The sequence below is a fragment of the Macrotis lagotis genome, chromosome 1, assembly GCF_037893015.1.
Source record: "Macrotis lagotis isolate mMagLag1 chromosome 1, bilby.v1.9.chrom.fasta, whole genome shotgun sequence".
In the NCBI taxonomy this organism is placed as follows: domain Eukaryota; kingdom Metazoa; phylum Chordata; class Mammalia; order Peramelemorphia; family Peramelidae; genus Macrotis; species Macrotis lagotis.
Genome location: NC_133658.1, coordinates 161,643,137 through 161,931,494, shown reverse-complemented (window position 1 = coordinate 161,931,494; position 288,358 = coordinate 161,643,137). Strand labels below are relative to the sequence as shown.

The 288,358-nt window shown below is 36.3% G+C and overlaps 4 protein-coding genes, 1 long non-coding RNA gene and 1 other non-coding gene across 10 annotated transcripts; 3 read left to right on the top strand and 3 right to left on the bottom strand.

Annotated features, from left to right (window-relative positions):
- The first annotated feature begins 31,028 nt into the window (after nucleotides 1-31,028).
- Nucleotides 31,029-65,376, top strand: CST7 (cystatin F). Of its 2 annotated transcripts, XM_074209314.1 has the most exons (5): nucleotides 31,029-31,157; nucleotides 49,980-50,099; nucleotides 50,722-50,879; nucleotides 53,882-53,998; nucleotides 54,406-65,376. In XM_074209314.1, the coding sequence occupies exons 1-5, from the start codon at nucleotides 31,088-31,090 to the stop codon at nucleotides 54,481-54,483; spliced, it is 543 nt and encodes a 180-aa protein (XP_074065415.1). In that variant the 5' UTR covers nucleotides 31,029-31,087; the 3' UTR covers nucleotides 54,484-65,376. The 2 variants fall into 2 exon arrangements, with proteins under 2 accessions (XP_074065415.1, XP_074065414.1); XM_074209313.1 differs by having other exon boundaries at nucleotides 53,882-65,376.
- Nucleotides 55,162-100,843, bottom strand: APMAP (adipocyte plasma membrane associated protein). Of its 2 annotated transcripts, none has more exons than XM_074209312.1 (9): nucleotides 100,692-100,843; nucleotides 89,927-90,043; nucleotides 85,037-85,152; nucleotides 79,826-79,918; nucleotides 77,342-77,458; nucleotides 74,085-74,259; nucleotides 69,625-69,759; nucleotides 68,135-68,327; nucleotides 55,162-64,450 (listed from the first exon to the last, which is right to left on the bottom strand). In XM_074209312.1, the coding sequence occupies exons 1-9, from the start codon at nucleotides 100,781-100,783 to the stop codon at nucleotides 64,241-64,243; spliced, it is 1,248 nt and encodes a 415-aa protein (XP_074065413.1). In that variant the 5' UTR covers nucleotides 100,784-100,843; the 3' UTR covers nucleotides 55,162-64,240. The 2 variants fall into 2 exon arrangements, with proteins under 2 accessions (XP_074065413.1, XP_074065412.1); XM_074209311.1 differs by lacking the exon at nucleotides 100,692-100,843 and adding an exon at nucleotides 100,305-100,603.
- Nucleotides 100,844-112,082: 11,239 nt separating this feature from the next.
- Nucleotides 112,083-196,665, bottom strand: ACSS1 (acyl-CoA synthetase short chain family member 1). 2 transcript variants are annotated; one of them, XM_074209310.1, is made up of 16 exons: nucleotides 178,897-179,184; nucleotides 178,680-178,776; nucleotides 170,532-170,698; nucleotides 162,458-162,667; nucleotides 150,575-150,774; nucleotides 146,908-147,083; nucleotides 143,716-143,868; nucleotides 137,171-137,318; nucleotides 135,597-135,734; nucleotides 132,411-132,503; nucleotides 131,697-131,809; nucleotides 130,565-130,691; nucleotides 125,774-125,901; nucleotides 125,358-125,421; nucleotides 116,419-116,537; nucleotides 112,083-114,401 (listed from the first exon to the last, which is right to left on the bottom strand). In XM_074209310.1, exons 4-16 carry the CDS (start codon nucleotides 162,487-162,489, stop codon nucleotides 114,225-114,227), a joined length of 1,668 nt encoding a protein of 555 aa, XP_074065411.1. In that variant the 5' UTR covers nucleotides 162,490-162,667; nucleotides 170,532-170,698; nucleotides 178,680-178,776; nucleotides 178,897-179,184; the 3' UTR covers nucleotides 112,083-114,224. The 2 variants fall into 2 exon arrangements, with proteins under 2 accessions (XP_074065411.1, XP_074065410.1); XM_074209309.1 differs by lacking the exons at nucleotides 162,458-162,667; nucleotides 170,532-170,698; nucleotides 178,897-179,184 and adding an exon at nucleotides 196,272-196,665.
- On the top strand, nucleotides 195,209-249,553 carry LOC141504358 (uncharacterized). Of its 2 annotated transcripts, none has more exons than XR_012473325.1 (3): nucleotides 195,209-195,868; nucleotides 243,439-243,533; nucleotides 243,998-245,673. It is a non-coding gene; the product is annotated as an uncharacterized LOC141504358 (long non-coding RNA). The 2 variants fall into 2 exon arrangements; XR_012473324.1 differs by lacking the exon at nucleotides 243,998-245,673 and adding an exon at nucleotides 246,292-249,553 and having other exon boundaries at nucleotides 195,215-195,868.
- Nucleotides 222,613-222,719, top strand: LOC141510338 (U6 spliceosomal RNA). Its single transcript, XR_012474836.1, has one exon. It is a non-coding gene; the product is annotated as a U6 spliceosomal RNA (small nuclear RNA).
- Nucleotides 249,554-266,814: 17,261 nt separating the features above from the next.
- Nucleotides 266,815-274,441, bottom strand: VSX1 (visual system homeobox 1). Its single transcript, XM_074225533.1, has 5 exons — nucleotides 273,994-274,441; nucleotides 270,272-270,350; nucleotides 269,598-269,721; nucleotides 268,624-268,804; nucleotides 266,815-267,097 (listed from the first exon to the last, which is right to left on the bottom strand). The coding sequence occupies exons 1-5, from the start codon at nucleotides 274,439-274,441 to the stop codon at nucleotides 266,883-266,885; spliced, it is 1,047 nt and encodes a 348-aa protein (XP_074081634.1). The 3' UTR covers nucleotides 266,815-266,882.
- Nucleotides 274,442-288,358: the final 13,917 nt, after the last annotated feature.

The window sequence follows — 288,358 nt, the reverse complement described above, 5'->3', positions numbered from 1 at the left end:
AAACAGGCTGTGGCAGCAGTGATGGTGCAGTGGATAGAGCATCAGATCTATAGATCGAAAAACCTGAGTTCACATACAGCCTCAGACACTTATGTGACTCTAGACAAGTCACTTACTCCTCTTTGCTTCAGTTTCTTCATTCGGAAAGGGAGACAGAGAAGGATACAGTAAACCATACCAGTACCTTTGCCAATAAAACCCCTAAGGGGGTCACAAAAGTTTGGATACAACTGAAAATGACTAAAAACAACAAAAAACAAATGAATAAAGAGTGCCATTGAAACAGGATCTTGAGAGAACAGAACATTTTAGCATGCAGGTGAAGGAGAGTTGGCGTTTGTAGCAATAAACAAGAGAAATAAGCACTATGATTGGACTTCCAGAAATGAAACACTTAGATACACTTGCTGAAGGAAGCTCAGAAATGAAATTGAAAGTCAAAAAGTTAGACTAATCAAATACATTGAACGGTAGCATGATCACTCCCATTGCTGAGATCACAGCGCCACCTTCTGGATAAAGAAATAACTTGTCCTAATCTAATTTCTCTATTGTCTGTTCCTTTTGGGGAGTGCCTTCTTTACAGATTCACATTTGCTCTGTGTGCAGCAGCGATTAGGAAGCATCTTTGTACAATATTTATGGTCACTACATTATATTTTCTTTTCATTTAAGGGCAAGTGGCAAGACCACATAAGAGATTGTTGCCCATCAACAAAGTAAAAATAATAATAATTGAAAAAACAAAGATCAATACCAATGACCAATATTTGCATAGTACTTTAAAGTCTTTAAAACAGTTTGTAAACATGCCAATGACCTTTATTCATTCAAGGAATCAGCTAAAAGGCTGAGAATGTGGGAGAAAAAAAGATGTAAAAAAAACAATTTCTGTCCTCAAAAATCCTGAAATCTAGTAGGTAAATAAGACAGCTAGAAATATCTGTAATGCAAACCTGTAAATGCAGAATTAGTGAAGAAACTCCTTTTCACAGTGAATATCTCCCTATTCCCACTTCAAGAGTTGATTATATAAATCAGAAGCAATTTATCTAAATGTTAAATTTTATGAATCAGAAAATAAAGTCTAGAGGAATTCAGAGATTTCTATGGCCAGATCATTTGAGAAAACTTCACTGAGGAAAGGGGCATTTACATTTTACCTTGAAAACTGTTGAAGATTTGAAGAGAAAAGAAGAAATAAGAAGCACCCCACCCATTTAGTGGGGTGAGTTAGCCCACAGCATTCATTGGGTACCCAGGTTGAGCTTAATACCATGCCAGAGATTAAGCAGAGGTGTGATCCCTTGCCTAACTTCTCAAAGAGCACAGTGGAAAGAAATAAAGAGCAACAGAAGACATAAAAGAATGATAGTACTAGCAATTCATTTTATATTCCTTTCTTTGACTCAGCAGCTTGACTTTAAATTCTAGATCCTGATACAAAAAAAAAAAGGTACTCCTTATTTCTTGTCTGCAACCACAATAAGCATATCATCTGAAGGGGTTCTTATTCCTTCTTTTATCTGCTAAGTCCATTCCCCAATACTCCTGCATTGCAAGAATTGGTGGAATGATATTTTTTACCTAAGGTTTTGTGATGGGGAACCTGTCACTGGAATGTCATTCTCTAAACAGGCACAGCATGGCACACCATCTGCCTGCTAATACAAAGAGGCTAGAGATCCTATTTCTGGAAATAGATGATATAAAATGAAAGGGTCTGTTCCCCTATTTGGAACCTGTTTAGACATTTTGTAATTGGTTCCGTTATCTTACATGATAAAAGAACTTGATGAAGGAATGGCTACCGAGTTGGACATAGGTTGCATTCAAAAGGCACTAGCCAATAAGAAATGACAAGCAGGATTATTTCAGAAAAAACTGGAAAGACTGATTCAAAGTAATATAAGCAGAACCATGAGAACTGCTTACACTGTAAAAACAGTATCATATGGTGATCAACTATGATTAACCAAGCTATTAGCAGCAATACAATGATCAAGAGAATTTCAAAGTACTCATAATGAAAAATGCTATCCACATCCAGGGAAAGAATTGATGGAGTCTGAATGCAAATTGAAGCATACTATTTTTCACTTTATTTTTTCATGCTATTTTGTTCTGTTATTTTCTTTCACAATATTTTTGCATAGTTGTACATATAAAACTATATCAGGTTGTTTCTCATATTAGTGAGGAGAGAGAAGGAGGGAGAAACTTTGGAATTCAAAATTTTAAAAAGCAAATGTTAAAAATTGTTGTACATATAATTGGAAAAAAACTAAAACTGTGATACATGAATGTACCACATTTATGTTTCTATACTGATAAGAAAGTTATTATACTTGTAAGAAATAATGAGTGCAATCAAAAGAGAAACATGGGAAGACCCATAAACTGATGTAAAATGAAATTAGCACAATCAAGAAAACAATACATATAATAATATCAAAGGTAGAAAGGAAAAGACAATAAAACAATCAAAATTGAATTTTGTGATAATATAATGATCAAATTTAGCCTCAAAAAAGTAATAAGCAAGTACACTTGCCTCCATTTTTGCCAAAATGAAGAGGATTATAAGTGTGACATATTACAGATAAAATTAGATTTAATTTCAGTCAGTTTTATAATTTTTATATGCCACATCTCTTTAAGGGAGAGGAGGAGAAACGTAGGTGATATAAAGACAAATTATACAATAAATTTTTAAAGGTTAAAAAAAGAACCTAAAAACCTTCATAGATAGTGAATCATTCCCTCTTACCCACAATAACCTCCCTACATTAATCCCTATCATTGAGAGGTCTCAGCAGCATATTGATGGCTAATATTTAAAGAATCATAGAATCTCTGAGTCAGAAAAAACCTAGACACCATCTAACTGGGTCAGCTCATTCCTGACCAAGAATTCCCTCTACAATGTATATATCCAAGTCAGGTAAGCTTCATTCACCTATGAAGGTGTACCTCCATAATCTCTTATTTTTATTAAGTTTAAATTTGCCTCTTTGAAGCTTTTACTTGCAGCTCCTAGTTGTAAACTCCAAACAAGTTCCAAACAAAACAATTCTATTCCCTCTTCTTTATTTTATTTTCTGGCAAAATGAATGAAGCAACATCTTATGTAGCTCAGTAAGTCAATCTTAGTGGTAAGGATTGTCTTTCTCTTCTGCCTTTGTACACCTCACATCTTGCCTAGTACATAATAATTACTGATGAAAACTGGTTAAATTGAATTAAACCAATGATAATTAAATAATCTTCTCAACCAGTGCCTAAAAATCACTGAAGAGGGTCTTCAAAGATAATCAGTAATCTGCATCTTTGAAAATTTGTTTTTGTGCACATTGGTCTTTTCTCCTCTCCTATTCATCATAATCTATGAATCTGAGAGATCAAACAATGAGAAAATTACAATAAAACTTCTGTTTTAAGTGTTCTTGCCCTAGGACTTTAAAAATCCCATTTACTGTGGTCACAATATTTCTCATATTAAGTGCATTTGCCAGTACTTTATGAAATGATTAACTGATTAATAAATGTTGAATAATAAATTGGGAAAACTTCCTTGATTAGCATAATGCAAGATGTGATTATTGATAAAGTCTAAAATAAAATGTACATCTTTTTAACATTTTTCCATAAAACAAATTGGAAAATAGCACAGTAAATAAAAAACAAGAAATAGCCAAAATCACTTCTCATTAACAAATAATGATGTAGTGATTTGAATATGGTCTTTGCTATTCACTACTCAAATGACCTGGGTCATTATTTAACCTGTCATCCTGAATTTCCATTTCCTTATCTCTAGTAACAGTAAAGAAGATAATCCCAAATTCATCTTTATTCCATCCAAATTTCAACTTCATTTACTGTTCATTCATTCAAAAAATATTTATTCATTGCATTAACAGCAAACAACAATAATTAACATTTGTGGAACACTTTAAGGTTGATAAAGTATATTATAAAAATTATCTCATGTTGTCCACACAAAAACCCTTTTTGGAGAAAATGAAAACAGAGACAGACAGATGTTAAATGACTTGCCTACAGTCATATAGCTAATAAGTATCTAAGGGTTTATTTGATCTCAACTTTCTCTGACTGCAGGTCTACCCTGAGTCACCTAGTTAATACTATCAAACTCAAAGAGGAAAAAAGGGCCACCAGTCTAGATATAAAGATACCTAATTTTCAAATTTTACTTACTTTATAAATGAAATGTTATTTATCTTTAATTGTATTTTTATTTATTTTGTTAAATATTTCCCAATTACATTTTAAACTGATTTAGATTGAACTCAGGAGTGTTGTTGCACATGCAGTCTGATGATAGTCATATTTATGACCTCTGGTCTAGCTGTTTGGATATAATATAAAACATAGTTGCTCTATACAAAGAAGTATCATTTTCTGTTTCATTTGTGTGGTCTCTACCATTAAGGATACATTTCAAACAGACCAATCCCAGGTTAGGGGATATTTCTTCATCAGCAATAATAGAGATCTAACAAGGAATCTTGTACCTGGAGCAAGTTCAGTTGTGGGAAAGTGACAGATAACATTCTACTCCGCTAGAGTAGAGCTCATTCTCCAGAGAGAATGGCATAATCAATGATTTCAGATAACCCAACTTCCAACACCAGGAGATCCACCAAGACATCATAGTAACAAAATTCACAGGAGTGTACCCTAGGGATATGAACGAAAAGAGGACTACAGGAAGAAAAAAAGGAAGGAAGGAAGGAAGGAAGGAAGGAAGGAAGGAAGGAAGGAAGGAAGGAAGGAAGGAAGGAAGGTAGGAAGGAAGGAAGGAAGGAAGGAAGGAAGGAAGGAAGGAAGGAAGGAAGGAAGGAAGGAAGGAAGGAAGGAAGGAAGGAAGGAAGGAAGGAAGGAGAGAAAAAAGACTATAAAAGATATTCAAGCAGAAAGGCATATTTTTAGGGCCAAATGTGACCAAGGCAATTCATGCTTCCAATTCTTTGGGGCACTAGTATCCTTTCTGTTCTGCTGGTGTCCTACTGCTGCCCCCCCTTTTATTCCCATAAACAATCTAGGTCTATTAATTTCTGGGCACAGTGTCCCCTGTTGGGTAAGTAGTAAAACTCCTGGGGAGAGGAGAGAAAAGGAAACTTCCAAGAAGTGAGGAGTAATTCACTCTTAAGAGCTGGGTTCTTCCTCCATGCTTTCTTAATTGACAGAAACTGCATTCCTCACAGCTCAATGTGCTTCCACTCATTCCCTAAAGAATGAAATTTTATTTTAAAAGGCCACAGAGAGCATGGAAAGCCTCTAATCAGTCAATAACCAGCTACCCTTTAATTCCACCAAATTGGACTGAAGAACTGCTCCAAGTCTCATAAAGATGTAACAAAGAATAAACATTCCTCTAAAATATTAATACTTTGTTGTCTCTGTTATCTGCCCCATACTTTCTGTAATTTCATTAGCTTGGATTGAGGAAAATCAACTGATTGAGGTAGCCTGGTCAATCCCTCATACTACGAAAATAAATATAGTGGGCAGCTAGATGGCACAGTAGCTAGCACCAGCCCTGGAGTCAGGAGGAACTGAGATCAGATCCACCCTCAGACACTTAATAATTGCCTAACTGTGTAACCTTGGGCAAGCCACAACCCCATTGCCTTAAAAAAATTAAATTTTTTAAAAAATAAATATAAACTATGTATATTGAAAATATATACATTTCAAATAAATTGTGAGGAGGGGTGGATTACCAAGGAGGGAATCAAAAACAACCTCATTTATAATGTGGTACTCCATTTCCCAGTTGTACATGCTGAACTCAACTCCATTTTAATCATGACCCCAGGAAACTTCTTCATAAGGACACTTATCATCCCATGATATTCATTAGCTTTGATGCTCATATCTCATCAACACTTTCAGTACTTCTATCCCTCTGATTAGAGGAATGGAAGTGGAGCAAATAATTCCTCCCAAAGTTTCCATTCAAAACGGGGTCCCACACTAGCCAATTCTTCATTTCCCACCTCCTTGGAATGGATTCCTCCATCTATCCTCTTGCCAGGTACCTTACTCTTCCTACCCACTCCACATTTCAGCTTCCTTTTGATATCACCTTCCCTATTTAGATTTCAAGTTCAATGAAGACAGGAATCTCCTTTTCTTATTTGTATCCACAGTACTTAGTGAAGTGCTCAGCACAAAATAGATATTAATAAATAATTATTAACTCATTGACTTGAGGTTAGCATTAAAGAAAGAGGTGACTGTGAGAAAGGTATACATTTCAGCAAAGGGCAAACAATCTGTGCAAATGCATGAAGTTGGAAAATGAGATGCCACGGAAGGAAAAATAAGAGGGAAAGGAAGTTGGTTATTTTGACTGAACCAAAGAGTACATAAAGGGCTGCAATGTATAATTAGCCAGGAGAGAGGTTGTGAAGTACTATCCATGTCAAATAGGAGTTTGTGTTTTATCCTAAAAAGAATAGGAAATCATTAGCTCTTATTGAATTGTAAAGTGCCATGACCAAGCGTATACTTTAGAAATTTCACTTTGACAAACTAGATGGTATTGGATTCGCAAGAGATATTTGAGGGAAGGAAATCAATTAGAAGACTATTTCAGAATCCAGGAGAGAGGTGATAAGATTGTGAAGTAAAGTGGAGACTTTGTGAACAGAAAGGGCAGATGTGAGAATTTCTTTTGAAGATAAATCAATAAGACTTAGCAACTGATTGGATGTGGGGGCTGAGAGAGAGCAAAAAAATCAAGAATGACTGAAATTATGAACCAAGGTGACTAGCAGGATGATGATACCCTCTGCAGAAATGGGAAGTTCAGAATAGGTAGGTTTATGGTTGGGTTAAGGTAAAATAGGAAATAAGAAGAGGCTCTGTTAAGAATACATTGAATTTGAGATCTGTAGTAGATAGGAATATCTACTATCAAATCCTACCTATGATACATACTGGCTATGTGACTCTGGGCAAATTGTTTAACTTCTAAGTGCTGTAGGCAACTCTCAAGTCTCTAAGTGGCAGAAAATGTACCCTAATCTGTATCTGGAAATGGTATATCCTCACCTATGAAATCATCAATTAAATCATAAGTCTAGTTCCTATAGTACCTATCTTATGGAATACCCAGTTGCAAACTCTCATAGATAATTAATAATGTGCCTACATGGAAATGATCCCTTAATCCTAGGGAGTTAATAAGATCAATAAGACAAACAGCATATGGAGAGAACTGAACCAAAGACAGAGCCACAGCTTGGAAAGAGGTCCTGGATGATAATCCAGACAGGCATGCAGGAACTTTATTAAGTGCCTACTATGTGTGGGCCTGTGGGGCTGTGATAAATATTAGAAATAAAAGGTAAAATGCAATGCTATATCTCAAATATCTTTAGCCCAATTTTAGAAACAATATGCATCAGTCATATACTGATATAAATATACATCAGTTATGAACAGGATATAAACAAGACAAACTGTAGATAATCAAAAGAGAAAAGGCACTGGTTTTTGGGGGTGGGAAAGATGTCAGAAAAGACTTCTTGTAGAAGGTGCAATTTTAAGTGAGTTTGAAGGAAGTCAGAAAAGTTAGGAGGTAGCGATTAGGAAAAGAGTTTCAAGAATGGGGAACATCCAGTGAAAAATTTAGAGTCAAAATTTGAAGCGTGTGCAAGGAAAAGTAAGAAGGTCAATGTCATTGGATCATGCAGTATGTAGGGAGGGAGATATAAAGAGTAAGATAACTAGAAAGGTAGAAAGAGATTGGGTTATAAAGAGCTTTAAAAACTAAACAGATGGTTTTATATATGATCCTGGAGGCAATAGGGAGTCACTGTAATTGACTGAATAGGAGATAATATGGTCAAACTTTTACTTTAGAAAAATCAATTTAAGAGCTAAGAACTGAATGAAAGACAGTCTCAAGAACTGAGAGCTGAGTGAAAGTGGCAAAGGGGACCAAGAAGAGCAGTATAGACAAGTAGAAAGAAGAAAAATAGAAAACAAAAATACACAGAGAAAAAAATTTCTAGAAGAGAGTGGTCAGATACTTCAGAATTCAAAAGAAAAAGAGAAAAGAGAGAAGTCCATTGGAGTCAGATATTAAGAAATCATTGGAAACTCTTTATGATACAATTTTACTTGTAATCAGTTACACTGGTGGACTGCAAGGAATTGAGCAATGAATGACAGGAGAGGAAGTGGTCTCTTTGCCTCCAGCTTTGAAGACTGTAATTTTAGTTAGAAACCACAAAATGGCTGAAGTTGGGATCCAAAGAGAATATAGTTTTGTTCCTCCAAGAAACAAAGTGAAAATAAGCAACTAATCAAATTTGAATTAGAGAATGGAAGGGTAGATCATTTTGAAAACTAGCAATGTGTGGAATAGAAAATATGGCTAGCAGAATTCAGAACCAGAGGAATGACTGAAACCAAAAATGTAGAATCATTCAAAACCTTCATTTCACAGATGAGGAAACTGAGGAACAAAATGGCAAAGCAATAACAGAACTAGAAGCATAAGCCAGATTCTTCCTTTATTTTCATGTTCAACTATTTTCCTGCTTGTCACTTGGAGAGAAATATCGGCGGGGAGGGGGGGGCCAGGGCACTATGCTATTTAACATTGTTTTCAGACTTGAACAAATGCATAAATATCATGCACTGAATTTGAAAATAACACAATGCTGAGGATACAAATTCAGGATTCCATGAGATTTGAGCAGGCTCTAAAATTGAACTGAATCTGAGAATTTGAAATTTAATTGGGAGAAATATAAACTCAATTTTTTATTTCAAAAATCAACTTCAGGGGCAGCTAGGTTGCACAGTGGATAGAGCACCGGCCCTGGAGTCAGGAGTACCTGGGTTCAAATCCGGTCTCAGACACTTAATAATTACCTAGCTGTGTGGCCTTTGGCAAGCCATTTAACCCCATTTGCCTTGCAAAAACCTAAAAAAAATCAACTTCATAAGTACACAACAGCTTAGCTAGAGAGAATTTCATCAGAAAAAGATTTGGAGGATGTGGACTATCAGCTCAAAATGAGTCAAAGGCATAGAGTGGCAAACAATAAAGCTAATACAATCTTGCATAAAGTAGAAAGGTTTGGGGGGTGGGGTGGCACAGAGTCTCACTGTCCTCTGCCCTGATCATTGAGAATATGGTGCCCCATTCTGATCACTAAGTTTTAGGAAGGATGCTAATAAAAGAAAATGTCCTAAAGAGGACACCAGGGATATGTCATATATCTATTGGTTATATGAACAGGGTATGTTTACCCTGGAAAAGAGGAAAAAAAGAAGTGGGGTGCCAGGACCACACTTAATAAGTGAATAAGGTTCTAGACTTGAAGTCAGAAAGATATGGGTTCAAATCCTGATTCATATACTTAGTAACTGTGTGGTACTGGGCAAGTCATTAGATTCTTTAACCCTCCATTTCCTTTTCTATAAAAAAAATGGGAAAATATTAGCAATTATTGTTTGTTGAGGAAAATATGTTAAGTGCATATAAAACTTTAAAAGTGCTATAGAAATGATGTTGCTATTGCTGTTCAGTCATGCCCAACACTTCATGACTCTTTGGGGGTTTTCTTGGCAAAAATACTAGAGTAAAAATTTACTATTTCCTACTCCATCTCATTTTACAAATGAGGAAACAAAAGTAAAAAGGGTTAAATGATTTTTCCAGGGTCACAGTTTAAAGTGTATGAGGCCAGATTTGAACTCAGAAATGACTAGCTGCCCTTCATAGAAATACTAGCTATTATTATTACTTTTGTTCTCAAGGGTGGAAGATTTCTCTTCTAGTTGTCAGAGAGGGAGAAGACATCAAGGCAGTTTATCAGTCAATAAACATTTATTAGTACAATGGTTTCTATGACTCCTATCTCTCTTTTTAATTTATTTCATTTTCAATTACAAAGCAACAATTTTCATAATAATGTCATAAAAGAGATGACTGAAGATCACAAATACACACACACACACACACACACACACACACACACACACACAAAGACACACATCACTCCTTCCATCTCTTAAGCTATACCTGATGTCCTATGTTCACAAGCTCTGTGCTAAGCAATAGGAAGACAAAAAAGACAAAAACAGTCCTTGACCTCAAATGTTCACTGAAACTAAATCTAGAGACAGTGAGAAGTGGAGAGTGAAAGAGTCTAGTCCCTAGACAAACTCTTGTGCAGCCAGAGGTCTGCTGCGGGCCTGGTAAGGGGAATGCCCTCCCTGAAGAGCAATCCCTAGTCTGATTCTGAATCATCGAGCTGGCATACAGGGACTGTGTCTCCTGACTAGAAAACTTCTACTCATTTTTCTCTTTGAAGTGGCAAAGACTGTGCCTAAGAAGTGAGAAATGTCTACTTTGGTAGAGAGCATTTCTTGAAAATGGAGCCAAATTCAAGTAATTGTCAACTCCATGAACTTTTATTTCTTTGTCCCTTAGGTGAATAGATTCATAATGTCTCCTAATGCATGTTTTTATATCTGACAAATTAGATAGAGAGCTAGAAAAGTCAAGAAGAGCTGGGTTCAAGCCCTACATAATAAAGTCTCTTAATTCCTCCATAGTGATGAAATCACTAGTCTGAAAGTGGAGGAAGGATTGATATGGGGGAGATTGGAATTGTGCACGGAGAGAGGGAAGGCAAAGAGGAAGGAAAGGAACATAATATTTCATTCAAAAAATCCAGAAAAATTCATCTCTACTATTATTTTTTTTTACTTTTTTGCTGTGACTCTCTTTGTTCTTCCCATATATCCTTATGCTTAGAAATGATGTTTGTCCTTCATCCTCAAAGAAGACAATGACATCAGGGAAGTGATGTCATGACAATCACACATTGGATTGGGGAGTGAGGGGTGGGGGGAGTGCTGTACTAAGTCACCATCTCACTTTCTCCTCCAGAGTCATCTGGGTCCAATGATCAGATATGAAACAGAACAACCGGAAATGCCCTGGATGTGAGACAATCAGGGCTAAGTGACTTGCCCAAGGTCACACAGCTAGTAAGTGTCAATTACCTGATGCTAGATTCGAACTTCCATTCTCCCATCTCCAAAGCCAGTGCCCTAACCACTGTGCCACCTACCTGTTCCTATGCTTAGAAATGGAGAATAAGAGGCAGTTCTTTGCTATATATTTGTTATACATTTTTAGCCAGGTAGATTTTTAAAAACATATGATCAGAAATGTTTGTATATGCCTTAAGTACAGTGCCTACTGAGTCTATTAGGAAATATTGCTTTGCCTGGCAGAAAGATAAGGAGGCAATCAAGGGAAAGAATGCCACATGGGGAGAGCACCTGCTGGGAGGAAATGCAGCAGGAACTGTGATAAAAAAAACTACATCTGCCTTCACCTGCTGGGAGCAGCAGGAAACTACATGAAGAGGGGATGGTCAGTGACTAGAAGTTTACAGAAAGCTTTGGGAAAGGTTTGATCACTAACATCTTTCTGCTTGTGCTCTGAGGGTGTTAAGTTGTTTTCTTCAATGCTTTAATAAAATCTCATGAACTACATATGTTGGCAAAAGAGTTAGCATCAACACACTGGTTGGTATGAGGTGATGATTTTCCCAGATTTTCTGCATGGTGTTTTGTCCACATATCCCCAGCACCTATCAAGTGCCTGGCACTTGGTTAGTACTTTATAAATGTTTAACAAATGGACTGAGTGTTCTTTTGAATTTAATTATTTAATTTTGAATTAAATTAAATCTGAATTGAGGCAGCTAAGGAGCACAGAGCCACGCCCTGGAGTCAGAAAGACATGACTCAAACATTTAGAAGGTATGTGACCCTGGGCAAGTCACTTAACTCTGCCTCAGTTTCCTCCTCTAAAATGAGCAGGAGAAAGAAATGGTAAAATACCTCAGTATCTTTGTCAAGAAAACCCCAAATAGAATCACAAAGACTGGAAAATCTGAATTGAAATATTTGGATATTTGAAAAGCAAACATGAATTAATTGACTAAGTTTTAGTTGAAGTCATCCCTTCTTCTACTAGCAAACCATTATCATCTAAAGTGTTGGGATTTGGCTATGAGACAAATCCAAAAAAACACCTAATATAGGCAGAAGTAGGGCTTTTCAGAAAACTACAACTGTCTACAATTTGTCTCCAACGAAGTCATCTTGACGAGACAGAGAGCATTTGAGTCTTAGTTAAAAGAATGACACTGAAATCTTTCAAAGGGATAAGCACTAGACAGAGAAAAATAAAGATATCTACTAGGAAATACATAGAGCTAGTATTCCATTTGGTATCTATATAGAAAGCTGAATCAGGGAGACTCAAATTCAAATCTGTCCTCAGATACTTACTAATAAAGCTAGCAAATTAGTCTACATCTACCTCAATTTCCTCATCTATAAAATGGTGATGATAATAATAGCTATTACCTTCCAGGGATCAAATGAGATAATATGTATAATGTGATTTGCAAATCTTATAGCACAATATAAAGGTTAAGTATTTTTAAGTCAATCAATTCAATTTAATGGTTACTTGAAGGAAATGTATAATTATTATAGGAATATGGAGAGTACAAAGGGCATTCATGCCAGAATTACAAAATGAAGAAGTAATATTAAAAAAGAGCATTTCAAATTACAAAGTTGAATAGAAAAATAGGATTACATGTGAAATTTTGAATCTCTATTACATATATCTTGCTTTTTAAAGGTATTTAATAAATTCAATTCATAACATTCAAAACTGTCATTTGTGTTTATTTCCTTCTAAATTTCCTTTCACTCTCTTCTCTGATTTTTTAAAAATACTTCAGTGATCCTGTTTTTCTTTTTTTTTATTTTTAGGGGGTTTTTTGCAAGGTAAATGGGGTTAAGTGGCTTGCCCAAAGCCACACAGCTAGGTAATTATTAAGTGTCTGAGAGCAGAGTTGAACCCAGGTACTCCTGACTCCAAGGCTAGTGCTTTATTCACTATGCCACCTAGCCGCCCGTTTTTCTTTTTTGAAACATTAGTTGTTATATACTATTTTCCCTCTCACCTTCAAATCCCCTCCTCTAAAGAAAGTGTGTGTGTGTGTGTGTTAGAGAGAGAGAGAGAAGAAGAAGAAGAAGAAGAAGAAGAAGAAGAAGAAGAAGAAGAAGAAAACAAAATCAATCCTCACCTTGCCTAGTACAAAAATATCTATCTCAAGAGGCAAAGTCAAGATGTCAGAGAGACAGGAAGAAATACTGAGTTCCCCCTATCTTCTGACAAATATGTTTATATGTATGTAGAAGAAATTCAAAATAAAGTCACAATGAGTCATTTCTCTAGCCTAGGTGGGCTTAGGAAAACATTCTGGGAACTCTAAGGAAAGAGTTTGACTAGGAATGAACTATATGTGAAACATTGTAGACTAGGGAAAAGCAGACCCATAAGAGGGGACTACCAACCCATGCTGGGGCACTAAGATGGGAACAGGTACCAAGTGGCAGTTTTATCACCTACTGCCCAGGAACAAATGAAGGAAGATCTAAAATAAGGGGACCAGCACCTGGGAGGCATTCCAGAATAAGAAGCAGTCCTAGGATGTGGGCAGTATACCAAAAGAGAAACAAGCTCAGAAGCAACCAACAGAATGGCACAGATCCCAGAAACAAATTAGGATTTTCAGCTTTTAGCCAATGAAGCCTACAGAGAAATAGCCAAAACATCAGAACTTCCCAGTCAGGAGCTGAGTTCAGGAGCAATCTGCTATTGTTCAGAGCAAAATGCAAGTCAGGAATTTACGAAGTTCAGACTGGGGAAGGAGAAAAAGAGGGAAACAACAATCAGACATTGTCTTGGATCAGATTCCTGTGAGGGTATGGAAAGCTTGGAAGTCCTCAGTCTATCCCTGAGATCCTAGAGTGAGACAACTCTCAATTTCTCCAGAAAGCAGCAAAAGGACCAACCCAGACCTTTCCTCCAAAAGTGCCTGAAGACTAGCCCTAATATATAAAGTCTGAAGTCAGGAAGTAGGGTGGAAGAATGAACAAACAAAGAAATAAAAATACTGCTACCACAAAAAAACCATTATGATGACAGGGACACTCAAGATACAAACAAACACAGAAGAGAATGACTCCAGAACATCTACAGATACAATTTGGCACAAGTTAAACTAGAATTCCTGGAAATGATGAAATAAGAACTTTTTTAAAAAAGGAAATTAAAATATTTTCATAAATAATGTAAGAATGCTAGTGGAAAAATTAGAAAAGAAATGAGAGCTATGAAAGAAATGTAAAGAGAATTAGGAGCTTGGAAGAAGAGCTTAAAAATAATCTTGCACAAGCAACAAATTCTGTACAAATTAGAAAAATTCAAATAGAAGTAAAAAATGATTCCATAAGACAAAAAAAAAAGGACTGAAAGACTGGAAAGATAGAAGAAAATGTGAAATATCTCATAGCAAAAATAACTGAACTAGAAAAGAGGTATAGGAGAAAAAATGAATGGAGAGAGAGAGAGAGAGAGAGAGAGAGAGAGAGAGAGAGAGAGAGAGAGAGAGAGAGAGAGAGAGAGAGAGAGATCACATATTGTATTTCAAGAAATCTTAAAGAAAATTGCCCAGATTCCTTAGATTTACAAAGCAATGAATGGGGGAGGGGGAGCATAAGAGGGAGGGAAAGCAATCATTCACCTCCTAAAAGAATTCAAAATGAAAACTCTCAGAAATATTATAGCAAAAAAATTAAGAGCTCCCAGATCAAAGAAAAATACTGCAAGTAGTCACAAAGAAAGAATCCAAGTGCTGAAGTCTCACAGTTAGAATCACACTTAATGTAGCTGCCATCACTGGAAAGAAACAGAGAGGTAGAAATATGATATTTTAGAAGGCAAAATATATAGGTATATAAACCAAAAATAATTTTACAGCAAAACTGAGCATAATCCTTCAGGGAAGAAATTGACCTTTAATAAAATAAAGCATTTCCAAGCATCCCTGATGAAAAGACAAAAGTTGCATAAAAACTTTGAAGGTCAAGTTCATGAGTTAAGAGAAGCATAAAAAAGGTAAACATGAATGAACAATCATAAAGAACATAAAGGATATACTTTTTATGAGGAGATAGAAATGTTTTCTCTGAATCTCATCAGGGATCATAGAAAGAGTATAATAGATAAAAGCTGACATTGATTCTGTTATGTCTTGACAACTTTAAGAAAAGAAAAGAAGGGAGAGAAATATACTGTGGACGGATGAAGGGAAAGGAAGTCCAGGGGAAATTATCTCATATATTCAGGCTCTGATTCACAAGTAGAAATCTATAGAAACAAGATGGGCTGGTATGGGGGGGGGGGGGGCGGGGAAACTAACACTTCAATTTCACTCTAATGTGAGTTGGTCAAAGGAAGGAAGAACATACATACATGCATATACAAACACAAGCAGTTGGATACAGAAACATTTCATTGATTTCATTCAACAAAGAAATCAGAGGAGAAAAGAAGATAGAATTAGAGAGAGGATAATTTAGGGAAAAGATTAGTCCTAAACAAAGCAAACTAAGGGTGTTCAAAAATATTTATAGCTTTTTTGAGGTGTCCATAAATTTAAAAATGACTGAATGAGTTATTTATATAGGTGTGTGTGTGTGTGATGTAATGTTATTGTTTTGCTTTTAAAAAGCACGAAGAGGATGGTTTCAGAGAAACATAGGATGACTTGTAAGATAATGAAGTAAAGAGACCCAAGAGAAAAATTTAGACATTGCCAAAAACAAATCAATTTGAAAGAATTTGGAACTTTGATCAATGAAATGACTAGCCACAATCCTAAAGGACTAAGGATGAAATGTACTACCCAACCCCTGATAGAGAGAGAAAGAACTCAGAATGCAGAATAAGATAAACATTTAGGTACATAATTATTTTGTTTGACTATTCATGTTTATTATAGGGTTTTGTTGGTGAAATTGTTCCCAACTGAGTATCTGGGGTTGCTGGAGAAGGAGACGTCAAATATTTTCTGATTAAAAAAATAAATTATAATTGAATATGTATGTATAAATACATATACACATTACATACATGCATATATATGTATTATGGAGAGAAATTTTACACACACACACACACACGAAATTGATATATATAATTCTGTTCCCCAAATCCTTTCCCTCTCTGTCAGATGAATAGCATGCTGCATTATGTGGTGAATCATCAGTACAAAGACAGAATATAGGAGAATAGAATAGAGGAAAACACAGAATTGATGATTGTTAATGGGAAGGACTCAGTCATAAAAAAGGAAGAGAACAGCAGAACAGAATAGAAGTCAATACCCAACAAGATAGTGCTTATAAGAAACAAAGTGAACATAAAGTTTTATGTTAAGCTAAAATAAGAGACTAGAAGAAAATTCATTATGCCTCAGCAGAACTCATAGAAAGCAAGTGTAGTAATTAAGATTTTAGACAAGGTAACAACAAAAAATAGACTTAATTTTAAAAATTAACAGAGAAATTTTTGTTACTTTTCAGTCATTTCAATTGTTTTCAACTCTTTGTGACTCTATTTGGGGTTTTTTTAGCAACCTTACTGGAATGGTTTGCAATTTTCTTGTCCAACTCATTTTTATAGATGGGGACACTGAGGCAAAACATGGTTAAGTGGCATGTCCAGGGTTACACAATTTTTCTATCTATTGTGCTACACAAAATGGTATAGGAAAAAAAATTTTAAGTTATCATCTTATGAGGTTTGAGAGGAAGAATTGATACAAAAAAATTAGATGAGGAAGGAGAACTGGTGAAAACCTATTCTCATCAGGAATGAATTAAAGAGGGGAAATATACATATATATACATACATACATACATGTATAAAAGCCTTTTAAATTCAAAAAGAAATAAGAGAAGAGGTAGGTAGGGTATTAAGTTTGAAGGTGAGGTGATAGAATAAAAGGGTGTATAGATCTATGGGGAGGCTGGTATGTGTAATGGAGAGATTCTTGGAAGAGCAGCAGGTTAAGGAATAGGAGAGCAAGGTAGTGAGTAAAAGAGTAGAGCAGTGAAGAGGATTTTTGCTTTCAGGAAATGTTATGAAAATGAGAAATACAACAAAGCAAATATTTAGATATTAATGAAAATGTATTTATATATGTATGCATATTCATGTGGAGATGTGTTGTATATATGTATTTGTATGTACATGTATATATAAATGCCTATACATGTTCATTTGTGTATATATATATATATCTGTTTATTGATTAAAAATAACACTAGAAACCAAGAATAAATGAACTTTCCTCAGCATAGTAAATAATCTATATTTAAAATCCAAAGTCAGGATTATATTTAATGAGGATAATAAAGTCAAAGACAAATCATGTTCATTGTCTGGAATTTTAAAAGTTCAAGAGTCATAATTTCTGGGTAATTTAATAATTTCATTAGTAATGTGAAAATGTTAATAAAAGGCCAATGGCACTCTTGAATGCCAAAGACCTTTGTGGTGGCAAGCTCACACCTTGGAAGAGGTCCTAAGGGTGTTCATGAGGGTGACAATCAACTCTGATTGTTTAACAATTAATGAGAAATAGACTTTACAAAGAGAAATGAGCTTATTTCAAAGAAGAAATGAGAGTGATAGGTCCCTCTTGGCCAGGGAGATTATCCCTATACCCAGACCACCCCTAGACTTGGGAAATCTACACAAAGGATCTATACCTCTCACCTAAGCCTCAGATGGTTGGGTGGAGTTGCTACTGCTGTACCCTAATAAAGAGAATGTTAATCCTATCTTCCATAAACCTAGTCCTTGAAAATTGGACAAGGAAACAGGACAGGGGTAAAAGCTGGGGTCTCCCAAATTTTAATAATTGATTATTAATTTGAAAGAGAAATAACCATTTCTCTCATTCCTCTATTTGATTCTATTGAATAACACAGTATCAAAGAATCTCTAACTGAGATAAACACTTCATAAAGAGTTTCTCTGAGGTTTTTGAGGGAAAACAATGTAACGGGAAAAGGGAAAGATTAGTGGGGTACTCTGACAAATCAAAGGGGGTAATTGCCTTTGATAATATTTTGACAGAATAAAAGAGGAAAATCTCCTTGATGAATGAAATGTACAGAAAAAAGGTGCAAAGGGGAAAAAGAAACTAATAAAATTGTGCATTCCATAATCTCATCCTACACATATAGCTTTTTGTTACTCTAGAAACAGCTGATGGCGTTTTATGGTCTCAGAACAGTTCTTTTCTGTTTCAGATCTTTTGTAGAGATCTTATCTGCTAAAAATCTCCTATAAAACATAATTTGCCAATAGGCAGGTCAAATAATGACTGTCTCTTTTATTAGAAAATCAAATTTGGAATCTTTTAAACCAAACTTTACATGTTTAGGATAACTCATTGTCATGCTGATATATCTAAAAAACTCTGGTATAAACAGAAAAATTAGAACCCAATTTTATACTTGGCATTATTTATTCCATTAGGAGGATGAAATTATGCTAGGAAACTAATAACAGAATACGTTTGTAAAAAGGTGATGTTCAAATGAGTAACCCTATCAAAAGTGGATGTCTCTTTAAAGTATTTGCAAGACAGACTACAAGTCATTCTTCTCTTGAGATAACTAACCGTACTAATATTGTTTTCATTAACACAGAACTGAGACAGCTATGATACTAACCTCACTAAATAGAAAACCACATCCTGGTTTCATAAGTCTTTGCATCATTTATTGTGAGAAATTAAAGGAACTTACCTTACCCAGAGATATATAACTAGCAACAGGTGTCAAGGCCAAATGCCCAATAACTTAATTCTTTGGAATATAGAAAGGACAAAAATTATAGATCAAATATCTCAAATCTTATATCTGGATCTTATTATAGTAACTCAGATTTAGTTTAGCTTTAACATAAAAAATAAAGATCCAATATTGTGTTCATGTTGATTAAATGACAAGACTATAAAAATTTGCTTTAAAAGGAGTAGGGACAGAACTCCACAGCAAAGGAATAATGCTAATAATCAAGGGAATGCTGTTAGAACCTGGCCTAAGTTATATAGATAGTCAATTGCACTGAGCCTGGTTTAAATTCAGTCAAGTGTGATATTTTCCATTTAAGAGGAAATAAGAAGAAGAAGAAGAAGAAGAAATAATAATGAGGAAATTGAATCAGGAGAATTCTACTTCAGCCCATACCAAGAGTTGTTCTCCCAACCTTTTCCCTGATAACTCAACTTGCAGTTTCTGGATATAAACCCTATAGAGTTTATGGCATCAAGGATCATTAGTTTAACAGCACTTCTTGATGACCTGGAATGAGACTCAGAATCATATCAGTCATAGTCCCATAAAGGGTTTTGAATAACAAGTTTCAATAATCAAAGCTTTGGGATTCAGTTCCCAAATTGTAAACAGAGTACAATTTGTTTAAAAAGTAAACATGTTCAGTTTATCAACCAATTCAAATGGACATAAACATAGATTACTATTCTCAGAATCCCTTTAAACATTGTGAACACCTTTAAGGTGACTTTTAAATTTACATTCATATCAGGACATATTCTACACAAAGTTTCTAATCTCAGATTAATAACCATAAATAATTACAGATAACATAGGATAGCTTATAAGTTACTACACTCCACCAACAAACTTAAGTTGATATGAAATGTCTTTAAGTATCATAAACAAATCCTAACAGGACTATGACAAAATAAATTCCCAGTCACCAGAAATGTTTAAATAGCATGCTTCTCTTCTCATAAGGCATCTAAGCCTATATACATATATATATATATATATAATATATATATATGTGTGTGTATGTGTGTGTGTCTGTATGTGTATTATATACATACACAAATATACCTAATTAACCCTTTTCACAATAACAAATTTAACTAGATCTTTTAAATTAACTGAATACCTTTTTCTTCATTTTATCTTCTCCTAATATATAAATTCATCCTTGTGTAAACCATATTACTAGAAATTAAAAATACAATTACATTCTGAAATTCCACATAAATAGTGAATTTGCAATAGTTCACTTAAATCCCTAGAAAAACAGCTCTGGCTATTTGCTGTAAACCTTCAGATTAACTTATAAATCTCAGTCTATATCATAAACAGGCTTGAAAGTCATGCCCTAACTTTTTTTTTGCAAAAATATTTGTATCCATTTACTTGGTAAGAATTCCACAAAATAGCAGCATCTTCCAAGGGTTGATAATTTATAACTAGATGGTTCCAAGAATCCATGTAAGTTTACAAAGGAAATTTTGTAAGGTCTTTTCTTTGTTCAATTAACAATTTTAAATATATACATATATATGTATATATATGCAATTACTTGATAGGTTTTAACACTATATCAATAACTCCATAAGTGATAGGCAAATACTTTTAATGAAAAGTTCCTCCTGAAGGTAGACAAAACTGGAAGTTTATAAACTCTTAAATGATAGTGACCTACCAACTTTCTAACCCTCTGTTTTTACACTTTCTTTTAACAGTACAATTCTTAGTCTAACAACATCTATATTATGAAAGAAGTTGCTTTTCTAACAATGTAAGAAAATTTCAAAACAAACAATACCATAAATATTATTATGTATTTAAAACTTGAAACAAAATGCATTTCCAATCCAGTGACCTCTTCTCAGGTGAATGGGTTTCCAAATTACCTTACGCAAAAAAATCATTCATCTCATCATCACGGGCAATGTAAACTGATCATATCTAAAAACTCATATAAAGTTAGAAAGTATGAAGCAATTATATCTAATTAAAGAGATAATAAAAACTGTTAACATTCATAGTGTTTCCCTATGCCTGTTACATCAGTGGGTTAAGGAAGACTAGAATGTCTCGTGTGACAGCTGCAGAGCCCTTTTCAGAGCTGCTTTCCACCTTTGGTGTCCATCTGAGTCACCTAACTCTCATATGTGATTCCTAGAAGTTGTAGTATGAACAGTAGACAAACCCTGATAAATCAGAGGCTAAACTCCATCAATGAGTCTACTACAATCATGTGGGGATTTCCCTGGTGGAATGGGCAGTTGGGAACAATTTGTTCCTATGACCATGAAGGCAATTGAAGGACACATTATGGAGTTAGAGTTTAGATAAATATTAAAGATGCCAAGATCATCCACTACATCTTGAGCTAACACCATTTGTCTTGACTCTGACTCACCACACGGTCTATGATGACTGTGGAAGAGAGTAAGACCCAAGACTTCATACAACTCTGCCTCACTTAAATCCAATTTACACATGAATCTAAAGGCATGAATAATGCCATTTTACCATTTTTACCTGTTTCAAAGTCCCATGGCAACAGGCAAGTGACAAAACAGCAAGTGAAGATTCACTTGGAGCTGTAGTCATAACCCTGAACATAGTCTGTCCAGTCCCATGGGGTCATCTTATCACTGCAAGCAGCAATGCAATTCAGCAACCCCTTGAGTATTTTTTAAGGATGGCACTGCTCACCTCCTGGTATGAGGAAAGGAATAGAAAAGGTGCCCTAAAATTGTCTGCTTACCTAACTCTGGCATGAGTACTCTGGTAGGCAGGGATCCCATTCTGCAGTCAAAACACACCCAAAAAAAGCACAAAAACCTCTGCAAAGATGATTCCACTCATTATCATTCCATAGAACATGCACAAACTTATAGACAACTCAAAATTCAGTAGACCTGAAAGATGAACAGTTCTTGGGTTTTTTTTTTAATTTCCAAGGACTAATATTTAATTCTAAGGCCTAAAACTGTGCACTTCAAAATAAGAGAAGATTTTTATCCATAAATTCATATATTTCTTTCTTTAAAAAAATAACATGTTAACAATGCTCATCTCTGTTTCATGTTTTCCTCTACTTCTTTAAAGAGCTGGGTCAATTCTCAATCCCCTAGGGCAGCTAGGTGATGTAGTGGATAAAGCACCGGCCCTGGAGTCAGGAGTACCTGGGTTCAAATCCGTTCTCAGACACTTAATAATTACCTAGCTGTGTGGCCTTAGGCAAGCCACTTAAGCCTGTTTGCCTTGCAAAAAATAAAAAAAAAATTCTCAATTCCCCTATCTTTGAGACTTTCTAGAAAAAGAGCTACCTTAAGTGTTCGCCTTCCTCTTTCCATCCTTCTGAGAATTTCAAATTACATATACTAGGAAATGCATGGTTTTATAAATACTAGTTTTAAAAACAGTTTGAAATCATATCTGTTTCATTAGATTAATCTAAAATGTGCTTGGTTAAAATCTTTATGAGACTAGCTGAAAGACTACATTTGGTCCAAACCTAAAAGAATCCTAAGATTTTTGATGTGATACTGGTGGGGTATGATCAGTTTTCTCAGGCAGAAATCTTCAAGAGCTTTCACAGAAAGAATTAATCAAATAATTCTCAATTTAAACAACACAAGGAAACATTTAAGACCTTATATAATAGTCAAAGTTCACCATGACCATTTTTTAACCATATCCAAATATTTGTGTAGTTTTAGATTTGATATGGGATAGATATGATTAAGCAGATGATTATCTAAACATACTCCTGGACTAAAGCTGGTTAAAGATTGGTTTCTAAAAATCTTTTCCTTTTCAATTTTCATTTTTTTGAATGAAGTCAAATTACTGAACTTTAACCTAAAATATGTGACTAGATACTGAAATTTTAAAATAAAAGGCTTGGTTATTAATCTGCTCCTGACTCTTTTTAACATATTTGCACCAGTCTTTTAACAATTAAATCCATATCTAAAGGAATTAAAGAAGAGCAAATTTTTCTAATAATATTTTAAAAGAATTTTTATAAAACTATAAATTTTATTTTTATAATTTTATAAATATTTTAAAATAATTATAAAAATTAATATTAAACACTTTTCTTTCCCACATGCCAATTACATAACTGACATACACAAATCACATAACTGGGGCAACTCAGCTTTCTAAGAAAGTTTCTGACCTATAAAGTATAATAATAATAATAATAATAACATCACCATCAACAATAACAATAATAAAAATAAAATTTAAAATGAGGCCAGAGCAGATTTTATCTATTTCCTATTATGGGATTCACTATTTCCAGTGTTGACCTCTAATAACAAATATGAATTTCCTGATTGTATCAGTGATCACTGGGTGGTGCCAACATCCTAGAAGGGGATGGTTCACATGTTTTGTGAAGGTCTTAGCATAATTGATAAGGAATAAATTGAAAATGCACAAATAAATTGGATGGAATCATTTCCTCCTGGCCTTTCGCTGAAAAGACACCTCCTTAATGAACTCGAGGCAACTTTTTCAGATCCCATCTTCTGATAGTGGAATTGCATAAGAACCATTCTCCAAAACTCCATTTTGGGGTTCAATTTTCTATCCAGGACCCACACATGCCTTAGAGATTAGAAAAATATTAATAAACATGTATGTTAACCTAATTTTGTTTTGTTCTCTCTTGAGACATAACTCGAAGGGTAATATCATGTTTAAATTAATCATAATGAATTTTTTAAATCAAATTCATAGAAGTTGTCTCCTGCTAATTCACTACCAAAGATGTTCAAAGTAATTAGTAGATGTGAGATTTTAATGATCATACTTAAGAACATATTGCTCATCAGATTTCTTCTAATCCCCTATATCAGACTATTTGAAACTGCCATAAATCAAGGATATGAAACAAGGCAGTGTCCTACATTTTATTCCCAAGCCTTTACATCTTATAAAGACTTGACTGCCTACTAACAACAGAAATAATACATTGCCTAAAAATGTTTTCCAAATTAAAAATCATTCTCATCTTCCTTTCTTTCCTGCTGTTCCTAACCTTTCAGAAACTGGAGAGAGCTAACATTTAATAATTCCTATGTCAAGAGAGTTCTATTGCTCTCAAAATTTTCACCAAGCAGCTTTTATAATGGTAATATACATTTTAAATATAAATTACTGAGGGACAGTTAGGTGACACAGTGGATAGAGCACTGGCCCTGGAGTCAGGAGGACCTGAGTTCAAATCCAGCCTCAGGCACTTAATAATTACCTAGATGTGTGACCTTAAGCAAGTCACTTAACCCCACTGCCTTACAAAAACTAAATACATATATATGTGTATATATATACATATATATATATTACTGAAATCTTAAAGTGATTGCATTTAAAACTAAGATAGAAAAGCTCTGATCAAAGTGTCTAAAAAGTAAAAAAAACTTTATTGTTGCAGTTTTAAACACATAGCCCTTATGTCAGCTAAACTGGGGGGCTAGGAGAGGGGAGGTAAAGACAATTCCCCTACATATAATTTAAACATAATCTACAACTTTAGCCGTGAGAATTCAATTAAACCTGAATTCATCTAACTTTAAGAGTGATCAAAAAAATCTCTTTTGTCAACTGGGTAAAAAATCAGAGGTAACTGTCCCTCAATCAGCCTTTGCTGTCCACAGAACTTTATCAATTTATAAAGGCTGCTAAAATTCCATCCAAAGGAAAAAAACTTGACTTTATTCTCTAAGTCCATCTCCAAAGCTGTAAACTCAAAACCAAAAAGCAGAAAGAGAACTTTTTTAAATTACCCACCCCTTTTAAACATCATAACCCATCCTGCTTTTTTAGTTATTCCCCACCTTGCACCTTAGGGCAGCTAAGCAGCTGCAGTGACTAGAGTACTGGACCTGAAGTCAAGAGGTCCAAAGTTCAAATTCAGCCTCAGACATTTGACATTTATTAGTAGCGTGACCTTGGGCAAGTCACTTTACCCTGATTGCCTCACATCCAAGGTCATCTCCAGTCATCCTGAATCATATCTGACCCCTGATCCAGATGGGCTCTGGAGGAGAAAGTGAGTCTGGTGACTTAGCACAGCCTCCCCACCCCACCTCAAATCCATTTCTCATGCATATCATGATATCACCTCCCTGATGTGATGGTCTTCTTTGAGAATGAAGGACAAACATCAGCCATAAGCCAAAAATCTGATTTCTAAGAATACTACAATATGGCAATCATTGAAACAACTTTAAATAAAAAATAGGACCATGTATAAGAGGAAATAAACCAATTATCCTAATGTTTGATAAAACTGGCATAAGGATTCTGTATTTGACAAAAATTGCTGGGAAAACCAGATAGCAATTTAGCAAAATTAAGATTAGTCAATGATTTATACAGCATAGGATTAGACCAATGACTTACAGCCTAAACTTAGATATAAAATGTCACATCATAAACAAATTAGAGAATCAAGTAAGAACCTTTCAAATCTATGGATAGAGCAAGAGTTCATGATCAAACAGGAGATAGTATCATGGAAGATAAAACTGACAATTCTCATTACTTAAAATATAAAATTCTGCATTAACAAATTCTCTGCAGTTAAGATTGATTAGAAGGTAAATAATTTCCTGTGAAGAACACATCTTTGAAACAAATTTCTCTGACTCATACTTTAAAATTAAAAGTCATCTCTCAACTGATGAATGGTCACCTTTTCAAGAGAAGAAATCCAATTATAGCCAATTTTTTAAATGTTCCAAATAACTAATTATTAAAATAAAATCAGACTCCTCTGAGGTTTTACTTCACACTTCACAGATTGAAAAAAGCAGACAAAAAATGAAAATGGAAAATATTACATACAGTTGTGGGAGGAAAAAGGCAGAATGGTGCACTATTGAATTATTCCAGTCCTTCAGGAAAGCAAATTAGAACTTTTGCCTCAGAAGGTACTCTCCTTGCATCCTCCACATAGCAAAATCACTACTAGGGTCATATTCTAAAGAGATCAGAGGAAAGGGACATAAATATACAGAAATATTTGTAGCAATTCTTTGTTGTGGTTGCAAAAAACTAGAAACTAAAAGAGAACTCAGCAATTGGTGAATGGTTAAACAAATTATGGACTATGCATGTAAAAAAGTGCTATATTGCACTTCTAGAAATGAAGGGAACAGTTTCAGTCTTCTCTGGGAAGACTCACCCAAACTGATGCAGAGCAAAGGAAGTAGAACCAAAAGAAAAATGTATATATTATAACACCAATATCACAATAAATAAATAATTTTGAAATACTTGAGAAATCTAATCTATACAATTACCAATAATGATTCCAAAAGAATGGTGAAGAAAAATGCTACCTACCTCATGACAAAGAGGTGATGGACTAATTTACAGGATAAGAAACATATATTTTCAATGTTATCAATATGTAAATTTAATTTATTTGATTAAGTTTATTTGTTACAAGGGCTTTGTTTTTCTTTTTTAAGTGAGAAAAATGCATGATAATCAAAGAATAAATAAAATTTTTAATCAACAATGCAAAATTGAAATAAAAAAGTGTGCTGATACTATCCTAGGTAATGTTGAAAATCGTTTATCCAGGACTAAGAGAGACAATCTCATTGCACCTTGCCCTGGTCAGACCACAATCTGGAATATTATATTCAATCCTGGGCATCCCATTCTAGGAAGGACATCAATATACCAGGAAAAGATCACCAGAATCACATCTCATAGGGTTGTTGTGAGGATCAAATGAGATAAAATAAATGAACTTTATGTAAACTTTAAAGACCTGTATAAACATAATCTAATAATATTTTTGGATGGAGAATTGTGAATGGCTTAGTTATTCCCAGCAAAACAATAATCCAAGACAATTCCAAAGGATTAATCACCAACAGAAAAAGAACTGATATTATTTGAATACAGACTAAATCATGCTATTTTTCACTTTCTATTTTTCCTTTTATTCAAGGATTATTGTAAAAAATGATTAATATGAAATGTTTTATGAAATTGTTCATGCATTACCTGTATCTGATCACTTATCCTAGGGAGGGAGAAGAAAAGGAGAAAGAGGGGAGAAAAAGAGGGAGGGATAGAATTTGGAACTCAAATCTTTAAACAAAAATGTTTCTTTTTTAAATAACAGGTCAAAAGACTATTATCTTTACTAGGGTGGCTTGAAAAAATGTTGGAACTAAGTTGTATATAATGGAGTGATTCTAAAAAACAAAAATTGGATTGTAAAAAGTAAAAAGGAGCAATTACAACATAAAATAGGGTGTGAAAGGAAGAACTGAAACAGAGAAAGCAGGGGGTGGAAGACTGGTAATCTTGGAACCTAACTTTCATTGTATCTAGGTTACAAAGTGAACAACATATACATCTAAAAAAGTATACACAATCTTCTAAACATATAAAGAAATAAGAGGACAAGGGGAAAAGATAAGGAAGGAACTTTTAGGAGGATGTGTAGATTAAGATCTAGGAAGTAGGGAAGAGAATTAGGGAGAGATGCTTAGAAGAGTGAATAGAATAAGGAATAAGAAGGTTAGAGGAAAGAATAAGGTAAAAAGAGGCTAAAAAGGAAAATGATGAGTAAAAAATAAAATGAGAAAAATTCGCAATTAATAATTATAACTTTTAATATGATGGTATGAACTCACCCATAAAACAGAACTGGATATCAGAAAGGACTGAAAATTAGAAACTGGGCAACTAGGTGGCATAGTGGATAGAGTGCCAGCTCTGGAGTCAGGAGGACTTGAGTTCAAATGTAGCTTCAGACACTTTTTTATTAGTTATTTATTTATTTATTCATCCATATGCACATGTATATTTTTAAGTTACGAAATTTCCTTCCACTCCTCTCCCCTCAGCAGCAAACAGTGAGGTTAACATTTGTACATGCATGATTTTTTTTTATTTTTGCAAGACAGTGGGGTTAAGTGGCTTGCCCAAGGTCACACAGCTAAGTAATCATTAAGTGTCTGAGACTGGATTTAAACTCAGGTCCTCCTGATTCCAGGGATAGTGCTCTATCCACTGTGCCATCTAGCTGCTCCATATATGTGTATGTGTGTATATATATATATATATATATATATATATATATATATATATATATATATATATAGATATATATATTGATAAACATATTTACAGATTAGTCATTTTTTATATGAAGAATTAGGACTAAAGGAAAGTGACACATAAGAGATAATGTTTATAAAATGTTCATCAGCTTCTGAAGGATTGGGTTTTTTGTTTTTATTTTGTTTTTCTTCTTTTGGATGGGGATAACATTGTCCATAGCCAGTCTAATATGGTTGTTCTAGCTCTCTGAACTGCTGAGAGGAGTTGATCATTTCACAATGATGTTAATGTGTACATCGTTCTCTTGGTTCTATTCCCTTCACTCAGTATCAGATCCTGTAACTCATTCCATGCTTCTCTAGAGTCCGACCATGTATGGTTTCTTATAGAACTATAAGATTCCATACTATTCATGTACCATAACTTGTTTAGTCATTCGCCAGTTGATGAACATCCCCTCAATTTCTAATTCTTTGCCACTATAAAAAGAGCTGCTATGAATATTTTGGAACATGTGGGACTTTCTCCATTTTTTTATGATTTCTTCTGGATATAGTTCTAGAATTGGAATTGCTGGAACAAAGGGAATGAACATTTTTGTTGCTCTTTGAGCATAGTTCCATATTGCTCTCCAGAATTGTTGGATCCATTCACAACTCTACCAGCAATGTATCAATGTCCCAGTCTTACCATAACCTCTCCAATATTGATCATTTTCCCCTTTTCTCATCTTGGCCAATCTGACAGGTGTAAGGCTGCCTTAGACTCTTAATGATTACCTAGCTGGATGACCTTAGGCAAGTCACTTAACCCCATTACTTTATAAAAAATTTTAAAATGAAAATAAAAATTAGAATCCAACAATATAATGCTTATAAGAAGCAAGCTAAAAATGAGACACACACAGTTAAATTGGAGGGTTGAAGTAGAATTGTAAAAATGGAAAGGTAGCAATCTTGATCTCAAAGTTAAGCTAAAATAGATATAATTAAGACAGATAAATAAGTAATTATATTTTGTTAAAAAGTTACTATATCCAATGAAACAATATCTATATTGAATCTATATGTACCAAATAACATAGCATATAAATCTTTAAAAGTTAAATGAATTTTAGGAGGAGATAGATAGTAGTTCTATAATAGTGAGGGACTTGAATCTTTCCCTCTCAAAACTAAAAAAATCTAACCAAGAAATAAATAAGAGGAAAAAAAACAAAGAAGTGAATAGAATTTTGATAAGCCAGATATGATAGATATATAGAAAGAATGGAATGGAAACAGAAAGGAACATATCTTTTTCTTAGGAGTTCATTGTACATTTACAAAGACTGATCACATATTAGAACATAGAAATTTTAATAGTTAAAATTAGAAAGCAAAAATATTATAAGTATTCTTTTCAGATCACAATGCAATAAAAAATTCCATTTAATAAGAGACCTTGGAAGCATAAATTAAAAATTAATTGGAGATTTATCAACCTAATCCAAAAGAATGAGTGGGTTAAAGAACAAATCATAGAAACAACCAATATTTCATTGGAGATAATGACAATAATTAGCATATAAAAACCTTTGTGAGACACAGCAAAAGCAGTAATCAGAAAATTTATATCTCTAAATGCTTACATCAATAAAATAAAGAGTAACTCAATGAATTGAGTATGTAATTTTTAAAAACTAGAAATGGAATAAACTAAAAAATGCCAATTAAACACTAAATTGAAATCCTAAAATATTAAAGATGAGATTAATAAATTTGAACATTTAAAATATTGAATTAAATAAAGCAAAGAGTTGGTTTTGTGAAAAAATTGGATAATGACTGAACAAGTTGTAGTATAGGATTATGATGAAATACTACTGTTTTTATAAGAAATGATGAGCTTGATTATCTTAGAAAAACATGTGGACTTGTACAAAATATTGAAGGGTAAAATGAGCAGAACCATGAGAATGTTTTAAACAGTAAAACAATATTGTTTTAAAAACATCTTAAGTGACTGTCTCCTCAACTATTATAACTATACAAATCAAGGAACTGTGAAGGAAGTCACTCTGAAATGGACATTTTTAGAGTAGGGAGTACGGATGAAAGAAAAACAGGGAAAAGGAAAAGGAAAATTATATGATAGTTTTACTAAATATTTGAAAGAATTTGTAGACAATGGATTTCTAATCTCATCCACTATTTTCTATTCTAACCTTATAGAAATGTTTATATTATTTCTTTTCTTTTTTTTAGATTTTTGCAAGGCAAATGGGGTTAAGTGGCCTGCCCAAGGCCACACAGCTAGGCAATTACTAAGTGTCTGAGACTGGACTTGAACCCAGGTACTCCTGAGTCCAGGGCCGGTGCTTTATCCACTGCACCACCTAGCTGCCCCTATTTTATTTCTTAAGTTCAAAATGAAATAAATATTTTTAAAATAAAATTTATTCTTTAAAAGTACAATTTTTGACTTAAATGAAAATATATACTTCCCTATGATGATTTCACAGTGGAATTTGTTTCTTTTCCATCTCAAAAAATTTTTTGAAAGTACTAGATTTAGAATCTAAAGGTATTGGTTCAAGTGCTACTTTCTAGTTAGCACTTCAACTTAGGCAAATCAATTTCCTTCACCTTCACAATGAGAATAATATCTGCTCAATCTACCTCATAAAGTTGTCAAAAGATTCAAATGAGTTGATTCAGAGTAAAGAGCTCTGGCAGCTTTGAAGTCCATAAAAAGAGTATCTAATGTTCATTAGCTTTAATTCTTCCTTTAAGAAAAACAGGCAGTTTGATTTTTGGGGTGTTAACTCATATTGTAGAAGGGGAACATATTTCTGTTTAGAGAGAGTAACTGGTGAAAATCATTCAGCAAGTATATCTCCCCTGGTTCCCCAAAGGAATCAGTAATAGACAACTGATGAGGTTGAAGACTAATTGCCACAACTGTGAAAAACTTCAGAGTTGGTATGCTCCCAGCAGCCAATGAGAGCTCAGGAGCAGCTAGAAATATTTTCTCGATCTACATAACTCCTCCCCTCAACACACACACACACACACACACACACACACACACACACACACACACACACACACACACACACACACACTCTCTCTCTCTCTCTCTCTCTCTCAAGTAGTCAGGAGGGACTAACATGTTCTAATTGTCAGCTTTCTGAAGTAGAGTCATGAGGACTGCCTGGAGGTGGCTCATCTTTTGTCATTTAATGCTGACTGACACAGCTAGCATTACCAGAGGTAAGATGAAAAGATACTATTCTGAGAATCTCTTCCCTCATATCTCCTCTGACCCCTCCTAGCCTTTCTTTGTGCAATGGCTACTTCTTACCTGGTCTACCAGGGATGCAGATCACTGTATATTTTTTCTTCTGTGTTCTAATTTAAAGGTTTACCAGGTGATGACTTTTACTGACAGATTTTTAAGTTGGTTTTAATTGCATCCTCCCCCTTCTCTATCCTAAAGTTTCTTAACCTGTGACCCTTGAACTTTTAGATAGATATTTCAATATAATAGCTTTCCTTTGTGACTTGATGTATTTTATTTTATTTATTCTGAAAAGGAATTCTTAAACTTCACCAGTCCAGAAATGAAGTATTTAATACAAAAAAAAAAATGGCTAAGATCCCTCATCCAACAAGTTGAGGGCTTTGTTACCTCATGTTTATAGAGACTGTGGTATGGAGAAAGGAGCACTAGATGGGGAATTAGATGTTAGAGTCCCAGATATTCCATTAATTCACTGAATAACCTTTGGGGTACAGGTACACTTCACTATGACTCAATTTCTTCATTTATGAAATGGTAATAATATGTGTGTAGTTAAAGCTTAAATATGGCTTTTGAGAGATAGTGGGTTACCTTTTATTGGGGATCTTCAGGGACACACTGGATGATCATTGTCAGGATATGAAAGGGGAGATTCTTATTCACCAAGTTACTTATGACTTGGACTAGGATCCAAGGATCATCTAATTAAAGCTAGAAAGAATTTTAGAGAGCTTTTCATCATTTCACAGAAGTTAAATTGTTTGCATAGGTAATAAATATCATATACAGGATCCAAATTCAGGTCTCTGACTCCAAGTTCAGTGTTGACCTCTGAAGTTCTAGAATTCTAAAACTATCTTCTCCAAAAAATCATTGTAAAAAAAGAAATTTGTAAACTGTGAACCTCTCTAGAACAGTGAGCTAGGTTATATTTATATAAAATCTTTCTTTGTTAAATTAAGTTTGAAGATAGCTATGATTTGTTGGTACATAGTGAAAAGTCAGAACCCTGAGTAACTAGGGACCAAAGAGTTCTTAACTTGGGGTGTATTTAAAAAAAGTTTTAGACCATCAATAAACATTTATTAAGAGCTTACAAGCACTGTGCTAAGCTCTGGGGATATTAAAAAGAAGAAAAAGACAGTCCCTGCCCTCAATCTACTGGGGAAGACAAGAAGCAAAGATACAGGATATCTAGGAAATAATTAAGATAGGGAAAACACTACAATTAAAAGTGGTTTGGAAAGGTTTCCTATAAAAGATGAGCTTTTAGTTTAAAAAAAAAAGTCTGGAAAACCAAAAGACAAAACTGATAACTTTATGTCAATATATTTGGTTTCTATTGTAATCATATATGCATATAAGTGTGTGTGTGTGTGAGTGTGTGTATAGATAGATAGATAGATAGATAGATAGATAGATGATAGATAGATAGATATATTGACTTTACCAGACTATAAGTAGATTCAAGAGACAAAGACAAAAAAAAAAAAAAGATTAAGAATCTCTGTCCTAAAGGAAGTCCAAATAAACTAGAACTGCTCAGTTGATTAGAATTTCTCACCTGGATTCCAACCACTAGCCAATTCAACCAAGTAATCCACCTTTTCCCTCTTTCCCACTCCACACTACCTAACCTCATTTATTCTGCCAAAGAAAATACTGAAGGCAAGCTTTCTAAATTGCATGTGCGTAGTGAAACAAATGCAGATTTGGGCTGCATGTGCCTTTATGGCCAGTGCAACATCTGTGGTTTCCTTTTGAGGTGAAGAGGCTTCAAAAAATTTTGCTCCTCTTTACACATTTGAAATTAGACAATATTTCTGGAAACTTTGTAAGATGGAAGTTTGAAAATCCATGTTCATTCAAATTTTTCTTTGGCATCATATAGACCAGTACAGCAAGGAACTTACCTGATAAAATTAACTTAGAGGCCAAGAGATTATACTTCATGCTTCCTTAGAGATGTTCTCTTTGAACTGTTGATTGTTCTTCTTACCCTCATACTCCCTATAAAAATTGTTGTTCAGACACTTTGAGCTATTTTTACATTTGATTGTTTCACCACAACCACCACTACCATGCTTTCAATACTTTAGCCAGGAGGAAGGCTTTATCCATCTAGGAAACTATAGTGGATGTAGATATCCAGAAGGTTGGACACATAAGTACATAGAAATCCAAGTCCTCTTAGAGCTCTGATTAAATCTGATCGTTTTTACAGTTGAAAAAACAAATTGAGAGAGACAAAATCGTTTGCCCAAGGTCACACAGGGCATTAGTTGCAAATATAAGATCAGAATCTTTCACCCCATATACTTCATGCAGGGTATTGTTGTCTGAACAAATTCACCACTTTTCTACCTCTCACTGCTACTGACTCATTTATAGGTTGATTCTCTCTTACAAAATCAAGACAACTAGAATTGGAAGTCTCAGACTGTATATATTACAAAATTTCCTTCTAATCATCTCTCAAATATCTTTCCTCTTTGAGTTAATTTCCCTTTTTTCAGTACCAAACTATATACATATGGACTTGAACACAAATCATTATAAATGATCATAACCTTTAAGAGCAATTTAAAATAGCATGGGGAGGCAATATGGTGGCATGGACCTATTGTCCCTTAGAAAAGCTGAAGGTAGGGACTTTTGAGCTACAGAAAAGCTAAAAATGCTTTTCCCACATCACCAAGTCCAGTATCAATATAGTGCCCTCTGGAATCTACAGACCACCAGGCTGTTTAGAAAAGGACAACTCAATACAGGTCAGAAAATCAGAATAGATTAAAGCTTCTGTTTAGTCAACCAGAATTGTTGTTACATTATTCACCTGATAGGGAGACTTAACCTCCAAATAATACTAACAACAACAGCCTAAGAATGCAAAAAAAAAGCATTTAAAGAAGTAAGTTCACATTTGTAGTCTCAATGACTAAAGGTTAGGGTTCAACAGCTTTTTCCCCTCTTCCTCCCTCCTATCAGAGGAGTAATGGGAAATGAAATAGTCAGATGTTTCCCTTAATGCTGATTCCTCATACCAAAAATGACTTCTCTGTAAACATGTTAAACATAAATGTGTATGTACAATATTCAGCCTGCCTCTGAGGGAAGGTGGGGGGTGAGAAATGAGGGTGGAAGGAAAATATGTAACTTAAGAATATGCATATGCATATGGATGAATCCTGAAAGACTATCATAGCACAGATCTGGAAAAATAAAATATCAATTAAAAAATAGATGTATAAATGTGTCCTGAGGGTTTTATCTGTTAGCTTTTCCCTAGCTGTAGTGGGGCAATACCCCATGGAAATGCCAATGGTTTCATCAACCTCTGATCCACCAGTCTATTTCTCTTTCTTTTCTCCTTCTCCTTCTCCTCCTCCTTTTTCTTCTCTCTCTCTCTCTCTCTCTCTCTCTCTCTCTCTCTCTCTCTCTCTCACACACACACACACACATCTCTGTCTTTTTTGGGGGGGAAGCATAAGAGGAGTTAGAACTGTCTTGAAGTTTAAGAGTGAGCTAATGAATATCATTTATTGAAATTATATAACTAATTCTACCATCTGAAAGATTATAGAAAAAAGTAATAACTTAAAGGTGTCTACTTCGATAGTGTAGGTAGCACAGTGGATAAAGCACCGGCCCACTTAACCCCATTGCCTAGCAAAAACCTAAAAAAAAATCTATGATTTTAGGACTTTGTCTTGTATATATCAAATAGGGACAAAGACAGAGAAAGATTGCGACAGAGAAAGGAAAAAAGCAGAGGGAGAGAGGGAGAGAGAGAGAGAGAGAGAGAGAGAGAGAGAGAGAGAGAGAGAGAGAGAGAGAGAGAGAGCAATAGAGAGATATAGATATCCATCCCTTTCTCTCTACATATTATACATAGTTTGTTGTCACCCCCATTAATTAGTCTCTTAGCTTCTTGAGAATGACCATTTTTTGCCTCTCATTCAATCCCCAGTAGTTAGCACTGTCCAGGTTACAAAGTATATGTTTAAAAAATGTTTGTTGATTAACTGAATAACCTGACTTCTACAGCAGAGAGAACCTAGGTTTAAAGCTTCTTGCCTGAGTACCCGAACTTCAATCATGAGAGACTAGTGTCAACTAGAGACATGGCCTCTTAGTTCCAAGTTCTTCATTCTTTTCACTCACTCAGTTATCTTTCATTTAGCATAAATTACTGAGCTTCTACACCCCCCATCCCATTAAGAACTATATTAACTGCTATTCATTATCTGAACTGAAAGCAGAGGCACAGTTTGAAAGGCTTTCTCTACTTAAACTGGAGTTATTGCAACAACATTGTTTGTGACTCAGTGTCAATTATCATTAAAACCACATTGGGGGCTGGTTATTGTAAGGAGAAGGAAAGGAGTATTCAGTCCCTGCCACAAATGAATCATATACCCTTGAGATAACAGGGGAGATTGAGGGGCCATCAACCTCCCCACCACTACCTCCTATCAAAATGGTTGATTCATGACAGTTATCTAGAGTCAGATAATATGGTCACAAGAATTCTATATTATGCTCACAGAGAAGTCCAGGCTAGATATACTCACTTTGTCTCTAAGTGAATTTCTTTCTGCTAATTATGTTTATTTACTAACTTAACAAGATTTGTGGTGTCAAATTTTATATGAATTTTCAAGGTAGATAGCGTCCTCTACATAGAGATTATTTAGTCCAATCATATCACTGATGAAAATCATTCACCCAAGACTATACAACCTAGGTTGTATAGTGGAAAGCATGCTGGGTCTAAAGTCAGGGAGATTCATCTTACTGAGTTCAAATCCATCTTCAAGCTGCTGAACTTGAGCAAGTCACTTAATCCTATTTGCCTCAGGTCCTTATCTATAAAATGAGCTGAACAAGGAAATTACAAACTATTCTAATATCTTTGCCAAGGAAACCCCAAATGAGATCACAAAGAGTCATATATGATTGAAAAAATGACTGAACTAAACTATTATTATAGCAGCTATTACTTATGATAAAACTAATATCACAATTCTATCCCCAAACTCTGCATAATTTTTTAAATCAGAAAATTGGAAGTCGTTCAGTTTTCAACTGCTATAAAAGACAAGAACTACATTAGTCAAAATCACCTAAGTATCCCTCAGTACATTAAAACCATGTCTTTGTGACTTAAACTTTGAATGCACAGATTGCTATTTTTTCCCTGAGTCTTTGACTAGGAATTTGCACAAATTAAAGCTTTCTTCATCTTCTAATATCATTATCAGTGTTTTCTCAACTGTTAGAGAATTTATAATTTTTCCTGAGGCAAATTGTTAATAAATTTAAACAATGACCTTTTTGCTGCCACCATGACCTCCAAGGAAACTTTGAAAACTAACCCACAGGGGCAGCTGGGTGGCACAGTGGATAGAGCCCTGGCCCTGAAGTCAGGAGTACCTGAGTTCAAATCTGACCTCAAACACTTAATAATTACCTAGTTGTGTGGTCTTGGGCAAGTCACTTAACCCCATTTGCCTTGAAAAAACCTAAAAATAAAACAAAACTGACCCACAATGTTGCATTTGTGTGTATATGATCACCCAAATTGTACATAGACATCTTGGGCAATAACTCTGCCATTGGGCTCAAAACCTTTTTGGGGAAGGTGAAGGAAGTATATATCGTTTGGTTTCTTTTTTCCCTGATCTTCTTACTGAGGAGATATCTGGTCTCTAATTCTCAAGGTTTAAAATCAGTTTCTAATTTGAATAGACTGATGTTGTCCCTATAGAGTTTTTAACTCTCACTTTCTTCTTTAAAGGTTTTCCCCATCATTTAATATAAGAACTAATCAATGCTTATCTGGGTTCTTTAAACCATCTGGAATTCACTTAGAAGACTGTAAATCTCAAACATTTTCCTCTGATAACTTCTCTTCTACCATTCTATGATCCTGTGGTCTTCACAGGGTTTTTCCACATTCTCCCTCTCTCTGACTTACCCCTCTAAAACAACAACAACAACAAATACACACACACACACACACACACACACACACACATACACACACATTTATGTGCTGCACACACACATATAAATAGACATATACATATATAAACACATGAATTTGTCTTTCAAATACCACTCATCAAATATTTATTGTTATCCAATCTAATTTCTGGAACCCTACAAACTACCCACTCATGTTCTTTCTTTTCAATAGCTCTTCTCCCTCCCCCAGCTACCCCACCTTTTTTATCACACACATATCACACGTGCATATATGCACATATGCACACATACTTATACCACATTGGGGAGGAAGTCATAAAAACCAATGGTCATAAAAACAGATACTATATTCTCTCTCTCTCAGAAAATTGGTGCAGGGCTCAAGATGTTTGTTGTGCCAAAGAATGATAAAGGTAACACTTGATAGTGCTAAAGGCTGAGAATGTGTTAAGACTTTAGGAAACTAAAGAAGTTGATGCAAAAAAAAGTGAAGATTTTGTTATTTAACTAAGTCAAGAGTACCTAATAAAAAGCAATTGGAAAACTTCTATTTTTAATTGAAATTATAGTAATAATGCAATGAGACAAAACAAACTAAGCTTTATCTGGTACAGCTTTCTGATTGACAATACCCTCATCAGTCTGTCCACTATGCAACTAACATGGATCATGGTTGGATCTGCGACATTTAACAGTTGCCATGGAAAAAAATAAATAATCTGTCTACAACTAATTTGGTAGTCAGCTTCTCTCAGCTTAAGGATAAGAGATATAGGCCCAGCCCTAGGCCCATACCTAAAAGCCTTTTCAATTTAGTAGAGATCATCAGAACTTGTATATAACTTTCAAAGTTTTCAGCAATCTAGGGTCACCTCCAAACCATGATCAGATATTGGATCATGAGATTAGTTCCATGAACTGACTACTGTACCACAGTGATAATTCCTAATAACAACTCTAATCATTAATTGATCTGTGGCTGAATGTAAGACAAACTGCCATCCTGTTATAACAGGCCTGTCACAAATGTTTTGGGCATTTATGGCAATATAGAGGCTAGAAATCATCTCCTGAAATCCTCCCATTTTATGGATAAAAATGCTTAGATCAAAAAAAAAATCATCAGTAGCATAGACCCATTTGACATGGGTCTATCACTGGTGAAGAGAGAGAATCTGTTGTTTAAAAAAAATGCAGTGCTTACTATCCAACCACTTTCCTGTCTCTTTCAAGTAGATGTGATTATTTGTATATAAAGAGTCAACTAACAGGCATTTATTAAGGCCTACTGTGTACTTGGCACTAGATGGCAAGATGCAAATATAAGCCACAAGACAATCGTTACTCTGAAAGAACTGACTTTCCATAAGGGCAACAACATGTATGTATGTAGAATAAGTACAAGGTAGTTGAAGGAGAATCCTGTTTAAAGAACTAGGAAAGGCTTAATGTTGAAGACAGTGGTTGAAAGGTATTTTGAAGGAAAAGAGAAATTATCTTTGTGGTAGAGGTGAGGAGGGAGTGCTCTCCAGACATTGGAGTATACTCCAGCTAATGCAAAAGCAGAGAGATGAGTGACAACATTGTGTATAAAGAATAGAAAGGACAATTTGATTGTATCAATGAATGATGAAAGAGTTATAATACATAATGAGACCAAGCAAAGGGGTTTGCATTTTATTCTAGAGGCAATAGGGAGTCAATAAAATTAATTGAGCCTGAAAGTAACATGGTCATGTCTGTATTTAAGGGAAATCACCTCAGTAGATGAATGAAAGATGAATTGGATCAATTTTGGAAGCCAATGCACTAGCCTAGGCAAAATGTTATGAAGGCCTGAACTATGGTGGTATGTACCTGAGTGAGTAAACAAGAATTCAGTTTAAAAGATTTTTAAAGGTAGAAACAGCAAGATTTGGTCACTGAAGTGATGTTGAAATGACCAGATGTGATGAAGTGAGGGAAATGATAAGTGCAAAAGGACACTTTGTAAATGTGGATAAGTAAAAAAAAAAGAAAAAGAAAATGATGCCCTTAACAGTAATGAAGCAGCATTGAAAGAAAACTGTTTTTTTTTGGGGGGGGGAAGATAATGAGTTCTGTTTTAGACATATTGAGTTTGAAATGTTCAATAGAAGTATGACTGAGGGTAAAGACTATTGCCAGATACCTACATCTCTAAGTCATCTGTTTAAAGAAGATAAGATAACCCATTGAAATTGGTGAGATTGTCAAATCCAAATCATATACTTAATAAAAATAGGTTTTGACTACTTGAATTAAATCCAGTCTTCTTTCCACTATATAACACTACTTCATCTTGGGTAATCTGCCAACACCTCAAATACCTAAAACCAAACCTAATATCCTTTTTTCCCTAAATCTGCCTGCTAATTTTCTTAAGTCCATTAATGGTACTTCCATATTTCTAGGACACCCTCCTCTCCTGCCAGGCATGTTGAATATATTGTAGGATATTCCTAATAAAGTATAGATGGGACTTAATGATAACATCTGAGGTCCCTTCCAGTTTACTGAATTGAGAAGGAACTCTCTGATAAAATACAAAATTATATACTTTCTTCTTTACTTTTACACATATTGTGAGAATCATAAATTATAAGAAAGAACAAAGATGCATAAGTCTGCAAGGAAGTTACCAGTTCTCAAATATCTCTGATGGTGGGAGAAGTGGTTAGGAAAGTGGCACAAGTGAAGAGGGATTCTGTTAGTTGAACAGCCTCTCCTTGCGTCACCATTTCCTTTCATGTGAATGATTTCACAAGCAACTGATCTGGCTTCTAAGTGGGGGCTTTCCACCCACCCCACAGGCAATATTGAAAAGTGTTCTCTAAAGAAGACCCTCTACTTCTCCCACCCTCAGAGCTGAGCATCTTCTTTTGTGAACTTAACATATATCTTGGCAGACTGAAACCACACATTCTTACTGAAAAACCTGGTTTTTCAACAGGGTGGGTGTTTGGGGGTAAAAACATTTTTTCCTTTTCTTTTTCTATAGATGTTGATGAGGCTATTAAAAAGTTCTTTTCTTTTGTTGAAAGATCTTTATGCACTTAATGCCAAAAATTCTGAAATCTACTTAGAGGGTTCAGAGAGCCTGTTTAGGATCTCAGGATTATAAAAACTCTCCCTTTTCCACATGGTTGGCTAGAAACCTAGAGGAAGGATGGTTAAGTCTTAAATACACATCATATCAGTACCCCCTCAAAAGTCTAAAAATATTTACCTTAGAGAAGACTGAGAGTGGATAGGAGAGCCCACACACATATCACAACAGCCTTCAAGTTCTTGAAGCTCTTCACATGAAATCTTTGAACATTATAGATTAAGAGCATCAAATCAACAAGAATTTATCACATACCTATTATTTTATCAGACCCTGTGCTAAATTCTGAAAATATAAAGACCAAAAACAAACAAACAAGAAAAACAGTCCCTGCTCTCAAGGACCTTACAGTCTAATGGAGGAGACAACAGGAAAATAATAGATTTAAACAAGATATATACAGGATAAATTGGAAATAATCTCAGAGGGAAGACAAAAACAATTTGGAACTAGAAAAGATTTCCTATAAAAGGTATAAATGAAAGGAAAAAAGAAAGGTAGAAAGAAAATCTGACTCTACCTATGGCTAACTGGCTTTATGAGCATCTTATCAAAAATACTGAGGCTCATTACCATTGTTTTGGCTAGACACTGAAAAATAGATAACTAATGATATTTTTCCTTCATAATTGAAGAAAAGCATGTTGACATATAAGACAACATGCCTTACATATTTTGTTTATTTTACTGAGGGGAGCTTATGCAAAGACATCCTTCTCCCTTGCCTTTTCTAGAATGATTTCACCTCTTGGTCTGGTTGAGAGGAGACAGGACTTCTAATGACGTCTGGATGCTGTGGGAGTCCTTGACCTTGTGGTTATGATTTCCCTCCCATATCAATGAGGCTCCACAGTGCTCCAATAGCTCCAGTACATGATTTCCTGGCTACATATTGTCAATAACTCAATATATCCAACCTGTCTCTCAATGGACTAGTCATCAGTATAGTGGTTTTATGGGCTATAAAGTGTGATAAAATTGGCAACAAGCTCACAACAAGATGTCAATGGCAGGACAAAATCCACTTGCTACTCAGAGGTTTCTCCACCCTGCTCTGCTGGTACATTCCCCAGAACTCAAGATCACCAGATCCCTGCTCCATGATTCTTTCAAAGGTTCAGGCTAACTTTCCCATAACTCATAGGCAACCTGGAGGTGACCATTAGCCCATATGGGATCATAAAATCAGATTCTGAGATAGAAGGGACCCTAAACATGATCATATCCAACTCCCTCATTTTACAAAGAAGGAAATTGAAAAGGTTCAATGACTTGCCCAAGAACATATAGATAAAAAGCAGTATACTTAGGATCTCCAGCCATGTCCTTTGAACAAAGAGTACTATTTCCTCTAGTTTACATTACCTCCCTAGAATTGTCTTCCTGGCAAAACAAAGAGTTTTAACATGACTTTTCTCACTCTCCTGAATTAGTCTCTAGACTCTAAAGCAATGAACAAGTAAACAGCACTCAGAGCCTTTTGTCCAATACTTCATATATTAAAGGGTCTTCAGTTTCTAAAATGCAAAACAGTCTCTGAATGAATTTCTCTCTATAATGATAAAAAACATTGGAGAAATTGAATCACAAAATTTACGAGTAGGAAAGGCCTTTAGCAGCTCCTTAGTTCATCCCACATACAAAAAGAATGCTAGGTAATATGCTCAACAAGTGGGTCAGATAACCTGAAACTGAACATTATGTATCTTTTTACAATAATGGGCTTCAGTTTCTTCATTTACAAAATGAGAGTATTAAGTTGGATTCTGCCTCTTTCCAGTTTTAAATCCTATATCCCTTTCCCTGTTTTCTGACCACTCAGCTCACCTCCTGTAGAAGTTCTCTATCCTTTCTAAAAGGCTTCTTTATATCTCTCCTATTTATCCCCACCCACCTAAAATAAAAAAAGCCTACATTTTCTGAGTTCATTGTCCTTTCTGATGAAATATTTGAGTGTCATTATTCCCTTCTTTCATGCCTCTTTATTCCTTTGGTTGTTGTTGCTAATAACAATCTATATTAACTAGCATTGTGTAGCAAGGTGCTTTACATATATTATCCTATTTGATCTTTATCACAATCCTGTAAGGCAGCTGCTATTAGAATTATCCCTTCCATATCTCAACTTCCCCCCTTCATGGTTTCAATATATCACATGTCGGCATAAAATATTAAATGGGAATTTTGGGGAAAATTTGCTGAAGCCATAGACAATACATTGTGGTTTCTTGTCCTTCGTTATCAAAGACCAAAATGACATCACTATGCAAGAATCAAGTTACAGTGTGTCTGACTGCCTGGCAGGGCTGGTACAAATAGTCCACGTGAACACCTGGCTGTTTACTTTAAGTAAAGTTTACTCTAAGTATCTCACATTTCCTTTGAGAAGTTTCAGTTCTGCTTTGTTCATGCAGTGCCGGACCCACCATGCTGAGCAGTCCTGTGCCAGTGTCTCCCATGCTGCATAATCAACTCTAATCAATTGTTCAGGATGCCCCAGTATCATTTCTTCTGATCCCCCTGTGAGCACTTTTGGTTACATTCTAACAACGTGGTCAGCCCCTCATAGTTGCCCTCTCTGTGTAGCATTTGAACATTTGGCAGTTTAGCTCAAAAAAGAACCTTAGCTTCTTCTCCTGCCATATGATCTTCAAAATCTTCCAACAACAATTTAAATGGAATTGATTTAATTTACTTGTACAGTGCTAGTAGAGTGCCCAGTTTTCATGGGCATACAGCAATGAGGTCAGCACAAAGGCTCTGTACACCTTCAGGTAGGAGTCAGTCTAAAACCTCTTCTATCCCACACTTTTCTTTTGGAGCCTCCCAAATATTGATATTATATCAATCACTCTCATTATCAACGTGCACCTCCATGGAAAAATACTGCCAAGATAAGAGAACTTATCCACAATACTCAAAACTTCTCCATTTGCTGGAACCAAGGGTTCCACATATGAACTATGTGGTGCTGGCTAATGGAGTACCTATGTTATATTAGTGTTAATTGTTAAGCCAAAATTAGCATAAGCAGCAGAGAATCAACGCATACTTTGTTGCATCTCAGCTTCAGAGGCAAATAGAAGATCACACACCACAATCCTTCCACTTTGGTCTAGACTTGTAGCCTTTACAGGTTGAAGAATTTACCATCAGTTCACCCTTAGTGAAGGCATTTGATAACATGGCTGAAAATATCACGCTAAAAAGCATGAGAGCAAGGACACAGCCTTTTGTCAGTCTATATGTGAGCAAGAAATCTCAAGAGCATTGTCCACTATCCAGCACATGGGCAAATATGATGTCATACAATACTGATAAACTCCGGCAACCAAATTTTGACATAATTTTCCATAAGCCTTCATGATGACGGTATCAAAGGCCTCAGTCTGATCTCCAAATGTTGTATACAGACCTCTATTCTGTTCCTGGAATTTTTCCTGGAGTTGTAAGGCAGAAAACACTATATCAACTGTTCCTTGACCCTTTCTGAAGCCACAGTGGCTCTCAGAGAGGTGATCATCTTCCAGGGGAAAAATCAGCCTATTGAGGAGTATTCTAACAAGAACCTTACCAGCAATGACAAAAAGTGAAACAACCCCTTTGATTGTCACAGGACAATCTATTCCCTTTATATTTATAGATATGGACAATGTAGGCATTCTTGAATTCTTGGGGATAATCTCTTCATGCTATATAAACTAGAAAATTTCAGTCAGCTTTGGTGAGCAGTGGACCCCCTACCTTGTAAATCTTAGCTGGAAGAGAATCAGCACCTATGTTTTGCCATCTGAAAGGAGTCTAGCAGCATTCAAAAACATCCCCTTCATTTGGAACTTCAGCTAGGGATGAACTGACTTCAATTTGAGGTAAATGGTCATGTCCCTATCATTAATCCATGTGGTTCTATCAGCACTGAGTAGTTGAGATGCCACATAGGTCTTTGACCCAATGTTTTGAAAGAATGAAGCAAGAGCAGAGGGTAAACCAGGGTCAGACTACCCCATCATGAGAAAACCCTTCAGCATCTCATGCTAGAGCAGCAAGAAACATGCTACCACCCAGGTGTGGAACTCCTAAAGGATGTCAAACAGTTGGGGGGCAAGAAGCAAATTGGTGTGTCCACCTCAGTTCAGCAACCCTGGGGACATAATGATGGGGGCACCAGGTTCTGAGGGAAAGGGGATGGGCAGATACCTTCCCCTGGTTCCTGAGGCAGGAGTGGGGTTGGGGGTGGGGGAGGAGGAGGAGGAGAAAGCCTTTTGTCCTGCAGCACCCACAATTAGAGAAATGGGAAGAGGCAGGAGAGGAGACTGAGGGGCAAGAAAAGCAGCTGCAGACTTCAGATATCCAGAATTAGGCAAGGGGTGACAAGGCATCCAACTCCAAGAAAATTCACTTTCCCTTGTTCCCAGGGAGTTACCATGCCCCTGAAGGAGCAGATAGACGGAGAAAAGCCTCAAAAGAAATCACAGAAGAAATTCCAGAAGTATGGCAAGAATGTTGGGAATTCCAGTACTGTCTCATCAGTTTGCAAGAACTTGCTGGGTCTTGCAAATCACCCTTTGCATCTGCAGCCATCCTCTTTTCCTTGTATCCCTGACAGAAGTCACTGACACAGTGTTCTGTAAGAGAAAACATTATCACTGCTTCCTTGGAAAAATAATAACTCAGAAACTCCTTAGGACAAGAGAGAAAGAGAAAACAAAACAAAGCAGCATTGTCTTTTCTTGTGGAGGTTGATGAAAGGTGTTAATGAACAGTTTCTTCCCTGTTTTCTGGTGCTTTTCATCTTTGGACAGTCCATCTATCTATGGAACCCTAGTCAAAGGGAAGTAGGTATATTGAAGTAAAGGGCTTATCGGATGAGTTAAGGTTTTTTTCCTCAGACAAGATTCTCAGTTACAAAAAAAAATAGTTTGCTAAATCCTGTGTCTGTGGTTTAGAAGCCTGAAAGACATACTAAAGTAAGAATTCAGGCAGATAAACTTAATGGGAAGGAGACTCCCAGTGAATTTAGATGGGGAGGAATTCTGGCAAAGAATTGGATATTTGGAAATCTTTTTTTAAGAGTGAATCTTGAGTTGATATACAACTTTTACAGAACACCTAGAATCCTAGTGTGAAACCAACATTGAAGATATTGCTAAATGGTCGTCTTAGCCAAAATGATGAATGGAAATTAATACAGCTTATTATTTTCACACCAATAAGATAATTATAGAATTCCTGGCAATCTTGCTTCAAACTCATCTGAAACTGGCTTTAAAAATATAGAGGACAGTCAATAACTTAGAGTGTCTACTTTATGCAGAAGAATAAAGTCAGAAGAATGAAAACTTAGGAGGAGAGTACAAGATTATATGTGATGTCATTCACTGCTATAAAGTGGTGCTATTTTGTTAACAACTGCCATCTTCAGACTGACAAAGGCTGCAGAGGTGAGAGATTATTCCATCCCTGTCCTGATAGAGATACTCTGTGGATTGATAGTGAACATCAGAATGGAACCCACATCAGCTGGTACCTGTGTGACTGTTTCTGAGAATCTGAAGAGTAGGAAGACTACAGAGGGCTAGCAGGGGAAACCAAGCTGCAAACTCCTTCAGTATAGATAACCACTGGTACTAGGAAGTGAATGTGACTCAACTCCCTCACTGGATACTGGGGATCCATATCCCATATTTGAAGGGCAAGACTGAGAAGAACCAACTCTTGTCCTGCACTCTTCTTGCTTAGCTTTGTCAAGAAGGAAGAGGATGACTATTTCCATAGCTATCCCTGATCCCTGAAGCACTGAATTGGAAGGCCCTTTTCCCAGGGTTGGTATTTATCTGGAATATAACCCTGGAACTGTTATTTTTTTTATGTGCTCCAGTGCTTCCTCATTATGTGTTGTATCCTTTGTTGTCCACCCAGCCTATCACACCCATCTTTTCTCCTGATTCCCACTTTCAGGAACAAAGCCTGGTGTCATGACTCTCTGTCCAGTCAACTCTCATCTTTGTGCTTGCTGCCACTCAGCTCCTTGAGCATTTCTCCAAGGAAGAATTCTCAACCCAGCACCAATCTCCCTGCCTATGCCCCTCCAATTGCTAGCCTGATTGTACAACAGCATGAGTATCACCTAGTCATGATGAACAACAGGTGACCTGTTCACCCACTGGATACTTGTCTTCCACTTTTCAAGCTTATTTGAAATTTTTGCGTTCCCTCCCACTGCAATTTCAGTAAACCCTACTTTGTACCCTATTTAATTTGAAGTACATCTGTGCATATACATATTTGTTGTGTTTTCTTTTCTTTCAATCCTGTTCAATTCTCTGTGACCCTACTGGGTCTTTTCTTGGCAAAGAGGATGGAGAAATTTGTCATTGCTGTCTCCCCCTCATGTCTTGGATGCGGAAACTGAGACAAACAGAGGTAAATGACTTGTCTAGAGTCACAGTGTCTGAGGCTGAATTTGAAGTAAGGTTTCTTGATTCCAGGCCTGGTATTTGACCCATTTGCTCCAACTAGTTGCCATTATATGCACATCAGAAATAGAATGAATTCATTTCAGAGGAATCATATAATTGGCTAACAAATAATTCCAATGCCCTATGTTAAACTTCGACTCCCTTCATAACCAAGACTGGAAATCTCAGTTGTGTTTGTGGGTTGTATGTAGGTATAGGGATGCTCAAGGAAGACTACTACCTGTTGTGTGAGAGCTGTTGAACCCTTTTCTGCTTTCCACCTTTGTTGTCTACCTAAGCCACTCAACTCTCACCTGTGGCTCCAAGAAGCTGTAGCATGCACGGCAACCACACCCTGTTAAACTGTTTCAACAGATGGCTAAACTAGTTTGAGGTTAACTGAGGGAGCCTCAAACTCATTAGTGAGTTAGGGGGGGTGTCTATCCCAAAAGTGAAGTCTTCCACAGGTGGAATGGGCAGCTATGAAGGCAGCTGAAGCAAATGCTTTGGAGTGCTTAGGGTTTGGCTAGACAACATAAAGAGCAGCTAATGACACAGAAAAAAATTAGAAACACAGAAATCTGTAGACTAAATGTACAGTATTGTTAATCAGCATAAACACAGATTGAGGGTGATGATGTCATCTAAAAACAAATATAAATTTTGTCTGTTTTTCTCTCTCTAATAAGAGATATGAGACCCCTACTGTATCAATATTGGCAGAGAATGATACCCATGCTTTGTGGAAATCTTTAGCATAAATGATAAGGCACATAGGCCCTGAATTGGGAGGGGCCACTCTTCCTAATCTAATAAAATTCCTGATCAAAAACTCCCAGTCCTCTTAACCCAAGACAGAAACCACATCCACTTTATTGATGGACAAGTACTGAAGCAACTTTAGCAGCTCCCACTATCTGATAGTACAGTTATAAATATGCTTCCCCAAAAATCCAATTAGGGAGGTTCAGTTTTTTAACCAGGTCTCTTGCAAGTATGGCACAAATTTAAAGAATCTAATAAATATGTATGTTAACCTGACTCCATTTGTTCTTTCTTAAGAACAAACTCTGGAGGCTAATACATGTTAGTCTAATTCCATTTGTTCCTTTTTTGAGACAAACTCTGGAGGTTAACACATGTTATTTTAATTCTTTATTAAGGTCAATCTCATGAAGATCAGCAAGGGTCATACAGCTACTAAGTCCTGAAGCAGGTCTTACTGATGCCTTCACTCTATTCCAATGGATCACCAGCTACCAAATAGCCTTTGATTATATCAGTGATCCAAAAGAAGTCACCCTTGAAATAAATGGATACCAATAAGAGGCAAAACTGTTTATTGAAGGAAAAATCAATGGCTGGGTTGGAGACTCCAGCACTGGGTAGTTTGGGAAGCATGCTTTTTATAGGGTATGTGCTATAGGAAAGCAGATTGTTGTGTTTTCCTAGAAACTGAATTATTTGGGGTCACCATGTAGTTCATGAATTCTTTGAGGTCTCCAAGAGGTTGAGAGTCATTTGAGGTTAAGATTCATTTTCTCAGTTAAGTTTCGCTTCTTTAGAAGTAATACTCAACCAGGTTCAACTGGATAAGAATGAAGACCAGGCCTGAATCCTTCACTTAGCTGGTGATGATCCTCTCTAACTTGTCTAGATTAGTCCTTGGATAGTAGATGTATCCTCCATTTCAAGACCATAATGAAAGTCTTCTCAATTTGTTAGACACTGCCAAAACTTACATTCTAGAGGCATAGCTTTCAAGAACTCGGGGTCATCTACATGTTACAATGAAATATCAGATAAGATCAGGATGTAAAGGAGCACTTAGAGATTTTCTTAAGAGTCCAATCCAATGTCTTTATTTTCCTCAAATAAAAAAACTGAGACCCAAAGAATTTAAGTAACTTATTCATAATCACACACAACTAGTGTCAGAGCTGATCATAAAACCCAGTTTTGATCCCTGGTCCAGTGCTTTTTTCCATAACAAGCACTGTCTCTCCAGAGTGAGAGTATGACATTGCCTATTCCTTTCTTACCCAGAGAATCAACAGGAAACTCAAGTTTTTATTGTAAACTACTTCATAACTCATATTTCCAACCTTCTAATATATGGCTTCCCTTCAATTACTCTGTTTCAACCAAATTGGTTTCCTCATTGTTCCTCCCAAGTGATCCTGCACCTTTCATCTCCTTACCTTTACCCTCACTTTCATTCATTCCTCAAATGCACTTCATACCTCTAACACTCCAAACCCCTTAAAACTCTGTTCAACCAACCAACATACATACATATAGGGGCAGCTAGGTGGCACAGTGGATAGAGCACTGGTCCTGGAGTTAGGAGGACCTGAGTTCAAATGTGACTCAAACATATTATTCATTTAGCTATGTGATCTCGGACAAGTCACTAAACCTATTGCCTTGCAAAAAAAATAAAATAGGATTCTCACCCTTCTTGCTTCCCCTTCCTTATTCTGAATCTCATTACTTCCTCCTCCTAGCCCCAAAAGTAAGTGAAACTTTGCCTTGAAGGGGGAAAAAGAACCAGGGGAGTTGATTCATTTAACAAATATTTATTGAGCACCTCAGTTGGGCTTACTCTGTGCCTATCAGCACATTCATGACTCTCTATTCTAAGCAGCTTTTATTATTGTTCTCTTTCATGTTTCTCCCCCATGAAAAATGAGGGGGGAAATGAAGAAATCTATAAGCATATTGGATAGACCCACTACTTTCCCTTTGCAAAGAGGTAAGGGTTAGGGCATTGGGATGGAATGGGGTGGAAATAGAAAAGGTAGAGAGAGGAAGTTAGCTTTCCTTTAAAACTGATCTAACACCCTACCCTGGTATGGTGAATAGGATGAGGAAACCAAGGAACCATCTAGAGTTTTCTTCTTCATCCCAAAGGGCCAGCTCCTTCAAAATTGATGATGCTTAGCATTTATGGGATTGTACTCTGGGGAGATGGAGCAAAATAAAAGGCCTTCCTTTAACCCCTCTAAAATGCAAATCAATATTAAAGTGTTCTGAGCAGCTGGATGTTGCAGTAGATAAATCACCAGCCCTGGAGTCAGAAGGACCTGAGTTCAAATCCGAACTCAGACACTTAATACTCACTTAACTGTGTGACCTTGGCCAAGTCACTTAACCCCATTGCCTTGCAAAAATAATAAAGGTATAATTTTAATGTGTTCCTTCTTGTATTCTAGGTGATGAATGCCTTTCTTGCTTATCCCAATACCTGACTGTTCCAAAATATGCAAAATGGATTAGAAAGGAGAAATGCTGGGAGCCCAGAAGTCAATTATGTGGTTATTGCAATAGTTCAGGTAAAACTATTAACTATTTGAACTAGGAAAGTGGTTGTGGGAATGGAAAGAAACTATTGACTCTCCCTGGCATTAAACTCAAGGAGTCAGTAGCTAAGGGCCTCCCAGATCCCAAAGAATAGCTAATGTGTTTAGTCTCTACTTAAGAGGTTTCCAACAAGCTTCTATAGAGCAGATCCTAAAACCAGCAGGTATTTTGTAAGAAAAACCAATGGGAAAATTACAATAGGTGATTGGGGAAAAGAAGAGCGATAGGTGCCTGTATGTGTGTCTGTGTAAATTTCTAATGCTTTGAGGAGACAATAACTAAAACAAACAAGATTGTGTGAGGTTCTTCAGGTGCTCAAGAAATGATTAACAGGTTTAGTTGCCTTTTCCCCACTAAGGTTCCATGTTGCCACCTGAGGTAAAAATTTAATTCATCTCAACTAGCAGTGATTAGAGGTCTTCCTTAGGACTGACTCACCTTCTATTGAATAATTGGGGATGAGCAGGGGGGAACGGACAGGAGAGTTAGGGGATAAAAGAGAAAAACACTTCATGACATCAGCTATAAACAGAGGGTCCCTTCCATTACAAATAATGTGGTTGGTTGGCTACATTTGTTTTTTTTTTCTTTTAGACCTTGATGCTGGGAGGAAACCTGGATTTCCCAAATTCATAAAACCCAATGACCCTGGGGTTCAAAAAGCTGCCAGGTTTGCTGTTGAAAAATTTAACAACTGCACAAATGACATCTTCTTATTCAAAGAACTTCACATTGATAAAGTTATGGTACAGGTGAGTGCTTTGACCTTAACTCTGTCCTGGATTCTTCTCCCTAATCCCTTAGGGAAAACTTAAAAAGAGATTTCAGGATCTTTTTGTTTTTGTTTTGTTTACCTAGAAACTGCAGTTGTTCAGAATTTTGTCAACAACTTGACTGCTTCCTCCAAAAAAGCCTCTAAGGAGCCAAAATATATAGGCTTTTATTTTCTAAAACTTAGTTTTTAAGAGAATCCCAATAATCCTTGTGGCAATTAGGTGGTACAGTGAATAAAGCACTGGATTTGGAGTCCCAAAAACCTGAGTTCAAATCGGACCTTTACCAGCTGTGAGACTCTGAACAAGCCATTTAACCAACTGTTTGCCTCAACTTCCTCATCTGTAAAATTAGCTAAAGAAGAAATGGCAAATTAACTCCAGTATCTTTGCCAAGAAAACTCCAAATGGGGTCACCTAACAAAGTCAACTGAACATTAGTATTGACCCACACTAACAGCCTATTTATCTGTAGAGGAGAAAAAAACACTAGAATTAAAGTTAGATGGACCTGAGTTCAAGTCCAAGATCTACTAATTACTATCTGTTTGACTGGGCAAATCAATTAGCCTTCCTGAGTCTCAATTTCCTCTCCTATAAAATGAGACAGTCAAATTAGATGACCCTTAAAGTCCTTGCCAGCTCTAAGGCTAAGATCCTATCTAACACACTTGCTTGAAGGGAATATTACATCTCAGGAAAAAGATGATTTTAGAATTTTTTAGAAATTTTAGAAATGTTTAGAATTTAATGAAATTTGGCATAGAAGTGAAATGCTAGGCAAGCTGAGGGAAGGAAACATAATCTAGGCTAAACATACTAAGCAAGGAATGATTATTTTATCTAATAAACTGCATGCTTGTAAGGGTTATTAAAGGCATAATTCCCTGGCAGAAAAAGAGCAACTCAGTGATTGTTGAGTTGGAATGAGGATTTACAGAGATGACTGTTGAAAGCAAAAATTCAATATGTCCAAAACAGACTTCTTTATACTTAACTCCCCCAAAGCCAAAACTTTTTTAAACTTTCCTAATTTTGTCAAGGATACCACAACCAAGGTTTCCAACTGTAGCATCACCCACATATCTAAACATTTGCTAGGTCTCATCAGTTTTACCTTTAAAATCTTTGGATCTATCCCCTTCTCTTTCCTCACCTGGGCATACTATTTCAGGAAAAATAGTTGATTAATGGTGGCCCTGCCTCATCCTCACATGGTTGTCCATGATTTTCCAAAAGTAAAGGCCTATGTCACCCCTTTATTCATTAATAGCTCATATTATCCCAAACCCATAGAATTAAATATAAACTTTTTTCTGGCAATTAAAGCTCTTTATAACCCATCCCCAATCTGCTTTTTTTGTGTATTACATAGTACTCCCTTCTGCTCATGCCAGAATCCAAAGTGGTCTTTTTATTGCTATACACACACACACACACACACACACACACAACTCCCATGTCCTAATTCTGTTTCCCACATTCATACAATGCATTCCCTCTTTACCTCCACTTCTTCGAATATCTTTTTCCTTCAAGATTCGGATCAAGTACCTCTTTGTGCATGAATTCACTCCTAATTTCTCCACTTGCTAGTACCTTCCCACTTTTTACCTGTGCTATGTATGTTATTCTTCACTCATTTCAATCACATCCAACTCTTCATAACCCCATTGGTGGTTTTCTTGGCAAATATACTGGAGTGGTTCATCATTTCATTCCCCAGCTTATTTTACAAATGAGAAAACTAAGGCAAACAGAAGTTAAGTAATTTGTCTTGGGTCACAAAGCTAATAAATGTCTTGAGACTGGATTTAAATTCAGTTCTTTACCTAACATTAGCATCAGAACTGTATCCACTGCACACACCACCCCACTGCCTTATCTACTTATGTGTTTATCTACATATATGCTTTTATGTTTATTAGCAAGACAGTGCTTATTGTCTCTCCATTCAAGTGTAAGATCCTTAAGGGCAAGTTTGTTTTGTCTTTGTTCCTCTTGCATAAATACCTGCTATAGGTACTTTAAAATATTCATATTTGCCCTTCATTTTTGAAGAAGACCACACTATGAGGGAGGTGATGTCACAACAAGCACATGAATTGGATTGGGGGGGGGGGTTATTATGTCACCAATCTCACTTTTTCCTCTGGAGCTATCTGGGTCCAGTGGCCAGTTATGAATCAGTACAACTGGAGATGGCCCTGGATGCAAGGTAAACAGGGTTAAGTGACTTACCCAAGATCACACAGTTAGTAAGTGGCAAGTGCCTGAGGTTGGATGCAAATTCCCATCCTCCTGACTCCAAGGCTAGTGTTCTATCCACTGTACCACCTAGCTGCAAGGTACTTAATAAAGGTTTGCTTGATAGACTTATTAGGGTAGGATATTTAATGCAAGGATGGCCAAAAACTGGAAAACTGGAAAACTATGACAATTTTTCATCTATCATAAAATGGGATTGAATCTGTGATTTCATCAGTATAAGGAACTCCAGCTGAAAAAATTCTGCAAAACTTGTTCTGAAAGTGACTGCACTTCAGAGAATTACCTACAGCATTGAAATATTAAGTGACTTGTCCTTTGTTACAGAACCAGAATGTGTCAGAGGCAGGATTTGAACTGAGATTCTGATTCCAAAATCTTGGCAGTTTTCCACTAAGTCACATGCTTCTCAAGTGGATTTACCAGATGGTCTGAGTAATTGCATGTTTGTAATTGATTGTGCATTGATATGTGGCTAAGACATCAGGGTATAACACAAAGGTCAGAGCCTGGGGGGGAAAAGTTACCTTCCTCAAGGTGTTCTAATTGTCATTTAGCAGCTCAAGTCCAAGGTCTCAATAACTCCCTAGACAGTACAAACCATAGTCAGGGCATCTGACTTCTCATAAGTGAGGCCAAGTAAAACCTATAGGACAATCCTAAATCTGTTTTCTCACAAATAATTCAAAAGCCTATTCTCTTATTCAATTTAGCTTGTGAAAGGACTAAAATATATGATTGATATGCATATAAGCCGGACAATTTGCAAGAAGAATGAACATTACAACTTGGACAACTGTGACTTTCAAACAAATAAAACTTTACAGCAGGTAAATAGCTCACTTCCTAAATTTTCTTCACTGAAGTCCCTTGCGTGCAGCATATTCCTTGATCATTTTTCAGGTAATTTCATAAAATTACCATGTCATTGTCTTTGATTTGACATGGTTTCAATTTTATGCATCCAATCATAAACCACTCAAAATGTGAGAAATTAAAATTAAAAGGAAACTATCCATTGTTTTTGGTGAATTGCAAACACTGCTTCTTGTTTTCTTTCAATTAAATAAATGTCTTCTCTTCCATTATAAAAAATTATGCTGGGAAAAGAACTACTGAAAATCACTTCAAATAATTTGTGTGGGGCCATGCTCTCTATATATTCATGGGGTATTTATTAAAATGTACTGTTAGATTTAAAAATATCATAAGCCTCACACATTTTCTATGTTTACAGACTTTCAGCTGCTATACTGAAGTTTGGGTCATTTCTTGGCTCCAAAAGATTGAGGTGCTTGTTCTTCATTGTCAGTGATTTCTTACTTCTCTTCAACCAAAGACTGAATTGACATTTTGGTTTTCAGCTCAACCTTCACTTTTTTCCTATCACTGACAGACAGCCTGTGTTCTTTGAATGTATTTGTGCATGAGAGTCCACAATAACTTGCAAGAACTTATGCTGAAGTGAGCAGAACCAGAACATTGTACACAATAACAGCAACATTGTAAGAAGATCAACTATGATAATTACTTCTTCTCAGCAATACAATAATCCAAGTCAATTTTAAAAGGTTCATAACAGAAAATACTAACCATATCAGAGAGAGGATTATGAGTCTGAATGCAGATTGAAACATCCTATTTTCACTTTAAATTTTTTTCTCATGGTTTTTCCATTTTGTTCTAATTATTCTTTCACAATGATTAATGTGGAAATATGTTTAACACGATTTCACATGTATAACCTATATCAGATTGCTTGCTGTCTTAGGAAGAGGGGGAAGGAGAAAAATTTGGAACTCAAAATCTTATAAATAAATATTGATGACTATTGTTATATATACTTGGAAAAAAATAAACATTACGTTTTTAAAAAAGAGGAGCCCAAGGGGTGGCTAGGTGGTGCAGTGGGGAGAGCACTGGCCTTGGAGTCAGGAATACCTGAGTTCAAATCTGACCTCTGACACTTAATTACCTAGCTGTGTGGCCTTGGGCAAGCCACTTTTGCCTTGCAGAAACCTAAACAAAACCTAAAAACAAACAAAAAAAAAAGAGGAGCCCACTAAAATGGATAGGGCACCAAAGCTTATTTCACAGTAGCTAAAATAGAAAAACAAATTGAACTACTATCATGTACTTCAGGGCAATGCCTCAGTATGTAACAGTGAAAAATTCTAAAAGGAAGTTTGAGTGAGGAATCATCCCAAGAATGACATATTTCTGCTTTAACAAGAGTGCTACAACTGATTCATTCAAAAAAAGAAAAGTCAAAGGACTTGACATCAGATTGAAGTGTTCAGAGATAACAATATTATCTGCTGTTTGATAATTTCATGAAAATAAGAACTGACTTTAAAAATTACTTGTCTTATGTACAACAAATTGCAGGACAGCATTAATAACATGGCTCATTCCCTCAAGGATTCAAAGAGGGGAGATAAAATTTATATTAACTTTTGAGTCAGGGCAACAAATTTGTTGAAAGTTCTCAAAGAAAAAGAAAATTGTGAACCAAAAGGTGGAGCTTCAAAGGAATAAGTCTTGAGAGCACACAGAACTTCACAAAGTACTGCATCACTTTTTTGACTCTGACATTAAAACTGAGATTGGATATGATTGGGCTCTACTAAGGCTCTTTTTCAGACCAACTACCAGGACAAGTTTTAGTTACAAAGCCAAGTCATCTTGTTTTTTATATAAGTTCCCATGACAGCTTAGCAGCAATGACAGCCATTCAGCTGATTTCTCCAAATTGAATGAGATAACATTGCATAGAAGATAAAAAATAGGGCTAGGAGCCAGAAAGACCTCAGTTCACATCAACCATAAAAGAAGATTGCCTCTAATGTCTCCTTTCAACTCTAAATTTATGATATAATTTAGATATGGAGTAAGAATCAACACTGATTCTGACTATATATAATTGGCAAATTTCCTTTCCTTTCTCCTATGGAGAAACACAGCTATTATATTTTAAGTTGGATAGGATATGACCATATGCCCTTAATCAAATGCTTTTTAAAATTGTTTCTAAGCCCCATCCCTTTAGAAGTAATTATTTATTTATAGCATATAAACTATCCTCTACAGCCACAAGTTTCTTTATATGTTGTGGAAATCAATACATACACTTAAAAACTGAAACCATGTAGATCATCTAATTCAATATCTTCATTTCAGAGATGAGTAAAATTAGACCAAGAAGGTCTATTACTACATGCATAGTATGAGACATGTATACATACATATTCAAACATACATATCCCTTAATATTTTTACAGTATGCCTACTTAAATAATCATACATAAACACATTATTTATCTATACATACATGCATAAATGCTATGTACATGAGGGTGTTTTTAACCAGTCTTTTATAGTCTCCTGTCAGTAATCTGCCTTCATAACTTTTTTTTTTTTAGTTTTTGCAAGGCAATGGGGTTAAGTGGCTTGCCCAAGGCCACACAGCTAGGTAATTATTAAGTGTCTGAGGCCGGATTTGAACTCAGGTACTCCTGACTCCAAGGCCAGTCCTCTATGCACTGCACCACCCTAGCCGCCCCCCTTCATAATGATAATTACATGTTCAAATGAAAAAGTTAACTCTCATTCCATGTTTTTAATTCAAGATATTTAGAGATTTATCTAACAATATTCTCCAAGGATAAAGATTACCGAAATTCTCTAAATGAAGAAATAAAGCAGGGAAAAACCTAATAATTATTATGACACCAATGAGTGGTTCAAAAGCAGAATGATATATTTAGAAGAGGGACCTCACCGGTCATTTAGTTCAGCCAAAGGTCCCTAGTAGCTGAGCCAGGATTCAGATTTAGGTCCTCAGTATAATAAATTCAGTACTTTTTCCACTGTGTGTGGTGAATCTTAATACAAAACTATTTCCATTTTGTGTGCTCTCCTGAATCTTAATACAAAATTCTTAGAATTTTCTATAAGTTTTTTTCCTAAGAGAACAAGATTCTAAAAACCAAAATGTCACTTTCATTACAATAAATCACATAGTTTTTATCTTTAATGCATTTTAGGTAATCCCAACTTAATACAGTACAGATATTGATAGAAGCTGACTTCCCCCTCCTTAATTCACTCCTTCCCAAGAAAACTATTTGCCAGTAATATCTTGAGATGTGTCAATGTTTTTAAGTATACAAGAGAACCATAGGTTATTGTTTAAGCCATAAGTATATGCTTTTTATAGTACTAATGAAGATTTTTAAATTCTATTCCCTTCCCTATGTGCCTATAATAGAAAAAAAAGGGAAAAGTAAATTCAACTTAGATATTAATTTTTTATAAACATTCAGGTAGGTAGCATGTTATTTAAGCAATTTCTTAGACCACTGTTTACTAAGCATATAATGACTATTTAATCCAATAAACTGCATACTTGTAAGAGGTGATTTAGAGGAACAGAGAAAGCAAATGTTTAAGTAACTTGCCCAGAATAACTCAGCTAATAAAATCTGAAGTAGCATTATCCCTGAATAGATTTGCAAGAATAACAATGTAGGAAGCAAAACACCTGTAACAGATGGTGTATCTTATTGTAATAGTAGCAAATAAAGCAAACCAATCATTAACAAAAAATCATATACTTCCCAAACTTTATAATCATTTTATTTTCACTCATTTCCCAGCTCCTCTTGTCCAGTTATTTAAAAAAATAAGAGCCTACTTAATCAACTGAAGCTCCTAGATCTAAGTACCTAGAGTACTGTCTTTCATTCAAGACCTCAAGATGGCTAACATTAAAGTGTCATACAGCCCTACAATTCTTTTCTCTGCTCCCAATGTTCCCATTAAACCAACATTTTACTAAAGTCAAGTTATACTTATCTACCCAATATCCATATTATATATATATGTATATAAAACACATTAAAATTATAAATGTCTTTGGTATTAATATGTCATGAGTTGCTCTCAAAAGGGCATAATTGTTTTTCCTTGTATTCTGTTAAACTCCTACTAGCCCCTATTACAATATTGAGGTTACCATAGAGGATAAATGTTAATCTTCTAGCTATATGGCAAAATACATCTAGTACTTGGAAAATATAAGTATCATAATAAAAGAAGACAAAAGACCTAAGTAATTATCTCAATGCCTTTTGACTTTATTGGATGACATGATATCAGGAGATGGTACAATACTGAACTATCAGGAGCTACTGTAACATTTCAAATAACTTCTAGAGAACACAATTGGGTGGTATAACCATCACAACATGGAGCTGAAACACTCCAATCAAAATTGATTGATCATTTAGGATATAGATACTTAAAGATTGGCTTCCTCTACCCTGAGGAAACAGCTAAGATTAGTTTGTCTTAACTGTCAAAAATTGCTTAGAAAGTAGAAAGCCAAGAACCAATATTCACTTGGTTTGACACATTTAAAACAGCTGTTAAAAAAAATAAGAAGAAATGGGCAGCTAGGTGACGCAGTGGATAGAGCATTGGCCCTGGAGTCAGGAGTACCTGAGTTCAAATCCAGCCTCAGACACTTAATTTTGCCTAGCTGTGTGACCTTGGGCAAGTCACTTACTCCCATTGCCTTAAATTAAAAAAAAATGAGAACAAAATGTTCAACCATAACCTTGCCACTCCATAACTTAACCTTATGATGAAAGATAAAACACAATCTATAGCAGACACTGAGAAGAAAACCACCAGAAAATGACCATTTTTTTTCCTACTCTCAGAAACCAACCTGATTCTGACCCAGTCCAGGAAGAGAGGAACTAGAATAGAGAGGCCACTATGCCATTCTCCATTTCAAGATCCTTAAAATTGTCTGGAGTCAATCCAAGGTCTCAAACCAAAGTTAAGCTTAATATTAGCTAAATTAGTTCTTACTATTGATGTCTAATAAGGTAATGGCCTTAAGAATTAAAATGTAATAAAGACATTCAAGCATTCCTCAAAGAATCATAGAATGTTAGAGATTTTGAAAGACTTTAGAGACATATATATAAAACCAAATTCCCTCATTTTCACATATGAGGGTATGGGAGCAAAAGAATCAAAGTAACTTGCAAAAAGTTATACAACTAGTTAGTGGCAGTGATGATACTAGAACCCAAACCCCTTGACCTCTAATTGGTTGCTCTTTTGCCAATACTACATTCATCAAGTGGCACTCATCAAGAATGCCTTAAAAAATACCAAGTCCAAATGTCCATCCTTCAGTATATCCCTGCAAGATGATACTGCCAACTTTGGACCAGAGAAATTAATTAAGTTAATTTAATTAAAAAAGGAGATACTTCAAGTCTTTTTCTAATCATTCCACACATGGTGATATAAGAAAAATAAAAGGATCAGTTTCAATTAGCTCATTATGCCAGTTTTTCCACAAGGAGTTCATCCTAAAGTAAAATACTAATGTATGCCCATTTCCTAAGTAATTCTTTCTAAAACTAAAAGTATAGCTAGGAAATTAATATGGGGAATCAGAAAGGGGTCCAAAGGAGAACAACCCAAAAGCAATGAAAAGGTTTACAAAAGAGACATTATGGGGAAATGCTAAAGCAATAAAGGTTTATTTCTCCTAGAAATGAGAAAATATTTAAGAACAGAGAAGGAAGAAAATTAATTATAATGTTCAAATATGTGTGTGTGTGTGTGTGTGTGTGTGTATGTGTGTATAGTGATAGAATAATAAAATATCACTGATGGCAAATAGTTGTTTTTGCAAAATGGAGATACCAAAAAAGGATTATGCTTAAACAGCAATGGGAGGAATTTAAGTTTTGCATTAGGTCCACTCAAGTACGACAGTTGTGAAATGCAAGCATGTGTTACCAAGATAGGAAGCCCTTTGTGAAGATATTCAGGTATAACAATTTACAATTATACAGCACATTTTTAAAGCTGGCCAAGCCTTTACACACACACTCTCATTCCTCACAACACCCCTGTGAGATAGGTTCCAAAGGTATTATCCTCATTTACAGATGAGGAAATTGAAGCCCAGAATGACTAAGTGACTTTGTCATATACTCCATAATGTCAAAATTGAGAATCGAACTCAAGTCTAGTGCTTTGCCCACTATATCATACTCTTTCATTTTTTTTGTCCTTCATTCTTTTTTGTTTTTGTTTTGTGTAAGGCAATGGGGTTAAGTGACTTGCCCAAGGTCACACAAATAGGCAATTAAGTATCTGAGGGTGGATTTGAACTCAGGTCCTCATGACTCCAGGGCCAGTGCTCTATCCACAACACCACCTAGGTTCCCTTTGTTTTTTTGTTTTGCTTTAGTGTCATTCATTCTTAAAGAGAACCATGACATCAGGAAGGTGATGTCATGACTTACAAGTAAATTGAATTTAAGTAAGAGAGGACTGTGCAAAGTCACTAGCCTTATTCTCTCCTGTGAAGCCATCTAGGTCTAGTAGCAAGAGACAGAGCAGGATGACTAGAGATGACCAGAGATGACCCAGGATGCAGTAGGAGGCCTTGGTCTTTTTCCCTTCCCAGTCTTAGTTTGTCTGAGGCAACATCCATTCAATGACTAAAGGTAGGTAAGAAATGAGGATAAGAATAGCCTGTTTTACCCGATCAAAAATAAATAAATAAATGTGGGAAGGGAAGACCCTCAGGTAAACTGTTTCTGAGGAAGGTGCTTCACAGGGGCAAAAAAGCTAAAAGCCCTCATATTTCCCTAGCTCTGTAAAAAGGAAAAAAAAATCAGGGAAGGGTGGGCTGTTGTCAGGAAGAGGGGAAGCAATTTTCCCTGGTATAAAACAGTACGATGACTTAAAAAATGGCTTAATAACAGACTGCAATGCAGGTCAGCATATACAAACTTCAAATGTATATAATAAAAATGCTTATGACTACCCTAATTTATAAACTTGGACGTGACTCTTGGGAAAATCCTACCAGAGGTCATAAAACTAGATAACTTTTTTAGGTTATCTAGGTCCTTATAAAACTATAATACTGCTTACATACATTTTGATGTTGCTCAATTTGGTGGTTAATAGGAGTAAAGGGCTTGAAATCAGCTTAATTAAAGTTTTCACATAGCTTTAACTCTGGAAGCAGGGTCAATTTCTGATTTTGTCACAGCGGAGTTCATTCAACTATGTCTCCCCTTCCTTGGTTTCACAAGATGAATAAAGTATCTTTCCTTAAATAGGTATCTCAAAACTGAAGTCTCTGGAACCACAGAAAGTTCTCTGACCACTACCTCCATTTTTATCTTCATAAAGAGACTGCATTACATCAATAATTGAATTAATTAAAGAATAATTAACAGTAAAATTTCAGTAAAAACAAATTTTTGGTATAATATATAACATACAAAAATTATGATATTTATACAAACAGCTAGGTGGTATAATGGCCCTGATAGAGCACTGGTCTTGAAGTCAGGAGGATGGGAATTTGAATCCAGCCTAAAACACTTTATACTTATTATCTATGTGACACTAGCCAAGTCATTTAACCCTAATTGCCTCACATCCAAGACTATCTCTAAGAGTCCTCATTCATATCTGGCCATTAGATCCAGATGACTCTGGAAGTGAAAGTGAAACTGGTGACTTAGCACAGTAACCCCTCACACAAATCCAATTCATGTACTTGTCATAACATCACTTCCCCCATGTCATGGTTCTTTAAGAATGAAGGACAAATTTTATTGTTCACTAAACAGTTTTTGGCCTTTTCCATTAATTTCAAATTATTAAATAAAGCACAGGAAACAGCATTTTCAGCAAGAACAAGAAACTATAAATCAATATCAAATGTAAACCTGGTACTCTTTTCAAAAAGTGGTGAATGTCAGCATCCTTAGACTTATTAATATTTGTGATAATTAAGGTCTAAAAAGCAAATCTCTTCATCATCTAAATAGGATGCTGGACCTTGACAAAGTTGAAAGTAATTTGCTATACTAAAAGGTCAGCCCTAAAGCATAAAATGGTAATCTGCTATCAAATGACTGTTCTATATATTTTAAAAGAGACATGATTTCATGATGTGCAAGTCCTGTTAGTTGTTTTTATTCAGTACCTATCATATATGAAGTGCTAAATATTTGAAATAAATATTCCTCTATGCACTGAACACTAAAAAAGGTCAAAAGTCAATGTTAATTATGTGCTACACTATATAGCTTCATAGAGTGAAGATAGGATTTTACCTTCCCCAATTTTCCATCAGCTTTTCCTACATAAAGACAGTACATGAGTAATTCAACATAATGGATTAATATTCTGACTCTACATCATAGTCACCTAGGAGTATTAAATATGAGGGCTGTCCAGTTTTTTAAAAAAGCCAGGTAGTGATGTAATTAGAACTTATTTAATGTTGCTTAGTCATTTTCAGTTACGTCTGATTCTCCCTAACCCCATTTGGGCTTTTCTTAGCAAAGATACTGGAGTAGTTGGCCATTTCTTTCTCAAGCAGGGTTAAATGACTTACCCAATAAGTTTCTAAGGCCAGATTTCAACTCAGGAAGTTAAGTCTTCCTGACTAGAGTTCTGGCACTCTTATCCACTACATCAGCTAGCTGCCCAATAAGTTCATATTGTTTGTTTTGTAATTGTTTTTCACTAGTATCCATTCAGTTAGTACAGATAGTCTAAGTTTAAAACACAGCTCATTAAATTATCACATTTGAACACCACATTTTATTTAAAATAATAGTTTTCCCCAAATCACTTTAGCATGTTTATAAATTGAAGGGATTAGGAGAAATAAAAGGATAGGAAAGCAACATAACTAGCTAATAGATCACAAAGGATTAAGTCTATGGAGAGGAAAGGCAAATGAATTCAAGCAAATTCTTCTAAACTGGGTTGCCTCTCAAGGTATACCCACAATTTCCCATGAAAAACAACCATTTTTCCCAATTTAGCATGTTGATATTATTCTCTTCAAGTATCACTGTAACTATTAATTCCATACTAAATTCAACATTCCCCCAAAATAAAAGTATATTAATTGAAAACTAGCCTCCTTATAATAATGTGCAGCATTTAATTTTCAGACATTGTTCTAATTAATGTATTATATAATAAAATAATATTCTGGGTGACACAGTCAAAAAATTTATATAGCAGAAAAGTAGATTTAATATAATCATTATTACATAGTTCTTATTGCTTTAGTTTGCCATTAATGTAATAGACAACTACTTGTCAAGGTGTTAAGCAATGCAAACATGACACTGGAACATAGTAATTTTAACCATGTCTGCAGTTCTAGATACAAACAACATAAAGGCAAACAATTCATATTCTTCTAAAGAAATCACTGTTGGATTGAATCTATTAGGTGACATCATTCCACTCTAATAGGTAGTTTTTTAAAAAAGATAAATTGGTACTGACTTGGTGTTATTGAAATAAGCCAACTTTCACCAGAGAACCTTCTTGCAGCACCTAACCTTTAAATAGTTGAAAGGATCTGAGGTATCCTAAAAGCTTTTAGTTGTGCCCCTCAAGAGGCAAAGTTTTGACTACCTAAAGGCCTAACCAGACATACCACTTCACTTGAGCAGGGGGTGTCATTTGGATTGTTGAAATCAGTGTTCTAGCATAAATCTTTAGAATCTAAGTCTGACTTAACTTCCATAGCTTCTTTCTGTTTATTTTAAAGTATCCCCTCTCCCAATGTAGTTATTAATCCTATTTCACAGGTAGCAAAGCTAAGGATGGAAGAACAGAATAGTAGAAATAAGTCCCTTAAACTGTTTAAGTAATAAATTGAATTCAAACTTCCCTAGAGAACTGCTATATAAGCAGATATTCTTGGATGAGAGAATTCTGTTACCTGAACTCCCAAATTTGATATCATTTTATATACTTGCCTTTAAAAGAATTAAACCAAGATGAAAAGCCCTACCATGAAAAGCTAACAGATGAGCAGAGTGCTGTGGTATTTCCCTATTACACTGCAAAGGGATGACACTGAATATTGGTAGATGCATTACCATGACTAAAGGTAAAGGAACACCCCACATACTTAGTCCACTAAAATATTTCAGCAGGACAATTCCTAGAACAGTAGCATTAGATTCCTCTGTAGTTGGTTAAAGGAGATCAAGATTAAGTTTGCAAAGAAAAGGAGATCTGAAGGAGCCCAAGTAAAGGTATCCATCATGTTCATGCACTTCACTAATGTAGGTAGCAACCAGTCCATTGGGATCATGTAAACTTCTTTGGTAGGCTCCATTATCTCCAAGTTCCAAGACAAGGCTGTATCGAGGCACAAACTTTAACACTGTTTCTGGACTTAGTAGCTGGAAAGGAAGCATATTGGAAGAAAACTTTAGTTTCTGATTGAGTCTATGGCTTGTCTGATTTCACATAACTGGTTCATAATAGCTCAACCACAATTATGTTGGTACGTAAGGTATCTCCAGACCAGCTAAAACAGAAAGTTCAAAATTATAAACTGGAAAAATAAATTAAAAAAATTAAAAAAATTAAAAAATAAAAAAAATAATTAATTTCTACCAACTGAGCCAAAAACAGTGATCTATGGCAATGATCTATGGCAGTACATATGAATTAAAAACAGCCATCCATTAATAATAATATGCAAAAATTTATTAATAAAAAGTATAAACAAGTACAAAATAGAATCTTTTTATCAATTTCTGCTTTAAAGACAAAGAAGTCAAGCTAACAGGAGAGATTTTACATCAGGCTAGCAATAAGTTGACAGATCTTTGGTCATGGTGAATCTCCAAGTACATGACAAAATTCAAAGTAAAGTAATTTGTGCCAGTGAAGAGTACTCAAACCTGATGAAATTACAGAGTTTTGCCATTTTGACAAAATTTCCAGAACCAGTGTTGAGATAACTGAAAATCATAACATTATATTGCATGTGGAATTTACCCACTCTAGTAAGTAAAACAATATAAATTGTTTTAATGGTAACTGCTTTCAGTGTACTGGTTCCCTGCAACTTTAAGGTTCCCTTTGGCCCACAATTCCTGTTCCTTAAGCAACCAAAATCTTAAGAATTCTGACAAGCTCAGCATTCTAAAAGGTGACAGGACTGAATGTTGGGAAAATAGGGAATGAAGTTTGCAAGCAAAGTTTATTGATTATCTGTACTGGCTGTTGCTGCTGGAGTATATATAAGACACAGAACTTAGAATAATAGATGAGTTCTCAATAAATAATTGTTGACAAATTGCCTCTCAGGAGCTTAAGTAATCAGAAATGTCTTTTTTTAATAAAGTTAAAATAAAATAGTAAACATTTTTCCAATGTATATCCATTTTCCAATTAGTTTTCTCTAACAAATTATAATCCCATAAAAATATCATTATTCAGCACAATGCTATGAGCAAAATTAAATATGCATTGCATTTTAAATGTGTACATTACCATATATATGGGTATATAATAGGATGCTGGTTATTTTCCATTATGCTTTATTTTGCCAAGTAAACATATATTTTAAATTCATTTTAAGAGTGGGCAATGATATACTATTCAGGCCAACACAAGGAAATATAATGAAAAGGAGCTATCTTTTATAGAATCAAAGATGTACACACTGAATGTAATAGTTCACATTACTTCATAATAACATGTAATTACAATGAAACCTTATCATGGACAAAGGGTTCATGGAAAGGAGAACATTCAATTCTAAAATAGTACTTAACATCTGAATCAGTGCATTTGAGGTTTCCAAAGTGCTTTTATCTTAACTGTGACCATAACCTTGGAAGGTAGGAAAGATAGGTATCACCCTTTATTTTATAGAAAAGGAAACAGAAACACAAAGATTACATGACCAGCTCACTATCATAGAAGAAGGCAGTGGCAAAGCTGAGACTAAAATCTATATCTGCAGGATTTCTAATTTGTGTGGGAATTTTTTCCGATTATAGTTTTCATCCTGAGTTTCTCTAGTTGAAGGAAACATCAACCTTAAATGAAAATATTGGGTCCATAAACAAAGCAGCAGATTTCGTGGAATTAACCATATGGTAAATAACGATTTTTAGAAAATATTATAAATGCAATTCAAATTTAGCTAAGCTAATAAAATCTGGCACACTGCAAAACTTTTAGCCTGACAACTGAATTCAAAAAATAAATAAATAGGAGTTATCACAGAATGGGTCACATACAGATATTTTGTTCATATTTTATACTCTTAGAGGGCCAATGGGTGGCACAACGGAGAAAGTGCCAGACCTGGAGTCAGGAAGACTTATCTTGATGAGTTCAAAACTGACCTCAGTCACTTACTAGCTATGTGACCCTCAGCAAGTCACTTAATCCTCTTTGCCCCAGTTCCTCATTTTTAAAATGAGCCAGAGGAGGCAATAGCAGACCACTCCAATATCTTTGCCAAGAAAACCCCAAATGGGATCATGAAGAGTTGGACACAATTAAAATGACTGAATAACATATTCTTGAAATTCATCAACTCATGAGACTAAGTACTGCTTGGCATAATAGATCATAGAACTTGAGCTATAACAAATCTCATCCATTTTAATCCTATAATATCAAAAAAAGAGGAAACTGAGACCACAAGAAATAAAGTTATTTGTGGTAACAAATAGTACAGCTGGGACTCAAACTCAAGCTCTCTAATCTCCAAATTCATCTTCTTTCCATTCTATCATATGTTAAAATAATGAAGGAAATATCAAACTTAAATGAAAATATTGGGTCTATAAACAAAGCAGCAAATTTCTTGGAATTATGGTAAATAATGATTTTTTAGAAAATCTTTATTGTAAAAGTAATTCAAATTTATCATAGTTAATACAATTGGCAGACTCCAAAAATTTTAGCCTGATAACCGAATTAAAAAAAAAACAACTAAGCTAAGACTTAAAGGATCTATGGTACTCCCAGTTCTACTACTAATTTGTTCAGTTCTGGGCAAATTACTTTACCTACTTATGCTTCAGTTTTCCCATATTTAAAATGTAAATGTCAATATCTACCCTCTCTATAGTAATCCAAGTTGTAAGAATCAAAACCAAGGGAAAACAAGGAATCAAATACAATAATGAACAGGTTAATGCAGTGCAAAGTAATAGATATATAGTATGAGGTACTATTATTTATACCACATGAGAAATCTAATAGGGTAATATGCTTATAATCTGATAGGGAAAGAGGAGGTAAACAGAACATTAAGCACAGAAACTCCAGGGCTCTTTTGACATTCTAATAAGGTAGCAAAGAGTGTGTATAGTTCTACAGGTCATGATATTGCTATCTGTCAAGGGAGACTAGGTATTTCAACATAGTGATAGTCAATATTAGATGAGGTTAATGCCTCTACTCTCTGCAACTCAAAGCAGTAAGAGGATGGAAGAATAGGGGAACAAAACAATTCAATTCAATCAACATTTATTAAGTAACTACTAATTGTGAGGCATTTCAGATCAAGTTTCAAGGTCCAGTTTTAAGTTTTGAAGACTAAAGTTCTAAGTATCCACCTCTTAGATTGTAAGGGTTACTAAACCACATGAAAAATGGCGTTAGTAAACCTATCATAAGAATGGCTACCTCATGTTAGAAGATTTCTACTATTATGCCAACCATTTTTTCCAATTTAGCATAAAATAAAATACGTGTTTAGAGCATGAGCACATGAATACACACTATAATTATTCAATGCTTTTCCCATACATGTCATATTTTGTTATCAGTTTGAAAATAATTTAAATGAGAAAGCTGAGGAAGACTCTCTTGTTTTTAAAGTGTAGTTTTATCCTTTCTGAAGCCAAATTGCTGTATTCTTTCATCCATTTTTAAAAATTTATTCCAATCTTACATGTAATTTCATTTCTTTCACATGTTCACATAAGTTATTCTATTAATTAACAAAGAATTAAAAAGTATAAAAAATAGAACTTTTAAAGCTAAACGGACCTTTAAAATCACAATTAGATATTGTTTCATTTGTTCACAGAACTAGAGATTTTAGTTACCTTAAAAATTAATCTTTTAATGCATGGTTTTTCTGATAAGAAATCCAACATAGAAAACCCAGGATTGTGTCGAACAGTTGACATGGCGACCCAGTATCCTCCAGAGCTACTTGGTCGAATGTTATCTGGAAAACCAGGCATGTTTTCCACAAACATGTCTGCCCCACCTTTCATAAGCCCAGACACATAGAATCTGTAAGGAAAAAAAAATAATGATAGAAATCAAGAGGCTTTATCCCATCCTGACTCTCAGGGATAGGAATCTAAAGAATACAGAAAACTATAGAATCATCTAAATTTCCATGGGGGAGGGGAGAGGTGCAAGGCAATGAGGTTATGTGACTTGCCCAAGGTCACACAACTAGATAATTATTGTCTGAGGCCACATTTGAACTCAGAACCTACTGACGCCAGGACTAGTGTTCTATTCACTGTGCCACCTAACTTCCCCTAAATTTCCTTTGTAATCCCATGTAGACATAAGCAATATTGGTACAGTAAATAATGCTGGATTTGGATTCAGAGAAATAGATTCAAATCCTGAGTCCATTGCTTTCTACCTGTTTGTCCCTGGACAAGTCACTTAACTTCTTGGACATCAGTTCACACCTGTAAAATAAGATCCCATCGAGCTCTCCTTCTATGTTTCTTTGATTTCAAAGAAATACCTTTCCAACTATATATATAATAACATATTAGAGAAAATGAAGTTATCATTAACCATAATCTCTAGTCAAAAATAAAAGAATAGAAAGGAAGGGAATCAGTAAAAGAAGTCAATTGGTAGATGAGAAAGAGGATCTGTAATGCATTTAAAAAAAACCTCATTTTTAACAGCTTAAAAATGAGTAGAATCTTAAAGCAACAAATTTTCAACATAAGTGAGAAATTTTTGTTGTTATCTGGTCATTTCAGTCATGTTTGATTTTTGTGATCCCATTTGGGAATTTTTTGACCAAGACACTAGTGGTTTGCCATTGTCTTCTCCAGCTCATTTTACAGATGAGGAAACTGACATATAGGGTTAAGTGACTTGCCCACACATAGAAGTCAGAAGTTTTCCTGACTTCATGTCCAGCACTCTATCACTAGAATTACCTACCTACCTCAAAATTTGTTATTGCTCAGTCATGTCGACTCTTCTTGAACCCCATGGACCATAATGTTCATAGTATTTTCTTGGCAAAATCCAGTGGATTAAGGCAAACAGAGATTAAGAGACTTGCTGCGAGTCACACAACTAGTATCTGAAGCCAAACCCCAACATGGGTCTTCCTGACTCCAAGCCCAGCAGTCTATTGACTGAGTTATCTAGCTACCACATATATAAGAAATAGGAAATGGAAAATAAAAGTAGCCCTGGCTACTATAGTAAGAAAGCTGATCTCATGTTTTTATTTAGTACTAAATTATTATCAGTATTTGATAGAAACTTACTGATAGAAAAAATTATAATAAGTAATCATTATTAGCCCAGAAGTATCACATACCTTCTTATTCTTGCCATAGTGGTTTCTGCTACCAAAACAAAATCTTCAGCAGGAGACAACTGGACTCCATTGGGAAACCTTAATCCCTCCATTAAAACCTTTACTTCTTTGGTGTCAGTATCATATTCTAGCAATCTGAAAAATAGCAATAAAAGAATTATCAATAAATAAACATTTCCTTCAATAATATAAGAACAGGAATAAGGTATTTGATGCTAGTTTTAGTATCCTGCACCCCCTAATGGGCACATTAAGTTATTGATCTGAAACTGAAATTCATTCACATCTCAAGGTGAATTAGTTCATTTCCAGATAAGCATCAAGGATACAAATTTGGAACCAAGAGCCTGCCACTATCCCACAGCAGTAACAACCCCCCCCCAAAAAAAAGATTGCATTGGTTCTCTAACTCTTAAGCGCTTTTTTTTACAAGCCAAGAGAGAACCAAGGTTTCCAGATCAAATCAGACATCATTACAAAAGTAACATCACAAAATAGTTCAAAGTGTTCAATTTCTTCAGAAAATCGCAAACACGTCATCTTCTCCTCTCATCTTAATATAATATTGACAGTATTTTCCCAGTTCTCAATAGAGGTCTTTTTATACTACTCATTATACATCTTGTCACTGTATCTATCCTTAAAAGAGAAATTGAAGATAAAAACATAAAGAAACAGAGAAAGAGAGACAAATAGAAAGAGATGCAGAGACAGAGAAAGACTGTTGTATTGAAATTTCTGTTGTATCACTGGAATAAACCCAAGTCCTCTGAATTAATGTTAGACTCTCAGAAGTTCTTGAGTACAAAGAGGAACTGGAAATCAAGGTAAATTTTTTGGGTCTCACTCCAGAAGATTCCTGGACCTGGTCTGAATAGAAATTAGCCTCAATGCCATACTAAAAATCCTTCAATTCTAGAATTTCATTGATGCCCAATTATAAGACCAATGAAAAAGTCCATGTCAGGGAATGGCTAAGGCTTCTGCAATTTGTAGCTTCTATTCAACTGTTAACTGCCACTATTCTCTGATGAGATATGCACTTCTGCTCCAAACTTGGGTTTCGTACACCAAAAAGGATGTTCATTTTCTCAATTATTATATCAAAAACTTGCTTAGAATATTCACAGGATTTAAAAAATATCTTTTTGCATTATACATGTCCTTTTTCATGTGAAATAAAAAAAAAATTCCCAGTATATAAGGGGAAATACATAGAGGAATGCCTCTAATAGCAGCATTACAGCACCACGGGAATCTCAATATGTTTTTGAAACACCAAAATAACAGAGATGGTATATTCATTTATGGCTATCTTCAATTTGACTCCAAGAAATGTTTGGCCATTCATTTCTTGCGTCAGATGTGATTTTTATTGGGAATTCTCCCCCCCTCCCATCTTTCTCACCAATTACTCTAAAATGAGATTCTAATTCCTGGAACATACATGTAGAAACTGCTTTTCTTATTCCTTGTTTTAGTCTCAATTAAAAATTTTACTTTATATGTATATATTTAAGGTTCCACCTGTGTTTGACTTTGTAGAACAAGATGTGGTTTTAGAGGTTCTTCTTAAAAAATATGTCTCATTCAAATGTTTACTTTAGTTTATATATAAGATTCTTTGACATACAATTTTTGACATATAATTTTTGACATGCAATTGTACAACAATCCTCCATATATCAAATAAGGATTAAAGCAGGGAGAAACAGTCACCAAAATGTTCAACATTTGAATAGAAAATGACCAATTTAAGAATATAAATGTTAAGGAAATTACTTTTATATGATGATATTATCCAAATGCTGCTGTTTGCAGATGGTACTGTATTGATTACATTAAATACTGAATACTAACAAAACCTTTTCAACAAAATAATCCCCTAAAACTCAAAAGAGAATTGTCTAATAGACCAGGTGGGAAAACAAATAAATGACAAATAAATGTACATTACCCAGGCAACAACATATAGTTGAAAAGGCAACACTGAGGTGGTGGTTCATCACAGCAAATATCTGGCAGTATACATGGACAATAAGCTAAGCCCAGAATTGAACAAAAATATGAGAAGTATGTGGAATGCATTTATGAAACTGGGTAGTATCTGTAATGATTCCAAATTGCCCTCCAGCCCCCAAACCCACGTTTTTAACATTTGCCTTGGTTTATAACTGACTCACAGAATACCTTACCTTTAAAAAAATCAGACTAGTAGGTTACCAAAAAGGCAATGGGAAGAGTATGACGGGTTTAAAAAGGCTGCAACACATGGACAACAATGCTTTGGAAGAAATGGAGGGGTTAGAAAGTGGCAAGGATGAGGGATAAGAAATGAACAGCTCAAATGCAACATGAGTACCAATGAAAGATCTAAAGACCCAAAAGAAGATCTGCAACATGATGACTAAGTTATCAATTAACTGGTAATAATTTCATAGGACAGAATGTGAATGTTATCTCTATTGTTGAAAAAGCAACCACTTTGAAAAAATCATGCATCCAACTGAAGAATTATTTTCATATGATTATGTTTCCACTCTATTTTTCTCCAATGTAAGGAACTTGGCTATATACACAAACAAGTATTGACAACATCATGGGACAACAAAACTAGGTAACAAAAAGAAATGCATAAAAGAATCTACAACTTAAGCATATAAATAGGTCTGTAGAATTCTTGTATAATCTAACTTCCCAAGAGAATTCAAATCTCATGGTATTAATTAAATCTAAAAATTGCTGAAAATGGGACTGTCCCAACTGATCCCCAATTCACAGTGTCATCATAGGAGTAGCTTTGCACTAGGATTAAAAATTAAACAATTAAAGGCAATAATCTTGTATGTCTGGCTTTGTGTCCCCTCCCCTTCAAACAACTGTTTTCTGGAACAGCAGTCATATAGCTATGAAATTTTAAGCAAAAACCTACTGAAGTAGGGGCAGCTAGGTGGTGCAGTGGATGGAGCACTGGCCCTGGAGTCAGGAGTACCTGAGTTCAAATCGTGCCTCAGAGACTTAATAATTACCTAGCTGTGTGGCTTTGGGCAATCCACTTAACCCCATTTCCCTTGCAAAAAACAAACCCACTGAAGTAAAACCGAACACCATGACAGTCTATTTTCTTCATATCAATAATTTCATACTTTCCTTAGGTCTACCTTCTATGGAGATAGTCTAAAACTAATATGATAACTAATATGCTTGGAGTGGTCTTGAATGAGTATATACATATTAGTGTTACAAAAAAGGTCACATACTTGCTTTCTATCTTATCACAACACAAGTCTTCTCCAAGGCTCATTAAGCACTCCAGGTAGTAGACAATTAATACTTCTAATCAAACAAATTAAATAATTGTAAGTAAAACCATAAAACACAATGAACACAGAGCTCTACTCTCTAAAAAGGAACTTAATATAGTGTTTCACCAATAGCAATATGAAAATTTTTATTTTAAATTTACTCCTTCAAAGGAAATATAAGGCTTTCTTGTTTCATTGCCTTTTTCCCCACAATTATTACCTATTAAGAATAGTAACAATTCTTCAAAAATGATCCAAAGAAATTATGACTGGAACCAACCATTCTGAAAAATAATCTGGAAATATGACTGTAATATAAAATAATTAAAATGTTCATACCCTTTAACTCAGAGATCTCACTAAAAGGTAAACAATAGATTCATCTTTCCCAGGGAAGTCAAATATAAAAAGAAAGTCTCATTTGCATGATAAAATTTCCATAGAAACACTTCATGTGCTAGAAAAGATGTAAAAATCAAGTAGATGCCTATCAACTAAACGATGACAAAATAAATTGTGGCATATGAATGTATTGAAATATCATGCTACAGGGGAAGTTAGGTGCAGTGGATACAGCACCAGCCCTGGAGTCAGAGGATCTGAGTTCAAATCTGACCTCAGACACATAATAATTACCTAGCTGTGTGACCTTGGGCAAGTCACTTAACCCCACTGCCTTGCCAAAACAAAAAAACAGAAATAACTTGCTGTTGTAAGAAAGGATATATGGGAAGACACATAAAGTGAAATAAGCAGAATCAGGAAAAAAACTTATGCTATGATTTCAATAATGTAGATGGATTGCTTTTTAAAAATGAAAATGAATGCTGTATCATTATAATAAACAAGCTTGGCTCTAGAGAAGAGAAGGGGGAAACCACAGGTGTAATTCACAATGTTTTCATACTGTCATTAGACTTAAATGAGGATTTGGCTAGTTTGACTGGATACTCCTTTTTTCTTTCTTTTTCATTCTTTGTTACATGGGAAAGTTTCCCTGGTAAGGGAAATATTTATCTAGAAATGAAAGTGATGCAAAAATAAAGATGTCATCAATGGTTTTAATGTTCCAGAGGTTCTTTTAAAAGTAGAATATTATATGTGAGTTACCTCTTTGATTTTTATGATTGAGTAGAAATAGAGATAAACACTTACCGTCCATCATCTGTACCTTCCATAACTAAGAGCAGATAATCTCGCCTTTGCCATTTACTGCTCGAATCCGTAAAATAAATTTTCCTCCCATCCTGAGTAATTGTCAGATCATTAACAAATGACATTTTCTTTCCCTCAATGGGTATTTGGGAAGACACGAGATGTTTCACTCCACCTGAATTAAAAAAAAAACAAAAACCTGGCTTCATTTTAAATTTGATTTTTCCAAGAACCTAAATGTCAAAAAAGTTGATTTTTAAAACTCAAATCTAATTATCTTCAAAAAGAAAAACTAGAGTGAAATATTTTATGTCATGTAAGTTACAGGATTCAATATTTTGAATACTTTGAAAAGTTGTTTTTTAAGTGCATCAAAATATAATAATATTCATTAGTCCATAAATTCACTAAAAGCATATATCCTACTTCCTCTAAGGCAAAAGTTCCTACCCTTTCATCTTTGGTCACCCAAGAAATGTGAAAATAGATTTCACAGAGTCTGTATATCTTTATTTCGAAATAATTTATTTCCTTTTTAATCCTATTTTATATATTTTAAAATGTTATTAGGAGGGTTCATAGACTTCATTAAATTGCCAAAGGAGTCCGAGATAAACATTAAAAGGTGGGGCACATTTTGCCACTGCCATGAAAAAATATATAATCAATAACAATAGAAGTTTTAAAAAATCAAATTAGTTTGAATTTGAAAAAGAAAATATTAAAAAAAACCTTCATTTGTCTGCTTCTAAAATTCAAAGCAATTTATCAATTTTGACAAATGCAATCAATTTTTTTAGCTTACTAGCTATATATATTAGAGAAGTACAAGAGGAAAGCTAGACACTGGCATACACAAAATATGGAGAGAGATGTAGACATACTTGCATAGACCCACAACAGACAAACATATATACCTGAGATAAAAATGGGACTTAACATAGAAAGAACATTGAAACCAAGATGAACTAGGTTCAAGTACTAATTCTGAAGTATACTGGGGTTTTTTATTGATATTTTATTTTTTGAAATACATGTTATGAAAGCTTTTCAACTTCAATCCACATATACATGTGGATTTTTAGATTACAAAAGTTCCTTCCACCCTCCTCCTCTCAGCAGCAAACAGCCAGGTTAATATTGTACATGCACATTTGTGTTAAATATACAGATTAGTCATTTTTGATATGAGGAATTAGAATAAAGGGAAAGAAATACGTAAAAGATATGTTTTCAAAAGTAAATGTAGTGTTTTTCAGATTCTGAAGGGTTTTTGTTTTGTTTTGTTTTTCTTCCTCTGGTTGAGGATAGCATTGTCCATAGCCAATCTAATAGGGTGAAATATACTAGTTTGATGCCATAGATAGGTCACCTAATTTCTCAGTGCTTTAGGCAACACCCTGCCTAATTACAGAGAAAATGCCAACCTATACTAGCAGAAGGATTCATCCCACCTGAAATGAAATAACATCCTTTTAATAATAATTGAAATAAAAGTCCTTATTTCAATATCATAGCTACTTTGTTAGATAAGCTCCCCAAAATCATCTATATATGCAATCACTGAGAAAAAAAGAAACTGAAAAAGAAATTAATTTCATCAGTATAGTAAGAGTACTAACAAAGAAAATTGGAACTTGAAAGAATCTTAGAGATCACCTAAACCAAATCCTATTTTAAAGATAAACAAATATATGTCCAGAAATTTTAAGTAGTGTACCCAATGTAATCTTGGGATAGTTAATATAGAACAGGCCCTAGGCTGTGACCACTGGTCTCCCAACTCTAAACTGCAATATGCTTCCCACTACACCAAGCTGTCTCTTATTAATTAAAGGGAGAAATGAACTGTTTGTGACCATATCTCCTAAATGTGGTAAAATGGCAATATTTCCTAAACTAACTTAGAGATTTAATATAACATATAATATACTACAATATACAATATAGTAATATGTTAGTCTATAAGCAAAGTAAAATGTTGAAAAGTAGACAAGAATATTGATAATGATGAAAAAGAAAACTAGCAAAGGAGAAATGACAAAGCTACATATTAAAATGTAACATAAAAAATTATTAAAAACTATCTGGAAAAATAATATAGAGAACCAATTAATTTAATCCAATAAATATAAAAGATTACTGCTAGATAAATTTCTCACTTTAATAATAGGGAATTAAATCACTATTCATTAAAAAGTTTTCTGAAATAATTTCTGGATAGTTGAACAATAGATAATTGATAGTTGAATTAATAGTTGAATAATAGATAGTTGAACAAAAATGGGTTTGGACCTACTCCATATACCACAGTATAGTCTAACTGGATCAGTAATCTAAATACTTTCAAATCTTTCTTTAAAAAATGAAAAAAAAAATAGAAATATTTGTTTCAATATAGGGGAGAAGGTCTTTTAACCAATGAGAAAAAATTAATGGGGATAAAAATTAATGGGCATAGTTAAAAGGATTTTGCACAGTTGAAAAATAAAACCTCGAAAAGGAAAAATAAGTTTGGAAAAACTAAAAGTGTATAAAAAATTAACATATATAGACTAATCACTATTAGTAATTCCACTAACAATTGTCAAATAGAATGAGGAGACAATTTTTGGGAAAAGAAACATAAACTTGCAATAGCTATATGAAAAGATGCTCAAAATACCCAAAATAATCAGAGGAATAAAAAAAATTAAGACAACCTAACTATACAAATCTATAGCTTCCAAAATAGCAATTATTTTAAAATCCAGTGTGTTTGGTCTGTGGAGAAACAATGTAAAACTATATGCTACTGCAAATATTTTAGAAAGTAACATGCAATATGCACTTAGAACCTCAAAAGTTATACCTTTCAACTCAGTGAATTCATTTCTATGGCACTATCCTAAAAACAACATAAAAACACCTAGATGTATAAAAGCATTCACAATTACTCAATTTAGAATAATTTTCTATTCATTTAGTTCTGCCTTAATAAAGGTTAAGAGTGTGAAGAAATATTTTGTCTTTTTTTGTGTTTATTTTGTTGATGATTTGATAATTTTATAAAAATTTATAAGTTTAAATTTTAAAAGTAAAAAATGTTGATATAAATTGTTACAGGTTAATGATTTATATACATTCAAGTGAATGAGGAAATATTACAGAACTATTTGTTGTGATCTAATTCTAATGCAAGTCAAAGAATATAAAGTTAGTTCAGAGTAAAGTTTGAGGTTATCAAAATAATGATAATATAAGGGATCATAGTATACCTGTACTGGGATCCACTTCAAATATTCCCTGGTAAGCATCTGCCACAAAAAGTGTACCATTAGGCCCAATTCGTATGCCAAGAGGTCTCCCACAAACAGGCTCATCTTCTCTGGTTTCTATAAAGATAAATGAAAAGGAACACTAATTCTCAATCCAAGAACTCTACCCATTACTGATTAATTATCTTTCATAGTATCTTCACAACTACTCTTTTCCTACACTTAATATCAATAAAAGACTAATTATGAGATATAGCTAAAGGTTCACCAGTTGTAGCCTTGACAGTTCAGTCATGATCTCTGTACAACACATCAACTTTTTGAAAGGGTGAAAATGTGCTTAGCAATAACACCATCAAATTTCATGAACTTTGCCTTGGGATTTTCAGACTTTTCTCAGTTAATAAAATAAGTTAAGTGACAGTCTCCAAAAGGTACCATTTTCTTAGTAGGTCACACCATCACCCTAAACTAAAAAATTTATTTCTACTAATCAAAAAACACAAAACTAATCTTTCAAATATAGTGTTTATGTCAGTCTATAGATCTATTTTCTCTCTTTGTAAAACTATTTCACCTACCTATGACGACCAGTATTTAAGTATTCAAATTCCATTTCCAAAAGTTAAATCATCTTGGGACACTTCCCATTTCAAAAAGGTTTTCAACTTTATATAGATTAATATAACAGCTACAGTGCCACCCCCCAAAAAAATGATAAAGATTTAGGTGACAACATTGAAATCTACCAACAAATTGACTATGAGATTCACAAGAGTGAATAATAGTCCATGAAAATGAACAATGCAGTAGAGGACAAATATTTCCATTTCTTTGTTGTTGGTGGTGTTGTTTGTCCTTCATTCTGGAAAAGACCGTGATTGGGGATCTGATGTTAGTATATACAAATAACTTTGATTTAAGTGAAGGAGGGCTGTGCAAAGTCTCCAATCTCATTTTCTCCTCCAGGGCCACTGGAGATATATTGAGAGACCTTAGTCTTTTTAAACTAAAGTCTTTAGCAGTCTCAGGTTGTCTCAGGCAGTGCCTATTCAGTGATTAAGGCAGGTAAGAAAGAAATGAAGCAAATAATGACCTCTTTGGCAGAGACAAAAAAGGTATCAAAGTTCTCTTAGTTGCCAAATCCAAAGACCTTTTTTCTCTCATTCTCCTTGACTTCTCTTCAACTTTGATCATGTTAATCAGTCTCTCCTTCTTGAAGATCTGATTTTTTAGGTTTTGGGGTTTCTCCTACCTATATTACTTCTTCTTTACCTCCTTTGCAGAATACAACATAGCTAAGTCCTTCTCTAGATCATGCCCTCTAACCCTAGGTGTCCTAACCTTCAAGGTTTTGTCCTGGATTCTCTTTTCTTCTCCCTCTATAGTACTAGTGATCTCATCAAGTCCTATGGATTTAAATTACCATTTCTATGCCAATGATTCTCAAATCTACCAATCCTGCTCCTGATGCAGGAAACCATAGGAATAGGGAGTTGCAATCAGTTGGAGACAAATTTTGTAAATCTTTCTTTGCTTTGTTAAGGGTATCTTCCTGCTTCCTGTATCTTCTAATTTAGGACACGGCCTAAAGGCATGACCTTCAACCTGATCTGGATTGCATCCTCTTTTGGTCTGGGCAGCCTAGGTAAGCAGGCTCTGGAAACACTTCTAAGACCACCCTTAAGAGAAGCCTCCCCAAAAGGTGAAATCTCCAATGCAGGACTTGGGTCATTCCCAGGTCACCACCCCATCATGGACCCAGAGGGAGAATTTAAAGAGATTTGGGGAGGGGATTACTCTCTTTTACCTTTCCAGAATTCTGCTGCTTTGGCAGCAGCTCTGTCCAGATCAATTAGCAATCTACGTGACCTTTTCCTTAATCTCTACTTAACTTTCCTATTACTTTCTTTTGTGCTATGATTTCTTTAATAAATCTTTATTTTCTTTTACCCCTGCATTCCTGGGTCTCAAAGTGGGATTCTTCACAGGCAGATATTTGAACCCAGAGGCAACACTCCAACCTCTCTGCTGACTTCTATTCTCATATCCCCAATGGTCTTTCAGATATCTCAAATTGGATATCCACTAGACATCTTAAACTCTGTATAACCAAAATAGACCTGGGACCTATGGTTGGTCAATCAATGAGAATCAGAGTGATTCGGGGGCCCGTAGACCTCAAGATTTCTTGCCAAGGTTCCAAAGATCATTTTTTTTATACTATGTACTGTACGTTGGGAAAACCAAAGTATAGAGAAGTTGGGTAGCATGACTAAAATTATTTCAATAGTCATTAGGTTGTATGAGTTGTACCAGGCAAGCTATTAGGGGAACCCAGTGGTCTCTCAAATTCCTGACCACTACTCTTTCCATTGGAAGATCATGCTTCCATGAGAGTTTATTTGATCACTAACTTCTAGTAGTTATATAGAATAACTCAGTGTCTCCCCAGAAAATTTCAAGAAAACTTCATTGACTTACTGCAAGGGCCTTTACCAAGTCTGGCAATTGTTATTACTTCACCATTCTCAAGTTTTACAATCTGACCATCAGCAGTACCAGTAAACAAAGCATCTGGAGAAAGATAGAGAAGAGATATTATTTGAGTATCTTATCTACAGGGCTATCAACATTATATTTATACAGATATATATGTGAGCTTCCAACATCATGTTCAAAAATTTTACAGATGACTTTTAACTCTTCACTTTGCCATAAGAAAAAGACAATCATGGGGGGGGGAAAAAGATATTTTTGAGGACAAAATCCACCATACTTTAAATATATGGATAAGCACATTAAATAATTGATTCTTTAGTCTGAATATAACTCAGGATGCTATGATCAATATGGTAAGTATTTAGAGTAATGAATGAAAAAAGTTATATAGCCACTACTTTAAACATAAATGGAAAATTAAGGAATACTTCAAAGAACCTGTGATCACTTGGGAATTCTCTCCAATGAAGCAGAATACAATATAGCTATGTCTTCTTAGATTGTAATTCTTGTCTTCATCCTCCCACCTCAAATCTATGCTACATAACTTCAACTGGACCCTTACTGCTGTTAACCCTTTTCAAACCTATGATTCTATCACCCTCCCATCCTCTCTCAGCCAAAAACCTGCCTCATATTTTATAGAAAAAATTGAGGCCATTCAGCATGATCTCCCTCTTCTCCCCTCTTCCTCATCTGCTAATGCTCAGATGACTTCTGCAACTATCTTCATAATCCCCATCTCATAGGATGAAATGACCTTACTCTTTATCAGTTAACCTCTCCACCCATTCACCTATTCCAACCTGTCTCCTCCAAAAAATTGCCTTTCTGTTGTCCCGTTCATATTTTTAACCTCTCTTGTTCTATTGGTTCATTTCCAAGTGCCTACAATTATGCTCACTCTCCTCTAACCTAAAAAAACCATCACTTGACCTTTTTAATCACTATCAGCTACCATCCTGTATCTCTTCTGTCCTTTGCAATTAAAATCCTTGAAAAGGTTGACTTCAATAGGTGCCTCCACTTTCTGTCCTCTGTCTTCTTGTAAGGAGTTAAGCCTTACAATCCAGTTTCCAATCTTATTCTACTGAAACTACTCTCTCAAAGTTAATACTGTTTTAGTTGTCAAGTCCAATGGCCTTTTTCCCCCTAATTCTCCTTGACTTCTATGCAACTTTGACATTGTTAATCATTCTCTCCTTAATAATCTCTGCTTCCTAGGGTTTTGGGACACCATTCTACATCACAATTCCTTCTCTGACTCCTTTGCTGAATACTCCTCCAGATCATGCCCTCTAACCACAGGTGTCCTTCAGGGTTCTGTCCTGGGTCCTCTTTTCTTCTTCCTCTAGAATACTTCACTAAATGATCTTATCAGCTCCAAAGGATCTAATGACCATCTCTGTGTTACTGATTCTCAAATCTACCTACCATGCTCCAATCTCTCTACTGACTTCCCATCTCACATCTCCAACTGTCTTTCAGGCATCTCAAACTAGACATCTTAAATTCAGCATACCCAAAACAGAATTATCTTTCCCACTAAACCTTTACCCCTTTCTATCTTCCCTATTGCCCTCAGCCTGGAAACCTAGTAGTCATCTTGGATTCTCAATATCTCTCACCCCCATATCCAAGCTGTTGCCAAGGCCTGTCCATTTCATCTTTGCAATATCACTTAATATGACCCTTTCTCTCCTCTGATACTGCTACCACTCTAGGGCAGGGCCACAGTAACTCTTGCCTTGATTATTGCAATAGCCTTCTCAAGTCTCTCCTTACTGCAATTAATTCTCCATTCAGTCACTAAGGTGATTTTCCTAAAATGCAAGACTAATCACGTCACAGAAAAAAATCCCTCTTCCTCCCCCCCCCCCCATAAACTCTAATGGCATCACAGTATCTTTAGAAACAAAATGCTCTGTTTGGCACTCTAAGCCCTTTACAACCTATCTTTTATCTTTCCAATCTTCTTACACCTTACGCCTTCTATCCAATGACCCTAGGATCCTGGTTGTTCCAGAAAACAAGGTGTTCCATCTCTTAGCACCAGATATTTTCTCTGACTGTCTCCCATATCTACAATGCTCCCCCTCTTCTGCTCCAATTACTGATATCTCTGGCTTCCTTTAACTCACAACTAAAATTCTATTTCCTCCACGAAGTCCTCCCCAATCCCTTCTAATTCTAATGCCTTCTTTCTGTTATTTACCTTCTATTTATCCCTTATTTAGTTTGTACATATTTATTTCCTAGTTATCCCCTCCATTAGAGTATAAGTTCCTAGAGGGCAAGGATTGTTGTTTGTCTCTTTTTGTATCTCCACTACTTAGAACAGTGCTTAGCATATAGTAGATAATTAATAAATGTTCACCAATTGAAAAGATAAATCATTCATTAAAGATCTGTTACCTATTTAAAATTACACATATCTAATTTCCTTATCCCTAGAAGACACTTCTCCTTAAACTCCTTATCTCTGCTTTCAAGAACTAGGCCAGGCATCATTAAACTTTTCCTGATTCTCATAGAAGGCACTGACCTCTCCTCACACAAATTTTCTGAAAAGTATTTTGTTTAGATAATCCACATTTATCTGTGAAAATATATCTTGGGTTACACGTGTGTGTGTGTGTGTGTGTGTGTGTATTTCTACACATAACTCATACATACATACATTCATACATATAAGTATACACACACATCTATATGGATGTGTGAAATGGTATCTCAAATTCAACATTTGCTAAAGATAATTCATTATCTTTAAAAAAAAAAAAAGGTTCTTCTCTTTCCAGTTTTCCTAAAGGGTACAACCATCTTCCCAATCACCCAGGTTCATAAAGGCCACCTTTGACTCCTTACATGTACTCACCCTATATATATTTTCAAATCTTGTCATTTTAACCTTGACAACAAGTCTCATATGTCTCCTCCTCTATACACATAACCATTACTTAAACAGGCCCCATCACCTCTTACCTGAACTATTATATCAGCCTCTAACTGGATTCTCTGCTTTGAGTCTCTCCTCACTTAAAATAATCCTCTACCGAGGATGAAGAATGTCAAATTATTCTTCCTTAAATACTGGTCTGACCATGCCATCTACCCTACTTAATGAAGTCCACTGGCTCCCTATTATCTCCAAGATCAAAAATAAAATGCTGTTTAGGACTATAATGTTTGCCTTTTTTATATATACCCTGTGAATAGCCTATAATACAATAAGCATTTTGAAAATGCTTGTAGATTGACTGACCAAAGATATCACAAGGCATAGTTTATTAATTATAATATTTCTATTAATGGTACCACCTCCATTCAACCAAATGAATAAGAGAGTGAAACCTTATGTGCCTTTCATGCATGGAATATTCTAGGATCAGTCATAAAATATAGTTCTTCTTCCTACCATTGTTCTATTTGTTCCCTACTCTGCCCCAGACATGGATTAGGAAAGTCATCAAATGAATCATGAAAACATCTACATTTCTAATAGCAGAAAACACAGCTAATTTGACTGCCTCTTTCTAACAGTATTTAGTAATAATTAGGAAAATAAAATAGTAATAATAAGGGGATATAGATTTTGGAATTGAAATAAAAGATGAGAAGTGAGGGTAATGAAGCAGTGCTAATAATAACAGTAACAATAACTTTTAGGGGCAGCTAGGTGGCGCAGTGGATAAAGCACCGGCCCTGGAGTCAGGAGTACCTGGGTTCAAATCTGGTCTCAAGACACTTAATTACCTAGCTGTGTGGCCTTGGGCAAGCCACTTAAGCCCATTGCCTGGCAAAAAAAAAAAAACAAAAAAAAACCTTAAAAAAACTTTAAAAAACTTTAAAAAACCCAATAACTTTTAAAAGCTTTTCAATTACCATCTGAGCTTTTGTTTTTTATTTACTTTTTTTACCAAAGAACAAAAAAATAAAATAAATTTTCTAAAATTCTAAACATAGTAAATTTTAAAAGAAAATTTAAAGTTCCATTTAATAAAATACTTTACAAGAATACCATACTAACAAATAGTTTTAGGTTTCCATAAAGAAAAATGTCAAACATCTTAAAACTATTTTTCTCCAGTAAAAATGTCGTACAACTCTTGAGAGAAAAATGGCCAAAAATTTGGAGACAGAAACTATCCAAAGTAGACACACAGGAAAGGAAAGGCACAAAAACAGTCTAATAATTGAAGTCTCTGAGATTTGGGGAGAGATAAACATTATATATTTTAAACAATGCAAAGTGATTTCCCAAAATGAACTGCCCCTTGCTCTTCACATTGCTACAGGATAAAGAATCCTTTTCATTGGTCCCTTATTTATTCCTATTCGTAATTCCCACTTTATATACCCAACAAATAAAAAATATCTTGCTCACAGATACCTCAGACAGAATTTAAGCTACACTATGATTACCAATCCCTAGTTTATCACTACTGAGGTAAAACCAGTCTTGTTCAACTAAATTATTGTGTAACTTGTGTAAGTCCAACACAAATTTTTTAAATAAATCTTTTCAGAAGTCCTACCAGAGTTAATAAACTAATGCCTCTTCATTGCAACAAAATGAATTAAGAGGAAGACAAACTGGAGTTAGACAACACTTATTCTTCCAGCCTTACAAATAACCTCAACTTTCATTGCTTGATCACCAAAATTATTTTTCATCTTCTTGTATTTCAGTAAGCATATATTGAGGCATATATGTATATATTAAAAATATATCTTGAAATCCAGAGCCAGTCACCTTCAAATTAATTATCATTAGGGGCGGCTAGGTGGCATAGTGGATAAAGCACTGGCCCTGGAGTCAGGAGTACCTGGGTTCAAATCTGTCTCAGACACTTAATAATTACCTAGCTGTGTGGCCTTGGGCAAGCCAATTAACCCCATTTGCCTTGCAAAAAAAAAAAATCTAAAAAAAATTATCATTAAAAATTGGCTTTTCATTTGAACAAACTAGGCTGAAAACTAAAAATCAAATAGCCCAACTGATCATATAAATATTTTAAAGCTAATAAGCAATATAGATTTCTACATGAGAAGTTGGGAAGCCAACATTTGGGCCTGACACAGAATAGACTCCCTCCAAGAAAAAAAGATGAGTAAAAATATTTTTCAGCAGAAAAAGAAAGTCAGAACAGTTTAAAGGTCATGAATGGGATTAATGTTTCACATGCTTACCACCAATATTTGCTATGGACTCTGGACCAATAAGCTGGTTTTCAAAAATCTTTTCTGCCTGTTGCAACTTTACATTTGGTTGAAGAACTCCAAGTAGGAAGGGAGGCTCTTTGAAACTATAAAGGAATGAGAGATAATTTATTCAAGTAAATAATAAATACAGTAACAAATTATTTATTGAGAGTATACCATGGACATAGGACTATATTATCTGATGTATGAAATACAAAAATTGCCACATTAGTATTACTCTGTTAATGAAGTGGATGTGTTTCTAAGACACATTTATATGTTATAAATTTGGCAGAACTAGCCAAAAGCATTAGTAGTTCTTTCAAGAAGTATAAAAACTAACTAAAAAGTAAAAATATCATTTAAAACAAAAATATAAAGCATTATCATTTAGAACAAAACTATTTTATGGATGGTTCATTAATCATCTGTTAACTAAACATGTCTCTCCAAATCTTCAATCCCTGAAAAAAAGGAGCAAAGTCTTCCACCCTGCCTTCTCTCCAAATCAATCTAGCCACCTCATTATTCTCTCCTTCAGCCTAATCTATCCTTGAGAACACTACTGAGTCTTCTAGAACTCCTACTTCACTATCCCCTTCTCCATCCTCTTATCACTTCTTATTATTTTCCTACATTCTCAACTAGTCTTCCGCTAATGAAACCTCAACTTTGCAAAGGTGGCCATTATATGTTGAAAGGAATGGAAATAAAGAAAGAAAAACATACTTCTTGCTCTCTACTATCAATTCTAGTCCTTTGTTCTATCACCTCTTTTTAATACTCTCCTTTGAAGCCAAGCCAATTATTTATACTATCCTGTGCCTATCCTATTTGATATCATCTGCTAACTTTATAGTCAGCAGTCTTTTACCTTCTTCAGTGGCTTAAATATCTTGTTCTTTCTTTCCACTTTATGTCCTACCAACATCCTAAGTGACCTTCATGTCCTTTTTTGATTGCCTTCATATTATGAAATATGATCATATAATTCTTCAATACTTTCCAAATTCTCTGACCTCATCTGAACTTGATTTTAGCCAGACTTAGGTTGTAGCTTAATTTTGACGATCCCTTCAAACTTCTGTCTTCAAGACTTTGAACTCTGAAATGCCCCTCTCTAACCACACACAACTTCCTCTATTCTTCTATTTCTCCCTTGACCTCCTTCCTACTGAATGTGCTCTTTATCCTTATCATGAACTTGGTCCCTCTATTTATTTACCCAGTCCTTCAATACATGTTCTAACTTCACTTATTTTCCCATTCATTTGACTCTATAGTAAGCTTTATTAACATTCCATTAACTTTATTGTGCTGTAAGAGATGATGAACAGTTTCAGAAAAACATAAGAAAACTTGTATGAAGTGAAGCAGAATGATGTGAATAAAACCAGGAGAACAATTTATTGGATAACAACGATAATGCTGAAAAAAAAAAACCCAACTATGAAAGCTTTAAGAACATTGATTAGCACAATGAACACCCATGAGTCCAAAAGAAAATCATGTTGAAATATGCTGGTCATCTACCTCATGATAGAGAGCCAATGGATTCAAAGTATAAAATGAGACATTTTTTTTGAACATGGCTAATCTGAGAATCTGTTCATTTTGATAATATATATTTATAAGAGGGACTTGAAGTTTTTTGTTTGGTTGGGCATTGGGTTTATGAAGTTTTTTTTTTCAGTGGAGGTGAGAGAAAGGGAAGAAGGAAAGAGATATAATGTGTAAAAAATCCAAAAGACACTACTGGGCAATTAATCATTTTGTTAATAATGCCTAGTGAATAATTAAGAAAAGAATGACCATTTGGCTTTTTCTCACAAACCAAAGACTCCTCATAAGGAGCCCTTTTGATCCTTTGACTCCCTTGAAAGAGTGGGTATTTCCAACATGCAGGAATCAACTATAATTAATTAAAAGAATGAGAGAATGAATATTATAAAGAAAGGTAGGCCTATTCCAATGAGATTATGTGACTGATCAAATCACTCATGGACAAAGAGAAACTCATCTTGAATCAAATTACTCCCAGTCTATATCATCTACATAAAAGGATCTGTCCTCCACCCTATCAGTAAACAAAGAACTGACCATAGGGTGAAAATTCCACCTAGCTTGAATAAGTCTTCTAGGTGGGTGAGGTAAAAAAAAAAAGCAGGTACCCAGAGGATTGGGCAATTTCATCTAAAAGCAATGGACTGGATCATATAATCACAAGGATTGACTGAATCACTTACGGGGTCTTGTTTCTGAATAAAAATTTAGTTTTTTTTAAAAAAGACAATTTGGATCCCTCCCATATTAATTGGTTATTAATATGAGACAATCATTTCTCTCAGAGTTCTTCATTTCCAAAGACTTTTTTAATTGTATATACCTCTCTACCTTTAAATCCCTTATCCTTTATTCTTCTACCATTCACACCTTGTTAATCACCACTATCAAATAATTTCTACATCTACTTTTTTCATTTCATATACAGATCTACTGATGGTTAAATTCACAAAACGCTGATGACCGAGTCCATTATCAATTTATGCCACCTAACCTTAAATGAGTCCTCCACATGGTTGTATGAAAATGCCTAAGGGCTCATCTCTTCTTACGTAAACTCCAAATTCCCCCTTACTATACATATCATCTTCCAAACAACTGGAGAAATATTAATTTCCCATGAGTGGGTCAACCTATTATAAAAATGACAATACTACCTAAATTAATTTACCTATTCAGCACCATACCACCAATCAAACCACCAAAGAATTATTTTAAAAATCTAGAAAAATAAAATAAAATTCATCCAGAAGAAAAAAGTCTATCAAGAACACAAGAACAAAACTATACAGGCAATTAATGAAAAAAAAAATGTTAAGGAAGGAGACCTGGTTTATAATGCTATCAGTATGAACTATTTGTGGTTCAAAATATTTTTTCCATCTATTGTACTCTTTCATCAGCTAAACTTTATCTGCTAAAATTTTACCTATTCTCAAGTTCTAACTAAATCCTAATCCTTTTAAGCTTTCTCTGATCTTCCACAGATAAAAAGAAACTCTTCCTCCAATTACTGACATTCCTTTGTTTATAACTCTCCCAGGTACTTATTCTATCACATTTATTTGTATAAAAGTCTTCTCTATCCTACCAGATTGTAAGATCGAGGATGGATGGGTACAAATCTTTCATAAGATTTCTAACTAAAGGGACCTTAGATTCCCTTGGAACTAAGATCCTGTTTGGATCATGTCCAACTCCTTTACTTTACTGATGAAATTTGAGGTTCAGAGACATTTAGTGATATGATCAATTAAGTTCTACAATGTCTTGCTCATATCAGGCATTTATTAATATACTGAAATGAATTTAATTATTCTGTGACATACCCATTTAAATAAAACTTAATAGCAGGACTGCAGCACACAAACAATGATGATTCAAAATTGATATAATAAGAACTATCAAAGGGCAGCTAGGTGCTTCAGTTGATAGAGCACCAACCCTGGAATCAGGCGGTACTGAGTTCAAATCTGACCTCAAACACTTTACACTTACTAAGTGTACACCTTTAGAAAGTCACTTAACCCTGATTATCTGGAAATCCAGGCTCATTTCCCATTCTGATTCATATCTGGCCAGTGAAACCAGATGAATTCAGAGGAGAAAGTGAGACTGATGACTTAGCAGTCCCCTTCCACCATTCAAATTCAATTCACTTGCTTGTCATTTTATCACTTCCCAGATATCATGGCCTTCTTCAAGAATGAAGGACAAACATCATCATCATCATCATACAAGATCATCATAATCAACAAGAACTATCAGATAGACTATAGTTGCTATAAGTGAAAGTAAAAATTTTAATTGACTAGATACCAATTGCAATCTCATCCTGTTCTTGATCTTTTCCTAAATATATCTTAATAAGTTCTTGTCATCCCAATTTTTCTGTTGATTCTCTAACCCTAATTACATCAACAGCATAGGAGAAATATAAACAACAAAAACTGTACAAAATTCCAAATATTTTTCTTAGGTTAAATTAAAAATTATTTTAAAATCTGCACTAAAAGTCTCATTTCTTTATTTCTAATATTTCATATCTCTTTAACATGTGAAGTAGAGGTTATATACTATAAGTGTTTTGCTGAATCTCAGAAAATTGTTACATATTTGCTTCATTTCTATTGTACAAGAATATGCTTAGAGACATCCCTTCAAAAATCAGCTATCTACAGAAAAGTTAGCCTTATCAAATATCATAAGCAACATCAGCCATTATTTTATTTGAAATATTTTTGCCATCTACATGCCTACAGTTTAAGAGTTTATATTTTAATTTTTCTAAAAGAGGCAAAAGAATCTTAAGAAATGAAAAAGGATCTTCAAATTTATCTAATTCAACTTAAGACAAAGTCCTCTATAACAGAACAAGAAAAAGAATTTACTATCTAAAAAGACCCACTTTATTCTTGGGATACTCTAAACTGGCAGAAAGTTTTTCCTTATACTGTACACTGAAATCTGCCTTACTATACCTTTTGTACTCACTGGTCTTAGTTCTGCACTCTGGAACAAAATAAACAGAATCAACCTGCTCCTTCCAGATAATAGCTCTTAAAATATTTTATGACTGCTACCATACTCCACCTCCAACCCTCAATACTCTCAAATCTCTTCTTCATTCCCAATTCCTTCAATAATTTCTAACATAATATAAAATCACCTAAATACCAAAAAATATGTTCTGTCTCATAATAATTTACCTTTAATCAGAGACTTGCTTCATCATCCCCTTTCAACCTAAAGGAAAAATGGCTACATAAAATTATCTTTAGAAAATCATTGTGGGGAATTATGATTACAACTTACCTGAGACGTTGAGGATCAATGGGACAATTCAGCAGAGTTATTGCTCCAAGTAAGGGAATGATAATGGACACTGCTAGCATCACAAAGGTCATTTGGAAAACTCTACTGCTATAAGTGCTAAAAAAAAAAAATACATAAACACAATCAGCAGAATATAAGAACAGCATTACAGATCCCTTTTAACACTGCTATTTCACAGATTGAGGGATCAAGAGCAGAAGAATCACTTACCTAATTTCTTCATAAGAGGAAATTTGCTTTTGCTACTTGTGTTAAAGTTTAAACTTTTGTCCCTTCCCTCGCAGAATGCTTTGTGTTTTACCAGCAAACATGCTGGATTTTTATTTCTTCCAAGTACCTGAAGTACTAAATTGCCTGGTATATGCCAGTTATTGAACTTAGTTCTACTGCTTCAGAAGAAAGATTGTGGGGAAAGGGTCAAATAAAAAAAGCGGAGGGGAGAAAAAGGAATAAGCATCCATTAAAGGCCTACCACATGTGTCAGGCATTACAGCTAAGCATTTGGGGGGGGGGGGGGCAGGAGGAGGGGAAGTGCTGTTATGATCCTTATATTACAACTGTGAAATATGAGACAGTCAGTTAACAAGAAGAAACTATTGTGGATTTGAATCCATGTCTTCCGAACTCCAGGCTTAGCATTCTATCCACCCTGCCATCTAGTCAACATTGAAGACTTGAGTTCTAAATACTGCAGGTCAAAGGACCTGCTCAATCACTATTTCCTTGCCTAACTGCTCCAATCATACTATTTTCATAGTCTTACTACTCTATGCCTCACAATAGTGAGAATAAAAACAAATCAAAAGAAATTAGGTGATTTTGCTCAAGACTATATGGGAAAACAAATTGGATTCCTGATTCCTGATTCCATTTGCATATCACAGAAAATTTATAAAGGAAATCCTAACATACCTAATTTAAGGATGAAATTTGTTGTCAGAGTAGTAGACCATAAGTGTGGAACACCTCCACATAATGTCAGAACTTTTTCAATGAGTTGGTTTTGTTAGACTTTTACCCATCCTTTTTCACTATATCTTATAGGAAACAGCTCTCCAGGAAAGGGAAATGGGATGGATACATCAGAGAAATACAGGTAAAAACCAAAACTATAAAAATAAAAAAAAAATTTCAAATCTTGTTCACAAGCAAAACATTCAGTATGCTAAACCCTGAGAGGCTATTTATGTATAAAGAAGCACTGGTAGTTTATGTTAGCTGTATTCATATTAACACAAGAATATATATTATGTACTATAATAACTTCCTAAATTGTCTCTCTCCCCCCTTTTCAATCCCTCTTCCACAAAGTTACTAAAATGATTTTCCTTAGGGTAATTTTAACTTACCCTTGAGTATATCATTCACCCTGCTCAATAATATTCAATGATGATCTATTGCGTCTAAGATTAAATATAAGTTCCTATATTTAGATTTCAAGATCTCCATGACCTGGTCCCAAACTTATTATATATTATTCTCCTTCACAAAGTCTGTCTTCTCCTTAGACTGGTCTTCTTGCTGTTCTTTACAGGTGTTGACTACATCTTTCATTTCTACTCCTTTGTCCCAACTGTCCCCCATGCCTAGAAAGAAATCCCACCTTACTTCACCTCTACCTCTTAGAATCTTTTGTTTTCTTGAAGTCTTTTCAAGAAACCTCTTAACCTGGAGTGAATTTTTTGAAAAATATTTAGATACCTGCATTTCAATATAATTGGTTTCTTTTGTAAATCTCTGTATTTCATTTGATACCTTTGAAAATATTATTGAGGGGTGGCTACGCGGCGCAGTGGAAAGAGCACTGGCCCTGGAGTCAGGAGTACCTGAGTTCAAATGCAGTCTCAGATACTTAATAATTACCTAGCTGTGCGGCCTTGGGCAAGTCACTTAACCCCATTGCCTTGCAAAAAAAAAAAAACTAATAAAAAATATTATTCTGAGAAAGTATTCATAGACTTCACCAGACTGCCAAAGGAATCCACGACTCAAAAATGGTTAAAAATCCTTCTTTGCAAATGCCCACTGCTAGTGTAGTGTCCTTCTCTCACTCTATCACCATCATCAAAAAGAAAAACCCTTGCCATGAGTAAGTTTACATATTTTTGTATATGCATGTTATATATTATTTTATACATGCACATATACATGTATTTTATATGTGTATGTATTGTCTCCCCCATACAAGGGCCTTAAGGATAGAAACTTTCATTTTGTCTCCATTCTCAGTCAAAACAAAATTTAATGACTATTCAGTTGGAGGACAGGAAAGAAAATGAGTTAAATCAAGAAATATATTTAAATAAAATCAACCTAAATCCCTTTTACTAAATGGGAATATCAAACATAATAAAATTAAGTTTAAGCAATTCTAAAGTTCAAGGGTAGAAGCATTAATTTGCTTATTTTGAAGACTGAACACAAGGATGTTTTCAAGAATATAATCATCATTTAAAGGTCCCACTGGAATTTTTCAGATGTTAAAACTAAAGCTGATGCAACAGCACCATGTGTTGAAAGAGGTCCCCAAGCAGTAATTGTAAAAGATCTAATACCTCATAAGGAAATCTTTCACCACCCTGTCTAATCATTAACAACTTCACAAGTTAATCAATTAATAATTTATTGGGAAGAAAAGGGAGATAGATTTGCTATTTCTATGTGAAGTGGAAGTCCTTATACATTCTTTATTGCATTACAGAAGTCATCACATGTAGCACATATGGAAGTTTATTTTCCTAAGATGCATTCCCAGATCACTAATAAAGTTAATTCTATTGACCATATTATCCTAGGAAAAATTTAGTTTTAACCAGAACTGTGCTGAAACCAGTTGACACTAGTACAAGAGCCAAATGTTAAAATTTGTAAAGCATTTATATCTCAAAAATTGGCAAATACTACAAATCAGGGATTGATCAATTGCTTTACTGATTATCTAGATTTAAGAAAATTATAAAGAAAATGTTATTAATGCAGAATGTACTTAAGAGTGTGTCAGGGATACCAACACAATTTGGGTCGAACCCTCAAAGAATACATTAAAGTATTTCACTCAATCATTTGGTTGCCATCTTACACAACACATTGATTAAAATCAATTAACAAAAAATTGTCAATTCGTTTAAGTTAGCCAATACCAACAATGATTATCTTAACCAGTCAAAGCACTTTTATAACAGTCAGCCATTATCCTATCACACACACACAGACTTTTGACCATAATATATATCCACAAAATCATGAACTCTATAGTTAAGAGTCTTAGAGATCATTTAGTTCAAGCTCCTTTACAGTGTGGGAATTTCACAGTAATAACCCTAATAATAATTCATACTATTCTTGAATCCTTCTAAATAACAAGGAGCTCTCTAGAGCATCAAAAATAAAAAATCTTGTCCTATCTTGTACATCTTCAGTTGTTAGAAATTTCTTCCTGTTCCTGAGCCTCCTGCCTCCTTGTAGCTTCTACTCATTTCTGCTTTGAAAAAGAACACATAGCAAACCCAACTTTTTCTCTATATTGCCCTCAAATATGTTCAGATAATTATCACAGTTCCTTCTTCCTTCCTGCCAAATTTTCTTTCCCAAGCAAAATTACTCAACTTCCTTCAAACTTTCCTAATACCACAATACCACATAGGTTCCTAGATCTTTAACTATATTGATTAATTTTGCCAGGAAATGTTTCAATTTTTCAATGCCCTTCCAAAAATGTGACATCCAGAATTGAATAACAGAGCTATTCCCTGACATATAGAAGAGAATTATTTTCTCCCTAAGTAGAAATTATACAGATATTAACAAAGCTTAAAATTGTATTAATTCTTTTGGCTCATACTGGGTTTATAGTTGTTCTCCATCTTGTACCATGCAGTGGATTTGTTGAAAATAAATTAAAGATTATATAATTTATAACAACAAAATAGCTGAACTATTTCATGTTTTTCCTTCCTAACCTGTGCAGACATGTCTAGATCAAGAAAACTGTTGTCCTTGCCTGTACCTCATGAGATTAGAGAAAACATGTTGTCTTCGATCTCTGGAGATAATTTTTGCCTCAAGCAGTCCTTCTATTCCTTACAAAAAAATTATAAACTGAATAGTTTCATATATCCTCTAAGAGTAAGCAAACAAACATGATGATGCAATTGGATCTGCCAATTAGTAATGGCTGGGCCTTGACCTACAAGATGTTATGTGGACTTATACTGAGAGTACTACAAGTCAAATTAAAATGTGTTTCCGGGTCCTCTGACAGAGGCAGCATGGTCTTCTGGAAATGGTCCTGGACTTAGAATCAAGAAGACCTGGTTTGTGGGAGCCCCACTTCCAATCAGGAGCAAATGAGTCTCAATATACACTTCTATAAACTGGAAATAATAACTATAGTACCCATCTCAGCAAGCTGTTATAAAGATCCAATAAGAATAATGTATATAAAGCACTAAGCAAACCTTAAAGCACTATATAAATGTCAACTCTTAACATTATTATCCCACAAGATTGAATTAAACAGAAATACTTTGTGTCATGATCTTAAGGACTAAGAAATATGTTTTTATTTGATAGAAAAGACCTGTTCAAACAGAAACTGGGGTGGGGAGAGATGGAATTGAATAAATCAGCTTTCCTGGATCAGGATAATTAACTATAACAAAGATCAATGTAATTACTGGACCTAAAATTACCTTAAAAATATCAAATGGCAAAAAACCTAGAAAGAAATAATGATTATTTAAATTTGCCATCATAGTTCTCATATTACATAAAACTTAAGAGCAGTCCAGAAAACATTATTTTCATTTTGCAGTCGATAAATCTTAAGGGAACAAATTAAATTATTCAATTTTATTCAACAAGTAGCCATGTTTGAAAGAAAACCCAGATCTCGTGACTCATCTCATGCTCTTGACTATTCCACAGAGCTCATTTGTAAAGATAATAATAATAATAACAACAACAACAAAACCTATTTGAGATAGGTGGTGGGTTAGGAAGAGAAGAGTGCTATTGAATTTTAAACTTAATAATCAATAACTTGATTCATCCCTCACTTTTTCTCCTAAATAGTAATAAAAGGTTGCTGTATACTATTACATACTTGCATTCTCTTCCTAGAAGCAACTATGTTTCCAAAGAGAATGGGTTTCAAAGTATACACAGTATTATCAATAAAGCTTGTAAAGTACTTGGGAATAAAAGATGCAGGGTAATAACAAACTTTCATTATATGTTAGCAAACTTTTTTCCTGATTTTCCACATTGAATGAAGGCATTAAAAACCAGATTATTCTCTTTCCCAGCTCACAGAAAATTAAAACTATAAAGCAAATAAAGTGTCAAGAATTGCAGATTTATATATGGGCTTATCTAACATTGTTCAACTTCTATGACGAATAAAGATAAGTTTTACTAAACTGTTTCCTTGAATTTTCATTAAAATTATTTTTTTCTTTTCACTCCACCACTTACAATATACAAACCTTACTATATATAAACTATGGGCAAATCACTTAGCATCTTAAACTTGGGATATACCTCATCTGTAAAATGAATATGTTATTTGACTTGCCTAAAAGCAGGCAATTATACTTAATAATCGGAGGTCTCATGCAGTTCTAAGATCTATGATTCTCCTGCTCTGTTCTTCTGAACATATATACTTTTCTGGATTCATGTAATTGATTGATTCTACTTAGCACATCTTTCATCCCAACAAAAGCCTGTTATGAAGTGTCAGTCTGTTTCTATTGCTATTCATTGATTTATTTCATTTTAAGATTTATAGTACTTGACATCTGAGGTAGCTAAAGAAAATCATCAGAAAAAGGGAAGATCCCCCCAAAATTAACTATCTGAATAAAAATCTCAGACAAATCATTAGTAATGTGAAAGAAGAACCTAAAGAGTTATAATGTTAAATATGAGTTAAAAGAAGCTTTCCAAAAAGAAAAGACAATAAATGTGACCCCTAATTGATTTTTTCCTATGAACTCATGACCCCCAATAATGTTTCTTCATCCAGGAGTTGCATTAGGGAAAATCAAGCCATATATAAAAATTGTAGGGGCAGCTAGGTGGCACAGTGAATAGAGCACCTGCCCTAGACTCAGGAATGCCTAAGATCAAATCTGGCCTCAGACCCTTAATAATTACCTAGCTGTGTGACCTTGGGCAAGTCATTTAACTCCATTGCCTTGCAAAAAAATATTATATCAAAAGAATAAGGAGGAAAATATAATTAGAGTGGCAACATTGACTGACAAAAGAATTGGAAAATAACAAAGCTACCTAGTCATTTCAAAGTATATTAAGATGAAAAAATATAAAGGGTAAATCCCAAAAGAGAAATGTAAGAATAATTTAATTAGGTCTGCAATAAAAATGTAGCTTTCCACCCTCCCATTTCCATCTGTTCCAGTGACAGGAGCAGAGATATGAATTAGATTTAGCAGGGGTGCAGAGAAACTATCTCTCTACACAATAAAAGATACCTGATTAAAAATCTCAAAATGTATTTTCTTTCATCTTTCTATTTTAAATGTGTATGGGTGAATCTTTTTTTATATATTTGTTGCTATAGATTACTGAATTCATTGATTGGAATTTTCTATGAAAAAATCACTGGTTTATAAGAGAACTGACCTAAGCATTAGAAGACCTGGATCCTAATCTTAATTCTGTCACTCATTAACTACATGACTTCAGGTAGATCAGGCAACCTCAAGGTCAATTACAAAATAGGTACTGTATTTGCACTGACTATCTATAGATAATCCATTAGAGTTGATAAGGATTCAAAGACAATAAGAAATCGTGAAAAGCTATAATAAAATGTATTAGGGGAACTGATGGATAGATGCCAGGCCTGGAGTTAAAAAGACCTGAATTCAAATGTGGCCTCAGATATTTCCTAGCTAAGTGACATTGAGCAAATCACTTAATCCTGTTTACCTCAGTTTCCTCATTTCTACTCCAGTATCTTTGCCAATAAACCTCAGAGTCTGAACAATACCAATTTATTATTATTGGGGTTTCTATAACTATACTGAGAAACTAGCAATAAATGCTAATAAAGTAAATGATATGCAGTGCAGATTAATGATAAAATACCATTTGTACATACTTAATATTGTGTTATCACAAGCTTGTGAAAATAAATTTTATCACTGGATTTTGTATCACTGGGTTTTAATTCTAGTTTTTCCTTGGGGAATGGCTCAGTCAATGTCACTTCATATCTCCCGACCTCAGTTTTCCTTATTTCTCAAATGTGAGAATTGGACTAGATTATATTTCCTTTCCAGTTCTAAATTACATGATTATAATATCACAAAATAAAAGATTCTTATATCTCATACTTTAAAGTTTACAAAGCACTTTCTTCAAAAACTTCTTAAGTTATATTTTACAAGTTATTATTATGCTCATTCTACAAATGAGGGAACTGAGTGAGGTTCAGAGAAATTACATGATTTATCCAATAACATTACCAGTAACTGTATGATTTGGGATTCAACACAGGACTGACTTCTTACTCTTACACCACTACATCACATTCACTATTCTCCTCACAAGTGGCATTACAAAATACTCTCCCCAAAACTTGATTTTTCTGGAATCACAGTCAATAAGAATATCACTTATTAACATCTCCCTTCTGCTGAAAAAAATACTTCTTACTGAAATATATTGCAATTCTTCTTGTTTAGTTATAAATGTAAGCCTCCTCAAGCAGTCCCTCCAGGATTTCAGTGTGCTATAATATATCTATATACCTGGATATATACCTATATACCCACAGGGTGTTGTGGAGATTTCACTTAATTAAATTGTGATAGAATTTTAGATAAAAGCTTCAAATTGAAGAACAGTAGGATCAAATGCCTACCTAAGTTCTCTTAAAGGTAGGATCAGAAGAATCTGTTAAAGGGCAGAACATGTCTTCATTCTTTTTGACCTTTTTCCTATAGCATTCTGATGTCATTCTCAACCTTTTGTTCTTTCTGCAGCATTTTAATACTGACTGCTTGCTACTCTGTATACACTTTCTCTTGGTTTCCATAACATTTCACTCTTTCTCTTACATCTCTGACCACTCCTTTGTCCTTTATTAGATTTTTACCTTTCTCCTTCCCTTTCACTCCCAAGTGTCTCTTAAAGGTTTGGTTTTAGGCCTTCTGTTCACTCTTTCTATATCATCTCTCTTGGCAGTTTCATCTCTTCTACCATAGCATTAATTATCATTTCTATGCAGATGACTTAAACCATATCTCTACCCCTAAATCCTCCCTAGAACATTAAGCCTACATTCCAACTGCTGGTGATTATACTGCCTGTGCCTAAAATGTCTATCAAAAACTGAATTTATCTTGCCCAACCCTCAAAAAAAAAAAACTTCCCCTTCCCTTTCTATTTCTCTTGATGATTCCCTGTCATTCAGGCTTCTAAAGGGATTCATATTTGCTAACCTTCCCTTCGGGAAATGCCAAGTCTTATCAACTCTACCTTCAATTCAATTCAATTCAGCAAGCACTATTAAAAGTCAACACCAAGTGCAAAGCTAGACCCTAAAAATACAAAACTAAAAATAAAATAGTTCCTGCCCTCAAGAAGCTCATTTTCTACTGGGTGATACAATAGATAAGCAAATATAAAACACACACACACACACACACACACACACACACACAAAGTATCTTCAGAATGGAGAAGGGAAGAGCAGAAAAAACTCTGCTGGAACAGTGGCACTTAAACTGATCCTTGAAGGAGGTTAGGAATTCAAAAAGGCAGAACTGAAGAATGTGCTCTTTCCAGGTATAAGAGGGAGCGTCTGCAACATCTGTTAAATCCATTTCCTATTTTTTCATTATCACTGCAACATCTCAATTTTAAACCTTCAACTCTTTTTACCTAAGATGTTATACAACCCTTCTAATAGGTCTTCCAGACTCCAAGATCGCCTCTCTTTTAATCTACTTTTCAAACAACTTCTGGAATTATTTTTATTAATACAGTGCTATGATCACAGCATCTTTCTCTTCAAAAACCCATTGAGTACTTTCCCAAAGCCTAGTAAACAGTATAAACTACCATTTGGGGCATTTTGGGGTATCTACAATCTAACTGCAATCTATATTTCCAACCTTATTTATTAGCACAACTTCTCTTTACTTGCCTTATTTCAGGAAAAATAAACTAGTCCAGGACAGCTAGGTGGTGCAGTGGATAGAACACCAGTTCTGGAGTCAAGAGGACCTGAATTCAAATTTGAACTCAAGATACTTAATAATTTACCTAGCTGTTTGAGCTTGGGCAAGTCACTTAACCCCATTGCCTTGGAAAAAAAAAACAAAAATAAAAATAAACTATTTCTCATGCCTTCATTCTTGTACTGCCCTCTTTCACTTCCATGCCTTTACATGTTTCCCAACTCCAAATCTGTAATGGACCTCTATCTACATATCATTATCCCTATCTGTTGAAATCAACAGATTCAATTCTGGTTGTGCCATTTTGTGATTCACACCATCTTACACCCAAATCCCCTCTTTCAGAGCTAGTTAGCCCAGTCCTGGAATCAGGAAGACCTGAGTTCAAATTTAACCTCAGACACTTGATACTTATTAGCTGTGTGACCCTGGGCAAATCACTTAATCCTATTGCCTTGCAAGAAAAAAAAAAAAGGTAATCCTTCAAAATCCAGAAAGTGACTCAACAAGCAAGGCAGTGTTATCATTAAATATAATTTGTTCTTTAAAAACTCAAAAATACATAACAGAGATTCAAGGTCTTGTATGGAATCCTCTTTTTCTGTCCTTTGGATATGGAATTGTTCATGTGTTTGTTTGCTATATTCACAATAAAAAAAAAGACAAACTGTTTTAAAGTAATCTCTTCCTCTTTGAACTTCTAGAATTTTGCCAGGGCTCTCCTTTGATCTCTCTCATTTTGTATTTATTGCTGTATATATACTCCCACAAGTAATTGGGTTCAAAAAACCTATGTGACTAAAAAACAAAATAAAAATAGAACCTAGGTAAATTTTTTAAGCTGGATTCTCACCACCACCACCCCAGAAGTGACCTGTTTCTCCTCTAATTTCTTGTAGTAATTTCCCCATTTCATATTTCTGAGTTTGTGATCCTCACCTATCACTAACCCCCATTAAGCTAAAGTGATTTTACACAAACCCGAGGTCCTTTTTACATTTGTTAGTTAAAACTTCTCCGACAGGGGCGGCTAGAGCACCGGCCCTGGAGTCAGGAGGACTAGCCAGCTGTGTGTCCTTGGGCAATCCACTTAACCCCATTGCCTTGCAAAAGAAAACTAAAAAAATAATAATAATAATTACCCAGCTGTGTGACCTTGGGCAAGTGACTTAATAACCCTATTGCCTTGCAAAAGAAAATCCAAAAAAACCAGAACTCCGACAGCATGGAAAAGTAGGAGTTTCAAAGCACAAGACCGGGCTGAGGGCAGGTGAGCCTGGGCAGGGGCCAGGAGAGTGCGAGCTGCCAAGGGGCCAAGCGCAAGTGGGCGAGGAGCCTCAGGAGCAGGGGAGAGGAGGGCGGGGCGGCCGAGGCGGAGTCCGCCCCCAGGGCGCTGGCACGCGGGCACGGGGTCCCCCCCACACATGCGAGCCCCGGGAGCCCCGAGCCCACCCGCCCAGCGCCCGGGCGGCAAGGCGAGGGGCGGGCGGGGGAGCCGGGACGGCGGGCCGAGGCGGCTCGACCTCTACCTGCCCTGCTTGGCCTCCTGCGCCTGGCTGTCCTCGGTGATGACCTGAGCCCGCGGGGGCCGGCGCTGCCGCAGCCCGTCCGCCTCGTTCATGGCGCTGAGCCCGCTGTCTCCGGAGGCCCAGACGGAGGGCAGCCGCCGCGGCTCCCGCCTCGAGGAAGATAAGCCGGGCTCCCGCTCGCCGGCCCGCCCTCGCAGGGACGGCCGGCTCCGCCCCGGCCCCGCCTCCTCTCCCGGCGGCCCTGGGCTCCGCCCCGACATGCCAATGGGCGCCACCATCGGGTCGGCCCCCGGCGCGGAAAGATGACGTCCGACCGCCGGGGGCCTTCGCGTGCCCGCTGGCGCCGGGAGATGACGTCAACGGAAGGCGCCCCGACTCCCGCCTTGTCTCCCTTTCCTCGTCTCCCTTTACGGGGCGACAAATAGAGGCGGAAGACACCTCGGCGAGGACTTCCGGGAAGTGTTTAATCAGTTAACTGACTGTGCAGGGGGCCAGCCGGCCCCCCCGGGGTGCAAAATGCTTTTTCACCGGCTTGTACAATTAAATTAATCCCACTTTACAGATGAGGAAGCTGAGGCAAACGAGGTAAAGTGACTTGCCCGGTACCAAACAGCTGATATGTGTCTCGGGCCAGATTTGAACTCATTCCAGGCCCAATGCTTTATCCACATTGTCACCTAGATGCCTTAGTCGCATCATTACACAATTCCTAAGGATTTGCCTGAATAACATAGATTGTTTAGTGCCTCACAATTATTTGAACCCAGGTCTTCTGACTGCAAGCCCAGCCCTTATCTCGTACGGCCTCTATTATTAATTATTACTATATGAATAGATGTAGCCACATAACAAGACAGGACTCCTGAGAAAAGACTGATGTTGGAAAAGATTTAAGGCAAAAGGAGGAAGAGAGGGCAGAGGACAAGAGAGATAGATACTATCATGGTAACAATGAACGTGGGCTTGGACAGACTTGGAGCTAGTGGAAAATAAAAGGACCTGGCAGGCTTGTTTCCATGGGGTCCCAAAGAGTCAGACTTGACTGATCAACAGTGCATCAATAGGAAAATACAAATCTTAATCTAAATTAATAAATCCTAACCAAACTAGGTCCTAAAAGTGAAATAATTAAATCTTATGGCTTTCCTTGTATAATTACCTTTAAAACTACTAGGTGGTGCTAATACTCTATATAAAGTGTCAAATGACAATGGAACTGAAGACCATCTGCTTCAGCAAGGCTAGTCCCCACATGATTCAGATACATAACTTTTAATGAATATACCTTTTGTGAGATATTAGTTAGACTTGCCAGTACATTCCTAAAGAAATTTGACAGACTCAGCACATATGATACCTATGATCCAAGACAGACAGTCAATAAAAAAAAAAGTTGCATAGAATGCTAGCTTTTAAATATTCCTTTGATGGATTAAATCCCTTAAATTCTTTTTTTTTTAGGTTTTTGCAAGGCAAACGGGGTTAAGTGGCTTGCCCAAGGCCACACAGCTAGGTAATTATTAAGTGTCTGAGACCGGATTTGAACCCAGGTACTCCTGACTTCAAGGCCAGTGCTTTATCCACTGTGCCACCTAGCCACTTCAAATCCCTTAAATTCTAACACAATTCTCCTTAAATCTTTGGGGAAAATATCATGAATAAATTGAAAAGTTTATTAAGTGTGTATTACTATGTGTCAAGCTATAATAGTAACTCGTTTTTATTTAGTGGTTCATCTTTTATGAAGCACTTTTCTGGAGCAACCTAATGAGGTCATAATCTAAGTTTCATCACCCCCATCTCAGAGATCCTATCCAATTCAACAAACATTCATTAAGCTCTTATTTTGCATCAAGCACTGTGTCAGGCCCAAAGAACTTACTTCTGATTGGAAGGAAAGTATATATACAAATTAAATAGAAAATGCATGCAAATTAAATTTGGGGCTAAATAGCATAACCACTGAAAGGCATCAAGAGGGTCTTTTGTACAAAATGGCAAAACCTGAGGGAGACCTGAAGGTAGCTAGAGACACCAAGAGGCAGAGGTGAAGGACAGCATCCAGACATGGAGAATGGAGGAAGGCTGGGGTGGGATATGATAATATAATAATTAATATAATAAATATAATATAATAATAGATATAATGTTCTACAGAGGAGACAGCAAACAGACCATTTAATTGGAAAATATATGAGAGATTATATTCAATAGAAACTAAATTACATTGTTCTTCACTGAACATCTCAGTAAATTCCAATAACTCCTTGTCAATACTCAAAGATCTTTCTAGTCTTACACTTTATGCCCTTTCTCCCAGCACTGTGATTCAGAGACACTAGCCTCCATGCTCTTCTTCACATAAGACATTCCAACTCCAGATTCTGGGCATTATCACTGACTCTCCCCAATACCTGTAATCCTCTCATCTTCACTACTTGTCCTCCTTCTGCCTTCCTTAAAATCCCAAATAAAAATCTCCCATTCTGCAAGAATGGAGGGGGGTCGGGGAATGGGCAGGGAAGACAGGTTATGAAAAGCTTTGATTGCCAAAGTAGTTTAATGTTCAATCACAGAGGTGTTTAATTGAGAAGTTATTGGGTGACATGGTCAGAAAATGCTTTAGGAAGATCACTTTGAAAATTTAATGGAGGATCTACAGGAGAAGGAAGAGATTTGTGACAGGAGAAGGAAGAGATTTGTGACAGGAAGACCAACCACAAGTCTTTTGAAATAACCTGTACAGGTGTGAGATGATGACATCTGCACCAGGATGGTGGCAGTATCAGGAGAGAAGGGGGCATATATGAGTATTGTTAACTAATCACCAGACCTTGAAATCAACAGATTGAAAAGAGGAGGGTAGGAAGGTATAAAAAAAGAAGTGATTATCAAGGATACTACCTAGATTTTGAGACTGAGGGACTGGAAGGAGAGTGGAGCTGTCTGTAGTTATAAGAAAATTTAGAAGAGGGAAGGGAAAGTTCAGTTTTGGACATGTTGAGCTGAAGATGTCTATTAGTCAGTTGGAGATTGGAGACAACAGGTCAGCAGAGAGGATAGTGCTGGATAAATAAATTTCACAATCATCTCCCTGGATAAGATAATTTAATCCAGGGGAGTTAATGATCTCATCATTTCATCAGGTGAAATATATAAAGAGAGAACAAAAGAGGACCCAGGAAAGAACCCTATGGGAGTAGATACGATTTGGATAAAGATCCAGCAAGGTCACTTAAGATTGAGTGGCTAGACAGGTAGGAGAAGAACCTGTAGAGAATAGGATCCCAAAAACCTCAAAAGAGAGTATCTAGGTGAAGAGTATGTTCAATAGAGCCAAAGACTTCAGAGAGGAACTGTTTCTGTTGAGAGTTAAAAAAAAAATTAAGAGGAAAAACTGGAGGCACCTATTGTAGGCAACCTTCTCAAGAAGTTTAACCACAAAAGGAAAGAGGGATATAGAACAGTAATTAGCAGGATCATTGTCTTATTGGTAGGTAATGCAGAAGCAGTCAAAAACAGCAGAGCTGTGAGAAGCAGGTATCTGCTGAACATGAGATGAAATGTAATCACTTGTGCATACCAGGGGTTTGCCTTAGTGAGGAGAAGGATGAAGAAGGAGCAATTGGAAAGAGGCATCTAAATGATAACAGATGATCTAGAGGGAAGAGGAATGAGCTCAGGCAAATGACCTCAGTTCTTTTTTTTGGGGGGGGGGGTTCAGAAAAATGTGAGATTAGGTTCTCAGCTGAAAGGTTGGAAGAGGCAAGTCAGGGGGCTTGAGGAGAGATACAAATGTTTGGAAGAGTCTTTTTTTGGTGAGTGAGATAATAAACTCATTTGGAGGGTGACAAGATTGCCAGAAGACAGTAAGGGCCTAGTTGATGTAACAGGAATTTATAGAGGCCCCAGTCTTTTACAACACACTTTTCTCACACAACTACTCCCCCCACCCACACCAGGAGACTAGAGTGAGTGTTGCTATTCCCTCTTTACAAATAAACAGACTCAGAAGTTGAAATGTCTGTGGTCACATAGTTAAAACTTTAGCTGGAACTACTCAGATAACTGAACAAGTTACAGTACAACACAAGCCACACCACGCAACCTTTTTACAATTAATCATACTTTCTGAGAAATTTTTGTTCCAAACTAGATTAAACAATTTGAAGTGCAATTAACTATTTCAGGTGGTTACTCAATCTGAGTGTGCCAAGGGGTAAAATACAGCTATTGAGCACTGTTAGGAAGTTGAATCATAAGTGGATAGAGATCTGACCAGGGAGGCAGGAAGACTGGCAGTGATCCCTGAGAAGTCATTTAATTACTTAATCTTAGGACCCAAGGCAACTCTCTAAAAATTGCAGAATAGCCTTGTAGAGGGAATTTCATTACCACTGAGTTCCCTATAGTAATAAAGTCACAGTCTAAGCCCAAAACAAAAAGACCAAAAAGTAAACAACTCCATTAGTATCACTGAACTTTTCCTATGTCTGGAGCTTTTTAAGTGGCTTTGTTACTCTAGAAAGAAAAAATCATAGATTTGCTAGTTTAAGCTTTAAGAATGGGAAGCTCTGTGTCAGTGCATGGAGTGCCAAGTCTAGAGACCAGAAGGCTATTCTTTGTGAGTTCAAATTTGGTTTCAGGTATTTACAAGTTGTATGATTCTGAACAGGTCTCAACTCTATTCACCTCAATTCTTCAATCTGTAAAATGCCCTGGAGAGGAAATGGCAAACTATTCCAGTATTTTTGACAAGAAAATCCCAAATGGGATCAAGAAGAGTAAGATTTGACTAAAAACTACTAAACAATAACAAAAAATTTAAGAATAACAAATCCACAAATACCAGAGGTCTGCTTTATTTTTATTACACAAAGTATAACAATATTCTAATCCCCCCCTTTTTTTGGTAGAGTTTAATTTCATTCCACTTTTAAACAGATGAAAACCATTCTGAAGAGGCCACCCTTAAGGCAAGAGAGTCCCTTCATTTATTTTTGTCATCTTTCCTCCACCTCCCCACCCCACCTCCAAGCTCTCAAGCAAATAGTTCTGGGAAAACAATCATACCAAAGAGAACAGAACAGTCTAACTTACTCAGGAGGACCTCTGCTAATACCCAGATGGTCCAGTAGAACCACAATTCATACTTAACATTGATCTTGTGTTTGGGGAAAAAAAAAAAGAGTTCAAATAGGAAATGAATGTCAAAATATGCAAATAATTTCTGGTCAGAGTTCTGAGGAGTAAATAGATTTTATTCCTAAGGGTGGTTGATATGAATCAAATGCTTTTTATGCTAAGTACTTAAGCTACTTGTACAAATAGGAAATAGAAAAGGGCAATCTTCAAATAAGTTTCAAATTGAATTGTTATGGTGAAAGTTGAAATAGTCAGAAGAACTATACAGAAAATGAGATCTCAATAAATAATGAATCATGGAATGAAATTCTATGTTTTTATTACTGTGAATCTGAAATTTTTAAACCTTCATACTACCACTCTTTAAATACTTTATTTCTTAAATGCAAATACAGCATGCTATTGAATCCCCAGTGTTGAATTAAGCAACAATCATAATTCTCCAAGGAAGGGGGAGGGTAGTAACTATTAATCACATCAGAAACAATTGTATTAAATTTAGAGAAATAGAAGGTACTTGTCCCCAGAATTAATGACTGCTTTTGAAATCTGAGGGTATTATATATACATATATATATATATATATATACATATATATATATATAATTACAGGCTTCAATTTAAAATTCAAGATTAAAAAAGTTCATATGTTAAGGATGTCTCCCATGTATCCATGCTATATCTCTCCCCCATAATAAACAAAGACGTCCTCAAAAATAATCAATGGATTTTTTTACTCAATACATGCAAAGTTGCAGGTGTACAGTTCTAAAGGTATTAACCCACAGGATTTGTGCTAAGGAATTAAGAACTAATAATGAAAAAGCTTAATCAGAGAGAGAGAGACAATATTTTAGTTAACTCTGAAGCAAAGGAGGAATCATCCTGGTATCCAAACGGAATTAGCGTCTCTTGAAATTCACTGACTAAATAAGGATATGTCCTAAAAACATAATAAACATAGATTCCTGAGTTCTTTTTGCTAAGTATTTATTTCCATTGTACACAGAAGAGTATTAGAAAATAGCCAGCTAGAATAATTTACAAGTAAATATAGAATCATAGGCAAATAGAATTTTAGAATCAAAAAGGGAGCCTAAAGGTCACCTACTATAACCTTTCCCATTCAAGAATTTCCATATATTTACCATATATGAGCCATTAGATACTCTATTTGAATACTTCTAGGGCCATAGAGTTCACCACCAAATGAGGTAACCCATTCTATTTTTGGTATAGTTATTATGCCTTCTTACAATGAAACAAAAACTTTTTTCACATATTGGTTCTAGTTCAACTGTGGAGCTATAATGGAATAAATAAGATATGAAAGTCCTTAGAGAACAGATTTTATCAAATGGCATAGGTTATAACTATCTCTACCTTCATGACTTCATATTTTTATATGAATTTTAAAGAATGGAGTCCTGCATGCAACACAATGTTCCAGATATATTCTGACCAACCTGGAAGGCAATAGCAGACATATTCCCATGAGTCAATATTAATCTATAATTGTTTGAATTTAACAAAAACTACTGAGTCTTTTTCATATGAGCTACTTAAATCAGATCTTTCTCCATCCTACATTTATCTATCATCTTATTAAATTTAGTACATGGTTCCAATATGTAAGTTTCTTTTTGCTCTTGACTCAAAAGTTCCAAATCAACAAAAACTTAATTTTTGAGGGGATATATCTATTGTGCCAAAATAAAATTGTATCAAAAATATGTAAAAATTTTAAAAAAACAAATATTTAAGTACCTACTAATAATAGATACTTAAATACAGTGTACAGCAGGGTATTGGAGATGCAAAGATTTAAAAAAATAGTCCTTTCCCTAAAAGAGTTTACATTCTAGCAGGGAATATATATATATATACACATATATATGTATATATAAATATATATATATATGTATATAAATCATAAATCCATAGTACATACAAAGTAACTTCAAGAGGGAGAGAGCATTGGAGAGATCAGGAAAGGTCTTATATAAGAAAAGCCACCTACGCTTTGGAAGAAATTTAGGGATTCTATAAAACAAAAGTGAGAAGGAAATTTAATCCACATATCAGAGAACAAACAACACCTGTACTAAGGAAGGCAAGAGATAGGATATCATTTACAAAGATCAACTAGCAAGCAAATTTGAATGAAGAATGTATAAAAGATGATAATCTGAAATAAAATCAGAAAGGTAGATGTGAGTTTTATTATGGAGGGCTCTAAATGCCAGGTTAAGGGATCTAGATCTGTATTTAATTCTAGGTTTATATCATCTATAAATTTGATAAGCATATCACTATGTTTTCATCAAAAATAAAATGTTGAAATAGAGAATTGCTCACAAGACCAAAAGCTTTTCATCTTGAATTTCAAGATTTTTTTTGGTCCTCAGAATACTTTTTATAAATATGTTATTGCTACAGTGAAAAAATAAGAAATTTGTGCATCTGTCTACAACATTTTCTATTAATAGTTTCAAGTCCAACTGGTACTTCTAGAACTAGGAAATTATAGTTACTTGACTTATGCCTAGTGCCTCTCCAGTCCTATGATGGAGTTTTCCCTATGCTAATCAAGATTTAATTTCTACTATGAAGAATTGTACCCCAATCATGCAGCAGAGAGTCAACCTCCTTTGCTAGAATCCTGGAGCTGTCTTTATCATTCAATGTATTCCATTATTTGAAAGACCCTAAATCTCCTCTCACCAGGATTCAAGGATCATTGACACAAATACTGTGCTCCACCCTGAAAAAAATTCTTGCCCCTCCACTTTTTTTTTCTATTTCAGACCAAGAAATAAAAATAGTTTAAGGTTTAAAAAAATTGATACGCAAATAAGCAAAATTTACAAGACAAAACCTAAAATGTACAATGTGACCATTTTGTAATATTTCACTTTCTGGGTTTGCTAAAACTAATCCATATATTTTTCTTTTTTTTTTTCTATTTCCCACTGTTTTTAAAACCTCACCAGTCGCCCCCCACACTCATATTACCTGATCCTATCCTGTCTTTTTTTTGTCTCCTGGTAAGTTATGGTTGAAACCTTTACTGGCTCAGACTTGGTAGCAGAATTTAATGTTTATTAAGCTTGTGCCAGGCTTTGGGCCTTGAAATACACAGATTTTAAAAAAAATCCCTGTCAACCTGAAACCATTTATTATCTAATATAAAAATTGCACACAAATAAGTGTGATGCAAAATGCAGTGTAATGGGGCAAAGGAAAGTTCTCTAAGAAAATATGAGAGATTGATAACTTTCAACTGGGGCAATCATAGGAAAATAGGATATTAACTCAAGAACTGGACCTCAGAGCTTATCTGACACAACCTCATTATTTTGAATGAGGAAACTGAAGCCCAAGGAAGATGTGACTTGCCCAAAAAGCACACAGGTGTAAACATTTGAGTCAGATGATAAACCACTGGTGAAAGCTTCAAGGAAGTGACATCTGAGCTGGGTCATGATGATGCAGGGAATTATAGGCTTAAGGAATATTGTAATTGGAAACAAATTTTATAATCATTTGCCCTGTTAAAATACTGTCTATAAACTTCCTCTTGACTTTCATTTTGACTATGGCTATGCTTTCACTGATGAGACAAGCTTACACAGGCTGGACAATTATCTTGAGCCAGGGGAAATAATATGTTGGACTTTGAAGGTTATGTGCTTTAGAACAGGAATGACTGGTGCAACCTTGAATCACCCATGCCCAAGGATGTTATCTTAGCCTCTCCAGGAGGACCACCCTCTGTGGTGTGCTTATTGGAGAATACCTGTAGCCAGGGATTAAACCACTCCCCAATCATCAGCCTTGTTCCAACCCACTATGGAAAGGCATTTAAGTACAGAGATCCAGAAGAGAATTCTCTTTTCTTCCTTCTATCAAGATGGACACTCTGTCTTTCTTTCTCTAAGCTGTGCTCCTAGCCTAGGCCTCTGGAGAACTGTGGCCTTCTATTCTATGTGGCTGGACTCACTTGGGTCTAAACCAGCTCTTTCTCCTTTCTCTCTTTCCCCTAGGCACCTCTCCTAGTCCTTTGTGTTCACTCTGTCCTCAAGCCACTGTCTCTGGAGGAAAAAAAAAGGTTTTAATCTGTAAACTTTAAAGGCTTATGAAATGGGTTTTCATCTGTAAACTTTGAAGGCTTATGAAATAAACCCTGAGCTATTTCAACTCCAGGACTGGATGTGAATTCTTCACTTTTAACAACTCAATCTTAACTGGTGACACAAAAATCTCCAACAATAATGAAGGCAGGAGCTCAGCAAAGAAGTAGTTTATCACAGAAAGAGTTGGGGGAACACAGTGGTCTTGTTTGTCTGAAACATAGAATATGAAAAATGGAACAGTGCAGGACAAAATAGGAATTGTAGGTCGGAAGTAGATTATGGATAGTTGTAAATGCCTGCTTAAGAAGGTAAGACTTGCCAAGGCATGAGATTTTGATGGATTTTCTTCAGCCTTCCTGGTCCTCTGAGAGTGTAAGAGAGTATAGTACAAGATTAGCTCATATTCTTTGAAAGCATTTCCTGACATTTTATCAAAATAGAGAGAGAACTCAATACAAAATACACCTTCTTCCAGAGGCCTTTCTATCCACCCCACAAAAGAGGAAGGTATTTGTACTCAGAACTGAAAAAGAGAGATGGTGTGGTAGAAAATGTGTTGGATTTAGAATTCAATTTTGTTCCAGCTTCGTTCCAGCCTTGGGCTCTGCCACCTAATAGTCTGTCATGGGCAAATCTTTTAACTATTTGGAGCCTGTTTTTCTCAAGTGTATGCTTCTAATGATACTTTTATTACCTGGATAGTTATGAAGAAGTTTCTGATAGATGTGAATAGCACCTCCAATTCCCTCTTTTTATTCAGGCTGCTTCTTCCCCATCCCCACCTAACCCAAAACAATCCATAAGAATCTAAGTCCTATTCTTCAATTCAAAGTATAGCACTAACATTCCATTTTTTTCCAGTTTGTAAAGACATTGAAAGCATAGTGACCTTTCCTTTGACCTTGGATATTCAGCCAACTTCCTCTCTAAATCCCTTCCAGTTCTAAATCTTCTGGCTATATATATATTGTTTTTGGAAGACTACCTATCACCTTCAAGGGAACCAGGAATTATTCACAGATGTTGAGAACTATGAGAACACTGGCAATATCAAATGTCCTGCTAAGTCTTTATATTTTACATGGCAAAAAGAAAGGATCTTAAACAGTGTCTATATATTCAATCCCTATGTGCATATAAATACTTTTATAAAAAATGTAATTTAGATTGAGTCTAACAAACTTTCTAAAAAGATTCTAATCTTATTACTCCTTGTGAAACTTATTTGCAAACTCTCTTTTCTATAGAATTTCCCTGGATCAATTAGCTTTCATTTCTAAGAGTGTCTAGCTAATTAATTTCCTTAATGGTCAACTAGTCTGTTTTCTTCCTTTCCCCAATTATTTCATTGTTTATTGTAAAACAGCCTGTAGAAAGAAAAGAAATAGGAAGATATAGCAATGTTTATACATATGAGTATTGTCTAGTTGTTCTTTTTTGAATAAAAGAACCTTGCTAGTACCTAAGAACCAAAGCTATTTGCAACTCTTGAGGAGAAAAATCATTCTGTATAACTAAGCTTTCCAGATTGTAGTTTATCACTCAAATACTAAAACTTTTTGAACCATTTTTAATGAAATGTTTATGAAGTACACTAATCCCTTTCCTACTTTCTTAAACAGAACATATTAAGGCTATCTTTTCATATCTTTTCACATCAACTACTTGTATTGTACTTTGATAGCTTCAGGCATTCATGAAATATTCAGCTCAATATTCAGCTAGTAGTTGGCCTTCATGCTTCAGAGAGAATCAAAATGATGGCACTATGTTGGGGTCAAGGTACATTGTGTCTGACTGTGGCTGATTAGACTGATAGGAGCTTGGAAGGCTCTACCATGTTCTTGTGAACAATTGGCATGGAGAGATGTCTCTAAATTCACGTATTCACATTTCTTTTGAGCTACCACAGTTCTTCTTTGCTGATAGAGAACAGCAACCTATTTGATGCTGAGCGAACCTGTGGCAGTATCTCCCTGTCTCAATCAATCTAAAGTTCTTCAGAGAGACCTTGTGTCACCTGTTCTGTACTGCTTACTAGTCTGAAATTATTATACTTTTTAAATTATTTTTTCAGTTTTTTTAATAATTTCTCTCTTGCTGACAGCTATTGCTTTTCTTTCTTTTTCTTTTCTTTTCTTTTCTTTTCTTTTCTTTTCTTTTCTTTTCTTTTTTGCAAGGCAATGGGGTTAAGTGGCTTGCCCAAGGCCACACAGCTAGGTAATTATTAAGTGTCTGAGGTCAAATTTGAACTCAGATACTCCTGACTCCAAGGCCAGTGCTCTATCCACTGCACCACCTAGCTGCCCCTAGCTATTGCTTTTCTCTACTGTCAGCATACCTGTATCAATCTCCTCAAACTTTTATTGTTTTTTCTTTATCAGATTGGAAAATAGATCATAGGATCAAAAATTTAGAACTTGAAATGACCTTGATGGTCATCCAATCCAACTTTTTTTAAGCAGGCAAGAAAGCTCAGACTCAAATTGTTTAGATGACTTGCCCAAATTCATAGATTCAATAAATGGAAGGATTTTAACCCATTATCTCCAAATCCAGCATGTTTTCCACTGTCACACAAACAAGTTAGATTTGTAAACAAAAGAGTAAAAAATACTCTGAGTGAGGACTTCTTGTATGATTAAAGGTACTTAATTACACAAATATTGTGAAATTTATTTGGCTGACTCACAAGCCAATTTTTGGCTTTAATGAGCATGAAGTTTCCAGAATAATTGAGCTACTGTACATCTCTCTCCTATATGAAACAATATTGAAAAGTTTCCCTTTATTTTTTCTTAATGAATTATGCTTATACTTTAGTTTGTCCCTAGTATCAGGCTGAGCAGAACAGAATGATAATCTTTTATAAGTATCATTAATCACTGAAAACTGGGAATAAAATAGTTTTAATTCATTTGCAGATAAATTCTTCTAAGGTCATAGACCCTACAGATCTCCTTTTGAAGTCTTACATAAATCTCAGCTATTTACAGTATGCATGGGAAACCAAGCAAGTTAATAAATAGAGTCTTGGCTAATATATATCAGCCACATTGATCCCACATGTTCACTATTATGTCAACAATTATTTAGTTTACTAATTCCAATACCAATTATATGATTAACATTAAGGCACTTTTATAAAATTGACTTCTGTTGGGGATTTTTTGGTTTTTATTTTTAATTTCAGATCAGAACTTTGAGCTGTATTTTCCCTACTCCCCCCCCACCCCCATGATGTAGAGACAAAAACATCTTTCAAGAATGCCACAGGTTCTTCTGAGAACTATAGTGATTATTGCAATAGGTCATTTGAATTTTCATTGGTTACTTTTGGCAGTGCCACAGTTTTGAACATTAATGACCTGTAGCTTAAAAGCTTCTGGAGGGGAAAAAATCCATCCAGAACAATGCTTTTTTTTTTAAAAAGGAGTAACCAGAACTTAAGGGTGAACAAATTTATAACCAAACTTTTAGGAAATTAATTTTGTTCAGTGTATATAATGACATATAGTCCTGATAGGCAAAATGAAATCATCCTATTTATTTGAAAGGCATCATACATAATTAATATGATTGCATTGATTAATCTGTTTTAACACCTCTAAAATTCTTTAATGATTATGAGTAAAGGTGTACACATGCCATTCACTCTGCAAGAGTTGAAATGAATTTTTTTATAATTGCAGCTATCTACTCTATAATGATGTTTACAAAGAATGTATACAAATAAATTTATACATTAAACTTTTCTGTTTGTATGCTGTTCTCAGATAAGAAAGTATAAAAATAAAGACTCTACAACTATTATAACTAGGACCACATGGGAAAAAATATTATTGCTTCTAATTTTAAAATCTTCTGAGAAGGCACATTTTTACATTTCCCCTTTTGTATCTCATAGGGCCACTTATATTTGAGAATGATAAATAAGTTCCTTTCACCATCAATCCACTCCCCAAGCTCAAATTAGGTTCCATTTACATAAATATAAGTATATCTCAACTTTGATTTTGTCTCTTATTAATTGTATTCCTAGTTCCTCTTCCAGGGGAACAAAAGGAGGGGAAAACACAACAGGCTTTATATAAGATCACTAGATCTTGTGATGATTGTAGAGAACTCTTTCCTGATCTGGAAATAAACCAATTTCTGTAATATGTCCTGTGAGAAGACAATAGGAATTGTATTTGGTTTTGACCAAACATATTTTTGGACCTTCCAGGCTGATGCACATATCTCTTCTCTATTAAGAGGCAGATTGCTTGGCTTTGTGTTTCTGGTAGGCATTTAAAATTTCAGAAATCACTGAAGGGTCTTCCAGAGTGGTAATATCTCCCATATCTTTAGTATTGTCAGTGATTATTTTTCTTAAGAGTCGCCTCATGATTTTTCCGGATCGGGTTTTTGGAAGACGCTTTACCACCTAATAAGGAAAAAAAAAGGAGGAAGGGAAGAAAAACATTATTAGAATTTGGAAATGATTCCCTAACCATTAGGAGCTAAGGATTACTATAAACTAGGATGTAATTGAGTGACAAAACATAAAAGTGTTTGCTTTGCACTACCCTACCATCTCAGTGAAAAAAACAATTTTTACAATAAGTTGACTTTTGTAATTCTTCCCATAAAGAGATTCCTGAGGTGGTAGCTCCCTATGATATATCTGATACAATGACATTTTGTAATCATAGTTCTAGGTTTTTGTGTCAGCCCACAATCTAATACTGATCTTGGCAAATGAAAAATGAGCCCAGTATTGAAAACAATTCAGAGATTAGAACTACCAAATCTTTGGAGGCAATTTAAGGACAATATACTTCCATGAAACATTTTCTTATCTGGACAGAATAAATTTCATTCAGATGATTTTTCTCCACATCCAAATTCACAATTGACTATCATTTATAAATATTTCTCTTTTTTCCTTTAATTTCTGTTTCTTAGATGAGAATAGTTATTTGTTTAATATACTTGGACTCTTAACTTCCTTCCCAACATTCATTTTATTTTCTGTGTAAAGAATTCTCTTGAGACAATTTAAATATTAATGCTTCCACTTACATTTTTTACACAATAATATGTTGTTAATGGAGGGTAAGGGTACCCAAGGCCAATAGATATTCTTTAATAAAAGATGAGACCTTGCCAAATGATCTATAAGTAATTCAATAGTGTCTTAAAAAGGTTCTTCTTTCTAGGCATACTCTTTCTGTACCTCCCTAATTAAATATTTTCAGCCCCAGCAAATTAAATCAGGATGCCTTGAGGCATGCTAGTCTGCATTCTCCAAATCTAAAAATATCTTAAAGGACTTAAGAAGGCTTCATGACTCCAAGCAGTTCATTTAATACAGCCCCAAAATTGTCTGTTTTCTTTGTGATAGGGAGCTCCAAATGAGAATCAGCAAGTCTTCCATAACTTACATTTTTAGAAAGTTGTCTAAGGTATTGAAAAGTTAAATGACTTACCCATGGTCATGCAGACAGTATGAACCAGAAGTGGGATGCACATTCAGTACCTATACCTGCCTTCTCCTCCTTTCAAAAAGTCTTGGGCAATGTGTTAAGCACTTTCATTATTGCCTTCATCACATTCCCTAGAAATTCCCCAAATCAGCATACCTTTTTGTGGATCCAAAACTTCCATAACTGAATGTCTTTGGTGGTCCAACATATGACAGTTATAATGTTCCTCAAATTTTATATCTGTTTTAATACTTAGAAAACTCTAAATAGCCACTGTTCACAACACCCAATGAAATACAAAGAAGGTCCCATCCCCAAAGTAAGACATCCTGTAAAAAATAGATGCTGACCTATATTATTAAAGGGGAATTTCCTAACATTTCCTACACTAGTGAAGTCAGATCCAAACCAAATCAAAATGTAACCTTTTAACTGTGAGAATCTTAATAATAAATACGCTGTTAAGAACCTCTTGTATTAACATTCTCTCTATGACATTCTCCCAATGATTCTCCAAGAATCATTAAATGCCACTATTTCTGAAGAATCAAAGTTGCTTAAAAACCAAAAATCAATGGAGAACTATAGTGAGTTTAAATCAACTGCAGCATCTTACCAATAACAAATTGCATCTTACCAATAATAATTTACATACAAGTGGCATGAAATATAAATCAAGAGATCTAAGATTGCAAAAATGAGGTGAAGCTATCACAAAGTGACAGTAAAGGATCGAGTATCCATGGGATATTTAAAGGCCTAAAAGGAGAGCCTCTAGGGAGAATATGAAAACAAAATTAAGAGAAACACATTATGGCAAGACAAATTTGGGTTGCAGCTTATACCATCGTAGAAGTATTTATTATCAATGAAATCCCTGAAATATAGTAAAAAGTTATGACTCTCTACTGAACTGGGACCAAAAAAATTAAATTGTGTAGTTAATAAAAGTTTATAACCTTGAGACCCACTCACCACAATTTGATCAGGCACTGCATATTTGGCTATCTTGCTGGCGACTATTGATTGGAGCTCTTTCAATATGACATCTGAATTATCTATATCATCTCTCAGGACTATGAAAGCACATGCAGCTAAAAGAAAAGGAAAGAGATGGAATGTTAGAATACAAATCAGCTTCCAAAAACCATTTATTTTGCTGTACATAAGTTTCTATTTAATCAATAGTTTTCACCAAATTCATTGACAACATAATTGAGTATAGTTTAGTAATCCTACCAAAAACACCACCACCATAATACAAAGATACACTGCTAACAATCTTCCCCCCAATTCAAAGATGTGCCCCAATACCTTTCATTATTTTTGAATACTAACTAAACAAACAATTTATCACCTAAAATTACATCATTTTTTAAGTCAGAGGCTTCAGTGGCTATTTAATACAACTCATATCAATAAAAGTAATCCCCCTGGCAAGTCATCACCCAGTTTCTGCCTGAAGACCTCTGATGAGTGGAAATAGCTCCCAGGGCAAACTATTCCATTTTGGAATAATTCTAATTACTAGGGAGTTTTTCCTGAAATCAAGCCAAAATTGTACTTACAGTTTTACCCTCTGAGCCAAAGAGAACAAACCCAACCTGTCTTCCATATGACAACCCTTCGCATATCTGGAGACAGATATCATGTCCTTTGAAGTCTTATCTTTTCCACGTTATCTTCAGTTCTTTAATCACTTCTATTATATGAACTCTATACCCTTCATTTCCTTTGAACACTGCCAGATGAGTCTTTTTAAAGCCAAACCCTGATCATATTAGTCTTCTGCTTAAAATTTTTAAATAATTTTCTCATTGTCTACAAAATTATCCTAATTCTAACTGTCATTCAATGTCATTCGGTGATCTGGTTCAAATTTATCTTTCTAACATTATTACTCCATTATATTCTTTCATGCATCCTCTGCACCAACCAAACTAGATTTATTGTCATTTCACCAAAATACTCTGTGCTTCCTTGTCTTTTTATATCCATCTGAAATTCCTTTATTTTTCTATCTCTTTTATGAAAATCCAATCATTCCCTCAAGGTCAAGATTAAATATTATATTCTCCATGAAATTCTCCCATCCAACATGTGGGAAGTAATGTTTCCTTTTTCTCTTCCCCCAAGAACTTAGTTTGTCCCTCTTTTATGGAGCTTATCTCTTTTTTATCATTTATATGTTCTATGCTTTATTTCCTGGAACTGTAGTTATGGGAAATATCTACAACAGTGATCCTAAATTATAAGTTGGGAGTAGGCTCTATGACTGATCTCTGTAACTCCTCTTCCCTGAATATATATATAATGCCTATGACATAATAGGAACTCAATAAATGTTTTATTGAACTGAATGAAGGAAAAATGAAACATCATATGGAAGTTTCTTAAGATGCATTATAGAAAATCATCTCAAATATTATGCATTATTCTCAAATATCATTCTGGCTTTCTGTAAGATCATTGCACATTTATATGACATATAAGAAGGTATCTATTTTAAGATTATCTCAAAAACAATTCAACTTAGCATTCATCCCCAGAATGCTTTGAAAGCTATCTGTTTGTAATACTTGAAGCTAATATTAACAAAAAGGCCCTAATCACAGGTATTTGGAATGTTCAACTATAGAATATTCATCACTTTTTATTTTTCTCAAAAAAAATTCAAAACTTTCTATAGACCTCTGTTTTCTAATTCTTCTACCCTAGTTGAATTGTATGGGCAAGTAGAGACATGAGTCCATTTGTTGTAGCAGGACAAAACTGATTTTGTTCTCTCTGCCTTTTAACAACTTATATTGATTTCAAGGGAAAGAAGGGAAAGAATTATTCTAAGAAATATGGATGGGGGTAATTTAGAAGTTAGAAAAAGTACAAGAATCATCATGGAGGTCACAACCTGTAATGATGATAATATTCTAAATATCAAGGAGCAATGATCCTGAGGGCAATAGGATCTTTTGGGTACCAGGTTGCAAATGCATTGAAGATTATAGAGAAATTGAGGAAAAAGTCAATAGGGGTCAATTATAAAAGTGGAGAAGGCACTATGTTCACATACCCACAAATCCAGTAGATTTCTTGGTCTTTTTCCCCAATTACCATACTGAAAATATCTCTGGAGCCAGAAATAAACTTCTGGTAGATGAATCTCTCCCCAAATTCTTCTACTTACTTCATTCCCCTTTGAGCTTACCTATTGATAGGTCACCAAAGTAAATATTCAAGCCCTAAAAGAGGTATTCATTCATTCAGCAAGCATTATTAATATCCTTCTCTCTTTAGAGTAGTATGGTAGGTATTTGAACATAATAGGGGGTAGAATCAAATAAAATACAAAATAAGTGATGCGTGAAGTCTAAAAGCAATAGAAGATAATTTTTTTCCGTGAGAAGCAAGGGAAAGGGGAGATTTATCTCAACACAAAGTGGAATAATTAGTCACCAAGATCCATGTTTTCTTTAGCTCTAAGAACAATCATAAATAATATTGTAATGTGTTCAAGGTAGTAACCTAGATCCAGACCTTAGAAATGTCTATATAATGAAATGGAACCCAGATAAGGAATTCATTTTATTTCCAAGCTTTTGACTATTTAGCAACCAAAGTTTAATCTCTTTACACTGAGAAATCATATATAGATACATTTCATACATATGTAATATTTTTCTTGGCTCAAGTACCACAATATTCTTACTTCAAACTAGGTATCAGTTAGATGCAAAGGAATCTTGCCATGCTTTTAAGGACTTTATGAGGGCTATATTGCCTCATCTGATTGTCAGCTTCATATATGTTTAGGGAAAAGGAATTAAGAAACTACCTAATGTCTGTAATATCACAATTTTAATCATCTAATCAATATTTATGAAGTACTTCCTTAAAAAAAGAGACATTTTGCTAAGCTCTAAATGTTACAAAGACAAAAAATGAAATCATTGCTCCAGGTGAGGAGTTACTTTCTTTCAAAGAAAGCAATATATTTATAGATAAGAACATACAAAATAAGTACAAGGTAGTTAGGGAAGATACTAGCAGTTGTAGGGATCAGGAAATTTTTATAGAGAAGGTAAGCTTTGTTCTGAAGGAAATGAGAGATTCTTATAAGGTACAGATGAAGAGGAGTTATAATCTTTGGACATGTGAGGTACTATGGGGGTGAGAAAAGAAGTAATTTAGAATGAAGGCAGAAAAACAGGCTGAGATCCATTTGAAAAGGAGCTTTTAATATGGGGCAGAGCCAAGATGGTGAAATGAAGGCAGGAGAACCTGGGAGCTCTCTCCCTTGCCATTCTAATGACTCTAATGAAATTCTAGAGTGGCAGAATACACAGAAAGAGTGAGTGAAATAATTTTCCAGCCCAAGACACCATGGAAGATCCATGGAAAGGGTCTGTTACTGTTACTGAAGCAAACTGGTTCCAACCAACCAGGAACAGTCCATGGGTGCCTATGTCCCTGGGGGCACCTAAGTCTATGGCAGCAGGGTGGTTTCTAGACCTCTGAGCCCAGGGATTGCTATGGACAGTCTGAAAGGTCAGTAAGAAAACTCTGCTATACCAGAATGAGTGCAGAGCCCAGAACAAAGGAGGCTTCAGTATAGACCCAGAACCAGGAGCAGGTTTGGGGAGCCCACCTGGAAGCTACATCCAGAGTACTCAGCCAGTGGATGGTAAGGGAGATTTCAGAGATCTTTGTACTCTCTTTGCTATCCCTGAGTCAGGGATCTGCTGCTTCACCCCTACTCGGATCCAGGTCAAAGTCTGTGCCCCAATCTCAGGAAAAGCAGCTTTACTGCCATGGCAGGGCAGGGACTCTACTCACAGCTCCAGGGCAGAGGGGAGTGCTTGTGGTCAGCTACAGAACAGAGCACAGGCCAGGAAAGCAGTCAAAGCCTCTTATAAGAACGAAAATGAATTGAGGACCCTAGAGGATATCCTTGAAAACAGCTGCCAAAACCCTCAAAAGCTAGAGAAAATGCATCGTCGACCCTGGAAGTAGAATCTCAACTTAAGAAAGAGTTAAAATCAAGTCATAGACTGGGGAAATGAACAAACAATAGAAGGGAAAAAATCCAACCATAATTACTTTGCTCCTATGGAGGATCAAAATACACACTCAGAAGATAAAAAAGCCAAAGCTTCTATATCCAAAACCTCCAAGAAAAATAAATTAGTCTCAGGCTATGGAAGAGCTCAAAAAGATTTTGAAAATCAAATAAGGAAGGTAGAGGAAACATTGAGAAGAGAAATGAGAGCAATGCAGGGAAATCATGAAAACCAAGTCTCAACTTGGTGAATGAGATACAAAAAAATACTGAAAAAAATAAGATCTTAAAAACCTGTTTAGATCAAATGGAAAAAACAGGACAGTAGAACAATGAGTAGAAGAATGAATTTAAAAAAGCAGAATAGGATAGAAAGGGAGATACAAAAGTTCTGGGAAGGTAGCTAGGTGGTACAAGGAATAGAGCACTGGCCCTGGAGTCAGGAGGACCTGAGTTCACATCCATTATCAGACTCCTAATACTTATTTAGCTGCATAAACTTGGGCAAGTCACTTAACCCCATTGCCTTGCCAAAAAAACCCAAAAAAGAAAACAATTCCTTCAGATAAAGAATGGAGATAAGGAAAGCTGATGACTTTGTGAGAAATCAAGAAACAATAAAACAAAACCAAAAGAATGAAAGACTAGAAGAAAATGTGAAAGATCTCATTGAAAAAACAACTGACCTGGAAAACAGATTCAGAAGAGATAGTTCAGAAATTATTTGGCTACCTGAAAGTCATTACCAGGAAAAACGCCTAGAATTCATTTTTCAAGAAATAATCCTGGAAAATTGCCCTAATATCCTTGCAGCAGAGGGGATAATTGAAATTGAAGGAATCCACTGATCGTCTCCTGAAAGAGATCACCAAGAAACTCCCAGGAATATTGTAGCCAAATTCCAGAACTCCCAAGTCAAGGAGAAAAATATTACAAGCAGTCAGAAAAGAAACAATTCAAATATCATGGAGCTACAACCAGAATGACACAGGATTTAACAGCTGCAACATTAAGAGCTTGTTGGGCTTTGAATATGATATTCAAGAAGGAAAATGATTCTTGCTTGTGCTTTCCACCATCTACCTATCAAAAATTCTATTCATCCTTCAATGTCCAACACAAAAATCTCATCTCCCACAAGAAGCCAGAGCTGGGCATAGCACAAAGCAACGATCTCTTGAACTCACTAACTCCATTAGCATCATATACTACTTATATTTTGGTTCTGGGCCTGGTAGACATTCAAAAAACATTTTCTGGATGAAATAAAAAAGAAATCCAGGCTTGGGTTACAATAGTTAACTGTTTAACTTAAAAAAATCTTACCTTTCAAGTATTAAATGGGGGAAAGGGGGTACAGAGACAGGGAGGGGGAGAAAAGGGGGAACTAACAGAAGGAAGGGAAGGGAAAAGAGAAAAAGGGAAAGGGGAAAGAAAGGGGAGGGGTGGCTATAGGAGGGCAAACACACTGAAGATGGTGGTATTCAGAAAAAATACTGGGGAATATGGATAAAGCGAAAAAAGGGGGAAAATACAAACAGAGGGAAGATAGCATGGAGGGCAATAAAGAGTTAGTAATTAGAATTTTGAATGTGAATGGGATGAACTGTCCCTTAAAATGTAAGTGAATAGCAGAGTGGATTAAAAAACAGAATCCTACAATATGCTACTTACAAGAAACTCATTTGAAGCAGAGAGATACATATAGAGTAAAGGTAAAAGGTTGGAGCAAAATACATTTTGCTTCAGCTGAAGTGAAAAAATTAGGGGTAGCAATCCTTATCTCTCAGACAAAGCAACTGCAAAAATAAATAGCCTTAAGAGAGATAAGGAAGGAAACTATATCCTCTTAAAAGGCACCATAGACAATAAAGTGGTATTAATACTGAATATGTATGTACCAAACGGGATAGCATACAAATTCTTAGAGAAGCTGAAAGAACTACAGGAAGACATAGACAGAAAAACTCTACTAGTGTGAGACCTCAACCTCCCACTCTCAGATTTAGATAAATCAAATCATAAAATAAACAAGAAAGAAATTAAGGAGGTAAATACATTGTTAGAAAAACTATATATGATAGACTTATGGAAGAAATTGAATGGGGATAGAAAGGAATATACCTTTTTCTCTGTAGTATATGGCACTTAATTGACCATGTACTAGGGTATAAAAACCTAATGATCAACTGCAGAAAAGCAAAAATAGTGAATACCTCTTTCTCAGATCACAATGCAATAAAAATCATATGCAATATTGGGCCAAGGAGATATAGACCCTGAACTATTTGGAAACTGAATAACCTCATTTTAAGGAATGAGTGGATCGCACGACAAATTACAGAAAGAATTCATTGTTTTATCCTAGATAATGACAATAATGAAACAACATACCAAAATCTATGGGATTCACTTAAAGTGGCTGTTAGGGGATATATTAATCTTTAAATGCTTACATGAACAAATTAGAGAAAGAGGAAATCAATGAACTAAATATGGAACTAAAAAATTAGAGAAAGAACAAATTAAAAACCCCCAATTAAATACCAAATTAGAAATTCTAAAAGTTAAAGGAGAAATTAATAAAATCAAAAGCAAAAAAAACTATTGAATTAATAAAACCAAGAGTTGATTTCATGAAAAAACCAATAAAATTAATAAACCTCTGTTCAATGTAATTAAAAAAAAGAAAAAAGGGGAGGCTAGGTGGCACAGTGGATAGAGCACTGGCCCTGGACTCAGGAGTACCTGAGTTCAAATCCGGCCTCAGACAAAATAATTACGTAGCTGTGTGGCCTTGGACAAGCCACTTAACCCCATTTGCCTTGCAAAAAAAAAAAGAGAAGAAAACCAAATTGCTAGTATCATAAATGAAAAAGGTGAACTCACTACCAATGAGGAGGAAATTAAATAATAATTCAGAATTATTTTGCCCAACTCTATGAAAATAAATTTGACAATCTAAGTTAAATGGATGAATATTTGCAAAAACATAAGTTGCCCAGGTTAAATGAAGAAGAGATTAAATACCCAAACAGCCCTATCTCAGACAAAGAAATTCAACAAGCCATCATTGAACTCCCTAAGAAAAAATCTCCAGGGCCAGATGGATTCACAAATGAATTCTACCAAACATTTAAGGAACAATTGATTACAATTCTATATAAACTCTTTGGAAAAATAGGTGAAGATGGAACTCTGCCTAACTCTGTCTATGACACCAATATGGTGCTGATACCTAAACCAGGAAGAGTTAAAACAGAAAAAGAAAATTATAGACCTATCTCCCTGATGAATATAGATGCAAAAATCTTAAATAAAATCTTAGCAAAACAATTACAACAAGTTATCACTAGGATAATACATTTTGATCAAGTAGGATTCATCCCAGGAATGCAGGGTTGGTTCAATATTAGGAAAACTGTTAGTATAATTAATTATATCAGCAACAAACCTATCGGGAATTATATGATTATATCAATAGATGCTGAAAAAGCTTTTGACAAAATACAGCACCCATTCCTACTAAAAACACTAGAGAGTACAGGAATAAATGGATTGTTCCTTAGAATAATAAGCAGTATCTATCTGAAACCATTGACAAGCATTATATCCAATGGGAAGAGGCTAGAGGCATTCCCAATAAGATCATGGGTGAAACAAGGATGCCCACTATCACCACTACTATTCAATATCATATTAGAAATGTTAGCTTCAGCAATTAGAGAAGAAAAAGAAATTGAAGGAATTAGAATTGTGAAGGAAGAGACAAAACGCTCACTCTTTGCAGACAACATGATGGTATACCTAGAGAATCAAAGAAATCATCCAAAAAACTGCTGGAAACAATTAGCAATTTTAGCAAAGTTGCAGAATATAAGATAAACTCTCATAAATTCTCAACTCTTCTATATATGACTAGCAAGATACAGCAGGAAGAGCTCGAAAGAGAAATCCCAATAGTTAACAAGTCAAACACATTATAGGAGAAAACAAAGCTAGAGAGCAATAGAAATTTTCTTAGCAGTCAAACCAGACTCAAGAATAGAAAAAACAGATAAAAGATTACAAAGTAGCAAGCAACCACCAAGTACCTGGGAGGGCTAAGAAATTTTCTTGTGTAAGAACTAAGTGTCAAATGGATAAAATATCATTGGAAAATATCTTAACAGGTTCTTAAAGAAAATTCAGAGGTAAATGATAAAATTCATAGCTATTAAAATGATAGCTTTTATGCTTAGGGAGCAGCAAGAAGAAGAAAAAACCAGAGAGGAGCTAGGTCATACTTAGCAATTTGCCACTCCTTGATGGGCAATTTTTTTTTAATCTTCACTAACATTTCCATGATCAAATTAGCACAGATCAGCTACCCCACAGGAGGTCATTGGCATTTTTTAAATTTGTTAAGGAAACAGTAATATACACTTTGCTTTGGAACCATAAGCCAAGAAATTTTGGGAACTCTACCACAGGACAGAATGATCCTTTGGGAGGAGAAGTGTCACATACTCCTTTCATGAGCATTCAGAGGACATGAGAAAGGCAAAGTTCCCTTCCAGTGATCCTCAAAAGGCATTCATTTCTCTAGTAATGTTATCCTTAAATAATACACATTTATACTTAATCAATTCCAGAAATTTCTTACTACATAGAATGCCTACCTTTTATTTCAAATGTTAACTTACACACAATTTTTTGGAGAGGAAAGAATTATATTATACTCTTCTTGCATTGCCTAGGGACCACTATAGTTAATGTTCTTTCATAATTTATATATATATATATATATATATATATATATGATATGTATGTATACATTAAGTTAGACCAATTCATAACATCTCTTTTTAACACTCACCTTCTCCTTTTATGTCATGAGGATAGCCAATCACTGCTGATTCCGGCACAGCAGGGTGGTTAGCCTGATAATACAGAGAGATGAGAAAAACAACAAATGAGATTAAATAACAAAACCAAATAGATTAACTCCATCCCAAAATTTTACATATATCAGTACAGGTGCCTCCCACCCCCTGTTCAAGGAATGAAGAAATAAGGTGGTAAGTAGTGTTTGTGGACTTATTTTATTTTATTTTTCTATTTTTAGGTTTTTTCAAGGCAATGGGGTTAAGTGGCTTGCCCAAGGCCACACAGCTAGGTAATTATTAAGTGTCTGAGGCAAAATTTGAACTCAGGTACTCCTGACTCCAGGACCAGTGCTCTATCCACTGTGCCACCTGGCTGCCCCATTGTGAATTTTTCTTTATAAATTACCATTGCATCTTCAATCTCTGCAGTTCCTAGTCGATGACCACTGATGTTTATAACATCATCCATCCGTCCAGTTATCTGGTAATATCCATCCTCAGTCCTATGAGCACCATCTCCAGAGAAATAATAACCTGGTATGATAAAAGAGTTTATTATGATAAAAATGCAAACTTGACCTTGGTCCTGAAAAAGGTCTTGTCAAAGTTAATATCCTTCCAGTGACTCAATCCTGTGATTTCTTTCTGTCAAAAAACAAAAATTCCTGGGGGTGGAGCCAAAATAGGAGCATGAAGACAGCATTTCCCAGGAACTCCTTCCCCCCCCAAAACTCCAAAAGCTGTCAAATTATGACTCTAGTCATAATTTAGAGGGGCAAAACCCACAGAAAGACTGAGTGATACATTTTCCCAGTCCAAGATAACTTAGAAGTTCCACAGGAAAGGTATGTTTCATTAGGACTGGGAATTGGAAAAAGCCCTGGTCACAACACAGCCTGGGAACAGCTTGAAGGGATTGGTGAGAGAATTCTGCTACACCAGAATGAATGTGGTGTGAGGAGCACTGGCCGCAAAACCTGCAGCAAGAATTGGGAGAAACAAGCCTGTACCTCCAGAGCACAGCCTACCAATGGTAAGGGGGTCAAGGGAGACTGCAGAAATTTCTCTGCCTTCCCTGGGGGCAGGACTGTGCTGTTTGCCCACACTCCTATCCAGGTTGCAGTTTGGATTTCCACACAAAGATAGATGAGCAGGACTCCTCCTTACAGCCCCAGGGCAGAGGGGAGTGCTGTGGTCATCTATATATCAAAGCACAGAAAAGAGAGCATAAGACCTTGGAGGAATAATAGTCCCAGTGGGTTATCTCCAAAAAAAAAAGAACTCAAAGTCTTGGAAGTGCTATAAATTAGTCTTGGACTAAGGAAATGAGTAAACAATAGCAAAGAAGAATCTGACCATAAAGAATTACTTTAGTCCCATGGAAGATCAAAACACAGACTCAAATGATGACGAAATTGAAGTTTCCATATCCAAACCTCCAAGAGAAATAGAAAATGGGCTCAGACTACAGATGGGCTCAAAAAAGACTTTGAAAAGCAATTAAAGGAGGTGGAGGAAAAATTGGGAGGATAAATGAGAGCAATACAGATAAATCATGAAAACCAAATCAAAAGCTTGGTGAAAGAAATACAAAAAATAATGAAGAAAATAATATGATCAAAACTAGTTTAGGTCAAATGGAAAAAGCAAAACAAAAGGCAAATGAGAAGAAGAATGCCTTTTAAAAAAAAGCAGAATTGGCCAGCTGGAAAAAGGAGATATTAAAGCTCTCTGAAGAAAATAACTCCTTCAAATGCAGAATGGAACTAAAGGAAGCTGATGGCTTTGCAAGAAATCAGGAAGAAATAAAACTCTTCCAAAAAAAACAGAAATTAGAAGACAATGTGAAATATCTCATTTGAAAAACAACCAACCTTGAAAACAGATCCAGAAGAAATAATTTAAAAATTATTGGACTACCTTAAAGTCACCATCAGGAAAAGAGCCTAGACTTCATTTTTCAAGAACTAATACAACAAAATTGCTCTGAGATCCCAGAAGCAGAGGGTAAAATAGGAATTGAAGGAATTCACTGGTTACCTCCTGAAAGAAATCCCAAAATAAAAACTTCCAGGAATATTACAGCCAAGTTCCCAAACTCCCAAATCAAAGATAAAATTCTAAAATCTGCCAGAAACAAACAATTCAACTTTCAAGGCTCCATAGTCAGGATTACATAGAATCTGGCAGCATCTACATTAAGGGCTCATAGGGATTGGAATATGATATTCTTGAAGGCAAAAGATCTTGGTTTACAACTGAGAATCAACTACCCAACAAAACTCAACATCTTCTTTCAGGGGAAAAGATGAACTTTCAATGAAACAGGGGACTTTCAAACTTTCCTATTGAAACAACCAGAACTGAACAGAAAGTTTGATCTCCAATACAGGACTTTAGTGAACCCATAGAGGGGGTGGATTACAAGGACTATCTAAGAGGAACTTAATGATACTGAACTGTTTGTATTGCTGCATGAGAGGAAGATATTGATAACTCATATGAACTGTTAGAAGGAGCATACATAGACAGGGCACAGGAAGGAGCAGATTATAATGGTATAAAATAGTAAAAAGATGGAATTAATGGTGATAAAAAAAGTACTGGGAGGAAGGGAAAGGAGATAAAGAAGAAGCTAGGGGTGGCTAGGTGGTGCAGTGGATAAAGCACCGGCCCTGGAGTCAGGAGTACCTGGGTTCAAATTTGGTCTCAGGCACTTAATAATTACCTAGCTGTGTGGCCTTCAGCAAGCCACTTAACCCCATTTGCCTTGCAAAAAAAGAAGCTAAGAAATTTCACATAATAGTCAAGAAAAAGCTTTTTAAATGGAGTGGAATGGGGGAAGGCAAGGGGGAATGAGTGAGCCTTTATTCTCATCAGAAATAACTCAAAGAGGAAATAACATAAACACTTAATAGGGTGAGGAAACCTATATTACCATAGAGAAAAATGAGAAGGAAGCGATGGCATAAGGGGAAATGAGGGGAGGGAAGGGGGGAATAGGTGATAGAAGAGAGGGAAGATCGAGGGAGAGGGTATTCAGATACAACACACTTTTGGACAGGGCCAGGTTGAAAGGAGAGAGAGAATAGAATAAATGAGAGTGGGGAGGAATAGAGTGGAGGGAAATACAGCTAGTAATAGCAACTGTGGGAAAAATATTGAAGTAACTTCTCTGGTGGACTTATGATAAAGAATGCAACTCACCCCAAAGACAGAGCTATTGGAATCTGACAGACTGAAGTACACTTTTTTTTCTCCCTCTCACTATTCTTGAGGCTTCTCATCTTCTTGTGGGAGGGTTATGTTTACTCTTATAACAAAATTATTATAATAATATAAAATAAATAAATCTAGATCCTTCACTGAAAAAATTCTGTGGCCAAACTGAATCACTATCTTTAAAAATTAATATCTAAGATCAAAACAGCCAAAACATTAAATGAGTAGAAAAATATAGCAGAAGGGGACATGGAAGCAAGAAGACGTATTTGTTAGTATTTTGTTTAAAGTTAATATACAGATTGTTTAAAGAAATTATAAATAATTTTGACCTTGTGATTTAATGCACTATCATTTTTCTCATAGGATTTAAAACTGGAAGGGTCACTAGGGATCAGCTGGCTTTACTGCAAAGATGAGGAAACTAAAGCTCAGAGGATAGAAATAACTTGCCTTTGGTCATTATATCTGTTAGTAACACAACTGGAATCCTGGTTCCCTAGTCTAGTTTTGCTTCTACTACACTTATTTCCCATCTTCTCTTCACCCTTTCAGTGAAAATTTTCTGTTTTCTATCTAGAATGCTATGACTTTCAGAACCTAGCTTATGAAGGGTGAAGTTTTTTCTTTCTAAGTCATTCTTATAGGATTTAGAGAAAGCAGGAGATTATCAAGTTCAATTCCTTTATCCCAGAGAAAACAGAGGCCAATATATTTTAAGTGACTTGCTAAGAATTACACAGTTAGTAAAGTAGCAATCCTATTCTGATTGGAAAATAATTCCTCCATCTCTTCATTAATATAAAAGAAATTCTTATGATTTCATCTTAACCCACCTACAATAGTGGGTATATTGGAAAGCACACCACAAGTGGACTCAGAAGACTCATCTTCATGAGTTCAAATCTGGTCTCAGACATTCCAGGTGACATTACCTATGGTCACCTGGAAGTCACTTAACTCTATTTGTCTCAGTTTCCTCAATTGAAAAATGAGATGGAGAAGGAAATGGCAACTACTCCAATCTCTCTGTCAAGAAAATCTCAAATGGGGTCTTGAAGAGTTGGACATGACTGAAAAATGATTAAACAACACCTACCCTTGTCTTTCTGTTAATATACAATGTATGTTATAATAGTATTTAGGCCAGGGCTCTAATTCACTTTATTTATTTGAATACTTTCTATGCAAAAGATGTATTTTGATGCCTCATCATGATATGAAAAATAACTTGCTTTTTGAAGGCTATACTAACAGAGTATAAGCTCCAGTAGAACTTAATCAGCAAGAAATGCTGGAACAGAGTGAAATTGTAAGCCTGGAGAAGTTCCCTCACTTGGTTGACTTCAAAGGAATGAATTTTTCAGTCACAGGAACTCTCAAAAGACTGTTTATTAAATAGACATGTTATAATTGTATTCCCTTGTTTAAGCACACACATTAATAAAACTATATATCTTGGAAATACTGAAATATTTCCTTGTTTGTTTGAATGTGACAAAGAATATGAGGCTCAGATAATAATTCTGAAATATTCTAAGATCCTTGGATGAAAAAAACTGAATAAAGATCATTTTTCCACTTAGAAGGAGTAGTAGTAGTTCGGTTTTTTTGTTTGTTTGTTTTATGTTTTTTCAAGGCAAATGGGGTTAAGTGGCTTGCCCAAGGCCACACAGCTAGGTAATTATTAAGTATCTGAGACTGGATTTGAACCCAGGTACTCCTGACTTCAGGGCCGGTGCTTTATCCACTGTGCCACCTAGCCACCCCTAGTAGTTCAGTTTTAAACCCAATTACACAAGATAAAAATTTCTTTCCTTAATATATATTTTTCATATTCATTTTCTGGCTCTTTGCTTTAGAAGGTTGGGTTTGTCATTGATACTTTCTGAGAAACAAGAGATCAGTATTTTGCTGAGTTTAGATTTTGTCACATCCCTATATTAGATCAAATTATTCAATTACACAATCTTACCTGGATAAACTTTGAAGTATGCATCAATAAATCTCTGATGATCTCCATATATTGTCCTTGCTATGCCAGGCCAAGCCTGAGTAATACACAGAGCACCAGACACATCACCACCTTCTATGACTTCTCCCTAAAAAAATCAAAAGATCAAAAAAAAAGAAAAAATGGCTCATCAGTAAACAGATTCTAGTGAAGGTTTGAAGAATAACCAGAAAACGAAAAGCACTTGTCCCCCAAAAGAATTCCCTTTGACTCTTTATTTCTAGTAGGAACCTCTCCCCCAGGCTAGAAATAATGATCAAGTACACTATAAAATCCATAGTTAAAGAAATGTGGTTTCTTCCCTTGGAAGATTTAAATCTAAGGCAGATAACAATGTCAGTTAACTGAAAGAACATTGAGAGGTCTATCGCTATTAAATATTATTCTAATATACATTATATTACAAGGGCCTATTATTGGTATGAAATAATATGGTAAAATCATACGAATTCCATGAATTTTCAACCTTTTTTCTAATAAAGGATTGAACTTGGCTGACTAGAGGAGGATGAAATTGTAGAAGAGGATATTTCACTTAATTGTAACACTGAACTCGAAAGGCTATGCATGAAAGACAAGAAAGCTGTCAATAATTGTCCATTACTTGTTGGGGTTTTTTAAAAAAAAAGCTACAAGACTCCTTTTGATATTAGTGAGCTCATGTTGGGTGAACAGGGTGGAAGGAGATCTACCAACTCAATGTTTGAGTTAGAATATATAGTTCATCTGGGTATTATAATAAAATTATCTGGGTATTATAGTAAAATATAGGTTCAATATGAACCCTGGGTTATGAAGCATGGTAAGAATAGGCATTGGGGCAAAAAAAGGCCATGCCCAAGTCCTGAGACTTGTGTAACTCTGAGTCTAGTACCTACCCCTCCCACTCCCCCTATGCAATGATAGAAGTATTTAGGGAACAATGTTAAAAGAGGTCTAAATCTTAGAGTTCTAAGCCTGTATTAGTATTCCTCTCTAAGAAAACAGTACCACTAGAAAAGTATAGATTCAGATCTTGTGGCTTGAGCAACATCAGCATGAATATGAGGAACATGAATAACATGAATAAGGTTTGAGTGAAACTTAAACTCACTTTTTCATTCATCAAAACTGGAGTAATTCCAAAAAATGGTCTCATAGCCATACCAGGGATGACTTTAGCCCCTTCCTCAGAAGGCCGAGGAGCAATGCAAATGCCTCCTGTTTCTATACAAAGATTATGCAAGTAAGAAAAAATGTTACCTTAATAAGTAATGCAAATGTATATACATACATATGCATCTTTTCAAGAATATACTATACAATTCTCAGCCCAAATCATTTTTACATTGCTTTGCAGAATGTTTTGGAAAACTAAATTATATAGAATTAGAATACCCCTGCAATTCCGAACTTGATAAGATTGTTGTCCATTCAGAACTGTGATTCTTCACCAGTCTAGCTTCATCTCTACTCAGATAAACTTTAAAGCAGATTGGTGATTTCCCCCTAGCTACATTCAGCATTAGAATAGTCTTCTGCAATGGATGCCCTAACATTAATTCAAATACAAAAAAGAGAAAGGAGAAACCTATGTTCATTTAAAAGTGAAAATATTGAACAACACAACTTTTCTACTGGGGTTAAAGATTCAGTATCATAAGCCACTTCTAAAAAACTAGAACCATCCCTATAAAATTCAACTGGGTACATAAAATAGCACCCCCCCAATAAAAACCACCCTTACTCTTTGGAGGGACTACAGTTAATTTTCTCTATCAAACTAATTATAGCCATATTTTACATATTCTTAGTCATGTTTTATTACCTGTTTGCCACCAGGTGTCTACTAGTGTGCACCTGTTTTCTCCTACCACTTTATAGAGCCATTCCCAAGCTTCCTGGTTAATTGGTTCTCCCACTGAAACCAAAACAGTAAAAGAGAATGTTGTTAAAATTCCAAGGTTTAGATTTCAAAGTAATAAACTAAATTCTGCAACATTTTGTTGATTCTATTCAGAATTAATAGTTTTTGTTCTGTAACTTCCTAATTTATGGTTTATTATATATGCTATCTGGGTGGTGCAGTAGATAGAGCACTGAAATTAAAATCAAGAAGACCCCCTCTTCTTGAGTTCAAATCTGAGTTTAGAAACTTCCTAGCTGTGTGACCCTGGGCAAGTCACTTAACCCTATTTGCCTCATCTCTAAAATTAACTGCAGAAAGAAATAACAAACTATGCTAGTATCTTTACCAAAAAAAAATGAGTTCACAACAACATTCTTTTTATATTTATTCTATATTTAATTATGCACCAGAGATTAAATTAGTTCAGGGGGCTATCATAGGGATTGTATGTATGAAGTTCACCTGTAAATTTCTGGGGATTCAAGAGACATGGTGGCTCAGCATTTGGTTGCAATGGAGATGACAGATTCCCTAGGTGCTTCCAGGGTTCAGCACTGAAAGACATAGTCACTTTGAAATGATGAAGTGACTTCCTCATTGGCTGCTAACCCAGATGAGCCAATGACTGAATGGATCTCATAAAAGGAGTAGTTTCTTCCTCAGTCTCTTACTTTGACTCTCCCATGTAGGAAATAGCTTTTTTTTCTTTCTAAGCTCCCTAAAAAGAAGGTGAGAGAGGGACTGCACTCATTCCTTAACTCGCTTTCATTCCCACTCAGAGTTGAGACTGAAGTAGTCAATCTCTCTGGCTACAGTCTTCACTTCATGTTTCCTTTCCTCAGCAAATGATAGAACTTCTTCCTCTTGGTGGATATGTCCAAGCCTGTCCAAACCAAGTGAGTTTGAGAGGTTAAGAGATCCTGCAGACAATGGGTGAAGCTAATTACTACCAAGGGATGCTTTTCCTTCAAAAAGTCAATTACCAATAAAAGTCCAGGCCCTGAGTTGGCTTGCCAAGTCTTTGCTAGACTATCAAGGATACCTGCAGAGTTGAGGTGAAATGTAAAATGCAGCAGATATAGGAAATAATTAGCAGTCTTTCAAATTGCTTTGGGTTTAGATAGCTTTAAGTATTAACCTCCTGACCAGCGATAAGACTATTATCATCGTCTCTTATTTAGTTTAAATATAATTGACAATTCAAACTTGTGAGAGTTGTTTACACCTCAGCTTTTCTTTTTTGTGTACAGGAAATAAACACATTTTCCAAACTTGATTCATATTGTTCATTGAGAGCCTTTCTTCTCTCTTCTTTTAGAGAAACCCTAAATGGGAGTCTAAATCTAAGCTATAAATAAATCATTTCCAGGGGACTGAAGATGGGGTTAACAAGCCAGAATATGAGAAAATGGAGTCTACCTTCTCTCTCAGTAAAGGTCCTATACTATCCTCAGAACTGAAGCCCATCAGACCTCAGGTCTGTGACCAGAACAGAGAGGTCCTTGTAGGGAAAGAGGATGAGTACAGTGCCCCAGGCCCAGCAATTTGTTCCTTAATGTTAAACTTATATATGTGTTTGTTGTCTGCCCCATTTTATTGTAAGCATTTTAAGAGTAAAGACTGTAAAATTCCCTGAAGAAGAAATAAAAGGCATATTATGTCAAGTGAATGAAACTACCTGCTAACTAGAGGAACAAGCAGTACAGTGGAGAGAGCAATGACCCGAGTCAGGAAGCCCTGGGTTCAAATCCAGCCTCACATACTGTGTGACCTGGGAAGTCATTTAATTTACTCAACTGTAAAATAGTGGTAACATCTGCCTCCCAGGTTTGTGAGGATCAAATGAGATCATATTTGTAAAGTGCTTAGCACTATTGGTAAATGAGGTGCTCTATATATATATATATATATATATATATATATATATATATATATATATATATATGTTCCCTATTCCCTCCTTCCCAGTCCCCATCCCACCTCAACTTCCACCTTCCTGAAAATTCAGATGGAGATAATATCCAACCTTGGACTCAAAAGCCTTGTAATATCAGTGCCCCCAGTCGCTGCAGCCATCATCTGGGGAAGCAAGTTCTATGGGAAAAGGGCTAAACATCTCTACCAATCTACTAGGCAAGAAGAAACCTAGCTAGCTGAAACAGGAAGGTATCCTGAAAGAGAGAGGGACTGTGGAGGCACATCACCACTATCTTCCCTCATACTCTATTCAAAATAGTCCCAGATCCAGACCCAGAAACTTTGGGAATAGCAACACCCCCAGGATTCCCAGTCCCCAGAGCATTCTTTGAGGGAAGAAATCTGTGGAGAAGTACATCTTCCTCACCATCATCAAAACTCAACACTGATCAACTAACTACCCATCATGGGCAGATAATCCCCAAAGGTCTCCTTCCTTCCCAATCTAATCCCCAAATCATTGGTCCCGCTTCTAGCCTATCTTCCACATCCTTCATCATGGGAAGCAACCCATGTGAAGATGTGGCTTACTTCTGAGAATAACACAGCAACAGCTGCTCAAGAGAGGGGGGGAAAGTTCTTGACACCAAAATCCTTGGCTCTGTCCAAATGATGCAACAACAGAAACTGATAGTTTTTTATCAGTGCAAATGATAGAGATAATGCACAGCATCTGCTCTGTGGCTGCATTGTAAAGTTCATCAGTCTTACAGCTTAAATGTTCTCTATGTGTTATCTCCCTCATTAGAGTATGAGCTCACTGAAAGTAAGCTTAGCACAGTTCTTTGCACATTGTAAACAATAAATTTTTCATTCATTCATGCTTTGTTTTTGTATTCCTAGTACTTAGCTCATAGCATATTGATTAATAATACTATCAACCATGAGGCAAGAATGGGACCCAATGTTTTCCAAAACTTACATATTTTTAAGCAAAATGTTCCAAGCATATACATTAAAAAGATTCCCACTTCATAAAATGATTGTAATACAAAATGCAAAATCCACATTTTCTGTTGCTTTTCAATTTATACTGTGTTTTTTACAATACTGACTTATTTCCTAAGGATATTAAATAGCAAAAGTTATGCCCCAAATTCTTCTAACATAAGTAAATATGTGTCTTACCTGATCCCAAGGTTCTTAAGGAAGATCTGTCATATTTCTTAACCCAATTATCTCCATAATTTAATAGGACCCGTATAGCAGTAGGAGCACCATAGAATTGATTAATTTTCAGTCTCTGAACTGTCTCCCAGTATCGACCTGAAAATGCACCCAAATTCATTGTAATTCCCACTGGTCATGGAAAGGTATTGATAATTCTAAACACGTCAAAATGACTAAGTGGTAGCTACCAGCTATATGATGCTGGCAGAAGTCTTTTTTTTTCATTTGTTTACAAGTTGATTTAACATATCTTCAGTTCAAATCCATAAATCTTGGGCTATTTTAATATTTTCCTATTGTTTGAGAATGCTAAGTTTTCTCTGGATAAACTTCTCTTAACACTAAATAACCATAACTAGTTGACAAAAACAGACTTTGAATTACTGTTCCATTGAGAACAATGATATAACAAAACAGTTATAAATAAGAGTAATAATCTCCCTGTTAGGATTTTGATGATTCTCTTATAAAGTGCACTACATTGCCATAAATTATTCTTTAGAATATGGACAGAATTAACCATAAAATCTGAAGGAATTAACACTCACCAAACACTGTCCCTGAGACAGCAATAAAACTATAAGCCTCATTATAGATATAACACTACCTTAAGAAAACTCAAAATATGAACATACAGATTTGAAGTATAGTTGACAGTTTTTAAAAGTATTATTTACATTTTACAAAATTTTAATGGATCTACAACTTTTCACTGACACAGTTATCAGGTAAAACTCCTTAATTATCTTTGTTACATAATTATAATTGATTGTTTTATCATTTTCTCCCTTAAATGGGGAAGCGTATTGTTGTAATTTACCAAAAAGATAACAGTTTGGTCTAGCAGTGACTTGAGAAACTAGTTACTTAAGAAGATATTTAAGTGGAAATTTAAAGTCTGTTTAGTGCTTTATCAAGAGCAATGTTAAGAGCACTGAACTTCAAGTCATAAAAAAACCTATATTCAAATCTATTCTCTGCAAATTACTGTTTGGCCCTAATCGGCTCTGAGTCTCTTTATAGTTTCTGAACATCTAATAGTTTCCTTATCTATAAAATGGAACTATAATAATATCTGTTCTACAGACCTAACAAGATGCCTGAAAGAAGCAAGTAAGATAATGGATTTGACCTTTGTAACTATAAAATGTTATACAAGTCTAAGTTTCATTATTCTTATTATTTTCCTTCAGTCAAGGTTCATTAAACTGCCCTCTTCATTTGTTGGCTGTACAATTGAAATAGCAGCTTTCTTTCAATGTTTTCCCAAACCTCTCTGTGCCTCCAAGCACTTCTGACCTTGCTTTACAGTCCCTAAAATCTCTCAAGACTGCTTTTCCTTGTCCCTCAGCACCTCTCAGGAAACTGTCAATTCCTTCCTATTGGAGATCCTTGAGCAAATGCAAGCTAACCACTTGTAAGATGTGTACAGGGAATTATCTTTCAATTATTTATTGGACTAAACATCTTTCTGATAGTGAAATTCTGCTGGCTTCCACACCCAGAGTCCAAAAAAAACTTAGAGACCTCACCTGCATTGGGATAAACTGGGGTGCTCTCAAACAGGACACTAGTGGCTCCATTGCAAAGTGGACCATACACAACATAGCTATGACCTGTAATCCATCCAATGTCTGCCACACAACCAAACACATCCCCTTCTCTGAAGTCAAACACATGCTGGAAAAAGGATAGATGATCAGAGATGAGCATTATCATTGTAATGATGAGGAAATGGTCCCTTGGACAGGGGGACAAGCATTTCTCATATCCTGTGTTTCTAAAGTACAAATAGGAAAAAAAAAAAGAAAAGCCAGTTCAATAAAGTCATTCAAATCAGAGTAATTACAAAGACACTAGATAAATGTTTGTGTTAGCAGTAATAATGTTGGTAATAGGAGTAGGAATTATGTGGGTGGTAGTAGTAGTAGTAGTAGTAGTAGTAGTAGTAGTAGTAGTAGTAGTAGTAGTAATAGAGTAGTAATAAATGGTGTTGGTAGAATGGCATTTACTTGAGAGGTATCTGGGCCCAGGGTAGGGGTGGATCATCTATGGCCAAGAAGTAGAATCTAAGGAGACCTAAGTAAGACTAAAAACTCTGAACTCTAGTGTCATGCTTTAATGGACTGAACTATTTAATTCAGAACACTCAAATTATGCTGAAGTCTCATAGCATTATAGACTTTATTTATTTATTTATTTTTAGGTTTTTGCAAGGCAAATGGGGTTAAGTGGCTTGCCCAGGGCCACACAGCTAGGTAATTATTAAGTGTCTGAGGTCAAATTTGAACTCAGGCAGTCTTGATTCTAGGGCTGCGCCACCTAGCTGCCCCAATTATAGACTTTAAATTTAGAATTCAATAAGTCCAATCCCCTCATTTTACAGAAGAGAAAAACTGAAGTCCCCCCCAAAGTTAAGTTATTTGCCCAAGGTTATACAACTAGTGAGACTCTAAGGCAAGGTTTGAACCCAAATTTTACTGATTCTAAGACTATTGTTCTATCCACCATACCATAGTGCTTCACATCAATAGCATATCCTGTCTTTTTTTTCTGCTTTTGTGGGGCAATGGAACTAAGTGATTTGCCCAAATTAAATATCACATGTCTGAGGCTGGATTTGAACTCAGGTGCTCCTGACTCCTGGGATGATGCTCAATCTACTGTTCCACTTAGCTGCCCCCCCATGTCCTCTCTTTTGAATAATATTTCCTGAGGAACTTTCTACCACTTGCAATATCCTCTACATAGGCCATAACACTTCACCAGCTAAGATAATACTAATTCCATAGTGAAACATAGGGAAAAGAAAGATGCAATGATGAAATAGCAGGGAAAGAGATAAAGATTAAAAAAAATAAGGGAATCAAGAGCAATAGAAAAGCCATTACAATTGTCCCCCAAAATAAAGGAATAGTAATATTGACTTTTTCCATCTTCTTCCCTTCTACCAAGATATATATTACACAGAGAAGCAATGTGGTATGATGGAAATGACACTAGACTAAGAGCCCAAAATATCTGAGTTCTTGCCCTGATCCTGTTTTTGTGTGACCATGAACAAGTGAGCTAGCCTTCCTAAGGATCAGGGAAAAAGAGAATAATAAGACTTGGATTACCTACCTCATATATTTATTTGAATACAGCTCTTTTGTGAAAACTAAACTTATTATGCAAATACAAGTTTTAATGATTGCAGAAACAGATCACCTAAAAGTAAGAGTCAGGCTTGAAGCCTGGAATCCAGAGAGCACCCTGAATTCAAATCCCACTTCTAGTACATATTGGCTCTCAGTGAATCACTCACCCTCTCAATGCTCTCAATAACCCCCTAAGATGATAAAGTGCTAGCCTGTATTGGTAGAGGGAGCTTCTTCTCTTGGAAGTTCTCTGTTCCCATGAAATCACAAGCACAATTTGCATCTTCATCCTTTGTATGACTTTACCTTTTGTATAGAGGATAGGCTTTAGAGTTGGGTTTTTTTAGGCTACTTCCTAACAATGCTGCACATAAAAGGAAGGAATGAGGCACTACAGCATTCTCTCCATCTCAACCCATATCCTCTATCCAGAAAATTTTTATTAAACTCTTACATTGGGTTTTAGGAGGTGACTTGGAAGATGACAGGAAGAGGTGAGATCTACTGGAGAAAAAAGAATGCAAACAGTTGCTCCAAGCAAAGACTCTAAATGGAATTACAGGGATGAGGGGTGAGATTTCAAGGGAGTTCTCACTTTGCTGTGGCATAGTCTTTTGGGCCAAATGGAAAGTCATAATGTTTTTTATTGTGTTCGCCTCACAGCATCATATGTATGTCAGCACCATTTTATATGCATACATAAAGGCATATGAGTATCAATATTATTGATTGCTAATTATCTGTTGGCAGGAAATAATAGCCTCTTCTCCTTTCACCATTCCTTCAACTAGTGCCTTCCTCATAACTACATTGCCTTAGGAGCCATAAATCTAATATAATCCAACATGATGTAAACCAATAATCCTAATAATGGACCCAGTCACACTCTCTGAGGGACAGGCCCAAAGTTTTCATTTATAAAATGACCTTAAGTGATCTCTATCTCCTGTATCCTTCTTCCATTATAGAGGTGTCTCAATGGATTGAGAATGGGACCTTGGGTCAGGAGACCTGAGTTTGAATCCTATCTCAGACACTAGCAAATCACTTTACTTCTCTCAGTTTCCTCATCTAGAAAATTAGGATAATAATCACAGTACCAATCTCACAGAGTTGCTGTGTGGATAAAGTAAATTAATTTACTTTGGAAACCCCAAAATGCTGTAGAAATCTAGTTATTAATATTATTCATTTGACTTCTGCCCAGGTGACAAATCTAACCCAGGTTTGACGATAGCATGATAGATTTGGGGCAAAAACAACCGTAACAATAAAACCCAGGAACCATTGGATTTAGCTCTTCCAGATGTTCCTTTCAGATGTCACCTACTCCAAGTATAGCCTAAAAGAAAAGAAGCCATATGGTTCTGTTATGATTCTATCCTTTGCAGCTAAATAAACTGAATATCAGGAAGACTAAAAAGTCAGCATGTTCTTCATGGGACCCATAAAACATACCCCATGGGGTTTTTAAGTCATTATAATATCTACAAATAATGATTTACAAACATGACTCTTGCTCTGCACATCCTCATTTGCCATGTAAATGTGAACCAATGAGAAATCAAGTACATGAGCAAAGGGCTAAGCAGTTTTCCAAGCACTCTGAGTTCAATGATCATTCCCAGAAAGCAGTTAATGACCACAGTAAAAATATTTATCAGTAAATATAGTCAAAATATAAGATAAAAACAGGTGGGAGCTGTTAAAAATACAGAAGCTTTGCTAGTGCTATGGAGAATGCAATCATTTCCGGACCTTGAAAAGTGACTAAGCAGCTCATTGGAACTCTTTTCTCCCTGTAGCTAAGGAATTCAAAGAAAGCAAGTGGAGTTCTCCATCAATGGGGTGATTATGTATGACAAGCTATGCTGGGAAAGTCTGGGAACTCTTTCCTGACATTGCTCTCACTGATTCATCTCAGAATCACTCTAGTAGGTTAAGCTGGTGCCACCTCTTGCCAGATGGAAAACAAAAGTCCCAGAAGCTGGCAAAACTAATCAAAAATTCGTCCTTATATGTTATATTTCTTTTAGGTCTGTGTTAGTATCCCTGCCATATCCAGCTAGTGAATACAAAATATCAAAACTCAACCCTGAGACCCACAAGGAAACCCAATAGACAAAAAAGCAAGAAATTAAAGATTTCTCTAATTTCTGTACTTAAGATGATAGGAAGTATTTTTAAATGAGAAAGTCTTTTTATCTGTGCAAAGATAAAATCTAGACTGACAAGATCATGCTACTTAATATGTCACAGAGATATATAGAGTTTTGAAATATCGCTTTATGGAACCTAGGATTGCTTACTATATTCTGTAGATGAATGAAAGAAGAACTAGGCTCCCCCTTGACAATTCCTTAAGTATATGACCTTTTTCACAGAAGAAACTGATGGCCCCATCCCTTCTCCCACACCCTTACTTTTGATACCGCTTATTGCACTACTCTATTAGCCCAGTGATTGTGTCTGGGAAAGCCCACAACCTAGTCTGAGATACAACAAAAATGTTAATTACTTTATCAATAGCCAACAGAGTACATTGGACTTGGTGTTAGAAGTCCTAAGTTTGGATTTAGATTCTGCCACTACCCATGCAACCTTGGCTGACAAGCCTGGATCTCCTTTTTCTTATCTATTAAATGAAGAGGACAAAAACAGCACTTTGAAAATATAAAACAGTGTGGCAAGGTACTCCTGACTACCCTGGGAATGAAGTGAAAGTGCTTGTGGGAACAAAGAGACCCTGGAAGAAAGAAACATTCTGGCATGATGGGGGAAAATAGCAGAAGAAAAAGAGGGCCCCAACAGTGATGGGAAGAAAAACATAAAGGGGAAGTGGATCCAGCCCTGAAGAGACAACAGAGCCCATAATAAGGAACTGAAGAATAAACTTTTGTGTGAGAGTCAAAGGTGAATGAGAACAATTTCCAAGGCATAGAATTTGTTCCTTCATTTCCCTACTGTTGAATTGTTTCTGAGGGAAGCAAGGGAATCCTGAAATTTGAATTGACATGGCCAAGATTCAAATCTTGCCCCTAATACTTTCAAATTATGTGACCATAGACTAATCACTTAGCCTTTCGGAGTTCAAGACTACCAAATCTAAATCTGCATAGTAGAAGGAATTTTCACACCAGGGCATTTTCACACCAAGATACCACAGATATGTACCAACCTCCTCCATCCTCCCCAAAAGATATCCTACTTGGGGAACATAACTTCCCACATAATAATCACAAAGGATACATAATAACTAATCCATAGTAAAAGAAATACAGAAACTTTAAGCTCTTAAAATGAGTGAACTTAATAGAACTTTCCCTATTGTTTTAAAAAATATTACAAATCTATTATACTTACTATGTGCTATATTTAAGTCTTTATAAAGAGCTAATCAGGTTTTAGCAATTACCTAGTAGAATCTCTTCCTCTTGGAAAGGAGGAAGTTGAGACTCAGAGTGGTCACATAGCTAATGACAGAGATGCTCCTAGTAATGGGATTCCAACTCTCTATATGATGTAACTTGCAGCTTTTATAAACATGACTTTAGAAAAACATTGTAGAGGGGGCAGCTAGGTAGCACAGTGGGTGAAGCAATGGCTCTGGAGTCAGGAGGACCTGAGTTCAAATCCAACCTCAGACACTTAATAATTACCTAGTTGTGTGACCTTGGGCAAGTCACTTAACTCCATTGCCTTGAAAATCAAAAACAAAAATAGAAATCATTGTAAGATAATGGGAAAAAACCAGATTTGAATTGAAGTCCTGAGTATAGACAAGTCTCTAAACTGCAGTCTCTTCACCTAGAAAAATGGAGTTAAGACATCTTCTAACTAATTTAAAGAGTTGTTAGGAAGATCCAATGAGAAAAATCCCTGAAAGCCCTTCTCAGACTGTGAAATGCTATACGAAGACATCATAAGCATTATCATTGCAGTGTCTTTAAAACAATCCATCACTACACATTCCCTTTGTCCTTATCACATTCCTCAATCTCAGAATGATGAAGCACCTGATGAAAATATCTGTATTTTTTCATTAAAATTCAGATATCATTACAGTCTGATTTCGAAGTATGAGAATCTTGGAGTCAGTTTCAATTCATACCACTGGTTTAGTACTATTGGATAAGCAACTAAGAATCAGAACATGAGAATTCTAGTTCCAGAACCCCACTAACTAGCTATATGAATTAGGTATGTCACTTTACTTCCTTAAAGACTGTGTCTTCATCAGATGGGGAGAATAATGCCTTCCTACCCCAAAGGGAAAACCTTGGTGGTATAGTCATTAGAGTACTCAAAAAAAATCTGAGTTCACATTCAACCTCAGACACTACCTATGGAACTGTGGGCAAGTCACTTAAATCTGATTGCCTCAGTTTTCCCAACTGTAAAATAGAGATAATAATATTACACACCTCCATTGTGTAGATATTGTAAAGATAATATTTGAAGAATCTGGAACAAAGTAAGTACTTAATAATACTTGTTACCTTTCTTCCTGTTGTTAGGATGAGGTGAGAAAATATATGAGGATGAGACTGATTTGCTTTGAAATGCCTAAGAGACAATAAGGTAAAGCAAGAGTGGGCTGCTCTTAGAGTCAAGAAAAAGTCCTACTTCTGATTAGTCATGTGATTGGTCAGGCACTGAGAAATCCATCAGTTTCAGATAATCCAAATAACCGCATTGGTAGAAGGAATCTGCACACCAAGAAGGATATGAAATATGATTGGGGAGCAGGAAAACAGGGTTATAATTTAACAGTTTTATTAGTTCTTGATCTGCAGTTGATTATTCATAAATGTAACTGAATTCTATCATCATGTCAGGCTACAACAGATTTAGCAGCAGAAAACAACATTTCAACCACAAAAATCAATGATCACATTGTCTTCTTTCTCTATATATAATAGGACTGCATTAAATACCTTGTGTGTCACGGCAGCATACAGCAAATAGCCAGCCTGGGTGTGGACAAGCCCTTTTGGCTTGCCTGTGCTCCCTGAAGTATAAAGCATAAAGAGCATGTCTTCACTATCCATGATTTCAGGAGCACACACAGGATTCTCCTTGGCCATCTCCTGACAAAACAGAGAAAACAGAAGGAATTAGACAAAGGAGGTTGCCAACTTCTACCCTAGATTTGGCATTTACCATCTTAGCTTCTTTGAAGTTGGCATCTCATTGGCGATCAAAGTTCCCAATAGAGCTCAATGAATGGGAAGAGTCTGGATCTTGGAGTCAGAAGAAATCTGGGTGATATTTCTTCCTCTTATTCATAGTAACTGTATGGCCATGAACATGTTATTTAATTTACCTGAGGCTCTATTTTCTCATCTGTAACATGAAGATAATAACTGCAGTGGTCATCAAATGTGATAACATCTTGTAGACCTTAAAGTGCTGTGTAAACAGTTTTTTAAGAGGCAATATACCATTGAAGAAAAAGTTGTGGAGTTGGTATTAAGAGAAATGGGTTCAAATCCTGCCTTGGACCCTTAGTTGTGTGACCAGAGGCAAATTACCTCACCTCTCAGCACCTGTTTCTTCATCTATAAAATGAGGTTAATACTTTCATTGTCCACCTCAAAGGATAGTTCTGAGGAAAGAGAAGGCATAGTGAGCTTGAAAGAGCTATATAAGTGAGAGTTTTTATTTCCAAAGGAAAAAATCATAAAAGAAATTGATCAACTGTCCCACATGGGGATGCCTATCATTCCCACTGACTAAATTACTTTCCCCTTGAACCAATCCATGTCCTTCCTTTCCCCTTTATAAAGGAGCTTTGAACTCATCTCTACCAGAAAGCCTCTCAATCACTTCTTTATCTTATGTCCACCTAGTACTCATGAATTTTTAGCAAAATGTTATCTACGTGTTTGTATTATAACATTCAAATATATTTGAAAGACTTAATTTCTGGGTAATTTAATCATTCTATTAATAATATCAACAATTTAATAAAAATATAGTCATTTGGACATTTCTCTTATATCAAAGACCCCAATAGCAATGAGTTCACAGTTTATATGACCATGGAAGAGTTGGTGTTCCTAAGGATGGCAATCAACCCTGATTGGTTAACAATTAATGAGAAAATGAATATTACAATGACAGGTTGGGTTATATTACAAGGTTTAGGTAAATGATTTGGCCTTGGTTAGAGGCATCAATTTCCATATCACCTTTAAGACAAAGGGAGGACCCACATTTTTTCAGACTTGTGTGAGCAAATGCAATGGGCAGGAATTTCTTTTGTTGTCTGATTAAATTTTAGTCATCCTTATTGGATATATCTTTTAGAAAGATTTCCCACAAGGTATTTAATGAAGTCCCACAGTTGATTTCTGAATGAGGAAGTATAGAAGAGGAGGAATCTGTCCTAATAAAATAATTAGCTCTAACAGTATGCTGTGTTGAAAGCATTGCTTCATATTTTTCATGTGTTCATATTGTCTCTGCAACCAGATTGTCAAGTGGACCTTCTAGGTCTTTTTTTAGCACTTAGTTCAGTATTCTCCACACCTTGGTCACTCAGGTCAATGTTGTCATCTTGACTTACACCCTCCAAATAAATATAACTCAAGATTTGAACAATGAATTCAGAAGCTCCCAAGATATTTACTCTATCTGATATCTTCCATGAGTTTGAAATACAATATAATAGTCTCTAATAATAATTATTCTAAGTTTCTTCAAAGTTCAATTTTTTATCAAAAGTGGTAGGATATTGAAAAAAAATGAATGCTGTTCTTGGTTTTCTCATTGCCAAAATGTCACAGAAATTCAGCAAAGTGGAACAAAAATATTACAGATAAAACTGTTCCAACTGAATTTAAGTTATCAAGTATGAGCACATAATTTTATTTGCTCCTACATCTTCATTTAATACCCTTTGAGGGCTGTCCATCAGCTATACACAATATGCATTTTTTATCCACTTTGTTTTCTTCAATGTGTCTGGCCAGACAGAATTACATTTTAATAACTAGATGTCATTCAAAGAGTGCTAAATTGTTGTAGGATTCATTGCAATCAGTTTAATGTTATCCAAAATTATTGTGTATGTTTTTGTATGTCTGTAGAAGATCTGAATTAAATATAGTCATTAACATATCCCTTCCCAAAAAAACATGAATCACAAAATTTTCATCCACAATTTTCATCCTCTTGCTTCCCAGATATCCTTGACTGTTTCCAAATTTCTCTCTTAGTCACTTATAGTCTTTTTCAAAATAAGTCATTAAAAAAAGTGAACTTTAGTCTACTTTCACAGAGGCAGTGATAACACATAGAACTGCAATGGGAGTACTAGCCAGGATTGGGTCCTCATTGACCAGTCCTTATATTACATAAATAGAGAGTATTTGTGGATAAATCAACAAAGATATATAGATTAAGGATTATACTATAATCTGATTTATAGTCATAAATAATCTCAGAGATCATTTAGCCCCACCTTCTCCTTATACAGAGAAGAAAATATATACCCAGGGAGGTTAAGTAAATTTCCAAAGTTGTACAGTAGAAAATCAAAGCTTTTAGCTCAAGTCTTCAACACTAACTTTAGACAACTCTTATTACTGAAAGATAGATCAGAGAGCTGATGCCATGACAAGCATGCCACCACAAGAGTGAGTTGGATTTGAGTGAGGGGATGCTGTGCAAAGTCACCAGACTCATTTTATTCTCTGGGGCCATCTATCTGGGTCCAGTGCCCAGATATGAATCAGGATAACTGGAGATGGTCCTAGCTGGAAGGCAGTCAGGGTTAAGCCACTTGCCTAAGCTTACCCAGCTAATAAGTGTCAAGTGTCTGAGACTGGATTTGAACTCAGCTCCTCCTGACTCCAGAGTTGGTGCTCTATCTGCTGTACTACCTAGCTGTTCTATCACTGTACCACAATTGCAGAGGAGCAATAAAATCCTGATTGGGGAATAAAATTCTTAAGAATTTCCCTGTAGCCATATATCTGTGTCCAGAATCCTCAGTGAAAACACAAACCCCTCTTGATTAGAGTGACACTAAGCTGTGATCAGTAAACATTTTATTGGGAATCAATTGCTAGAAAAAAATAAAAAAGTAATAGGCCAGAAACCCTGATATTGAATGAACTTACTTCTTCAAGAGCAACATCCAACTTCCCCATGTGAACTTTGTTCTCAGTTCGCTGAGCTACTAAGACATGTTTAATAGTCGGACATTTCTTCACAGCTTCATCCACTATCTTCTTCAGCTCAACAATTCGTCCTCCCCGGACTCCTTGGTTGTAGGTGATAACCACTTTGCATTTTGCTAATTATAAAGATAAATTTGAGGCTGGTCAATTACATTTCCATTCTGCTATCCAGTTTATGTTTCTAATTAGTCACTACAAATAATAATGCTATAAGTCTACAATAAAGAATGTCTGTCTTTCAAGAATGAGAGAGTCTCATTTGTAAGCTTTCTATTCAAAGTGGGAGACAGCTAGGTGGTACAATAAATGGGGGGGAGTAAGTTAGGAAGACTCCCCTTCCTGAATTCAAATATGGCCTCAGACACAACCAGCTATGTGACTCTGAGCAAGTTGTTTAACCCTGTTTGCCTTAGTTTCCTCAACTATAAAATGAGCAAATGAGCTGGAGGAAAGATATGGCAAATCACTTGATTATCTCTGCCAAGAAAACATCAAACGGTATCATGAAGAGTTGGGCACAACTCAACATTAACCAAATAAAAAATATGCAAAAGGTGTAGTGTATAGAGTATATATACTGAAGGAGGGAGGGATACTTGTTCTTATTCACATGTCTTTTAGAATAGGGGTTCTTAACCTTTTCTGTGTCACAGACCCTTTTGGCAATATAGCTAAGACTCCTTTTCAAGACCATATTGTTTTTTAATATTCATATCTGAAGGAAATTCTAGATTTATGTTAATGAAAAAAAAGATCAAATTTTTCCCATTCAAGTTCACAGACTCCTTGAAATATGTCCCATACCTCTTGGGGATCTAAAGTCTTAGACTAAATATTTCAATAATTTATATCAATTCTCTAGATCAACCCTTGTGCAACTTTGGGGTTTTTTTTTATCTCTTTTCAAATATTTTTTAAATTGCTGTCGATGTAAGCTATTTAAAAATGTCCTTCCATTTATTCTGAATTTAGAAGATATCTCAAGAGAGGTGAGCTAAAGAGCCAATACTGTCAAGAGTTCATCTTTCTAAATGCCTGCTAACCTCTCAGCCACAAAAGTCACTTTGGTACTTGCAGGTATGATATGAGTCTTGGACAGGGTCAGCAAATGCCATCCTATCAGATTTAGTGCATAGGCCATCATTTGATGACCACTAGTAAAGGGGATTTCTGCTTGAATGGATCAGCCTTAAGAGTTCTAGCCAGATGCATTGAGTTATACCTAGTCCCAAGGCTCCTAGAGAGATCAAAGAGACTTCAAGGCTAACCCTAGAATTCAGGCTTACTGTACATTGGACTCAAGAGGATCTCAATCCAAAATGGTTCTCTGGCTTACCTAAAAGCAAATAAGATCTTTCACGTATCTTCCTAACATAGAACCAGTTTAGTACTCCCAGAGTTACTCTAGAGACCTATAACTTGCTATGAGGGGACCACAGAGGTCACCTAATCTAATTTGCTTCTTATACAGATGAAGAAATATAAATGCTTGTAGGTTAAGTGAATTACCTAGTTGGTCAGATAAGTCAGTAGATTTGACTGCTCTCTGTACTGCTATCAGTACACACCAAATGAAAACATGATTATTTAGGGCTAAAAGAGGTCAAAAAGATCATATGGTTCAACTCTTTCATTTCACATACAGGGAAAATGAGGTCTATAGCAGTTAAGTAACTTACCCAAAGATACAGTAACAAGTCAGTGGCAGAGCTAATATTGAAACCCAGTTCTTCTAAACATCATTTTAATCTGTTCTGTACTGTCTCTCTAAGTCAACCCTTTATGGTAAAGGGGTAATATTTACCTAGAATTTACCCAAATATATTTTTCTTGATGTGAGTCAAAAAAAGAAAATGTCCATCCTACCACAAATATTTAATGTGAAAGCATCAATTATCACGAATTACTCATTTATTCATTCAATAAATATTTATAAAACAGCCTAATACACTATGCAAGACTATGAAGAGGGAATAAGTATAAAGATTAATTAAAATATGTTCATAAAACCAAAAAAAATCCAAACTACCTAAAAAAGAATCCTTTCTATAACTTCCCTGATGAATGTATTCCTGCCTTCAAATCTTGTAGAGGGTTGTTTTATTTGTATCCAGACCTATGACTTCAGTGAAGAACCCAGTGAAGAACTTTCTCTATATTCTTTCTACAACTTAAATGCTTAGAGAACTGACTGAGCCAAAAAGAAATACCATAGTTAGTATGTGTCATGGGGGTGGGGGGGACTTCAAACCAGGTCTTTATGACTCTAAGACAGCCCAAGTTTTTCAGTTGTTGGGGAGAATTAGAGGGAGTACATTAGAAAATGAAGGTCAGTATGTGACAGACACTATTAAATATTTAGCTTGGGCACTTAGTACACATATCATAATCCTAACATATTATACACATGACTGAAAATGTCCATTAAAAAAAATTAAGTTCTTGGCACAGATCTCATGCTTTCTGTCCCTTTTCAAAGAATTGCCTTTCATAATAATTTGCAATTGTAATTATTTGAGCTCTTGACATAAACCTGAAGATGATGAACACTGTGAGAACTTTTCAGTTGCATCTTTTCCTTAGAGGTGATGCTAAGGTCAACAGCAGCCTAAATTCTATCAATATCTATAGAAATAGGAGCATGAAATGGATATATAATGAGAAGGCCTATTGAATGGACATCAGTATGCTTATATGATTCAATCCCTCACTTGAAAGAGGCTAGGGAGCTTGCTTCTGGAGACTCTTGATGAATGAGAAAACAGAATTCATCAATAAGTGTGCTGTTTGGGGTTCTTACACAAGAAACCTAACCCCAAGTGTGTGCATGACTAAGGTGCAAAGAGATTCCTTTATCCAGACAATAGGATAAAGGTGTGTCTTGGGAACATTTTTGCATGCTAAATGCTTTTCATCCCAGATTAATCTTAGGGACAGTCATCTTCTCCACAGATTTCAATGAGAAAAATTTTGCTTCCCTGCACTAATACATCATCACTGCCTGCTCCTATATTTGGTGTCTAACTAGAATAACAGACATTTTGGTGATAATAAGACTCTGAGGAAGTCATTGTAGAGACCCTGGACTGGAATAGAAAACTCAGAAAGAGGTGAGAAGTTGCTGCTGTTGCTGTTCCAAGTCTTTGGCCTTTATAAAAAACTGAAGTTGCAATTCTCAACAACTGATAGAGGGTGGACCAGATGGAATTCACAGCCAGGTAGACTGCATAAGGGCTTTTGGAAAGCTACATTATAAAATATCTGCTTTTGTCATCATCTGTCACATTTATTCAGCCTTCATGTCCACTATTTTATTTCATCTTTTAATTACCCTATAAAGTGGAAGGAAAGGTATTATTGTCCCCATTTTATAGATTAGGAATCTGAGGCCTAGAAGAATTAAATGACTAAGTCATACAATCATTTAATTCATTAGTGGTAGAATCAGGACTAAAACCCACAATGCCTCATTAATGTTGAAAGGCACACTCTTATGCCATCAGAGAAGAGTTATATAGGCTGAATCAGAGAAGAGTCAGAACTAGGGGAACCACTGAGTCTCCCCCCATCCCCAGAGACATGCTTAACATCACTGAGACATGCTTACCATCATTGATTCTTCCAGCCAAGGACTCAGCACTAAAACCAGCAAAGATCACTGTATGAACAGCCCCAATACGGGCACATGCCAGCATGGATGCCACAGCCAGTGGAGACACGGGCATATAGATGGCCACCCTGTCTCCCCGACGTACTCCATGCTTCTTTAACGTGTTGGCCAGGCGGCATGTGGTCTCCAGAAGTTCCCTGCAACATAGGGAAGAGGTTAATATTAATAACTCTGAAAGGGAGACATAAAATAAGTTTGGTGGACTAACTAGAATCTCCATAAAAGGAGAATTGGCTTTGAATATAATACTCATGCCTATCTTCAAAGAAAGATTATCAATTATTTTAGTTCTGAGGGTGATCTATTCTTGGGATATCGGGGTAAAAGTTGCTTTGAATTGGCATCCAATGCAAGAGTTAAGAGTTGGTATAAGCATCTAGATTCTCTCAAAGGGGATCTCATTTGTGAACTTTGTGAACTTTCCGGCTTGTGCTATTCTTTAAAAAGGAAAAGAGAGGTGCAGCTAGGTGGCACAGTGGATAGAGCACCAGCCCTAGAGTCAGGAGGACCTGAGTTCAAATCCAGCCTCAGACATAATAATTACCTAGTTGTGTCACCTTGGGCAAGTCACTTAACTCCACTTAACAGGTCTTCCAAAAAAACAAACGAAAATAATGGAAAAGAAGGGGCAGCTAGGTGGTGTAGTGGATAAAGCACCAGCCGCGGAGTCAGGAGTACCTGGGTTCAAATCCAGTCTCAGACACTTAATAATTACCTACCTGTGTGGCCTTGGGCAAGCCACTTAACCCCATTTGCCTTGCAAAAAAAATAATGGAAAAGAGAGGGTTTTTATTTTCTGTATCACTGTGATATAGATTACTATGGTAGCTCATGAAAAAAAATAGACATGACCCTTACCCCAAATGCCAACCCCACTATAAAAGTTCATAGTTTTAGAATTTGAAGACATGTAGAAGTCATCCTCCAGCTCCCTCATTTTATAGATGAGGTAACTGAATTCCACTGAGGATAAAGGATTTGCTGACAATCATACAGGTTGTCATTATCAGTGTTTGAATTTCAACTCTGGTCCATCTGGCTCCAAATTCAGCACTCTTTACATGATGCCATGCTGAAGACTGTTCAATTCACTGAGTAAAGGTGGTGGGATTCAGACTCTTCTAATGAATAAGCATACCCAAGAGAGTTACTATAAAGGAAGAGTGCAAGGAGAAAAATATTGTCCCTTTTTTCTCCCCTACTCCATTAATAAAGCCCCATTGTTCTAGATACCATATTGATTTCATTGAATTTCATAGAGCATAAGTGTTCTAAGAGTGTAAGGAAAAGACAATAAGCAGAAACAAGCCCTATAAGCTTATAAGTAGCATGCAAATACCCCAGTTGTTTATAGCTCCCAGTTGCTAAACTATTTTTGGGAGTGGTTCCTGAGAACACTGACTTGAACAGAGCATGCACATGTCATCTGCCAAAGGTTAAGAATGAATTAGTGCACCACTGAGGCTTTTTACATCTGTGTTTGCATAATTCTTACTATGAATCTGCTGCAAAAAAAAATTGAAAAATACATAACTGATTAAGTCTATGGGATCAGTAACAGTAAAGATGCTAACACTTTTCAAAAGGAAATATTGCATACATAATGAAAAGGAGAAACATTCTGTCTTCTCTAGCAGAAACCACAAAGAAATGTTATTGGAAAGGAAACCAGACCAAAAGACTTTCATTTTACTCCATTGCTAACATTGGTTCTATGTGATATAGAATGCTCACTGTGACTCTGTTATAGTCCTTTTCAATGGGCTATTTCCTTTTTCCTTTTTGGTTTTTTTTTCTTTTGGTGAGTCAATGGGGTGTTAAGTGACTTGCCCAAGGTCACACAGCTAATAAGTATCAAGTATATGAAGTCAAATTTGAACCCAGGTCCTCATGACTCCAGGGTTGGTCTATATCTACTGCACCAGCTAGCTGTGCCTCAAAGAATTATTTTCAAAAATCATTTCTCCCCAAAACCTTTAGAATAGGGGAAAAGTACTGCTAGAAACCCAACTTCTCCTAGAAAAAATCACCTTTTCCCCATGCCAGTCACTTTAGTGCCTAATATCCCATACATAGTCCTTCCATCTTATGTTGGAAGAGCTAGAAACATGAGGCTGTCAGAAAGCTTACACAGAGAAGAGGATGTAATTCTTCAAATAAGCAATGCCATGTAGGGATAGTCAGGGATCATAAGAAAAACATTTCAGGGAGGAAGTCCATGCCATTATTCATTATCCAGGACCTACTTTTGTTGCATCAGTACAATTTAGACCCAGCCAGGACAGAGTGGGCAAGTCACACTGGTCTGGAGACCTAAACAAGGATACCAAGAATCAGCAGCAATGTGGGCATGTGCCAGTCACAGGGATTTCGGTCCATTTCTTCTTCTTTCCCTAATGACAACTGAATTTATCCCAAAGAAGAAATTCTCAGTTTTAGCTCTGCATGTTAGAATGAAACAGACTACTACAGTAGGGGAACAGAGAAGAGAATTAATGAAAAGCTGCAACAAATTTTAATTTAACTCTATATATCAGGGGGGATCTGGTTAAAATTATATTTGAAACTCACTTAGCTGGTGTCATGCTACAACAAAAATGATTAGACTCTCCAATGAGGCTGTGAGAGGTCAATCAAGTAATCTGGAATAGATGAGAATGTAACAACCCCATAATCAGCTATAAAAATCATTTGTAGTATATGGCCATTCGCATAGCTTCAGTTATTATTTTGGTTCTCTTTAAGAATGAAAGACAACATCCAACTCACCAATTCAATGATTAGAAATACATTCACGGGGCAGCTAGGTGGTGCCATAGATAGAGCATTGGCCCTGGAGTCAGGAGGACCTGAGTTCTAATCCAGCCTTGGACACTTAATAATTACCTACTTGTGTGACTTTGAGCAAGTCACTTGACCCCATTGCCTTAAATAAATAATTAATTTTTTAAAAAAAGAAATACATTCACCTTCATATCAATGCCCACGCTTGACCTGAAGGCATTTTATAAAATGAGTTGACTAGTGGGGCATAATAGTTGTATTTAACCATCTAAAGGACTGTCATAGAGAAAGGGAGTTACATTAGGTTCATTTTGTTTGGTCCCAGAGAGTATAATTAGGAGTAAAGGGTTGACGTTACAGAGGCAGATTTTGGTCAAACTTGTCCACCACCTAAGGGTCTTTCAGTGAAATGAGTGGTAGCTTAACCTGGTGGTGGACTGGGAGGTAACCATGGAAAAAGAAGATCCTTGTGGATATATACTAGGAAAGAAGTGCAGTTCTTCAGGGAGGGAATGCCTTAGGACAGCTATCCCCTACTAGTTACAGCTCTGATGCCATGTTGTTTACATTAATTCACTCTCTACTTTTCAATGTCATGACAGATTCTGCAAGGCATATATCTATCTCCCTTACCTTTTTGGAAGAAGAGCATTCTATAATTGATGGTAGCATTTCTGAAAGGCTAAGGCAACAGACCACAAGCAGGTGTCCCCAGAATGGAAAGGATTGGTTTGACTGTACACCCACTAGCAGGAAATGTCACCTAATGACTAGTCTAACTATATATTTAGTTGGTACTTAGTAACCTTCACTGGTTGATGGTAAATTCCAGATCAACTACGTGATGAATCTGCTGGCCAGAGTAGCTAGTCCACACATGAACAGACATACACACACACAGAGTAGTTTAATGAACTATGAAATGCATGGTCTCCAGGGATGCACATTTTTTACTCTGTGTGTTTAAATGCAACAGACATATATAGACACACTGCATTTGTGTCTTTCAAAGAGAAGCTATGAAGAAAAACCCTCAAATGCAAATTGGGTTTTGCTCCCTAGTCAGCTGCCTTCCAGCCACAAATATTTGCTTCACAATAACAGATGGCTACCAAATAGAAAAATCATACACGTATTCTAGTCCCTCTCTCCAGTGGATTCATTATATATATATATATATATATATATATATATAAAATTAACAAAGAGACAGGAAACAGAAGGTGACTGTATTGTAGGAAAGAATAGGCAGCAACTTGGTTTTCCAACTTGTGGAGGTCTAAGATGATACTGAGAATTTTTGTATTTCTTTAGTTGCCTAACTCATAAAAGTAAGTCAAAATCTAATTTTTCAGGTTTATTTTGAAGCAAATTTATTTGAATGTACTGTTTTTCCTCTCTTTCTCCAATGATAGATTCAGTCATCTATTTAGATATTTTTATGTCTTGCTTCTGTATTTAAACAATCTGAAAAGTGTATGTTTTGCTTTAGATATTGTTTTTGAAAAAAACTTTTTGGGATATTTGAATATGCTAGGCATGTGGCTTCTTTTTAGAAAGATTTTTATTTATTTTGAGTTTTACAATTTTCCCCAATTCTTTCTTCCCTCCCCCCACCCCCCACAGAAGTTATTCTGTTAGTCTTTACATTGGTTCCATGTTATACATTGATCTCAGTTCAATGTGATGACAGAGAAATCATATACTTAAGGAAGAAAAATAAAGTATGAGATAGTAAAATTACATAATAATATAATGGTTTTATTTTCTAATTTGAAGATAATAATCTTTGGTCTTTGTTCAAAGTTCATAATTCTTTCTCTGGATAGAGATTGTATTCTCCATCGCAGACACCCCAAAATTGTCCCTGGTTGTTGTGCTGCTGGAATAAGCAAGTCCATCAAGGTTGACCATCACCCCCCCATGTTGCTGTTAGGGTATACAATGGTTTTCTGGTTCTGCTCATCTCACTCAGCTTCAATTCATGCAAATCCTTCCAGGCTTCCCTGAATTCCCATCTCCCCTGGTTTCTAATAGAACAATAGTGTTCTATGACATTCATAAACCACAGTTTGTTAAGCCATTCCCCAACTGAAGGACAGTCACTTAATTTCCAGATTTTTGCCACCACAAACAGGGCTGCTATAAATATTTTTGTACAAGTGATGTTTTTACCCTTTTTCATAATCTCTTCTGGGTATAGACCCAGTAGTGGTATTGCTGGATCAAAGGGTATGCACATTTTTGTTGCCCTTTGGGCATAATCCCAAAATGATCTCCAGAAAGGCTGGATGAGTTCACAGCTCCACCAACAATGTATTAATGTACCAGATTTCCCACATCCCTTCCAACATTGATCTTTGTCCTTTCTGGTCATATTGGCCAGTCTGAGAGGTGTGAGGTAGTATCTCAGAGATGCTTTAATTTGCATTTCTTTAATAAGTAGTGATTTGGAGCAATTTTTCATATGACTATGGATTGCTTTGATTTCCTCATCTGTAAATTGCCTTTGCATATCCTTGACCATTTGTCAGTTGGGGAATAGCTTGGTTTTTTTTGAAAGTTTGACCTGCTTCTCTGTATATTTTAGAAATGAGTCCTTTGTCAGAAATACTAGTTGTAAAGATTGTTTCCCAGGTTACTACATTTCTTTTTGATCTTCATTACAGTGGTTTTGTCTGTGCAAAAGCTTTTTAATTAAAGAATTGTGGAGTTTGAACAAAGACCAAAGACTTTCTATGTACCTTTAATTTAATTTTTTAAAATTGTCTTTTGATGACTGATGCTTTATAATATAATTTTAGATCTGGTAAGGCTAAGCCACCTTCTTTTTCACTTTTTTTCATTGAATCCCTGGAAATTCTTGACTTTTTATTTCTCCATATAAAATTTACTTACAACTTTTTCTAACTCATTAAAGTAATTTTTTTGGAATTTTGATTGTTAGGGCACTAAAAAAATAGTTTAGTTTTGGTAGAATTGTCATTTTTATTACATTAACCCGACCTATCCATGAGCAGTTGGTGTTTTCTCAGATTTAGATCTGATTTTATTTGTGTGAGAAATGTTTTGTAATTGTTTTCAAAAAGGTTTTGAGTCTGCCTTGGCAGGTATTTTATATTCTCTAAGGTCACTTTGACTGGGATTTCTCTTTCTAGCTCTTTCTGCTGTATCTTGCTAGTCATATATAGAAATGTTGCAGATTTATGAGGGTTTATTTTATACCCTGAGACTTTGCTAAAGTTGCTAATTATTTCCAAGAGTTTTTTAGATGATTTTTGGGGATTCTCTAGGTATACCATCATGTCATCTGCAAAGAGTGAAAGTTTTGTCTCTTCCTTCCCAATTCTAATTCCTTCAATTTCTTTTTCTTCTCTTATTGCTGAAGCTAACATTACTAATACAATATTGAATAGTAGTGGTGATAATGGGCATCCTTCTTTCACCCCTGATCTTATTGGGAATGCCTCTAGCCTATCGCCATTGTACATAATGCGTGTTGATGGTTTCAGATGGATACTGCTTATTATACTAAGGAACAATCCATTTATTCTTACACTCTCTAGTGTGTTTAGTGGGAATGGGTTGCTATATTTTGCCAAAAGTTTTTTCAGAATCTATTGATATAATCATATGATTTCTGATAGGTTTTTTATTGATATAATTAATTATACTAACAGTTTTCCTAATATTGAACCAACCCTGCATTCCTGTTCTCCCTCATTTCAAATACTGTCTCAACAATCTGAATACCAGAGAAAACTACTCACTTCTTAATGAAATGGACTTCACCTAGCCTGATCTCTTCTGAATAGGCTATTGTCCACTTGGTGTGATTGAAAGGGTGACAGAAAAGTTCCCAACACTAAGATATCAGCCAGGAGGGATGTTGGAGACTTCTGGTTCATGCTCCTCACTTTACAGAAACTAAGATCTGAGTAAGTGAGGTAACTTGGAATCACAGAATTATCAGTCCAAAAGGAGTTGGGCTATCAGAGACCATGTGGTCCAAAGCCTTCATGTGCTCTTATATGGAAACTAAGACCCAAATGGGTTAATGAGGACACACAAGAAACAAGTGCCTGAGGAAGAGTTGGAACCCAGGTCCTCTGACTACCAAAGTCACTGCTCTTTCTCCCATTCTACCCTATCTCTCATGCTGTCATGAAACTACAATTCCACCATTGAAGACTGATTTTTTTCACAATGTCTTCTTTTCCCTGGACTGGAAGTCAAATAGGCTATGTCCTGGCTCTATCACTTGCTATGTAATGCAGGCACATCCCTTCACATCTCTGAGCATCAATTTCCTCATCTATAAGATTAAGGAGTTAAATTAGATGATCTCTAAGGTACCTTCAGGGCAACCAGAGCTAAAAGTGGATAGAGTGGGGGCAGAGCCAAGATGGTGACAAGAGCAGATCATGTCTTAGGAACTCTCTCATAAATCTTGGAAACTAAGGACTTTAACTAAATTTTCGAGAGACAGAACCCAGAGGGACCCAGTGAGGCAGTTCTCCTACTCAAGGTACCCTGGAAAAAAGCAGAAAAGCTCTGCTCCCTGGGGTTGGAGGGGTGGCCTGCAGAGGGGTGGCCTGCCAGAACAAAAGAACTTCAGCCTCCCAGAGGCAGCCCCAGGGCACTGGGAGCCATGGCTCACAGCAGTGGGGGAATTTCCTGAGCTAAGCTCCAGGAAGCACTGGGCACAAATTGGGGGAACAGCGGGGGAAACTCTGCCAGAATGAGCACGTGAAGCCCAGCCCTCAGGGCACACAGCAGGACTCTGGGGCTCTGAACACATTCGGATCCTGATAGCAGTCTAGCCCCCCCCCCATAGAACAGCAGGGGCCCCCTCCACCTCAGCCCGGTAGCAGAGGGGGATGCATATGGTCATTCACAGACCAGGAGGGAGGACAGAGCCTCACAAAATGAGACCCTTGTGGGAGTGTCCCAAAAGCTCAGGAAGCATCCCCAAAATAGGCTTAGGCTGGGAAAATGAGTAAGCAGAGAAAAAAGAAGAACACCATTGAGAAATACATTATCTATGATCCCAAGAAGGATCAAAAACTCAGTCTGAAAATGAGGGAACACAAGCTCCTGCATCTAAAGACTCCAAGAAAAACAGAGATTTGGATCAGGCTATGACAGAGCTCAAAAAAGACTTTGAAAATCAAATGAGGGAGTTAGAAGAAAAACTGGGGAAAGAAATGAAAGAGATGCAGGAAAAACATGAAAATGAAGTCAGCAGCCTAGTCAAGGAAATAGAAAAAAATGCTAAAGAAAATAGCATGCTAAAAACCAGCTTAGGTCAAATGGATAAGACAGTTCAAAAAGTTATTGAAAAGAATGCTTTAAAAAGCAAAATTGGCCAGTTGGAAAAAGAGATAAGAAAACTCTCTGAGGAAAACAAATCCTTCATACAAAGAATAGAACTCCGGGAGATTGATGAATTTATGAGAAATCAGGACTCAATACTTCAAAAATGAAAAATTAAAAGAAAGTGTGAAACATCTCATTGAAAAAACAACTGATATGGAAAACAGATTTAGGAAAGATAATTTAAAAATTATTGGAATACCTGAAAGTCATGATCAGGAAAAGAGCCTTGACATCATTTTCAAAGAATTACTACAGGAAAATTGCCCTGATATCCTAGAAGCAGACGGCAAAATAAAAATGGAGAGAATCTACAGATCCCCTTGAGAAAGAGATCCCAAAAAACCAACTCCCAGGAATATTATAGCCAAGTTCCAGAACTCCCAAGTCAAAGAGAAAATATTACAAGTAGCCAGAAGGACACAATTCAAATACCGTGGAGCTGCAGTCAGGATCACACAGGACTTAGCAGCAGATACATTAAAAGCTTGTAGGGCTTGGAACATAATATTCCAGAAGTCAAAAAAGCTTAGAATGCAACCGAGAATCAACTAACCCAGCAAGGCTGAATGTCCTCTTCCAGGAAAAAAGATGGACTTTCAATGAATCAGGGGATTTTCAAATGTTCCTGTTGAAATGTCCAGAGCTGAACAGAAGGTTTGATCTTCAAAGACAGGACTCAGGTGAAGCATAGAGAGTGGAGGAGAAGGGGAAAATATGAGGGACTTAATGATGATGAACTGCATGTATTCCTGCATAGAAAAATGACACTGATAATACTCATATGAACCTTCTCAGTTAATACAGCAGGTAGAAGGAGCTTTTATAGTTGAAGCACAGGAGAAAGCTGAATTTGAAGATAAAATATGGTGTAAAAATGGAGTCAATAGAAAAAAGGGAAATGTAATGGGAGAAAGAAAAAGGAGAGGGGGGAATAGGCCAAGATATTCCATATAATAAGATTTTCTTTTATTACAGTGAGCTATTGCAATGATATGGAAGGGGGGGAAGGCAAGGGGGAATGAGGGAATCTTTGCTCTCATCAGAGGTGGCTAGGAGAGGAAACAACATATATACTCAATGGTGTATAGGCATTTGGAGTAAGAAGCGGGCAGGGACAGGGGGAAGGGGGGTATGTGAGTGGTGGAGGAGAGGATGGACCATGGGGGGAGAGTGGTCAGATATAACACATTTTCTTTTTTACTTCTTGCAAGGGGCTGGGATTGGATGGCCTGTCCGGGACCATGGGCCAGGTGGATGCTGGGCCTAAGGGGTGGTATGGGGGCTCAGGGCCTCTTGGCCCCAGGACCAGGGATCTGCCTGCTGCACCACTACGCTACCCTACAGCAGAGTCAGAGTGAAAGGAGAGAGTAAATATAGTACATGGTAGTGGAGAAATACGAAAGGAGGGAGTTGCGATCAGCAATGGCAACGGTAGAAAAATATGGAAGTAATGTTTGCCATGGGCTTATCATAAAGAATGTGATCCACCCATGACAGAGTTGTTGGTGTTGGAACAAAGACTGAAGCACATTTATTATTATTATTATTTTTATTTTTATTTTTATTATTATTATTTGGGGGGGTGCAGGGCAAATGGGGCTGGGTGGCCTGACTGGGGCTGCATAGCAGGGTGATCGTTGGGTGTCTGAGGTCAGATTTGGACCCGGGTGCTCCTGGCTCAAGGGCCAATGCTCTGTCCTCCACCCAGCCACCCCTACTATTATTACTATTTTATTTTATTTTGGGTCTTTGTTTTTCTTTTTTCTTTTTGTTTTTTTTGCAGGGCCGTGGGGTTGGGGTGGCTTGCATGTCATACGGCTGGGTAATTGTTGGGTGTATGGGGCCGGATATGGGCTCAGGTGCTCCTGGCTCCAGGGCTGGTGCTCCGTCCATTGTGCCACCTGGCCATACCTACAATTATTACTATTATTTTTTTATTTTAATTTTTTTCTCTCCCCTTTATCGCTCAAGTGAGTCTATATTTTGGGAGAGAGGGGGTATTTTGTTTACTCTTAAACAAGAATATTTTATTAATGTATAAAAAAACATTGTTTGTAAAAAAAATGTCCATACCCTTTTATCCAGTATACCACTCCTCGGTCTATACCCTGAAGAGATGATGAAAAAGGGTAAAAACATCACTTGTACAAAAATATTCATAGCAGCCCTGTTTGTGGTGGCAAAGAATTGGAAATCAAGTAAATGTCCTTCAATTGGGGAATGGCTTAGTAAACTGTGGTATATGTGTGGAACACTATTGTTCTATTAGAAACCAGGAGGGATGGGAATTCAGGGAAGCTTGGAGGGATTTGCATGAACTGATGTTGAGTGAGATGAAAAGAACTAGAAAAACACTGTACACCCTAACAGCAACATGGGGGTGATGATCAACCTTGATGGACTCGCTCATTCCATCAGTGCAACAATCAGCAACAATTTGGGGCTCTCTGCAATGGAGAATGCCATCTGTATCCAAAGAAAGAACTGTGGAGTTTGAACAAAGACCAAGAACTATTACCTTAAATTTAGGAGGAAAAAACCCTGATGTCTTATTATCTGACCTTATTATCCTTCCTTAAGGATATCATTTCTCATCACACTCAATTTGGATCAATGTTTACCATGGAAACAATGTAAAGACTGACAAACTGCCTTCTGTGGGGATGGGGGTGGGGTGGGGGAGGGAAGTAAGATTAGGGGGAAAATTGTAAAACTCAAAATAAATAAAATCTTTAATAAAAAAATATACCCTGAAAAAAAAAGAAGTGGATAGAGTACCAGACCATGAGTCAGGAAAACCTGAGTTCAGAACTGTCCTGACAGGTACTAACTGTGTGAGCCTGGACAAGTCATTTAATGCTTTGCCTCAGTTTCCTCATCTGTAAAATGAAAGGGTTAAATTAGAGGATCTCTAAGATCCCTTTTAGCTCTAATGAGGTGTGAGACCCTCATCCTAAGTTGATAATATCTCAGGGTGATGAATTCAATACCCTGACAGGAAGGACCTAGGAACTGGAAGAATACTGGGCTTCTGGGGAAAGAGTGGTTAAAAAAAGGGGAAATGTGGCCATTAAAAACAAACTGAATAACCAGATAACATTTTTGTTCCTGTTCCTCTTCAGTACCCATGTCTCCTGGCACTAATGTAACTATGGATTCATATTATCTGCAAACACAAAGCATCCCCTTATCTCTAGACACATACCCTCTAACTACCCCCCCAGTCACTATTTCTATAAAAAATGTCAGAGAAATGAGTTAGGAGGAAGCAAGAGAGAATTTTCAGACAAGATGCCTAGTTTCATGATACAAATTGCTCTGTTCAATCAACTATTCTACTGGTCAGTGGATTACTGTTAAGCCAACAGAGTCTAACTCATATCTCTTAGACATTCCCAGCAGTGACACAACCCTGGCTAACAGGAAATCAGCTGCTGCTGCTGACACCTTCCAGTTCCTCATAATCATCAGTTCATCTGAGGCTACTGAACTCTGTCAGCAAATAAATACCAAAGCAGGAGACCTAGCTTCAGGGAGAAGAAAGAAGGAACGATCTTTGTCTGATTTCTCAAATTATGATTTCTTTGAAACTTTTTAAAAAGTCAAAAAAATGAAAAATAAAAGGAGTTAGAAGAATTTACTCAATACCTTGCTCACCTATTGGAAGGTCCAAGAAAACGGAACACCATTGTCTTCTAAGGTTTCATGTCCTTACTACCATGGAGGCAACATCAGTGTTTGCAAATAAATCTGGTTCCAAGATTCTAAATTTTGTCATCCTGGGATGATGTCCTAACAAAGTTAATGTATACTTTCTTCTCTGATGCAATGATGCTGTTTCCCCAATCTTTCCACTAACTGGAATTTCTAGAAAAGGAATACAAATTTGAAGATAACCAAGTCTGACATTTTGAATTCTAAGTTTCTTCCAAGCCAGATCTTGTTTCTTCTTTAACTCTGTTAGCACTGGAATGAAAAGGAAAACAATTATCTTCCTCATCATCAAGGCTTCCAGGGTGATGAAAACTAGCATCACTGCTCCTAATACCCTGCCCAAAATGAGGCTTCAAAATTTTAAAGGGTAATAGATGTGAGATTCGATACTTTTTAAACCTTGCCCAGTCTGACCATAAGACCTTTCAAAAGATGCAAATCATGCCACATAAGCAATCTTATTTCTTCTCCTTATAACTTCATGAAGTTGGCAAAAGAAAAATATTAATATTATCTCTTTATGGATAAGCTAGATAATACTTTGGACAAGTCTGTAAATCTTGAGTTCAAAACCAACCTCAGATACTAGCTGTGTGACCTTGTGCAGGGCACTACACCTCTGTCTGCCTCAAATTTCTTAACTGTAAAATCAGAGGTATTATCGTACCTATTCACAGGGTGGTTGTGAGGATCAAATGAGATAAAATTTGTGAAGTTCTTAGTACAGTATCTTATATATTTGTTGTTCAACCATCAGTCATGTCTGACTCATTGTGACCCCATGGACCACGGCATGCCAATATTGTCCATGGGGGTTTCTTGGCAAAGATAGCAAAGTGGTTTGCCATTTTTTTCACTGATGGATATTAAGTAGTTAAGCGACAATTAGGAGGTAAAGTGACTTGCTCAGAATCATACTGCTACTAAGTATCCAAGATCAGATTTGAAATCTCCTCTTCCTGACTCCGGCTCAAAGTGCTGAGCCATCTAGGTGTCCCAACTTAATAATTGTTTGTTCTTCATACACACACACACACACACACACACACACACACACATAAAATGAACAGAGGCAGCATTTGAGTTGTGACCTCTGTCAAATCACTTACCCTTTTGGTGCTCTAAGGAATTCTTTCTATTATAAGTTGCAGAGAAGGCATCAGCTTACAATGGTGTAGAGAACTACCTCATTTAGGGATTCCCTATATCAATATGAAATTTGTCATCCCAATTACTATTGTCACTTGACTACTTTCATTTTAACAACCAAATTCTAAGAGAACATGGGAGTGGAAAAAATAAGCAGATAGTTTAGGCAAATGGAACAAACAGGTCCCTGGGAGAGAGAGAGAGAGAGAGAGAGAGAGAGAGAGAGAGAGAGAGAGAGAGAGAAAGAGAGAGAGAGAGAGAGAGAGAGAGAGCAAGACTTAGATCCCCTGGGACTCAGAGGGAAATGTAAAAGGATCTACTCTCAGACTAAATCATAGGATCAGTCTCCTTAGATTTAGGCTACACTGACGGCTGCTATTCTAGTCACCAAATTTCCTGTTTGTTTTAAAGGAAACAAAATGAGAAATGTGATTTATATGCTTCCACAGTCCCTTCCATCTTTAATTATTATTCTACCCACTCTATACCTTGCCTGGATTGGATTGAATTGGGCTAGATGGAAGTAGACTGAACCAAATTGGATTGAATTTGATTGTCTCAGCTTGGACTGGACTGGAGAGGACTGGGCTAAATTAAGACAGACCTGGAGTGTACGGGTTCTTCTTAGATTAGAACTGAACTGAATTCTACTGAACCAGAATGATCTACATTAAACTTGCCTTGGACCAGATTGGACAGGACTGAACTGAATTGCACAAGACTGGAATAAATTGAATAGGATCTGATTGATTTTTGCCAGATTGAATTATATTACACCAAATTGGACTCAACTGATGTGAACTGCATTAAATTAGGCTTAATTAGAGTAGACAGGACCATACTACTCTAGAATAGGTCAAATGGTGCTATAAGAGACTAGATTGAACAGGACGGGACGAGAGTAAATTGAATTACTCTGGACTAGAGTAGACTGAATTGGGCCAGAGGGGAGCAGATAAAATTAAATTAGAGTGAAATGGAATGTATGAAACCAAAATGGAATCAGGCTGAATTGGATCCAGCTACTCTAGACTGAACATAATTGCATTGGACTGTATTGCTTAGAGCCAGCCAAATGAGGCCTGGCCTAGGTTGGACTAGACCTGATCAGAAGAGATTGGATGGGACTGCATTGAGCTGAACCAGACTGGAGATAATTGGGTTGGACTACACTGCAGTAGAATGGTCTAGACTAGACTGCATGGACTAGATAAGACAAGTCTGTATTGTACTGAACTCAACTGGATCAGGCTGGACCATATAAGACTGGCTTGGACTGAAATGAATGAAACTGGGCAGGAATGGAACATAACGGACCAGACGGCTGTGCCGGACTGGATTTAAATGGACAGGACTGATCCGGGGGGGGGGACTAGAGTGGATGGAACTAGATTGGGCAGAACTGAACACGAATGGACTAGAAGGTGGTATGAGTTATATTAGAGCAGATCAGAATGCATTGAATTGAATTGAATTGAATTACGCTAAACTGAGCCAGACTGGACTAGATTAAACTGAATTGGATAGAAATTTACTAGATCTAACTGAAACAGAACAGAGGATTATTTTATATTGTTCTGGACTGGATTGGGCCTAATTAGACTAAACTGTACTGAATTGGACTGGGTGAGAACAGATTAGACCATACTGGCCAAAATTAGACTGAAATGTACTGGACTACATTGGATTTGGATAAGATTGAGTCAATCTGGAATGGATTGCACTAGGTTAATCTGGATCATACTGCTCTGGACCAGATTAGAAGGGAATATACTCTAGATTAGATTGTATTAGAACACTCCCTATCTATCTAGATTGGTCCAAACTAGATTGCACTAAATTGGACTGAACTGTACTGTTCTGGACCAGATTAGACAAATCTGGACTAGACTAGACCAGTCTGCACCAGATTAGATTGATTTCGACAGGATTAGAGTCATCTGAACCAGATTGTATTAGACTGGATTGGACTGAATTGGAATGGATTAGACCAGATTGAATCGGATTTAATTTGATAGTTCAGTCTGACCTGAACTGCATTGGTTCTGACTGGATTGGAATGGACTAGATTTACAAGGACTGGATGAGATTGAACTGGATTCTACTGAACTAGACAGAACTGAATTGACCTAGAATGGAAACTGTTTATTTCAATTATATGTTTTCTCTAAAAGTGTGTGTCCAAAAAAGTTGTTCTTATTAGAAAGAATATCTAGAATTCCAAATACTAGGTTTGGGGAGAGCATGAGGTGGAATAGAAGGTGAAATTGTTTCTCCAATTGTAAGGATATCTGTTTTTGTTTTCATTTAAAAATCCTTTAAAGATAGATAAAGTCTGGAGGAAATTTTTTTTATTTTTCCTATTAATATCTGTTCCTTATTTTCATTCCTGATTTTTTTCCAAACTGGTCGAAAATAATTGAAAAAAAATGATAATTCCTTGCTCGGAATGCAAGAAATACACATTGATATAAGATAAAGAGCAAGAAAAAAGGGGGATCTCCTGACAAATAGCCTCAGTTTTTTTAATGACATATAAAGTAAGGTCCTCAGATGAGAGGGTGAGGGAAAGGGATACCATGAGAGGCTTGAATCAAAACAGGACAAGGTTTGGATTTCAGAGGAACAATTTCAACATGGTAGAAAATCTATTAGGGAGAAATAGAAGTATCATACTTGTGCATAAGTAATAGCCCAGTTCAGATTAGAAAATATAAATTATCTCTCTCCCCTAGCAGTTTATGTACTTGTGTTTGCTTCTGGGTCTTAGTCATTTAATCTATTCTTGGCACTGTTTCAATACCAAGTCAGCAAATAAATTAGAACATGTGGATAACTAATAATATTAAAATATTTTTTTAAAGTAGGAAAGAGAACTAAACCAACTCATTACTCTTTCCACTGTATTTTGTCTATTTTTGAAGAAAAAAGATTTTCTTTTTTTTTGAAAACCTTTTGGTGAAATAGCAGTAAAAATAATAACAACAAAAGATAAAGTTCTGAAGGAGGATACTTTTCCAAAGGGAATTTTTTAGTACCATATAATTTTTCCTCCTTAGTGGGTAAGTTTTGACAATTTGCTTACTAGAGCTCCTTAAAAAGGATCTGGTTCTAAACATGAAATCAAAACAGAGGACCAAGCCCTAAGTCTATCTATCTCCCTCCTTAGTCCTGAATGTATTTTGAGGTTTGTACTTGAGTAAAAACAGCAGAGTTTCCTCTGAGGTAGAAAGAATTCTGAAATGTTCAACAGACCAACTAGTCTCTAAGGCCTTTTCCAACCCTAAAATCATACAATTTTCAGAAAGAAAAACATTTCCCACCCTCCTCCAATACACCCCTTCAAAAACAGAAACAATGAGAATGTGTGTGTGTGTGTGTGTGTGTGTGTGTGTGTGCGTCAGAAGCCACGTGTACCAGTTAGATAATTCTAGGGAAACTCCTACAACCTCTCTGTGATACAGCGATAGAAGCCTTCTCATCCTGTGGTCACCTCCAGGATGTCACTGTTTATGTTTCTTCAGCAAGGAGCCTATTTGAAATAGACTCTGTGCTGTATTTGAAGAGCATTTCACTTGGATCTAGTTCAAGTGGGCAGCTTTGGGGATGTGTGGAACAAAACCATGCTCTTATTTCAGATGTGATGATGTGTTATGTGAGTGAATATGGGTCAGAAGAAAGTTCAAGGCCCCTTGCCTTCAGGCCCTCTCCAATCCTTCACATTCTAGCCAAATTGGGCTACTCACTTTTCCCTCCTCTTTTCCAGTTTACTGCTCTCTCATTGTATTTGCATGAGCCACCACCTTTGCCTCAATGAGAATTTCCATGTCCTTACTTGTGAAATCTTTCCCTTCCTTTAAGACCTAGCTCAAATGCCATCCTCTTCATGAAGATTTCCCTGACCCATCCAGCTGTGTTTCCTTCTTTCTTGGATCTCTCTTTGCTCTCTCTCATGCCTCTCAACAGAGTTGTTATTCTCTGCTGTATGCTAATCAAATTCTGTGTGTGTGTGTGTGTGTGTGTGTGTGTGTGTGTGTGTGTATTATTCACATTTCTCAAGGACCTTTATTGTATATTTTATCGTTATTTTTGGAGTAATGTCAGACTTGGATTCAAGCCATTCCTCTTACATATATTCATTTAGTTATTCCTGGCAAGAAACTTAATCTCTCAGTGCCCTAGGCAATTCTTCAAGAGTGTAAGCTGCAGAGGAGGCCCCTACCTTCTCTGGTAGGAGTTGCCTCATCTGCAGGTCCCTATACTAGTGAAATTACAGGGTCAATCATTCCTTCCTACCAGAGAGATAGAGTCTTACATATAAAGTATAGATTGTAGGTACAGGCAATATATATATATTTTATATTCATATATATGTATATATACATATATATATATATATATATATATATTTTTTTTTTTTTACTCTAAAACCACTACGGAAATTTGTCCATGACTGGTGGCTGCAAGTTACAGATTGGTGGATTGTGGGGGGGGGTTGTTTGTTTTGGGGGAGTTGCCAGCAGTTGTTAAAAGAAAAAAAATAATTGCAGAAGCAATTTGTCACATTTTGGGAACCATATATTAAAAAGATTGCCCATTAATGGAAAAATCCTTAGCAATAAACCAAAGCATAAATTTTTCATAGGAATTTGGTTCCAGATGTTGAAGCAGTGGATCTGGTAAGGCTTAAATTCACATGAGGGGGTTATACCTATTTGTGCATTCTTTTTTGGCAGGTTTGAGTTAGGATTTTTTTGTGTGTTCTTAAATTTTAGATGTTTATAACAGCCAAAGAAAAGATCTTCTCTTCTCTGAGCAGCATCTCTAAAAAGTATCCATCAATTCATCCCAGGAAACATTAAGGACCTGTTGCATACAGAGGTCTGTGCTAGGTATCCACCTGGAAGAAAGGGAAGGTACCTGCTTTCATAAAATTTAAAGGAAAATACCTCAGTTTTAGAGATGGAGCTGGAGCAGGGTAATCAGTTCTTTCCAAAGTTAAAACTCCTCCCCACCACACACAATTGTCCTGAGCATAATTCCCAAATAGGATCCTGTAAATGTTCATTTTCAACTCTCTTGCTCATATATTTGGTGTAAACGGCAGTATGAGTTTAAATTTGGAGCCCCAGTCAGAAAGTTTGAAAAGAGCCTCTTACACTTTATTTCAAGATAAATAATCCCTTGTTTTGATTGTGACAATTTGTCTCAGATTATTACCAGAGCTTCAAGTCCTCCTGAAGAGCCAAGCAGAGGAAAGCAACGTCTGGTTGCCTTTCCTTATCTGAACTGAATAGCTATGTAAGTGGTAAATATGAACCTGGATCTGTGGGAATTCTGCTGTCAGGCTGACTGGCAAGGCTGGGCATAACAAACTGTGACTCATTCACAACTGAGCTGCCAAGTGAGTTACTGGCAAAGCAGTTGGTGACTGTGCTGCATGTGTTTCTCCATCTAAACCATCCTGGAGGGGTGGGAGTGGGGGGAGAGGAACAAACATCTCTGGACTTGCATACATTCTTCCTCTTCTGCATTGGGACTATGAAAATTTCTCAACAGTCTTTCATGCCTTTTACTTCCCCCTTCCCTCCCTAGAAGGATCCCAGGGCCAAGACAAAGCTGCAAAAGATGTGTGCAGAAGGGGATTCCCATGAAAAGGGAGTCAGAGTTGAAGTTCATCACTCCTCTCAAAGGTTGGTTGAGGCTGCTATTCTTGGGAACCAGTTCCTGATTCCTTTGGCACATACTAATTTGCCTGACCAACCTACTACTTTACATCTGAAGGGTACAGGGTCAGGGGAGAGTAGGAGGAGGAGCTAAAATGAATAAACTAGTGAGTGACACCTAAGTAAATTAAGAAGGGACTACTAAGTGCCTACCTCCTATGGGCAAGGTCCTGTGCTGGGCAAGGAGAAATCTAGTGTATCTTCATAAAAATGATAGTCTTTGATCCCCCTGTTATTAGTACCAACTCTTTCTTGAATTTACATGCCATCACCCCATATAGACAGAGAGGCAAGATGTCATGATGGATAGCAAGCTATACTGGGAGCCAAAAAGACCAGGATTCCAGTCTTGCCTTGGTCACATATGGATGTTTGATCCTAGAGAAAAGTCATTACTTAATTTCTAGGCAACCCTCAAAAACTAAGCTGTACAGAAAGTGCTGCTGATCATTATAGGTAGAGGGATTTCTTCACCTGCAAGTTCTCTATGCCAATAAAATCACAGGTCCAATCCCCAACACCTCATCCTTTAATACATTGTATTTCCTTAGAGGGTCATCATTTACTAATTCAGCAACAAAAATGATAAGACATTTATAAAGTATTAAAGTTTCATAAATTTCCCCATTTTTACATCGAGAGAAACCAAAACCCAGAAAGATGAAATTATTTGTCCAAGGTCACCTTACCAGTCAGTGTCAGGGCTAGGAAAGTACTGATTGGAGAAAAATGGCAGCCTTGGTCACCATTGGTCAAAAGTCAGTGTGTTTGCAGTGGAAAGTATTGTGCCCTTTGAAGTTAGAGGATTTGAATTTTCATTTAGATTCAACCTTGTACAAAATGCTTCACTCAACGAGATCTCAGTATCCTCTTCAATAAAATGAGGGAATTGATTGACTGAGATGACCCTTAATGTAACTTCCAATTCCAAATCTATGTTCCTGTGTTGAACTAGATGAGAATTCCTCAGTGTGGTTCTCTTGGGATCTCTGAGACCCTTTCAAGGGTTTGTTAATATCATACAAAAACATTGTTAGCATAGTAAATATTATTAAATACAATTTACCTAAACAAAATATTTTATAACATACAAAAACATTTTAGTTGCTAAGTATAGTAAATATTAGTAAATAACAACCTACCTAAACAAAACATCTTTGGGCAGGGAAGGGCTGAATCCTCAATAATTTTTTAAGAGAATATAGTAGAGCTAAACCAGCAAGTTAGAAAACCGAGATAATCTCTATAACTCTCTCTGAGCTTTAAATCTTGTAATGCTGGCAACATAGGTGTGCTGAGTCCTTGGAATCTACGGAAAAGAAAGATCTAAGTGAATGAATAATATGACCTCACATAGCCAAGATCAAGGGTTCTGCCAGTACAAGAAAACTTCATTCTTCTTAAGTTTCCCATCTATTAAGCCTCCATACTTTTATAAAGTACAAAGAACACACTTCCCCATGTATAGATTGTCTCCCATGGCATACCCAGGAATTTATTTGTAAGGTTCCTATGCCATAAGCCTAGAAACCATATAGTTCCTTGTAACTATCAGTCAAGAAGACATCATTCCATCTGCATCTCTATTGATCTCCTATTTGGGGCAGCTAGGTGACCCAGTAGATAGAGTGCTGGTCTTGAGTCAAGAGAACAACCCCTCATTCTAATCCAATTCATGTGCTTGTCATGGCATCACCTCTCTGATGTAATTATTTTTCTTCAAGAATGAAGGACAAGAAGGGGAGGCTAGGTGGTGCAGTGGATAAAGCACCAGCTCTGGAGTCAGGAGTACCTGGGTTCAAATCTGGTCTCAGACACTTAATAATTACCTAGCTGTGTGGCCTTGGGCAAGCCACTTAACCCCGTTTGCCTTGCAAAAAAAACTAAAAAAAAAAAGAATGAAGGGGAGGCTAGGTGGCTCAGTGGATAAAGCACCGGCCCTGGAGTCAGGAGTACCTGGGTTCAAATGTGGTCTCAGACACTTAATAATTACCTAGCTGTGTGGCCTTGGGCAAGCCACTTAACCCCATTTGCCTTGCAAAAACCTAAAAAAAATGAAGGACAAACATAATTATTATTATTATTATTATTATTATTATTATTATTATTACTATTATTATCTCCTATTTATTCTATATGTGGCTTACTTTGTATATATTTGTTTTCAAATTGCTTTTCCCATTAGACTGTGAGTCCCTCGACAGCAAGGATGGTTTTTTGCCTCTTTTTGTATCCCCCAGCTTTTAGTATAGTACTTGAAACACAGGAAGCACTTAATAAATATTTATTCATTGACTGATTGAAGAAATTTGTCATGGCTCTGCTTTCTTTGTTTTTTGACTGCTGCTAACATCTTTTTTAATATATATATATATATATATATATATATATATATATTTATATACACACACACACATATATATCATGTTCAAGAAAGGAATATAAAAGGTTGACTTGGAGAACCTCCCACAATGTCTGAAGATCCTTCAAATTTTTCAAATGCACAGGTCTGACCACATCATATCTCTACTTAAAAATCTTTGGTAATTCCCCAAGGCCTCCAAATAAAGTCCGAATTCTGTAGCCTGTCATTCAAGGCATTTTATAACATTGATCCAACCCATCTTCACTGAGAACATCCTCCACTACTCTTGCCAACTTCTTCCTCCCTCTACCCCCTAACACCCAGAATTCATCTAGGCTAATAAACTGTATATATATATATATATATATATATATATATATATATATATATATATATATAATTTGTGTGTGTCTGTGTGTCTGTGTGTATGATATATATGTCAAGGAGATAGGAGTCACCAACTCCAACTCTATTTTCCAGTAAGATGGAAGACCACTAGTTCTTTTTGTCTAGTTTACTACTGCTTCCTACATTCCTGCTGACTTTCTATCCTGCAGACCCCACCACTGTCTTCTGACCTACTAAGGTAAGCTAAGGAACCTGATCTTTGCCATTCTTCATCCCTAGTACTTAGCACAGTGCTTGACTAAGAGAATAAACATTTAATAAAACCTTTTTAATTTATTCATTCTACCACTATCTCACTCTTATTCTTTTCAAGTTCCAGTATTTCTGATAAAATGAACTACTCATGATTCTCATCTCCATGCCTGTGGTCCAACTGTTTCCAATGCCAAGAATGTCCTCTCATTTTTATTCATTAAAAGCATAGTCATCCTTCAAGGTCAATTTCAAATTCTATCTTTTCCATGAAAGTTTTCCTAATCTTCACTAGTAAAAACCGTTCCTTCTCTAAAACATCAGAGAATATAAGGAAAGATCTGTGTGATGCAGACATGACCACAGCCAACAAACTTTCCCAGGTTATATAGACAGCTACTTTATTAGTGTCCATCTTATTTTTTCTCTCTTGCCAAAATAGAAATGGTTCCCTTGAGGTGGTTAAGGAGGCTGAGAAAAAAAATAAACAGTTTTACTTCTCAAACTTACTTTCTTATTGTTTCACCTGGGTACAATGAATAAATGAATGAATGCATTCTAAGAAATGCATGTAGAAGAGGGAAAGGTAGTGCTACAAAATCTACTTTGGTGATAAGGGGAGGGTTGGAAGAGAAAGGAATCAAGAGTTATTTGCAATGAAGCTCAGGCCATAGTTGAATTCTAGTTTCCATCCTCTTCACTCGCACTGCTGAGTTCCTTCCCCCCCTACATATGGTCAATCAAAAAATTTCCATTCCTTTAATAGTGAAATAACTGTTCTATAATAAAGAGTTCTGATCTTTAGATCCTGAAAATCTGGGAATGTGCCTAAGTTCTGCTACCTGCCAACTGTGCAATTTAAAAGACTAAGGGAAAAGAGTCACAAACTTTCTGATCCTCAGTTTATTCATCTATAAAATAGAAATCATAATAATTGCCTTCCCTATCTCAATGTTATTAAAAAAGTGAATTGTTAACATAAATCACCACACAAATATCAAATATTATGATTATAATAACCAAGACTAGACAAAACACAGAAGAGAAAAAATTTACTTTTCTTTTTTAGACTTAGTAAAGCTCAAAGATGTCTTTTCTCAATTTAGCTAATTTTATAAAGTTCCCAGACTGAGAGAGGCTTTTTTTGCAAAGAACATATGTTGTTTGTCATGGGCAATCTAATCCACTATCTATAAAGCAAGCATTTTGATTTGTTTCCCTTCCCCCCCCAGTGATGATGATAGATTTGTGCTGATCACTCATCCTCGTGACCAATGGTATGCTAAGCAAGTAGACTTCCACATGGTTTCCCTTCCCAATGACATTATCTTAGTTTAGGATTTTCTTGGATTGCTGCAAGAGCTGGCTATTTATTTACTACCAAGTTTCTATCCTCTCTTAGAGTGGGTAAGATTCAAAGTTGACTCCTAGACTCCTTGAGATTTCCTAAGAATGAATCTATGGTATAAGAATCATATCCTTAAATAAAAAACAGCCAACAAAGGAGTAGCCCCTCAGCTTGGGGAGGAAGATAGACTTGAAAATATTATTTCCAGAGAGAATGTTTAAATTAATTCAAGTCACTTGTGCAAAATTCTGCTCGCCTTTGAGTTGATCAAATTATTCAATAAATGCTCATATGTACATGTGCAAATAAAACACAGATAATGCAACAGCAAAGTTCATAATATAAATGTATGCATTTGTAATATCTATATTAATATCTTCTATTTAAATTATACCCTAAAAGAGGAGGAGAATTGGGATGATGTGGTGAAAAGAGTGCTGAACTTGGAATAATTGAGCTGGATTCCAGTCCCAGCTATGCCACTTATCATCTGTGAAACCCCACTTAGGCTACATGATGTCTCTGAGCCTCAGGAACACACCACCTAACTCACATGGTTGTTTTGAGATTAAAATGAGATAATAAGTACAAAAATATTCTATAAATAAGGAAACAAGTATTTATTTGCTATTCAGCTGTGTCAATCATGTCTGATTCTTTGTGACCTCATCTGGCAAAGATACTGAAGTGGTTTGCCATTTCCTTCTCCAATTCATTTTACAGATGAGAGAACTGAGCAAACAGGGTTAAATGATTCCTCAGGGTTATATAACTATAAATTGTCTGAGGTTCATTCCACCTAGATGATAAACACTTTTCAAATTTTATCTCATTTATAGAGGAAAAGTAGAATGAAGAATGTCAGTAGAGAAATGTGTGACAGGAAAGAAAAGTGGGCATTATTGTTAGAGGGAAAATTCTTAACCAAGCAAGGGGCAGGCATGATCACAAAAGAAGAAATAGAAATGAACAATCTTTTGCTCAAAAAATAAGACAATGCAAATAGGGTAGGAAAACTGTCCATTGGGGTAAGGGGGGAGTCGTTACATCAGATATCTCTGATAAGATTTTTATATCCAATAGATAGATATAATTACATATATATACATAGAGAGGGGGGTATAGATATAGATATGGAACTAATATAAATATATAAGAACTAGAGCTATTTCCCCAAGGGATAAATAATCAAAAGATATGAACGAATAGGTCTCAAAAGGAAAAGAATGGGTTTTGGTCTGTGATGAAAATGAGGAATTGCCAGAGGACAGCCTGTGAATGGTATCCACACAATGTCAAGAGAACTAAAAGTCCCCTACACTTTTGAGCAAATGATACTGGCACGGGTTAGGAAGACATGGTGGACTGTAATCTGAATTGTTGAAGGGAGTACTCATGTGAGTAAGAGCACCAGTCCATCTAAGTGCCATCCTGTCCATGCTCATACAACATACCAAGTGATAATCCTGGGTGTAGAACATGAATCTCTTCCCTCCTAGCTTAGGAGTTTTTTCCTCTATTCCAGTACATATAAACACATGTGGTGAGAATTCCAATCAAAAAGAGAGCTATAATCTATAGCTCATCTTCTGTGTCCTGGGGAGGGGGTGGTTCCTAAGAAATGCATAAAGGATATAGGACCTGACCAGAATGGTAACCTGATAAGATTTAGACTCATGTTTGGACTGAGCCCAGCTCTCTCTACTATGCACCCAAGTTGCAAATATTCTTGCACATAAACTGAGGCACAGAGAGGACAATGATCCTAACTAAGATGGTGCCTCCTTCACTGCCACTGAACATGAAAAGAGACTTAGATGCCCATTCTGGGTATCTTGTTACCTTTGTTACCCTTTGTCAGTAACAGAAGCTATTGACATAGAGGGGATGAAAATTAAGGCCAGTCCCTCAAGGTCAGTGGGGTAGCCAGGGATTGCTAATCCTATTGATTCTTTTTAGGCTTACCTCCATTGGGAAGTAGCTCTTTTTAGGGCAGCTGGAATGACCGGTCTTTCCTAAGGGTGTACTATATTCAAAGTTCATTTTTTGGCAGAACAATCAGTACTAATACATAGCTGGGAATTCCTAAAATAGAAACCACAGCAAAAACCTGAAATGATCAGGCCAATTATTAACTCAAATCCCATGCTGTACAGTTGGTAATACAGAAAGCCTACAAATAAACCATTCAAACTTTCTTTTCTATCATCAAACAATGAGCAGAGATGGGTATTCTCCTAGGAAAGATACTATCTCACAGTCCACAATCAACTTTAAAAGATTAGCTGTTTTTGATAGTGAAGAACTTGCTTCTACTCAGGAGTATATGTCTCCAGCATAGAGCTGCCTAGTCAAACAAATAGTTTGAATTACTCTAAAACTTATGCATATCACATGTCATCCTGAAGAGTCTTTCAGGGTTTTCTGATAACCACATTACTCATTACCATCCACACAAGCAAAATAGAAATAGTGCGCATAAGCTTAATATTAACTAATATTTATCAGTGAGCATTTCTTCAAAGGAGAGAGTAAAGGTGCAGTCACTCACCATAGCACATCATTAGGGATTACCTTAAGCAGACAAGCAGACAAGAATTTGATTCTCAGAGTTGGAAAGGCACCCCAAGTCCAACCTATAACTAAATAGGAATCCTACAACATTCCCATTGTAGGATCATTCAGCCCCTTCTAAAGATCTGTTCCTCACTACCCAAGTTAGGGCAAATCACTTAACTTTTCTGAGCTTCAGCTGCTCACTTGTATAATGAAGGACTTAGCCCTTCGACCTTGGCTTTTTAGACTGGATGACTTCTAAAGTCCCTTCCAGTTCTAAAAGCCCATGATTCTAAGAACAAAGTAAAGGATAATCTAAAAAGATGGTTATTCAACTGCTAGATAACTAACTTTTATGAAGGCAACATTGGTGTGAGGATGGAGATTCAAAGTAAAATTAATTTTAAGGAACATAGAATAGAGAATGTGACAGACATTAATTATATTACAGAAATCAGTGACATATCTATTTTGATTAAACCGTCCTGGTAAATATTTGCCTCCAAAGTTATAGCTCTAGTCTGAGCCATATTGACCTATGACACAGAAAATTGATAAATTAACATGGGCTGAGGGAAGAGAGGCAGACAGTATGGCATTAGTGAATAGAGTGCTATACCAGGGAACACTAAGACCTGGATTTAAACACCTTTAACTTTTACTGTCTTTATATACATAAGTAACTCACATAACTTCTAGGACACTTATTTTCCTCATTGGCAAAATAGTTTAGTATGTACCTTACATTATAGGGATATTGTGAGGTACAAATGATATAATTTTTATGATGCGCTCTGTGTGTTTTAAAATACTATTCAAGGGGCAGCTAGGTGGCACAGTGGATAAAGCACTGGCCCTGGAGTCAGGACTACCTGAGTTCAGGTCCAGCCTCAGACACTTGATAATTGCCTAGCTGTGTGGCCTTGGGCAAGTCACTTAACCCCATTGCCTTGCAAAAACCTAAAAAAGAATACTATTCAAATATGTCAGTCTGTAGATTGTTGAGGGTATTGAGAGGGAGCAGAGAGGGAACCTGTAAATTCCATATACAGATTTCCCAATGTTGGAACTCCATTAATATAAATTGGCTACTTATCTATAACTTACAGTCATAGAGAGTTGCCTAGACATTATCCACCTTCCAGTCCTGGGGGAAAAAAAGTCTCAGTAATTCAATTTAACAAATTTACCTACTATGTATATGGCATAAAGTAGAAAAGCTAGCTTGTTCTGAAAGCAAAACAGGCTTCAGGGAAATAAGTAATGTATAGGCTGTCAATCTAGAAAATGGTTTTCTATCTAGGGATATCTCTTTCACCAACACTAGAAGAACACAGTAGTAGCACATAGGAGAAATATCTCATTTAAAGAAGCAGAGAGATTCTCTGTGAATCAATGATCAGAAAGGGTATAACAGCAAAAACCATATCTGTTATCTGTATATGGAGATACCACTGCAAATTAATAATCATAATCATAATAAGATAATAATAATATAATAAGAGAAATAATAATCATAATAAAAGAAAACAAATAAGTGGGGAATCAAATTTTGGATAGTTTGGTCTGTGCTTAAAACCTAAAGAGAAATCAATCAATTATCATCCATCTATACTGGAGATTCCCAACTAAATTAATTTCCAAGTATCATAATATTTAGAAAGAGAGCAGTGTTACCTGAGGTGAAAAGAGAATCTATAATGATGAAGATTAAGTCATTTGGTATAAAACAGTTTACCAAAAAAAAAGATTCAATCATCTGTATATTTTGTGTTTCTATAGAAACAGAATATGAAAGATAGACTGGAGAGAGATTTTCTGTTGGAAGCCTAAGTGTTTTTTAATGTTTGTTCTTCATTTTTGAAGAAACCATTATATCAGGGAGGTGATGCCATGAGAAGTACATGAATTGGATTTGAGGAGAGGGGGTATGCTAAATCACCAGCCTCACTTGGCCAAGGTCACAGAGTAAGACTCAAGTGTCTGAGACGGGATTCCAACTCTTGTCCTCCAGACTCTGAAGGCCAGAGCTCTATCCACTGAACTACCTAGCTGCCCGGTAGAAAGTCTTAAATGCCAGGCTAAAGAATATAGAACTTACCCAATATAATGAAAAGATATAAAGACTTTAAATCAGAGGAGCAAACATAATCAAGACAGATGTTGGGGAGTGGGGAAGCAAGAAACTTAAAAACCTGAGCATCTTTCCTTCCTTATGCAATCAGAAGTATTCTATCCTCAATTTTTTATGGGAAGGGAGTTGGGGGGGTTGTTAAGTACAGATCTTTAACCACAAATTACTGATTTTGCTAATTTGAAGAGGGGAGATAGGGAGGAGCTTAATGAGCCCCACTTTTTGTTTTTTCAAAATAGGGGCAAAGAGATAATTTTGCTATGATAGTAAGCATGCTGTTCACATACCTGTATGTGATTTTCACTTCTGTACCAGGTTCATCCCTCTCCCAAATCAAAGCAATTCTATCAGGTGACTTCTGCACATGTTGATCCAAGCAGTTTACTGTGTAAAAAAAGTTTTTAATTGGTATTAAGAATTAATCAATGGAGCTTGTTTGAGGTGGCATACTTAGCACTCTAAGGGGAATGATGACCAATATTGTTACTAAAACTTTCTACCCACCTGATGAAAGCAAAAGTTGTGGTCAAAACCTGGAAAGGATGATAAGTTGAAGAAATTAAAAACCCACAAAGGCCATTCTTTTCTCAAATGGATAAGACGAATGCATGCCAGGAAACACTCGAAAACAGATTGCTCTAGGTTCTGAATAAGGAGGAATCAATCATGTCTGACACTCCAGTGCAAATAGAAGTGACTATTTCATAATACTATTTTCTAGGAGAAAGGAGGGAATTAGAATAGATAGATAGATAGATAGATAGATAGATAGATAGATAGATAGATAGATAGACAGATGATAAATAGATAGAAAGATAGATAGATAATAGATAGATAGATAGATAGATAGATAGATAGATAGATAGATAGATAGATAGATAGATAGATAGATAGATATAGATAGATGATAGAGATGTGGCAAGGAAAGTTTTTAGAGGACATTATATTAACTATACTTCCTAAAGATTAGGAATCAGGCTACAAGTATTTCAAACATTATCTTAATTACCTATTATGAATATGTAATTCATTAACTTTCTAACTCTTTCTTGATCTTATTGAATCTGAAGTTCTGAGAGAGTTGAAGAGGAGATGCTTCTTACAATTCTAATTTCCTTTGCTAAGAAGAGCTCTACAATACCCAGAAAGTTAGAGGCTGCAGGTCGGGAAGAGTAGCTAGCTGCCAATCAAAGAGCAAGGCCAGGGAATTGGTGGACTCACTCTTTGTCCTATGAAAAGCTCAGTAATTGAGTGATATGCCCAACCCAGTTCAACTCAGCAATCTGCCTAGTTCTGCCAGTTGTGTAGGAGATGTGGTCACCAGAGTGAAGCTAATGGAGGAACCTCTGGGGATAATAAAGACCTGCCATTCTGGAACTGTGAGATGGCAGGGAGTGTGTGTGTGTGTGTGTGTGTACCCAATGCATTGCCTCACTATCATTTTATGATGTTACCCACTCTTCCCCACCATGGACTCCATGTATTTGTGGAAGTATATAACTCAAATCAAGGAGGGGAGGGAGGATGCTTTGTAATGCTTTGGCAGCTAGGTAGTGCAGTAGATAGAGCACTGACCCTTGAAGTAGAGTGCTAAGTTCAGATTTGATATTGGATATTGCTAATTGTATGATCTTGTGCTAGTCACAACCTCTGTTTCCTCATCTGTAAAATGAAGATAATAATAGCACCTACCCCCCCAAAGGTTGTTATGATGAGATAATAATTGTAAAGTGCTTGGCACATAGTAAGTGCTTCATAAATGTTAGCTATGGTTGTTGTTTTTATCATTACTATTATTTTTTTTATTTTTGCAAGGCAATGGGGTTAAGGGACTTGACCAAGATCCCATAGCTAAGTAAGATTTAAGTGTCTGAGGCCGGATTTGAACTCAGGTCCTCCTGACTCCAGGACTGGTTCTCTATCCACTGTACCACCTACCAGCCCCTGTCATTACTATTATTGTAATTATTATTAAATTGGTATTTTTTTTAGTCTGCCATTTGATTTGGCTCATCCCTCCCATTGCAGTGATTTAGTGAAAAAGAAAAAGGATACTGAATACACAATCTTTCTTCCTTCTCCTCAACTCACCATTTCATGGCCCTACCTTTCTTCATTTGTCACTATTTCCTCAAGATGGACCTGAAAGAAATTCAAGTGTGAAAATTCCCAAGGTAGAAAAGGTAGTGCTTTAACCTGTAATCCATGGGTTAGTTATTAGACTGATATTCAAGGCCTTCTAAAATCTCTCTAACTTCATTTCCCAATACTCTTCTACATTACTCTCTAGACATATGGTCCCCCAAATATGACATACACATTCATAAAAGCACGTTCTCAGACTTGGAAAAGGCAGTAAGGATTATCTAATCCAAATTAGATTTGAAATAAAAAATTGCCCCTCTATAACATTTCTGATATGAGTTCATCAAGTCTTGGTTTGAAGACTTCTCCCAAATGGGGAGTAGCCCATTCTATTTGAGGGTAATTATTGAGAATTGCTTCCCCTCCTATCCTACTGAATATGTAGCTTCCACTAGTTATTTCTGGATATTCCTTTTAGTTCAAGCAAAATAATTTTTTCAATAAACAAACTTTTTATTTATATTGTAGGATTAAAAACAAAATAAATTTCCTTATGTTTTTCATGAACAAGAGAGGGAAAAGCTTTCAGAAGTCTAACAGCAATGATTGGAGAAAACTAAAAAGGGGGATTACTCAGAGCATGCTGGCATCAACTCATTTAAGCAAAATAATGCTAATGTTTTATAGAAGGCAATCCTTCAAATACTTGAAGAGAGCTATCATATGCCTCCTAAGTTTTTTCTTCTTTATATTAATCATTCCCAGTTTTTTTAGTTGATCATCACCATTATAACATAAATATATTTCTTTTACTGTAATTTTTGTCACTTGTTCTCAAAGACCATGACATCAGGAAGCAATGCCATAACCTACAAGTGATTTGGATTTGAGTGAGGGAGGTGTGATGCAAAGTCACCAGCCTCACTTTCTCCTACAGAATCATCTGGGTCCAGTGGAGATAGCCCTGGATGCAGTGGGAGACCTTGACTTTTTAAGGCTAGGTCTGTTTGACAACTTTAATGTATACAAAGTAGTTTCCTCAGAGCAGAGTAGTTTCCTCAGTTTTAAGCAAGGATTGGTAGGATCCATTTCTACTGCTCTCTTTTTTGAGCCCATATCAATAAGACATAGAAATTTGCTACATATTATCTAAAGAAATTGGAAGGTTTCTACACAGGAGAACTTCCCCCCACTAAAAACACATAAGACATAAGACCCTAACCCAAAACTCCTCAGGACTTCCCATTGCCATGAGAAATCAATACAGAGTCAACAAACCTTCCTGATGGGATGTGTTATTTTGTTAAGTGTGGAGGGGAGAAACTTTGTCCATGTGAACCAATGTTGTGCCTTTGCTGAATATCCTTTCCAAGCCATCCCTGAATAAAATTCCTTTTATTGTGTTAAAGTCTATCAATGTCTCATTTCATTCCCTGAACCACCATACATAATTCAATCAGGTTTAACCTAGAACTTACCTCATATCATAGAGCATGGTTTCAAATCTTTGTACCCTGGTCAATCCTCTCTAGACACTATTGATCTCTTGTAAATAACTTCCCTAAAATCTGTCAATCACAATTGAATACAATACTGCAAATGTGATTTAATCAGGACAGAGGGTAACAGGACCATCATTTCCTCTGTTCTGGAAAATAATGATAATATATTATCTGACACAGTCTTTTTAAATAATGTCTAATATCTCATTAGGTCTTTTGGTAGACATTTTACAGTGTTGAATGACATTGAATTTAAGTCACTAAAATCCCATGGTCTTTTTCTCATCAAATCTTTGACCTATACAATTGATATTTTAAACTTAGGAATATAACTTTACAATTATCCCTACTAAATTTTACTTTAATAGACAAATTCCAGTGCCCAATATGTTTGAGGTTTATAGAAAAAAAAGGAAATGTGAGAATCTGAGGGCTTATATGGTTTGGTTTTAGTTTCAGGATCTAAAAGAAAACAGAAACAGGAGAGATAGGGACTATACTAGAGAAGAAAGGATAATAGGCAAAGAAATCACTTGAAATACAAATGATATGATAGAGTATTTGAACATGGAGAAAGGAGTGGGGGAAATGATTATCTCATGAATCTCAACTTTATCTGAATTGGATAAAGAAAAAGTGAACAAAATTTACTTACATGCACATAGATATAGAAAGACTTTAAATTGAAAGAGAAAGAAGAAGGGACCAGGACAAGGTAGGAGAAGAAAGAAATTTAAGGATAAGCAAAGGATATAGCAAAACAGATTCCATCATTTGAGAGAATACCAGGTCAAGAGGTGATGAATAGAAAGAAAAAGAATAAAAACCTAGAATTTAGTTAGGATAAAGGGAAGAAAAGAGGTTTGATAGAACAGAAACCAACCTTTCCCCCATTGAGCATTTGTTTAGCACATTCCTTTCTTTTACTAACCTCTTATTAGCAGAGAGGGAGTGGGGAAGGAAAAAGTACCAGAGGAGAGTATTGAGGGAAATATTAACAATTATAACATGAACATGAGTGGAAAAAGTTATTCATAAAATAGAAGAGGATAGCTAAATGGACAACAATATGTTGTTTACAAGAAACACTTAAAAACATATAAAGCTACAGTAAATATAAATAATAAAATACATAATCAAGGAATCTACATTATGCTTAAAGTATAATAGTTACCAATATCAAAACTTCGTTAAACAAAGCCATAGCTAAAGTGGGGTAACCTGGGCTTTAGAGGCTCCTAGTAGAATACTAGTATCAAGAAGGCCAACATTCAAACCCATCTTCCATGTTACCCTTGGCAAGTCACTTAGCTTCTGTTTGCCTCCATTTCCTCATTTGTAAAAATGAATGGAAAAGGAAATCCCTAACTACTTTCCTAAGAAAGATATTGTCCTGTGGACAGTGTTGGCATGCTATGACCCACAGGAGCCTGAAGAGTCAGACAGGACAGAATAACAACAGTCACATGGGCTTTGCTCCCAGGTTACCTAAATTTAAAGGGTATTGATAGTACTTGTACTCTCCTTTAGTAACAGAAGTTACTGGAGAGCCTCATTCTTCTCTGATAGATGATGACCATCCCTGCAATGAGGTCCTCTTTGATCTAAGCATCCTCTGCTCCCTCCACATTCAGAAGGAACCTCACATTGTACCACCCCCAAGGCTTGGCGTTCTAGAATCTCTGTCTCTTTCATGCACTCAGTGGATAGGTCCTAAAGCCTTCCTCTCGACAGTATCTGGTTTACCCTGGTGTATTAGGTCTAAAGTCCTGACTTATCCTAACCCACAACTTCTTGGACATTTTTCTCCCAGGCACAAGAATTACCAATTGTTATTGTTATTAGATTCAACCTACCATTATAGCTTGTAAGGTTCTTTCTGGATCTTGATTCTATAATTCAGAAATCTCTGTTTAATTTGCTTCTTTCTATCTAGAATGGCTTCTCCCCTCATTTTTGCTCATAAAAGTTTTGAAGTTTTTCATCCTTCAGGAATGAATTCACATTGTAATCTTCAGTAAGGCCTTCCCTGCCAGTTTTCCAGCCTTACTGAAATTTTCTTCATCAGAATTCCTCTGGCAATTATGATCTGTAAAACAAATTTGATACTTGCCATATGTTCCTTTGTGTGACTAATTATCTTTTTATATCTCTGTCCTATCTCTCTCCATTTAAACTACAATATCATTGAAGGTAGGCTTGTGTGCCTCTTAATTCTCTGAATTCCCATCCCAAAATAGCAAGGATTCTTAATATAGTAGGCCTTTGTTATTAATGATGATTGTGAACAAGCACCATATGCTTTAAATTGCATAGCTAGAGGTCAGGGAAAAGCCTGAACTCTTAAATGTACAGGATTTCCCTTAGATCTCAGGGAAGTGATAGTATCCTTATTCATTCTGAACCTCTACTCCCAGAAGAAACCAGATCTCAAGTTTGCTTTTGTTTGCTAGCCCAAACAATGGCAGAGAGCACAGAGTTCCTAACTAGTAGGGCATTCATTGGAGGAAAGGGACTAGTATAACTTTATTGTCTGGCAGAGGGAAATCAGTATAGACTGACAGGTTAATTTTTTGAGTAATTAATTGTATTTCAGTCAGATAATCATATATCATTTATACACACACAGGTTTGCTGGTTCCAGATCCAAATTGGAAAGTCTAAAATAGGGTAAAGTAATAAAATAAGGGGTTGATTCTGTATTTTTACATATAGAGGCACCAGCCATGTTTCATAATATAAGAATGGATGTATCCAAAGGGCTCTGCTTTGGATTGTTTTCTGTCTCCCTCTTCTCTTTCCTTCCACTTCTCTTTTCTCACCAATCTCTCCTTTTCTTCCCCACCCCTCAATGTGAATATAAAATATACATATGTGTGTTTATATATGTATGCATATATATGAACATATATCTGATTGTCAGTCGGTTAAGTGATTGATAAACTTAGCTCCCATGGGATCAAATTATCATCTCTATGCAGATGATTCCCAGATCTACGTGTCCTACCTTGATCTCTTCCCTAAGCTTCCTATCTCTATTTAATAGGCATTTCCCATCAGATATCCCATAGATATATCATAAACATAACCTATTATCTTTCAAAAACAAAAAAAAAACATACCCCTTATCTGAATTTCTTTTTTATTGCAAATAGCCCCGTTATCATACTAGTCTTTTTAGGTCTCTTTTCTCTTTATTCTCTCTTAGTACCAATATCTATTTGATTTGACTAGATCATATAAATTTTACTTCTACATCTCTTCCTCTTCCTCTTCTTCAATATGACTATACCATCTCATCACCTTTTACATAGCCTATTGTTATAGTTTCCTAAACAATCTCTCTGGATCAAATTTTGCCCTTTACAATTCATCCTACAAGTGGTTACCAAAAAGAACTTTCTAAAACACACAATATGTCACTGCCCTGATCAGAAAAATCTTGTGGCTTCTTATTGCCTTTAGGAAAATATAATGCAAGCTCAAAGTCTCTAGTGGCAGCACAGTAATGAAGTAGATAGAGTGCTGGACCTAGAGTCAGGAAAACCTGAGGTCAATATACTTTCAGATACTTATTAGCTGTGTGACCCTGGGCAATTCATTTAACTTCTGACTCAGTTTCCTTAACAGTAAAATGAGGATAATAACCTGTCAGGGTTGGCTAGTAGGTGCTTAATAAATACTTATTTTCTTTTTGTATATGTGTATAGGTCTTTACATTATTATGTATATATGTGTGTGAGAATGTGTATATATAGACATATATATCTTCATTATATATATATATTACATACATAAATATCTTACATTCACATTGAGAGTTCAAGAAAAATACTTATTTTCTTCTTCTACAATTTGAATCTAACTCATGTGTTACATCTTTTCATTCCCTCTCCATTCCAGCTGAACTGTTCTATTTGCTGGGTTCTTCATCTCCAACACTGAATCTCTCACCTCTTTGCACACACACACACACACACACACACACACACACACACACACACACACACCTCAATCTTTGAATACGTTACTCCCTTCAAAACCCCAGAACAACAACTATATCTTTTTCTGATCCTTTGAGTTGCTAGTACCTCCCTGCCCCCACAAATTACTAAATACAAGTAATTTTTTATATATTATGTTTTCTTATATGTCAATAAAATGCTTCCCTTTATTTGAATTTAAGGTCTTCTCTTTTTATCTCCAGCACCTTGAATGGTTCCTGGTACATAGTTCATATTTAATGATTGACTGATAGCCTGTCAGTACTGTTGAGGAATAATAGTACATCCTCCTTAAACTATAATGTTTAGGGTTGATAAAGGAAAAAGAAATGCATAAGTAATTGTCTCCTCTTGGTCAACGAGAAGATCCTGCACATTTCTCCATGGAGAATATTTCTGAGATCTGGGCCCCAAGGAATATCAAGGAAACTGTGTTTTCTATCTCCCAGCCATTCTCACAGTGCTAAAAACAGGTTGGTCTTCACTAATTATTCAGTGCTGTTGCTGAAGGAAAGAAACAGTTTCCAGCCCCAGCAGACAGGAGAATAGCATTTGAGGCAATCTAGCCAACAGTATTTATAGCATTAACAGAGAAAGCACATCCTCCACCCATCAGACTGGGCAGTATGAAAGGAAAATCCTGCTTCCAAGAATGGTTGGGCAGGAGAACAACTGCTATTATTAAAGATCCAGCTGAATCCTATTTTCCAAGCCACAATGATCGCTTGTCCTCTTGCTGTGCCCCAACAGTGACATCCCACCTCTCTTGCCTTAGCACCAGCCCATCCTCATGCTGGTGGTGTGCTCCCTGCCCCAAAGCCCATGGATATGGGGTTCTCTCCTTATTGGTGGAGGGAAAGGAAAGCCCCCCACCTCTACTACCTTCCTTCAAAGCTCACTCAGCTCAGATGCTACCTGATAATCTCTCCAGGCTTTAGTGTTCTCCCCAACAAATTTCTTTGTATGTAATTTGCATATAGTTTTGTTTACTTATCTTTTGTTATGTGGAATCTGTGGATTTCCCCTAATATCGTGTGCCATGGCCTTCTTCGAAAACAAAGAACAAACATCATTATCAGAATGAGAAATTGGAATGGATAACCTCTTAGGAGTCTTTAGTGCTTAATCTATGGTCCTATCCTCTTCCCAGCTATATTTTAAACTCCCTGAAGCAAACATTGCATCCCAGACCTTTCTTGCCTCCCAGCACCTAGAACAGTGGCAACCCAGTATATTGAAGTACTATGCTTGATAATTTTAGAATATTAAGGATTAATAATACCACCAACATAAAACTTCAGTAAATTAAATAAGCATTTAAATGCATGAGAGGGTTTATTTAAAGAAATTCTTTTGTGATGTAAATAGTTATTCCTTAATTACATAATTCTAGATAATCATATATAAGGTTTAAAGTGAGGATGCAATAATAAAAAGAGCATTCCCCATTATAATAATAAGAGTTCATCTGTATAAATATCCAAGTTTACACAAAAGAAAAACTAGAGATGATGATTTGCTTCACAAAAGAATGCTTTTAAACAGAAAAGACTTCCCCACCCCCACCCTATCCCATGCATTTAAAATAGTATTAGTTTTATTAGTATTTTATTTAAATACAATGCTTCAGGATTTAAAAAAAATTTTTTAGTTTATGGAATAAAACAATCATTTCCATTGCATAGTATAATAGGTGATTCTACATGAAATTGTAACTATTAGGTACAACTTACTATTCATTTTAAATATTAAATATAAATAATAATATAATAAATAATAAATAAATAATAAAGGTGTTATGTAAATTTCTTTTTTCTTCACTCCTCCCTCAAATATATTTTATATGATACAAGGCACTTCTATAATCACAAGGAAAAATTCATTGTTAATCTCCAGTCATCTTCTAAGGCAGAAATTCTTAATTTGGGAAGTCCATGAGAAAAAAATTACATATTAATTTTCACTAATCTGTAACTGAAACTCACTTCTATTTTTCTTTTCATTATGAACTTTAAAATAATAAAATTCTGAGATGGTTTTCAGAGACTTCACCAGGCTACCAAAGAAGTCTACACACACACACACACACACACACACACACACACACACACACACACACACACAAACAAACAATGAATCCCTTCTCTAAGGTGCCTGTACCCTTGATTCCATGAAAGCCTTCAGGCAAGCATTGAATGAGTTGGCTTACTGCCTTTCATTAATGGTCATAGCTCTATTACTGATGAGTTCATCATGAAAATAAGATTAAAGCAGTAAAATAGTTATTCTGGGAAAGGAGTCTCAGAGCATACATACAAATACCCTGGCTGTCAGCTGAAAACAGATTCTCAGCAACTTGACTGAAAATAGTAAATGTATACAAGCTTGTTTTTTTGTATATACATATGTATGTATGTATGTATGTATGTATGTATATATATATATATATATATAATGCAATCGGATGAAGAATTGAACTGAAGTTTTAGAACATATGAAAGCTAGTCAAGTATTTTTTTAAATGATAGTCATGATAACCTTCCTTTTTTGCCATCTCCTGATGTTTCTGGCATAGATTTATAGACTATACCTTCAGACATCTGTTGCTAAAGCTGTAATGCAACAAAAGCTAGATTTGAGAAACAGAAAAATTGACTTCCCAGAATAGAAGTAAGATCATAAATCTAATAGATCATATAAAACTCTGCTTTCCAGAGAAGAGGCATATGGCTTTCACCCAGGGCTCTGATCCTCACTACCAAAAACCCCATGTGATCTCAGTTAAGGCTTCCAGGCTCCTTGGCTAGCCTTGACTGGCATAATCCCTTTCCTAAATGCACCCTCCCCTAAAGCAGAGAAAATGGCAAGAGGCCAGAGTGATTTCAGAGCCATATTGGCACTGGACAAATGCATATACTTCTCACACCACCCCCTGCTACTGATCTGTACCAGACCAATCAGGCTCAGGCCAACTTGGTCTCATTCTGTTAGAGATCAAATGAAACATTGCTCTCTCCCACACTTTTAAAATGACACTTCAACTCCAGAGCTTTTCTAAAGACCAAAAGCTAAGGCTTTAACATTGTCCCCAACTTTACCAGTTACTCCCCAGCTCTAGTGTCATGATCCTTTCTTTCTTTTTCTTTTTTCTTTCTCTTTTTTTTTCCTCTTTCTCTTTCTTTCTTTCTGGTAGCTAGGTAAACCCAGGTTCTCATTAACTGGTTCTGTGAAAACACGAAGCTAAAAACAGTATAAAGTTATGTTGATGTATAACTTCTAAGAAAAAACATAAAATAAAATTTGGTCATGATAAACAGACTAATGTTCAAGGGAGTAATCCACACCAGGTTTCAAGTGTTAGCTCCACTCATCACTAATCTAATTTTTGTTTTGGATTATAGATTAAACAGGGTTTTACAACATTGTAAATAACATGTTATTACAAACCAGTGTTAATTGGGGGAATGGTATTTGGAGTATGCCAGTAATTTGCTTTCAAGAGAACTGCCTCTACTTATATCTTTTCAATCTAAATAGATATTGGGAAAGATAGAAGAGTAAAAAGTGACAAAGAAATCAGGTTCCTCAAAATCTCTTTTAAAATACAAACAGGAATACCAAAAAAAGTTAAAAAATTGTTTATAAGAAAACTTTTTTAAACAAAGGAGAATTCACCCAAAAGAAAGTAAGAAATTGAGATAAGGAGTGCCTCTGCAATATTTGCTAGATATAACAAGAGAAACAAAGGAAGGCAGCGGAAGAGAAATACTGGGTCAGAGGCTGCATAGAGAATAATGGTATAGAAATGCTGACAAATGTACTCAAATGGAAAAAAAATAGTAAAAAAAATTCCAAGATTCAACCTTCCCTTTTTCTAGTTGTGACTATATCTATATCTATCTAGATATAGACCAAATCTACATTTAGATAGATATTTCTCCAGGGAATCAATGAGAATTTCAGAATCAGAACTTTCTTTGGAAAAAAAGGAAAGATCAGGTTGAATCAGTTTAAAAAGATCTCTAGAATCAAAAAATGTTTGAAAAAAATCATCTGTGGGTCTCAGGACAATCTAAACTGTTCCCAAAGAGGAATGTATATAGCATTCTGGTCTGGTATCTTTCTCCTTCATGATCTAGGAAGGATCTTATCACAGAGAACAGAAATGGCTGAAGGCAACAAGAACAGTCAGACCTCTGAGTTCATAACTGTGTTAAAAAGCTAGCTTCCTGAGAAAGTCAGTTCATCATGGGGTTAGATCTGCTGCCATTTTCAAAGTGATTTGGATTTTGCCACTGCACCTGAGCATGAAGAACTGTAAAAGGCACTGAAGCTAGCGAAATTAAGAAGATCTGGTGGATCTAAGTACTTACAATTATAACATAATTTTAAAGTCATGAAGAAATTGATCATCAGGTTATCAAAAAAGACAAATGGGAGAAAACGTAGATAGTCCTTTTAACAGAAACAAAAAGCATCAGTACATACCAACCCAGATGCCTGCTTTTTCATCTCCGTAGTAGTATCTCATATTTACTCCATAGTAATATCTCATTTTTTAAAATAATAATAATAACTAGCATTTATATAGCACCTACTGGAATGCCAGGCACTGTACTGGTCTTATCTCATTTCATCCTCACAAAAACTTTGGGAGATGAGGGCTATTATCTCCACATTAAATTGAAACACTGAGCCAAACAGGTTGAGACTTTCCCAAGACCACACAGCTTGTCTGAACTCAGGTCCATCATTACTCCAGGTCCAGCTACCTAATTTTGCAAAGTATTTTCCTCACAATAACCAGCATATTTTACAAATGAGAAAACTATTATTTAGAATGTTTTTGTGGCTGCCCAGTCACTTAAGTCAAAAATGTCAGAGCCGGTACTGAATCACAAGTCTTCTGATTTCACAATCAACTGTGTCTCAAATGCTTTAGTCTGTGTATCCCCAGCACCCAATCAAATAGCGTTCACACTGTAGACATTTAATAAATGTTTGTTTAATGCAACCAGTTCATTGAAGTTTTTGCTCAGGTTGAAGATAATCACTTTGGCCCAGAATGAGGAATAATAGCTTATATTACATCAGGGGAAAGTGCAGAGTATTTTGAATGATCTCAAATTACTTTTTGATTCAAAAACCTATCTCTTAATATTATCTCTCTGATGCCTCATGGTTAATAATAATGGAATTCAGAGTTCTCAAGAAATATTTAAATTACAAAAGAAAAGTCATAAAAAATCACCAATTGTAAAATAAAGTGGGATGGTCATGTATCATCAATGAAGAACCAAAGGACAGCCAAAATTACTTCAATGTGGTATCGGGAATAGCCTGTAATATTTATTAGCTGAGTTACTATTAGGCAAGTCACTTTACACCCAACCCCTGTTTTCTTATCTTTAAAATCAGGATAATAAGGCCTGTGATACTCCTGTTATCCTGCCTCACTGGATGGTTCTGAAGCTCATATGAGAAAATATGAAATGTTTTGAACATGTAAAGTGATAAAGAATGGATGAATCCATTAAGAAATATATATATATATATATATATGTATGTATATACATTTATATAAAACTAAAATGTAATAATGTTGGTCATAAAAATGATTAAAGAAGTAGTTTCCAAAAATTTCTGGGAAGATTCCTAAAGGATAGAGAGTAAACTGAGTAGAACCAAGAGAATAATTTGTACAAAAACAAGACTTTAAAAGACCTGAGCCCTCTGACCAATGAAATGACTAGCTAAAATTTCAGAGGACCAAAGAGATAGTTAGGTGGCACCATGGTGCACAATGCTGGGCCTGGAATCAGGAAGACTCATCTTCCTGAGTTCAAATCTGGCCTCAGATACTATCTAACTGTATGACCCTGGGCAAGTCATTTAATCCTGTTTGCCTCAGTGTCCTCACCTATAAAATGAGCTGGAGAAGGGAATGTCAAGCCCTCCAGTATCTTTGCCAGAAAAACTCCAATTGGAATCATGAACACATCATTGAAAAATAACTGAATAATAACAAAGCAGCAAATGGAACATATCACCTACCTTCTAACAAAGAGGTTTTAAAGTACAAAATGAGACATATATATTCAGACCCAATAAATATGGGAATTTGTTTTGCTTGACAAGAATTTTGTTTTTCTTTTTTTTTCCCAGTTGGGAGAGAAGTAGTGATAGGATTTAAAAAAAGAAAAAAAGTTCCATTGGAGTATTTTTTAAATGTACAGAAAAAATAAGCCTGAAAAAAATACAGACAAGCAGGAAAGTTTTTAAAGTTATGTGATGAATTTATTATTTCCCCAATTGTTTTTTTTAAAATTGTTTAAAGAAATATATTGAACTAGTGAGGGGATCTTAGAAGGTCTCCAGTGAAGTACCTCCAGGGATCAGTGCTTGGTCCTGTGCTGAATAACATCTTTCTCAATGATTTGAATAAAAACATAGATGGTATATTCATCAAAAGTTTAAATAATAAAAATCTGGGAGATATAGGTAACAGAGAAGGACAGTAAGGATCCAAAAGAATCTTAGCAGACTAGAGCACTGAGCTGAATCTAATAAGATTAAATACAATTGGAATAAATGCAATCTTGCACTTGGGTGAAAAATATTAGTATCATGAATATAATATAGAGGAGGGAAAGCATAGCTAGATATCAATAATTCTGGAAAAGTTAAAGTAGACTACAAGTTCACTATGAATCAGCAATGAGATATGACAGTCCCCCCAAAGGTCAATTTTGATCTTGTGCTGCATTAAGAGGGGCATAGTTTCCAGGAATAGAGAGATTGTCCTATTGCACCTTGCTCTCATTAGACTTCATATGGAGTATCCTTTTGATTTCTAAGAGTTTTTGGATTGGAGAAGAGAAGAGAATAGAGTAGGAAGTTCAGTTAGGAGAAAGCTACAACAGTGTAAATGGATGGTATAGCAATGTGAGTTTGGACTAAAGTAGTAAAAATAGAAATATTATTGAAGTGATGGATATGAGTGATATTGTTGAGGCAAAATTCTCAGGACTTTTCATCTGATTTGATGTTAAGGTAAAAGAGAAGAAAACATTATAGATTTATTCTGAACTATTAGAAGATTGGGCAAATATTAATATCTGTCACTAACGGAAATTGTGAAATGAGCAGAGGAAGAGAAACTACAGTTGTAGATGTGATGAGTTAATTCATTGCCACAAACATTGATTGTGCAAAACACTATTCTCAAGCAAATAAGAATAAACACATCCTAGATTCTGATCTCAAGGAACTTACAGTCCAATGAGAAGAGAAGTCATACACACAGGTCTCTATGATATAAGGGATAAAGGAATAAATGTGAACCAAAGGTGTAGGCAAAGTGGCATGAGAAATTTGAAAAGATCACTATTTGCTAGGACTTCATTTGCTGGACCTTGAAGGAAAGAGAGCATTTAAACAAAAACTCCAAAAATGTAGGAGGGAAGATAGTATAGAGAATTCAGTTTAGGTACAGATAATTCTTTTTGACTAAAACTATAATACAGAGCATGTAAAGAAATAAGCCTGAACATTTAAGTTGGAAATGAAATGTGGTCACTGATTTACATGATCAGAAAAGCACTAGCAGCAGAAAGAGCAGTTAGTTAGAAGTCAAATGGTTAAGGCAATAAAAGATGAGGTAAAGTCAAATGCCTTCAGGGTTGAAAAGAAGGAATCAATCCAAGAAACAGTTTGATAATTGGATCTAGAGGATTTGTCAACTGATTGAATATAGAGAGGGAAGGAAAAAAATTTTAAATGACTACAAGATTATGTCTGGGTGATTAGATGGATGGACTAGTCATGAGCATGAACAGAAAAAATGTGGGGAAAGTCAGATTTGGAAAGCAAGGTGGAAATTTGCAGATGTTGCATTTGAGGTACCAGATGGTCATCCTGGAGATATCCTTTAGAGTTAAGAAACTGGTGATTCAGGGATGGAGATGAGAAGGCAGCTGACAAAGATTTGGACACAGATTTAGGAGTCAATTGTGTAGGAAAAACTGTAGGAACAATGATATTGACAGGAAGAATAGTAAAGAGTAAAGACAGGAGAAGCAAGGAGAGATCATTGGGGAACAACAGTATTAATGAGAGTCTAACTTGAGCAAGGAAACAGCAAGGACCATTAGAAAGATAACAGGAGAAATAAGCATCTAGCTCAGCTTCCAACTTCCAGGCAAGGATATACCTAGGGAGATATTGTTCTATGGACAGGCATCTGCCCTCTTTTTATATTGTTAGAAAGCAAGAGAGCAATAAAAGGGGCGGCTAGGTGGCTCAGTGGACAGAGCACCGGTGTCAGGAGTACCTGAGTTCAAATCCGACCTCAGACACACTTAATAATTACTTAGCTGTGTGGCCTTGGGCAAGCCACTTAACCCCATTTCCCTTGCAAAAACAGAGAGAGAGAGAGAGAGAGAGAGAGAGAGAGAGAGAGAGAGAGAATTCAGGACAATATGGTCAGCAATGTTAAAAGTTATAGAGAGACTAATGACAAGGAAAGGAAAAAAATCACTTAATTTTCGATAACGTTCATTTGGGATTTATAGGGGAATCAGGGTCTAGACCTTGAAGGGACCTTAGAAATCATTCTTGTTCAAATTTTCCTTTTACAAAAGAGGAATAAGACTAAAAGATTTGCTTAAAGTTAGTAAGTGGCATAGTCAGGATTCAAACTCAGAATCACTTATTTTAGATCCAGTGCTTTGTTCACTATGCCACACTTAATTGTTTTGAAATTTGAGTTCTATTTTCATGTATATATATCTTCTCTCTCTCTAGTTGAATGATATGCTCCTTAACGTTTTATATGTCTTCTGTGACTTTCTATTCCCCTTAAAATGCCTAGTGCTTCCCCTGATACAGTCCAAGATTTGTGGATTGATTGATCCAACTGATTTCAGAATTTGAACACTAAAAATAAGAAGTGCTTAAGACCCTTTATTACTGAAGATTCAGTACCAGGAGTCAAATCTGTAGTCAACCTTGAAAATGAAGTATGTCTATCTCTTAGGAGGTTAAAAAGTGCACGTGACCCTACCTGGAGAAAAGTAATCAGCTTCCTAGAGGGTTGAGGATTCTCGTCTCAGCAAATAAAACATTCTGTTAATTTTTTCTAAGTTTGCTCTGCTCCAGGGCCAAGGTCTTCCCCCCCACCCCCAACTTCATCGCTTCTTTGGACGCTACAAGGAAGCGTGTACTATTTGTTTACAGGAGCAGAGTTAGCACTTTGGCAACTTCTCCATCCGCCAATAGCTAGCTAGCTCCCTGGGGCCTGAGTGATGCGTCTGGGTACTGTGGGACAGCCAGCCGGGCAGGCCAGTTACAAGACTAATGAAGTCGTTTCGTTTTCACTAAGGAGTTTCAACCGGAGTTTATTTACTAGCTCGCATCCCAGGGGCGAAATAAAGAAGAAAAGGGAGGAAAGGGAGCCAGGAGAAGGCCCGCGGCTTTCTAATCCTGGGGGAACGTGGCCGAGAGATTTCCTAGCTCAAACTTAAAGCACGGACACAATGAGGAACAGGGGTGAAGCTGATAGATGAAGGGTTGGAGGGGAGGAAGGAAGCAGGTGGTTTGTAACTCCCAGGGGTGCCTGTTCGAGGCCCAGCAAGTAAGGTTAAAAAAAAAAAAAAAAAACAAGATCCCCGCCCTAGGGAAGAAAAAACCGACTTCTGACAGTTTTCCTGCAAAGGGAAACCGGACAACAGCTGGAAGGATTCGCTCTCGCAACCCTCCCCCCGCCCCAAGCTGACAGGAAAGCAGCATTGTGGGGGATGGGAGATGGAGTGGGGAGGGGGCGAAACGAGCGCTCTGAGGAGATGACAACAGTCAGGAGCCGTCAGAGGCCGGAGAGTGGTCCAGGTAGGAAGATGAGAGGTCGTCGGGCAGAGAGGTTCCTAGGGGCTTTGTGGGAGGATCTAGGATTGACAGTGGGAAGGGGATTCCAGATGGTGACGTGGCTCCGGCCTTTGCTAGAGACCCCTCAGCATAAAGGAGGTAAAAGAGGAGAGGAAGCTGGGGAGGATGCGGGTGGCTAAGGAGCTGAACGGCAGCAACCGGTGGATAAGTTGCTCAGTGTCCAGATTTCCCAAAGTACTTGCGTCCCGCTTGTAAGGGTTGCGAGGGGCAGGTGACCGGGGTTGCTAGGGCAGGTGAGGAAGGGACTGGCTGTGCGTTCAAGGAAGACGTAGAACGGTGGGGGGATTGGGAAGAAGAAATGGCCTCAACCCATCCCTCCAATGCCGCCTCCCGCCCCTAGCCTTACCCGACACGTTTAATTGGCCGCCCGGGAACCAGTTGATCTTGCCCTGGCTGAAATCACACTCCTGGACCGTATGGTAAGGGGTGTCCCACACCAGCGTGTCCCGGGCGAGGCGCCCCCAGAATACGTGGGGCTCTCTGACAGCCTGCTCGCTCAGCTCGGCGTAGGTGCTGAGGGGTCGTGTCACCGCTGGGGCGGCGCTGGCGGCCCCTTCCCGAGCAGCCCAGAGGCCCCGGAGCCGGCGGGGCAGCTGCGGGGGCTGCCCGGACCCCCAGCTCCGCGACCCCACGCCCCCGGGGGGCGCCCAGAGGCTCCCGCACAGACTGCGGAGCAGGGCGCGGGCCCCGCCGCTGCCACAGGCGCACAGGCTCAGAGCGGTCATCGCGCGTCCGCACCCCGGACTCAGCTCCCCGGAGCTCCCTAGGATGCTGGCACAGATCCTCAAGTCGGCTGAAGCGCCCAAAGCAAACTAAAGGAACTCAGCTAGGCGGGGAGCGGAGCCAAATAACGGGCTCCTCCCACTCCTCCTGGCCCCTCCCAACTGCCTGTCCTTGGGGGATGGGGGTGAGGAGAAAGAGAGAGAGAGAGGGAGAAAATGTGGGAAAGAAATGTGGGTTCGCTAGGCCCCCGCCGGTGCTGAGCTGGAGGGAGCCTTACAGTCGCTCTCTCTTCCCTCCTCCTGGCTCCCACCCCCTTCTCAGACCCCCTCCTCCTCCCCGAGTTGGTATCTTTGCAACCCACAACTCTTTTCCTGCTGTTTAAGAAGGGTAGAGGGTGCAGAGAGACAATTGGGGGGGCTAAGATTCCAGGAGCAGGAACATTTAGGGCTTCGAAAGCAACGAGGTCCTAAGGGGCAGTCAGTCCTCAGGATCTGGGGCTCTTCTTGGAGAAGACGGAGGCAGCCTGGTGAAAAGTGAAGTTGAAGTTTGACTTTGGTTTCATTTTGTACTTGTCCTTGAAGTCTAGAAAAACAAGGCTATTATCTAGATCTGTACAGACTTAGATCTGGAAAACACCTTGGGACTTGAGTTCAAAATGGAAGTCTAGGAAGATAATGACTTGTTCAAGGTCGCTAAGCTATGGAGGTCCAGAGAATTTAATTGGTGGGTAACTTGTTCAAGATTACAAAAACTAATAAAGTAAATGGCAGACTCGAACTTTGAACCCAGGTCTAGATGGCTCTAGGTCCAGTGCTCTTTCTACTGTATCTATCTATAAGGGAAAGATGTGGGACTGGAGAGACACAGACAGACTGAGACAAGACAAAGACAAACAGAAAGAGGCAGAAAGTTCCTACTTCCAGTGTTTTCCTCTCTAATCCATCCTCCACTCAGTTACCATTAATTTTCCAAATGCACTTTGCATTTTTCATCATCACTTTTCAAATCTTCAATAACTCTCTAGCCTCAAGCTAAGACCCTCCATGATTTCTCACCAACCTACTCTTTCAGTCTTAGCTAATAATATTCCCCTTGACATACTCAATACTCCTTTTCCTATTTCTTTGCCCCTTTCAATTATCCCTTATACCTGAAAGTCATTCCTTCTTCCCTCCCTAGAAGATTCCTTCAGTTACTTCAAGCTTCAACTCAAGTGCCATCTCCTTTTCTATTAATGCTTTTTAATGCTGAAATTTCCTTGTTATTTATTTATCTGTATGTATCTATTTTCCCCAAAAGAATGGTGAGTTCCTCAAGGATTTTTATTTTTGTCTTTAAATCCCAGGGCCGGCACCTTACCTTGCATAACTAGGATTTGACATAAATGTTTATGGAAATGTTGGAGCTATGTACCTAGTCAAAAAAACAATATTGGGGGGGTTTTTAAGATTGAAAATTCTCTGAATATTTTTCCAATAGCTCCACTTTGCCAGCAAAGTACTACAAGCTAAATGTAGCCACAATCACATGTGCCAGTATAAAGTGGTAGAGACTGAACAATCAGAATAGTTGCCAGTAGCATTCTGGGAAGTAATCTTTCTAACAAAATCATGTACATGCATGACATGCACAAGCAAAGGCTGAGTGACCGACCACATATCAATTAATCTGTGCATTCAATGCAGCCTCTGAAGCTAAAATGCAACAAAGTATGGATCGATTCTCTGCTGCTTGTGCTAATTTTGGTCTAACAATCAACACCAAGAAAACACAGATGCACCATCAGTCAGCACCACACCATCCATATGTGGAACCACTGATTAAGCAAATGGAGACATTTTGAGTATTGTAGACAAGTTCACTTAGCTTGGCTGTGTTCTTTCCAGGGAAGTGCACATTGACAATAAGGTTGACATATGCATTGCCAGAACTAGTTCAGTATTTGGGAGACTGAAAGAAAGTGTGGCAAAGAAGAGGTATTAGACTAACTACCAAATTGAAGTTCTACAGAGTTGTTGTGTTGACCTCATTGTTCCATGCCTGCGAAAGTCTACCAGCACCATGACAGGAAACTGAATCACTTCCATTTAAATTGTCTTAGGAAGATTCTGAAGATCACCTGGCAGGAGAATATACCAGACACTGAGGTCCTTTCTCAAGCTAAACTGCCTAACATTCCAATACTACTACAGAGAGTGCAACTATGATGGACTGGTCATGTTGTTAGAATTCAAGAAGTACATTTGCCAAAAAAGACTATTCTATGGAGAACTCACAAAGGGCAAGCACTCACAAGGGGGGTCAGAAGAAGCCATACTTCAACACCCTGAAGGTCTCTCTCTTAAGAACTTTGGAACTGATTGCATAGAATGCCCTCATCAGTGAGGGTGCTGCGCTCTATAAGGGCAGAATTAAAGCGGTTCAAAGGAAATGTGACATATGTAAGTTTAGAGTATCCACCACTGGTGTACACATAGACTATCTATTGGTGGAGCATTCTAAACACATATTGGCCTGATCAGTCACAGTTGAAATCTCTGTAATTTGTATCAAATTTAGAGATGTCATTTTGGTCTTCTTTGATAACAAAAAACAATAACTAATTCTGTGAAGGAGATTTTGGCATGGGTGGAAGGCTTGACAAGGTGCCCTTTCAAGCCCCTTTCATCTTTCAGCTCTCATTCAAAGAAATGGCTACTGGCCTTCAGTTCAAGAGGCAACATTGTCAAATGAATCAGGGTATGTAAGACACTGGAGTTCTAATCCAGTTCCTGTTGGTCTTATTTATATCACTTCACCTTCCCTGGCTTCAGTTTTCCCATAAACTCTTTTAAAAGGAGAAAAGATAAGAACAGGAGGAACCAATCTGTCATCACCTTTTGACATTTTGAAGAGGCTGACCTTAACTCAGTGGCTGTTGATGCAAGGTCCAGAAATGAGAAACTTGAATTTGATTAAAGATACACTATATAGCTACCAATTCCCTTTATCTTGATATTCCTCTATAGACTCTATTCCTTTATCTAGGAGGGAATCTTTGAAAAGGAAATAGGAAAGGAACCTTCACCGCAAATGCTTCTATGCATATTATTGAGGATTCCAGCTTTCTCAAATTGTTCCAGTTTCCAGTTTCATAATGATGTCTACTCAATTATAAAAGTATAAACTCTGAGAGCTATAAGGAATTGTGAAATCTTCTAGTCAAAGGTTCTAAACCTCTACCATATAATCCATTGGCTGTCTAGTAAAGCCTATGGAACCCTTCCCAGAATATTTTTAATTGCATAAAATAAAGTACATAAGATTACAAAGGAAAACAATTATACTGAAATGCAATTGTAAAAAAAAAATTAAGCTCAAAGACACATATTAAGAACATCAGATCTATCTCACTCTGCTGCCTCCAGACAAATACCTATCCATAAAATCTGTTTCCGTACCTAGTCAATAAGGAATTAAAAAGAAAGAAAGAATAAAAGAATGTGGCAGGGATGCAATATTTAGAAAGATAGGTCATTGTTGGGGGCAGCTAAGTGGCACAGTGGATAGGACACTGGCCCAGGAGTCAGGAGGACCTGAGTTCAAATCTGACCTAGCTGTGTGACCTTGGGCAAGTTACTCAACCCCATTGCCTTAAATAAATAATAAATAAATAAAAAGATAGGCTAATATCAAATTTTAAACACCAAGCTGAAGAATATTATTTTATCCTAGGACCTTTTGAAAGTTTTTGAACAAAAGAATGATAGAGGCACATCTGTGCAACAAAGAGGTGAATATGTCAACTGAGAAGAGGATGAAGAGGAGGGAGGAGAAACTGGAAGCATGGACCTTGCTCTAACACCATTTGCATGACCTTGGGTCTCAGTTTCCTCCTTTGTAAAATAAAGGGGTAGGACTAGATAACTCTTGAGATTTCTGAATCTATGATCCTATGAACCATTGAAGGGAGCCTTAGGTTATCACAGAAACAGATAGATTAGGAGATCATTGGGATTGTTACAGGTAGAGGGAATGTAGACCTGAATTTAAATAGTCTTTATGTGGGTCAGAGAAGTGAACAAATGAGAAAGATTTTACAGTTGATTGGATGAGGTGATGAAGAGATAAATAAAGGATGGCTTTAGTCTTTGCAAACCTGGGTACTAGAAAAAATGGGACTACCTTTAAGAGAAATAAATAACTGGAACTTAAATGTCAGAGTGGGGGGGGGGGGAAGAATAGCTGAGCTTTCCCCCACACCTCCTCCACAAAGATTTAGTAAATGTACAAGAATGAGTCCTGATTGGGAAATCCAAGAAAAAAAATCACCATGAGTCATTTTTTTCTAGCCTGAATCAGCATAGACAAACCAATAAAGTTTTCTGGGGACAAAGAATGAGGACTGTGCCAAAGAGCAAGCAGAGGTCATGGAGTCATAGCAGGGCATTGTACTCTTATACAGGATGTGAGAACAAGTGCCAACTGTTGGTTCTATCACTCACTCCCCAATTCCTGATCACAAATCCAGTATGAACTGAGCAATGGGCTTGCAACCAATGGTGGGATTCCAGGATAAAGAGCAGTTTCATGCCTTAGACTATGTGCTGAGCAAGAAACAAGATCAGTAGCATGTAGTAGCTGTGTGACAATGACCCCAGCTGCAAAGCATAATCTCAGTACCAGTCTCAAGGTCAGTCTGCAGTCTGTAGGGGTATAAACAACATCAGAATCTCAGAACTTTCCACTGACTGAAGTAATTGAGTCCATCAGCAGTTTACTAGACCTCCCAACTGGAAACAAAACAAAAGGAGAGTTATGTAGATACAAACCCAAGACAAGAACTTGCAGGGCTCAGACCAGAAAATCAGTAAGCTTTCAAAGCAGGGGCTCAGCCAGAACCTGGAAATATCTAACACTCGGTGTCCCAAGAAAACAGAAGCAGGTCCCGAGAGGACAGATGCTCAAACAAGACATTCCCCTCAGAAGTATATAGAACTTAGCCCTAACATCATCTAAAGCCAGGGAGTAGGCTAGAAGAATGAATTAAACACAAGAAGAATGTCACCATAAAGAACTGTTACAGTAACAGGGATGCTTAAGAAACAAACCCAGGAAAAGATAATGACTTGCAAACATCTACAATGGAAAAGCAAAGCTTGGGCACAAGTTTGACCAAATGTCTAGAAGAGACACAGCAAGTAGTTTTGGGGTTTTGATTTTGGTTTTTAATTAAAAACCGAATGAGCGTGAGTGCCAGATGAAAATCTGGGGAAAGAAATGAGATCTATGTGAGAAAGTGTTGGGAAAAGAATTAAAAGTCTATAATAAAAGACATAAAATTATACCCAAGAAAAAAATTCAAAAGATTGAAAAAAAATAAGAACAATTGCACTTAAAATAACTATAGAAAGCATAAAATATTTGGAAGTCTATCTACTAACACAAAGGAGTCATATGAATACAACTGCAAAACATTTTTTATATAAAGCCAGATCTAAATAATTGGAGAAATATGAATTACTCATTAGTAGGTCAACCAATTTAATACAAATTCTACCACCACCTAAATTAATTTCCTTATTCAGTGTCAGAAAAAAATTACTAAAAGATTTATATACTGTATAAAACTAGAAAAATAATAACAAAATTCATCCAGATGAACAAAAGGTCAAGAATCAAAAGGCAATCTACGAAAAGAACTAGTTGGAAGGAAGGGACCAAGTAGTCCCAGAACTTGAACTATACTATAAAACATTAATCTTCAAAACAATTTGAAACTAGTTAAGAAATAGAAAAGTTGATCAGTGAGTCAGATTAGCTACATAGTATAAAAAATAAGATGAGTTCTGCTTGGAATGTGTTAATTTTGTTGCAAAATGAAGAGAATGAAGAAACAGGGGAGAAAAAAACTTTACCTTGCCAAATTTTTTTTACTTATTTCCCCACCCTAGAATTAAAACATAATCATCAGAAAAGATGTAACAAAGTGGAAGTACTTTGAAAAACTGGTTTGTTGGGCAATTCAATTTGGGGAAAATATTGGTTCCCTTAAGCTTTGAATCCACAGGAGATTTCCCTCAGGGAAAGCCTCTTGTAAAAGAATCTTGGAATTCTGAAATTGGAAAGGAATTTGTACATTAATTCAACCTCTTCCTGGAGGGAGAGATTTGGGGCAGATCCAAATCTATGATTTCACTAATATTAAAAATTCCCAAAGAGGAAGCTCCCTCTACAGGCACAGACCATTGACACATTTACAGATTCTTGTTTCAGAGGGTTGTCCTAGGCATTGAGAAATTAAAAGTCTCACCATGGTCACAGTCGCTGTGTCAGAAGCAATGTCCAGATTTTCCTAAAGTCACTGTGGCAGGAAAGACAAGAAAGTGGACTCAGAGAGGCAAAGAGAAATATTTGTCAAAGCTCACCTAAAGAGTTGGTTTAAAAAAAATAAAAAACCTAGGACAAGTTCCTAGGACTCTTGGCTCCTAGCCCAAAACTTTTCTCCACTCTATTAAACTGCAGAATTTGAGCTGAGTTCTTATTACTTCCAGATTAAAAAAAAGTGAGTACATATGGTAGATATTTTTTAACCCTGAAGTAACCCTATGCTTCCTACAATTTATGAATTACTTAACCATTATCTATTTCTTACTCAACTGAACCACGCCCTAGGCACAAGGGGTACCTGTTCCCTCCAGACTGCTGTAACTATTTTATACTTCACAACATTTTTGTCAATATTTCCTGGAATTATAGTAACTGATACTATTAAAATTGTGGAAAAAAAAACAAGGCTAGAGCACTTCCACTTATGTCACTGAACAAACACTCCTGAAGTCAAACAAAGGAAGGAGTTTCTTAGGGAGTTCCAAACAGTTTGCAGGTTCAACTGGTTACTTTTTCTCACTATTCTACTTCTTGGAAAAGTTCAGATTAACTTTCCAGAAAATGATGGTGGCTTTCCAGGCACTGTTGGTCCAGAAGACTGCAGGAGTCATTTTTCACAAAAGAACCCCCAACTCTCTATTGTCTCAGGCCATGCTCAGTCCTGGGGAAGATTCCTCTCGAGAGAAGGGTTAGACTTTTTCTTATTGTCTCTGTCTCTTTACATGCCCATATCAAAACACCAGACAAAATCATCTAAAGCTTAGGTTTGACCAAAATTTAGGATCTCCCTAAACTGAATCAGCAGAGTCCCTTTTAGAAAAGTATTCAATGTTGTTTATAGAATACACATCAATATAACAGCATAGAAGAATATAATATAGATCTTGTATGGGACAACTATTTATTTCCTCCATTTATGAAAAGTTCCTGAAACAAAAACAGAAAGTGATAAAAACTTAAAACATAAAACAGTAACCTATAATTTCTATTATATTACTCCAGGAGGTTGACTCTTGAAACATTAAACATTTAGTGGGACTATGATTTGAGTTTTTCCCTTGAAGTCTAAACCCATGAGGTCTAAAACGGAATCATTCCACCTTTACTTCATCTCTGTACCATCTGAATAATTTCCTCAAGAATAATATCCTCAAGGTTCATATCTTCTAGTAAGCTGGGATTTGTTTGAGCTTGTTGTCTTGAAGATGAACATCTTCTCTGAGAAGCATATTAACTACAAAAAACTTCCTGCTAGTCATCTGCAAACAGCTAACCCTAGCAATTCCTAAAATACTCTCCCAAAAAGTGAGTCTCTCATCATCATTGTTCTGATGGGGAAAAAACACAAGCAGGCAAGGAAACTCAGCTCCAAAGATGTGGACTAAATATCACCAAGGCAGGACATATACTGACTACCATGTATCATCAGCCTCAATAGCTGGTAGTATTGGGAGGAGAAAGTCTTTTTTTTTGAGAATGGGGAAAACATAGGCATATTTGTAGGTAATAGGGAAGAAGCCAGTAGCAGGGGAGAAATTGAAAATAAGTGAGAGACAACATGATTAATATGGATCTATGTTTAGCAGGGTTATACACATAGAGCTTACATTAGATAGCTTTATGTCAGGGGGAGCGGGGAGAGAAGGGAGAGAAGGAGATAAATGTAAAACTCAAAACCTTGCAAAAATTATTGTAGAAAACTACCATTGCATGTGGTTGGAAAATAAATAAATAAATGAAATATTTAATTTTTTTTAAAAAAGAAGGTAACTGAGGGGCAGCTAGGTGGCGCAGTGGATAAAGCAATGGCCCTGGAGTCAGGAGTACCTGGGTTCAAATCTGGTCTCAGATAATAATAATTATCTAGCTGTATGGCCTTGGGCAAGCCACTTAACCCCATCTGACTTGCAAAAACCTAAGGGGAAAAAAAAAGAAGGTAAGTGAGAGAGTGAATTTGACAGAGGGGCAATCTGTCAAAGGGGATAAGATGCTATAGTGAACTTACATTCCACTAAAACCCACAAATCTTCTCAGATAAATATGTCTAACTATGCTTCCTGTACCTTATACTTCTGAAATTGATTTTTTTAACCCAGAAATATAACTACATTCTCACATACTATATTCCACTTTATATTAGGTGCAGTCCAATGTCCTAGCCTGTCAACATTTTAGAGAGACCTTGACCCTGTGATCCACTGTATCCCTCTCAGTTTTTAGTCCTATGTTAGTGTTATATGTAAGCTGTCTACACAAACCTGCAGGGCCTTCTTCAACTCTCCAGTGGATTTCCACAGGAACAAAAGAGTCAGGCACCTCCAACTTCAAACTGAAGGACTTCTTCAGTAGATTTCACATTCCTAATAAGAACCCCCAGGACCTTACCTCTGAGGCTTCTGTCTTCTGTAAGGTAGACCTCCCAGGAAAGGGTGGGGGAGGAAAAGTAAAGGGAGAAATTATTTGTGCCCTAGTATATGCCAGGCACTATTTGAAGGCCTTCACAAATATTAATACATTTTTATTTTTCCAGGATGTCTTAGGACCTGAGTTTAGACCTCAAGGGGAAAACTCAATTAACCTAATCACTTGCTTCCCTCCAGATTTCTCTCAAGTGCTGATTCTCTACTTGCACTCATTGCTCAATGGTTGGCGTACTCCTTCCTATCTACCTTTAAACTTTTCCAATTGTGAGACTCTCGTTGCCATATTCAAGACTCATTCCCCTTCAGTATCTGCCTTCGGCTTTTCTCCCATCCACCTCAACTCCACCCTGCATCATTCCTCCAGATCTTTGTAATTATATTGTCTCCTAATGTGACCTGTGAATGGCACACTCCATAATCGACAAATTACTTTCATCCTCAATCTTAATATTTTTTTACTCCAATCTTCTCCAGTGGTCACTAAGACCTAGTTCTCTCCAGAAGACAAGACATCTCTGTCCACTCTTTGTACTTTCACTATCATGCCCTGATTCATTCACTGGTCAATTGTATGGGAGCTGAATTAGTTCTTTCTTCCCATTGCCATATTCAGATACTATTTCTATGAACATCATTCAACAACATTTCCTTCTTTGATGTTTATGTTATAGAAGAAATTTATCACCCAATCCAGATCCTGATGGCCACAATGTCTTGACCCAAAGACATGTTCCTTCCTGAATTCTCAATGAATTCAGTGCCTATCTCAGCCCTTTTTTCCCACCTCAAGTCCTGCCCTGTATTAGGAGACTTATACAAATATATTAATGTTCCTTCAAATATCCCAATTTCCTCATTATATTCAATTCCACTAACCTACTTCTTACCACTTTAGCTATATATCTTTTTGTTTTGTTTTGTTTTGTTCTTTAATTTTTGAAAAGCAATGGGATTGAGTGATTTGCCCAAGGTCACACAGCTAAGTAAGTATTGAGTGTCTGAGGCCATATTTGAACTCAGGTCCTTCTGACTCTAGGGTTATTTTCCACCCACTGTGCCACCTAACTGCCCCATTATATATCCTAGATCTTGTTATCATCTCACATGATTCTATATCAATGTTTGTGAACTCCAAAATTTCTTTATATGATCATTATATGTTGTCATTCCACCTTCCTCTTCCCTTATGTCTTACAACCCCTCATCCTGTTCTTTGTCCTTAACTATCCTTTACCAGTCCCATCATTCCTTCACTGACTATACTCTTCTCCATTCCTTATCCTTTCTTTTGGTGGACCAGTTGATATCTACACCAGAAGTATCAAACACACAATCTGCTGCTGCATGCAACCTGCAACACCCTCAAGTTATCAACACCAAATTAAAATGCAATTAAGAAATATTTAGCAAAATAAATTAAAACAGAGATAATACTATATCTTAAAACTGTTGACACAGGACCTGCAGAATTCCTTTTGTATGATTGAGTGACCTCCATTTCTATTTGAATCAGTCACCACTACTCTATACTAATCTCTACTCTTAAATCCCGTGACCCTTAATCCTGTCATTATCACATAGTCATATCCCAATCCTGGACTGCTCTCACCATTCAACTCCTTCACTCCTGTTCCTGTGAACTAAAGAAAAATCACAAAACTGATTAATGGGTTCACTATAAATTTATGTCATCTCAACTGGGTCTTCACTGCAACAAGACAATCATTCTATTTATTCACTATCCCAGTTACTACAATGGCTATTCTATTATCCTTCCATCACACCCCCCAGCTCCCAACCTCTCTGCTGAGACCATTCACTGAAAAAAAAATTTGAAGTCTTTTCTTAAGCTCCCTTTTCTACCCTCTTCTAGACAAATCCTTCTACATGGCACTTGTGATGCCATATCCTCCGATCTTCTCCAGCAGATTGCCCCTGTTCACATTCCTCTCTCTCTCTCTCTCTCTCTCTCTCTCTCTCTCTCTCTCTCTCTCTCTCTCTCTCTCTCTCTCTCTCCCCGTCCCTCCCTTCCTCCTCTTCAGTTTCTCCTTTTCTACTGACTCCTTCCCTACTGGGAAGGGAGAGGAATTAGTTGTTCTATGGTGCCTATTATGTGCTAAGAATTTTTACAACTATTATTTCACTGGATCTTCACAACAACACTATGAGGTAGATACTATTATCATCCTCATTTTATAGTTAAAGAAACTGAGACAAAATAAGTCATTTGTGAGTCACACAGTTTCTGAGGTCATTTTAAACTAAACTCTTCCTCACTCCAAGTCCAACACCATCCACCACATCACCAAGCTGCCTCCAAATATGCCAAGTATCTCTCCTTCCCTTCCCAACTAAACTCCCTAAGAAAAACATTGACACAGAGTACATTCATTTCCTTTCAACTATATGTAAGTTGACTTCTGAACTCATTCAACTGAAATTTACTCTCCAAAGATACCGATATTTCAGTTGCCAAGTTTCATGGTCTTAAGCTTAATCCTCATCCTTCTTGACCTCTCTGCAGCCTTTGCATTACCTATCACCATCTCCTTCTGGATATTCTCTCCTTTTTAGGATTTTGTGACATTGTTTTCTATTGGTTCTCCTTCTACTTGACTATTCTTTCTCAGTCTCCTGGACTGGATCTTTACCCATGTCAGGACCATTAACTCTGGGTGTCTCCTAAAGCTCTGTCCTGTGCTCTCTTCTCCCTATACAGCTCTCTCCCTTGGTGATTCCACCAGTTCTTATAAGCTCAGTTATCATCAATATGCACATGATTTCCAGATCTATACAGCCAATTCATGTCTCTCTCCTAAACTCTTAGTCCTGTATTTCCAACTACTTGTTGGACATTTCAAACAAGATGCCCTGTAGCTATGTCAGATTTAACCTGTCTTAAACAAAATTCATTGTCTTTTCCCTAGAGAGGGAACTTAACAGAGCCCTGACCTTGGAGTACAGAGGAGGGGAGTTCAATACCTCAGACACTTGATACTAGCTGTGTGACCTTGGGCAAGGCACTTAACCCTGATTGACTCACATTCAAGGTCATCTCCAGTCTGGAGGAAAACTCTGGAGGAGATGACTCTGGAGGAGAAAGTGAGTTAGGAGGAAAAAGTGAGTCTAGTGACTTAGCAAAGCACCCTCTCACTCAAATCCAATTCATGTACTTGTCATGGCATCACCTCCCTTAAAGTCATGGTCTTCTTCAAGAATGAAGGACAAACATCATCATCATTTTTCTTCCTAATGTCCCCTTTTCTGTCAAAAGGACAGCTAGGTGGCACAGTAGATAGAGCACCATCCCTGCAGTCAGGAGTATCTGAGTTCAAATCCAGCCGCAAACACTTAATAATTACCTAGCTGGGTGACCTTGGGCAAGTCACTTAACTCCATTGCCTTGCAAAAACAAAAGCAACAAAAAGGACTACCATCTTTCTATTCTCAAGAATCCAAAAGCAATGTCATTCTTGACTTTTCAGTATCCCTCACTTATATTGAACAATCTGACAAATCATGCTAACTTTGCCTCATTTCTTAGATTTATCTCCTTTCTATTCACAATGTTATCACCTCTTACACCTCATCACTTCTATCTTCTGCTACTAAACTATTGCAGTAACCCCCTAATTTGTTTCCTAACCTCGAAGCTCTTTCTTCTTCAGTCTAATACCAGTACAGCTACCATAATGGTATTCCAAAAGCACAGTCTGACCATGTAACTACCCTCCTTCAAAAACATCTTCACTATCTTGATATTGCCTCCTGAATAAAATGCAAATGCTTATCTTGACTGTATAAAACCCTTCCCAATATGACTCCAATGGGATGATAATCTCAGATTTATTTCATATGACTTCATCATTCTATTTTTCTTCATTTGTCTTCTTCCTTTTCTTTTTCTTCTTTATCCTTCCCTTTGCTTGTGCCACTCTTCCTCCCTTCTCTCTCTATTATTATGATGCTCTGATATGTATATTTCAAAAGCCAAGAATTGACCTGCACAGAACTATGAAATAAAATGTGTCTTCCAAAATCCCTGAGTTCACTTTTAATGTTCCCCTACTTCTAAAGTCCCACAACTCTTTTTTCAATACTGCCCAACATTCTATTACCTTAGACCTTCAATCCCTAACCTGTTCTACTCTTCTATGCACTCATTCCTACCTACCTATACTTTGTCATTGCCATAATCTTTCTTCTGTTACTCAGTCTCCAGTCCTCAACTAATCTAGTAAATTAGTACATGCTAATTTACTGATAAGAGTTCTGGGCAACAAAAACATTTTAATTATGACCTTTGCAATGTCTTCATTGATTCAAAGATGACTCAAAGAGTAAGAATTTCAAATCAAGAAGAATATGAAAATTGCACAGGTCAAGGAAGGACCCGTAGGCAAAGGTGTTACCATCAGTCATACATATTTTCCCACTCTTGGCTGAGCTTGATGAGCCATTGAGTGAATAAAACTCACTTAAAACTAATTTTAGCTGCACTATCTGCACTTTATCTGCACTATATTTTTTATCTGGCACTATATATACCCTAATTCTTCTGAGAACAGTAATAAAATCTAAAATCAATACTTCTGGAAGGGTATGACCATTGATTGTCCTATGGTTCTAGTCCCATTCCTCTTCCTGCTCAGAATAAAATTCCTTTCCCTGGTCACAATTCCTTTGTGTGTGTGTGTGTGTGTGTGTGTGTGTGTGTCTGTCTGTCTGTCTGTCTGTCTGTCTGTGTCTGTGTGTGTGTCCGTGTCTGTTACGTCCCCTGAATTTCTTGAAGTTCTTGAAACCTCACCCTAGAACTTTCACTACAATTCTGTGCTCTTCTTATCCTGAAAGATCTCTCTGTCCCTGTGACCTTTGATTGGGAAGTAATCAGACCATGTTCACTCCTCCATTCCTCTCCAGGATCAACTCCTGATTCTCTGCACTTCTTTTTCCATTCTACCTCTGAGCTAGTGCCTTCTCCCTCCTCCCCAATTTCAGGGCACTTTTAGGTGTTGCTTTCTCCTACTAGAATATAAACTCATTGAGGGCAGGAACTATCTTTCTCTTTGCTTATATTTGTATTTCTATCACTTAGTATATTACCAAAGCACACAGTAAACATTTAATAAATATTTGCTGACTAGACACTTGGTCTAGACACTAAGGTCCCTTTCACCTCAAAACTTATGATCCTATAAAAATATTGTTTATTTCCCTTTTCCAGCCATAAAGAATTATTCTTTATATGAGACCCTGATCTGTCTTTCTTATATATCTAAACACATAGCACAAAATGGAAAAGAATGAGAAACTGTAGACAGAGAAAGTAAAGATATAAGAAACTGTAAATTTGTGCTCCCTACACATGACATTTTAGATTAAAATACAAACAACAAGGGGCAGCTAGGTAGTACAGTGGATAGAGCACCAGCCATAGAGTCAGGAGGACCTGAGTTCAAATTCAGCCTCCGATACTTAATAATTATCTGGCTGTGTGACCTTGGGCAAGTCACTTAACCACACTGCCTTAAGTAACTAAAATTTTTAAAAAATACAAACAACAATGCCTTGGATTTGCCCAGTGCTTTCTTTTAAAAGTCTAACCTTATTATCCAATAGTTAAACAGCTGATCTTTAAAGTCAAATTTGCCCTCATCATTTCTGTAAGGTAATATATAGATGTGCAAATAGATAGATAAAGATGTATACTTATATATAGATAGATAGATATAAATATTTACATGTTTACATTTTATATATGGAAAATAGATAATATAGGTAAATTGATCCAAGCTCACTCAGTCATTTCCACACTAACCTCCATGGCCTGTCTTGAGAGTCAAAGTCAGTGTTCCATTAACTGTACACCATTCTTTTCCTCAAGATCAATTTCCTATCTAATCAGTCAATCAGCAAGCATTTATTTAGTATCTATTATGTTTTAGGCCCAATTCTAGGCATTGGGAATATATGAACAAAGAAAGAAACTGTCTATCCCTAATCTCAAGAAGCATGTATCCTTATAGGAGAGATAAGAATGTAGTATATGAAGAGTTAATATATATTTACATATATATGTAAATGTACATGTGTATACAGCATAAATACAAGTGATTATATACAAATAAATACAAAATGGTTATATATAAACTAATTTGGGAGCAAGGACTCCAGCAACTGGGAGAATCAGGAAAGGCTTTGTGGAAAGATGATGACTTAGCTGCTTATCAGTGAGGGATAATAATAATAATATTGATGATGATAATAAGCATTTATATACAAATAAAAGGTGTTTTTATTACCTTTTCCTCATTAGATCTTCACAACAATTCAATGATATGGGTGTTATTATTATCCTTATTTTATAGATTAAAAAAACTAAGACTCAGACAGATTAGATGGCTTGCCCAGGGTCATATATCTAATGCAGGATTTGAATAGGGTCTTCCTGATTCTTAATCCAACAACCCAGAGATGGCATAGAGAGTGCTATGTATGGGGAACAGTGAGAAGTCCAGTTTTGTTGTATTACAGAACAAAGGATGGAGAGCAAAGTCCAATGAGACCGGAAGGACAGATTGAGATCCAGTTATGTTGGACTCTGAAGACTTAAAAGAGGAATAAATATTTTATCCCAGAGACAAGCCACTCAAGTTGAGTGAGTAGATGAGTCAGATTTGTAAACAAGGAAAATCATTTTTGCAACCATTAAATAGAACTGACCAGAATAATGAGAGATTTGAGTAGTAAAACCAATTAGGAAGCTTTTGCAATAACCTGAGTGAAAATTGGTGAGGGCCTGAAATAAGGTGTCAGTTGTGGAAGTGAAAATAAGGGGTCAGATGCTAGAGAGTTGAAAACAGTCCAAATATGTGGGGTAAAAGAAAGTGAAGAGTGAAGGATAATGTCAAGATTTCAAAACTAGGAGTTTGGAAAGATGGTGGCAACTTCAGCAGAAATAGGGGAAACTTGGAAGAAAGGAGAGTTTTAAGCACATGCTAAGTTGAGATGTCTCCAGAATACTTATTTTTAAATATCTAATAAGAAAGGATACTTACTTTAAAATATCCAATAGGTAATTGATGATATAGGAATGAAGATAAATAGAGAATGGGGTTGAATATAAAGATCTGTGATTTTATAAATAGAGATGATAGTTAATAAATCCCATGGGATGGGGGGGATGATCAACCTTGATGGACTCTCTCATTCCATCAGTGCAACAATCAGGGACAATTTGGGGCTCTTTGCAATGGAGAATACCATCTGTATCTAGAGAAACAATTGTGGCTCTTGAACAAAGACCAAGCAGTATTACCTTAAATTTAGAAAAAAAAACTGATATCTTATTGTCTGATCTTGCTATCTCTTATAATTTATGTTTCTTCTTTAAGGATATGATTTCTCTCTCATCACACTCAATTTGGATCATTGTATACCATGGAAACAATGTAAAGACTGACAAATTGCCTTCTGGAGGGGTGGGAGGGAAGTAAGATTAGGGGGAAAAATTGTAAAATTCAAAATAAATAAAATATTTAAATATCATGATAGAAATAACCACTAAAATAATCCCATGGGAGGCAGAAAAGAGAGGTCAGTTCTAAAATGTTTATAGCAGCTCTCTCTTTGTGGTATCAAAGAAGTTGAAATTGTGGGTATGTCCATCAATTGAGGACTGATTGATCAAGTTGTGGTATTGATTGTGATAAGATCATTGAATTCATCATTTCTTACAGCATGCTATGAATTCAATGATCTTAGAAAAACCATAGATAGATTTGCATAAAAGAACATAGAGCAAAATAAACAGAATCAAAAGAACTCTGTACACAGTATCAGCCATATTGTTTTAAGAACTTTAAGCAAATAAGTCATTTGACTATTATAAATACCCAAATTAACTACAAAGAACATACGAAAGAATTCAAAGAAAGAATTGATAAATAGAAGTATGTATAAAATGATGTGTACATGACTGTGTGTGTGTGTGTGTGTGTGTGTGTAAAATGGTAGCCATTTTTATGACAGGGAGGATGAGTGAATAAAAGGGGAAAAGAAATTTATGTGATTATTATTATATATACTTAAAATGAATAACAAGTTGTACATCATAGATTTGCAGTTTCATGAGCAATCGTCTTTTTATTATACTATGAAGTGAAAATGTTTGTTTTATTCCATAAATTAGAAACAATTTTTTTAAAGAAGGGCCACAATAGAACTTAGGGAACACCCACAATGTAGGGATATATTGTGGATGATGAAGTGGCAATGAAAATAGAGAAGGAGCAGGTCAGACAGGTAAAAGAATTAAAATGTCACCAAAACCCAGACAGAAGTGTGTCCAGAAGGACAAATCAGTCAACAGACTCTAATGCTGCAGATAGGCTGAGAAAGATAAAGACTGAGAAAAGATCTGCAAATTTGGCAATTAAAACATGTTGGTGACTTTAGAGAGAATAGTTTCAGCTAAATAATAAGGTCAGAAACCAGACTGCAAAGGGTTGAAGAGTGGGTGAAGAAAGAGAAAGTGGTGGCAGTACAGATGGCTTTTTAAAAATAGATTTTTATTAATATCTTGTGTTTTTCAATGCCTAGATTTCTCCCTGTATCTCCCCTTCTCCTTACCCCAAGAAAGTTATCTCTTATAATAAAGAATTTTTAATGAACATGAGGAAGAAAATAGCATTCAACAAAACCAAATAATACATTTGGGGAAAACTGACAATATGCAATGTTCTGCACCCATGGAATACCCTTTCCCTCTATCATTTCAAAGAAACAAGAGAAAGTTAAGACATTTTTTTCTTAGCACAACTGCCAAGCAATTACTTCAGCAGTCTTTGTAACGGCTACTAGTTACTTATTTATTTCAATGATCTGTTTAATGTCAAGGCTATTGTCAATTTAGATTAAACTAATCAATTATTCATTTCATTAAGCAATGAGTCATAATAAAAAAATTAAAAATAGACCTAGACAAGGAACCAAGAGACCAGGCTCTGCTAACTAGTATGGGACTTTGGACAAGTGACTTAGAATCAGGAAACTGCAAAGTAGGAAAAGGAACTCTGAAGACACAGATCAGAAATTCTGCCATTTAACAAATCTGCACCATGGTTTTCTTAAGTTTAAAGTGAGGAGTCAGAACTGGACAACCTCTAAGTTCTTTCCCTGCTCCAAACTTTTAAATAATATATCTTTGAATTATTTGAATACAGCAAAATCGATTGTAATTTCTAGTTTCTTCCTAATCAAATCAATGTAATTCCTAAATTCTAATTCCTGCTTTTTTTACCCATCTCCCTTCTCTTTTCTTGAGTATCACATGATTACTATTGAACTTCTCCCCCTTACCTAAAAAAAATTCACATTATTCTTTGTCTGTCTTTAGTCTCTGGTGTAGGACAGACCTAAATATATGACCATTTTTAATAACTAAAATTTTAAATTCCCAGCTTTGTCCATTTGTCGAGATCTCAACTGCAGGTTAAAGAAATAGTCATTCATATAGTGGGGGGGGGGGAGTGGGGGGAAGAGTGCCTCCAATAGTTGTAATATCCTTTTTTCCCACACCAGGCTTTTCTTTGGAGATTCAAACTCTATCTCCACAATCTAAACCCAAAATAAACTGTTTCTTATTCTGGACCAGCTATAACTAGAAACATTTGGGCCTGGAACAATGGTAACAGGAAGAGAAGCCAGTTAGGGTATAACAAAGAGTTTTTCACTTGGAGACAAAAGTCTGCCCAGGACAGTGCAAACTTAGTGCTTTTTTGATGTTTGCATTGGGGAAAGGGGAAGAAAAAGTGGGACAAGAGCCAGGAGTAGGATTGGGAACCCACATATTGGGAAAGAAATATGTTCCAGTAAGGTATTTTTCAGGATCCTTTAAATTTCAGTTCTCTGTTTCAATCCCAGGCATCCTTCTCTAGTTATAGATGGGTTATTTGTACAAGAAGACAGGTAACAGTCCTCAAACTTGTTGGTGAGTTAGGGGGATGTCTACTCAAGCATTGGTATACTTTTCCTGGTAGAATGAGCAGATGAGAACAATCTTTGTTTCAACAGCTATTAAGGCAACTGAAACAGGTACCATGGAGTGCTTAGAGCTTGGTCAGACATCAAAGACACCAAAGTCTTCTATTGAATTCTAGCCATCACCAGTCTTTTAGACTTTTTTTGCTTGCCATTAGACTTTGATGTTTCCAAAAGAGATTCTGAGGTAGATAGCTTTATGAAACTCTGCCTCACTTAAATCTAATCCATACATAAGTCAAGATATCATTGACCCTCATCAAAAACAAAAGATCAACAGCAACAACTATTCCTAAGATGGGGGGGAGGATTAAATAGGGACAAAACCAAGACATCATAACCACATATGCACATCTAAAATAGTACCACTGATAGATTTATGATTTGACTTTGGTTAGAACTGCCAGTATCCTGGGCATAAATCTAGCAAGAATTTGCAAAAAAAAAATAATAATCAATGTCTTTTATTAGTTTCTTGAGGAAGACAGAAAGGTACTTAAGTACTTTTGTGAGGGTGGGGAAAATAGAGGAGAAGAAATATGTCTTTAGCTAGCACAGAAGCCCAAGATTCCTTTAGGTGAAAAACTGAAAGGAAGAGGTCTCTCCTCCATGCCTAAGAAGCATTTTTTCTGTCTCTCAGAAGGTGGAGAGGAAACTCAAGGTTATGTGAGTATCTCTCTACCAGGCAGGAGAATTACACAATGAATAACATTATCTTAACTTCAAGCCAGAATTGTAGAACTTGGCATTGGCTCTCATGTTTTGTGATCTATCATTAGCAAAACTTTCTTTATCTGTATTGTGGCAGACAACCACAGAGCATTTAACTCATAACAGCCTTTAGAAGTAGGTCTTGTATAAGTACTCTTTCACTTTACAGATAAGGAAACTCAAAAAGGAAGATTCATAAAGGTCAGTTAGTAAGAGTTAGGGCTAGGACTAGAACTCATGTCTTCTGAGTCCCAGATCATCGTTCTTTGCACTATACCATACCTCTCAAGCAGTAGGGAAGGCAATTCTCACCCCAAAGGACTGTTGCACACCTCAATTCATTATTTTTTTGTTGTTGAGATAATCCAGGTTAAGTGACTTGCCCAAGGTCTTACAGTGACAGGTCAGATTTGAAATCAGGTCTTCCTGACTCCAGAACAGGTATTCTATCCACTGGGTCACCAAGTTGCCCCTCCTCAATCCATTCTGAAAAGCAAGATAACTGTGCCCTGTGTCCTAAGGATTGTTGTTCGGTCATTATAGTTATGTCTGACTCTTTGTGACCCCATTTGGGAGTTTTCTTGACAAAGGTTCTGGAGTGGTTTGCCATGTCCTTTCTTCAGCTCATTTTACAGATGAGAAAACTAAAGCAAATTAGTTTAAGTGACTTGCCTGAGTCACCCAACTAATAAGTGTCTGAGACCCAATTTAAACTCAGGAAGAGGAGTCTTGCTAACTCTAGGTCTGGCTCTCTATTCACTGTACCTGACTGTCCTTAAGCATATATCCTCTTAAGCCAGTTAAGCAAGTTATTGGAAATTTTGCCATATTGGTAAGCCTATTTCCCACCCTGAAAAAAATAGCAATTGTTGCACTAATTCAGAAAGCATTTGAATTCTTAAATGCTTGAAATTTCCCTTTTCTCATTGCTCTCCAACTTTTCCATCCTTTCTTAACTGAAAACTATTCATTTTAATGAGAGTTAAGTGAGCAGATTTTTGACTACCTCCACTTCACAGTAGCTCCTCCCAAACTCTTCTGTTTGATAAATTATCTCTCCCTTAGGGAGTCTTGGGATGTGGACCTCTGGGTTTTTTTTAATTTATTTATTTTCATCCATATGCACCTGTATATTTTTTAAGTTACAAAATTTCCTTCCACTCTCCCTTCCCACCTCCCTCCCCTCAGCAGCAGTCAGGTTAGCATTATACATACATATTTTGATAAATATGTTTACAAATTAGTAAATTTTGTCATGAGGAATTAGGATCAAGGGAAAGAGGTAAATAAGAGATATTTTTTATATAGTGTTTATCAGATTCAGAAGGGTTGTCTGTATGTGTGTGTTTTGTTTTGTTTTTCTTCCTCTGGTTGGGGATAATATAGTCCATAACCAGTCAAATACAGTTGTCCTAGTTCCCTGGACTGCTGAGAGGAGCTGCTTCCATCAAGGTTGTTTATCTCACAATGTTGTTGTTGATGTGTACATTGTTCGCTTGGTTCTACTACCTTTGCTCAGCAGCAGATCCCATAAGTCATTCTATGCTTCTCTAGAATCTGACCATTTATGGTTTCTTATAGAACAATAGTATTCCATAGCATTCATGTACCATAGCTTGTTTAGCCATTCCCTAACTGATGGGTATTCCCTCCATTTCCAATTCTTTGTCACTACAAAAAGAGTTGCTATGGATATTTTGGAACATGTAGGACTCTTCCCTTTTTTTGATAATTTCTTCTGGATATAGACCTAGAATTGGAATTGCTGGGTCAAAGGATATGAACAGTTTTATTGCTCTTTGGGCATAGTTCCATATTGTTCTCCAGAAAGGTTGGATCCTTTTGCAACTCCACCAGCAATGCATCAATGTCCCAATTCCCCCACAACCTCTCCAATATTGATCATTTTCCCTTTTTTTCTCATCTTGGCCAATCTAATAAGTGTGAAATGAAACCTCATTGTTTTTAATTTGCATTTCTCTAATCAACAGTGATTTGGAGCATTCTTTCATATGATTATATATAGCTTTAATTTCTTCATTTGAAAGTTGTGTGTTCATATCCTTTGAGCATTTATCAATTGGAGAATGACTTTTGACCTTAAAATTTGGTGCAATTCTATATATTTTAGAAATGAGACTTTTATCTGAACTCTTATTTTGAAGATTGTTTTAAAGTTTTCTGCTTTCTTTTTAATTTTGGCCGCATTGATTTTATTAGTGTAAAACCTTTTTTTAATTTAATATAGTCAAAAATCATTCATTTTGCAATTTATAATGTGCTCTAATTCTTGTTTGGTCATAAATTTATCCCCTTTCCATAGATCTGATAGATGAGTATTTCTTAGTCTATTAATTTATCTTTGGTGTCACTCTTTATGTCTAAATCTTGTACCCATTGTAACCTTATTTTGGTATAGGGTGTGAGATATGAATCTATGCCTAGTTTTTCATATACTATTTTCCAGTTTTCCCAACAATTGTTGTCAAATAATGAGTTCTTATCCCAGAAGTTGATGTCTTTGGGTTTGTCAGATTGTAGATAGCTGTAGTCATTTACTGTGACTGCTTTTGAACCTTTCCTAATAGACTGATCCATTACTCTATTTCTTTGTTTGTTTTTTTAGGTTTTTGTAAGGCAAATGGGGTTAAGTGGCTTGCCCAAGGCCACACAGCTAGGTAATTATTAAGTGTCTGAGACCGGATTTGAACCCAGGTACTCCTGACTCCAGGGCCAGTGCCTTATCCACTATGGCACCTAGCTGCCCCCATTACTCTATTTCTTAACCAGTACCAGGCAGTTTTGATGACTGCTGCTTTTAAATCTGGTAGAGAGAGAGGCCACCTTCCTTTACATTTTTTTTCATCAGTTCCCTTGCTATTCTTGCCCTTTTATTGCTTCAGATGAATTTTGTTACTATTTTTTCTAGCTCAGTAAAGTAGTTATTTGGTCATTTTATTGATATGGCACTGAGTAAGTAATTTAATTTGGATAAAATTGTCATTTTTATTATATTAGCTCAACCTAACCATAAGCATTTGACATTTTTCCAATTATTTAGATCTGACTTTATTTGAGTGAGAAGTATTTTATAATTGTGTTCATACAGTTTCTCAGTTTGTCTTAGGAGGTAGATTCCCAAGTATTTAATGTTGTCCATAGCTATTTTTAAACGGAATTTCTCTTTCTATCTCTTGCTCTTGGGCTTTGTTGTTCATATATTGAAATGCTGATGATTTATGTGGGTTTATTTTATATCCTGCTACTTCACTGAATTCGTTAATTGTTTCAAGGAATTTTTTAGATGATTTTCTTGGGTTCTCTAGGTATACCATCATAACATCTGTAAAGAATAAAAATTTTGATTCCTCTTTGCAATTCTTTATGTTTTTCTCTTATTGCTACTGCTAGCATTTCTAATACTATGTTGAATAGAGATGGTAATAATGGGCATCCTCTTTTCACCCCTGATTTTATTGAAAATCCTACCTGATCATGATGTATTATCCTAGTAATAACTTGCTGTAGTCTCATTGCTAGAGTTTTATTTAAGATTTTTGCATCAATATTCATTAGGGAGATTGGTTTATAATTTTCTTTGTTTTGGTTCTTCCTGGTTTAGGAATCAGCACCATGTTGGTGTCATAAAAGGAGTATGGCAGAACTTCTTCCTCTCCTATTTTAAAAAACATTTTATGTTGAATAGGAATTAATTGTTCCTTAAATATTTGGTAGAAATCCCTTGTAAATGTATCTGGACCTGGAGACTTTTTCTTAGGGAAATTTTTGATGGTTTCTTCAGTTTATTTTTCTGAAATGGGGTTAAGTAATTTATTTCCTCTTCTGTTAATCTGGGTAGTTTGTGTTTTGAGAAATATTCATCCATTTCATTCAAGTTATCCAATTTATTGGCATGCAGTTTGGCAAAGTAGCTCTGAATTATCTCTTTAATTTCCTCCTCATTTGTGGTTCATTTACCCTTTTCATTTTTTGAAATATGTAATTTGGTTATCTTCTTTCTTTTTTTAAATAATACTAACCAAATGTTTGTCTATTTTATTGATTTTTTTTCATAAAACCAACATTTAGTTTTATTTATGAGATCAATGGGTTTTTTGCTTTCAATTTTATTAATCTCTCCCTTGATTTTCAGAATTTCTAATTTGGTTATTTAATTGGAGAATCTTTAATTTGTCCTTTTTTTCTAGTTTTTTAAGTTGTATACTGAATTCATTGATCTCTTCTTTCTCTATTTTATTCATGTAGGCATTTAGAAATATATAGTTTCCCCTCAAAATTGCCTTGATTGAATCACATCAGTTTTGATATGATGTCTTATTTTTATCATTTTCTTGTATATAATTATTGATTATTTCTACTATTTGCTGTTTGATCCACCCATTATTTAAAATAAAGTTATTTAATTTCCAATTAGTTCTTGATTTATCTTTCCATGACCTTTGATTACATGTCATTTTTATTGCATCATGGTCTAAGAAGTGTGCATTTATTATTTCTGCCTTTCTGCATTTGATTATAAGTTTTTGTGCCTTAGTACATGATCAGTTTTGGTGTAGGTGCCATGTACTGCCAAGCAAAAGGTATATTCTTTTCTATCCCCATTAAGTTTTCTCCAGAGGTCTATCATATCTAAGTTTTCTAAGATTTCATTCACCTTTTTAATTTCCTTCTTGTTTATTTTGTGGTTAGATTTATCTAGTTCTGAGAGAGGGGAAATTGAGGTCCCCCATTATTAAAGTTTTGCTGCCTATGTCTCCTTGTAATTCACTCAGCTTTTCATTTAGAAATTCTGATGCTATACCACTAGGTGTATACATGTTTAGTAATGATATAGCTTCATTACCAATCATGCCTTTTAAGAAGATGTAGTTTCCTTCCTTAGCCCTTTTAATGAGATTGATTTTTGCTTTTACTTTATCTGAAATTAGGATCACTACCCCAGATTGTTTTTACTTCCACTGAGGCATAATATATTTTGCCCCAACCTTTTACCTTTCACCTGCATGTATCTCTCTACCTCAGATATGTTTCTTGTAAACACCCTATTATAGGATTCTGGTTTTTAATCCATTCTGCTACTCACTTCAGTTTTATGGGAGAGTTCATTCCATTCACATTTACAGCTAAGATTACTAATTCTGTATTTCCCTCCATGCTATCCTTCTCCATTCATATTTTTCTTTTTCTTTTACCTATTATTCCTCCTTATCAAAATTTTACTAACTTTCCCTTTGACTTTTCTTTTAAAAATCTAACTTTCAGTTTATTTTCACTTATAACTTCACCTTCCCTTTTATAAGTTCCTTTTTCCCCTTATTTTCCCTTTCCCAGTCTCCCTCTTCCCTATAGATCAGGGTAGATTTTTAAACCCAAGTGGGAATATATCTTATTCCCTCTCTCTGAGCTAAATCTATTGAATAGAATTTACTCAACATTCACATTCTCTCTTCTTTCCCTCTAAAATTATAAATCTTTGTGCCTCTTCCCTTGGTGTTACTTATTGCTCTAATACTATTATTAATCAGGTATCATCAATCATAGTTTGATTATTTGATCGATTGATAAGCTCATATTGTTATCAAGGTATCATCATATTGTTTGCTTGATTGTTTGATAGGCAGCTTTGACTCAAATTACATCAAATTATAATTATAATCATTTTTTACCCTACCCCCTTTTCAGGTATCTTTCAAATACACACAATCCTCCTCATGAGCCAAATTATCATCCAAAGCCATATCATTTTTTGAACTATTTGTGCCCCCCAGGCCTACTTTCTCTCACACATTGCCCCCTCCCCCTCTCCCACCCAGGGTCAGGGTACTTAACCCCTGTTAAGTGAGGTAAGGCCTATTTTCTTCCATATATTACCTTCCCCCCCTGCATGGTATTTAACAGCTTTTTAAGTGAAGCAAGGCCTATTCTCTCTCCCATTTTACCCCTCCTCTTTCCTCACCTAGGGTACTTAACCCCTTGTTAACAAGTTTAAGTCAAACCCTGATCTATTTAACTGCAAGAATCTTAAAGATCTCTAAGTGCTGGGAGGCTCTGAATGTCTCACCTGAGAACTTTACAATGATTGTAAGTTACCAGACACACTGCCTCAGGACCTTGAAGTTTATAATGCCCTCATTAGACAAGGAGCTAAAAACAGTAGAATTAAAGTGGGTCAAAGGATAATGAGACATTTAAGTTTAAAGTTAACACCCCTGCTTTTTTTCATGGCTTTTTATCTCAAACATAGTGACATCTTCTAGCTCTTCTTTTTTTTCCTAGGACCTCTTCCATGGAGAGATAAGACTCAATTATACCATATCATTTTAAGTTCATTCTCTTCTATTATATTCTACCCTTTAATTATCCTAAGAAAAGTAAAGTTCTAAAGAATTAGAAGTGTTAGTGCTCACTTCAGCAGCACATATACTAAAATTGGAATGATACAGAGAAGATTAGCATGGCCCCTGCTCAAGGATGACATGCAAATTCGTGAAGCATTCCATATTTTCTAATAATTACCTAGCCGTGTGGCCTTGGGCAAGCCACTTAACCTCATTGCCTTCAAAAAAATCGAAAAAAAAAGAATTAGAAGTGTTATATCTTCCCTTTTAGAGCTGTATACAATTTGATATTCTTGACCTACATTTGTTTTGTTTTGGATTTTTTTTCCTTCCCCTTTACATTTACCTTTTTTATGCTATTCTTGAATCATGTATTTGGTGATTGAATTCTCTGTTCAGTTCTGGTCTTTGTGTCAGGAAATTATGGAAGTCCTCTATTTTGTTGAACATCCATCTTTTTCCCTGAAAGTATATGCTAAATTCTGTAGGACAATCCATTCTGAATTGCAATTCCAGGTGCTTTGCTCTCTAAAATATGCTATTCCAGGTCTTCCAATCCTTCAGTGTTGAGGCTCATGGGTCCTGTATGAGTCTTATTGTCTCCTTTGTATTTGAATTGTTTTCTTTTTGCTACTTGCAATATTCTCTCCTTTATTTGAGAATTCCAGAATTTGGCTATTGCAGCCCTTGGAGTTTTTTCCTGGGGTCTCTTTCTAGAGAGGTTCTGTGAAATCTTTCAATGGTTATATTGTTATCTTGTTCTAGTAGATTTAGACATATTTCCCTTATAATTTCCTGCATGATTTTATGCATGTTCTTCTTTTGATCCAGGCTTTTGGTGGTCCAATAATTCATAGATTGTCTCTCCTGGGTCTATTTCTGGTTCATTTGTTTTCCCTAAAAGGTACTTTACATTTTCTTCAGTTTTACCAGTCTTTTTATTTTGCTTGATGGAATTTTAAAGTCTTGTAGATTCATTGGTTTCTATTTGTTCAATTCTAATTTTTAGGGTTTTAGTTTCTTCCATTAGCTTTTTGTGTTTCCTTTTCCAGTTGGTTATTTCTACTTTAAACAGAGTTGATTTCTTTGGTCAATTTTTCATAATTTTCCTGCATGACTTTCATTTCTTATTTTCATTTTTCTTCTTCCTCTCTTCATTGGTTTTTAAATTCTTTTTTAAGCTCTTTGATGAGCTTTTGTATTTGAGTCCACTTTATACACTGTTTTGATACTTCCCCTGTAAGTGATTTTTTCACTTCAGACATTTTGTCTATAATGTGGTTTTCTATAGTGAGTGCTCTTTTAGCTTCTTTGTTCATTTTCGTTGGTTTTGCTCTGCTTCTAGAGTATAGGGAGTATAGATCCAAGCTTTTTGTTTTTTTTGTTTTTTGTTTTCTTTTATTGCCAGGGCTGTGGTCTGATTCCTGGCTTGTCATTGGCCAAGATGTTGCCTATGCAGTCCAGGCCTTGTCTTTGCAGAGGTTTGTTTCCTCCTTTATGTCTAGGTTCTGGCTTAACAGTGGTTTGTTCCCAACCCAGTCCTGTCTTTTACCCTGGTGTTCTCAGGGTTCAAACTTTGTTGGGTTTGGGGGTCCTCCCTGCTGGTTTACTATCTTGCTGCCAGGACCTCTGCTGTTGTTAAGTTGTTGGGACCTGGATTACACTGTGACTAAGCCTCCTGCTGGCTTTCCTGCTCTCCCACCTCCTGGACTTTATTTCCCCTTTTCCTGCAAAGAGATAGACCTTTACTGAAGATCCTTCATGATGTCTACAGTTGAAAACTTATTTGAATCTTCTCTTTTTCTTGGTAGGATCTGCAGTGTGAATGTCAGAATAGAGACTTCATTTAGTTTTGGTAGGGAAAAGCTTTGGGAGCATGTTAGCTTCATGCTGCCATCTTGGTTCCACCCCACACAAACCCTCTGCTTTTGCTGCACCCTCTACAGATTCCACTCTAGAGTGGGGATTCAGTTTGCTAATCTAGTGGTGGTCATTCTTGGTTTATTTAATTACAGAAGATCCCCAGCTTTTCATGATTTACATTTCACAGCTCTTTTCATTCAAAGCTGTGTAATCAACACCTTGACTTCACTCAACCATTCCTTTCCCACTCATTTGGTACTTTCTTCAGGCTCCACACCATGCTACTGATAAATGACTCAGGAAAACCACTCAAAAGTGAGAAAAGAAAGTGGCACCAGTCAGCTGGTGTTAAAAAAATTAAAGTTAACTTTAAAATCTTAAGGTTTGTAACTATTCAAAAAAACCCATAAACACTTCTAGATTGGAAATTCTAATTTTCTAATCATTTCAACTAGGACTTTTGGGATAGTAAATTCCATCTCTAGTCATAGTCTCCTCTGTTTTTCTGCTTCCCTGGAAATAGTTCCACTGTTCTCTGAGTCTAAACAGGACTCTCTCAGGCTCTTCCAAGCTGCAGTTGAGATACCTAAAGATTAAAAAAAAAATTATCCAAAAATCTCATTGAGTCCTTTCATATGGAGGTTTAAAGGTGATCATAATACAAGAGAAGAACAAATGAGAAAGAGTTTTTTGGTGGCAGAAATTTAAAGATATAAGAAATGACTTGCTGTTGACATTCAGATGATTCACTGACCATTATTTTAAAATGAGTTCCCATAAGCAAAAGATCACCGTCTATTTTAAGCACTTTTTTAGTCTTCATATGCAATGAATAATAATCTTAAAAGATTCCAGTGAGGGGTGGCTAGGTGGCGCAGTGGATAAAGCACCGGCCCTGGAGTCAGGAGTACCTGGGTTCAAATCCGGTCTCAGACACTTAATAATTACCTAGCTGTGTGGCCTTGGGCAAGCCACTTAACTCCATTTGCCCTTCAAAAACATAAAAAAAAAGATTCCAGTGGTAAATGAAAATAATTACTCTAGTTGTCAGTTTTTTAAATGAAAATAAAAATAATGATCCTACCTCTAAATACTGCTCTAACATCACAGAAGTAAATTGATAAATACTACAGGAAAATAAAGAGTAATTGGCAACTTGTCTTCAAATTTTTTCTGGGCATCTAGTATATGAGCCACCCAAGTTATCCCTGCTCCTTCCCCGCAAAAAACATGCTAATCTTTGACAGCAAACAAAATTATCATTAGTATGGCAAGAATCACAGAATTTCAGAGTTGGAAGGGTCTCATAAAAATCATCTCATCCAACCCATTCCCCAAAAGAATCCTTATTATAATGAACCTGAGAGATTCCTGTCCAGATTCAGCCCATTCCACTTTCTGTTGACTCTAAATGCTAGAATGCATTACCTTTCATATTATAGATTAATATGATATATTTATATTATTGGATCATAAATTTAGAGCTGCAAGGACCCTCTAGTCCAACCCCTTCATTTTACAGTTGTTGAAATAGATATTCATCTAATTTAAATGATCTGTTCTGCTCTTTAGGTCCAAAAACAACTAATGCCTCAAATCCTCTTCCTCATAACAGCCTTAACATTTTTGAAGAGAACTATCAAGTAATCCAGACTCTTCTCTTTCCAAGGCATTCTCAACAGACATAACCTTGAGGCTCTTCATTGTCCTGGTCATCTATGGAATGTACTTAAGTTCAACCATATCCTTACTAAAATTTAGTGTTCAAAATTGAATATAGTGATTTAGAATTTGCTTCATCAGGGCAGAGTATATCATGAGTTTTTGTTGTTCATCAGTCGGATTTGACTCTTTGTGATCCCATTTTGGGAATTTTCTTGGCAAAGATAGAGTTTTGCCATTTTCTTCTCCAGCTCATTTTACAAAGGAGGAAACTGAGGCAAACAGAATTAAGTGGTTTTTCCAGGGTCACCCAACTAGTAAGTGTCTGAAACCAGATTTGAAGTCAGGAAGATAAGTCTTCCTGATTCCAGGAACAGCATTTTATCCACTGTACCATCTAGATGCCTCAAGGTGCTATTACTATTATTTTCATTTTGCAAATGAGGAAAAGGGGACTGAAAAAGGTTGCCTAGGGACACACAGCTAGAAAGTATCTGAGGCTGGATTTGAACTCATTTCTTCCTGATTCCAGTTCCAGAGTGCCTCCTAACATAGATGACAATAACATTTAATCTCAGATTCATTCCAGTGTTCCAAGTTATCAAGATATTTTGGGCTCTTGACTATTATCCTTAGAAATTCCTTCCAGGGAGCAGCTTGGTAGTGCAGTAGACAGAGCACCAGTCCTGGAGTCAGGAGGATCTGAGTTCAAATCTTACCTCAGACACTTAATAATTGCCTGGCTTTGTGACCTTGGATAAGTCACTTAACCCCATTGCCTTAAATTAAAAAAAATTTAAAAAAAAGAAATCCTTCTAGTTTTATGTCATAAAAAATTTGATGATCATGCTCTCTATGCTTTTTTCCTTCCTTCTCCCCCCACCAAAAAAGAACAAATTAAGTTACCACAGATTGTTGAGATACTCCAATGGAGACCTCCTTCCAAGTTGACATTGAAACATTCATGACTATTCTTTGAATCTGGTCATTCTATCATTTCCAAACCCATTCAATTGGACATTGTCTATTCCACATCTTTTCCACAAGAATAACATGAGATACTTCATCAAATATGAGGTACTTTTCAAAAATCTGAGAAATTGTATCTATAAAATTTCCCTAATCCACTAATTTAGAAAACCTAAAAAGTAAATAACATTAGTATAGTGTGCCTTGTTCTTAATGAAGCCTTTCTGGCTAATGATCACTACTTCTTTTTCTAATTGTTCATTAACCATCTCCTTAAGTATCATTCTAGAATTTTGTGAAGACTCAAAATGAAGTTCATTGGCCTATGGTTAATAGTCTCTATTTTCTTCCCTTTAAAAAAAACTAATTGGGACAATATTAGCCCTTCTCTTGTCTTGTCATGTTTCTCCCATTCTGACAAATCTTTCAAATCTCTGATAGTCATTCAGCAATTACATCTATAAGTTTTCTCACTATCTTAAGAAGATAGCTTATCTGGGATAGGTGATTTCAATGCTTTAAGGACAACTGAGTGATATCTCACTGTACATATTTATTGACAATTTACTGACTTGACTCCCTCCTATATATTCTTAGATTTCTTCACATACATATATTTCCTTAATTTGCAGTGTCCTCTTTCTAACCCCTTTCTTTTGAATAAGTAATATCAAGCTCAGCCATAGTTCAATTATGACTACAAGCTTTAGTGATATCTATCAGGCTTCATTTACTTCCTTGAGCTAGGAGCTCTAGCTCTTTTTATCATAAGATCATAGGGTACAGTAGTAAAGCGACCTCAGAAATCATGTTATCAAACACCCTTATTTTTCAGATAAGGAAACTGAGGTCCATAAGTGACATGCACTCTGACAAAAAGCTGACTAGGTTTCCCCTATGGATTCATAAAGAGACGACTAGTCTCTTCTAATCCTTTCTCAATGATCACTCACTATTGAATCTATTGTATCATTCTTTGGAGAACAATCACTTCATCCTCAAAACAGATAGCTCCTTCCTCATAAGGAAAAGTCTCAAATTTATTTCTTTAGCTTCAAATATACAATAGTCCTTCTTTCCTTTCTCCTTTTTGTGCTATTCTTCTCCTCTCCAAATCTCTTGTCCCAGGTCAAGTTTTCTCTGCCACATCTAATACTCTATTTGTTTTTGAAATTAGAGCTCTATTTCTGTATGTATGAACATCTATGTGTGAGGGTGCAGATGTGTATTTTAAGGAATATTTTGTTATTCCTAAACCTACAAGATGAAGAGGTACTCACTCCTCAAGCTTCTTCACCTTCTCTTCTAAGAGGAGAGATGAAACTGAATATTAACTCAAGACAGCAGTCACCTGGTTGAAGTGGAAACAACTATCACAGTTTCAATTCAGTCACTGCAAAAATTTCCCTCATCACTATACTGTTTCTTTATTGTTGATTGTAGTTGTTAACAATTCATTTCTTAGACACCCCCTAAAACCTCAACACCTTTTTTATCACCTCCTTACACTTTTAAGACCTTTTATCAACCCTTAACAACTTTAACCACACCCAAACTGCCTTTTCTTTCTCTTTTATCTCCTCAGCTTGACAACCACACCTTTTTTTTCCATTTGTCCCACAAAGCTACCCTTGTTTTCTAAAAGCTGTGTAGTACAGTAGAAAGAACCTTGACTCTGGAGTCAAAATATATTAACTCAAATTCCATTTCTGATACTTATTGCCAGGTGGACCATGGATAAGGCATTTTAACATCTCTGGACCTTCATTTCCTTATCTGTGAACTGAAGGAGAAGACACCAGTTAGCCTCTGAGGTCCCTTTTTAAATCCATGCTAGAAATTTTCTTTCTTACCTTACCTGAAACTACCTGAAATTGTTTTCTTTGAGAATTTGTCTTTAATACTTTTCCTCCACCAGAATAAGCCCTTTTCCCCTCTTCTATCTTGAATTGTTCTCCAACATTTCCTCAAGATTTTTGAGACTGGTAGATAAAGAGCTGATTATAGAGTAAGGAAAACCTCCATTTGAGTCCCATCACTGACAGCCTACCTACTAGCTGGATACTCTGGCGATATCACAAACTCAACACTTCCAAAACTGAGCTACTACCAATTCTGTGACATTGGATGAGTCTTTGAATAACATTCCAAGCAATTCTCTAAGACTATTTGTAGAGAAGATGGTGACCTTCATTTGTAAAGAGAGTTTCTGTATTTGGAAGTTCCCTGTAGCAATGAAACCACAGAACAGGAGAATAATTAATAGAATAACAATATTGTAATAAAATAACTTTGAAAACTTTAAGAACTAGGATGGTTACTTGGTAAGAAAGAATTTTCTGAATAACTGATGTTACTAATACAATCTTAGGTAGGTTTTACAAAAGAAAAATAATGTGTATGTCAAACAATTGCCATGCAAATTTTATGCATTTAAAAAATGTTAGTTGGATTTATAGTAAAGAATTAAAGAAGCATTCACTGAATTTAGTCAAATTAATTTATGAAATAATCCTAAAATTCTAGAACTAGAAATCATTTTGTTGTTGTTTGAACTTCCTTCTCAGCAAGGACCAATGACATCAGGAGGGTGATATCTTGACTTGCTAATGAATTTGACTTATGTGAGACAGCAAAGTCATCAATCTCACTTACAGTCTTCAGAATCCTTAGCCAAGACATAAGTCAGGAAAACTGGCAAGGGATTCAGATGCCCATGATTTCAAAAGCTATTTGATGAAATGTACTATCCATTACAAAGAAATGATAATTTTCAAGTCCAGAATGGGAAATCAATAGAGAGATGATATATAAACAGATAGACAGACAGACAGATAGATAGATAGATAGATAGATAGATAGATAGATAGATAGATAGACAGATTAGATAAGTAGGTAGATAGAAAACATGTGTATGGATGTATTTTTGATGTTCAATTGTTTCAAAAGTGTATAATTCTCTGTGATCTTATTTTGTGATATTCTTGGCAAAGATACTGGTTTGCCATTTTCTTCTCCAGCTCATTTTACAGATGAAGAAACTGAGGCAGAGTGAACTGACTTGGATAGGATCACACAGCTACTAAGTATCTGAGATCAGATTTAAACTCATATTTCAAGCCCAGTACTCTATCGACTGTACTACCTAGCTGCCCTGACATGTATGTATGTATGTGTCCATCTATCCATCTATTTCCACTATATATATATATAGTATATTTGTACTTTATATATGAGTGTGTATATGGATACACATACACACATATCTATTTAAATACATATACACACACAGCCATTGAGAAGAGTTGTTTCTATTTCTCAAGTGATAAGTTGGACAGGATCTTAGAAGTCATTAAGATATCATTAAATCCAATACAGATGAGAAAAGTGAGATGCAGAGAAGTCATACAGCTAGCAAACATCTAGCAAATCTTTCAGATTTGAGTCTTCCTGACTGCTCAATCTGCTACACTGGCTAATTTAAAATGTATCAAGGAATGACCCAAAATATGACCCAAAAAGAATTTGAGCCAACCAACCATGTCAGAAGAGTGAGTAATTGCAGTAGTCAACCTGAGGGTTTCACTTAAAAGAACACTTTAAATTACACTTAAAAATCCTACTCCAGTGCGATGTATACTGAATTTAATTCTCAGCAGGGGATTTATGGAAGAACTTTCCCCTCTTACTTTGCTGAGAAAAATTGACATTTGTTGTGAGCTATCTCTTTTCCCTTTCTCTTCATCTTAGAATTTCTTTTCTTCATCTCTCATTCTTTTCTACTTTCCTCTATTCTCAAAGGAAGTCTTCCACCTTACCAAGGCCAACCCCAATCCATGTGCTCTAGATCCCATCCCTGTCTTCTCATTATATCACACCCCTTTGAACTGAGGCTTCAACTTTTCCCCTATCTATTGATCTCTTCCTTATTGTCCAAGTCTACCCTATCCTTTAAAAACTTTTATTAGGTCCTACCATCCCTTCTATTCATTTCTCTGCTCCCACTTTCAGTCAAATTCCCCCCCCAAAAAAAAAACCTGACAACAAATCACTGGTTCTTCTTCCACTCTTATTTAATCCCTAACCCTTGCAACCTGACTTCTGATTTACATCTGAAAACTGCTCTTGCTAAAATTAATAACAATCTCTTAACTGCCAAATCTGATAGTCATTTCTCAGTCCTCAACCTTACTCTGGAATTTAACACTATTTACCACCTTCTCCTAGATACTCTCTTCTCTCTAACTTTCTGTGATACTAGTCTTACCTTGTGCTCTTCTTACCTATCTGACAAATCCTTCTCCATTTTCTTTACTGGATCATCATCCATATAAATCCTAAAAGTGACTTGTCCAGGGTCACACAGCTAGTATGTGTTTGAGACTAGATTTGAATCCTGTCCCCCTGACAGGGCCAATACTTTATCCAAATAGCTGCCCCTAGCCACTGATCCTTAAACTATGATCAGTCTATGAGTTCAGATGGTACAAAATACATCTTTATTTCAATGTAATTAGTTTGCTTTGTAACCCTTTAATTTTACTTTATACATTTAAAAGCATTATTAGAAGAATTTATAGGCTTGACCAGACTGCAACATAAAAATTTAAGAACTCCATCCTCAGAATCTTTTGCCTTAAATATCATCTCTAATGCAGATGACTCACAGATTTATATATCTATCCTCAGTCTCTACTCTGATTAACATTTACACATCACCAACTACCATTAAGCATTTCAGATTGCATGTCGTGGAAACATCTCAATGCCATGTCTAAAACTGAACTAATATTCTTTTACCTCAGACTCAACTCTCTTCCAAACTTCTCTTTTTCTGTAGAAGGCGTCAACATCCTTCCAGTCTCCCAAGTTCATAACTTCAGTCTTATCCTCTTCCCCTTATCCAGTTAATCCCTTTCTTAACATTTCTACTTCCACAATCATTCATATCTGACCCCTTCTCTCTACTTGGAGAACTATCACCTTAGTTCAGCAATCACATCTTGCCTAGGTTACTGCAAAACCCTCCAGATTGGTCTTCTGCCTCAAGTCTCTCACTACCATAAGACTAACCTAGACCCTGTTGCTAAAGTAATTTTCCTTAAATACAAATCTATCCAGGTGACTATTTTATTCAATCAGTCTGATGACTTTCTATTGATTGGAGGATAGAAAAAATACACACACACACACACACACACTTCAAAACCTGATCTGAGCTTATCTTTCTAGATTCACTGGCTATTACTCCCCTTCCCACACTTGGTGATCAAGGCATTCTCCTTCATTCTGTTCACAGACATTCTCTCTCTCACTGACATGCCTGGAATATACTCCCTCCTCATCTCTTCCCTATAAAGTACTTTTCTTCCCCAACAACAACTCAATCATCACCTTCTATGTGAAGTCTTTTCTAATTTTCCCATCTGCTAGAGCCCTTCCTCCCAAAGTGCCTTGTATTTAACTACTTTGTACTTATGCACTTATTGTTAAGTGTGTTTTATATGTGTTTGTATGTGTTTCTAGATTGCTTTATTCATTATGTTTGTGTTCCTAGCATATAGTACCTGGCACAGCATAAGTGTTAATAAATGTTTACTGATTGATCAATCAACAGACTGAAAGATTAAAACCATAATCACACAGAACAAAAGGCATGAAGGAATTGCTTTCAGTACAAGTGGAAGGAATATATATATATATGCATCCCTGATTTGATCTAACCAATGATATATATATATATATATATCATTGGTTAGATCAAATCAGGGATGCATCAAAACATCTAAATATATAGAGTCAAATGTATTGGAGAAATTATATCAACTTTTCTCCAATATCTGTAACTCCCTTTAGTGACTTTAAGTATTAGTTATTAGAGCTGCCATACTGAGGCTTAATAGATTTTATCAATAGCTTTTGTCTTTCTATCACCTAGATTTCACTCTATACCCCCCTCCTACTTTTCAATCCCAGGGAGCTATCCAGTAATTTAGAAATTTTTAAAAAAGAAGGAAGATAAGAAGGAAGGAAGGGACAGAAAGGAGGGAAAGAAGGGAGGAAGGAAGGAAGGAAGGAAGGAAGGAAGGAAGGAAGGAAGGAAGGAAGGAAGGAGGGAGGGAAGGAAGGAAGAGAGAAAGAAACAAAGAAAGAAAGAAGGAAAGGAAGAAAGGGAGAGAAAGAAAGAAAGAAAGAAAGAAAGAAAGAAAGAAAGAAAGAAAGAAAGAAAGAAAGAAAGAAAGAAAGAGAGAGAGAGAAAAAATGACACATTCAAAGTTCCGCTCCATTAGACCTACTCCCCAACCTCCTCCCTATAGAGGAGCTATTGGAAGTATCTGTTTCTTTGGAGACAAGTTTGCCTTTTATAATTTTGCAGTATTATAATTTGGATTGTTTTGTAGCTGTTATTCTTTTTATTTACTTTGTTGTGTATTTTGTTTTCCTAACATATTTGTTTTAAATTAGTCAACATTTATTATATAGCAAGACTGATTTTTATATGCTGAATATACGCTTTATAGTAAGTATACTATGTGATATTGTACAATTAAAATGTATAATACATTTTACCCACATAATATTACCAAAATAAGTTATTGTAGAGGTTCACAGAGTCTTTTTTTGTCAAATTATCAACAGGTCATTTGTTATACCTAAGATTTATTTTGATGATAAACTTGTAGGAATGCAACCATGAATTATTATTACATCTGAGAAAGAAATTTACAATGATGGAGTTTACTAGAAAACTATTGTAGCAAAAACCAGAGACTAGCCACCTATAATTATCTTCTCTTTAGAGCCAAGCTCAAGTACCATCTCCTCCATAATGGTTTCACTAGTTTTTACTCTTCAAAATACCATATGTTTTATCTATGTAGAAGTTGTGCCACCAACCTAAAGAAAAATGTAAACTTCTTGAGTAAGAGTACAATTTTGTGTTTGTCTCTGTGTCCCCAGAGCTTTAAAAAGTACCTTGAATAGTAAGCTTTTAATAAATGCTGCTGAATTAAATTGTGACCTTACATTTTTCTTCAGGACAATCCCTTGTAGTTTCATCTTCCAGGCTCCAGGTCCAAAAATTATTTTGTCAGACACTGATAACATGGGATGATAATCAACTATGATGGACTTGTTTATTCCATCAGTGCAATAATCAGGGACAATTTTGGGGGATTCATGATGGAAAATACCATTTGTATACAGAGAAAGAACTGTGGAGTTTAAATAAAGACCAAAGCTTATTATCTTCAACTTTTAAAAGTTGTCTTATGTAATATGTAATGTTGCTATCTCTAATGTTTGCTTTTTTCCTTTTAGATCTGATTCTTCTCTCACAAGTTCAATTTCAATCTATGCTTATCATGGATGCAAATGTAAAGCAACAGATTGCCTTCTGTTGGGGGGAAGGGAAGGAACGGAGAGAAAAAAACTGCAAAACACAAAAAAAATGATTGGTAGAAAATACCATTGTATATAATAGGAAAACAAATAAAATATTTACATAATAAAAATTATATTGTCAGATCTGTTGCTGACCATCTTGTATTGTGGTATCTTGGGGAAAGTACACACATGTTTTGGGAAGAGACAGTTTTAACATGCAACAAAATACTCTCTGGTCCCATTAGGCAATAGGGACCAGAATAGTCATTCTTACATTTAAAATAAAATTAAAAGTATACATAATAGAGACTCAAAGTTTCAAATAGAATCCTCTTTTTCTGTCCTAATTATGTACATAGAAATGCCCATTTTATGAGTATTTAAATTCTGAATAAATAAAATAAATTATTTTAAAATATATAGCCAAGAAAAGAATTAATCAGCGAATGCAGTAGACTGATCATGTAGCAGCAAGGAGAGATAGCTTATTAAGGGGCTGAATGTTACATTAATAGCCACAAATTATCAATATCCAAATTAAGGATTATAAAGATTTAAAAGATGTCATTGGAGACACAAAAGAGAATCTACTGTGCAAGGTAGTTCTTCAGTGGAAGATATATGGAAAGACATAGATAAGAATTACATAGGCTGTCAAAACATGGATAGAATGTGGATCTATTTTTGAAATGGGGTGGATTCGTGCAGTTCCAATAAAATATTAAAATATAACTGATATTTATAATACTTTATGACTCCATAACCTTTTATTCTTGCTCAGGGTTTCACAACTGATAAAAAATTTTAGGTATAATTTTCTGCACAATTCTTTGAGGTATTATAAGAGTTAATATCATTTTTCAGATGAGAAAATTGAGATGGAAAGAGATAGTAACCTATTCAAAACAATATAGCTATTTAAAGCTAGGATTTGAAAACTGAGGTCTTTTGACTCCTGATTCTATGTTCTTCCTACTATGTCACACTGCCTAAATGTTACTTTTTTAACTGGATAGAATTATTTGAACTATTTATAACCATGATTATTAATTACAATACTTTGGATATTATTTTTGCTTCTACAAATCCGAACTCATTTGGTATGAGTTTCAACAGTGACCTTCCAAACACTCTTCATCTGTGACATGATGGAGTCTTTTCTTTAGATCTTTTAATATCTGTGGAAGCCAGGGAAGCACTTAGTCTTTCTGTTTCTTATTTCTCTCATTTGATACATGGTTGACCTGTCTCCTTTTCTAATTTTATATCTGTTTTTCTCCTAAATCAGGAAACTGTATTAGTTGAATTGTAAAATGTTCTCAATTCTACATCTAACATCCTCTGAGATATTCTTGACGGTGTCATTATGGCACCTCTTTCCACAAGATATTGTTATTGATAGGTGTTTACCAAAACCACAAAATAACTGATAATTTTGGTTCTATGGAAATTCTATATTTACAACCACCTCCAGAAAAATATCAGCATGTATAGATGGAATTATGTGTCAGAGAGTAGCTTGGAATTAGTGAGATTACTACTCTGTATTGTCCCCAAAGCAATCTATTTTCATTTCTTCCTGTGGTTGACTTCTGGAACTACTTTATTTTTTCAGCATTGTTGTTTGTTAGTAGTTAGTGGTTTGTAGTTAGTAGTTAGTAGTTGTCTGTTAGTAGCTTTTGTTAATGTTGCTTACTTAATGTTGTTTAGTTGTGCCCACCTCCTTGTGAACCCATTTAGGCTTTTCTTGGCACAGATACTTCAGTGTTTTGTCATCTCCTCTCATTCTCATTCAATTTTTTCTCCTCCTTGTTCTCCTGCTTCTCCTTTCTCCTCTAATTTACCTTCTCCTCCTCCTTGTTCTAATCTCTCTATTTCTTCTCCTTCTATTTCCCCTCATCCTTATTCCCATAGCATTCCAGCTTTTCTTTGTTCTCCAATTTTTTTCCTCCCTCTACAATTTCATCTCTTTCTCCTCTCTCTCTAATGTTTCATCATAATGTTTCTTTATTTCTAAATTTTATCTTCTTGTGTTTCTATCTCATCTCCTCCTTGGGCTTTCTGCTAAGTCTTTCTATTCAATCTCAGTTCATTTACTCTCCTTCTCTTGACTCAAGAGATCTTTTTCCAATGAGGTTACCCCATCTCCAGATAAGCACCCAAATCCTGACCTTATCAGAATCTATCCTTTTTAGGTAATAAATAGATCATGCCCTCAGACTATTTCAAATACAGATGAAGAAAGACAATTTACATCTGCCCCACAGTATAAATTCAAGCCATAGTTCAGAGGTGAATTACAGACTTTGAAAAAATTTTCCCTAACCCCTGTCAAGATCCAGTAGACTTTTAGTGATCAATTAAGGTTATTCTGAAATCCTAACACCCTGGAATCCCAGACATTTGCCAATTAGCCATAGCTTTAGTTGGAAAAGTTGAAGCTAAGGATGAGTTCAGAACAGCAAAAATAAAAGTACGTTTGAGGAATTTCAGGAGACAGATTGGGTAGTTTATAAGCAAAGCTACTGGATGCCAGAGTTCTAGGGGATACTTTGATGGAGGCTATCCCACTTACTGATCAGTGGATTTCTCAAAAATCAAAACTGTTATTCAAGGACAATATAAAACAATATTTTGATTTTTTATCATTTAGCAGAGACTTTTGATTCAAATTCTGATTTAAAGCATGATCAGGAAAGAGAACAAACGCAATTTTTCTTTTACTTTGTTAACAATCTTCTCTATCACAGAATATTAAAATTACTCAGTCAGAATGACAAACTAAGCCTCTCAGTTTATAAGTGAATTAGTTGTCCAGCTAGCACAAGCTTTAGCAGCTCAATTAGAGGGGGATCTCCAGGAGAAAAGGGAGTTGAGGGCAAAGAAATACAAGATATATACCATACAGCTTAAGCAGTTAATAGTTCCTATCCAAAATCCACCTTTCACCTAGTAGGGAACAAGAGTTCATCATTATTGCAAGAAACCAGGCCATTGGAAAAAACAATGCAAAACCTTTGGCAAAAATATAGAGAACAACAAAAACCAGGGATTAAAAAAACCCTTCCCCACTGCTTTAGAGGTGCTCCAAGGTAGATTTTTCAGGATCTAGTCCCTATTTGTCCATCTCTGACCATTTCCCAACTAGGAGTGTTGTCCATGGTAATACTAGGCCACCTCATCTCTGTTCTGGTGGAAACTGGGGCTATTTTATCAGTTCTGGGCCCTGGTAAAATCCCCTTCTTCCTCAGAGTTCAGAAAGCATAATGGTGATTAGGGGTATGTAACAAACCTTTCCCAGCATTTAAAACTTTTCCTCTTTCTGTTACTCTGAGACAGGACCATTTTCAACATACTTTCCTACTGGTTCCTAAAGCCCCTTTTCACCTACTTGAATGTGACATTTTATCCTTCTCAGCTGCTGTTCTAGATTCACTCTGGTTGTTAGATCATTGCTTCCCCACCTCAGAGCATCCCTGTCTCTGCTGTCTCAGTTTGACAAGAGGAAGTTACTGGTTCTTGCCAAAGTCCCATCCCAGTTTGGGGCCAAAGATCCTACTAATGAGTTAATTGCTACAGTCACCCACTAAGGATCCAGATTGATCCCCCTCTTCCTCTTCCATGCTTTGCTCAGTATACACTTCCTCCCCCTGCTATTGAAGGGGCTAGGCCTTTGATCCAAAATTATATATCAAAAGGATTAATTATTCCATGTACCTCCCCATGCATCATGCCTCTTTTCTCAGAAAGGAAGGCTGGCAATAAATACTGGAAGCTTATACATGATTTGTGAGCTGTTAATGCTATTGTCTTGTTCACTATCCTATAGTTCCAACCCCCCCAACTTGGTGTCTCTCATTCCTCCTTCTGCTACTATATTCACTGTGGTTGGTCTATGTAGTGCTTGTTTTTCTATTTCTGTTCATCCCAGTAGCCAATACCTTTTTGCTTTTATGTGGGAAAGATAGCAATACACATGGATAGTCTTACTCCAGGGGTCATATTTTTGTCAAATTGTGTATGATAACCACCCTTCTCTTGACCTCCCCCATGGCTCAGTGCACCTTCAATATGTGGATGATCTATTACTCTGTTCCTTTGATTTAATTTCAGGAAAGCAGGATTCTGTAGCATCTCTCACATTCCTAGCTTTAAAGAGTCATAAAGATTCTTAAGATAGACTGAAGCTTTGTCAGTCCTCTATGAAGTATCTGAGGCATCTAATATCTCAGGATAGTGTTTCCCTTGATCCTTCCTGATCAAGGCAATCTATGATTTTTCCATCTACTCTTCAAAAAGACAATTAATGACATTCTTAAGTCTTGCTGTATATTGTAGGTCTTAGATGCCCAAATTTTCTGTTTTAGCTCACCCATTGTATAAGGTTCTGCAATATTGAACTTCTGACTCCCTTTATCTGTTTAAAGAACAGCATGAGCGTACCAGTTTTATAAAGTTAACTCTCTCTCAGTCCCTTTTCCCTAAGTCTTCCCAAATTATTATCTTCCTTTTGTTCTGTTTGAAAAGGAAAAGGAAGTCAATGCAATAGGAATTATAGCCCAGAAACATGGGATTAGGTACAGACCAGGGGGTACTAGAGCAAACAATTGGATACTATAGCTAGAGGTCTGCACCTTGCTTAAGGGATATCATTACTATATCTGAGACTCTCAAACAAACTAAGGATATCATACAGTGACTCTCCTTGTACCCATGAAGTTGAAGTGCTCCCTAATTCACATCATCCTTAGTATTTATCAAGTAATAATCTAGCAAAAATTGAAACCCCATTGCATTACTGAGAAAAATGCTGATTCAAAAGTCCTGTTGAGTTTTTAGCGTTTCCCCTAGTTTAGAAACAGACCAGTCATGAGCAAAGACCACAAACTTGATTCTTCTGACCATGACTGTGTCACAATTCTGTATCACTTGCTGACCCCAAGAGCAGATCTCACAGTCACCTGATGCTAACCTCAGAGTGTTCACAGATGGCTCCTGCCTAAGGTACACTGTGGGTCAAATGATTTCAAATTATGGCATCATTACTGGTAAACTGGTCAGCTGCAATCTGCTTATTCAACCCACCAGGCTAAGTTGAAAGCAATATCTAGGGTCTGTGAATTAGAAAAGGACTGAAAATTAACATCTACACAGATAGCAGGTATGCTTTTAGAGTGGCACATGATTCTGGGATGTTGTGGAAGCAAAGGGGATTTTTAATCTCCATTGCACAATCTATTAAGTACTGGACAAGTTTCCAGACTTTGGGAGTGTCGGTTTCTGACTAAGCAGGTGGCTGTTGTAAAAACCAATGGCCATTCTCATAACTCCACCCCTGAGGCTCAAGGGAATCAGTTAGCTGATAAGGCAGCAAAGGAAGCTGTACTTTCTTCCCTAATTCCTATAATGATCTCCTATCTCATACCAGCTGCACCTCCTCCAATTCAAAAAAAAAAAAAATTAGTAGCTTTAACAAAGATACAAGGCTTAATCTCTCCAGAGAAAATACATCAGTGGGTAGCAGGAGGGTGTACCTGAACTACATCATCCATTACTACTAGTATTTGCATCATTTCAATCATTGGGGCGCTGATATGAACTTACTTCAAAACACTAGTGGGAAATATCAAGGAAAGTAGCTGAGGAAGTGGCATCTAGTTCAGACCTGTTCTCCATATAATCCTTCCAAACCTCTCAAACCTCCCCTGGACAGTTTCCCCACTCCCCTCCCCTCCATTTGTGATTTGGCAGATTATCTTCATCCAGTTGCCCCCAAGCAAAGGGTAAAAGAATTTATGGTTTAGATGTTTTCTAGTTGGGGTGTAAGATTTTCCCAGTACAGCAGCAAAAACTGAAGCTGTAGGGAAAACTTTATGTGAACAGATTATCCCTTATTGGGTGGTTGTAAGGGAAATTCATAGTGATAGGGGAACTCATTTTATGGGGAAAAGTTTTTGTTGTTTTTTTTTTCAGTTACCAAGGCAGAGGTTATTTAATCATTAGTCAAAATAAAGAAACCATAGCCCTGAACTCTTGCTTTCAGTGACTTGGGTTTCCTGCCAGTCCCCCAGATGAGTCCATTGAAAAAGTCCACCAAAAAAGACAAATTAAGGGGGCAGCTAAGTGGCACAGTGGGTAGAGCACCAGGTTTGGAGTCAGGAGGATCTGAGTTCAGATCCAACCTCAGGCACTTAATAATTGCCTAGTTGTATGACCTTGGGCAAGTAACTCTTAACCCCATTGCCTTAAATAAAAAAATAAAAAAGACAAAAGCAAAGTGTACCAAATCAGGAAGGACAAGAAGCAAATTCCAAGGCTCACCTTCCCCTTCTAGTTTCTGGTGCCATTCTTCTTGAACTGAGTCATGGAATTAGTCCTGGACAATGGCATTCAGACTCTTGCTCAGAGGGCTAGATTCCTACTAGGAAGAAGTCACCTTTCTACTCCAAAAATGTGGTTGGACCCCTAATCCATTTCATCAAAATCACTCTCCTCAGAGAGGGAGTCTTCACTGTCACTGGAGTAATTGGACCCAAAGCAAGGGTAGCAAAGGTGGTGGGGGGTGGGGGGCTGAAGGGCTTCTGTGTCAGGATCAGGGCTGGGACTTCCACAGAGTCACATCCTTCTACAGAGGGATCTCAGAGCACCATAGAGGCAGTTAAGATGAATGTAGATGTTAGCATCATGACAGCAGCAGACTTGCTGACAGCAGTGGTCCATGTTCCTCCAACCAGGAGAAAAACTGCTACTAGCAATATAACTGTTGTTTTCCAACCTAGTCTCTTCTTCCCTCTTTTCTCAGAGACTCCCACCATAATCTTAACATATTTGACCATTTTTACTCACTGATGAAGGGAAGGCAAACTCTAGGCTTTCTGTGCTGGGTTCCAAAACCTGAGGGTAGAACTTTTAAAGCAACCCTGGAAGCCTGGGGAATTCATAAGCATTTACATCATGCCATATCATCCCCAGACCTCAGGGCTGATGAGGAGAACAAATGGAATGCTGAAGGGACTGTAAGGGAAACTAATCTCTGATTTCAAGGCATCCCAGATTAAAATGCTTCCCATTGCTCTTCTCATCCTCCCATCCTGACCCGTGAGCAAAACCAAGTTTCCCCCTATGAAGTTATTACAAAGAGACCTATGCCCTTACATCAATTGAAATCCCTTCTCTCACATCAAATGGTCTCCAATAAAACTGTACTAAACTTAGATTCACCTAGTCCAGGATCTTCTTTTTCAATCTCATTCCCTAGGATTGCCACTCAAAGTTAGCCCTCTTATCTCCTCTTGGGTTTTCTGGAAGAGACATCTGAGAAAATGCTCCCTGAAAACTTTGCTGGGAAGGACCTTTCCGAATGTTCCTTATCACCTCCACTGATGCTAAGCTCTAGGGTATAGATGTGTGGATATACCTATCACACCTGAAAACTACCCCCTGCCCTGGGGGACATCTGAGACTATTAGAGACCTTTCTCTGTGACTTCGAAGAGATCAGAGAAAAACTATATCTGAAAGAGACAGTTTATCCAGCAATCCATTTCAGCCTAGTGGGAAGAAAGCTGTCTCTCCCTACTTATAATTTACTATTAATAACTATGCAATCCTAATCTCTATTATTCAGAATTCTCTGCAAGATTCTTTCTCCATTTATTTCTTTGTAGAGGTTCATCATTAGAGAAAGATCATTTTCTCCTTTCTCCACAGTACCCCATGTTGAAGCTAAGCAGGAGACAGTCAGATGATTTAACCTGCCAAATTATTGTTCCTTTTGGAAGCACTTCTCCTCATCCTATTTCTGCAAATGATTGGGAAACCCATGCTCACTCCTATTTAAAAAAAAAACTATGATTTTCTGAAAAGGTTTGTTCTGAAATACAGGTGATACTTGGGTTGTTTTCCTTTGCCCCATTTTATAGGTAGTGATTAAAGAAATTTCATGTTACTCTAGATTCTAATAATTGTCCTTCATTTTTGAAGATCATGGAGATGATGCCATGACAAGCAAGTGAATTGGATTTGACTATGCTGGGTGGCACAGTAGATAGAGCAGGCCTTGGAGTCAGGAGGACTAGATTTTGAATTCAACCTCAGACATTTGCCACTTACTAGCTGTGTGACCTGAGCAAGTCACTTAACCCTGATTGCTCCACATCCAAGGCTATCTCAGGTCATCCTGATCCATATCTGGCCCCTGGACCTAGATGACTCTGGAGGAAAAAGTGAGGCGTGACTTAGCACAGCCCCCCCTCACTCAAATCCAGTTCATGTGCTTGTCTTGGCAATACCTCTCTGATATCATGGTCTTCTTCAAAAATGAAGGACAAACATTATTATTTCTAAGGTCACATGGGCCTTCACTGTTCCTCCAGCTGTTTCCCCAGCTGCTTAATTTTTTTTAGCAAACCATACAGCTGGAATCATAGTAGGGGACCTTGACTCAGCCCACTGTAATGTTGTAACTAGACAATCCGGGTTCATCTAAAGAAACCTTTTGCCACTGGAGGGAAGGAAGTTACTACAGTCTTGGCCTCCACTAGAATCATAAGATCTGATAAAACCCCAAAAGATTCCTCTGCCTCTTAATTATTGTAAAGGGCACCCTGCTGGGTTCAGCTCCAATTCCTGTAGTAACACCTGATCCATATCAATACTTCCTTTACAGTTGGGGCTTAACTGACACTCTGGCCTCCCAAAAAAGGAAACCAAGTTATGTTTTGGAACCATTGGCAGAGTTATCTTTGGGCAGAAGGAGGATATGGCACTGAGTCCAGTGGTATGAGAAATAATCCATGCCTAAATCTTTCCATGTGAATGATTCTCAAAATTGTCTTTTGTATAATGATACCTCAAAGGACCCAATAGGAGGTGCTTTTGCCAAACTAGGAAAGATACCTGTGTTCAATAAACCCCCAAGTACTAGTTCTTTCTCCCTTACCCTACTGTCTTTTCTAGGGATGTTTTTCATGTCAGTTCCATCTTTTTATCAGTTCCTTCCTCCTCAGGGTAACCTCGGGCAAACGTTGAGATGAGATGGCCAACACAAGTGATCAGATGGCCATCATGGAAAAGGATTTAAAGGGTGAAATTGACTCCCTGGGTAAGTGGTCTTACAAACCAGTGAGCTTTGGATTCAATCCTAGCAGCTGAAGGAGAGGCCTGTGTTTTCCTTGATGAAGAATGCTATTTTAATGTTGAGTCCTATCAAATACAGGTCAGTATAGATATATTTCAATCTCATGCTGCTCAGCTATGAGAGAAAGCTGACAAATTTAGTCCCTTATGCTCAGGTAGAGTCAGTTCAATCAGATAAGTCCTTTTGTCTGCTGCTGGGATACTAGCTATCTTTGTCCTTGTCCTTTGTGGAGCACGAGTAGGACAGGCTGTGGTCCAAAAATGTTCTTCTATCCTGGTGAATAAGATAGTGGCAGTTGTAGTCATCTCCAGTCAAATGGTAGAAATGAGTGTTCCCTGGTCCATTGGGTACTATTTTAAAGAGTTTCCTTTCCTGCTCTCTTAAGAAATATAACATTTCAAAAACTCCATTATGCTTTTGGTTTATAGGTAACAAAGCCTTGGAAGTGCTGTAATCTAGTCTTGGGCTGAGGAAATGAGTAAACAACAGAAAAAGAAGAATCTCACTAATTACTTTAGTCCCATGAAAGATCAAAACATATACTCAGATGATGACAAAAATTGAAGTTTCCATATCCAAAACCTCCAAGAGAAATAGAAAATGGACTCAGACTATGGATGAGCTCAAAAAAGACTTTGAAAAGAAATTAAGGGAGGTGGAGGAAAAATTGGGAGGAGAAATGAGAGCAATGCAGAAAAATCATGAAAACCAAATCAATAGCTTGGTGAAAGAAATACAAAAAAAATTGAAGAAAATAATATGTTAGAAACCAGTTTAGGCCTAATGGAAAAATAAACAAAACAAAAGGCAAATGAGTAGAAGAATGCCTTAAAAAAGCAGAATTGGCCAGCTGGAAAAGGAGATAAAAAAGCTCTCTGAAGAAAATAACTCCTGGGGCAGCTAGGTGGCACAGTGGATAAAGCACCCGCCTTGGAGTCAGGAGTACCTGGGTTCAAATTCAGTCTCAGACACTTAATAATTACCTAGCTGTATGGCCTTGGGCAAGCCACTTAACCCCATTTGCATTGCAAAAAACCTAAAAAAAATAACTCCTTCAAATGCAGAATGGAACTAAAGGAAGCTCATGACTTTATAAGAAATCAAGAAGAAATAAAACTCTTCCAAAAAAAGCCAAAAAATAGAAGAAAATGTGAAATATCTCACTGGAAAAACAACCGTCCTCAAAAGCAGATCCAGAAGAAATTATTTAAAAATTATTGTGCTATCTTAAATTCATGTCTAGGAAAAGAGCCTAGACTTCATTTTTCAAGAAATAATACTTCAAAATTGCCCTGAGATCCTAGAAGCAGAGGGTAAAATATAAATTGGGGGAATTAACCTCAATTCCAAAAGAAAAACTTCCAGGAATATTATAGCCAAAATCCAAAACTCCAAAATCAAAGAGAAAATTCTAAAAGCTTCCAGAAACAAGCAATTCAACTGCTGAGGCTCCATAGTCAGGATTACACAGGATCAGTCAGCATCTACATTAAGGGCTCATAGGGATTGGAATATGTTATTCTAGAAGGCAAAAGATCTTGGTTTACAACAGAAAATCAACTACCCAGCAAAACTGAATATCTTCTTTCAGGGGAAAAGATGGACTTTCAATAAAGAGGGGCCTTTCAAACTTTCCTATTGAAACAACCAGAGCTGAACAGAAAGTTTGATCTCTAAGTACAGGACTCTGGTGAACCATAGAGGGGGTGGATGAGGATTAATTATGAGGAACTTAATGATAGCAAACTGTTTGTATTACTGCATGGGAAAAAGATATTGATAACTCATATGAACTTTCTCATTTATAAGAGCTGTTAGAAAGAGCATATGTAGACAGGACATAGGAAGGAGCAGAATATATTGGTATAATAGAGTAAAAAGATGGAGTCAATGGGTGATAAAGGAATGTACTGAGAGGAACTGAGAGGAAGAAGAAGCTAAATTTCACATGAGAGTCAAGAAAAAGCTTTTTCAATGGAGTGGAATGGAGGGAAGGCAAAGGGGAATGAGTGAGCCTTCATTCTCATCAGAAATGGCTCAGAGAGGAAATAACATACACACTTAATAGGGTATAGAAATCTCTCTACCCTAGAGAAAAATGAGAAAAAAGGAGTGGGATAAAGGGGAATGGGGGGGGGGGGAAGGGGGAAATAGGTGATAGAAGAGAGGGAAGTTTGAGGGAGAGGGTACTCAGATACAGCACACTTTTGGACAGGGCCAGGATGAAAGGAGAGAGAATAGGTTAAATGAGAGTGAGGGAGAAATAGAGTGGAGGGAAATACAGCTAGTAATAGCAACTGTGGGAAAAATATTGAAGCAACTTCTCTGGTGAACTTATGATAAAGAAAGTAACTCACCCCAGAGACAGAGCCATTGGAATCTGAACACAGATTGAAGTACATTTTTTTCTCTGTCTCACTATTCTTGAGGTTTCTCATCTTCTTTGGGGGGGGGGGTTATGTTTATTCCTATAACAAAATTATAGTAATAATATAAAATAAATCTAGATCTTTAAAATATATTGGTATAATATTTGATATAGGATTTGGTATGATTTGTGGGGTTTTAATATGATTTTGGTATAATTTTGTAATAGTTGTATTTTAAAATATAGAAGTAGTTATTATAGATCATATTTCCAATATGTTTATATATAAGTTGGGGTTACTATACTAAAAAAATTTATTACTCATTTTTTCTCTCTCTCTCCATTTCTTCAAAGATATCTTTGGTGGAGTACAAGTGGAGTTGACTATGGTCCCAAAATGTTCCATTACCCTGGTGAATAAGATAATGACATCTGTAGTCATCTCCAATCAAATGGGGGAAATGAGTGCCCTGGTCTAATGTTGTTGGCTGCATCTTAAATACAGAAGTCTGTAGAAATATATGCAAATCTTTAAGAATCAGCTTTAAAAGGATTCTGGAAGCAGTGATGTGTTGATCATATTTATTTGAACATGGATAACAAATGAGCATATTAATAGAGAAAGTTATTTCTATAAAATGTGTTTCTATATGCAATTTGAGATTATTGTATTCCTATATTCCAAATATTTTGTTGTAAAATCATCTATGCAACATGGATAAAATTTTGTGATTTTTCTGTTACCACTGCAATATTACAATTACTATGTGTCATTTCTTGGTCTTTTAGACTATAAAGTTTAGAGCTAAATCTCAGTTGGATTATGGGAAATTGCTAATAAAGATTTCATGGGACTAAAAATTGGCAATATTCTGTGTCTGACACCAGGTATGATCAGCAAAGAAAATATTGTTGGGGGGGACAGCTAGGTGGTGTAGTGGATAAAGCACCGGCCCTGGAGTCAGGAGTACCTGGGTTCAAATCCAGTCTCAGACACTTAATAATTACCTAGCTGTGTGGCCTTGGGCAAAGCCAATTAACCTCGTTTGCCTTGCAAAAAAAAAAAACCAAAGTAAAAAAAAAATATATTGTTGGGCCAATGTCATATCGGTGCCAAAAAAACCAATGGGATTTAAACATTGTAGGTGACAGGTTCTTGAGATAAGATTTGAAAGAGTGATTTTCAACAAGTTTTGAGATTGGACACTCTCTGACTTGGCTTCCCAAATGTGACATGGACATCCAAATAAATAAAGGAATTTTCCTTTTAAGATGTCCCTGGTACTTATGGCAAATTGCTATAATCAGTCAGGTGATTAATATTAAAGTCAGGTATAGAAATTTAAGTCATTTAGTCTTACATTTATCTAAATTCTATTAATGTCAGGTTAGTATATGGTTTTCGCATCACTTTTGCAGTGAAATCCTCATTGTTATGGAAATGTATTTTAAGTGAAATAACATCCTCCAAATGGGAGGTACAAATGATTTTAGAATAGGATATGTCAAAAAACAAAACTAGGTTAATTTCTATTTGCAACTGAATTTCATATATGTGTGTGTGTGTATATACACACACACACACACACACACATATATATATATATAATATATATATCCAACATGATAATAGGCAAATCAAAATGTAATTTACAAGATTCCAAAATTTCACTTTCTAATAATGGGAATATAAGTTTTGACCTCATTAAAATAAATTTTGTCTTCAGATTTTATTAGAGATAAAGATCTCTACAAGTAACTCTCCACTGGAAGATCTGTGAGATAGTATCCAAAGCCACAGAAATACATCAGATGTATCATCCAAAGAAGAAATGGGCTGAGATTTTGCTATTTCAGCCTAAGTGGGATTCTTATCAATAGGAATTCGAAGCAAATATTATAACATATGAGAAAATCATAATGTAAAACTATATAATCTACATGAAATCTAATTGGTTGCCTGACTTAGTTTTATGATTCTTTTTCTTTCTGTATAAAATGCCCCCCACAATTTTGTATCAGGATTGGTTTAATAATGCCATTCTCCCATGGGTTTGGTAAGATCCTAAAGAATAAAACTTCATGACAAAAGTAATTATACTTTTTGCCTTGAGAAAATTATGGTAAACAAAATTAAAATGTGTCTGTTTTCCCCCTCAGAGAATTTTTAGGAATTTAAGAATTGTCAGGAGTTTATAGGATTCTCCAGCAAGGGAATCCCATCTACAGGGGCAGAGATTCTCAAAAGGATCAAAAAGACAAAACTCATGTAGGTTTCAATTTAAGCAGGAGGTGAACTGAGGATGAGGTACTTTAGGATTCCACATGACTGATGCTGTGGCTAGAAGGGAAGAAAGAGGGGATGGGATATCTCAGGATTGAACATATCTGTTTTGGGGGCTAGTAACAGAAAACTATCTCTTGTAACTCCACCCTAAGAGATAGGATTGTTCTTGCTGTTTCAGTAGTAAGGAAGGTCAAACACAGGATTGGGGTTGTAGTACAAACAGTGTCATGGGCAAGATTGAGGAACTATAAACAAAATGGAGTTGCTTTAGCTTTCTTGGCTACATAGTTCCTATAATCAAGTCTTACTTATAGTTTGGCTAATAGACTAATGGACCTTCAGTAAATATACCTTAAACAAAGTTCTAATATTTTTCATTTACTCAGAGAAGTGATAGATAAAATAATTAATTTAACGCTAGCTGTAGATGCCATACTGTAGAAACTATATCCCTCACATAAGTTCTTTGCATATATGGACTCCCTAAATATACATTGAATGAATGAATGAAGAAAAAGTGGGGAGATAGCACCTACATTGATGAAATTCCTCACCCACTGAAATATCTCAAAGAAGAATTTACACAAATTAAATTTCATCAAACATCTCAGTAGTGCTGACATTTCTTTTAAGGTTGAACAATACTGACATCTTGTGTAGGAAAGTTGAAATGAAAATAAAAGGCAATTTCTAGTTCATCTGAGGAATTGCCTTTGTAATCTGTTATATCTCCATCTGTCCAGTCTTCCATGAAAACCACGGTGGACATCTTTGAAAACACTACCATCAAAGAACACCAAAGCACACCAAAAAAACACCAATCAAAAATGCTAGGTGGTACAGTGTTTAGAGTTTGGGATCTAAAATCAGTAAGACAGGAGTTCAAATCCAATCTCTTACTAGCTTTATGACTCCTGGTAAGGTGTTAACATCAATTTATGAAGATAATATCAAATATCTATTAGTACATTTTAAGGATAAAATAAGATGTGAATTTTAAAGTAATTTGTAAACTTTAAAGTACGGTATAAATAGTAGCTATTACTATTTACAATGGAACTATGAGGTGGACCTTGGTCTCTTGATAAGTATGTGCTGTGGGGGTAATATGAAGATACAAAACATTGTACCTCCCCTCAAAGAGCTTGCCAACTAGCTTTTGATAGGGTTTAGATATTAGAGACATAATATATACATGTTATAAGGTAGCAATAATAATGTTTATCCTTCAATCTCAAAGAGGACCGTGACATCAGGGGTGATGCCATGACATGCATGTGAATTGGATTTGAGTGAGGAGAGGCTGTGTAAAGTCACCAGCCTCACTTTCCCCTCCAGAGTCATCTGGGTCCAGTGGCCAAAAATGAATCAGGACAACTGGTAATGATCCTAGATGTGGGGCAATCAGGGGTATGTGACTTCTTCAAGATCACACACAGCTGGTTAGTATCGAGTGTGAGATCAGATTCCAACTCCTGTCCTCCTGACTTCAAGGTCAGTGCACTATAAAAGGTCAGTGGAAAGATCATCCAAGCCAAGGAAGTCTTCATAGAAGAGTTGGAGTTTTTGTCTAGATTTTGAGGACCAGGTAAGATTTGAATATGTAAAGAGGAATAAAGAGAATATCCTGAAAGGAACAAATGTTAATGTTTAATCCTAATAAGAAAAATGTCCTGCTCTTTATTCAGTCTTCCTGATAATAAATTGGGGTTAAATAACTAGTAAGTGTTTGAGACCCAATTACTCTCAGATCCACCTGACTCCAGGGACAGTTCTCTATCCACTGCACCACCTAGCAGCTCCAGGGAAGGAACACTTTACAAAGGATATAACCCTTTGAATGTACATTTTGAATCTGATTAAACTGAATTCTATCATAATAATTACTATAACAGAATACTCCCAGATAATGATTCCTAGCAGTTGATCAATCAATTCTGACTCTTTGTGATATTATTTTGAGGAAACTGAGGCAAACAAGATTAAGTGACTTGCCCAGGGTCACACAACTGCTAAGTGTCTGAGATTTGAACTCAGGAAGATAAGTCTATGCATTGAGTCACCCAGCTGAGAAATACAGGTCAAATTTCATTGTATGGTATATAATGGAATGTTCTTTTTCCATGAGAAATAATGAAAGACACAATTTCAGAGAAACTAGGAGAGAATTATATATGATCTGTTGCAGAGTGAAGTAAGCAGGATCAGAAGAATAATTTATACAGCAATAAAGTATTATATGGAAGAAAATAACCAACGTTAACCATTGCTAATTTATTTCAATAATTTATTTTTAATTCTTTCTTCCAACAAAAGGAAGAAGCCTCATTTCATTGCAGTGACAATTAAGGCCACCAGTAACTTGTAGGTCTAGTTATACATTGATAAGAATAAGTGAGTCAGTCATTCTCTTTATTAAGAGCTTATTATATAGCATTAAGGATACCAAAAAAAGACAAAATTATGATCTCTGCTCTCAAGGAGACTGAATTCTAATGGGATAAGGGTGGGGGTGGGGTAGGCAACAGGAAGGAGGGGGTGAGGGGGACAACAGCTAATAACTTAGTACATAGAAATGTATACACTGAAAATGGGAGGTATCAAGTCAATTTGCTAATTTTTTTTTTTAGTTTTAGGCAAAATAACTTATAGTAATCATTGTTTTCTATCCCATCCCCTACATGCCAAAAAAGGAATTAAAAATCAAAGTAGATGGGGGCGGTTAGGTGGCGTAGTGGATAAAACACCGGCCTTGGAGTCAGGAGTACCTGGGTTCAAATCTGGTCTCAGACACTTAATAATTACCTAGCCGTGTGACCTTGGGCAAGTCGCTTAACCCCATTTGCCTTGCAAAAAAAAACCTAAAAAAATAAATAAAAGTAGAAATGCTATGAAAAGCAGTATGATAGAGTGAATATGGAGCTGGCCTCAGAGTCAGAAGGAACTGGCAGGGAGACCCTGAACTTGAGGGTGTGGCTTGCTATGAAGTAACTTCACTTTCTCTCCCAGTGTTAACCTCTCAGGCAGCTCCCTGAGAAGGCTCCAACCTGCTTTGATAGAAGGAAGCTTCTTATCAGAAGCTCATTATTGTTAATAAATCTAATGGCAGCTAAATGGCCATGAATAGAACTCTAGGACCTGAAGTCAAAAAGACCTGAGTTCAAAGCCAGTCTCAGCCACTAATGACCCCGGACAAGTCACAACTTCTCTCATCTGAAAGATGGGGAAAATAATATCACCTGCCTTACAGATGCTTTGTTATAAGGATCAAATAATATAACAGAGAAAAAATCTTGTAAACTTTAAAGTACTACATAAATGCTTTATTGTTGTTGAGTCACTTCTGTCATATCAACACTTCATGACCCCATTTGGGATTTTCTTAGCAGAGATACTAAATGGTTTGCCATTTCCTTCCCTAGCTCATTTCACAGAGGAGGAAAATGAGAGAAACAGGGTTAAATGACTTTTCTCAGGGTCATAAAGCTGGTAAGTGTCTGAGATTGAATTTGAATTCAGATCTTTCTGACCCCAGACCCAGTGCTCTATCAATTACACCACTTAGATACAGCATATAAATGCCACTATTATAAAATCATTGGGGGGGGTGTCTAAAACTCTAGGTAAAGGTTCTTTGACACACAAAAGAACACATAACTGTGCCTAACTGAGCCATAGATAAATATCAAGAGCTAAAAGACATTGAATTCACTGATACATCAGCTTTTTAAGAGAAGATACTGGGAGATTATCAGGCTTCTGTTGAGATTTCACACACACACACACACAGAGCTGCTAGTTTCTTATTGACTAATTCCTTATTACTTACTAGATGCTAAGCTCTGTTGTTTTTTAATAGCTGATAAGGGAAGTAAGTGCCCTCTAAATTTGTCTCCCTAAGGTAATGCCCCAGTCATCCCCCTAATTATAGCTATTCCTCCTAGATTCTATGAGAAGAATTTAGGTGAAGAACTGCTGAAACATTTTAAATTATATAAACAAAAAGTTATATACAGTACAGCATTATGGCAGCTCCAATTCAATAAAAATGGGTTGATTCAACTCCATTAAGCCATATTAAGTATTAAATTAAATAAAAAATATTAAATCAAAGTATAATGTATTAAAATAAATTCCATTATAATGCCTTATAATGCATAATACAGAAAACATTTCATGATAGAAAAAAGCATCATGTAATTGTTTTTACATACTTTTTCGTGCAAATCAATTAGTGCTAAGAGTGGGTGAGCAAATTATGGCATATAATGGAATGCTCTTGTTCCATAAGAAATAATGAAAGACACAATTTCAGAGAAACTAAGAGAGAATTATATGATCTGTTGCAGAATGAAGTAAGCGGGATCAGGAGAATAATTTATACAGTAATAAATTATACAGTTTGAAAAACTTAAAAATTATGATCAATGAAGTGAACAACCAAAATTCCATAGGATCTATGATGTAGCATTTTCTCTACCCCCTAAAGAAGGAAGGAAAGAAAGAAACTCAAGATACAGGATGAGAAACCAAAAATAAAACACATTGCATGGCCAATGTAGGAATTTTATTTCTCTATTCCCATTTGTTATGAAGGTTTTGGTTATCTTCTATTTTTAATGGGAGGGGCAGGGTGAGAGGGACAAATAAATCCTTATTACTTAGAAGTCAAATTTCAAAAGAAAAATCAATTAATGCTTTAGATCTGAAAAGCATTCTGCAAATATTCATTTAAATGTGGTGATGCAGTTCAAATCCCATCTGTGGCCCATTAGGCTTAGTTTAAAGTCTTTGACACTAGAGGGCACCCTAATCAAAATCATAGCATTTACTTCATTTAATTACCTGAAGAAAATGGCATTTCAGAGGAGGATTTACTGAATAGCTCTGGAGATTCAAATCCTAGACTTCATGATTCTCATATTGATGTGCTCCATTTTGTGATCTGTGCTCAGAAGCTGAGTATGAGAAACTAGCTAAAAGGGAGGGGGGAGGGGGAGGGGAGGGAAGCCTACTTGTGTGGTGAAAAATCAACTTCTCAAGAATATAAGATATAAAGTATGTGGATCCCCATGTTTGTAAATATGTTCCTGAAAAGTATTTCCTGATATTTCTAAAATGTTTATCACATTCTAAAATGCTAATAACTAAGAACATTGACTTGTGTTATTTAGAGGACAATAGTCAGGCTCCAGCTAGTTAATAAATTGTGTGTTGGGGGGCAGCTAGGTGGCACAGTGGATAGAGTCCTCCTGGAATCAGGAGGATCTGAGTTCAGATGCGATCTCAGACACTTAATAATTGCCTGGCTGTGTGACCTTGGGCAAGTCACTTAACCCCATTGCCTTAAATAAATTAAAAATAAATCTATAAATAAATAGATGGATGGATAGATAGATAGATAGATAGATAGATAGATAGATAAATTGTATGTTGATGATAATAACCAGAATTCTCATTTATACAGTAGGGCACTTTAGGATTTAAAAAGCATTTTCCTTGTTACAACTCTGTGAAATATTACAAGTGTTCCTTCAAGAATTCAATGAAATTCACTCAAAGTAAGTGCCTACTATGTTCAAGCATCAACTCCATTGGCATCTCTGAGATGGTAAGATAAAGCAAGAGCCACACATCTCCTATCCCTATTCCACAGGGAGGGATATCATCTCCACTCCCCATGCCGTGACAAACATGGTAGAGTATGGATAAAAGTGGAATGTGGAGGCATGTTATGAGCTGAGATCTGATTCATTGTCAGGAATACACACAATCTGATCACAGATTCACTTCAGTATTAATCAATAACAATAATAAATTAAGAATCTATTCTAAGTGCTAAGTTAGGTGTTATTGTTCAGTCCTTTCAATCAGTCTGACTCTTTGTGACCCCGTTTTGGAGTTTTTTGGTAAAGATACTGGAGTGGTTTGTCATTTCCTTTTCCAGTTCATTTTATGGATAAGAAAACTAACACAAAGTGATTTGTCCAGAGTCACAAAGTTGTAAATGTCTGAGGCTGGATTTGAAGTAAGTTCTTCCTTGACAACAGACTTTCATTCTATCTACTTCACCACCTGGGTATTGGGGATACATATCCAAAAACTAGACAGTCTCTGTCCTCCCACCATGGAGCTTGCTTATATCCAATTAGAATTCTGATTTTGATTTTATGCAAGCCACTGTGAAAGGTGCTAGGAATGAAATGCAAAGGTCCCTTAAGGAGCTTATATTCTACAGATGATACAAGATATACACAGATAAATAGATACAAGGAAAAGCAGAACAAAGTAATAGAACACAAAATTGAAATTTCAAATTAGCCAATCTCAGAAAAAGAATTTGAATTATCAGTAAAGGAACTATCAAAGAAAAAAATCCCTGTTCCAGATGAATTTACTGGAGAATAACAAAAAAATTTAAAATTAACACCTATACTATGCAAATTATTCTCAAAATTTGAAAAAAGAAAATACCCTCCCAAATTCCTGTTATGAAATAAATATATGCTCCCCATCACAAATGACAACAGAAATGCATATTAATCTGACAGTTCTCAAGTCCAGAAAATTGGAAAAGAATAACAAAAAATGGAAAAACATGCATTATTGGCAGAGTTGTGAATTTGGTATAACCAACATGGAAAACAATTAGAAATTTTCAAAGACCTTTTGACAGAGAGATTCAGAGATCCAAATGTTTAGGCATATACTTTAAGGAGGCTAATGTAAAAAAAAAAATGAATGTAATGAAATACTTTATTGCTGTTAGAAACAACAGATATGATGAACATAGAGAAAGACATATAAACAGATGTAAAGTAAAGTAAGGAAGGACTGGAAAGTGATACACATAATTACTACCAAAAATGCAAAAGGAATGAACAACAGTACAATTAAAATTGAAAGATTCAAACCTTTAATGAGCAAATTTGTCTCATAAGAATCATGAAAAACAATTTTCCTCACCCCTTTGCAGAAATGGGGATTTAGTGTTTAGTTTTCCAAAACTTTCTTCTTCTAGTCTTCAAACTTAATCATAAGGGATGACTGTATGGAAGGAGATGAAGAGAGGAAAATTATGGAGAAACAGAAGGTATATAAAAAAAAGATTTCAATACAAATGTATTTTTAAAAACTGGAGGGCAGGATCACAAAAAGACTTATCTTGAGGAGCAGAGTCAAGTTGGCAGAGTAAAGGCAGGGACTTGCCAGAGCTCTCCCCCAAATCACTCTTTAAATAATGATTCTAACCAAATTCTAGACTGACAGAATCCACAAAAAGGTTGAGTAAAACAATTTTCCAGCCCAAGACAACTTGGAAGATCCTTGGAAAGGGTCTGTTATACCAGGGTTAGAAAGGACCTGCAGTGCAGCCCGGGCTGAGCAGAAGAAAAACGACTCCAGCCGTCTAGAAACAGACCACAGGGCACCTGAGTCCAAGGCAGTGGGTGGTGGTTTCCAGATCTTTCATCCCAGGGATTGCCAAGGACAATTGGAAAGCTCAGTAGGAAAACTCTGCTGCAACAGAGTGAGAGTAGAGTCCAGTCTAGTGCAAGTCTCAACACAGACCAGGCCCCAAGGCCCAGGAGTAGTCCTAGGGAGTCACCTTATAGCTGCTTCTTAAACTCTCAGTCCACGGAAAAAATGCCCTCCCAAATTCCTGTTATAACAGAAATGCATATTAACATAACCTGAGAGTTATCCTTAAGGAGGTAAGGGGAGATTGCAGAGGTCTTTTTGCTCTCTCTCTCTGAGGTAGGACTTTGCTGCTTCATCCAAACTCCCATCTGGGTCGCAATCTGGATCCCCAGTCTCAATTAAAGGAGCATAATACAGTTTTCAGCCTGCAGCAGAGCAGGGGCCCTCCTCACAGTTCCAGGGCAAAGGGGAATGCTTATAGTCTCCCACAGACCAGAACACAGACAGAAGAATAGTGACAGCCTCTCCTAAGACCTTGGAAGAAGTGAGAACTTGCAGGTTCCTGAGGGTTATCCCTGAAAATAGCTACCAAAAACCCTCAAAATCTTGGGACAATGTGTCCTCCACCCTGGAAGCAAAGCCCTACCTTAGAAAAAAACTAAAATCAAGTCATAATCTGGGGAAATGAACAAACAGCAGAAGAAAAAAGATCCAAATATAGACAATTACTTTGGTCCTATGGAGAATCAAATACACACTTAAAAGACAAGAAATATATGAATTGATCTCAGGCTAAGGAAAAGTTCAAAAAAGATTTTGAAAATCAAGTAAGGGAGGTAAAGGAAAAATTGGGAAGAGAAATGAGAGTGATGCAGGAAAATCATGAAAATCAAATCAGCAGCTTGATGAAGGAGATACTAAAAAAAACTGAAGAAAATAACATCTTAAAAACCAGTTGGGGGTTGCTAGGGGGCGCAGTGGATAGAGCACTGACCCTGGAATCAGGAGTACCTGAGTTCAAATTTGACCTCAGACACTTAATAATTACCTAGCTGTGTGACCTTGGGCAAGCCACTTAACCCCATTGCCTTGCTAAAAACCTAAAAAAGTAAAATAAAATAAAATAAAACCAGTTGGGTTAAATGGAAAAAGCAATCCAAAAAAACCAATGAGGAGAAGACCACTTTAAAAAGCAGAATTGACCAGATGGAAAAGGAGACAAAAAGCTCTGTGAAGAAAATAATTCCTTAAAATGTAGAATGGAGCTAAGAGAAGATCATAACTTTGTGAGAAATCAAGAAACAATACAACAAAACCCAAAAGAATGAAAAACTAGAAGAAAATATCAACTATTTTACTGGAAAAACAACTGACCTGGACAAACAAATCCAAGAGAGATAATTTAAAAATTATTGGATTGTCATTACCACATAATTGTCATTTACCCCCCCAAAAAATCTAGATATCTTTTTCAAGAAATTCTCCAGGAAAACTGTGCTAATATCCTAGAAGCAGAGAGCATAATAGAAATTGAAAGTATGCATTGATAACCTCCTGAAAGAGATCCCAAAATTAAAGCTGTCAGGAATATTTTAGTCAAATTTCAGAATTCCCAAGTCAAGGAGGAAATACTATAAGCAGCCAGAAAGAAACAATTCAAATATCTTGGCACTACAGTCAGGGTAACACAAGATTTGGCAACATCTACATTAAGGACTTGTAGGTTTGGAATATGATATTCCAGAAGGCAAAAGGATTTAGGTTATAACTGAGAATCAATTACCCAGCAAAAATGAATATCCTCTTTCAGGGGAAAAGATGGGCATCCAATGAAATAAGGAATTTTCAAACTTTCCTGATGAAACAACCAGAGCTGATCAGAAAGTTTGATCTTCAAATACAGATCTCAGGTGAGGTATAAAGAGGGTGGATGGGAAGGGCAAATCATAGGGAACTTAATGATGTTGAACTGCTTGTATTCTTTCATGCAAAGATGATACTGATAACACATATGAACCTCATTTTAGGGCAATTAGAAGGATCATATATAGACAAAGCACAGGAGGGAGTCAAATTTGAAAGTATAATATATTAATAAAATGGAGTTAATGGGGGGGGGAGAAAGGAATGTATTGAGGGAAAGGAGAGATAGAAATGGGATGGGATAAGTTATTTCACATAATAGAGGAAAGAAAAAGTCTTTGCAGTGAAGTGGAAGTGGGGAAAGATGAGAAGTGAATGAGCCTTATGTTTGTCAGAAGTGGCTTAGAGAGGTAATAACAAACACACTCAATTGAGTATAGAACTCTGTCTTGCACTAAAGGAAAATAGGAGAGGAAAGGATGGGAGAATTGGGACTGTGGAAGGGAAGGGGTATGTAGCTGATAGAACAGTGAAAGAGGGTAGTCTGATGCAACACACTTTTGAGGAAGGATAGGGTGAAAAGAGAGAGAGAAAATAGAATAAATGGGGTGGGAGAATAGGATAGAGGGAAATACTTTTACAAAAGCAACTGTGGGAAAAAATATTGAAGTAATTTCTCTGATAGACATGATAAAGAATGCTATCCATACCAGAGACAGAGCTAATGGTGTCTGAATATGGACTGAAGCATACATTTTCCCCCTCACTTTATTTTTCTTGAGGTTTCTCTTTCTTTGTGTGTATGGGGGAGTATGTTTACTTTTACGACATGACTATTGTAGTAATGTTTCTCATGGCAACACATTTTTAATCCACACCAAGTAACTTGCTTTCTCAGTGGGTGGGGTGGGGGGAAGGGAAATAACTTGCAACTCAAGGTTTTGGAAATAAATGTTAAAACTTGTTTTTTGTATATAGCTGGGGGTAAAACTGTAAAATAAATTTTTTTAAGTGGCTTATCCTCATGCCCAAAGGGCAATAAAAATGAGCATACCCTTTGATCCAATAATACCATTACTGGGTCTATACCCTGAAAAGATCATGAAAAAAGGGTAAAAACATCACTTGTACAAAAATATTCATAGCAGCTCTGTTTGTGGTGACAAAGAATTGGAAATTGAGTGACTGTCCATCAATTGGGGAATGGCTGAACTAACTGTGCTATGCATGTCATAGAACACTATTGTTCTATCAGAAAATGGGAGGGATGGGAATTCTGGGAAGCCTGGAAGGATTTGCATGAACTGATGCTGATCAAGATGAGCAGAACCAGAAGAACCTTGTACACCATAACAGCAACATAGGATTGATGATCAACCTTAGTGGACTTGCTCATTTCATTAGTGCAACAATCAGGGACAATTTCAGGGCATCTGCAATGGAGAATACCTTCTGTATCCAAAGAAAGAATTCTGGAGTTTAAATAAAGAGCAAAGACCTTTAATTTTTTTTTTAAAAAAAAGTTATTATGTGGGGCAGCTAGGTGGTGCAGTGGATAAAGCACCAGCCCTGGAGTCAGGAGTACCTAGGTTCAAATCTGGTCTCAGACACTTCATAATTACCTAGCTGAGTGGCCTTGGGCAAGGCACTTTACCCCATTTGCCTTACAAAAACCTAAAAAAAAAAAAGTCATCAGACTGCTTTCTGTGGAGGTGGGGGGGTGAGATTAGCAGAAACGTAAAATTCAAAAAAATAAAAAAACGGCTTATCTTTAGAAAGTGTCACTTCAGATGATCCTTAAAGGATAGCAAGGATTCTAAGAATGAGAGGCAAGGAACACATTCATTTCAGGTAAAGAAAATAGTCTATGCAAAGGCACAGAGATGGGAGATAGCAGATCAAGTTTTGGACTGCTATATGACCATTTTGACAGGAAAGTAAGAGAGAGAAATATGAAATATCTAGGATCCTAAACAAGAACTAGGCTATGGCTTACCTGAGACATTTTCATGTTATAGTATCTACAATAGAGAACCAATGAAGATTTTTAAGCAATATAGTTAAGTGATGAAACTAATACCTCAGAAATAATATTTTGGCAACTGTGCAATTGATAAGTTAGAAGGGAGACTTTGGACATGGGGAAACTAATGTAACTATTATAGGAGTCTAAGTTAGGGACCATACTAGAGTGGTATTTATTTAGATATTGAGAAAAGACTAAATGTAAGAAATTTTGAGAATGTAGAATAGACAAGACTTGGCAATTTACTGGATGGTGAATAGTTGAAGGAAGTGAGAGAGTGAAGAATGATCCTGAAGATTTGATCCTGCAAGATGATGAGGATAGTGGTATCCTCAATTGAAATAAGAAACACTGGGAGATAAATGAGTTTAGGGGAAAAGATAATGAGTTCTTTTAAGATACATTATATTTATGATGCCTAAGGAAAATATAGGTAGAAATGTCATACAGACCACAGTCAATGAAGGACAAGAATTCAAGAAAGATTAGGGTCAACTACTTTGATCAGTCTTGGGAGTCTTCTGTGAACTCATGGGAAATAAGACCACTGAAGGGGTGTACAGAGAAAAAAGAGCCTTGGGAATTCTCATGCTTATAGGACAGAAGATGGATGATGATCCAATCAAGGAAATTGAGAATAAAATTTGTAATTTCATGGAGTCTTCCCTCCAATTTCTTTAGGACCTCATCAGATAGGTTTTGGGAGTTTCTGCCACTAAATATTTTTATCACCTGTGGTCAGTCTGGACAAGCTTCTCCTAGGTTAGGTAGGCTGATCTTCAGAAAGTTAATATATAGTTAACTATTTTGATCATCAATCAATGTCATTACAGCTTGGTAAGATAATAAGTATAACTTGGGGTTCAAATGTGAAGCACTTGCATAAGACTCTCCTTATTCTTGGAGAGAATGAAGTCTGACTGCTGCAAGAAATGGAGTTGGAATGAGAATTTCAAAGAGGGAAAAACCTTCCTTTCTGCTTCAAGAAATGACACATGTTGTTCCAGATTCTTTTCAAGGACTTGAGGAGAAAGAGAACAGTCTTTGGAAGACAGAAACCAAGGAGAATCTAGATCTTTAAAATATTCCTTATTGGTTGCAACTAAAGACTTCCAGGAACTTCTCCTTGGGTAAGCAGTGATTCTCTTTTGATAGAGCTGAGATATCTGACTCCCAGTGGAAGAACTCATTTATTCTATACATTGTCTAATTCAAATCTGCATAATTTCTCTGATTTCTGTTTTCTGTATGCTTGGAAAAATGGATTTACTTGATATTCATTAATTTTCATGATATTTTGTATAACTAACATTTGGTGGGAAGGGGTCAAGCTGTCAATATAAGCTTGGGGGTAACTTCCCCCTTTAAAGATGGTGACCAAAAAATGGTTCTAATTTAAGAAAAATTATTCCTCCAAATTATCATATGGGGGTGGGGGAACCAGATCAATCTAATTATATGTGTGTAAATATGTTTTTTATGTATAATTTGAATATGTTTGTATATGTAATATAATTCTAATCTGAGGAAAAGAGAGCAGTCAGGCTCAGGGTCTCTTTTCCTGCTCTCCCTTGGAGAAGAGTATGCTAGGTTTCCTATTAGGAACTGTTGTGTATGGGAGCACTGTAAATTATCTTCACCTGGTGTGCTTGAGCACTAGACTCTTATTTTACTAAGCACCACAGGAGTGGAAGTGGATTAGAGTCTGGGAAGGTATTTAAGTACTGGTATTTGGTTCAATAAACAGAGACCTTGGAGACCTTGGTGTACAAAGGGAGAATTTGTCCTCCTTATCTCCCACCCCTCTAATGCTTGCCTGGGGAAGATTAAGGGAGTCCATAAAAGGGATTCAATATATGACATCCGAACAGGGACTCAACAGTTTCCAAAACATCCATCATAACCTCAGAATTGCATTTAGACAAACCCATAACCTATTTGAACAACACACACACACACACACACACACACACACACACACACACACACACATCCTACATATGGTTCATAGATTGAAAGGTGAAAGGACCTCATAGGACATCTAGTACAACCCCTTCATTTTTACAGGTGAAAAAACTGAGAGCCAAGACAATGAGATAATTTACCTAAGATCAAATAAGTTAAAATATCAGATAAAGGATTTTTACTCAGGACCTTTATTTCCGGAGCTAATTAATTCTGCTATACCATGCTCGGGCTTTTATGACACAAAAAAACCAGGAACCACCCTCATAAGACAGAGTAGAACTTTAGTGGAAGAGTTCAACAATATTCCCATTTTGTAGATGAGGAAACTGAAACACAGATATGTTAAGCAATTTGTCTAAGACTACTTGATCAATATTTGTTAGAGCTGGAATTATAACAGGCTTTCTCACTCCAGGACCATCACATTTTCCATTACATAACTCTCTGTCTCTAATCTTTATTAGGAATCATTCCAAATTGGCCTTACTGGGATTTTAATTTTTTAAATCACTTTAGATTTTTCCAGCTAAATTTTGTGTGGCAAATAATTTATTTCAAAAATTGGAAATGATTCAGTTCTGCTGCTAATACATGGTCAAGTTCCAATTTCTACATCCTCATGACCTGAATGACTTGTGAATGGATTAAAGAGGGAAATGTGTGAAAAATCTGATTTGTTCCTCTTTATTAAACAGGCATTTGATACTGAATCCAATAGCCTCTGTGAAGACAGACTTTTTGAGAGAAGCAATGAGAACCACTTAGAAGACAGCTCAGTTTCTGCTACAAAACTTATAACTCAGAGCTTCTAAGAATAAAAACAATGAAACAAAAAACAAAGCAGAATTTTGGAACTTGTTGATGATGCTGCTGTGGCTCCTGTTGCCCTCCTTTCCAAGGTTCTCTTGTCTTTGTCTGAGACTATACAGAAAGGAAAGAAGCTTTAAAACTGTCTCCTGGGTACATCTCTAGACTTACAAAAACTAAGTCTAAAGCCATATCAGACCATAAAACAAAACCAGTCCAAGGAAGACAACAGCATGATTGATCTGGCAACATTAAGGATTGAATTCTATCTCTAAATATTTGAAATATATATAATATATTATTACATATACATTATCTCCAAATATCTCTACCCAACCTATATAAGTCAACAACTTATATATAAGCTATATGTGTACATGGCTCAATTTTTCAAGAAAGAATGAATAACCTAAGGATATACTATACATATATACTATATGTGTTGATTTGTAGATATACAGCATAAATGTATTTAATATCTATAAATATACATGTACATCTACACAGGACAGAGAGATGTTAAGTTGAAGGTTACCATAAAGAAAAACATTATTAATTTGCACTATCCAAAAAAGTAAAAATGGGCTGTAGGGGAAGGGGATGGGTCCTGAGGGGATTTCCCCCTCACTGGAGGTATTAAAGAAGAGATAAACCCCCATCAGAATGAACTTCTTTAAAGCAGAACTCATCTTTTCCCTTTCCTTTTATCTTGACTGTTGGACATAGTGCCTGACACATTGTATTTGTTAAGTTATTTCAGTCCTATCTGACCTTCATTGACCCTATTTAGAGATTTCTTGGCAAAGATACTGGAGTTATTTGTCATTTCCTTCTCCAGATCATTTTACAAATATGGAAACTGAGGCAAAGAGGATTAAGTGACTTGCCCAGGGTTGTACAACTAGTATCTGAGGCTGGATTTGAATTACTAGGCACTTAATAAATACTTTTTGATTAATGAACTAACTAGATGTCCTTTCATTGGGTTTGTTATAGATGGGATTCTTATTCAGATCCCAGTTGGACAGTTGTCATCTAAGGTCCCTTCTAAATCTGTCGTTCATTCAAAGTTTAACTCTACATGACGTATCCCCATTGAAATCATCAACATTTTTTGGTGTCCAGCCTCTGTGAAACTGCACAACCACTAAGTATGTACAATATAGGCCTTGGAACTAGTTTAAGTCATGCAGCACTTTCAATTCTCATAGGAAGAGGCTATTGCACAGTGCTGGTAAAATTCTTAGTGGTCTAAAGTTGCCTATAATACTATAATAAAAAATATGTAAATGAAAGGCAAAAAAGCAAATCTAGACATTTGGCCTGTGTGGTAATTGTTAGAAACTGTCTTCCTAGTTTGACTGAATTATCATTTTTCTTAGCATGTCATTCTAAACTTCTGAAAAAAAGTAACTATGACCAAAGCAGAAAAGTATTATTTTTCACTGGGGTGGGGGGTCAAGAGTTACAAGAAGAAGCTCCCATCAAGCCTTAGAATATATAATTATCAGCATTTTGATTCATTTGACATTTTAAAAACTAATGCAAAGCATCATGCATGGCACTGGAAATGCAAATAAAAATGATGTGCCCATCCATTAAAGAACTTAACAGGGGTGGGAAAGATGATGATATGAAAGTGAAAGGTAATAAAAGCAAAGAAGAGGATCAGATAAAGTACTCCAAGAATTTTTTTTAAAAGAACACTTTCCACTTGAAGTACTGGGAAAAATTTTGCAGAGTAGGCGGCAGCAGAGATTGCCCTTGAAGGACAACATAATAATGCAAAAGAGGAATCTGGTTAAAATCTCTTATTCAATAGTTGAGGGATTATGAGCAATACTTTTCACTAATTTTTATCTATAAAATTTAAAAGGAGCAGCTAAGTAGTATAGGGGACAGAGTGCTAGACCTAGAGCCAGAAGACTCAGCTTCCTAAATTCGAGTATGGCCTTAGACATTTACTAGCTGTGTGACCCTGGGCAAATCACTTAATCCTGTTTGCCTCAATTTCCTCATTTGTAAACTGAGCTGGAGAAGGAAACAGCAAACCACTCCAGTATCTCTGCCAAGAAAACCCGACATGGGATCACAAAGAGATGAACCATGATGGAAAAGTGCCTGAAAAAACAACAAAAATTGAAAAATATACTACTAAGGCAGCTAGCAGGTAGCCCAGTGGATAGCATGTTCAACCTGGAATCAGGAAGACCTGAGTTCAAATCCAGTCTCAGATACTTGTTAACTGGATGTCCTGGGGATAACCCTGCTTGTCTCAGTTCCTCACCTGTAAAATGGAGATAAGAGCACCTACCTCACAAAATTGTTATGAGTATCAAATGGGATATTTGTTTAAAAAAAAAACTTGCCTCAGTCCTTGGTACCTTGTAGGAACTATATAGTAGGAACTATTTCCTCACAGAAAAGCATCCTACACATCTAAAAACTCTTACACATCTAAAAACTCTATTCCCAAACAAAAAATGCTATTAAAAGATGCTATGAGTGGTATACAAACTATCTTAAGGAATTTAGGGGTCGAGAGGTTCTTTTTAAATTAGATAACCCTGCTATCATTCAGTCCTTTCAGTCATGTCAGATTCTCAGTTGATGAAGAAGAAATGCAAAGCAGAAAAATAGCAAATAGAAAATTTGTGCCTATCTAAGCTGACCTTTTGTATTCTTAGAAATATTACAGAAAAAAATTGTCTTATACTATCCCTGGGAAAATTCACCTCCCTACCAGTTCTTGGGTTGATAAAAGCTATCTTGGGTACCCCTACATCTTACCAGTTAGATAGGATACCTAGCTAGTATCCTACCAGGTTAGGAAGGAAGAGGCTAGAGAACAACAAAGATTATCAAGTTAACAAACCACTACCCAAAATGAGATAATTGTCCTTGAATATCCTGACAAAACACATTAAACAATGCTTGCCCTGACCCCCCCCATCCCTTCCAGAAGGTATACCATGCCCTGTTTCCCTATATAAGACATAACCTATCTCCCCTATCTCATATTAACCACTTGTCCCTTAGTCATCAGCCTGGGTGCAATAACCTCGCAAATATAGAATAAAACTTAAGTTCCTCATTATTTCTGAGTTTTGAGTTCTTTGGTCAATTCATTTACTACCCAACCCCTAATTCATCATCTGTGATGTCTTTGGGGTTTTCTAGGCAAAGATGCTGTCATGATTTGCTGTTTCCTTCTCCTATTCATTTGACAGATGGGGAAACTGAGGCAAACAGGGTTAAGTGTCTTACCCAGGGTTACAAAACTAGAAAATGCCTGAGATCAGATTTGAACTCAGGAAGATGAATCGTCTAGACTCTCTGTCCATGTACTCAGCTTAGATAATCAGGGGAAGCTTTATAGAAGTGGCATTTCAGCTTGGTCTTCAAGAATAGGTAAGATACTAATAGGTAGAGACTGTAAGATTTTGAGTTGGAAGGGAATATAAAAGCACCTCCACTGCTTTCATTTTAGATTTGGAAATCATCTCAGAGAGAGTTAAGATCTGTCTGATGTCACAGGATTGAAACCAGGTTCTCTGACTTCAGTGACCTTTCCTCTACCACAGGAAATAAGCGATAGAACATAAGGTAGCAGCATTAAGACACAGAAAATAAGCAATCTATTGAAATATATGCAGTGAAAATCAAAATTACACAAATTGTTTATTTATTATACATAATAAATAAATGATAAACAAAATACAGGGAAAAGAAACATTCAGAAATTCCAAATAACTAAAGTGCTTTTAAACATAAATATAAAAAGACCAAAAATAGGTCTAATCTTATAATACTGCTTTACAGATATTGAAGAATTTTAAAATATTTCCTATGCCATTTCACAAAATAGTCTACTTTCAGGAGAAAAAGGAGATGGAGAATATGGCTGTATTTTTATAACTTGGAATTGTCTAAATTCTATTATGTCAAATTCCATTCAGAAGTTTACAAAATTATTGCATATCAGCAAGGAAATAAAAAAGTGGTCGAAAGCCACAATCATAGGGAAATGAGAAATGCATCCCATAGTTCATAAGGCTGTGTTGATTTTTGTCTTTGTTTAAAGACCTGTGCATCTTTAAAGATTCAGAATTGGTATTTTGGACCAAATCTCCTAATATACAAGTGCCCATTTTCAGTAAGATGTCCTAAGAAGCTCTGAACCACCTCTTGCCATCAGTTCTCCAAAGATTAAGCAAAATCTTCATTTTAATCAACTCAAGTGTTTTTACTGAAGCTTTCCATTCTACAAGTAATTGGAAGTTTTTTAAATTGCTAATTGATACTTAGCAGCTTTGAAGCTTAGAAAGTTTTACTGACCTATCTGATTCTGACTCCATAAATAGAAATAAGTACAAGTCAATACACTTCATCTCGGGAGATTTTTAACCCCTGAAAAATTCCAGTGTTAGATATGCACATGTCCACAAGTGCCTTGGGAAGACTCACTGGAAGTTATTTTCTTTTTGAGGCTCCCTTATTCCTCATTTCCAAAGTCCATTGCCTTTCTCATGGGTGCAACCATCTTTAGTAACAATATCCCAGAATCCAAGGTTTTCAGTGTGCCTTCTTTTTCTCCTGTTTTGCTGTCCTGGAAAGATCAATAGCAATGTCTTCTGAGCTGTCCATGAGTTCGACTTTTTCAGAGCTCATTTGGGGCTCTCCCAGCTTTGATTTCAAGTCTTCCTCTGGGTGATCAAAACCCCAGTTTTCTGATATCTTTTCTTCATCTCCTGATTTCCTCATCACATCCATGGATTTTTTATGCATCCCTTAGATAAAGAATAAAATTTTAGAACTGGAAGGAACTTTAGAAATCTTTCAGTATAAACTGATCATTTTTATAGGAGGAAACTGGAACCCAAATATTTTTAAAAGATAGCAGTGTTATCATTTTCATCAACAACATCATCATCATCAACCATCATAACATCAGTTAAAATGATGCTGTTCATTAAGGTAGGAATGGGTCTTATTATCATCACTTATCTAATATAATTTAAGGGGTATTTAGACAACTTTTTTGCCCCTAAAAATCTCTTGCTCCAAAGTCTGAAATTCTACCATTTTCCTTTGTGGGCTTTAATTTCCCAGTTTCTTGATTCAAGATCTTTATCTAATTTTCCTATATCCCTAGACCTTTCATTCCCTGATCAGATATTGCTAAAAAAAAAAAGTTTGATAAAGCAAAATATATTATCCTTCTCTAGGGTCCTTTTGCACTTCACTGAGAGATTTCTAAAGTTCAAAAAACTATGAAAATTCAGAATCAAAAGATATTTTATGGCTGAAACAAACATGAGAGATCCAACCCCTTCTTTTTTTTAGATGAAGAAATTTAGACCAGAAAGATGGCCAAATGATCATTGAAATTAGGCTAGACATTAAGTCTCCTGACTATGCAATAGAATTATTTTAAGTCATTCATGAACTACATTAATTTATCATTATTTGAATTTTACATACTTATTGAATTTCCTATTACATAGATGTAATTCACCAAATATGCATAATGAGAAAATCTGGATTTTCCCAAAAGACAAGAGATGATTATTCATTTTACAAAGTGCTTTACCAAAGAACTCCTTTAAATAGTAAGCTTCTTTAATACACTTAAAATGATATGGTTTACATCTGTCATATAAAGTATGTATCTCTTTTATTTTTAAGTCTGAAAAATAAATCATTAAGTTGTCAACACAAATCAGTGTCAAGAAGGTGTCTTTACAATTAAAGAGAAGAAATGAAAAACAATTCAAAGCAAAAGGAATCCTTACAATTAAACACTTTTAAATATAGAAAGGACATATTGCATTAAATTTTTCTACCTCTTTTGACTGTTTATCTATGAAATGAATGAATTGGATTAAGAGTTCTCTAAAATGACATTTTCCCAAGAACCACTGTGTCTGAGGCAACACCCATTCAGTAATTAAAGGCTAGGTAAGAATGGAAGTCAAAGATGGCCTAGCTTGCCTTACAAAAGAACCAATCTGGGAGGGAAGGCCTCAGCTGGACCCTGGACTCCAATGAGTCTGGAGGAGAGACTTGGCACCGCTCTGCCTCACTCAAATTCAATTCATTTGAAAGTCAAGACATCACACTCCTGATGCTATTGGTCCTCTTTGAGAATGAAGGACAAACAGCAACAACAAAATGATTTCTAGTTCTGAAATTTTAGGATTATTTCACAAGCTACTTTGATTAAATTCAGGGAATGGTAACTTAAGTCTTCACTATCACTCCAACTAGCATTTTCTAAATGCCTACAATTTACAGAGCAATTGGTTAGACTTACCAAGTAACCATGGAGCACAGGAGCCCACCAACCCACTCTTGGCAGAGTTGATGATTGATTCAGGGAGTGGTATGGAATGTCTCACCATGGCACCATAGAGACCATACTCTGCCATGACACTGCTCCTACCCCAACATTTTTCCCTCTTCCTCCACTTGGCTCTTCTATTTTGAAACCAGACCTAGTTTGGGATTGGAAAGGAACAAATAAAATATGCCAGGAAGGAGACAAAGGAGAGGGGAAAAAACCATAAAAATGATTGAAACACTATTTTATCTATATTTAGAGTTCTTTTTGAATCAGAGAAAAATAACTCCAGTTTAATTAAAGTAGATTAAATAACTAAGGAACTTTCCGAAAGAGTTATCTAGAGTTAATTTTCAAAGTAACAACTCTGTCTGAAAAATGATCACCAATTAAAGGGGTAACTAGTTTCCCTGGAATTTATGTACATACTCAGCAAAAATAAAAATGAGTTGACAATATGAAATATATTTTTCTAATATATAAGCATTTTAGAATATTAATTCATGATTTTTCAGAGTTTTTAAACTGACTTTATTGTTATTCTTGGTTTAGAAGATTTTCTTGGGAAAAGGAAAAGTAAAAGTCTCACTTATAATTTGACTGTTGCTGATTTTTCACATTGAAAATTATTCTTTTTTTTTTAACTTAATTGAGGATTGCAAAGGAGCATCTCACAGGAAACAAGAATTAAGGGCCTTGGAATAGGCATTCTATTAATAAGATAAAGGCACCTTTAACTGAGTTCAAACTTGAAAGACTTCAATAGTAAGGATTCCAAGACTTCATTTAAAAAAGGAAAAGAGAGAGCAGCATTTAGCATTAAACTATTTCTGGATCCCTGTTATCTATCTTTAGAACATGTTAAAAATGGAAATGAGTTGTATGTGTGTGTGTGTGTGTGTGTGTGTGTGCTTTAATCTGAGAAAGGGAAACATAAATTCAAATACCTGTATCCTGTCTTCTGGAAGCTCAGTTTTTAAAGCTAGCATTTCCCTGGCATACACATCTGGATAATGTGCCTCATTGAAAGCTTTTTCTAATTCTTCCAGCTGGTGAGCAGTAAAAACTGTCCTGTAAGAAACACATTTATCGGTATGGAAGTGTGAGAGAAAATTTGGCTTCCCAATGTCCTCTATTAAAAAGCAAGTAATTCATCCTCCCATTCACCAATCCCCCCTCTACCCTGCTGATCATTTCTTACACTTGACAAGATTCTTGAATATTCTAGAAGTTTAATTCTTAGGTTCTTTTCAATGAATTCCATCCAATGATTCCAGAGATCTTGAGTAAGATAACAAAAAAATCACCCCCCCAAACCTCCTAAAAATATTTTAAAAGAGGAGCCATGTCTTCTAAAACAGATATTATCATTTCTATCAATCTCCTAAGAACTGTTTAAATTATTTTGAAAATAATATCTGTGTCTGCTCCATTTGTACAATGAAATATTTACACCCAATCTAGGCCCTGACTATGTCTATGAGGAATTACAATAGTAAGAACTCCAAAAAGTAATTTATAAAGGAAAAGAAAACAGTGACTAGTATTAAATTACAATAGTAAGAACTCCAAAAAACCATTTATGAAGGAAAAGAGATCAGGGTCTGGCATTAAACCATACCTATGCCGCCGCTTTTTCCTTTTAATATGTGTTGTAGGTGTCTTCAGTTCATTTTTGTCTTCTGACAGACTGTCTTCATCTATTAACATTTGGAGAAAATAAAAAATTATATACTTTAAATTTGAATTTATTGTTCAGATTGTTAAGGACACATTTTATTTGTATATATTGATGCTATTAGCTAGGTAAAAGAACTAGGCAATTGAATATTTACAACTATCTATCTACATTCTAATACATTTTATGTAATATAGAAACATAGATATCTATGTATAAATACAGAACTACTCCAGGAGGTCCCGTTTTCAAGTATTTCTCCCAAAGGAAGTAGAATCTTGGATCAGTTTGGTTGCCCTGGACAATTATAAAGCAAAAAAAAAATTCAACCTGCTCTAAAAGGGACCATAACTAAGGATGACCTATTAGTGAGTGACCCCAAGGCAAGAATATGGAAGGAATCACTTCTTCTGGAGATTGTCCCCCACACCTTATACCTGATTCCAATCCACCATCCCATGCTGAATGACAAGGTCCCCTTACTGATCCTTTTACTGCATCCATCCCCAGAGTCCCTATCCCAAGGATGTGGATTGCCCACAATCCTGGAATGACAACACTGCTTACTGAAAAAAAAAAAGTGCTTGCTTAAAGGAAAAAAAACCCTTCTGCAATATTCCACCCAAGGGCATGATTTAAAAATAGCTAGTGTCTATATAGTTCTTTAAGGTTGGTAAAGAATTTTATAAATATTATCTTATTTGAGTTAAGCTTATTATCACATTTGAAAACCCAGGTGAGTAGTGTTATTATTCCCATTTTGAAGATTAAAAAAAAAACGAGTTAGACAGCAGTTAAGTGACTTGCCCAGAGACATACAACAAGTGTCTAAGGCTGAATTTGAATTCAGCTCTTCAGTATTCTCCACTATGCTACCTAGGTACCCTACCATCCTTTTGTTTGTTGGTCAACTTGAAGATGAACTAGGAAAGAAAGCAAAGGCAGTCTGACAGTATGACAGTGTAGAAAGAACATTGGATTTAGATTGAGAAAACCTACTATGGTACTAGCTGGTATGGTATGCAGTCCCAGGATTTTGGTATCTCCAAGGTGAAAGGCTATTGAGATTAACTTGTACTTGATGATCAACCTGTACTGGAGGATCAACCTGTACTCTACATCACACCCAAGTGGTCACCCAACCTTTACTTGTTGAGCTCCATTTAAGGGTATCAGAAACCCTGGGCTTGTTGTCAGGAAATGTGAACATATTTCTTTAATATTTCCTTTGCTTCAGTCTCAAATCCTTGTTCTGCTCCCTACTGCCTATGTGCAAATGATCTTCCCTCTCTAGGTTTTCAATTCCTTAACTATAAAATGAAAGCTCTGAACTAGATATTCCCTTCTATTCCTAAATTTTATGAAGAAAAAGCTTCCTCATTCTCACCCAATACCCATATTAAGGCACCAACTTTTTATTTCCATCTTCTACTCTTTTCTAAATGAGAAAACAGTAAAAGCATTGAAATTTTCTGATATCATATGGAACGGTCTACAAAGAAAGCATTCCACTGTGTGTTTGCTGCTGTAATTGTAAGGCCTGTAAGTAGAACTTTAAGACTTTTAGATGAGTCAAAATTAAAGATTGAAGGGAAACCAAAGACAGCAAGGGCTGAAATAGATGTGTGAGCAAAAGGAACCAAAGGAAAGGTAGATGTGGGCTCAGGTGCCCATGGCTCCAGGGCTGGTGCTCAATCCATTGCACCACCTGGCCATACCTACAATTATTACTATTATTTTTTTTATTTTAATTTTTTTCTCTCCCCTTTACTTTATTGCTCAAGCAAGTCTATGTTTATGGGGGGAGGAGGTATTTTGTTTACTCTTAAGAATATTTTATTAATGTATAAAAAAAATTATTTGTACAAAATAAGAATAAATATTAAGTAAAAAAAGAAGGGTAGATCACAAGTAAAAACAAAATCCTATCATAGTTTTTTTTTAGGTTTGTTTTTTTTTTTGCAAGGCAGTGGGGTTAAGTGGCTTGCCCAAGGCCACACAACTAGGTAATTATTAAGTGTCTGAGGCCAGATTTGAACTTAGGTACTCCTGACTCCAGGGCTGGTGATCTATCCACTGCCCCACCTAGCCACCCCATGGTTGTTTTTTTAAAACATGGAATTTGTCTATGTAAAAATTCCCTCCATTAATACAAATCAGCAACTGCCTGGGTAGTCAGATATCTGCCTTAGGTGACTTGCCAGTGTTTAAACAGCTAATAATATGTATCAGGCACAGAATTTGAACTTGGGTCTCATGATTCCAAAGTTGATCTGCTATCAATGAATAGAAGAATTAATACAAAAGATGAGGGAATTAGATGTGGAAGAAGGGGAAGAAGCAACCCTCAGTGAAATCAGGAATTTGTCAGAAGTACCAGTGCCATTAAGTAAGTAATTGTATTAATAGCAAAAGTACAAGGAATACCAAGGATGCTTCTTTTTCCTGGTTCAGGACTTTCAGTGGACAGTGGCTGTGAAGAATTGTCAGAAGAGGAGAGAGGGAGAGCTCCTAACCCTAGTAGTCCCAAGAAACCCAGCCCACCAGCCCACCCACTTCTCTAACCTTGGGGGACACCCATCCTCCTCAGGAAAAAGCAAAGCTCCGTACTGGCCAAGATTGAGAATTTCTGGACTTTGAGAAAAAGCTAAAATGAGAATCGGCTAAGAATGTGCATTTCTCAGGCTCCTAGGGGAGGAGAGAGGGGAAGTTCAAAAATACATTTTCGCCTCCCAGAGAAAAGAAATATTTTCGCCCCAGAGGAGAAGACAAGTTAGATTTTAGTCAGAAGCTGGAGAAAAGCATGTATGTGGCAAGATCGTGGGCACAACTTGAGGGGAAATAGCAAGAGTCTAAGGAGGGAAGAGATGAGTGGTTGCAGGACTTAAGTGGCCCTTAAGTGGCTCTCTACTTTATGTGAGATATTAATGATCCAAGCTTGCTTCAAAGCAAAAACAAAAAACCAGGGGCAGCTAGGTGACTAGTGACTAGAGTAAGGATCCTAGGAGACAAGAGGACCTGAGTTCAAATTTGATCTCAGACCTTTCCCTGCCAATCCCAATTGCCTTGCCAAAAAAAAATGAACTTCAAATGGAAAAACACAGAAGTTAAATAGCATGTCCAAGGTCACCTAAACACCAGAGGCAGGGTTTACACTTAGTTCGTCTAAATACAAATCCAGAGTTCCTGTTACTGTAACAACCTCACCCCTCAGCACAAAGAAGGGACCTGTGGTGAAAGGGTGCAACAGGTGAAGAAGAGCTGAGCCTCACCTCTGATTTCGAAGGGTTCAGCGTATACACTTAAGTGCGTTCAGGTTGACGCGCTCAACCCTTGGCAATCAGAAAAAGTGAGATTCAGCTCTGTCTCACCTGCAGCCCCGTAGCAGCTCGTCCCTGAAATTTTGCCCCCTCTCAAGTTCTATGTATCCGCTGCCCTTTCCTTAGATCTGGAGAGATGAGAAACAAAAATTTGCCAAAAACTGAAACTAAGAGAAGAAGCATCTTTTGTCTTCAAGTGAGGATACCGAAGGGTGAGGGGCAATAGTAAAAGTTGTTGTGGGAAAGGGTTTGGGTTTGTTTATTTTTTTAACCCTTTAGGCCCTAGGCTAGGAGGAGAAACCGTGAGTGAATGAATGGTCTCCGGGGGAAGCATGCACAAATTACCCGAAACGCTTTCCTTGGGTTTCTCAGAGCCCAGCAGGTATCGTTGATGATGCTCATGATGTTGGTGATGGGGGTCCGATCCCCGGGGTTGCATGAAGGGGATGTCGGTGAGCAGCAGACAGGGGGTCCCACCAGCCGGGGGCTGCTGCGCTGCGAAGCCACAGAAGAAGCCCAGACCTAAGGGCAAGGAGCCCCCGGGCAGAGCGGTCCCCCCGACTCCAGCTCCAGCCCCAGGACCCGGCCTCAGCCGAGCCCCAGAGGGGGCCTGGCATCCCGAGCCGACCCCGGGGCCACTGGGAGCCTGCAACTCTGCCTCCAAGCCCAGCAAGTCATTGATAGCGAAGCCTTTGGAGCGCAGGCTGAGGGAAGCCTTCTCGTGCCCTGGACCAATGGGCACCAACGCCTTGCCCTTGGTTTTGCCATCTGAGCTGGCATCTCGGCCGGTCATGTCTTCGCCCTTCGCTCCCGGGCTTGTCTGTTTGGGGTAGCTCACTGCCGGATCCCGAGTAGAGAAGGAAGAAGAGCCAAGTCGGTCCAGAGCTTTTTATCTGGGTCCTGGGGCCAAAGAAGCAGGGCAGTGGGTGGGGAAGGCGCTTGGCCTCCAATCAGCTTGGGGAAGGGTCCTGTCGCCTTAGGGGCGTCCCGTGCTTTCAATTCCAGAAGATTAATTACTCCCAATTTCCCTCCAATCTGATAATGCACCTTCCCTTCCCTAGCTCAACTCCCAGCTGCTTTCCCCCTCAGCTCCCAGCTACTACCTCCCCTCCCTAAGTTCCACCCCCCTTTCCCAGGGTCACTTTTTCCCTACTTTTCCTCCTCCTTCCCCTCCCAGGTCCCCCCTGCCCAGCTGTCATCTACTTTCTGGTCCCTCAATCTGTCCTGGCCAAACCCGCCCCTCCTCCAACAAACACTCTTGGCCAAGGGGTGGGAAGTTGGGGGGAGGGGAGGGGGAGAGCGCGGAGGTTTCACTTAATTTTACCTCCTCGAAAGAGTAAACCTTAATTTACAAGCCGTCTAATATCCGCCCCCTCCTCTCCCCGGCACCCACCCACATCCCCTTCTCTTCTAAGCCCTCACTTCACTCTCTTCAGGTTGAAAGGGCCTCGGTGCCCAACTTTTCTGATCTGTAACCGTTGAAGCCAGATTTACGAGACTCACTGGCTCTCTCTCCGCCCTCCCCCCCCCCGCCAAAAAAAATCCCCCAAAATATCCCTTGTTGTTTCCGCCGAGATGTTCATCTGTCCGCTTCCCCGAGGGGAAGGAGGTGGTGGGTGGGTTTCTCTCCCTCAGCTCGCTCGCTCTGGAAGCGAAGCTGGGGCTTGTTGCTTTACACAACTCTCCCCTGTCCTCAAAGCTGAGATTTTGTCTCACTTCAGTTAGCTCAATTCTTCCCCAAACCCGAGACGCTAACGAAAAGAGAAGTAGGGTACGATAGGATTAAATTGAGGGATACGCAGCTTGTGGAACCCCCCCCCATCCCAACCCCTACATCCTCAAGCTGTCTGGGGTGAAGTCGAACATCTCGCCTCATCTTGCTTCTTTTTCGAGAGGGGTTTATTCCTTGGCCTGCATTTTCATGGGCCTTTCAAGGCCTTCGCCAAGGCTAGAGGTTTTTGGAGAGAAAGAGAAGTTCGAAAATATCAAACTTTTTTTAAAATGTATTTTATTTTATTTTTTCAATTATATGCAGTTTTCAACATTCAGCTTTTTGTAAATTTTTGAGTTCCACATTTTTCTACCTCCCTCTCTTTCCTCCCAGGAAAGAGAGTAATCTGATAAAGGCTATACATCTTTGTTTAACATATTTGTTAACCTTGCTCAATACATTTCTATTGCCCATGCTGTGAAAGAAGAATCAGAACTAAAGGAGGGGAAAAAAAACACGAGAAAGGGGGAAAAAAATAAAGCAAGTTTTAAAAGTGCAAATAGTATGCTTTGAAATGCATTTAGACTCCGTAGCCTTTTCTCTGGATATGGATGGCATTTTCCATCACAAGCCTTTTTAGATTTGGTCTTGATCACTGACCTGCTGAGAGAAGCTGTCTTATCATAGCTGAGCATCACACAATGTTCCTATTAAAGCGTTCAAAGTTCTCCTGGTTCTGCTCAGTTCATTCCGGCAGCAATTCATGAAAGTCTTTCTAGACTTTTCTGCTCATGATTTCTTACTGAGCAATAAATAGCACTCCATCACATTCATATACCATGACTGTTAAGACATTTCCCAATTGATGGACATTCCCTCATTTTCCAGTTCTTTGCCATTACAATAAAAGTTACTATAAATAATTTTGTATCTGTGGGTGTTTTTTTTTCTTTTTTATGATCTCTTTGGGATACAGATCTAGGAGTGGTATTGCTAGATCAAATAAACCTAATCAGTCTCTCCTCCACTATTTGCAATAACCTCTAAGAGTAATAGGAATATCTCTGTCTCTCTGCCTTTCTTCTATCTGTGATTGTGTCTGTCTCTCTGTGTCTGTCTTTCTCTATCTCTGTCTCTGTTTCTGTCTCTCTGTGTCTGTTTCTCTGTCTCTGTGTGTGTGTGTGTGTCTGTCTCTGTTTCTCTCTGTCTGTGTGTCTCTGTGTGTCTCTGTCTCTCTGTCTCTCTCTCTCTCTCTCTCTCTCTCTCTCTCTCTCTCTCTCTCTCTCTCTCTCTCTCTCTCTCTCTCTCTCTCTCTCTCTCCCCCAAAGCCTAAAGGGTTCCCAACAAACTATAATAGGACGGAATGGAATTTTATCCAAGAAAATGTGGCCAAATGTATTTCCCTGTTGACTTCTTAGTTTTCATTTCACTGACACCACGCCTTTTTCTCTCCACCTCATCCCATTTCCCTCAAATGAAGCACCTAATAGTAGCCCCTCCACCCTCAGCTCTGCATCCAAAAAAGAGAGCAGAGGAGTTGCTGTGTCACCTCATCCTTGTGCAAAAGGAGCTCTAGTTTGATTCAGTCCATCATATCCCAGCTCCTGCACCTGGATTGAAATTCCCTGCTTCATCTGTTTATGCAAACGATTTACAAACAGCTTACATCGACTACTTTAAAGTAGATCTCGCTTCCCCCCCCAACTACTCCCCCCCTTTTGGGGGGGGGGGGTATTTTTCTGCTAAACATGCAGATTAAACAAGGGCCTTCTGATAAAGATAATTACAAGAGGACTACGTATTAACTTTACATTATTAAAGAAAGACCCAAATCTCCCTTTGCAAGCTGTTCCTGGGATTAGAAAAACAATAACTTTCATTTGGGATAATTGTAATTTGAATTGCTTGGGTTTAGGGTTGGCTTTCGACGATTATATTGGGCCAGAAAGGGAGGCAGGAATGTCTTTTGAGGAGCTTTACTTTGCTGTAGTCAGGTGTAAAGAGGCACTGAGATCGCTACCATCAGCTCTTGGAGGAATGTCTGGCAACTAATGATCTGATCTGTACCACCCAAATTTTGTGTCACTTTAGGCAGCAGCTGAACTATGACCAAATTATTTTAAACCACGATTCGTCTGATGAACGATGTGACAGAGCGCTTCAGTCTAAGTAGGCGCCCATGCATGCTCCCGTGCCAGTTCTGGGTGAATGGTAAGCCTTATCAAGCTTAGGAACTATCAGATAGGGATTTCGAAAAATGCCCCAGAAATATAACCTGCGGAAACAGAACCCACTGCCCGGAGAACATGGGCTGGGGCATCTCAAGACTCGTAGGTGGGGGACACAAACGTTTGGTTTTCCTTCCTTTGGGGTATTTAAATCATCAAAGAAAACAGTCAAGCTTCACTGGTCCAGAGATGTAGATTCCCCTCCGGGACCAGGAGTCCAGTCACTAACCAAATCTTTGGTGACTTTAAGTCAGTCACGTCCCTTCCCTAGGCTTCAGTTTCCCCAGCCTAAAGTAAGGAAGATGCTCTCTGTGGTCTTTCCTTCTCCTTTACTATGCTTTTGTTTGACTTCTGTTATTACAGATGCAGCTCGTCCCTGGCCACTCCCAGAGGGAGGAGGGAAGGGGAGAGGCAGACAGTGGGAAAAGGGACCCAGACATAGAAAATGAATGAGAATTCTGTCCCCATACACTGCTTTGCCACCCACACCCAGCCCTTAGGAGCCAGCGTCCAGTGGGCCGCTGAGGACCGGACAGTGAAAGCCGACCCCATTCACTTTTCTAATTGCTCTGGAGTCCAGTCCAAGGGAGAGGACCGCCCGAGGAGACTTTCACTGGTAAACTAAGAGCAAATCTCTCGCAGAAATTGGAAGTGCTAATCCGGCCACCAACCCCCAACAAATTTCCAGTCCGGCCCGATATTAGTGGCTAAAACCCTAATTTTTTGACATCGCCGAGAATCAGCTTAATTTTAGCAGTTTACGCAGAGGCTCAGCTGCCGCCAGGGATGATGAAGCTTTTAACTATGCATATGGTGGAGTCATTTGGAAAGTTTGGGATAAAGCGTTTATAATTGCTCGTAATCAGTTTAGGGAAACATAAAAGCCGAAAACAGGGAGAAAGCCTGCTAGAGAGGAATAGGAATAAGAGTTTAAATCCCCATGGATGTAGTCTAAATAGTTGCCCGGGCTACTTCCCGGGTAGGGGTGAGGATTGAGAATCCACGCTGGACTCCCCAGAGCAAAGGGCAAACAGAGAGGAAGGGGAGGGGATTTAGATGATGTTTTTACTTTTTGGCCCCAATACCCCCCCCCCATACACACCCTTCATCTGCTCCAGAAACCAGAATCAACTCCTTCTACCAGAGCACAGGATATGCTTCCTTCGTACTCAAGGAGGGCTTGTGCACTTTTGATTTGATTTTGTTTTATTTTATTTTGGAATAAATCTGTTAAAGGGTATCTTGATCTATGCTCATCAGATAGGATTATCTGGGATTAAACTAATCAGTAAATGTTTCTCTGTTCATTATTTTCCAGGGAAGATTTTCAACCCCATTCTCCCAATGCCAATGATTATTAATCCCCTAAAGAATATGGCATTTTAAAAATCACTTTTTGCTCTATTTTCTTAGTCAAGACCCACCCCCAAGACTGCCCCCCCCCCAAAAAATGAGCCTTCTGGTGAATGTTGCTGAAAGTCAGCTTTCAAGATTGGCTACCTACTCCAGATCTGAAGGCTCCATAGGAGCCACATCTGCCTTAGCTAAATCGAATTCCAAGGCCCCTTACATCTTCTGGGCCTGGCAGACAACAAATATACTGCACTCACTAAGCCTCCAATCATATATAGAATCACAGTTATTGGGAAAACAGAGGGATGTTTAACCTGTGAGAGAACAAAATTCCACTCCTCAGTAGATGATCTTTGAACTTTCAGGGCATGGAGGATGACAGTGAAGGAAGATCTACTATTTTTCAAGATATCTCATTCTACTTAGGGAGAGTTTTAAGAGTTAAGAATTTTTCTTTTCATCAAACCCAAATTTTCCTTTCTGAAAACTTTATTCACTGCCCCTGCTTCTGCCCAAGGGGCCAAATAAACTAAAACTAATGTCTTTCCAAGTGACAATGGGTCAAGCACGCTTCACTATTGTCCCTCCAAATCTTTGTTTCTGAGACAATTCCTTTTGATATATATATATATATATTTATACATATGTATGTATGTATGAAGGGGAAGTATATGGAGAGAAGTCATAGGAGAGCAAGGAGGAGGAGAAAAAGAACTCTTATCAACAAGGCCCTGAAATTTCTCATCATGATGTTACATCGGTTGCATCAATAGGTTTGATTTCCAAGTACACCACCAGAATTGTGAGGTAGAAATTTCCTTAATTTTTTCTAGAAATCCTAGAAGGCTGCTAGGATTTTTCCCCAACCAAATGGGCATTGTGTGCAGTCATGAAGAAGTAAAGACAGAAATGACCAACATTTTTTCTGAAGAAATGTAGATTTAGAGCTGGAAGACTTGGGAATCATCTAGCACAATACTTTCTTCCCTTACAAATGAGGAAATGAAAATCAAGAAAAGCAAAGTGACTTGCCTAGGGTCAAACATTAACTAGTACAACTGGGATTGTAACTAAGGTTTTCTAACTCCAAATTCTGCTGTATTCCTATGCACTCCACTGTCTTGGGTATGGAAGGGATAACAAGAGATGTTGTCAAAAAGCAAGTCTTCTCCTCTCCTTGCTAAATTAAAGGCTGTCTCACATTTTATCCAGAATGTCCCAAAAGTCTTAGTACTGTTTTAAGATAATATCATTTTAAGCTGTTAAAGCTTTTTTTTAAATTAAAACTTCAAAAAAGCTTTTTTTTAACAAAACCCTGATCTTACAATAAGATATGTTTTTTTTTCTAAATTAAAGGGAATAGTCCTTGAACTTTGTTCAAACTCCATGGCTCTTTATCTGGATAAAGATGGTGTTCTCTATTCTCTTATACTTTTTGTTTCTTTCTTAAGGATATGATTTCTCTCTCATTACACTCAATTTGGATCAATGTACAACATGGAAACAAATTAAAGACTGACAGATTACTTTCCATGGGAGGGGGGAGTAAGATTGGGGAAAAAATTGTAAAACTCAAATAAAAACTTTAATAAAAGAAAAACACAGGAACATTAATAAACTGTTCACTGAACTGTGAAAAAAAAAACCCTGATCTTCAAAGAAACACCCCTCTCCCCAACCCTAAGAGAAGTCTCTGCTACTCATTGAAGGAAATTCAGTTTTGTTTAATTTAGCCAACAATTTTTAGGGGCCTGTTGAGTTGAGGAAACTTAATAGGTACTAGAGATTCTAAGAAATAAAGTCCCTGTCTTTTACAATCTAATGGGGGGAATGACAAAAATAAGTATAATACCAGGTAGAATGTGATATGAGTCAAAAGAGAAATCCAACTTAAATATTCAAGAAAATGTGAGGAGAGGAAAAAATACTTTCTGCTAAGAGAATTTAAAAATTCCTTCATGGAGGAGGTGGCACCTGAACTGTCTCTAAAAAAAGAGTAGAAGGATTTTATCAAGTAGAGATAGAACCTATAGGATGAGTTGGAGGGCAACTGGAAATATTCTAGTTGGTTGGGACATAGAGTAAGGAGAAGGAGAATAACTTCAAAATAATGTTGTTTAATTGGGATGGCACTGAATATATAAATTAGTTTGGTTAAAATTGTTATTTTTTATCATATTGATAGTACCTATCCATGAACAACTAATATTTCTTCAATTATTTAAAACTGATATTATTTCTATAAAACGTTTGTTATAATAGTTTCTGGGTATGTTTTGTCAATCATACTCCTATATATTTTATACCATATAGAAGTATTTTAAATAGGGTATCTTTTGCTATCTTTTCTTGCAGGGTTTTGTTTGTGATATATAGGAATTTTTATATTTATATATCCTGTTGGCATGTATATTTATATACTGTCAAAATTAATGTTTCATCTAACTTTTTAGCTGAATCTTTGGGATTTTCCAAATAGATTAGTCTCAGTCTCCAAATAGTAGATTTTCAGCTCATCTGCAATCATCTTTTTTTTATCATACTATATTATGGAAATGCTTGTTTTTATTCTATAAATTAAAAATAAAATATTTTAAAAATAATGTTGGAGAGAGATCATAGATTTTCAATCCCCAGAGGAGATGTTTATTTTATCCTAGAGAACAAAGGAACAGATGAATGTTTTTGAGCAGGGAAATGATATGGGAACACTCAGACATTAGGCAGGTTATTCTGACAGCTGATTGGAAGCAGCAGCAAATAGAAAGGTAAGGAAGTGAATTCAAAAGTCATTGTAGGGGCAGCTAGGTGACTCAGTGGATAGAGCATTGACTCTGGAGTCAGGAGGACCTGAGTGCAAATCCAGCCTGTCACTTAATACTTACTTAGCTGTGTGACCTTGGGCAAGTCACTTAACCCCATTGCCTTACCCCAAAAAATTATTGTAGTAGTCCAAATGACAGGGGATTAAGGATCTGAACTAGAGGTATAATAGCGTGAGTAGCCCAAAGGGAAAGATTGGAAGACAATTGTGAGATAAATGTGATGAATGAAAAAAGATTGAAGAAGCAAAGATAACTAGACCAGACCATCAGTCATAGGAAAATAGGTCAGAGAGAACAGTTTAGAGATTATGAGTTCAGTTTGGGACATGATGAGTTTAAGATGCTAGCAGAATATCTAGAAAAAGATTCTAGCAATTCTAGAAATAGTGATCTAGAAACTGGAAATGTATAACTAGAGTGCAGAAAGATGTATAGACTTGAGAGACATCTGTGAAGAGATGACAACTGAGTGCATAGAAATGGTTGAAATTATTATTAAGGGATAGAATATAGTCAATATAAAAAGAGTCTAGGACAAATCTTAAGAGATACTGTCTTGATAAAGGAGGGGAGGAATATGAAGAAATGGTGAAAGGAACTGAATAGGAGGTGGATAAAGAGACAAGAAAGGTCTGTAGCATGAAAATCAATATAACAAGTATAATGAAAAATAAAAGAAGAGATATAACATTGTCTAGAAATGTATAGCTTGTAAAGCTCTCCATATAATCTCATCTGAGCCTCACAAAAATTCTGGTAAAAAGTACAAGTACATATTATCACACCCATTCTACATTAGAGAATACTGAGACTAACATGATAAATAACCTACTCTTGCTCCTGCATATTGGAGGCAAGATTTAAGCCCAGGTCTTTCTAACCACTAAATTTCAAAGAAATAATACATAGTCAAAGAACTCAATTTGAACAAAGAACCTGTGCCTGCTCAGTTTCTTATTACTACAAAGTATGGAGAGAGGGATCAAAATAGGAAATCTGGGAAAGTGATTGTCTAACAAAGTCAAGAGAAGTAGAATTTGTGTCAGAATTTGTTTAGATATACTTTTCCTTTGAACTTGTTAATGATTTTAGCTTGTGCTAAGTCACCATTCTCACTTTCTCCTCCACAGACTTCTAGGTCCAATGGACAAATAGGAATAAGGACTACTGGAGATGGCTCTGGATTCAAAGCAGTCAGGGGTAAGTGACTTGTCCAGGGTCACACAGCTAGTTATTGTCAAGTGTCCAGGGCCATATTTCCAGGAGGTCAGCCCCTGAGCCACCTTACTGCTGAAGTTTTTTTTAATTATGAATATTGCCAACCTATTAAACCACTGTCCTAGATACTTCTCCATTTTATTATTAAGCTCCTAGAAAGGGAGGCAGAGAAAATTTGGCAGAGTGAGAGCCAGAATTTTTGCCCAACTCACCCAGCACACCTCTTCTACAATAAACTAGAAAATATAGCAGACTAAATTCTGATCAGAAAACCCAAGAAAAAAGTCACAGTGATTCATTTTTTCCAGACCAGGGCATCTTAAAAAGATAGAAAGGTAAGCAAAAACAGAATTGGAACTGGGTGGAAATTATTCTAGCACCCGGAGGTGATAACATATTGAGACTGAACACCAGGACTGCAAGCACTGGGGTAGAATGAAATCTCAGCGGGGAGGGCCCCAACCACAAATGAGTATTAGAAGCTCTATCACCCATTACCCAGATCCTAGTCACCTTTCCAGGGCAGAGGAGCTATCAGGATTGCAAGCAAGAGAGGCCCTCGTTGAGTATGGAACAAGGGAGAAGTTAGAAAAACTTAGCTGTGATGTGCTGAGCAAGAGCAGAGTGGGGACTTCTCATCTTGGCCCCACAAATAAGTTTGTAGTGTAATAACTAGGGCAGGAAACCAAGAAGGAACCAGAAGTTCATTCACTCTGAACTTCTCAGTGGGCTAACAAAACAGTAAATAAATCTAGTAGCAGTCTACTGAAATTTAACCACATATCTAACAAATCCAGACCTTGTTCAATATCTTGCAAAGTTTATACCAGGCAGTTTAGATATACTTTGTTTAATTTTTAAAAAATTAAATTTAATTTTAAAAATTCTCTTTCCAAATCACATCACCTTGGAAGCACTGAATATTCACAATTTCCCCAAGAAAACTGTGAAAACAACAAAAAGACATAAACTATAGAAGCCCAGACCAGGCATTCCTCCTCCCCAACCACCCCCAGAAATGAGCAGAAGCTAAGACTAAATAAAGTCCAAAGTCAAATAAGTATATTGGAATAATGACCAAACTAAAAAGAACCCTGCCATAATAAGTTACTATGGTGATAAGAAAAATGATTTGAAAACATCTACAAGTAAAACCTTAAAAAAATGCATATTGGAATCAAACCAAACAAGAATTCTTAAAAGAATTAAAGAAAGACCCCACAAAAAAAGAATTAGCAAAATAAATAAAAGCAATGAAGTAAAAAGAAATGAGAGCTATACAAGAAAATTATGAAGAGAATTAAGTTTTGTAAAAGAAATCCAGAACATTACTAAAGAAAATAATTCTTTAAAAATTAGAATTGACCAAATGGAAGCTAATATCTCCATGAACATTAAGAAATAATATGAAGAAATAGAAATAACAAAAATGTGAAACAACTAATCTGGAAAATGGATTAAGGAGGGATAATTTATGAATTACTGATCTTCCTAAAAAATACCATGAACCAAAAAAACCATAGAAATCATAATCCAAGAAATTATAAAAGAAAAATATTCATAAATAACACTTAGAAAAGTAGAAACAGAAAGAATCTACCAGTCACTTCTTGAAAGCAATCCCCAAATGAAAATTCCCAGAAATATTATAGCAAAATCCAGAACTCTCAGGTCAAGGAGAAAAATTCTGCAACTAGCAAGAAAGAAAGAATATAAGTTTAGAACCAAGGTCAGGATCACAAAAGATTTAGCAGTCAACATAAAGGAACAAAGAGTAGGCAAAGGATCAAGAACTACAACCAAAAATAACATATCCAACAAAAGAGTATAACTGCACTTAGGGAAAATAGAAATTAATTAACTAGAGAGCTTTCAAATATTCCTAAAGAAAAGTCCAGAATTAAGCATAAAACTCAAGAGAAGCATTAAAAGGTAGATGTGAGTAAAGGGGCTTTATTTATATAGGGAGAATATAAACATGTAACTCCTGAGGGATTTTAGAGAAAGTCTAATTAGACAGAGAGCTTAGGCATAATCCTATTATATAAGGATGATCTCAAAAGAAGAATAGAAGTATGAGAAAGAGATGAACTGGGAGAAGGGGAAAGGAAAAGGAAGAATGGAGAAAAATTATAATATAAATGGGGAATGCAAAGAAGAATTTATACAATGGAAGAGGCAGTGAAAATATAGAAGTGGGCAGCACTTGAATCTTACTCTCATCTGAACTGGTTCAATGAGTGAAAAATAAACATGCACACACAATTGAGTACAGAAATTCATCTTACCCAATAGGGAAATAGGAGAAAAATGAGTTAGAGAAAAGTGTTAAGAGAAAAGAGAGGTGGTAACCTAGAATCTGGAGAACCTGAGTTCAAATTCACTTTCAAGGCACTTGATATTTACTAATTTAGGAAAGTCACTTAATTCCAATACCCCACAAACACTGGGGGGGGGGGGGAAGAGAAAGGAGAGGAAAATAAGTAAAACAATGTAGTAAGGGAGGCAGTGGTAAGAAGAATATTCTCTTGAGGAGACAGGATAACAAAGAGAAGTTTAAGTATAAGAAAATAAGATGAAAGGAAATACATATTTAGAAATCATAACTGTAAACATGATTGGGGGAACTCACTCATAAATAGAAAGGGATAACAGAATGTGTTAGAAATTAGAATCCATACTTGAAATAGAAAGATACATGTAGAGTTACAATAAGATACTGTACACTATTTTGCTTCAGTCAAACTAAAAAAGGTAATGGTGGCAATCATGATCTCAGACAAAACAAGATCATTTTTATTAATTAGTAATTAAAAGAGATAAAGAAGCTACATTTTGCTAAAAGTAATAGACAGTGAAACCATATCATTACTGAACATATGTATACCAAATGATATAAAATCCAAATTCTTGAAGGAAATGTTAAATGGGTAGCATAAGGAAATAAACTGCAAAACCAAATTAATAATAGGGTCCTCAATTTACTCCTCTAAGATCCAGATAAATCTAACCATTGAAACAAACAATAAAAGTTAAAGAGACTAGAAGAATTTTAGAAAAGTTAGATATGATAGACTTCTAGGAAACATTAAATGGAACTAGAATGGAGTATACCTACTGTCAATTGCACATGATACCTTCACAAATATTGACCATTTAGGGCATAAAAACCTCACAAATGAAGAAAACTGGAAATATTAAGAATACCCTTTTCTGATCATAAATGCAATTAAAATTACATTCAATAAAAGGTCTTTGAAATATATATTTAAAATTATTTGTAAACTAAATAACCTAATCTTAAAGAATGAGTGTGTCAAAGAACAAAACCTATAAACAATCAATAATTTCATTAAACATTCATTAAAGATAAAAATAATAAAACCAAGTTTGTGGGATGCAGCCAATACAGTATTTGGGGGAAATTTTATATTTCTAAACATTTATATCATCATCATCTTTACAACTAAAATTATATAGTGCTGTCCTAATGTGAGGCACTGTGCTAAATACTTTCCAATTATTATCCTATTTGAGCCTCACAATATCCCTAGGAGGTAGATGATATTATAATCTCCATTTTATAGCTGAGGAACCTGAAGTAAACAGAGGTTAAAGTATCAGAGGTAAAGAGGATCACCCTTAGTGTCTAAGAATAGATACATCAATGAGAATGAAAGAGCAACTCAATGAATTAGTCATTCAACTAAAAAACTAGAACAAGTTTTAAAAACTCCAATTAAACATCAAAATAGAAATACTGAAAATCAAAGGAGACATTAACAAATTTAAAGAAATAAAACATGGAATTAATGTTTTTTAAAGAAAAATAAAATACATAAACCATTGATTAATTTGATTTAAATAGAGAAAAAATAATCAGTATAAAAATGAAAAATGCTAATTCCTTCTAAAGAGGAAATACAAACAATTACTAGGAGCTATTTTGTCCATCTATATACCAATAAAACTGATTATAAATGAAACAGATGAATTTTACAAAAATATAAATTTGCCAGATTAACAGAACAAGGAATAAAATAACCCTATCCTGAAATAACCTTAATTAACTTTATCTTAGAAAAAGAATTTGTTCAAGTTCCCTAAGAAAAAGACCCCAGGATTGGATGAATTTACAAAAGAATTTTATCTAATATTTAAAGCATAATTGATTCAAATATTATAATAACTAGGGAGTGGGGTGGGTGGGAAGGTAAAGAAGGAATTCTTCTAAAGTCTTTCTGTGACAAAAATATGGTTTTGATACCTAAACCAGGGAGAGTCAAAACAGAAAACATAAACCAATTGCAGAAAAAACTTTTGACAAAATACAATATACTTTCCTGTAAGAAATATCAAAAAAGCACAGAAATTAAAAAAATCAAGAATAAGCATTATTTAAAATGTAAATAACTAGAAATCTTTCCAAAAAGAGCAGAGGTAAAGCAAGATGCCCATTATCACCATTATTATTAAATACTGTATTAGAAATGCTAGTTATAGGAACAAGAGAAGAATAAGGAAATGAAAGAATAGCATAGGTATTAAGGAAACAAAATTATGACTGTTTTCAGATGACTGATAGTCTAGAAAACCCTAGAGGATCGCAAAAAAAATAATCAAAATAACACTGGCAGAGTTTCAGGATATAAAATAGATCCATATAAATAATTAGGATATCACCAACAAAATCCAGCAGAGGAGATATAAAGAGAAATTCCATTTAAAATAACTGTCAACAGTATAAAACACTTGGAAGTTTGCCTGCCAGACCCTAGAGGAGTCATATGAGCACAATTTAAAAACACTCCATAAAAATAAAGAGTTAAATAATTGGAAAAATATTAATTGCTCATGGGTAGGCTAAGCCAATATAATAAAAATGACAACTCTACTTAAATTAATTTATTTATTCAATGCCGTACCAAACTACTAAAGAACTACTTTATAGAACTAGAAAAAATAATAAAATTTGTCTGTAGGGGAAAAAGGTAAAGAATATCAAGAGAATAGTGGGGGGAGGGAAAATGGGAAGGAAAGTAGCCTATTAATATCATATTTCAAAGAATACTATAATGCTGTAATCATCAAATTAATTTAGTATTAAGTAATAAATTAAAAGGTTGATCATTGGCACAGATTAGGTACACAATATGCAGAAGCAAAGAAATACAGTAATCTAGCATTTAATAAATCCAAAGATTCCAGCTACTGGGGCAAGAACTAATTATTTGACAAAAGCTATTGGAAAAACTCAAAAACATACTGGAAGAAATTAGGCACAAACCAACTATTTCACACCATATACCAAGATAGGCTCAAAATGTGTATATGACTTAGACTTAAATTGTGGTATCATAAGCAAATTAGTGGAG

Bases quoted from the DNA above. Each gene is read 5' to 3' on its own strand.
- VSX1 (XM_074225533.1), bottom strand. From the start codon at position 274,441: ATGACCGGCCGAGATGCCAGCTCAGATGGCAAAACCAAGGGCAAGGCG. The intron at 269,722-270,271 runs GTATGGTTTAAT...TGTTTCTTACAG, and splicing joins AGGAAAAAGCGGCGGCATAG to GACAGTTTTTACTGCTCACC. The intron at 267,098-268,623 runs GTAAGTCTAACC...TCTTTATCTAAG, and splicing joins CTGTGCTCCATGGTTACTTG to GGATGCATAAAAAATCCATG.
- ACSS1 (XM_074209309.1), bottom strand. From the start codon at position 196,650: ATGACCGCTCTGAGCCTGTGCGCCTGTGGCAGCGGCGGGGCCCGCGCC. The intron at 178,777-196,271 runs GTAAGGCTAGGG...TTTTTTACACAG, and splicing joins CGGCCAATTAAACGTGTCGG to TAAACTGCTTGGATCAACAT. The intron at 132,504-135,596 runs GTAAGACACATA...TTTTGGTTTCAG, and splicing joins CTTAAGAACCTTGGGATCAG to TGGGAGAACCAATTAACCAG.
- APMAP (XM_074209311.1), bottom strand. From the start codon at position 100,588: ATGTGTGGGGGGGACCCCGTGCCCGCGTGCCAGCGCCCTGGGGGCGGA. The intron at 85,153-89,926 runs GTAAGTTGTAAT...ATTCCTTTATAG, and splicing joins ATTGATCCTCAACGTCTCAG to TTTCAAAGAGCCTCCCTTCC. The intron at 77,459-79,825 runs GTAAGTCAATGA...TTATCTTTATAG, and splicing joins ACTTGGTAAAGGCCCTTGCA to AAACCAGAGAAGATGAGCCT.
- CST7 (XM_074209313.1), top strand. From the start codon at position 31,088: ATGAGGACTGCCTGGAGGTGGCTCATCTTTTGTCATTTAATGCTGACT. The intron at 50,100-50,721 runs GTAAAACTATTA...TTTTTCTTTTAG, and splicing joins TGGTTATTGCAATAGTTCAG to ACCTTGATGCTGGGAGGAAA. The intron at 50,880-53,881 runs GTGAGTGCTTTG...TATTCAATTTAG, and splicing joins TTGATAAAGTTATGGTACAG to CTTGTGAAAGGACTAAAATA.